General features: G+C 55.5%; 2 protein-coding genes and 2 long non-coding RNA genes across 13 annotated transcripts; 3 read left to right on the top strand and 1 right to left on the bottom strand.

The window, feature by feature from the left end:
- The first annotated feature begins 22577 nt into the window (after window positions 1–22577).
- On the top strand, window positions 22578–31245 carry LOC149128897 (uncharacterized). 2 transcript variants are annotated; one of them, XR_016213932.1, is made up of 4 exons: window positions 22578–22940; window positions 28533–28601; window positions 30633–30693; window positions 30990–31245. It is a non-coding gene; the product is annotated as an uncharacterized LOC149128897 (long non-coding RNA). The 2 variants fall into 2 exon arrangements; XR_016213931.1 differs by lacking the exon at window positions 28533–28601 and having other exon boundaries at window positions 22581–22940.
- A 7353-nt stretch (window positions 31246–38598) lies between these two features.
- LOC149128896 (uncharacterized) lies at window positions 38599–72338 on the top strand. Of its 3 annotated transcripts, XM_089320058.1 has the most exons (6): window positions 38599–39275; window positions 39779–39939; window positions 65868–65952; window positions 67089–67191; window positions 68563–68659; window positions 69295–72338. In XM_089320058.1, the coding sequence occupies exons 1-5, from the start codon at window positions 39033–39035 to the stop codon at window positions 68625–68627; spliced, it is 657 nt and encodes a 218-aa protein (XP_089176184.1). In that variant the 5' UTR covers window positions 38599–39032; the 3' UTR covers window positions 68628–68659; window positions 69295–72338. The 3 variants fall into 3 exon arrangements, 1 of the variants encoding a protein (XP_089176184.1); XR_016225188.1 differs by lacking the exon at window positions 65868–65952 and having other exon boundaries at window positions 39167–39275; XR_016225189.1 differs by lacking the exons at window positions 65868–65952; window positions 68563–68659 and having other exon boundaries at window positions 39171–39275.
- On the bottom strand, window positions 62115–236574 carry MVB12B (multivesicular body subunit 12B). Of its 7 annotated transcripts, none has more exons than XM_051855278.3 (10): window positions 235902–236127; window positions 221525–221647; window positions 171217–171324; window positions 165930–166026; window positions 157817–157946; window positions 154027–154149; window positions 126466–126560; window positions 79045–79100; window positions 76795–76854; window positions 62115–64374 (listed from the first exon to the last, which is right to left on the bottom strand). In XM_051855278.3, exons 1-10 carry the CDS (start codon window positions 235980–235982, stop codon window positions 64288–64290), a joined length of 960 nt encoding a protein of 319 aa, XP_051711238.1. In that variant the 5' UTR covers window positions 235983–236127; the 3' UTR covers window positions 62115–64287. The 7 variants fall into 7 exon arrangements, with proteins under 7 accessions (XP_051711238.1, XP_089176180.1, XP_089176179.1 ...); XM_089320053.1 differs by lacking the exon at window positions 62115–64374 and adding an exon at window positions 72550–72766 and having other exon boundaries at window positions 235902–236145; XM_089320054.1 differs by lacking the exon at window positions 126466–126560 and having other exon boundaries at window positions 235902–236146.
- LOC149128895 (uncharacterized) lies at window positions 117446–122976 on the top strand. Its single transcript, XR_016225190.1, has 3 exons — window positions 117446–117578; window positions 121120–121548; window positions 122243–122976. It is a non-coding gene; the product is annotated as an uncharacterized LOC149128895 (long non-coding RNA).
- Window positions 236575–238230: the final 1656 nt, after the last annotated feature.

Genomic DNA, 238230 nt, shown 5'->3' with positions numbered 1-238230 from the left:
TCCCCTCCACCACCCTCCAGCTCCTAGCTCCCATCATCCCCTGAAGCCCCTCCTGGCTCAGCCGCCGCCCCCTTGTGTTCTGGTCCTTGGCCAGGCGGCCTGTCTCCACCCTCCCTGCTTGGCACCTCTCCCCCCTGGGCCACTATCTCCCCCCAGGCTGCTCCTTTCTTGGCTCCCTGTGCCCACACGGGGGTGCCTGGCATTCCCACCCGGCCCGCAGCCCAGACTCTGGGGCACTGCAGCCGCCACCAGTGCAGGGTGATGCCCACGCCTGCACCGCAGCTCTGGCTTCTCCAGGGGCGCACGTGGCCAGCTGCCTCCTCGCGGCCTCATGGAGATGCCCCTGGCCCTCTGCATGCTACCGTCTCACTGGGAGGCGCCACATGGGCCCTGAGCCAGCTGTGGAGAATGGGACTCCCCAGACTCCTTCCTCTCCCCTTCTTCCTTCTCCTCCCCCTCCACACCTCTTTCTGTATGCTGGGCACCAAGTCCTGTCCATTCTACCTTGGGCCCGTCTTGCAGGGGGGCCCTCATCCTTGGCATCCCCAGGGGCCACTGTCCCCATTTGGCCACCACATTCTCTCGCCTCCTCCCTGGTCCCATCTCCAACCTTCCCCCTTCAAACTCAGCTGCTCACTGTGATCCTTCTCAGAGGTCAACTTGATCTAGTTCCCTCCCTGCCTCCCTCCCTCCCTCCTTTCTTTCAAGATTAATTAATTTATTTGAAAGGCAGAGTTAGAGAGAGGCAGAGGGAGAGAGAGGTCTTCCATTTGCTGGTTCACTCCCCAAATGGCTGCAATCGCCAGAGCTGGGCCAATCCGAAGCCAGGAGCCAGGAGCTTCTTCCAGGTCTCCCATGCAGGTGCAGGGGCCCAAGCACTTGGGCCATCTTCTACTGCTTTCCCAGGTGCATTTGTAGGGAGCTGAATCGGAAGTGGAGAAGCCGGGACTCAACGGGCACCCAGATGGGATGCTGGCACTGCAGGTGGCGGTTTTACCTGCTATGTCACAGTGCTGGCCCCTAGTTCCCCGCCTTCTGTGACACCCGGCATGGGCTGGCCCTCGCCAGCCTGTCAGTCTCACTTTGGCTATGGGATCTTGGATGAGCCCACGATCCTCTGCTACCTGTCTCCCAACTAGGGTGCCACAGGGAACTGCGTGTGGATCCCCTGCCCGACTGGGTGTTTGCATGCATCGGTCCGTCTGTCTTCTCTGGTCCTCCAGGCAAATCCAGGCCTCACACAGACGTCACTTCCCTTGACTTCCCCTGGAGGACCCAGGGCCTCTTGTCCTCTGGTCAACAGAGTTGAGACAGGCACCCGTGACAGGAAGTATTCGGGGTGGTGTTGTGTCTGCCTCTTCCCTCCCCAGCCACGCACACTGCGCTGGAATGTTCTGGAAGGGAGGGCTCAAGGGGAATTTGATTCTGGATCTTTCTGCTCAGCCCAGGGTCTGCCCTGGAGGAGGACTGCCTTCCATTCGGAGAAGAAAAGGAAGAAACTGCACTGAAGGCCTGGATGGCCCCCCGGGCGGGGCTCCCCAAGCCGAGCCAGACCAGGGGTGTCTTGGGCAGTGTAATCCAACACCCCCAACACAGACCCCGCAATTTGGGGAACTCTGGGACAGAACTGGGCTCCCAGCTTCCTGGACGAATCTGGGTGTCCTTCCTGCCCGAGACGGCCCTGGCTTTAAATCCCAGCCCCTGTTCCTAGCTATGTGGCCTTGGATGAGTGTCTTGCCCTCTCTGAGCCCCCGTTTCCCGTCATGGAATTAGAAGATGGTATCTCCCACGGATCCGATGAGACCACTTAAAGAAAACACATGGACTCAGAGACACCTGATGTCCGAGGGCCACATTCTTTTCTATTTCTTTCCTTTTTTTTTTTTTTTTTTTTTTTCAAAACAAACTTTAAAATGAGGTCATTGCAGGAGAGGAGCTGGGCACATGGGGAGTACTCAGGCACTGTTTGTTCATGCAGCCTTTAGCCTGGGGCCTCTCTGGAGGGCCCACTGCCTCTGGCTGTCCCCCCACCCCCAGGCTGGGCAGGGGGCCATGCCCGGTAATGCTCAGTCCTTGGGCCAGGCACCCTGCATTCTCCCGTGTCAGCCTTCTCGTTGGCCAACCAAGAACCTCAGGTTCAGAGAAGGCAGGCTAGCTGCCCAAGGCGGCCCAGCCAGAGTGACGCTGGGATTTGAAGGCAGGCCAAGCTCTGAGCTGCTGGTCCGGTCTGAGTTCCTTCCCATGCTCACCTAGAGTTCCCAGATGGCGCTGCGTCCTGAGCGTGACCCAGCCGCCCCGCGCAGCGCCGGGAGCCAGGCGGGCTTCCCCGCGTCCCCCGCCCCCTCTGCCCACTGCTAGATCTGTTTAACCCAGCTGAGCGGGGGGAGGGGGAGGCCACGGAGAAGGTACGGAGATGTTTGTTTTCCTTGGGGGTTTATATCAACATTGGTCTTGACATTTCGCCTGTTATTATGTGTGGCTCTTTAGAGGGTGAAATAATATTTTCTTTTGCTTGAGAAAAGGACAAAGTTCAGACAGAGCTCTTGGCCCCAAGTGCGCTTTCCTCCGTCTCCGCTTTCCATGTGCCATAGCGATCCCGGTTCCTCAGAGCCGTTTCTGCGGGGTGGGCACCTCCCCGGGGCCGTGGGAGCCGGCTCGGGCTGCAGGCAGCTGCGGTGTGCTGGGCGCTGCGGCCGCTCTGGGCTGTCAGTGCTGTGGGCTTCGCGTGCGTGGCTGTGCTGCGGGCCATGGGCCCTGCCTGTGCCCCCTAGCTTTGCTCACCTGTCCTCACACACACCTGGGGAGCTGCTGCGGGCACACCCTCTGTGCTGTGGGTACTCGCTGGGAACTGTCCTTGTCCTGGACACACCCTGGGGGCAGTTGGCACAGGTGGTGCTGATGTGTGTTCCGTGTGCCATCAGGAAATCCCATAGACACTACGGTCCCTATGAACCTCATGCAAACTCACCCGGGCGCCTGGAGAGAGACCAGGAGCTCCCAAAAGCTCACAGAAAATGGAATGAGAAGGTGAGTTTGTGGGGCCATTGCGGTGTCATGACAGGTAAAGCCACTGCCTTCCATGTTGGCATCCCACATGGGTTCCTGTTTGAGGCCCCACTGCTCCGCTTCCGGTCCAGTGCCTGGGAAGGCACTGGGGGATGGCCCAAGTGCTTGGGCCCCTGCACCCATGTGGGAGATCCAGAAGAAACTCCTGGCTCCTGACTTCGGTCTGGCCATTGCAGCTATCTGGGGAGTGAACCAGCGGATGGAAGATTCTCTCTCTCTCTCTCTCTCTCTCTCTCTTGCTCTCTCTCCCTCGCTCTGTAACTCTGCCTTTCGAAATAAATAAATAAATATTTAAAAAAAGAGAGAGAGATAAATTTATCTTGGCACAAAAAAAATTTGAAATCCAGGTAGAATATTTTCGTGATACACATTTTCTGTGAACTTTTTAAAGACTCTTCATATAAAATTTGAAACAAATTTTTTGCACCAAAATAAACTTCTTTTCTTTTTTTTAAGATTAACTTTATTTATTGGAAATACAGAGTTATAGAGAGAGGTAGAGACAGAGAGAGAGGTCATCTATCCGCTGGTTCACTCCCCAGATGGCTGCAACGGCCGGAGCTGCGCTGATCCGAAGCCAGGAGCCAGGTGCCTCCTCTGGGTCTCCCACGTGGGTGCAGGGGCCCAAGGACTTGGGCCATCTTCCACTGCTTTCCCAGGCCATAGCAGAGAGCTGGATTAGAAGTGGAACAGCAAGGACTAGAACTGGCGCCCATATGGGATGCCGGCGCTTCAGGCCAGGGCTTTAACTCGCTGTACCACAACGCCCACCCCAATAAACTTATCTTTTCATGAGTTTTCTTGTTTTAAGATTTTATTTATTTATTTGAGAGGTAGAGTTATAGACAATGAGATGGGGAGACAGAGAGAGAGGTCTTCCATCCGCTGGTTCACTCCCCAGATGGCTGCAATGGCTGGAGCTGCGCCCATTTGAAGCCGGGAGCCGGGAGCTTCTTCCAGGTCCCCCATGCCGGTGCAGAGGCCCTAGTGCTTGAACATCTTCCACTGCTTTCCCAGGCCACGGCAGAGAGCTGGATTGGAAGAGGAGCAGCCAGGACTCGAACCGGTGCCCATATGGGATGCCAGCACTGCAGGCGGAGGATTAACTCGCTGCGCCATGGCACTGGCCCTCATGAGGTGTTTGAAGCAGCCTTGCAGACAATCTCCGTGAACAAGCAGCAGCTGCATCCTGGGGCCAGCGTTCTCTGCAGCAAGTGGAGGCCGAGCAGGCGCAGGGGCCTCGGGGACCTGGAGACCTCTCTGTGCCCCGCAGATGCCTGCTCTGTGTGCTCGATCGTTGTAATGACATCACTGTGTGGCCACGGCCCCAGGCGTGGGTTGTTAGGGCTGTGGTAAAGAAGTCCCACAAGGGTGCCAGCGCTGTGGGTTAGCACCCTGGCCTGAAGCACTGGCATCTCATGTGGGCGCCGGCTCTAGTCCCGGCTGCTTCTCTTCCGATCCAGCTCTCTGCTGTGGTCTGGGAAAGCAGTGGAGGGAGGCCCAAGTGCTTGGGCCCCTGCACCCGCATGGGAGACCTGGAAGAAGCTCCTGGCTTCGGATCGGCGCAGCTCCAGCAGTTGCGGCCACCTGGGGAGTAAACCAGCAGATGGAAGACCTCTCTCTCTGTCTCTACCTCTCTCTGTAACTCTGTCTTTCAAATAAATAAAATACATCTTTATAAAAAAAAAGAAGAAGCCCCACAAACTGGGTGGCTCAAAACAGTAGGAACAACTGTCCCTGTTCTGGAGGCCGGAACCCCAAAGGAAAGGGCGGCAGGGTTGGTTCTTCTGTGGCTACAAGAGATCAGCTCTCCCATGCCGCCGCCCAACTTCCGGGAGCTGCTGGCGATCGCCGGCGTTCCTTGGCTCGTGGACGCATCCCTCCGTTGTCTGCCCTGGCTTTCTGCCCAAGTCCCCGTGGACCTCTGTCTTTCTCTTAGACTCCAGTCATTGGATTGAGGGCCCACTACTGCCCAGTGCAACTTCATCTTGGCTGGACTAACGACTTCTGCAGAGACCTCGCACATTCCGCGATTCCGGGCGGGTGTGGATTTTGGTGAGATCCTACTCAACCCACTACCGCCCCACGCTTTGACCTCTGAACCTTTGTGCTTAACGGAGTTAAACCCTTTGCATCTGGGATCTCATGTGTGCACATCCTGACACCTGAAAAGGTGGGTGTTACCTCCCCTGTTGACAGTCCAGGATGCAGAGGTCCAGAGGGGGAGCTTCACTTGCCTTGGGATGCACAGCCTTGCCAAGGCTGTGGGTGGGGGGCGGCTAGGATTCACATCCAGTCCACCAGGAGCTTCTTCTGGTTCTGAGTGCAGGGGCCCAAGCACTTGGGTCGTCTTTTGCTGCTTTCCCAGGTGCATTAGAGGCAGCTGGATTGGAAGTGGAGCAGCTGGGACACAAACCGGTGCCCATATGGGATGCCGGCGTCATAGGCGGAGGATTCACCTGCTGTGCCACAGCGCCGTCCCCTGTACGATGCTGTGGTGTGTGCCTGCGATGTGTGATGATCCAATCAGAGCAGTTCGTGTTCCATCACCTCCAGCATTTATCATCTGTTTGTGGTGAGAACACTCAGAACCGCCCCTTCCAGGGAATCTGAGATTCCATTGTCGTTAACTACTGCCACCGCTCTGTGCCACAGGACACGGGGCCTTATTTCTCCTGTCTGTGACTTTGTATCAGGCGCACAGCTTCTCACCGCCCCCTAAACCTCTCCAGGCCCTGCTAACCACATTTCTACTCTCTGTTTCTTTTCTTTTTAATATTTCTTTATTTGAAAGTCAGATTTACACAGAGAGAGAAGAGGCAGAGAGAGAGAAAGAAAGAGAGAGAGAGAGGTCTCCCATCTGCTGGGTCACTCCCCAAATGGCTGCAATGGCCAGAGCTGCGCCAAAGCCAGGAGCCAGGAGCCTCTTCTGGGTCTCCCACATGGGTGCAGGGGCCCAAGGACTTGGGCCATCTTCTGCTTTCCTAGGCCATAGCAGGAGCGGGATTGGAAGTGGAGCAGCCAGGACTCAAACTGGTGCCTACATTGGACGCCAGCACTGCAGGCAGTGGTTTTACCTGCTATGCCACAGCGCTGGCCCCTCTACTCTCTATTTCTAGGAGATCAACTTTTTCACATTCCACAGGTAAGTGAGATTGCGTGGTGTTTTTCTCTCTGTGCCTGGCTCATTTCAGTAAATATGATATCCTCCAGGTTCACCCATGTCATCACAAATGACCTGCCTCCTTTTTCATGGCTGAGTAGTATTCCATTGCATATATATCACATCTTCATTGATGTGCCCATTGGTAGATTGATTCTATATCTTGGTGATCATGCATAGTGCTCCAATAAACACAGGAGTGAAGATAGCTCAATACACTGATTTAATTTCCTTTGGCTACATGCCAAGCAATGGGATTGCTAGGTTGTATGTTGGTTCTATTTTTTTTTTTTTTTGACAGGCAGAGTGGACAGTGAGAGAGAGAGACAGAGAGAAAGGTCTTCCTTTGCCGTTGGTTCACCCTCCAATGGCCGCCGCGGCCGGCGCGCTACGGCCGGCGCACCGCGCTGATCCGGTGGCAGGAGCCAGGAGCTGGTCTCCCATGGGGTGCAGGGCCCAATCACCTGAGCCATCCTCCACTGCACTCCCTGGCCACAGCAGAGAGCTGGCCTGGAAGAGGGGCAACCGGGACAGAATCCGGCGCCCCAACCGGGACTAGAACCCGGTGTGCCGGCGCCGCTAGGCGGAGGATTAGCCTAGTGAGCTGCGGCGCCGGCCGGTTCTATTTTTTTTTTTAAAGATTCATTTATTTCTTTGAAAGGCAGTGTATGAAGGCGGTGGGGTGGGGGAGAGAGAGAGAGAGAGAGAGAGAGAGAGAGAGAAAGGTCTTCCATCTGCTGGTTCACTCCCCAAATGGCTGCAGTGGCCGGAGCTGCACCAATCCGAAGCCAGGAGCCAGGAGCTCCCTTGGGGTCTCCCATGTGGGCACAGGGACCCAAAGACCTGAGCTGTCTTCTGCTGCTTTCTCAGGCCACAGCAGAGAGCTGGATCCAAAGCAGAGCAGCCAGGACTCAAACTGGTGCCCACATGCTGTGGCTTCATCCGCTACATCACAGCACCGGCCCCGTGAAGAACCTTCTTAGTTTGATGTAATCCCATTTGTCTATTTTGGCTTTTGTGACCTGCACATATGAGATCTTATCTAAAAAACCTTGCCCAAACCAATGCCACTAAGTGTTCTTCCTGTGTTTTCTTCCAGCAGTCCCATAGTGCCACCTCGTCTTCTGTTTAACTGCTTAACCCATTTGTGGATTGTGAGAGGTAGGGTCTGGGTTCTGTGCTATCCATGTGGACCTCCGGTTTCCCCAGAGTCATCTGTTGAAGAGGGTGTCCTGTCCCCATCGTGTTGTCCTTGGCACCTTGAAAATCGATTGGTTGTGGACCCGTGGATGTATTTCCGGCTCTCTGTTCTGTGCTTTGGTCTAAGAGTCTGTTTTTATGCCAGAATCCTGCAGTTCTGCTAACTGTAGCCTTGTTGTATATTTTGAAGTAAGTGTTGTGCTGCCCTGAGCTTTATTCTTTTTGCTCAAGATTGATTTGCCTCATCTTTTCAGGTTTTTTTTTTTTTTCCTGTGCCTTTTTTCACATGTCTTCTTGAATTGTTTCTTCCACTTGTGTGAAGCATGTTGTTGAAATTTTGATAGAGATTGCATTGAATCTGTAGGCTGCTTGAGGTAGTTTGGATGCTTTAACAATATTAAATATTCCCAATCCATGAACATGGGATATCTTTCCATTTCTTTGTGTTTCTTCAATTTCTTTCATAGATGTTTTATACTTTTTAGGGTAAAGATCAAGAGAGAGAGAGAGGTCTTCCATCCGCTGTTTCACTCCCCAAATGACCTAAACAGCTGGAGCTGGGCTGATCTGAAGCCAGGAGCCAGGAGCCAGGAGCCAGGAGCTTCTTCCAGGTCTCCCACGTGGGTGCAGGGGCCCAAGGACTTGGGCCATCTTCTACTGCTTTCCTAGATGCATTACCTGGGAGCTGGATTGAAAGTAGAGCATCCCCATAGGGGATACCAACACCGCAGGCCAGAGCTTTAACACACTGCACCACAGCACCGGATCTGCCACTGATTTTTTTCCACTGGCTTTGTATTCTTCACTTTTGCTGAATTTGCTTATTTGTTCTAACAGTTTTTTGGTGGAGTCTTGGAGTTTTCACACACGTACACACACACACACACACACACATATATATAAATATATATATAAATATATAAAGATTTTATTTATTTGAGAGGTAGAGTTACAGAGAGAGGGAGAGACAGAGAGAGAGGTCTTCCATCTGCTGGTTCACTCCCCAAATGACTGCAATGGCTGAGCTGCGCTGATCTGAAGCCAGGAGCCAGGAACTTCTTCAAAGGTTTACCACATGGGTCACTTGGGCCATCTTCTACTGCTTTCCCAGGCCATAAGCAGAGAACTGGATGGGAAGAGGAGCAGCCAGGACTCAAACCAGCACCCATGTCGGGTGCCGGTGCCATAGGTGGAGGCTTAGCCGACTACACTACAGAACTGGCCCTGGGGTTTTCTGTGTATAAGATCATATGGCTTGAAAATGGGGACAATTTGACTGCCTCATCTCTAATTTGGCTACCTTTTGTTTCTTTTTCTTGGCTAGTCGCTCAGGCTGTGATGTCCAATACCGTGTTGAATAGACGCGGCAGAAGTGGGCATCCTTGTCTCGCTGCAGATTTCGGAGGAAACGCTTTCAACTTTCTCCCGCTCCGTATGATGCTACCTGGGGATCTGTTGTATTTGGCCTTTACTGTGTTGAGGTGCATGCCTTCTATGCCTAATTTGTTGAAAGTTTTTATCATGAGGAGATCTTGAATTTTGTCAAATGCTTCTTCTGCATCTATTGTAATGGTCATAGTTTTGTCCCTTCTGTTAATCTGATGATCATGGGTATTGATTTGCATATGTCGAACTATCCTTGTATCCCTGGGATGAATCCCACCTGATCCTGCCTCCACTCCAGTTTCAACTTCCTGCTAATGCATGGCTAAGAGGCAGCAGGTGATGATGGTTCAAGTACTTAGGTCTCTGCCACCCATGGCGGGGACCCAAATTGAGTTCTATGCTCTGAGCTTTGGCCTGGCCTAGCTCCAGATGTGTGGGCATTTGGGATTTGAACCAGCAGATGGAAAACATCTCTTTCTGTTTGTCTTTTAAATAATTGCAAATAAATGAATAAGTTTTTAAAAGAAAGCATTGTTAATAATAATAAAAAGAAACCCACAGATAGTTTAAAGGGGTTTCTCTCCTTGAGTATATGACTTGCTACTTTTCCTGCTTTTAAAATTTTCTTTTTGGGGCCAGCACTGTGGGGCAGCAGGTTAAGCAGCTGCCTGCCGCAATGGCATTTCATTTATGGTTCAAGTCCTGGCTGTTCCACCTCCAATCCAGCTGCCTGCTAATGTGCCTGGGAAGGCAGCAGCAGATGGGCCAAGTGCTTGGGCCCCTTCCACCCATGTGGGCAACCCAGAGGACGTTCCAGCCTCCTGGTTTTCTCCTGGCCAGCCCTGGCCATTGCAGCCATTTGGTTAGTGAATCAGAGGATGGAAGATCTCTCTCTCTCTCAACTCTGCCTTTCAAATAAATAAATAAGTCTTTAACAAAATTCTTTGTCTTTGACTTTCCTTTTTCAACGTTTATTTATTTGAGAGGGTGAAAGAAGAAGAGCACTCCCATCGCTCTCTGTAACTCTCCAGATGTCTGAAACCAGGAGCCAGAAACTCCAGCGAGGTCTCACACATGTGTGGTGTGAATCTAATTTCTTGTCATCACCACTGCCTCCCAGAGTCTGCATTAGTAGGAAGCAGGAATTAGTAGCCAGAGCTGGGAATTGAACCCCTGTACCTCAATATGGGATGTGAGTGTCCTGACTGGTATCATAGGTCAAATGCCTGCGCTTGTGTTTGACTTCTGACAGTTTAATCACCAATGTGCCTAGGTGGGGACCTTGTAGGGTTGACTCTGTATAGGTACATGATGAGCTTCGTATTTCTGCGTGTCCACATCTCTTCCAAGATTTGTCAGGTTGTTAGCAATTATTTCATTGAATAATCTTTCTGTTCCTATCATTGTTGCTTCTCCTTGCAGAACTCCTGAATGCGAATGTTTGTTCACTTCGTGGGATCCCTTAAGTCTTTGTTTTATCTGTGTTCACTCGTTTTCCTTCTGATTCTTTGCATTGTCCCTGGATGGGATCTTTCGAAAGACTGGTCTTCAGATTCAGAGTTTCTTTCTTCTGCTTGATCTAGTCTGCTTTTAAAACGCTCTACTGGGGCCGGCACTGTGGCATAGCAGGTGGAGCCGCCACCTGCAGTGCTGGCATCCCATATGGGCGCTGATTCAAGTCCCGGCTGCTCCACTTCCATTCCAGCTCTCTGCTGTGGCCTGGGGAAGCAGCACAAGATGGCTCAAGTCCTTGGGCCCATGTACTCGCATTGGGGACCCAGAGGAAGCTCCTGGCTCCTGGCTTCAGATCGGCGTAGCTCCAGGCATTGCAGCCAATTAGAGAGTGAATCAGCAGATGGAAGACCCCCCCACACCTCTCCTTCGCCTTCTGTGTTACTTTTTCAAATAAATAAATAAATCTTAAAAAAAAAACCCTCCCTATTGTATTTTCATCTTAATCATTAAATTCTTCAGCTCCAAGATTTTTTGAATCATGTCTATCTTTGGTAAATTTCTCATGCAGATCATGAATTATCTTTCTGGTTTCTTTAAATTGTTTACTTGGGTTCTCTTACATCTTTCTGAGTTCCTTAAGATCACTATTTTGGGGGCCAGTGCTATGACATACATAGTAGGCTAAGCTTCCGCCTATGATGCTGGCATCCCATATGGGTACCAGTTCGAGCCCCGACTGCTCCATTTCTGATCCAGCTCCCTGTTGATGGCCTGAGAAAGCAGTGGAAGATGGCCCAAGTTCCTGGGCTCCTACACCCACGTGGGAGACCCGGAAGAAGCTCTTGGCTTCAGATTGGCCCAGCTTTAGCCTTTTTGGTCATTTGAGGAGTGAACCAATAGATGGAAGATCTCTCTCTCTGTCTCTTCCTCTCTCTCTTTCTGTAATTCTACCTCTAAAATAAATAAATAAATCTTTTTTAAAATAAATCACTGTTTTTTGAAAAGATTGACGTATTTATTTGAAAGTCAGAGTTACACATAGAGAGGCGAGGCAGAGAGAGAGAGAGAGGTCTTCCATCCGCTGGTTCATTCCCCAGCTGTCCGCAAAGGCCGGAGCTGTGCCGATCTGAAGACAGGAGCCAGGAGCTTCTTCTGGGTCTCCCACGCAGGTGCAGGGGCCCAAGGACTTGGACCATCTTCTACTGCCTTCCCAGGCCATTGCAGAGAGCTGAATTGGGAGTGGAGCAGCCGGGTCTCGAACTGGCACCCATATGGGATGCCGGTGCTTCAGGCTAGGGCGTTAACCCACTGCGCCACAGCACTGGCCCCAATAAATCACTGTTTTGAATCTCTTTTTCAGACAATTTATAAATTGGATCAGTTTGTTATTGGAGAGTTGTTTGTTCCTTCAGTGGTGTTGAAGTGCCTTCATTTTTCTTGTTTCTTGTGATCCTGCATGGATGTCTGTGAATCTGGGGGGAAAAACCAGCCATTCCAAACCTTACAGATCTGGAGAAAGGGCTGCGGAGCAGGGGCTCAGCTGCAAGTCAGGAACCAGTGGCTGCCTAGGTCACCTGGAGGGGCCCCTGCGTCCGGGGAGGGTAGGACACAGCCGTATTCCAGACTCCACAAGCCAGGGGACCTTGGGATGGCAGCAGGCAGCTTAGACACAGAGGAACATGACTGCCATGGCCAAGGTGCCATTTCCCAGGGCGCAAGGTGTTGCTCAGGCGCGGGCATCAGGGGACGGTGACTGCTCTGGGGGGCCGAGGGGCTGTTTTCCCAGGAGCCCGGCTTCTGGTTCGGCTCAGGCACAGCGGGCATGTGTGCTGTTTGCAGGGGGCGGTGTGCAGAGCAGGGCGGAGCAGAGACTGGAAGCAGCAGTCCCAGCTCAGTATGGGAGTGCAGGCTATGGCGGCAGAGGGGGCTCAGCGGCAGCCACGGCTTCTCAGCCCCAGGCAGGACACATTCCAGCGTGTTCCAAGACGATGTAAGGCAGGAGCCATCTGGGCCCCAGGGGGCAGGTCACAACGTGGGCTCCTGGGGCCTCCAGCTTTGTGGACTCCAGGGAGCGCCCTTTGCTGGGGACTGCAGGGACCCCCAGTGCCCGAGGTTGGACAGGGGCCACTGCACCTCCCTGCAGGATGAGGTCTCTCCTGGCTCCCAGCTGACCCCAGTGGCTCCTGCTTCCGTGTGGCCACTGGGTTCCTGTGCTTTGTAGACTTTTCTGCTCCTTTGTTGTATTCCAGTGCTCTTCTTTAGTTATTTTTCTTGAAATGCTGTGGTTTATCCTTTATTTGGGCTCTTTGTTAGGGAGAGGGGACGAGCCCTAAGGGCTTCTAGTTGGTCATCTTGCTGTTGTCTGAAACGACCTGATTGATTTTTTACTGTGAAGGGCTGGCCTGTGGGTCAGCATACTGATTGTTCCTGGTCTCTACCCAGCAGGAGCCAGCGGCGCCTTCCCCCCACTGGTGATAACCACAAGCGCCTCCAGCCACTGCCTCACACACACTGGAGGGCAGCACTGCCCTGGGCTCGGAGCTGTGGTTTTTTGGGATGGACGCCGTCTGGGTGGGAGGCCAGGGCTTGCTTCTTAGGTCTGGCAACGAAAGATCAGAGTCTTGGGTGGGAAAAATGGTGAAGAAGATGATGATGAGTGTGGGCCTGCCAGGCGCTCTACGTGTAGTGTCCCAGTCAACGCCCACCCCAAGCCCTGAGGGAGCCACGGCACAAAGCTGGTGACGAGGCCTTGGGAGCTCTGCTCCTGCCCAGCGCTGAGAAGCTTGCCTTTCCCAACTGCAAAGGAACGCCTGTACCCTCAGCTCCCGCAGCCCCTCTCTGGGGCCCAGCGACCTGCACAGCGCACAGCCATCAGAGCTCCTGGGCTGGGGGCCTGCACAGCTCATGCTGCTCGCCGGCAGGTGGGTTTCAGTACTCGCCTCTCTTTATCACCTCTGAAGTCAAGGCCCTACCTAGGTGGGCCCAAAAGGCGGAGAAGAGTAGCCCTTCTGTCTCCAGAATGAAGGCCTGGCAGCTTCTTGAATCTTTGATTCTTCTTCTTCCTCCTCCTCCTCCTCCCCCTTTTCATCCTCCCCCTCCTCTTCCTCCTCCTCCTCCTTCCCTCTCCACCTCCTTATTTTTCTTCTTCTTCTTTTTAAAGTTTTATTTATTTGAAGAGCAGAGTTACACACACACACACACACACACACACACAGAGAGAGAGAGAGAGAGAGAGAGAGAGAGAGAGAAGAATCTTGCATCCCCTGGTTCACTTCCCAAATGGCTGCAACAGCCAGGGCTGGGCCAGGCTGAAGTTGGGGGCCAGGAACTCAACTGGGTGGTAGGCATCCAGGCACTTGGGCCATCTTTCATTGCATTCTGAAGTCCTTGGGCCCCTGCACCCGCGTGGGAGATAAGGAAGAAGCTCCTGGCTCCTGGCTTCGGATTGGCACAGCTCCAGCCATTGCAGCCAGTTGGGGAATGACCCAGGGATGGAAGACCTCTCTCTCTCTCTCTCTCTCTCTCCCTCTCTGCCTCTCCTTCTCTCTCTGTGTAACTCTGCCTTTCAAATAAATAAATAAATCTTTAAAAAATACATTAATTAAATTAATTAATTCTAAGAAAATACATTATCTATCAGTTCAATATGTACTTGATATAAACAGCTACTGAGCCATTTGACACTCTTTTACTGTGTTGGAAATCTGGTGTGAATTCGCATTAATGGCACATGTTCATTAGGTCTGGCGTGTTTCAAGTGTTCGGTAGCTACATGTGGTTAGTGGCTGCTGCTTGGACTACACAGCTCCAGAGAGTAGAAATACAACTTATTCCATGCATTCAGAAAGGATTCAGATGGCCGCGACAGCTGAAGCTGCACCGATTCCAAAACAGGATCCAGGAGCTTCCTCTGGGTCTCCCACGTGGGTGCAGGGGCCCAAGGACTTGGGCCATCTTCTACTGCTTTCCCAGGCCATAGTAGAGAGCTGGATTGGAAGAGGAGCAACTGGGTCTTGAACCGGCGCCCTTATGGGTTGCTGGCACTGCAGGCGGCAGCTTTTACATGCTACGCCACAGTGTGGGCCCCAGAAAACACTTTTTATTATTTCCAACTAGAGAGTCTAGTGGACAACTTGCCCATTGGCCAATACTTATCTTCCGCTGCTTTCCCAGGCATATTAGCAGGGAGCTGGATTGGAATCAGAGCAGCCGGAACTCGAACCAGCACCTATGTGGGATGCTGGCATTGCAGGTGGTAGCTTAACTCATGCCACACTGCTGGGCCAGACTTTGTTGCTTTTGTTCGTTTATTTGTTTAAAGATATATATACATATATATAAATATGTATTTGAAAGGCAGAGTTACAGAGAGGCAGAAACAGAGAGAGAGAGAGGTCTTCCATCTGCTGGTTCACTTCCCAGTTGGCTGCAACGGCCAGAGCTTTGCCAATCCGAAGCCAAAAACCAGGAGCATCTTCTGGGTCTCCCACGTGGGTGCAGGGGCCCAAGAACTTGGGCCATCTTCTACTGCTCTCCCAGGCTATAGCAGAGAGCTGGATTGGAAGTGGAGCAGCCAGGACTCGAACTGGTGCCCATATGGGATACCAGCACTGCAGGCCTGACTTTGTTTTTTTAATAAACATTTTATTTGAGATAACTGTAGGTCACATGTAGTTGCAGGAAACAATACACAGAGATCCCTGCGCCCTTTTCCAGTTTCCTGCCAGTGGCAGCGTCTGGCAAAACCACAGGCCAGTATCACCAGCAGGAAACTGACTCTGATGGAATCCACAGGGCCTGTTCGGATTCTCCTGTCGTAGTCGTCCGTGTGTGCGTATAGCTCCGCGTGTAGGTTCCTGCATCCAGCACCAGCCGCGGTACAGGGCGGTTCTGTTTCGGTGCCTCCGTGTTTGTAGGGACGAGAATGCTAAGGGTGAGCTCTCTGCACTGCTCCTGAGGTTTCTGGAATTGGCTTCCTCATCTGATTTGATTGCAAGATGCTGGCGATTCTGTTTCCAGTTGTAAAGAATGCACAGTTGGGCCCTGGAACGGTGTAAAGACACACAGTACACCTGTGCTGGCTGCGCCCAACCAGCGTTCGTTAGAACCCAGGATCTGAGTGATTTCCAATTTGGTACTTTTAAATACTTCTGGAAGACAAAGGAATCCAATAACGCGGGTGGGTTGCTCCTCACCCCCCGGGACAAAGCGAGGAAAGAAATGGGTGTGCTCAGGGGACTGAAGCCCCGGCTGGAGAGGCGCTGAGTGACCCAGAGCCTTCTCTCGGCCCAGCGTGCTGCAGGTGGTGGGACAGAAGCCCGTCTGTCACCAGCTGAACTCCCCGAAAGCCAGGGCATGGATGGGGGAAGAATGGGAGCCTGCAAATGGGGGTGGGCGCCGGGGACACTGGGCTCCTAAGTGCTGGAGAGTCTTCTTTGCCAACGGGACATGTGCACCCCCAGAGTGGCCTCCCTGCCCGCAGTGTAGGGGCGCTATCCACGGTGATGTCCCAGGAGCCTCTCCTGCTCTGGCTGAGGGCACTTAGCCCCCGCTGCCTCTGGAAGCGGCGACGGTCTCCCCTGGCTTAGTTTGCACTCAAGACAAGGCTGATTCTCCCTGGACCCACTCCCACCTGGCCGCCCTACCTGTAAGCAGACCCGAAAGGGGCTTACAGTGTGTACACACAAGGAGGTACAGCCCATTCCCGATGAAGGACTCGCGCTTAACAGAACCCCAGGCGACATGCGTGCAAATGGATGTTCAGGGTGTGGGGCGGCGGTGGGAGGAGCCTACAGCTGGGTGGGGCTGAATGCATCTATCCAGGCTCTGTGAGCAGAGGCTCTGCTCTCAATGTCCTGGTGTGCGGGGTTTTGTGGGTTGGTTGGAGCCTGGAGTGAGTGACCTGGGACCTGCCCAGCCCCCACTGGCTTGGTGAAGAGGAAGGGAGTGAGGCCTGGGGAGACTGGAATGTCTGATGGTGTTGTCACTGTGTCACTCCCACACTGGGAGAGCCCAGAGGACATAGCAGCTGTGGCTTGAATGTTCACGTTCCCTCCAAAAGTCGCCCCGAAACTTCACCACCCTCATGAGCAGGTTAGCACCTGATAGAAGGGCCAAGAAACTAGCCAAGGCCCTCTTTTTTTTTTTTTTTTTTTTTTTTTTTTTTTTTTTTTCCCTAAAGATTTATTTATTTATTTGGAAGTCAAAGTTACAGAGAGAGGCGGGGGGCGGGGCGGGGTGGGGGGAGGGAGATCTTCCATCTGCAGGGTTCACTCCCCAGATGGCTACAATGGCCAGGGCTGGGCCAAGTCAAAGCCAGGAGCCAGAGTTTCATCCGGGTCTCCCAGGTGGGTGCAGGGGCCCAAGGACTTGGGCCACCTTCCAATGCTTTCTCGGGCGCATTGGCAGGGAGCTGGACTGGAAGTGGAGCAGCTGGGACTTGGCACCCATACGGGATGCTGGCACCGCAGGCAGCAGCTTTACCTTTCACACCGCAGCGCTCGGCCCCTCCAGAGGACACAGCAGGAGGCGCCATCTTGGAAGCAGCACGCAGCCCTCACCGGGCACCAGTCCTGCCAACACCGGGATCCTGGTCTTCCCAGCCTCCAGAGCTGTGAGGAAACGCATTTCTACTGTACGTAAATTGCCCTGTCTCTGGCATTAAGAGAGATGGCTACATGGGTCTGGTGGAACGCTCACCAAAAGTGGCCTCCGCAGAGGAGCACGCTGATACTCGGGTGGTGGAAGAAGCTCCTGGCTCCTGGCTTTGGCCTGGCCGAGCCCCGGCCATTGCGGCCATTTCGGGGGTGAACTAGCAGATGGAAGTTTCTCTGTCTCTCCCTCTGCCTTTTAAATAGATAAATAATTTTTTAAGACCCAGGAGCAGCTGAGACGTGGTGAACCCAGGCTGGAAAAACAGACCCAGGGAGCTGTGCCCAGCGCCGCACCCCAGCAGTGAGAATTGTGGGCGTCCTGAGCGTGTCTTCCTGGATTCCTCAGGAACACGTCTGTGGATGGCCTCGTGTGGGAAGCAGATGTCTTTGCTGTCGTTCCTCTGCTACTGCCTTATGGTGCTACATACAGAGACGTGTTGGCGTCACATCGGCATCCGAATATTGTGTTTTACATGTAAGTTGCAGGCTATCAGGAGAAGGGGAATTGGCACCCAAAGACTGGGCTTTCCCTTCCTGGTGGGAGGAGTTGACACCTGGATGGGTACGGATTGTCTGGAGCCCCAGCCTGGTCTCCCATGTGGGTGGCAGGGGCTCAAGCACTTGGGCCATCCTCCACTGCTTTCCCAGGCGCATTAGCAGGGAGCTGGATTGGAAGTGGAGCAGCCGGGACTCGAACCAGTGTTCAGATGGGCTGTGCCAGCACAAGGATCAGCTTAGCCAGTTGCTTGGCTAAGCCCCGAGGGTAAGAATTAAACAAGCCAATGCATGTGATGTATTTAGTAGAATGGCAAATAAAATGTATCCAAAAAACATGAACCAAGAGAAAGTTGTTTTTTGTATCAGTCAGCTTTGTGTCACTGTAACAGATGTCACTGTAACAGATGCTACTTAGGAAGAAGAGGTTCCTCAGCTCAGGGTCCTGGCCATGCAAGGTCCCAGGGGCCCAGCGCAGGCTCTATGGATGGCCATAGCTGGTGCAAGCCAGGGAGCACGCGGCAGAGGGAACATAAGGGGCGTGGCTTGCTCCTCTGGTGACAACCTCCGTGAGAACCCAAGGTTGCAGGTGAACTGCCAGCACCACCCCGCCCCCCCATGGCCTCAGGAGCCCTGCTTGGCTCCACCTCTAGAAGTTTCCTCTGCTACCACCCCCCGGGGACACTCAAACCACACGCAGACCACAAGGTTCAACACGGCGAGTCCAGGCTCGCCTGAAGCTCAGAAGGCAGGAGGGTTAACCCCACCCAGGGCAGCGTCCCTGAGCCGACTTTTACCCCGGAGAACCTCACTGGGGTGCCCAGGGATGCTGGCTGGGAGGCAGAGGAGCCGGACTCAACCCTGGGCCTGTCTGCTTCTGACCACAGCTCCATTTGCTTTCTCGTCAGGGGCTGGGAACAGACACCCACGCTGGCCTGGTGGCTCCCAGGACCCTCAAAGGGCAGCAGGGCAGCCAGGTGGGGCTCACACCTGTGCGTGGCTCCCCTGGGTGGTCAGATGTCCACCTCAGCTGCACCACAGTCCCCTGGCCCCCCCCATCCGCAGGGTGCAGCCACCTGCCGGGAGGTGCTGCCCACATGGCCGGCACTCAGACTGTGGCATTTCTCCTGTCCCTTGCCAATTGTGTCACCCACTGCACAACCCATTCCTCCAGCTGCCCCTGCCCACTGCCCTCGGTGTGTGGAGGCCAAGGTCAACATAGACAGCGTCCTTGCTCGTCTTCCTGAGCTCCTCAGCCTCAGGGGGACAGCAGCGGCCTCCTGCCTGGTGCCTGTCCTGCGTGCTCCTGGCCACATGGTCCTTTTAAATCTCAGGTCAACTCCTATCCTGCCTCTGCCCTGACCCTGGCATCTAAGGTCTCAGCACAGCCGGGGAAAGCGGACCCCTCTGATCCTGCCCTGCCCCAGCCCCTGCCCGCTGGGTGCGCCCTCTCCGGGGCTGTGGCACCCGCTGTGCCCTCTGCCTGGAGCTCCTGTGGGTGTCTTCACCTCCGCGGTGCTAGCTCACGTGTCACCTCCGTCACACTCCCCCGGCCCACCCTGGTCAGAACCTCGCGGTACCACCTGCCCCAGCACCCCAACTCCCCATCCAGCTCTGGCTGTCTCCGGGGCACGGCTCTACCCAACCCGTCGGATTCCTTGCTGATTCCTCCCATTTAGTGCTCGCCCCCTCCTGGCCAGGACCAGACTCCCACGAGGGTGCGGGTGTTGGTGCCGTGGCTCTCTGCTGCGTTCCCAGCACAGCGCCTGCTGCAGGGCGGGGCCTGGCAAAGCCTCCTGCGCCTGGGCCTGCAGCCGCACACCTGGCTGAAGCTGCCGTGTGCGCTGGGGGACAGCTGCATTGGCTCCAGAAGCAAAGCTCGGGGCCACACCAGACCCTTGGCTGAAGTCCTCCCCTGCTCCAGGCACGAGCGTGCTCCCTGCAGCATCATTGTCATGGTTACCGGCAGCCCTGGGTGTGGGTCTTGGACCCTTGACCTTCACTCTAGAATATAGTCAGGGACTCCTGGGTGGGGTGGGGGCAGTGTGCAGCTCGGCCAGCTCCAGGGGACCCTTTTAGATGCTCCCCAGACTGGCTGCACGGAGATTTCCACGTGTCCTTGCTGCTACCTCCTCCGGGTTCCTTCTGCTTCTGAAATGTGGGGCTGCAGGCCCCAGGGCGAGCCCCCAGGCTGTCAACAGAGCAGGGCTTGGACTCTCCTCCTCACATCAGCTCTGACCCTGCGCAAGGACACAGCCCATGCTGTGGGGATACAGACAGGGAGAGGCACAGCCCTAGGCACGCTCCCAAGTCATGGGCATCAGTGCCCAGTGGACAGCCAGGGACCCAGCGGACTGTGGCTGGGGCTGCACCTTGGCGGTGGCTGGCGATGGCAGGAACCACTGGAGATGCAGTGGGATGGTGCTTGGGGACACAGCAGGTCAGGTCTCAGGAGCCAGCCCTGGAGCTGTCCCTGGTCCCTCCTAGGGACCCAGCCTTAATCCCCACCCCAGGCCACTCACACTGACACCTTTGAAATCTTCTCTCCTATCTGTTCTCTGTCTCTCCCCTGTCCACGCCTCCTCCACTTCCCATCAGTGGCCCCTCACTGTCCCCCTGCTGGCCGCGGCCCCTCATGCCCTTCTGTCCTCCTGTCGGCCCCAGCCTGCCCTTCTCGGCCCTGCAGGGAAATCAGAGCTGAGGGCCAGGGCGCTGCCCACTGCCCCCTGCACACCCGCACTCCAGGCCTCAGACCTGCTGGAATCTCCTTCCACTCCGGAGAAGCAGGTTACAGCCCCGGGAGGGCCTTGTCTCAGCCCTCAGGCCCTCATCCTCCCCTACACGTCCTCCTCTTCCAGGCAGCCCTCCGGACCCTCCTCCTCCCCTGAGCTTGGCCAGCCCGGGGAGTCCCTGAGATTCTGCCTCTCTGCCTGGGTCACAGTTGCCTGGGGTTCTGGCCCCCCTCAGGGACAGGGAGAACCCCACCCTGCCATCAGACAGGCGAGGACACTGGCGCTGGGCGAGCAGGTGTGCGGTCCCTTCAGGGGACCTGCCGGGACGAAGCTTCAGCGCTGACCCTGCTCGCTCCCTCCCCGCATCTCTGTGCCCTGGCTTCACGTCTGGGGCTCTCTTCCTACTCTACAGAGAAAGCAGACGCCAGCGTCCTCCCCTGGGTCCCAGGAAGCTACCAGGGGGCCCTCGGGCTTCAAGGACTGCTCTGCCTCCCCCCCCCAAAGCCCTGCGCTGCCCCCAGGAACCTCTCTCTGCCCGGTGGAATTAAACTCACAGCTCCGTCAGGTCCTCAGGCTCAGGGTGCTATAGGCCCAGCGGTGGCACTTGAACGCAGGGATTGCAGCAGGGGACGAGAAGGGTCATCTGGAGCTGGGAGGCGGGAGGTGGGGGGTGGGGGGTGGCTTCTTACCCCTATCTTCCAGACGGGTCCCCCTCCAAGGTCACTAGTGGGACCTAGTTGGACCTTCTCCAAGGTGCTACTGCCACAGTCAGACAGTGAGCTCCCAAGCATCAGCCTGCCACTGCCTGGAATCTTCCATGGCTCCCACTGCCCACTGGGAGCGTCCAGGTCCTTTCGCCAGGTGACAGCTCTGGAGCCCACACGCCTGGGCCCTTTGCTGGCTGTGGACCCTGGGCATCCATGCTGGGCCTGTCTTCTTGCCGGGAAAACGGAGACGACACTTTCTCCCTTACAGGTGTGCCTGGAATTCACTCCCAGTGCTGAGAGTTGGGGATTTCTGGGCTGGAGGCGCGGGCCACGTGCAGGGTTGCGGCGAGGCGAGCAGCGCTTAGCATGGCCTTGCTCTGGCAGCGAGGGCTCATGGCTCCCCCTGCCCCCTCTCTGTCACTGTGACCTCCCAAGGAGCCTGCTCACTCTCCCCACTCTAAAGAAGGGTAAACTGAGGCGCAGAGGGAACAGCCAGTGCATCTGGGGTCACAAGGCCACAGGAAGCCACCCCTGCATCCAGAGGGGGCTGGGCACTAGAGCGGCACTCAGCAGTCAGTGTCTCCAGCCCTCCTCTGGGCTCCAGTCGCCTCGCCCTGGGAAGGGAGGAGGGAGGGGGCTCTGGGAGTGGGAGGGGCGGGCAGGCTGTGATCTGGGGAGGGCAAGGCGCCCAGCCCTCCTGCCCCTGGCCTTGGTCCCCAGAATTTCCCCCCACCCAGGCCCCCTCTGTGGCCGCTGTCCCGAGTAACCGGACCTTTCTCTGCAGATTTGGGAGCAGCCCCCGTGCCCACCTCGCAGGGTTTTTCTAAGGCATCCATGAGTGCTTAGCCAACATTAGCTATCAACACGGGGCTTATAATCAGTGCGAATAAGGCGATTCACAAACCCCCTTCCTCTCCGGGATCCAGCCAGCATGGTTTGGCAAGCGGCTGAAGTTCTTCCCATTTTCCAGAGGAGAAAGTCAAGGCTTGGGTTGTCACAGGGTGAGGCGCCAGGCAGGGAAACCAGGCTGGTGGGAGCAGAGACCACCTGTTCCCACGCTGCCTGTCGCCCTCCTAACCCTGCTCCTGGGGTGGACTTTTTCCCATCAGCTGCGTTCCCCACCCTCTGAATATTTTTTCTTGTCATTGTACTCATCACTTGCTGAAATCGAATGGTCTTCTTGCCTGCTCTGTCTCCCACAAGCAGTCAGCTGTGAGGGGGCAGACGGGTGGCACAGCAGGCCAAGCTAGGACACCTTGCTCTCCACACTGGGGTGCTTGGGTTGGAGTCTCGCTCCTGCTCCCAATCCAGCTTCCTGCCAATGTGCACCCTGGGAGGTAGCAGATGTAGGCTCAGGAGTTGGGTCCCTGCCACCCGTGTGGGAGACTCAGAAGGAGTTTCTGGCTCCTGGCTTTGGCCTGTCCAGTCCTGGCTGTTGGAAACATTTGGGGAGTAAGCCTGTGGACAGAAGATCGATCTCTCTCTATCTCCCTTTCAAATAAATAAAAAATCAAAAAGAAAGCAGTCACTTTGTCTTTTAAATTCACTGCAAAATCCCCAGCCTCTGAGCAGGTCCTCAGAAAACACTGGCTGACTTCATTATCTTCTGATTATCAGAACAAATGAAACACGGACCATCGACGCCAGCTGTGCTGCAGTGCCCCGTTCCTGCCAGCAGATGGCAGCAGAGAACAAGGCACCTGCCGGGTGGAGCCCAGGTGAAGCGCATGGGTTTGCTCTCTTTCCCGGGAGCTCCAGGCTGTGCGCGTCACGGGGGAGGTTCACGCATCTCCTTCCACCTGCTCCCGCTCTACACCAGCTGGGCCTGAAGATCCCACCCCGGCAGAAGGCCGCCTTTCAAAATGTCTGCTAACGGCTGTCGTTGATTACGTGCAGAAGTAGCTGTGCCGGGCTCATGTGTGCTATCTCATTGAGTTCTCACGAGGGCCCTGATGTTAGATCCAAAGCCAGAGGGCAGTGACATGCCCCAGGTCACACCGCCAACGGGGTGCCACGACCCACACGAGGGGCTGCTTTTTAGCCACTTGCCTTGCTGCAGACTTACGGGCTGCCCCGGGAGGAGGTGAGTGCCCCAGGCCCCAGGGCCCCAAGCCACTCCTGGCCAGCGTGTGGGCACGGGGAGTAGGGCCCAGCGTGGAACGCCAATGTGAGGAGCTGTACTCCCACGTTACTAAGATGTCAAGATAGCGAGGGCAGAGCCTAAGCCAAGGGCAGGCCCCGCCCGAACTGGGGGCTCTGTGTGACCACACAGGCTGCAGAGACTTGGGGTAGGGGCAGGAAGGGGGTCTCAGGGCCAGCTCCGGGCCACCACAGTCTCCTCAGAGCCTGAAGGGCGGTGTGGAGATGTGGAGGAGCCCTGGGGAAAGGCCCCTCCCCAGACAGGGCCCCTTTATCTTCCTCGCCCTGTGGTGGTTCATCCCCACGCGCAGGGCCGGGGGCAGGAGGCCAGAGGCCCCCCTGATGGCCCACGAGTGTCTCCCGTGCCGATCCTCTGGCCACTGCTTCCTCTCTGCCAGGTGAGGATCAGGGAGCCTTAGACCGAGACCCCTCCCCGGGGCAGGAGCACACACACGTGCGCCTCAGATGCGCCGGCCACAGGGTGATAGGGCTGCCAGGATGTGAACCCCACAGGGGGCCCCTGCCGCTGGTCAGGGCCCCTCCCAGGGGAGAAGGTACCCGGCGGTGGCCTGAGCCGGCTGCGCTGCCTGGTGTGGGCAGGGGACGCAGGAGCCTGGGCTGCAGAGAGTGCAGGCGGCCCTGGTCCGGCTTGGGGGCGAGAGCTGTGTGCCCCCCCGCCACGCTGGGCATTCTGTGTGCGTCATCCGCTCCTGTCTCCCAGGGCTGCCGTCACCCACAATGCATAGATGACCAGGGCTCCAAGGGGTGAGCCCGCTTGCCAGCCAGGAAGGGAAGGGGTTGGGGTTCAAATCCCGGTGAACAGGTGACACAGTTTTAGCCCCAAGGGAACTTTTAAAAACACTGTCTTGGAAAACATTTTTTTTAAAAAGAGATATATATTTGATAGGCAGTGTGTGTGTGTGTGTGTGAGTGAGAGAGAGAGAGAGAGAGAGAGAGAGAGGTCTTCCACCTGCCAGTTCACTCCCCAAACGCCTGCAACAGCCAGCGCTGGGCCAGGCTGCAGCCAGGAGCCAGGAACTCCATCGGAGTCTCCCATGTGGGTGGCAGGGCCCACGTACTTGGGCCATCACTGCTGCCTCCCAGGAAATGAATCAGCAGCAGCTGGGTCAGAAACACAGCCAGGACACACCCCAGGTGCTGTGGTCTGGGATGCCGGCCGCCCAGAGGACAGCTTCACCCACGGTGCCACAGCTTCACCCACGGTGCCACATGCCCGCCTTTCTCTTTTCCATATAAATGGCAGCACCCCCCGCACAGCCTCTGTGCCTTAGCCTTGATCTTCAAACGCCGGGGGGATTTTCCCCAGTGTAGCATGCAGGGCTCTGTCCTCAGCTGCTGTGCGGTGGCCAGCGTCGATCAGTGCTCCCGGGACAGCCCCAGGACTCAGCTCTGTCCTTGGCTGCTGCGCAGTGGCCAGCATTGGTCAGCGCTCCCGGGACAGCCCCAGGACTCAGCAGCGTCCGCCCAGCCGCTCCTTAGCTCCCCGACGAGCGCGCGGCTGAGCCCAGCTGCTGCTCCACCGTGGCTCACTGGGCGTCTGGTGCCAGCAGTAGACCGGCTGGGGTGGCTTCCTTGGGCCTCCTGGCTGAAGGCCACATGTTACCCACAGCCCCTGTGGCCTGGTGCAGACTGTGTTTGGGAGCTTTCCAGCCTTCACGTGCACCCCTGCCCACATCACGTTGGCCAAAGAAAGTTGCATGAGTGGTGCAGGCTCAGGACGGGAGGTGATCACACAGCTACTGGGCACGTGGCGCCAGGCCATGCAATTGGTAGCTAGAGACCCTCCACCCACAGGGCGCTTAATCTGTCTACATGGAACCCCCAAGGACGGGACTGCTGAATGCCCTGGGCCCAACCCGCCCCAGGCTCAGGCGCGTGCAGGCCCTGGCACGTGTGGGAGGTGCTCCAGGGAAGCCCCGCCCCCCAGCGTGCCACCCTTCCAGGTGTCCCTGAAGGCAAGCGACAGGACAAGGCCTCACTACCTGTGACAAGCTGAGTGGGCTTGGCCAGCTTCTCAGCCACACAACGTCCCAGGGTGCCCCGGCCAAGGCCTCCCTCCTGCCCCGCCCAGCTTCTGAGGCCTCTGTGGGCAGCCCTGAGCCAGCCCACTGGAGCAGACAACCCAGAGGACAGGGAGAGGTTTGGGGGACTGCAGAGCAGTGGCTAATGCTGCTCTACTGGGGCAGGCATCTGGGGAGGCTTCCGTGAGGCGGGGACAAGGGGTCTGGGCTTTGCAGGAGGAGTAGGAAGGGAGAGGAGGGCGTTCGGGGCAGAGGGCACAGCCAGTGCAAGCGAGCGGAGGGACAGCAGATGGCAGGTGCCTCCAGGCTGGGAGGAGAGCCCGGGCCAGAGTTCCAGGAAAAGGACCCCAGCACAGGTGTGCGGGCAAACTCCACACATCCCAGGCACCCACGGAGGGGCGCCTCCTCCGGCCGCCTCCCTGCTCCCAGCTGGGGCTGGCTGGGCGCCCCTGCGGGAGGCTGTGGGGGAAGGGTGTGGTGAGGTTCTTGAGCTGCTGGGGGGGGTGAGCATAGTTTGCCACCGCTTCTCCAGTGTCACTCGTGGGATGAGCACAGAGGAGGAGCTCGCAAACTTCCCCTGGGGATGGATGAGTGAACGGGTGATCAGGAAACAGACAGACACGAACCCCTCGACTGCAAAGCTAGGCCCCGGCCGACGCCAACGATGCTTAGCCCGAGGTTATTTTCTAGTCTAGCCAAGATGGAGCGCATATGATTTTAGCCAGAGCGGGCGAGACTGCTCCGGAATCCCCTGGAGTCAGGGGAGGGGCGCCGGGCAGTCCAGGCAGGGCGGGACGTGCATGGGGGGTGCAGGGGGCTGCAGGGCCAGAGCTTCAGCTCCCGGGTCTGGAAGTCACTCCAAGTTCAATATCAAACGCCTGGCATTTAGTCCAATGCACTCCATGCCTTCTCTGTCTTATTTAAGCCCCCTCACTCCCAGGTGAGGGCCACTGTCCACCTTCCTAGGTGGGGAAACCAACACAGCTGTCCAAGTCAGTCCCAGCTCAGCTGCGTACAAGCTGTGCGACCGGAATCAACAGTTTCTGAGCCTCAGTTTTCCTGCCTGAAAAATGGGGACACCAACAGTCCTGACTTCCTTGGGGGGACCGTGGAGGGGGAGGGGGTCAGCCACGAGCCGTCTGGCTATGGACAAAGAGCAGAGGCTGCTGTCCCAGGGTCACAGAGCAAACAAGAGGCCGTGCCAGGAGCTACTGTGTGTCCTTGTGGTTCCTGGCTGGGAAGCCTGTGCCTGCCGGGCTGGGTGGCCCCCTGCCTGGTGCACGGCAGGGTTAGGGTGAGGGACCCTGTGCAGAGCCTCTCTGGTGGTTCGGTGTGTACCGGGGCAGGGCCAGGTCTGGGATGCCAGCCCCGTTGGAGGTTGTCCGGCCCGGGGGCCTCGCTTTATAACCACACAGTGATATCAGCCAGATCTAGTTAAGACAAGCCCATGTTCTCCTCTGTGGCGGCGCAGGCGCAGGGGCCGGGGTTGCGGGGTTTCTAAAATGAACGTACCCCGACCCTTGTGAGCCCACCTTATTTATTGAGTTAATTTTGTCCTCTGGCCGTGGCACGAACCAGCTCCGAGCCCGTGGCCTGACCTGACCAGCCTCTTGCCCCCCTCCTCCAGGAGGTCCCGGGCCCTGGGCCCTGGAAGACTCCGGTGGAACCCTCCCTGGCCAACCTCCTGCCTCTGCCTCTGGTGGGAGCTCCCAACATGCAGCCTTTGCCACAGGCACTGTGACCTTTGGGGGTGTGGCTGCCATGGAGCCGGGGGGAGGGGGCTGGAGGTGGGCTGGGGGCCAGGCTGGCCTCCCAGGAGCGCTGGTGGCTTGGAAATCAGAAAGACCCAGGTTCGATCCTGGTTCTGTCCCTTCCTAGCTGTGTGTGCAGGTGACTGCCTGCCTGGAACTCGGTTTTCTCACCTGTAAAATGGGAACCTCCCGTATAGGCGGCAGCCTAGGACTCCACAGCCAACACCTAGCACCAAGCGGTGGGCGCGGCCACGGTGGCTGTGAGGACGATGTGAGGCCCAGGGGAGGGTCGCCAACGCCGTTTTTCCTTCAGCCTGGAGGCCCCCAGGCCTGTGCCCAGCAGACCGGGACTCCCGCCCCCACGGGCCTGCTCCCAGGTGCCTGCTGCAGATGCGGCACATGGCCGGGCCTGCAGACAAAGCTATCGGGAGGCGACAGGACATGAACGCGCTCCTCCGAGCTGGTGCAGAATTGCATTTGGCTGGGATTTAATTAAAAAGCCTCAAATCTTTCTGATAATCCTCCCAGCAACGGCCTGAGCCGGGCCAAGGCGAGCTCCCTGGCAACCGCGCGTCCGGCTGATAAAGGAAGTGGCTGGTGGTGGCAATGGCGGGAGCGGGAGCCCCCGGCCCGGCCCGCGCTATCGCCCTGTGTATCGCTCACCGCTCCCTCCCCGGGGAGCCTCGCCACACTGGGGGCCCCCCTGCTCCTGCTGCGCGCCCTGCTGGGTTCTTTGTTCGCGGGGCTGAGCCAGCCCTCCCAGCTCATGGCCTCCCGGCAGCAAGCTCACGGCAGCCAGGGGCGCGCACAACCTGCGGTCTGTGCGTGAGGGGCGCCAGCGCAGCTTGGATTCGCAGTCTGCAGGGACAGGTGAGCCCGGGGAACCTTCACTGCCCCGCCCACAACTCCCCGGGCCTCTGAGCCTGCTGTCCCCTCCGCCAGGGTTCTGGCTGGTCCCAAATGCCAGCCCTACCCACTCTGCTTCCCACTGAGCCCCCAGTCAGAGCCCAGCAGAGAGCAGGGCTCGGGAGATGCCCTGTGATGGACTCACTGGACCAAGGAACACAGAGGAGCAAGCCCCCACCTCGGTGCAGGCGCTCCCCTACCAGTTTTCCTTTGGACCGGGCCAGGAGCCTGGCAGGCAAGTGGCTCGCCCTGTGCGTGCCTTGGCTTTCTCAGGGCAGACTAGGCGGCTGGCACCTGCTCAGGGAAGTCATGCGCACGCGCTGCTTTATCCCCTGTCACCCACAGTCCCGGGCTGAGCCTGTGCACCCTGCACCGTGTGGCTCAGGCCTCGGCCCCCCAGACCCCCTTCTCGCGGCACTCCACCTCACCCTGGAGCTGCTTGGAAAGGGCTTACATTGAATTATTTGCAATGTGACCATTCGCATGACTCAGAAGTGTTTGTGGAACCAGTGGAAGTGTCGTCCCAGCAGTCCCTTGTCCCCAGCTCTGCCCCCGCCCCCACAGAGGCCGGCACCTCCCAGGGTTTCCCTCCTGCAGGTGCTCCGGGTGCGCACCCCGTTTCTCCTGGTGCACGGAGCTCTGGGTTTGGTGCCCTGGCGGCATGGAAGACCCTTCTGCACATGTGTTTTGTCCACAGGGCATTCCTAGATAGAACGGTCTGGGTCGTGGTGGAATCCAGTTTTTAAAAAGATTTGTTTGTTTGAAAGGCAGAATGACGAGAGAGAGAGAGAGAGAGCAAGAGCGAGAGAGCGCGAGCCTGAGGCCTTCCATCCACAGGTTTACTTCCTGAATGGCCACCACACCTGGGCTGGACCAGGAGCCAGGAACTCCATCTGGGTCTCCCAGGTAGGTGGCAGAGACTCAAGCACCTGGGCCATGGTCTGCTTCCCAGGTGCGTTAGTGGAAAGCTGGGTTGGAAGCAGAGCATCTGGGACTCCAGCCAGGTACACTGATGTGGGACGTGGGGGCTCCAAGCAGCAGTCCAGCCCACTGCACACGACACCTGCTCCGGGTGGGATCCATTTTTAATGCAGCAGCCTCATTCATTCATTCATTCATTCATTCATCGAGCGTTTGCTTACTCGGTGCCGGGCTGTAAGCAAGCTCAGGGGGCTGAGTGATGGGTGAGCCAGGTGTCATCCTTGCCCTCTCACAGTGCAAGTGTCTGGTCCATGCGTGTGTACCTTCCACTCTCGCTGCCAGAGCCCCTCGCTCACTCAAGAATCTGCTTTGGCTCCCAGTTGTCCCTGGATCAGATTCAGAGCCTGTCCTGACTCCTCCTGCCTGGTGTGTTCTCACTTCCCAACCCAAAGTCTTCATCGTTGTGGGCTTCTTTTCCGACTCCAGATAGTCACCCCGGTGCTGGGTGGGCGCTGTCACCGTTAGAGCACCTGCTAGGTCTATGCCTGGCCTGGGTGAGCCGTGCTGTGCTGTGCAGGGAGCACTGGCTCTGGGGCCAGTCGGCTTGGGTTCAGTTCCCAGCCCCACTGCCTCAGAGCTGGCTGGTCTGGGCTAAGCCAGCGGACTGCGGTGGCCTGGTCTTGCATGTCTGCGACGTGGGGGTGGTGCCTGCTGCCTCACAGCTCGGGGTGAGCCTGCGACAAGCGCGTGTACAAGAGCAGCCTCGGGTGGACGCTCCTGACATCAGGGCTTGCTGCCCCTCCCCCACCAGGACTTCCAAGGGCAGACCTTGGCCCCAGTTTACAGAGGGGAAAACCGAGGCCTGGGGGTGGGTGGGTGGGGTATGAAGCCAGTGCCACTTGGCGCGTGGCTCTCCTCCACCCCCACCAAGCCTTGAGGGCTCCTGCGGGCTCCTGTCTGCTAGTGGTGCCCACTCTGCCCACAGCTGCAATTCCTGCCCTCTGGGTCCCTCTCTCAGCCCCTTCCCCCTCCGGCTGGGCTCTGGCCTCCATTTATTCATTCATGGGGCCAGGTGCCCAGGGGTCAGCAGAGAGCAAGATGGAGGTTACCCCTGATGAGTGGAGCCCGGGAGGACCCACACACGGAGGGGAGGGGCCACCAGGAAAGCAGGGAGGGGGCTGTGGTGGGAAAGGAGAGAGGAGAGCCCAGAGAGGCAGGGGAGGTTTGTGTGGCCCTGCTGGTGACCCCCAGGGGCGTTTGCCTTGCAGGGAGGGGTGGGAGAGGAGGGAGCTGAGCGGGGTGTGGGCCACAGGGAAGGGCTGCGGCAGGGAGGGAGGGGGAGAGCAGCAGAGCCTCTGAAGGAGGCTGCAGGTGGGCCGTGTGACCCGCAGGGGGCGCACTTCTGTGTGAGGTCTTGAGGACGGTGAGGGGAAGAGGTTGTCACCTGCAGTTTCTGGTTGCCTGGTAAGGGGCTCAGGGGAGAGATGGAGACAGGGGCAGGGGTGCATGGGGAGGGGTGGATTCCCCAACAACCCTGCCACACAGACCCTTTCACTGTGCCCACCTAACAGGAGGAAATAGGCTCAGAGAGGGTGGGAGCTTGCCTGAGGCCACACAGTGCGGGTGCTTGTACTGGGCCAGGCTCACTTCCTCCGCAACAGGACCCAGAGTGTTCCCTTCTGGTTAAAGCCTGGATCCCCTGCCCCCCATAGCATCTAAGACAGGCTCCTCTAGCCCAGTTTCTGGCCCCGTCCCCTGTGGGGGCCCACAGCACCCTCCTACCTCCACCCATGGGTGCTGGGTCTGGGATCTGCTGAGACCCAGACCAGAGAGCTGAGGCCTGAGAGCCCCCGTGACCTCACCCTGGCCTCTTTGGGCAGCAAAGGGCAAGGGCCACGCTGGTGAAGTTGGGGACAGACAGCAGATGGAAGGTCCATGCCCCAGGCTGTCCCCAGCGTCCATCTGCCACCTTCCCCTGTAACTGTCACCCTTTCCTGTGGCTCCTTCTCCCTCCAGGACCCCCAGCGCTTGGAGTGAGGACTGGGAAGGCCATGGAACCCCACGTGAAGGGTGGCAGGTGTGAGCCGAGCTGGAGGGGCTGGAGGTGCTGTGTGGGCAGGTGGATGGCCGGGCCAGAGCTGGGGCCCTGCGCCCAGATTCCAGGGCGGGGTTCCTGATGGCCAGGGCCCTGGGCAGGTGCAGAGGCCTCCGGCTGCAGCCTGACTGGGGGTGGTGCACTGGCGTTTCTCCGATGGTGCGTGGTGACTTCTCGTTTGCATGTCCGAGTCCTTGGGAACCCAGCAGTCATTGCATGCGAGGGGTGGTCACGGCAGCACCAGCCTTCCTAGGCAGCAGGAACCATTTCCGTCCCAGGGGTTCAAGTCCCAGCTGCTCTACTTCCCATCCAGCTCCCTGCTGATGCGCTTAGGAAAGCAGTGGAAGATGGCCCAAGTGCTTGGGTGCCTGCAACCCATGTACGAGACTTGGAGGAAGCTCCTGGCTTCAGCCTGGCCCAGCCCTGGCTGTTGTGGCCGTTTGGAGAGTGAACCAGTGGATGGAAGATCAATCGATCGATCTAGCTCTCTCTCTCTCTCTTTCTCTATCTCTAACTCTGCCTTTCAAATAAATAAAATACATTAAAAAAAAAAAAAAGAATGGAAAGCTGTGTCCTCCCACCAGCCGCTGCTCACTGGGGTGTGACTTCAGAATGCCTGTTGATAGAGAAGTAACAGCTACGCACAGACTACACACCCTGCTTGGCATTTGCTTCACTCAACCCAGAGCACCCACAGACCCCCCTCATTCTGGTGAAGGCTGTTTAGGATGGGTGTGCAACAATCTAGCCACTTCCTTAGCCTTCTAGCTTGTGTCCGATTCTCCACTTACTGGTGAACAGAGCTGCGCTGAGTTCGCTCCTGCTTGGATCGCCTGTGTTCCTTTAGGATAAGCACCCCCCACCCCCGCAGTGGAAGTGCTGGGTGGGGGGGCTGCGTGGGCTAAGGCCATGCGTGCGTGATGCACTCCCCTGCAGCAGTGCCACAGTGCCCGTGTCCCTGCGCTCTTAGTGCTCTTTTGAATATTTTTGATTGATAAGCGAAACATACTATCTTGATGTTATGTTAATTTGGCTTTCTTAGAGTATTTGTGAGGCTGGCCATTTGGGAGGGAGGGAGAGAAAGAGAGAGAGAGAGAGAGAGAGGGAGGGAGGGAGAGAGAGAGAGAGCGAGCGCTTCCAATGGCTGGTTCACTCCTCAAATGGCCACATTGGCTGGGACTGGGCCAGCCCAAAGCCAGGAGCCAGGAGCTTCTTCCTGGTCTGCCTTGTGGATGCAGGGGCCCAAGCACTTGGGCCAGCTTCTACTGCTTTCCCAGGGGCATTAGCAGGGAGCTGGATGGGAAGTGGAGCAGCCGGGACTTGAACCGGTGCCCACATGGGATGCCAGCGCTGCAGGCAGAGGCTTGATCTGTTGTGCCACAACACTGGCCCTTAGAACTGTAATATCTATACTTTTAGATTTGCAAGAGCTACTTACACGTAAATACATTCACTCCTTTCTGTCGTAAGGCTGGCAAAATCCCTCCTCTCCCCAGTTTAGACTTTGTCTTGTAAGGTTTGCTCCTTTGGAATGTGTTGATATGCCAAATATTTGACAATTTTATGTAAAAATAATTTAACTATTATTAGATGCTTTAAATTTTATTTAGTGATTTAAATAGAGCAACTAGAACTTTTCATTATTGTTTGTCTTTCAGTTGTACCTGAAAGATCTTCTGCACATTCGAGATTATATAAAGGGGCATGAATGTTTTTTTCTGGCAATTAAAAAAATTTTCTCCAAAGGCTTAAAAGTCTTTGATCTGTCTGGAATTTACTTTCACAAAACATAGGGATCTAACTTGATTTTTTTCCGTGAGGTTTCTCCTGATGCTTCCATATTAGTCATTAGAAATTCCATTATTTCCTTATGGATTTGTGATCTTTTCCCAGGAAATATGCAAATATGCGCACACTCTCTCTCTCTCCCTCTCCCCTAGTACCTCCCTGATCAAGTTACTGTGGTCTTACAACACCAGCGCTGTTGTGCAGTGGGTAAGTCGCTGCTTGTGACATCAGCATCCCACACAGGCCGGTTCAACTCCCAGTCACTCCATTTCTTATCTGGCTTCCTGCTAACCTGCTGGAAAAGCAGCAGAAGATGACCCACCTGCTTGGTCCCCCCTGCACCCTCATGGGAGGCCTGGACAGAGTTCCCGCCTCCTGGCTTTGTCCTGGCCCAGCCCTGGCTGTTGTAGCCACTTGGGGCGGGAACCAGCAGATGGAAGATCTCTCTCTTTTTGTATCTTTCTCTCTTCCTGTCACTCTTTCAAGTAAAACATCCTAGTTGCTACAGTGTTACAATATGCTTTGTTATTTTTTTTTTCTTTGAGAGGCAGACACACAGACAGGAAGTTCCCTCCAGCTTACCCACAGTGGCTGGGGCTGATCCAGGAAACTCACCAGGTCTCCCACGTGGGTTGCAGCAACCAAACAATCTGGGGTATCACTGGAGGCCTCTGGGGCTGTGCATCAGCCGGCAGCTAGAGGCGGGAGCGGAGCAGCGTGGAAGCCCCTCCACGCCGATGAGGCTGCATTGTCCTGTCTGGTGGCTGCATTGTCCCACCTGGTGGCTGCATTGTCCCCATGTGGCTGCATTGGCCTGCCTGGTGGCTGTATTGTCCCACCTGGTGGATGCACTGTCCCCACGTGGCTACATTATCCTGCCTGGTGGATGCACTGTCCCCACGTGGCTACATTATCCTGCCTGGTGGATGCACTGTCCCCATGTGGCTACATTATCCTGCCTGGTGGATGCACTGTCCCCACATGGCTACAGTGTCCCACCTGGTGGCTGCACTGTCCCCACATGGCTACAGTGTCCTGCCTGGTGGCTGCATTGTCCCACCTGGTGGCTGCACTGTCCCCATGTGGCTACATTGTCCTGCCTGGTGGCTGCATTGTCCCACCTGGTGGATGCACTGTTCCCACGTGGCTACATTGTCCTGCCTGGTGGCTGCATTGTCCCAATGAGGCTGCATTGTCCGGCCTGGTGGCTTCCCTGCTGTGCCGTGCCCACCTGTGCTTTCTTACCTTGCAGCAGGCTCTTCTCATCCGATCTTTCCCAGAATGCCCGGTAATGCTCATGCATTTGATCTCAGGATGAGTTTTAGAATAATTTAACTCAGTTCAAAAATAAATTCCCACTGACATTTTGTTTGCTTGTGTAAGAAATTTGTGATTACTTGGGAGGAGATGGACATTTTTTCCCATGCAAGAAAATGCCCTAAGTTTTACAAATTCTCCCTGGTTATTTAAAAGTTTATGTCCTTCAATAAAATATTTTAGCTTTATTCTTATAGCTTCTGCACATTTTTGGTTGTGTTTACTTCTAGGCTTCTAGTACTTTTTTTTATGACTTTTGTAAATAGGATTTCTTGCATTAAATTTTCAAAATGCTTGCTACTGAAATACAGAAAATTTATTTCATTGCTTATGAAACCACTTTCCATTTTACCAAGTTCTCTCTTTTTTTAAAAGTCACTTTTTAAAAAAGAAAGATTTACTTATTTATTTGATAGGCAGAGTGTGAGAGACAGACAGAGAGGAAGAGGTCTTCCATCTGTTGGTTCCGTCCCCAAATGGCTGCAACGGGCATAGCTGGGCCAATCCGAAGCCAGGAGCCAGGAGCTTCTTCCTGGTCTCCCACATGGGTGCAGGGGCCCAAGGACCATCCTCCACTGCTTTCCCAGGCCAGAGCAGAGAGCTGGATCGGAAGAGGAGCAGCCGGGACTAGAACCGGAGCCCATATGGGATGCTGATACTGCAGGTGGAGGCTTTACCCGCTACCCCACAGTGCCAGCCCCCCAAGTTCTCTTTTACTTTCAATAATTAAGAATTATTTAGTTTATTTGAAAGGCAGTTACAGCGAGAGAAGGCGAGACAGAGACATTCCATCTTCAAATGGCTGCAACAGCCACGGCTGGGCCAGGTTGAAGCCAGGAGCCTAGAACTCTGCCCAGGTCTCTCACACAGCTGGCAGGGGCCCAAGCACTTGGGCCATCCTCCACTGCCTTCCCAGGCCACAGCAGAGAGCTGGCCTGGAAGAGGAGCAACCGGGACAGAATCCGGCGCCCCAGCCAGGACTAGAACCCAGTGTGCCGGCGCCACAAGCAGAGGATTAGCCTAGTGAGCTGTGGCGCCGGCCAATGAGTATCCATTTTTTAAGAGCACTCATAAGCCGGTGCCGCGGCTCACTAGGGTAATCCTCCACCTTGCAGCGCTGGCACACCGGGTTCTAGTCCCAGTCGGGGAGCTGGATTCTGTCCCGGTTGCCCCTCTTCCAGGCCAGCTCTCTGCTGTGGCCAGGGAGTGCAATGGAGGATGGCCCAAGTGCTTGGGCCCTGCACCCCATGGGAGACCAGGAGAAGCACCTGGCTCCTGCCTTCGGATCAGCGGTACACCGGCCGCAGCACGCTGGCTGCAGCGGCCATTGGAGGGTGAACCAACGGCAAAAGGAAGACCTTTCTAAAAAAAAGCACTCATAAAGCTGTCTGGGCCTGGTGCCATTTTAGGGTCATCTTCTTAAACTGCAGTTTGGCTGTGTCATATGCTTTCAGTAGGCGCTCATGGGCCATAGGATAAAGCGCAAACTCTTCAACATATTTAAGGTACAGTAGGGTTGAAGTCTGTGTCCCCAGTTCTCTCTCTCTCTCTCAAAAGATTTATTTATTTGGGGCCAGTGCTGTGGCTCAATGGGTTAAAGCCCCAGCCTGCAGTGCCGGCATCCCATATGGGTGTGGGTTCATGTCCTGGCTGCTCCTCTTCCGGTCCAGCTCCCTCTATGGCCTTGGGAAGGTAGCAGAGGATGGCCCAGTGCTTGGGCCCCTGCACCCATGTGGAGGACCTGGAAGAAGTTCCAGGCTCCTGGCTTCAACTTGGCCCAATCCCAGTCTTCGTGGCCATCTGGGGAGTGAACCAGAGGATGGAAGACCTCTTGGTCTCTGTCTCTACCTCTCTCTGTAACTCTACCTTTCAAATAAATAAATATTTTGAAAAATATTTATTTATCTGAGAGGTAGTTACAGAGAGAGAGAGAGAGGGAGAGACAGAAAGGTCTCCTATCCACTGGTGCACTCCCCAAATGGCCGCTGCCTGCTATGACACTCGCTCCTACTGTGAGTTTTAAACTTTTAACTTTTTTTCCCTACTAAAATGGAAGCTTCAGAAGAACAAAGATTTTGCCTTGTGCACTCTTTCAGCCCCAGGACACATCCGGAAACAGATGTGCAATAAAAGCGGCTTGGTGCTGCTGGGGCAGAGCGCACCTGCCCAAGGGGCAGGCCATGATGCTGGGCACCGCGGCCAGCAGCAGCAGCAGGACAGGTCACTGAATGGTGGAGGATGACCTTGGACTTTCTCCTGCAAGGGGTAACAAGGTCCATTTTCTGTGCGGGGATGGTCACGCTGCCTGTCGGGAAGAAGATGGGCTGGAGCGAGGGAGACTGACAACCAGACAGGAAGCAGTGGAGGAGGCCTCGGGGTGGGGCGGGAGGCAGGGAGGGGAACACAGTGCTGGCCCAGCTGACCCGGCAGGGCCTGGGGGGGGGGGGGTGCATCTGGGACATGTCTCAGGGGCCCTGGGAATCCTCGTGCAGGTGCTAGCACCCTCAGCCAGGTGGCGCTGGGGCTGGGGCTGGGGCCGGCCGGGAGGGAGGTTCTGGGGCTTGGGCAGCGGGCGTCTCGGGCAGTGCTGTTGTCCTCCCTGCTCAGGTTTCACTCAAGCCACCTTCCCTCGTGCGCTTGGTCTGCCCAGGGCACGTGCTCGGGGCTCAAGGCAGACGTCCTGGCTCCGAGTGCCGGCCGTGGGAGCAGAAGCCCGGGCTGTGGTGTGAACACTCCACGACGTCCCTGACTGTGGGGTAGGAGGAGCTGTGGCATGGCTGCTGTCCTCGGGGTCCCCAGTGCGAGGACGCAGTGGACCTCGTCCCAGTGGCATCACTGGTAGCAAAAGGCCAAGGCCGGCAGGAACGGATGAATGTGGAGGGCTTGTTACCTTTGATTTGAATATCATTGACTCACTGTAAGCTTGTATCATTTTAAAAAAAATTTTTTTTTTGACAGGCAGAGTTAGAGAGAGAGAGAGAGAGGTCTTCCTTTTTCTGTTGGTTCATCCCCTAAGTGGCCGCTACAGCTGGCGTGCTGTGGCTGGCACACTGAGCCGATCTGAAGCCAGGAGCCAGGTGCTTCCTCCTGGTCTCCCATGCGGGTGCAGGGCCCAAGCACTTGGGCCATCCTCCACTGCCTTCCCGGGCCACAGCAGAGAGCTGGACTGGAAGAGGAGCATCCGGGACAGAATTCACCGCCCTGACCGGCACTAGACCCTGGGGTGCTGGCACCGCAGGCAGGGGATTAGCCAAGTGAGCCGTGGTGCCAGCCCTATATCATTTATTTTTAAAAAGTGTTTTATTTACTTGAGAGGCAGAGTTACAGACAGAGAGGGAAAGACAGAGAGAAAGGTCTTCCATCCGCTGGTTCACTCCCCAACAGTCAGTCCCCGGCTGGGGCTGAAGCCAGGTGCTAGGAACGCACTCCAGGTCTCCCACCTGGGTGGCAGGGACCCCCCCCCCCCCGGTCACTTGATCCATCCTTGCTGCCTCCCAGGACCCACATGCCCGGGAAACAAGTCCGGAGCAGAGCCAGGCCTGGCGCGCAGGGACTCCGATGTGGGATGCCGGCATCGGAACTGCTAAGCCAAACGCCTGCCCCATCATGTACATTTTTTCAGAACCAGTGCACGGAATTCACTCCTCAAATTTTTTTTATTTTTATTTATTTTTTTGACAGGCAGAGTGGACAGTGAGAGAGAGAGACAGAGAGAAAGGTCTTCCTTTGCCGTTGGTTCACCCTCCAATGGCCGCCGCGGCCGGCGCACCACGCTGATCCGATGGCAGGAGCCAGGTACTTATCCTGGTCTCCCATGGGGTGCAGGGCCCAAGGACTTGGGCCATCCTCCACTGCACTCCCTGGCCACAGCAGAGAGCTGGCCTGGAAGAGGGGCAACCGGGACAGAATCTGGTGCCCCGACCGGGACTAGAACCCGGTGTGCCGGCACCGCAAGGTGGAGGATTAGCCTAGTGAGCCGCGGCACCGGCTCACTCCTGAAAATTTAACATGCAGCTCCCGCAGGCTGGTGTGAACCAAGCCCGGCACAGCCCTGCCTGATCCCCAGATGCAGCTGCTGTGGTCAGGGATGGGGGACCTCACTTCCTGCGCATGAACCTCAACTTTCTCATCTGTGAAGTGGGCACAGCACTTCAGTGCTGTGGAGACTTAAGGAGTTAACTCTTGTCAAGCAACTGGCAAACAGTGAATGTTTGATGAGCACGGACCAAACCACGAGTGTGTTCTTGTTTCTATCTTAAAGTGTTTTTTTTTTTTCTTTCATTTTATTTAAAAGGAAGACAGAGACAGACAGATCTTCCATGGGCTGATTCACTCCCCACCTGCCCACGACAGCCAGGGCTGGGCCACACTGAAGCCAGGAGTCAGGAACTCCATCCGGGTCTCCCTCCTGGGTGGTAGAGACCAAGGCACCTGGCTATCACCTGTGGCCTCCCAGGGTGCACTTCAGCAAGACACTGGAGTGGAAGCAGGTGCTATGATGTGGGCTGTGTGGGTGCCCCAAAGGGCAGCCTCACGGCTGTGCCCAAGCCCACCCCTGCTCTCACGCATCCTCACCCTAAGGTACTCGGGTCTGGTGGAAGGGGGGCGGGTGACCGGGATAAACACGTTGGACATTCACCGGGATTCCAGGCCAGGCGAAACCCAGGGCTTCCTGAGGAGGGCCTGGCAGGTGGGGGGGAGGTGGATCCGCAGGGGCGAGGCCGAGGCATTCCCACAGGTGCTCCCCAACAAGCAGAGAGAGGCCTAGGAGCACCTGGAGCACTGGGAGCCTGGGGCCGAGGTGGCTGGCAGGCTGGCAGGCAGCACCGTGCGCACGTTCTCCCTGGGGGCAGCGGGAGCCACAGCAGACTGCTCAGCAGGGCGTGGTGAGATCCCGCAGGCCCCGTGCAACCTCCACGTGGCTGCGGAGACCCCTAGGGCCAGGAGGGATGCAGGAGGCCCTGGTGGTGGCAGCGGCCATCAGCAGGGGGCTCCTTCACCCGGCCTGGGTGGAGCTTGGGGTGTCCAAAGTCCCAGCCTCTGTGAGCCCTCCTCTCCCTCAGCTATTCCCTCCCCCAGCGGCCCTAGCCGCCAAGCCTGGTGACACGGGGACCTGAAGCCGGGGTGGGGCGGCCGGGCAGCTGGCCTCAATTAGCCGGGGAGCCGGGTCTGGACAGTGTCATTAGGAGAAAAGCAGAGCCCGGCCGTAAACCCTAATGAATGCATTAATGGAAGGCTTGTGCACCTCAAAGGGAGGGAAAAACGCGGGCCTAAATAAAGTTATTAACACAGCCCACCTGTGTTCGGCGCGGCCTCTATTGTTGGAGCAGCCCATTAAGCGCCGGCGCACGCAGTCTGCGCGCGGCGCGGCCGTGCCGAAGCAGACGGTTAACTGCGTTCATATAATTCAATCAGAGTCCAAGGCCGCGCGCCACAGGCTCCCCTGGGCTTTCATCTCGGTAATGGCCTGCAGGCCGGAGCGGGGGGCAGGGGGTTAAAACGAGGGGCTTGGGAGCTGCCTTTCAGCCTGTCCCCCCCCCCGCCCCCGCCGTCGCCCCCAGGGGCCTGCGTCCCTCGTGCTCAGCCCCTCTCCTGCGCTCTCATCCCGTTTCCAGGCCCTCTGCGCGCCCCGCGTTCCGCTCCATCCAACCCCCCCCACCCCCCCAGCCTCGTCCCGAGGGTCTGGCGCGACTCTGACTCCACTCCCCTCCGCCCAGGCCTATTAATAAAGACTTAAGAAAATTCATTAGGAAGTGGGTCCTTTATAGATTCCGTGAAAGCCTTCTTCCTTCTCGCGTCCCTGAGAAAGGATACAAATCCTTTTATCACTCTACAACCTGTTAACGTCCTACCCCAGGAGCGCTTCATCTGTAATAAACATCTTCACAAAATATGTAGCCCTGGGGAGGAGCCGCTAATTTCCTCAAGGCCTCACACATGTAAGGGCTTTTATTGCCTGCAGGTGCTTTGCAATATTACGTGGGCTTCTAATAAACCGGCCAGTAAACCGCAGGTAGCGCCTCGCAGAGATGGGCCGTGCACCTGTCCACACAGGGCCTCCAGCTTCCCTGGCCCGGCCCTGGCGCGGCTGGCTGCCCGGCCTGCCCCTCGGGATGCCGGCAGGTAAGTGCCCACGGCTCCGTCTTCCGCGACCCACGCTGGGCGCCTGGGCGAGCGGGGCGGCCCTCCCCGGAAGCCGCACCCCTGGGCAGCAGAGGTGGGCGGCGTTTTCCCCGGCCTGTCTCGGCTTCCATCCGCCATGGCGATGTGAACGTTGACGAATCTGGCTTTGCATTTTCCTCCTGAGGGAGGCCGAGCGGGTTGAAGCGTTTCTTTGCCTTTTGCACGTCTTCCAGGCGGGGCTGGGGATGTTGCAGGCAATTGTGAGAAAAATGCGTTAGTGACTCGGTTGCTAGAGGATGGATCCCTACAGGAGGAGTTGCAAGTCTGCATTGAATTCGGGCTCTGTTGTCTGGAGCCTTCCAGGCTTTGAGCGCCAAATGTGTGGCCCAGCAGGCGTGGGAGGGGTGTGTGGCCTGGGCTCAGGTCAGTAGTGGGGGCCAACATGGCGGCGTCCCCGGGACCAGGACCAGGTGCCTCTGGGCTTGTGCTGTCGCTGGACACAGCCCACGGGCGTTTCTGGGTCATCTCCACCGTGCGGTCGGCATGGTGCCTGCAGTCTCTGGGAGTGTGGTTTTGCTCAGCTCTGGGAGTGCCGAGCCAGGACGGTTCAGGCCCTGGCTTTCTCAGCCAGGGGCCTGGGCCAGCTGTGGGGCATGAACTGCATGCCCTGGCAGAGACTGTGCTAGGGAGGAGGCCACTGCGTTCAGACCACACTGGGGCCACGGAAGCTTCCAGAAAGATCCCTGAATGGATTTTGGAAGCACCAAGGAGGAAAAGCAAACTGGGCCCCTCCTTCCCAGCCAGAGTGCCTGCAGCAGGATCCCCCCCCCCCCGCCCCCAGGCCCATAACCCAGAACTCCCGGGCAGAGCCGAGCCCGGGCAGCACAGCCGCCGGGCTGTGCACTGGCTGAGCTGGGAGGCTAAGCTACGGTGCGGCAATTGGGCAGCTGAGCACAGCACCAGTGGCCGCAAGGGCCTTGTCTCTGGAACCTTCCTAACCAGCCCTCGAAGGCGAGGAAGCTGTGGTCTCAGCGGCAGGGTGGTTGGCTGGAGGTGGCCCAGCAGGAGAGGAAGAGCTGAGGATGGCCTGGGACTGACACCGAGGGCTCTGGCTGTGTCGCCCCGCGGTGTCTTCCCAAGCAAGTCTCCGAGGGACGGGGGGCATGGGGTTCCTGCTTCCCTGTGGCGGTAGGGAGACCTGGCACAGCCTTGACGGCTGCCTCCTTACAGACTCGGCTGCCCCACCCCCACTCCTCCAGGCCCAGGGTGGCGGGGGGGAGCTGGGGTCATTCACCTTCTGCGCCCCCTGCCCTTGCTGGTCAGCCTGGCCTGGCCCGGCCCAGCAGAAGCCAGCGGAGGGCCAGGGAGTCTGGAGCGGCTTCAGAGGCGCGGTGGACGATGATGAAAGCCCGGAGCCGGGGCCCAGCCCAGAGGTTAGAGGAAGCAGGATTATTCCGCCCGGGGAGCGGAAGGCCCAAGGGCAGGGGCCTTGGCTAATGCACAGTGCCAGATGCTGGCCAGCTGTTCTGTCTCCCTGGAGGCCCAGCAGGACCAAAGGCTGCTCCACAGCAGGAAGGAGTCAGGAGGGATCGAGGAGGGACTGGCTGGGAGAGCCGGGGAACCCCCTCTGAGGAGCTGTAAGAAGCGGGAGGGCAGCTCTACCCGGGTTCAGGGGCTGGAGGGAGCCTGGTACGGGGGACAAGGTCTGAGCCCCTGCACACCCTCACCCGCCCCGCAGGGCCTCGCCAGGGAGCCCCCGAAGCCGGTTCGCCAAGCTCAGTGCGGCCACCGAAAGGTCTGGCTCCATAGCTGGCCGGGGACAGCCAGGCCACAGTCAGGGCCTGTAGCCAGAGCTCCTGGGGAGTCATGGTGCTCCCGCCCCCCCAGGGCATCCAAGCGGCGGCTGGTTCAGAAGGCTCGGGTCCCTGTGAGGCCTAGCTCGGCGTTCGAAACAACCCCAGGGGAAGTTTCGGGGCGTCTGTGTCTCTGCCATGGCGTGCCCCCGCCTGCTGTTTCCTTGCGCTCAGAGCCTGGGTTTGCCCCTTCTTGAGCCAGGACGGAATCCCTGACCCTGGAGGCTCGGGGCTGGCCAGGGTGCAGAGAGGAGGGGCTGGGTCCTCCAAGAGTGGCCAGGCTGCGCGCCCAGCCCAGCATGAAGCACTGTTGTCTCGCTCCACTCAGTTTTGCTGCTTCGGGGAGAACACGGAGGTGTCCCCACTCGGCCTCCCTGGGAACTCGAGGCTAGGGCTGCGAGGGAAGATCTAAGAGGCCCCCCGTCAACCCGAATTTCAGGTCAACAAGAAGTTAAGTTTCTGGTGTAAATGTGTCCCATGCAATCTTTGGGACATATTTATACTAAAATTATTCCTTGTTTATCTGAAATTCGAAAAGGGCGGGATGTTTCTTTGTGCATTTCTTTGCTAACTCCGGCCACCCTGCCCGTGGCCTGTGCCCCCGTCCTGTCACCGGGAGACCCTCCCCGCCGCTTCTGTGGCTGTGCAGACCCTGTGCGAGCCATCGCCCTGAGCTGGTGGCCGCACTGCTGCTCCGGCGGGCGGAATACGCAGCCCTGCGTCCCGCTCTCTGGATGTGCATCTTGGGGAGGGGTGGGGAGCTGCTTCCCTGGGGGGAGGCGTTTTTGCGTTTGCTGTGGGTGGGGAGAGGTGAGGCCGGCCGGCTGGTGCCTCTCTGAGCCGCTCCTGTGGAAGGAGCCGACTTGGAGGACCTTTTCCTGGGGCGGCCTCTCCAGCTCAGAGCTTGCCAGGACACAGGTGGGTGTCCGAGGGTCGAGATGGAAAGAGAAGACGGTGCCCGGGCCGCCCTGGAAATACGGTTCTTCGGATCAATGGATATTTTGTTTTTCAAATTGTTGAGGGTTTTTCCTAAAAGGATTTCCAAAAGGGCCACTGTATTTGCACACGAAGAGACACAGAAAGCTTTTCTTTTTCTCTGTTGCTGTCTGAAGTCAAGACCAAGGTAGGCAAGGCTGACAGTTTGAGCTAAAGAATCGGGAAAAAGTATTTGCAGAGTCCAGAAAGAGCCACAGACCACAAACGGGAACAAGAAAAGGAACTGAAGCGCTCGCTAGAAAAAGTCTTCAGATCAGGTTTTCTTGACCATTCTGGCGTTTGACTTTCTGCCTTGGCCTGCTGCTCTCATCACATTTCGTCTCAAAATGCCAGAAGCAGAACTTCAAATCCTGACTGCTTTTTCTTGCTTTGCCCCCAAAATGTTTTTTATTAAAAAAAAATCCAGAGTGAGAAAATCCTGTATTCGGTGTATTTCCGTTCAGTCGGGGTCTGCTCTTAAGATGGCAAACTTCCCAAAGACAGAGTCTCGGCCCCGAGTCACGCCGGGGTCCCAGCCGAGGAGGGGACCCTGCCGGCCACGTCCGCTGGGGCGCGGTGGCGTCGGAGTGCAGAGCGGGGCCTCCAGCCTGCGCCTGCACCCCTTTCTGTGCCATCCCTTGCCTGCCTGTCCTGTGCGTGCGCCCTGATGGGGAGCCCGGCTCGGTGGCAATTACTGCTGGATTCCAGGGGTGCCAGCAAAGAGTTAACTCGGATGTCCCAGTGCGCAAATGTGGGATAATTGGGAAACAAATTCTACAAACATCTTGAAAGGGGCAAAAGACCTTTGATCTTTCTGGGGGAAGGCAGACATTGCAATGCTGTCGGCCTCTGGGGCTGCACACAACTCATACCAGCCTGGAAGATGGCATCCTTCGGAGAAATCAGCCGGCACCTAATTCCACCGTCCCTTAATTATCCTAACTGGTTTCATATGGCCCGAGGCATGTTCCCCCAAGATTAGAGGGGAAAGAGCGACTGACAAAATAATTAAATATGCAATTTGCCAAGCGTGGGCAATATGGCTTTGAAATCACCTTCTCAGGAAGTTTTACCGCTTGTTCATTGACATGTATATTGCGGACTTCAGACTTTTATTTAAGCTCTTTTGATTGCCTTAATGGATTAATACCTGAGTACCATCAGCACGGGCAGAGACCAAAGGCTGTTTCCAATTTCACAAATATTGCGCCCGCTTCCTCTGGTGTGACGGCAAAAACAGCTCCGTGGCACTTGCCTCTCGCTTGCAGCAACATCGCCTGGTGTCGGCCTGCGTCTCCCATGTGCCGGTGCCGGGCGCTGGGGTGTGGTGGCGGCTTGGGCAGGCCCGGGCTGTGCCCATCTGGGGATGTGTCTCGGGATGGTGGGCCGCCTCCGGAGCGTGGACCCGGCCGGCGTGGAGGTGGGGGGTAGGGAGGAATGTTACTGTCTTTGCTGAGAACTCCTGACATGGCTAAGAAATTCCGTAGGGGTGGGGAGGGGTTGGGGAGAGGCCGCGAGGCAGGATTTGGAGAAAGATCTCGTCTCAGACCCTGCTCTCGCAAAAGGGAGGCATCCGGAAACCAGAGCCTGGAGCGTGCTGTGGCCGCATAGTCTGCATTCTGCACGGGACAGGAGGACCTGCGCTCGGGAGGAGGAGTGGGGGGAACGAGACTGCCTCTTCCAGGACACGACAGGGAGTGGTGTCCGGGCTGGGACAGCTGTGGGTAGCCCGTGGGCCAGGGATGGGTCCTTATGGAGGTACCAGGGAGGGGCTGGGTGCTAAGAGTTGACAGGGCGAATGGAGGAGGAAAGATCCATGGAGCGGTGGCGGCGGCACGCACAGCCCGCGGGGTCGCCTTTGATGGCCGGGGCCCGGGCCTAATTGTCCCAGGGATGTGCACGGCAGCCTGGCTGTTTCGTGCTTCCCCGCGTTCCCTAATGAGGCTGCGGCCTCTCCTGGCGGGAACCCTGCTCCCTGGACCGGACAGGCCGTCTGGGACGAGTTACCAGGTTTTCCTCTTTCCCTTTTGAACCCTGCCGTGGGTTAGTTCTTTCATGGCAGACGGAGCGGGCAGAGTCTCCGGCCTGTGTCCCCAGAGCCAGCCTGCCTCCTGGCAGCGGGAGAAGGCTCATCAGGCCTCCCCGCCATCTACGTAGGCATTGTAAGCCGCAGGGGCCTGGGGTAGCCACAGCGAGGCCGCTTGCTCAGTGAGTGCTCTCCCTGGTCACATGGTCCACAGTCCTCTTGTCCCCCTTTACAGAAGGGCAGACTGAGGCTCTGAACGTTGGGTGCTTACTGGTCAGAGGCAGGAGGGGATTGTGGTGTGGTCCGGCAGCTCTCCGTGTGAGGGCCGGGGCCCCCGGCTGGCTCCTGGGGCCTGCACACGGCCTTGGCTGCACAGCCCTGCCTTGTTTCTTCTCACGGGCGATGGGCTCTCGGCAAGGCCATAGCTGCGGGGTCCCTGGACACCTGTCCTTGTCGCTCTCCTAGCCCTGAACATCCCAGAGTCCCTGAGCCTGCTGCCCCGGGCAGGGAGGCGCAGCTTCGGCTCGCGTCTTTGTTCTCTGATGGCTCTCTTGGTTGGAGAGGCCCTCCCCGCTGGCCAGCCCACGTTGAGTGGCCAGAGAAAGGGGCTGTGCCATGCAGGGACCTCACAGGGGGGCGTCCTGGTTTCAGGGGAGGTCCAGAACCCTAGGCTCCAGCCAGGGACAGGTCTGCCTGGGACAAAGGACACGGCCCTATTTTTTGGGTCCCAGCCGCGGGCTCCTCGGTCTTTCCCCCGGGGCTCCCCTCGGCTGCGGCTGCCCAGAGAGACGGGCGGCCCATCGCCCCTCTGCTGCGAGGAGTGACCTCGTCTGCTCAAACGCGGGAGGAGAGGATGCTGGTTGTAAACTGTGGTTGGGTCCATTGAGTACCCACCCCGTGCAGAGCCCCGCGCTGGCCCTGGCGGCACAGCCAGAGGTTGCTCGTGTGGGTGTCCTGGGTCTGATTAACCGCGGATTCTATGCCATGTGCTTTGCAGCTGTTTGGGACACCCCAAAGTGTGGCTGCACCATGGGGAGAGAGCCGGGGACAGCCCTGCCCGTGGTCCTTGCAGGTCCGTGGGTCTCTGGGTGGCTCTCTGCCTGTCTTCACAGGCTCTCTCTGTGGCCTGCGGGCCGAGCCCCAGGACGCCGCTGCGCTGGGTGGGAGGCCGCGTGTTGTCGTGTGTGTGCCCTGCAGAACCTCATACCACATCCTGTGGCCGATGTGCCTGTCCCCTAGGGCTGGGGGCCCCTGTCATGATCCGGGTGTGGCGGGAGAGGCCGTGGTCGAAGCAGGGCCATCCGAGGGCCGAGGGAGCCACCCCCATTGTGTTTTCATCTTGAAAATGTCCAACGTAGAAGGGACGGAAGAGGCACACAGGCCCCCGAATCTGCAGCTTTGCTCTCTGCACTGCAAAATATGAACATTTGCCTTGACTCTCAAGAGGGAGAGACCACGTTCCCATCACTCTGGCTGCAGCGTCTCGTTTGCTACAGTTACGGCGTCTAACTTATCAATTACGCTAGATCCTAGGAATGTATGTATGGGAGTTTGGGGTACCCGCTGGCGGTGTTAGGGGGAGCTGTGCCGTAAGTATCCACCCCCACCCTCGGGTCCCACACAACGGACTCCCCAGCCCCACCTGTGTGTCTACACACACCTGCACCTAGGTTCTTTCGACCGCATGCATCTCTCTGCAGGCAAAGATGCTCTCTGCACCACAAGCCACTGCCTTCGACGAAAATAGCAGTGTTAGAAGGGGAGGGGCTGTGTGGATTGCCCCAGACACCAGCCCTGGCACCTTGGGTGGAGAACTGAGGGGGTGTGGGCTGTTACTGCTGGAGGGCTGCCTCTGGTTCCGGTCCCCCAGCGGGGCCAACGAGCCTCTGCTCACTGAGTCTTGGCTCCCTAAGAGCAGAGGTCCACAGTGGGTGCCCAGACTGTGTGTTGACCAGGTAGATGAGCGCAAAGGAACGCAGCCGGCCGCTCCGCACCCCGACCCAGGGCCTTCTCTGTGCTGGGTGGAGGCGTCAGGGTGCAGTCTCCCAGCTGCACCCCTATCTCGTATCCTGGGCTCCTGGCAGGCAGACTGGTGCTGGGTTCTAACTTCTGTGGCCCCACGTCATGGGCTCCCGTCGGGGCCATCTAGGCTGAGCTCTGAGGAGGAGGTGGGGGCCTCCCTAGGTGCTGGGCAGCCCATTCCTTTGCTCCCGCCCCCAGTCCCCAGCTCTGAGGTCCCAAAGGTTGCAGAATCTGCCTGGCCCAGCTGGCTCTGCGTGCGCTGGGGCTGTCACCTGCTGTGTGGGGGAGCGTGTGGGGCCCCACGGGGACATCTTACAGGTCTTGCAGTGGGCCCTGCACACGTGCTTATCTGTCCCTGTGTGTGAGAACTGGGGGTGGGGGTAGCGAGTGGGTGCATGGAGGGAGGCGTGTAGCCACGTGTGTGGCCCTGAGCTGGGATCTCTCCAGGGCAGGCTGTGTGCGCCCTGAGTGATGGCAGAAGTGAGGTTTGGGCGCAGGGCATCGCGTGCAGCCTGAGAAACAAATTCCCACCTGGGCTAGAATGTGGCGAGCCCTGAGGATGTGTAGTAAGCCCAGCCTAGGAGGACAAATGCGGCAGATCCCACTCCTGCGAAGTGTGCGGAAGCCAGCAACCCGGAGATGGAGAATAAACAGGGGCTGGGAGGAGGGAGGTGTGCGGGCAGCTGCGCTGGTGACACTGGCATTGCGGGTGCTCCACCATGCTTGGAAAAGAATGGGGATTTAGGTGCCGGCGACCGGGGTCCTTGGAAGGCTCCAGTCTCCAGGCAGCAGTGCCCGGTCCTGGCTCCTAGGGACACAGAGGTCACAGCTGCTCCTGGGGAAAGCTGGGGCATTGTCGGTGAGAGGGGATGGCCGGGTTTCAGGCAGCGCTCCTGTGTCTCGGGGACTCTCGGCAGCCAGGAGCGAAGTGGAGGCATTTTGTCAAAGGAAAGAACTTGATGAAAAATTGTTTTATGAAACCCGAATTTTGGCATGTTTTCACGTTCTCGTTTGTCAGAACACAGAGCAATGAATGTTCAACATGCTGTTTGTGATTACCCACGGCTGATCTCTTTACGATGACAATTTTATTTTAAAGTTCGTCATTGAGTCGCTGGGGATTGAGGACGGAAGCGCGGGAGAGATGGCTTAGCTTATCCCAGCGGGACTAGTGGGGGAGCTGCTTTTCGTTAAAGAGAAAATGAAAAAAGGGGGCAGCCCGATCATGGCGGGGTTGGGGCACTCCCGTGGCTGAAGCTCAGCTCGGTGGCCCTGGGACTTGCTGCGGGAGCCGCCCTGCTGAGCCCTGGGTCGGGGGCTCCGCTCTGCCCACCGCAGCCCTGTCCTGGGCTGCTGTGTACTCCAGGAGCGGCAGAGGGGCTGCGGCCGTGCAGGTCTCCCTCCTGGTGCCACGGACGGGCCCATCCGAGGCAGAGAGGGGACGCACACCGTGAGTTTTCTAATCCCTCCTGTCCACCACCCATGGACACAAAAGGGCTCGGGTGCCAGGCCCTGGTGGCTGAGGGTGGTGGGGCTCTGTGAGCCATCACCAGCAACCTTGCTATTTACAAACTGGCCTAGGACACCTTCCCTCCAAACGCCTCAGTTTCTCAACTGTAAAATGGGTTTCCATCCTACCCCTCGGGCTGCTGTGAGATTTCATGTCCTGGTATTCACCCCAGGGCTGGCTGCTTTGAGGAAACACCCTACCCATACCCCAGGGCAGCCCCAAGTCCACTTCCAAGTCAGAGTGAGGGCGCTAAGTTATATGAATTGCCCAGCATGTGGGGGCAGCAGGCTGGGCTGGGGTCTCCGGTCTGTCTGTTCAGAACCCACGCAGGAAATAGGGTGGCTGCCCTGCTGGACCAGCTAAGGGGCAGGGAGCACGCTCCTCACCCAAGGGGGCCGCCTGGCCTCTGGGCTCAGGGTTGAGGAGGGAGCCCAGCTCTGAGCTGGGTCTTGGTCAAATGCAGCCAACTCTGTTAAGCCCAGCCCTCGAGGGTCTCTCCCTGGATGGGGTCTCGGGCTTCTGGATCTGTGTGCTTGGCTGCAGTTTGGGCAGCTGGTTAAGGGGCTGCCTGGGCCCCACGCCCGGGATTTGCCGATTGATGACCCCGATGTGCGCTTGTTGATGGGGTCCTGGATGGTGGGTTGGATATGGAAGAGCAGCGGGTTCCAGGGCCCCCAGGAAGAGAGGCCGGGGCCTGCAGGCGCGCAGGCAGTTTCAGTGCCAGCTGTAAGAGGGACCGCAGTGCTGGCCTGGGGCGCATAACTCCTGGGCAGAGGGGCCACCTGTTTTGCTGAGGCCATGAGCAGTGACCACAGGAATCCAAGGCTGAAGCTGGACTGATTGGGGGCAGGGTGCTCTGGGAAGCATCTCCCCATGTAGTTAATACCCCCTGGGATGGCCACTCCTTGGGGGGCAGAGGGACCCCTACCCTTGGGGCCTCATTTTTTTGTCACTTTTCTGCTTCTCTCCCCGGCCTGAGCCCAGTGGCTTGAGCCCAGATCTTAAGTGTGAGAAATTGCAGGATGCTGGTCAGGGGTTCCTCTGGGGCCCCACCTCCAAATTTGGCCCTGAAAACAATCGAGCCGACCCTCAGGCCCCTTTGCCCCCTCCCACCACCCTGCTGGAGGAAGCACGGTGAGGTGAGTAGGGGCGGGAGACCCAGGGCCACTGGGTGGGAAGTGACCTGTCCGCGGGCTGGTCCCGCTGCAGAGGGGGGCCCTGGGACTCGGCTCCGGCCCCTCCTGGGCCACGGCCCCTCCAGCAGGCGGCCACCCTTCCCCCAGGAGGCTCTGGATTAAGTCTCACAGCAGCGGCATGCATAATTAATGCGCAATAAACGTGAGAGGCTGGAAATTAACTAAATGAAAAAAGGAATAAACTTAATTGTGAAAATTTAATTTTGCTTTTATTCTTCCTTTGGTCTCTCCTCTCTCCCCTGCCCTTTCCCACTTGTTATATTCCCGGGGCACTGCTGACCTCGCTGCAGACCTGCTCCGGGGGCACAGGATTCCTTTCCCGGGGCGTCTGCAGCGGTGTGGGGGGCTGTGCCGCGTGGAGGGGAGCTGCCATCCCACGAGGCCTCCCCTGGGGATCTGTGCCTGATTCCCCGGGCTGCGCCAGATGCACTTCTGAGAGCTATCTCTAGAAACTCGGAGAGAAAGCCCCCTGCAGCATTTGAAATCCCTGTGCCCGGATCTAGTGGTTAAAAGCTACAGGGCCGAGCACGGGTACCTGGGTTCGAACGGTGTCTTCAGCAATAACATCCGGGCTCCCTTCTCTCTCTCTCTCTCTCTCTCTCTCTCTCTTTCTCTCTCTTTTTTTTTAAGGTAGCAAGATGGGGTGGTGAGGTTTCCCACGGGTAAAGTTTTCTGCCATGTCCCTGTTGTCGCCTCTCTCAACGAAACCTGAGCATTTGATTTCAAGAAATGGACCGATCCACTTGAAAGGAGTTTTTAAATTTTTTAGACTAAAACTCCATTAACAGACACTTTGAAATATGACTCATGGCATGCTCAGCACACGTGTGCCTGCGGCCCCGGCCGCTCCCCTGCGCCTGTTGTCTCTCCCTGCCTGGTCTAAACAGGGAGTTCTGATGGAACCGGGAGAGGCCAGGGAGGGACCCCGAGGCGTCTTGGCCGAGTGGGCGACAGGCGTGTTTTTCAGAGCACCCATTTGTCTCAGAGGCTTGTAGCTGGCCCTTCTCCAGTCTCTGCAAACAGGAGCTACCTCGGGGGTCTCCAAGTCCCTCTGTCCCAAGATGGATTTCTGACAAGCTGATGGTCACCCCAAGCCCTGGTCCTGCCGGGCACACTGCTGTCGTCCCAGGCCCTGCCCGGTCGCTGGAGCCCGCGGGCGAGCTTGGAGCCAGTGGTGTTGCCACTGTGGGTCACTCCTGGCTGGCCAGATGTGTGGGCTCCACTGCACCCCAGCTGGCAGATGCGGCTGCCTTCACGAACAGGTGGCCCAGAGGGGACTGGGGACAGCAGCAGCCGGGCAGCAGGCAGGCTTCCGCGACGGCCCTGGAGAATCCGCTTGGCCTGGCCCCAGCCCTCTGCGTTAAACCGATTCTGACACTAAAAAGCCAGGTCTGCCGGCCATTGTCACAGGAATGCAGCCGCCTCTGCTGGGCCCCCGCGGCTGCCCGGGTGGGGGGGGGGGGGATGCTATTGCATTTGTATTGATGGCGGGCACGAATACAGCCAGCAGGGAGCTCTGTGAGCCGGAGCTGTGGTTGTGGTCCCCGTGGTTACGGTGGTCATCTTCAGCCGTGACATAAATTACACACGTGGGATTACAGCCTGGCAGAAGTGACTCAGCAGCGACCCAGTGCAGCCGCTCGGTTTCACGGACTGGGGGCCAAGGCCAGGGACTTGAGGTGCCCAAGGTCACAGCGGCGGTGGCACTCACAGGAGTTTGTCCTTGAGATGCTACCAGCCAGGGTGTGTGAAGGGCATCTCCCCAGCAAAAGGAGGGAAACATCCAATGGTCGTCACAGATGGTGGGGCATGGATTACGGCATCGGGTGGGACGCCGTGCTGGTCCCTGACCGGTGAGTACTGGTGAGCTCACGGCCCAGCCTGGCGCGTCTGCTTCGTGCAAGGACAAACTCTCCCGAGACCTAAGAGGGACATTTCCAAAGAGGAATGCATTTCCTGTGGCACTTCTTGAAGTCCTTGAGTTCCTACAGATTTCAAAATGTTCTGTGCCTGAACCAGTTTATCTTTTAATCTTTCTCAAGTCCCCTCGGGAAAGAGGCCCAGACCCTGTCCATGGTGGCCGCCTCGGGTGGGGAGCAGGGGATGGCAAGGCTGACCTGGGTACCTCCCCAGTGTGAGACTGCTTGTGTGTACGGCAGAGAGCAAACCAGGTAAAATTTAAAATGGACATCAAAATGTCAGTGGAGCAGGGGAGACCTGGATTATGTAGTCCTGGCTCCTGGCTCTGGCCCCAGCTCGGCTCAGGGCCGTTGTGGCCATCTGGGGAGTGACCCAGAGGCTAGGAGTTCTGTTTGTCTTGTCTGCCTCTTGGCCTCTAAAATAAAATTATTTTAATTAAAAAAAAAAAAAAGGCAGCGGAGCCCTCCCTGCTGGAGCTTAGTAGACAAAGACTTCCAAGGAGTCTGGGCTTGACGCTTTGCTGCCCCCAGCCTCGGTTTGCTCATCCATCAAGTGGGGGTAACTCCCTGGAGCAGGTCGGAGGCGTCCTTGAGAGAGAGGGCAGCATGGTGGCACAGAGGGCAGCCCGGTTCCAGGCTACAAAGGACCCGTCCCCTGCACACACACACACGTGTAAATCCCTGTACGCACGCACTCGACACCTCGGTGTTCTCGGAGCCCGGGTTGGGATTCCCGGGTTTCCTGTGCTCGGCCGGCCGTCGGGCTGTCCCAGCCGGCGCTTGCTGCCCCTGTGGCCGCACTGACGCCTTGCTCCGAGCCAGGAACCCGCCTTCCGCATCCCTGCGAGCACGGGCGGCGGGCAGGTGAGCTAATAGAATTAGGCTTATTGGTTTAACTCCTCCGGGTCCCCTGGCGAGGAGAGAGCAGCTGGATGAATATTTTAATTAAGCTGCGACACCCAGAAGTCCGAGTCCCCGGCTGCTCCCACCGGGCGGGGTCTCGCAGTTTGGGGTTTAATCAAGTGTGGCTTCAGAGTTCCAATTTCTTCCTGGCCGGGAATATGTCATCAGGCGTCCAAGATTTCCACTGGAAACAAAAATACAACTTGACTGCGTTCTCTCTGGAGAGTGACACGGTGATTCGATTAGCCCCTCTCCGTGACATTTTGCCCGCTTTATTAACTTCTGCTTTGCTTTTAAGCAGGCAACTACTGGTTTACTTCCCCGAAGAAGCTCATAATATTATAATTCAAGTGTCAGGACAGATTAGGTTAAACGAGCCGCGCGATTCCCGGAGGAGCGCCGGCTGCGGGGCGCGCGCGCGCTCGGTCCCGCCCCGGGCCCCGCAAGGTGCGAAACCGCCCGCTTGGCTGGCGGGGCGCTCGGCGTCACTCCCTGCGCATTCCTTCTTTATGAGATCCTGAATGTGACATTTTCGCCGAAAAATCTCTGCGCTTATTTGTGAAAAATGTATATTAAAACCAAAACCCGGCGAATGGAAAGGAATCACAGATGGTTTTATTCAGGGCGGCAGAATTAATGGGCTCTCCTCTTTATAAATATTAGAAGCAGATGAGTTCATTACGGCCGCGCCCCCGTCGGGAACGCCCGCTCGGTGCGGACAAGACAGCGGCTAGGCTGACCCGCGTCCCGCGCGCACCGGCGGGCACCTGCGCCGCTCGCTCGCGGGGTCACGGGAAGCGGCCGGGCGCGGGGCGCGGGCCGCGGGCCGGGCTCTGGCGAGAGCGGGCTCGGAGACGCTGACTGCAGAGCCGAGAAGTGAGACCACCTGAAGGGGCTTTGGAGAGCGCGGCCCAGCGCGCGAGGCGGGAGCAGTCGCGGCGCCTTTACCTTAGGCGGTTCTCACGCGCGCTCCTGGCCGCCGCCGCTCCGCCCCGCGCGGGGACGCTCGAGAGGCTGCGGGGGCGGCGGCCGATCCCCCCGGAGGAGCCAGCGGGGCTGCCCTGCCCGGGCCGGGGGAGCGCGGGGGGCTGCGCTCTCGGGAGCGCCCTGGCTCGGCGCCCGCCCGCGGAGGGCGTGGGCTGCTGAGCCGCCCTGGCGAGCGGCTTGGCACAGGGTCCGCAGCCCCTCGCGCCTCCATCCCGGGGCCGGCAGGGGGCTTCGGCGGCGGGGGCCGGCGGAGGCAGCCCCTGGGGTACCTCCGCGTCCTCCCTCCGTCTCGGGGCGGGGCTGAGCTCGGCCCCGGTGGAGCGCCGAGCTCGGAGGTCCCATCCCGGCCCTTGCCTCGCGGATCCAACTGCCGGGGAGGGTTTGGGGGAAGCAACAAGTTTGAGCCAAGACCCCGTGATGGAAATTCCCCAATAAATCCCTCCCAGCTGAGCCCTAAGGGGCTGCGGTTGTTTGGGCAAGGATAGCAGGAAAGGGAGGGGGCTGCAGACTTCAAACAGGGGCCGGGGGTGGAAGGGGTGGGGGTGGGGGTGGGGGTGGGGGTCCTGCCGAGGGAGAGGCGGCCGCGGGCGGGGACTCGGAGTTAACAAGCGTTGACTGTGCGGCTGCGCCTATCCGCGGAGGGACTCCCGCAGCCCGCCCGAAGTCCCGCGGGCGCCCGGAGTGTGTCCTAACGCCCCGTGTGACCCCGAGGGCCGTCGCCGCCCCCATTTCACGGATGCGGAAAGCGAGGCTCGCAGGGATGAAGTCCCCCGGTCGAGGGCACGGGGGAGCCTCAGCGTCGGGTCCCGCGTCCCGTGACTTGCGTGGCAGGGACGGAGGGCGGCTTGGTGGGCCCCCGCCCCCTCGCGCGGGCCCTGACACTCAATCAGGTGCGGCTGACGTGCGGGCCCGCGGCTGGGGCAGGGCCCCTCCGGCCCCGCTGGCCCCCCTGGCCCCCCGGCCGCGAATGGTTCTCATTTGAGAGCGAGGTTATGAAAACACGTGCCCAGAAACACTGTCAGGGAGTGAGGATTAATCTCGTTTCGGGCAAAGACCATTCCAAATATTTTTCTGGGGGGCGGCGGCCCCAGGCCCCGGCGGGGAAGGAAGTCAGGGTCCCCGAGTGGCCCCCGGGGCGGGGTCTGGCGTCGCCGCCGTGGCTTTGCGGGAGGCCCGGGCCCCGGCGTGGGCGCTCGCGCCGCCTTGCGCGTCTTGGCCGCGTTTCAGGGCGGTTTAAGTTGCCAAAAGCCAGGGAAGGATTAGCCGCCTGGGACGTTTTCATTTTCCGCGTGGTGTCAAAAGCCGAGCGATTCTGCCCGGTGACTCCGCCCAGCCCCCTGCCCGCAGGCCTGAGGACCCCCACGCAAGGACCGGGGGCGCAGGGCACGGGCTGGGAGTGTTCCCCGGGCTCGGGTCGGGACTCTCACGTCGCCGTGCGGCAGCTGCTCCCAGAGGTGACTGGCCGAGCCACCCCGCCAGGGAAGGCGCAGCGGGAGCGTTGAGAGCCCGGCCTGCCCGCCCCCCGCGAGGGTCCCGGGTCCCGGGTCCCTGGCCTCTGTCGGAGCAGCGCCGGGCTCGGCTCGAGTGCGCTCTGCCGCGGTCCAGGCCGGGGGCAGGCGAGCGCCCCCGTGCGGCCAGACCCGGGGACGCGGCGGCTGGGGCGGGGTCCCGCTGCGGGGCGCAGAGGGGCGGCGCTTTCTACCCACCGGGCTCCCCAGCCCGGGAGGGAGGTCCTGGGACGGCCCTCGCTTTACGGAGAGGGGGGAGAGAAACAGGCATGAGAAAAATGCGAGGGACCTCTCGAGAGGGGGGCTCTGAGAGGGCTTTGGCTCTAACTTGGGGCCTGCAGGGGGTTGTTCTGGCCCATGGGGTGGGGGTGCTGGGGCGCGGGTCTCAAGCTCTGGCCAAACCCGCGACCCAGCAGGAATTTCTGGGGCGGGGGATGCACATCCCCTGGGGGAGCCCCTGACTCCCCTGGCACGCGAGTGCCCCGCACCCCAAAACCTGCAGGTTGTCCCAAGCACGGCCGCACTGCACCCCCTGCCTAATGAGCCTGCCTGTGCCTGTGCCCCTCACCCTACAGGCACGGGGGCGCGGCTGGGGAAGTGGCGGACCTGGGCCTGTCCAGCCCTGCACGGCCGCTGGGGTTCCCAGCACACCCTGGCCTCTCCTCCAGCCGTGCAGGAAGGAAACAGCCGTTTTTAAAGGGTTTGGGAGGATGGCGAAGATCCTCAGAACAAAGCACTAACGTGAAGGAAAAAACAGGCCTGAAACGTGGCATCATAGCGTCTGTTCCTCCATTCACCTGTGAAGAGAGCGCTAGGGCACAGTGGGTCGGGCCACTGCCTGCGACGTCCGCATCCCAGATGGGCGCTGGTGGGAGTCCTGGCTGCTCCACTTCCCACCCAGCTCCCTGCTAACGGCCCGGGAAAGCAGCTGAAGATGGCCCAAGTGCTTGGGCTCCTGCACCCACATGGGAGGTGTGGATGGAGCTGCAGGCTCCTGGCTTCAGCTTAGCCCAGCCTTGGCTGTTGCAGCCATTTGGGGAGTGAACCAGTGGACAGATTTTCTCTCTCTCTCTCCCTCTCTCCCTCCCAGGAGTGGAACGGTGGGGCGGAGTGGGAGATGTTTGCATATGTGCAAAGCAGAGGACTCGCTTTTCGAAGATATAAAGCATCTTTGTATCAGTCCGACCAAGAGATCTTTCACAAGGATGTATTGTGCCGAAGATGGCCCCGTTCACAGGGTCAGACACTAGGAGTGGAGGTTCCGGCTGTGACGCACCTGTAGTAGTGCTGGCCACCCTGCTGTGCGCATGCGCGTCCTTTGTCTTGTGAGAGCCCAGAAGTCTTCCTCCTCCCGAAGCAGCCCTGCCCTTCTCTGTGGGTCAGTTCCTAGATACTTCATGGCTATCCAAAAGGTACTCTCGTTTTCTCGTTTGTTTCCTGGAGACTTAGTCACCTCGGTGAGGTTTTGTAGCTCTGGACCCTGCCCGGCACTGTCACCTGTCCCTACCGTGTGGGGTGGTTTTGCAACCAGCCAAGGACGATGGCGTGGTCTCGTCCTTTTCAACCCTGAACTCCACCATCACTTCTCATGTCTCGGGACACTGGCCACAGATGCTGAGGACGCAGTGGCCCCGGGCACCCTCGATGTGTTCCCATCTTGAAGACCGTGCACGGAGACCCTTGGTAAGGGCCCTGCCGCCTGCACCTTCCGCCGCTTTTGGGATGATAGGGGCGGCTTCCTAGCCAATCAGACGGTGAATTTCTTGGATGAGCACCTGGGGGAACTCTGTCCTACTGCACTCACTGTACTGCTGGGTTGCTGGATGGGATGTTTTATCCAGAATGTTCCCAAGCAATATGAGCCTATTAAAAAAAAAAAGATTTAATTATTTATTTGAAGGTCAGAGTTACAGAGAAGGAGAGGCAGAAAGAGAAAATCTTCCATCTGCTGGTTCACTCCCCAAATGACCGCAGTGGTCAGGGGTGGGCCAGGCTGAACCCAGGAGCCAGGTGCTTTATCTGGGTCTCCCCGACGGGTGCAGGGGCCCAAGCACTAGGGCCATCCTCTGCTGCCTTCCCAGGTGCACTAACAAGGAGCTGGATCAGTAGTGGAGCAGCTGGGACTTGAACTGGCGCCCACGTGGGACGCTGGCGGCGCAGGCATTGACTTCACCTGCTATGCCACAACGCTAGTCCTGTCTTCTCAAGGTGTGTGTGTGTGTGTCAGGGTGGAGGGTGTGGTCTGGATCCGCTCAGGAAGCAGCCTCTGCCTTCGGGTGAGCTTGGCTGCTGTCTTGGTTCACTCCGTGCTGCTGTCGCAGAGTGCCTGAGCCTGAGACTTTGCAAGGAAAAGAAGTTGGTTCTGCTCACAGCTCAGAGCCTGGTGGAGACGTGAGCTTGTGGCACGGGCCTGGGCAGAGAGAAGTGGGGAGAGAGGAGGCAGGAGCCTGACGAGGGGCAGGGCACCTCCCAAGTCTGCCATCTTTCTGTAGTCAGCACTCCTGTCGGAGGGGACGGACCATAGCAGCTGCCCCCCTCTGCCCTGTCCCCTCCAGTGAGTTGTGTCAGAAAAGAAAGGGCCGTCTCCGGAGTCTGAGCAGACTCGTCATGTGACAATTTAGTCCTAGGATATTTTGTGGGAAAGGGAAGAAAGAGGCTGGGCTATGGCACAGTGAGTTAAGCTGGCATCCCATTTAGGTGCCACTTTGAGCCTCAGCCGCTCCTCTTCCCAACCAGCTCCCTGCTAATGCACCGGGGAAAGCAGTGGAGCGTGGCCCGAGTGCTGGGGCCCCTGCCACCTGTGTGGGAGACCTGCATGAAGCTCCTCTCTTTGGCCTGTCCCAGCCCCAGCCATTGTGGCCGCTAGGGGGAGTGAACCAGCAGATGGAAGATCTCTCTCTCTCTCTCTCTCTCTCTCTCTCGTGCTCTGCCTTTCAAATAAATCTTTTTTATTTTTATTTTTTTTTTACAGGCAGAGTGGACAGTGAGAGAGAGAAAGGTCTTCCTTTGCCGTTGGTTCACCCTCCAATGGCTGCCATGGCCGGCGCGCTGCGGCTGGCGCACCGCACTGATCCAAAGCCAGGAGCCAGGTACTTATCCTGGTCTCCCATGGGGTGCAGGGCCCAAGCACTTGGGCCATCCTCCACTGCACTCCCTGGCCACAGCAGAGAGCTGGCCTGGAAGAGGTGCAACCGGGACAGAATCCGGCGCCCCGACCGGGGCTAGAACCCGGTGTGCCGGTGCCGCAAAGTGGAGGATTAGCCTAGTGAGCCGTGGCGCTGGCCTCAAATAAATCTTTTTAAAAAGGGAAGAGGTCTTTGATTTTTATATAAATGGCTTAATCAATTACACCACTTTTGAGTTTATATTCTATGATCTATGGTTACTACTGGTATTCCTGTTAGTTAACCCCTGCCCCTCCAACTGCTAATTCCCAGCTAAAACATGGGCTCACCCCTAAAACCCTGGGGCGCCTTGGCTTCCAGGCCCCACCCTGTGGCCTTGCTAGTCATTTTCAATCTTTTTTTTTCCCCATCTCATTTGAAAGGGAGGGAGAATGAGATTTCCATCTGTTGGTTCCTGCCCCCAAGTGTCTGTAACAGCCAGGTCTGGAAGCCAGAAACTCAATCCAGGTCTCCCACATGAGTGGCAGGGACCCAAGTCCTGAGCCAGGAAGCTGGCATTGGAAGAGGGGGTGGGGCTGGAGCCCAGTGCTCCAGCGTGGCAACCCAAGCGGTGTCCTAACTACGCACCAAATGCCTGCCCAGCCGTGAGCTTTGTGTTTTCCGATACTTTGCCATGAGTGTCTGATCCTTTGCTGTGAGATCAGAGATGATTCCAGATGTGTTCACCCTTCATGGAGACTTCTCTAAGCACCTTGGCACGTTGGAAAGGATGTGGGGTCGGTGCTGGCTTGAGAGTTCCGCGCTTATTAACGAGCGTACTCACACCTCTTCTGTCTGCTCACGTCTGGCCGGTTTCTGAGAGGTGTGTTGGAGTCTTGAGCGCCGGTAGCCGGTAGCCGACGGGGCTGTGGCTCTCTTTTGCTCTGCCCGTGCTCCCACACCGCTTGCCCTGACTCGGAGCACCCCACGGCATGACGTCCCCAGGGCCTGGCATGATGTCCTCAGGGCCTGGCATGACGTCCCCAGGGCCCCGCATCTCTCAGGACACTGCTTGTGCCCCACGTGCTCTGCACGGCCTGCACCCTGGGGCCGCTGTCTGGCGGCTGGGCTGCAGCCAGGCCTCCCCGTGAGCCCCGCTGGCTGTGATGCGGAGCCGGGGAGTCAGGAGAAGCCCAGAATGAAGTCCTCACGCTGGCTGCAGTGGAACCGGCCTGGGCCCCCTGCCGAGCTGCTTATTCAAGTCAAGTCTGGGCAGAAAACTTTAAAAAAAAAAAAAAACCCAAACCAAAAATGCCTCCCAGGTGGTTGTCATGTGCAGCCCAGGCTGAGAGCCCTGGGTGCCCAAGAAGGGCAGGGTGGTGGGGGCTGAACCGTGGGTGTGCCAGCCCAGGTCCACCCCTGCCCTGCCCTTCCCCATCAAGACACACCCCCAAACCCCCCAAGACTGCCCAGCTGCCTGGTGGGCTCTGGCTGACTCCCCCTGCCCCAGGGCAGAGTTCTCCCACCACATAATGGGATGGACATGACCTCGGGGTGCCACGTGGGAGGAAGGCCTGGGCATGGCCACCAAAGCGCCCCCAGCCCCGTCCATCTTACCCGAGGCCTTGGTCTGTCTCGCTCTGCCCAATGCCCTGCGGTTTTTGTGTTGGGTCCTGTGACCCATCGGCCATCTCTTCTTTCTGTATCTCTCTAAGATCTTATTTATTTGTTTGAGCGGCAGAGTTATAGACAGAGGGAGAGACAGAGGTCTTCCATCCACTAGTTCACTCCCCACATGACCACAATGGCCAGAGCTGTGCTGATCCGAAGCCAGGTGCCAGGAGTTTCTGCCAGGTCTCCCATGTGGATACAGGAGCCCAAGCACTTGGGCCATCTTCCACTGCTTTCCCAGGCCATAGCAGAGAGCTGGATCAGAAGAAGAGCAGCTGGGACTCGAACCCCTGCCCACATGGGATGCTCACATTGCAGACAGATGCTTAGCCCACTGTGCCCCAGCGCCTGCCCCAGCTGCCACCTCTTTCTCTGGCCTCCCCCAGGGCTTGGTTCCAGGGAGAGACTGGCAACCCCATGCCTTCCACCACCACCACCACGGACAGGTGCCAGCCAGAGCTGGGCCCTGCAGTGGGCACCACGTCCTCAGGGAGGAATCCGCCCCTGGTCTCTGAGCCCTCTGGGCCCCCGCCCCAAGGACAGGTATGGGGAGGTGTGCCACTGGGCATCAGGGTCTCTGTACCACTGCCCTGTCCTCCCTTCTGGGCTCCTCATGGTCGAGTCCAGTTCATCCACCCACCAGGGAGCCCATTCAGTGGACACTGCTGGTGCTGCTACTTTCCCAGGGAGGGGTGGAGCAAGGAGGCAAGCCACGCCCCCTCTTCCCAGAGGGGTCAGGTGACTGTGGGGCAGTGATGCGTGGTACCCTGTGCCTGGCACGGAGGTCAGCATGGAGCAGACACAGGAGCAGGGTCTCGAGGGGAGAACAGGACTTGGTCAGACAGCAGCAGGGGGAAACGCATCCCGGCAAGGGGAATAGTTAGGCCAAGGTCAGGAGGCATCTGACAGTGGAGGGCCTGGGGAGGCCAAGGCCATGCAGCAGGGGCCTCGGTTGATGGGGGTCCTGTTAGCTGGGTCTGGCCACGTGGATGACGGATGAGAGGCAGACAGGGGAGGCAGGGGATGAAGGGCTCAGAGCAGAAGGAGGGGCAGTGGCCACAGAGCATAGATAGGAGAACCGGGCAGGCTGGCCAGGTCACCAATGGCTCTGGGCGGGGTGGGGGTGGGGGCACAGGTGACTCTGGGAAGAGATGGCGCCACCCACCGTGAGGGGGAGTGGGAAGCAGCTCTGGGCGCGCTCAGGTCCAGGCGCTCACAGGCTGTCCAAGAGGAGACCCCCAGGCGGCTACTGGAATGAGGCGGCTGGGGCTCAGGGCACCCGGCCCACAGGGCTGAGCATGGCTGGAGACCCGGGCTGGGCGGCAGGCGGGGGCCTGGCAGCCGAGGGAGCCCCAGCGTTTTAGGGGTGAACCCATGTTTGGGAGTCAGCAGCTGGAGAAGCAGGGGACGCAGTTGGCGCGTGTGGGTGGGGTCGGACGGACGACAGCGTGGCCTCCATGAGGGTCAAGGACATCGGTCACTGCTGGTCCCAGTGCTGGGCTCAGGGCCTGTCCTGGGTGATGGAGGGACGCAGGGGGGATTCCTCCCTTGGCCTGTGGGTTTCAGCGCCTCGTAGCCCCAAGGTCCGTGTGGAAGGTGCCACCTCTGGGCCCCGGGCGCCGTCTGTCCCCTTCCCAAGCAGGCCAGTGGCCTGCGTCTGGCCTCTCGGGTCATGGCGCTGGCTCTCCACGTCCAAGGCCGTCACAGTTCTTCCCTGGCGTCTGTGGAGCCACACGCGGGGGGCACTTGTTGCTCTGTGTGGACAGCCACAGGGAGCCCAGCATGTCCCTCGTCTGCACCATGCGCCAAGCTCCGCCCCAGGAGGAAGCTCTCGTCCTGGCTGAGAGCTGGTGCCTGGAGCGGCAGTCAGCATTTGAACCCAGCTCTTTGCCGGGCGCGCTTGGCTTTGCAGGTTTCTTAGGAGCTCTGTGCTGTTTCCTGTCCAGGAAGAGACCTGACAGTTCTCAGAGTGGGGCCTTGGGTGTGGAGGAGGCAGGGCTGGGTGGGGGGCGCTGCTGGGGGACCCTCGTGGTCCCCAGGCGCCGAGTGCTGAGCCTGGCTGTCCCGCCCATCTGGCGTGAACGGAGCTGCGGGCAGTGACAGCCAGACGGCCGTGTCTGCCCCGAGATGCAAGGGTCAGGGATGAGCAGACAGCAGCTTTGATAGTGAAACCCGACCTGCTGGCTCCCGTCGGGGCCCAGCCCTGCCCGGGCCCCGCGGCTCCACAGATGAGCTGCCGGGACAGGCCTCGGAGCCCGGGAGCCACGGCCGGGTCCCCGTCGCCCCAGCGGCCAGACAGGACTTGGCGGGCGGACATGAAAGGGCCCGGCGCATTCCTCATGGCTGCCGGGACCCTCTCCTAGGCATGTCCCTTGGGGGTGGCCCACGCCTCCGGATGCCAGGGAGGTCACAGCTCCTTCTAGAAGGCCGGACGGCGGCCCTGGGGCCTCCTGAGGGACACTGGCCTCCTTGACCTCAGATGCAACAGAGGAGAGAAGGAGGAGGTTAGAACAAACGTTTATTTAACAAATTCTAGGAAGGACGCAGACGGTCTCACAGTGAGCTCCCGCCACCTCGCCCGCACCCAGCAGCCCGCACGGCTGGTGTGGTGGTGTTGGCCGCAGCTGCCCTGGGCCACAGCAGGAGGCGAGGGCGGCGGGCTGACCTGAGGTGCCGGCGTGGGGGCCCCTTCGCCCTTGGCCTTGGCCGTGGGCTGGGGCGGGCCCGGGGAGTTCCGTGACAGGACCAGGAACAAGAGGTCAGCCCGGATGTGTGCTTGTGCTGGGCGGCTGGCGCCATGGGCGCGGGGCCAGGTCCGGTGCCGCCGCCTACCAGCCAGGGCTCGGCTTCCTCGGCTGTCACGGAGCGAGGAACGCCCGCTCTGGGCTTCTCGGTGTCAGGGGGCGGGCAGGGGACGTGTGCTTTGCGGTCCTGGCACCACGGCCGCCAAGTGAGCAGACCTGGTCCACTGCTGCCCTGGGACCGGGGCCCTGGGGCTGGCGTCAGTTCTCGGGCGTGGGGAGGGGACAGGGGCCTCACCACACTCTTGGGCCAGCACCCTGCTCTCAGCACCTTGTGTGTCGCCTGGCCCTGTGTCCCGGGTCACCGTGGGACCCGCTGTGCCCCCGGGACGAGGCCATGGCCCTTCGTGTTTCTAACAGGATCCTGGGCCTTCCCTTCCCACAGTGGCCACAGGATTTGTGAGAAAAATGCACCCCCTCCCCCCAGACACAAGGGTCGCTTGGCGGGAGCCACACCTGCACCGCGGCCCGAGCCACACACGCACCTCCGTGGTCACCCACGTGCCTGCTCCTCCTCTCCCACACTCAGGACACGGAGGGGCGGGAGTGACGTGGGCTGCATCACGCGTGCCGGGACGTTCACAGTCAATGTTACATGAGATGCTATGGGGACGCCTGCCTCGCTGGTGGCCGTGCCGGGGGCCGCGTCCTCCCTCCACCCTTCTTGCTCTCGGGCGAGGGGTCCTATGTGGTTGCCACCTCACCTTCCAGGGCCCCTCAGGGCTCCCCAAATGCCGCAGCCTTGGTCTTGGCAGGAGAGACCGTCAGGTGTTGCCGGCCAGAGGCGCACAGCGGGAGGCGGTGGGCTGCCCCTCTGCGGGTCTGGAGCACCCCGGCTTCCGCGGAGCCCACCCTCCCGGAAGGCTCTGTGCCGGGGACCAGGCCCACCCGATGGCCCGACTGCGGGGCTCAGGTGGGCAGGCCAGGCAGCTGCTGTGGTTTACATAGGGGCCCCGGGTGGCCTCAGGGGCTGGTGCAGGTGCGTGAGGTATTTCTCGGCCCTGCCCACCTCATGGGCGACTCTGGGCCGGCTCTTGCTCCTGTCCCTTTAACGCCTCGGCCACTCAGCCACTCGTGGGCCATCCCAGGAGGTGCAGTGGCAGTGGCCACCCCCACAGATGGCACTAGGACAGGCGCGGCGGCGCCAGCAGTCCACGGGTGAGGCCCTCGGGGCAGATGGGCGTGTGAGTGAATCTGGCGTCCTCCAGCAGACAGGCGAGGAGCTGTGGTCCTGGACCCGTTGGTGATCTGGTCAGCAGGTGCCCGGGAGTCGGGTTGCTTGTGTCCTCCAGGGCTGGCACCATCTTGGGGTGTGGCCGCCGGGGGGGCCCACCTGTCGGCACTGGGCTGGGCGGTTGGAACTGTCGTTGGCACACAGGTGACACACAGCCAAGCCCTTTGGCGAGCAGGCCCCATCGGCCTTCTCCCTGGAGCCAGGCATCCGGGGGTGCCATGCGTGACGAGCCCGGGGGAGGTCAGACGAGGCCCCAGGCTGTGGGAAATGTCCGGGCACCTGACCCAGACGAGAGGGACTTGTGCCACAGCAGCCCCACCAAGCCACCGACCCCACGTCCTCCAGGAGGGAAGCGGCCTTGTGGGACCCCCGTGGCGGGTGACCGTCAGGAGAGGGGGGGCCCGGGGCCATCAGGCGCCCACGCAGGAAAGGCTTCTTGGCGAACAGCCGAGGCCGCCGAGGCCGGTCGGCCGCGCCGGCTGCTACAGTACACACGGGTTAGTCGCGATTGTGAGTGAGGTCCCAGGAGGTTGGGGTGTCCCGTCAGGCAGGCTGCCCAGTCTCCCGGCTCGGGCAGGGAGGGAGGGACGGGGTCAGTAGTGTAGCAGGAGGTGTCTGCTCCCCGTGGGCGGCCCGGGCTCAGGACTGCGGCACCTGCTGACACCTGGTAGGGCTGGGCGGCAGCCGGGCCGCGGCGCTCTGCTCCGTGCGGAAGCTGTACTCGTACTGCGGGAGGAGAGGGGACAGTCAGCCCGTGGGACACGAGACACCACCCGCTTGGCCCCCCCCACCCCAAGTGGCCGGGCTGGAGGCTGCCCGCTGCCGTGTGTGTGGGCACATGGCAATGAGCCAGGCTCACCATGGGCACCGTGCACGGTCCCTGCCTGGCCCGGCAGTGAGACCCCAGCACCGACGGCCCCTGACGCCTGGATGTTGAGGGCAAACCCGCACGCTGAGCCTCTGCATGCCAGTCCCCCGCAGCTTCGCAGGGCACTCCTTGGCCTCCTACCGCGAGAGGGGCCGTGTGTGCTGCCCGGTCAGGTCCTGGCCTCCAGCCACTGGACCATGGTGACACCAGGACCCAGGGACGGCGTCTCCCCAGCCGCTCCGCACAGCCCCCCCTCCCCCCGGCCTGCCTCGGCGTCCAGAACCCTGCTGAGGACCCCTGTGCAGGCGCCTGGAGCTGGGAGCCCTGTCGCAGGCGTGAGTGAGGGTCGGCAGGTGCTGGTTCTGACTGAGACCCCGACCTGGGACGGGGACACCAGGGAGGGCGCGGCGCCCGGGCAGAAGCCGCTGTGGTGGTTCAGAGCAGGTTAGACCCGCGGGGCTCACGGGCGGAGCGGGACCAAGCGGGCCTCCGAGGGTGAAGGGAGCAGGGTGCCTTTTCAGTGTTTTTCTCTGAAAGTGGGGAGAGGGCGGGCCCTGTCCCCACGCGAGTCCCTGAGCCTACGGCTCCTGGAGCAGGGGCCAGGAGGACGACTGCTGATGGGACATGGCCAAGGTCTGTGAGGGTGGAACAAGGCAGCCATTCAGGGCCAGGCCTGGAACAACCACTCAGGACATCTGGGGCCTACACAAAGAACCCCTCAGAGCAGCCCGGTTCCCCCATGTTCCCGCACTCAAATGACCAGGGACCCACAGACCAGTCCCAGAACAGGAGGCTTCAGGCAAAGGCTGGGACAATACTGCCACCTGGTGGCCACTTGGGTACATGCAAGCAGGCAGTGGGCCGGCACCGCCCCCTGGCTTCAAGGCTGGTCCCCAGCGCAGCAAGGGAGGTGCAGGGCCACACCTGGTACCCGGTCCAGCAGGATGCCACTTCGAGGGGTGGGGGCAGAGGAGCCGAGGGGTCAGTGGGGCTTAGAGTGGAAGCCTGGGGCAGCCCTTTCCACTGGGACAGTGGCGAGGGCAATGAAGTCATCAGCCCAGGGGGTCACTGCAGGAAGAAGAGGTGAGGAGAGACCAAGAGGCGGAGGTGTCCAAGGGGCGGGTGTCTGGGGAGCCCCTGGCTGGGGAAGGACCAGGGAGGCGCATGGGGCGCGGTGGGGGGTGTTTTGAGAAATGCATACGAGGTCTGAAGGCCAGAGAACAGGGCTGTGCCCCCAAGGAGGGGGACGAGGGAGGCCCAGCTTCCAGAGGGGCAGAGGTGTTGGTGTGGACTTTCCTGGGGCACCCAGGTGACGGGTGCAGCAGCGTGTCACCTCTGCGTGCATCTGCAGCTACTCCGAGGTGACCCGAGGCTGCGTCAGCCCAGACTCCATGTCCGGATCACTGGCCCTGGGAGTGGTATGGACAGCAAGCAAGGTCAGAGCGAGGGGCTGGCCGTGCCCCTGAACAGGCCCCCCCCAAGGCGGTGAGGGAGGGGGAAAGCTGGTCCGGGCTCCAGCAGTGTCTGCCCTTGCGGTGGGTGCAGCGCGCAGGCACTCAGTCCCGGGCCCAGGCTGGCTGTGCCGACCTGGTGTGGGCAGGAGGCCTGGGGCAGGGCCCAGGCTAGCCAGGCAGGGGTGCGTGGTGGGGGTCGGGGTGGGGAGGACGGGGTGGGGGTGGGGGAGCACGCACCCCCTTGCTGGCTGCAGTAGAGTGCTGCCCCGCCTTGTTTTCACCAATTCCCCAAATGCAGTTTCCACACGTCCTCCGACCTAATCCCCCGCAGGCTGCAGCCCGCCTGCCCCCAGCCGCCGGCCCGGCCCGGGCCGTGTCCGTGCAGTGTTTGCCCAGGAGACGGGCAGCTTCTGGGAGCCCACTCCTTCCCTCGGGCAAACAGCGATACCTTTGAAGGTGGATTTGGGGCCGGATCTGTTTACTCAAGACATTAGTCTCCTGCATAAGGAAAACCTGCACTCGAGGACAAACAGCAAATCCTTTTTGAATTAAAAAAATTTTCAATTAAAAAGCATTTGGTGCACAGAGCCAGCTGGGCGGTGCTGGGCTGGGCGCCCTCTGGTGGTCAAAGGCCGCATGGCAGCCGTGTGGCCGCCCAGGGCTGGGACCTGCCCCAGCAAGGAGTCCAAGGGTCAGAACCCAGGGCTTCAACCAGGGGATGCCTCGCCCGCCTCGGTCAGGTGGGGGTGGCTCTGGCTTACCTGGGGGAAGGCGTCAACAACTTTGAGGCACCCAGGTGGCTACTGCTTAGGTAGGGGACCAGTCTGAAAGCATGTGTTCTATAACATATGCTTACATACATGCACACATACGTGTCACATGTCCCCCAGCCCTCCCACACCCCCAGTCTAGTTTTAGGAACAATCGTAAGGCTCCAGGTGGGAAAGGCTACAAAGAGGCTGCTTCCCGCACCTGTGCTCTGCAGACACGCCTGAGGCCCCGGTGGGGCCCTGCCTCCCAAGGCTGCGGCCTGAGTTGAGGCAGCGCCCGCCCAGCCCCAGGGCTGGCTGGGGAATCCGTGTCCAGCAGGCGTCTGCACCCACTTCTCTCTCCCACAGGGGTGTGACCTGGACATGGGGGCCGCACCGACAGATGCGAGCCAACAGGCAAAGGCAGGGGGCACTGCCGCTGACCACAGCGAGGCCAGGAGCGGCCTGGCAGGTGAGCACAGGAGGAGGGGGCTGGAGGGACTGAGGCTCAGGCTGATTAAGAAGACCCGTTTAGGGGTGGATGGACAGCGAGGGGTAGGCTTGGGCGGTCCCAGGGGTCCCCCCGCCAGCTGCCCCGGGCCTGCCCGATTCTCCGCCCTTGGCCCACACCCTGGCTCTTGGCTGCTTACAGTCTGAAGGCCTCGGCTCCCTCTCAAGCCCTCTGGGCTCTCCCGCTATGGGGCTCTTTCCCACCCGTCTCCTGGGACTAGGCCCCTGTGGGAGGAGAGAGGCAGGGGCCCCTCGTCCCCACCCTGTGCGGGTCTCAGATTCCTGGGCCTTCGCTGGGCTCTCTGGCCCAGCAGTGTGGCCACCTGACCGCAGGGTGGTCTAGGGACCACGGCTGCAGGGACGTGGAGGGCGCGCCTTCCTGTGGGGCCGCGTTCCTGAGGAGTGGTGCTGCGCTGGTGCCGCGGTCCGCGGGGGCAGAGAGGCCGCATCCCCCAAGCGCGGCCGCCTGCCTGGCCACACCCAGGCCACGGGTGCTGGGACCCTGGAGAGGACTGCCCTCTCCAAGCCCCACGCTGGCGCCGGGCACAAAACCTCCCATGCCCTCCTCAGGCTCAGGAGCTCCAGCTCTCGACCCCGTGGTCACTCAGGTGACAGGAGTGCCAGGAGCTGCTGGTCCCCAGTGAGGCTGCGCCTGTCCCCTCCCACTGCCGGGCCAGCAGGCCCTGGCCCAGAGCCGAGCTGCAGCCCGATCCACCCGGCGGCTGCAGCGGGCCGGGAACCCTGGCTCTGCCAAGGGCCACGCGGGCGTTCGCGTTGCTGGTGGGCTGCACCGCGCTATCTGCTTAAACACTGGCCTGCTACGGATTCACTGGACGTTGAGTCCCACCTGCGGTCCCCTTGGCAGGGCCAGGCCAAATGGTATCACGGTCTTGTGGAGGCTGCGGGCCAGACCTGCGCCGCCCTGTTCTAGAGTCTTCTCCCCACCCCTGCGGCCCGCTCCCCGCTCACGGCTGTGAGCTGCTGGGACCCAGAGGGGCAGGGGGCGGGCTGAGCAGACTCCGCTTCCCCTGCCTTGCCTGTCACTCCTGTCAACACCCCGCCCATGTCTGGGGTGTGTCCCCTGCCTCCCTGGGCTCAGGGTTAGAAGGGTCCCTCCGTGGCCACAGCACCTTGCGCCCGCCACACAGGGCCCCTCCCCACCACGGGGAGGGGTGAGGCTGAGTGGCTTCTGCGGAGCCTTGGTCTCGGCTAGCACCCGCCTCTCTCCCCCAGCACTAGGGCACTGGGCCGGCACCAGGCGCACCGCTGGGCCGTGGCCCTCTGCCTGCGGTGCGCCTCCTCCCTGGAGTGGTGCAGCGCTCCTGTCCTTCAGGGCCCGGACACGGTGGCGCTGTGCTGGGAAGCTCCCCGCCCGCGGAGCCACAGCACCCTCCTTGACCCGGAGGAGACGACGCCTCCGTGACGGGCAGGTGGGCAGGTGGATGAGTGGTGGATGACGGAAGAGGGCTGGGGGATGCAGATGGACGGTGGGGGGGGGGGAGGGGGCGGATGGCTGGCTGGGTACACGGTTTGATGCGAAGGAAAGAGCAGCTATTTTAGGGGCTCAGTTGTTGAACAGGTGCAAGGCCATTCTGGCTTTCAGTCCCGTGTGGGGCGAGCCCCGGGCCCTCTGTGTGATGGCTGTGTCCCCCAGCACAGGAACTCGTGGTGGCGGGTACCACACCCAGTGCTTGTCCACGGCAGCACACACCCTGGGGTGGCAGGCCGAGTCTAGCTGTGACTGTGTGTGTGCCTCTCTGTGCAGACCGTGTAGAAGCTGCACGTCCAAGGAGCTGGCCTGTGGGCTTGGAAACAGTCACAGACGCTGACAGCCGGGTGCCGCGGCCTTCGCGGGCCTGCACTGAGCTCAGCTGCATGGGGCCCGGTGCAGCCGTGCCCCCTGAGAGGCCTGCGCTCCCCTGTGTCCCCACCAGTCCCTGTGCACGGCCCAGCCGGGCGGGGGCTGCCTGCCATTCATCACTGCGCTTGCATGTCACGTGTGAGTGACCCAGGAGGATGAAAGATAAGCGGACAGGGCAAACGGAGTGCGTGTGTCTCCCTGCAGGCGTCCCCAGCAGCTCTGCAGGGCCGTGGCTCAGAGTTCCCCTGCAGCGTGGGCACCTGGACCCCCTCGTCGGGCTCCCCAGCAGGGAACATGGGAAGCCCAGCTGGTTTCCACGCCGATCCCAGGATGCGGCGCGCACGCTGCAGGCCAGCTCCCGGGGGCCATTCGTGGCTGTGTGGCTTTATTCTACTTAAGGCCTGAGCAGTAGACGTTCCAAGAACCCCCCTACGAAGGATCTGCTGAAGATCCGACGGTCACCTTGACTTCCCCTGAGCTCCAGCAGGTGCGCGACTTGCCGCCCCAGGCCAGGCCGTAACTGCGTGGCGCTCGGCGGTTCTCATTCACACAGTGACGGCCTGGCCTCGCGGGAATGCCCTGGGTGGCGGCTGCGGCTTGGGAGAAACATGGCGGACAAAACCCCAGAGGCACCTGTGGGAACAGCCCACGGCCTTTGGGTGCCGCCGAGACATGGGTGGCACCGGCAGAGGCCTGTGAGCCAGGGAATGCAATAACTCATTCTTGACTTTAAAAATAAACACAGGAAAATGGAAACAGACAGCTGACTCTTTAACGTGATACAAAGAAAAAGGGGGGTTAGGACATCTATGGATGGCAAACCAGGGACAACCAGGAATGCCCACTCAAAGCACGGCTAAGACCAGGAGGCCCAGGCACCGGGGAGCGCCTAGGGAGGCCGGGATGTAGGCACAGGAGGAGGCAGGAGTGCCGGTCTGCAGAGCACACAGCTGCCTGCCGGGGAGCCCAGGACAAGCGGCCGAGAACCCGTGAGAAATAGCCAGTGCAGAGCTGATGCCCAGGTCACACGCCAGCACGTCTGAGTGACAGCCCAGGGAGAGAGGTCCCGAGCACACGAAGCCGCAGTGTGCAGATGCCCGCCAGTGAGGACACGCACACCCAGCCGCACTCTGGCCCGGGGCCTCAGTACACAGTTCCCACGCAAATGCGTTAAGGGGCCGCTTGCGATCCTCCTCCAACTCGGCGTCCTCGTTCAACTGGACAAACACTCCCGTGAGTGTGATCGGGACAGGCCGGGGACGAACCCTCCCGTGAGTGTGATCGGGACAGGCCGGGGACGAACCCTCCCGTGAGTGAGATCGGGACAGGCCGGGGACGAACCCTCCAGGGAGTGTGATCGGGACAGGCCGGGGACTGCTCCTCGAGAAGCTGTGAGGTCCCCAGCAGTGTGGTAATAAAGGGACAACGACGCACAGAGCCCAGACGGCGAGGCAGCACTCGGGACCCCTTCACTCTGTGGTCTCCAAGTTCATGGAAAAGTGGGACTCAAAAGATCAGTGGACCTCAGTGGGGAGAAAAAAAAAAAAGAAAAAACCACAAAACCTCTGAAATCCATGCATAGTTTTCCATGATTGACATTTTTCCATGAACTCTTCCTAAACTGACATATTTGAAAGATGGAGCAACAGAGCAGTGGAGGGGGTGAGAGAGAGCGTCTATCCCCTGGCTCACTCCCCAGACCTGCGACAGCGGGGGCTGGGCCAGGCGGCAATCGGGAGGCTGAACGCCATTCGGGGCTCCCGCGCGCGGGCGGCGGGCCCCCAGCACTTGTCTGCTGCCTCCCGGGCCACAGGTGCTCGGGAAGCTGCCCTGGAGTGCGGTTGCCAGCCGGGAGCCAGGTGTTCCTGTACGGGATGCGGTGTCCCGGGGGCAGCCTGACCTGGACCCCACTGCGGCTGCCCTCCCGGGAACTCCGTGGAGAGCCCCTCTATGTGGGAATTCATGATGAAGATGGCACAGAAAGGTCGCAGAAGAAAACTGTATTAAGAGCTCTTCCTTTTAAGAAAACTGGCTAAGCTTTAGGATAAAATCGAGCCAGTTCTGGTTCTTCTAATGATTTGCAGTTGGGTCAAGGAGCCGAAAAGCACCCGCTATTTCAGTACACTACATGTGGGAGCAAACGGGCGGGTGCGTCTACAATACTGGAAGTGGCATGCAGCCAGGCCAACGCGTCACACAGAGGTGCTGGAACGTGTGAGCTTTCACTCACCACCACCGTCCGGACGGACGGACGCGCTGGCCACGTATCTTTGCAACATGAGACCAGCAAGAGGCTTCAAACACGAACAGAAAAAGCAGCGCCACGTGGCCAGTGAAAATGCTCCACCCACTCCAAGTTGCGGAGGATTTGCGGAGGATTTCCGCCACGTGAGGCCCGGCAGGGTGCGGGGTGCGGGGTGCAGAGCGTGGGTCACCGGGCGTGGGCGTGGCGGATGCGCGCTTCCTCCGGTACCCGCCTCTCTGACGCCTGCGGGTTTTGTTTTTTGGAAGCAAGTAAGCTCCAGGGACAACGCCGAGTACCGGAACGTGGACTCCGATCGGCAGGGTGGCTGCTTGGGGCGACAGTGCCCCGAAGGCCCTCCGCGGGCGGGGGTGGGGGGTGGGGTGAGCACGATCTCATCTGCCGCTTGAAACCGGTTCCCAGGCTGGGGGCCGACGCCCGCAAAGGGAGGGCCGCAGCTGTTTCCCACCCGGCCGCGTTTCTTAAACAAGAGTAACTGAGAAGTCCCCCCCCGAGTGCCCTTTAGTCTACGCACACACTCTGGGAAGGCACAGTGGAGCCGTGCGCACGCCCCCCGGGGCTGGGGGAGCTGACATCAGGTCTTCGTTTAGGCTGCACTGAACTCGCTGTGACCGCTCCCCAGACCCTGGGTGGCAGCAGGTCAGAGGGGAGAGGGCCGACTTCCACCTGCTTGACTTTGATTTAATAGCAAGTAGGCAGGTTCTCCCCCACCTTTCAGCATCCTGCCTGAAAAATGAGGGAAGCCAAGGGAATCCGGGCGCGAAGGTGCGGCAGTGGCGGACGTGGCCGCCAGGTGGCGCAGAGAGACCGCAGATTCGGGGCTGCGGCAGCCTCCCTCCGCCGGATCTGCGAGCTAAGGAGCACAATGGAGCGGGCCCACGGTGGGAGAAGGGGCGGCGGGCTGGGCTGGGCTGGGCGCGCTCTGCTCAACAGCGCTGGGGCCCCGCCGTGTCATCACCGGGCCACAGCCCTGCTGCCCGCCTGCCCGCCTGCCCGCCTTTCGTCCTCAGGATGTGGGTCCCCAAGCCACGCTTGCCGCCTCTCCCCGAGAGGCCTGGGGAGGGCCCGCAGAGCCCACGCCCGACAGCTGAACTTGAAGATGCTCTTCACCTCTGTCGGGACGCACATGCCGGTGGAGGCGGCCCCGAGCTACAGAAGCCACGAGCCCCATTTTTCAACACACAAACACATAAAGATGTCAGCTCAAACTGTTTACTAATTAACACTTAAAAAGACACAAATTAGATATGCGTGGCTAAGAGCAATTATAATCAAGACGAATTTCTCTAGTCATTTGGGAACTGAAAAAAATGCCTAATGGCTGGAACCAATGTTTTAAAAACCGAAATGGAGGCAGTCAGCAAATATGTTCATTTAAGGAACATCCCACGTGACTGCACGCCTGAGGATCGGCTGCAGACAGAACAAGGAAAATATTTAGGTGTAAAATTAAAATTTTAAGCTCCCTTAGATTTATAAGTTCTTCATTAAATATGTCTGCAAACAGCAGCCCATAAAAACCTGTAGCAATTAAGTGGTTAAATGAACTGCCTCCCTTGTCAATTTTAAGGCCGTGATTAATATTAGAGTGTCCTTTACTGACTAGACTCTCGCTGTCTCCCAGCTTCCGTGTTGCTGGAAAATGAGGGCTGTGTGCGCCGCCAGGAAGCGAGGTGGGCGCGGGAGCGCTTCCCCGGCCATGGCCACGGTCCCCACGGCGAACCCACGGTGGACCCCCTGCAGGGAGGGGTGGCCACCAGGCAGCCGGCCACACGCAGCAGCTCTGTGGAGCTGGAAGGCACTGGGCGGCTCCCCGTCCCACGGTGACCGGCTGTGGCCCCGGGCTGGTGAGGACCCTGAGGGAGGGAGGCTGGCGTGGGGGCACTGCAGGGCCGGGAGCCCCACCCTGGCTGTGATGGGGAATCCACCAGACGGAGAAACGGGGCTTTGCTCACCCACTGCCCGCAGGGAAGGGATGCAGACGCTGTCTGGCTTCCCGAGACCACCCCCTCCCGGCTCTCCCCTGGACTACTGCCCTTCAGGCTCCGTCGCCCCTGCTGGGTCCTGTGGGGGGGGGCACAAAAACGCTGCCCTGGCCGCTCCCTGTGTGCCTCAGCGGCTGCGGGGAAACCCCTGTCCTCGCATCCCATGGGGTGACTGCGGGCAGGACCCCTGGCCCAGGCAGTGACTGCGCTCTGGGGGGCTTCAGTCCCGTCCCGCCTCGGGCCGGCCCGGGTCTGGGTGCTGAGGGCTGCCACCCTTCCCGTCACCACCTCTCTCTCCGTGACACTGCTCCGCAACAGACCTGTCGACTTAACCCAAAAACGTGACCTTCCCCGGGAGTCCTTCACGAAGTTTCACTCAAGTCCACGCACGCCGCAGCTCCAGGGGTCCCTACCACGTGGCCACTTGTGGGCTGCAAGGTGACCAGCAGCGTGCTCTTGGAGGGACAGAGGCCTGAGCTCTGGCTGGAGGTGGGCCAGGGCCCTGCTCAGGGGCCAACCTTGGCTGCAGGTGTCCAGATTGGAGCCGAGTCTGGTCCACAACCCACACAGCGCTCCGTTGTCTGCCATGCCCTTTTGAGACCCGGTGTCTGGGCTGCCGAGGTTGGTGGCTCTGGGCTCACGGCCACCAGTGCCTGTCCCCTCTCTCCGCACTCAGGTGTCCTTGGCCACCAAGGCCAAGAGTCACACTTTCCTCACCAGGAGCTGGGGCTGGAGGTGTCCCCTACCCACAAGGGGGCTGACGCCTGGTCCCTCTCCTGTCACAAGGAGCCGGGCAGCTCCTGGGCACGGTGGCTCAGGCCCACCACGGGCAGCTCCACTTGGCGGGCTGCCTGTCCCCCAGCCCTGCTAGGGGCGAGGTGGGTGGGGCTGGGGTTCCTTCATGGGGGACAGCCCCCGCGGGTAATACAGTCACAGGGCTCGGGTTGGAATTCGGCAGGGGTGTGAACATGGTGCTGGCTGGCAGGAAAGCGAACCACCCCGATTCTGGCCAGACAGGAGGACGTGTTGCCCTCGTCTTCTAACGCCAAGCAGGTGGAGGTGGTGGCAGCTCCGCAGGGGGCCCTCAGCCCTCCTTCCAGCTCTGGGGGTGGCACACTGCTGCTGAGGGACCCTGGCAGGGCACACAACTTCCCCAGTCCGGGTCTGTCCGCTAAAACCAGGGTCACTGCTTCCTCGCACAGCGGCCGAGGGACAGCGAGCGGAAGCCCAGCCCGCAGCAGCCTCCCCAGGGGTGCCAGCTCCCCACCGGGAATCCTGCACAGAGCTGCAGAGGCCCGTGGCCACGCGGCTGTGTCCTGCACCGAAGGCCGTCTCCTGCCTCGGCTCACTGATTCTGCCTCGGTTTACTGGTGTCCAGTACAAAGGCTGACGGCGAATGAAGCCAAGATCTCTCCACCCCAGCCCCTTGCCAAGGGCAGCCAGGCTTGTAGGAGATGGAAAGGAACAAGAGGAAAACTGTGCCCCGCCAGGGGACACCCAGCCTGCTCCAGGCCCAGAGAGCAGAGCCACGGGCTGTGAGCACAGCTCCTCCTCGGGGCTCAGGGGCACTCTGAGGTTTAGCACGGAGCGGAGTCCTCTGCCGTCGCTGCAGACCCGGTGTCTTAAACCCCACTAACATGAGAAATCGAAGTTTGGTCAAAAGGTGATGGCCCTCTGCCTCCAGCAACAGGGCAGGGATGGACCATGCTGGCCACGCCCTCCAGCTGTGGCCAGGACGGTCACAGGGATGCTGATGGTGACCATGGCGACAGCACGAACGGGACCACTGCAGACAGCTGCCCACGCCACTTACGTGACTGCCCAGTGAGACCCAGTAAATGCCGCAGGTAGGCACTGCGTCACCACTGCAGTCATACAGAAGGGGAAACTGAGGCTCAGGCTGGTCATCGGTTGTCCTGGCCTCAGCTTAATGAGTGCCCCTTCGGGGGACAGCGACACCTGGCCTCCGAGCACCATGGTCAAAGGAGACACGTGGCTGGGTACCAGGAGCAGGTGTTACAGGGTGGGGAGAATGAAGGCCCCCAGCACTCCTGCCACGTGCTCTGGGCTCCACAGAGGGGCGCTCACTTGCAGCCCTATCCTGGTCACTTGCAGGCCCAGCTGGGGTCAGAACATATCGTCCCCCCAGCCCAGAGAGGGACACAGAGCTCCTCTGATAAGGAGAGGGCGTGCAGCACAGCGGCTGGGCCACCGTCTTGTCATGGCCCAGTCACTTCACCTCTTGGTGTCTCCATTTCTGTACCATGGCAGAGGGCGGAACGAGGCCTGCTGGGTGAGCTGGGGCAAGAACCTCACACAGTACAGAAACCCTGAGCCCAGAGCTGGGCAGGCAGCAGGGGCGGCTGTGGTGCCTGCGGCCAGGCAGGTCTAAGCAGGACAGCAGAGGAGGGGGCCCACACTCCTCCTGACCCCGCAGATGCGCACCTGCCGCCGCCAGTACGGCTCCGTCTACGCAGACGTCACAGGACATCGCTGAGACAGCTTCCAGGTGCCCATCTCTCCCTCGTGGGTCCCTATGTGGCCATTTCTCTGCCTGCAGCTGCGGCAGGCCACCCTCAAAGGCGCCCTCTGGACTTGCTGGCCCGGGACCCCACACGGGGCGGAGTCCACAGCCAGGCCGCCTCGCGCCACAGCGCCCAGCTGTGTGCCTCACATGGCCGCCATCCCCCACCCCGGGTTATGCAAACGAAACAACAAAAACAGCCGAAAACGAGCGAAAACCGATAGCTGGTGATCAGGCTGGCTTCTCCGACTTACTGGAAATCAAGGACGAGGGGGGACTTCTTTGTCTTGTTTTGGCGGCGACAGCTTTAGGATCTGTTGTACTACACTGACTCCATTTTCCTTGATTTCAGCCATCTTTCAGGAATGCAACCCGCTTCTGCTAGCTGGCGCGCGGAGGGGACCCGAAGGAGCTGAGACTACTGAAATGGCTGCACCGCCTCCACCTCTAGACAAATGTGCTTCCTGAAGGGAGCCAGCCGCCCAGCAGCCACCCCACGCTCTGCGCCGCCTGGTGGGGACGGGGGTCTTGCAGGCGCCACCCTGATCTCCCCTCACTGTCCTGTTGCCTGCACTGCAGCCTGGGACTGCTTTAAGCTGCCGAGCTCTCTCAAACCAGGCTGCGTAGGGGTCCAACTAGTCAGGTGCAGGGGACGCACGCCGGCCCTCCCTCTGCATCCCCGAGCTTCTCCTGGTGGTGAACAGTATGAGTGAGCGAGGGGGGCAGGAGAGCAGGCCGGCACCCTCCCTCAGACCCCGCCGACGCATCTGAAACCATGGGGCGGAGTCGCCTCCTCCATCTGCCACCTGAAACCTTCCTGCTTAGAGAAGGCAGGTGCCGGGCGCACCTGAAGGTCGTAAAGACGATGGAGGCGAGAGTGAGATGGAAGCGTCCCCGCAGTGCCAGCCCCCGGGACGCTGGCAGGCTCTTACCTCTTTTTCGATTTCTGCCAAAGACTTGATAGTGATTCCCAAGAGGTCAAAGGGCTGCATCTGAAACAGACCAGGACGCCTCTGAGAGGGCTGCAGGATGCCCTCGGACCACCCTGCAGCCGGCACTCCCCCCACCCCCACCCCAGTGCACCAGCGGCCAGACTCCTGGTGTGATGGTGAGGGGAGGAAGCAGTGGTGAGGAGCATGCCTCAGGAAGCTGGCCCACGGGTCGGCCATGTGGCTAAGGCACCCAGAAGGGCCGTGGCTAAGCCGAGGGCTGACCAGCTTGGCCTCTCTTCCCCCTGCAAGGGACAGTGCGGGCAAAGTCTGCTCTTGCCTCCTGCAGTCGGGGCCAGTGGTGGCCCTGGCTCTCCTGGGAGGCTGCCCTGACCCCACGTGGCATCTCTCATGGGGGACTCTGCGGTAGCCAGGGAAGGAACTGGGGAACTCTGGGTCTTCGAAGGAAGCTCCTGCCCATCACCGAGACGCTGACAGCGGCAGGGGTGGGAAATGATCATGCTGGGTCTTAGCGCGGGGAGGGGGGGTGGGAAGCACTGCCGTTTCATGGAGAGGAGGTGCTCTGTTTGGAAACGCTGGTTTTCAACAGAAGGCATGAAAAAGTGAATGCATACGGCAGTGAGAATTCGCTGCAGGTCCCAGGGGCTAGGCTGAGGTCCACAGAGGGTAGGGCCCCGTCTGTAGGCCCTGCGTGTCCACAGGCACCCTGGTGTTCTGTTTCCAGAGGGGCCCAGTGAGGGGCCAGCAGCCTGGGATGAGCAGGTGGAGGCCAGGAGCCTTCCGGGGACACTCCTGGGCCCGCGCTGCAGCAGCCCCGATCGGCAGCAGCTTCCAGTGCGGCCACTACCAAGAGTCGGTTCTGGACTCCAGGGAGCCGCGTTCAGAACGGGGCTTGGCCGCAGGTCAAGTGCCCTCCTCATGTCCTCATCTGCCAGAAAGGGGCGCGGGCAGGCGCTCCTGGCATGGCTGGTGGGGGCGGGGGCTTAAACGGCAGAAAGGCTTGCAAGGGCTTGGCTCGAGTGCATGGCCGTGGGCACTTGCTGAGTTGGTAGGGCCCTGCAGCACTCGCTCGCAAGGGTGACCCTGGGACAGGACCACCGAATTAGAAACTCGGCTCCTGGGGCTGCTCTGCCAGTAGCCACAAAGCAGTGTGGCTCTCGTGGTGCGGCCAGTCTGAGAGGGGTGAGGACAGGGCTGCCCGCGCCCCAGCAGGGGTCCAGCTGCTGTATGCCCATCTCTTAACTGCTCCACTCAACTTTCCCAACTGGAGCGGCAAGCAGGACAGAGCGGCCTCTCCCAGGGAGCCTGCGGGAAAGGCGCCAGCGTCTCCATGGCAACGTGGCCGAGCAGTCACCGAAGTTGCGCGAGCCCCACGTGTCACGTCACGAGCATTTTTCAAGATTAAGCTGCTTACCAGACGGGCTTGCTGGCGGCCTATTATGTTTCACGCGAGGGGATGCGCAGAGCGGGTCGGATCACGAGCCGGGTGGTTAAGCTGGCTCCAGAAAAACGCTGAGGGATTCTTCAGCTGTGCCCAAACTGGGGCCTTCGTGTTTACTGGCTGTGCGGAGCACTCTCCGCAGGGTAAAAGCCAGCAACGCGGCTACGGAGCCGGCGAGAACCTGGACTGCACTGTTGGGAGAGGCCCCTGCTGTCCGGGGCGCCCCAGGAATGCCAGGCATGGCCTGCAGCCCAGGACACAGGCCCCAGTGCCACATGTAGGGTGGGCTCCTCCCACTGCCCTCCGTCCCATGCTCACATGTGCTGCGGGGCTGGCGCTGGCCTGGCGTGAGCCGGGGCCCCACAGCCAGAGGCCCCCGAGCCGGAGTGCAGTGTGCAGTGAGTAGGGCACGCAGCCTGCCATCATCACACCAAGTGGAGCAGAAACTACAAAGCTGAGCTTGGAAAACAAAGAATACACAGAGCTGATGGGGTGAAGCTCAGCTCAATTTACAGCTGGGCCACGAAGGGAGGGCTCGCCCGTCTCGCTTCTCGGGGCTCTGCGGGTGCAGCTCCGAGTGGGGCCCAGACGAGCACCACCCACCCCCGCTCTCGGGAGTCACTGCTGTTGGCTGGAGGGGGAGGGGCGAGTGGGTCCAGCTTCCAGCGGGAGCAGAGGCAGGCACGTGCCCAGAGCGAGGCCCCCGGAACAGCCCCGGGTGCACAGCAAGTAAGGTGGGGGCTTCAGGCTGGGGGCAGCAAAATGGAAGCACAATCACGCTGGAAACTTACACTTTCTGGAACGCACGAAAACTTCTCTGATATCATGAACGGCACCCCATCCATTGCTGCAAAAGAAAAGGGCGGCAGTGAACACACCACGGACACTCGGTGACCTCGGCCACCAGCACGAGTGCTCGAGGGAGTCACCGGCTGGAGCCGGCCGGCGCCCAGTGCAGGGCAGTGGCAGCTACGGCGTGAGAACTGGTACATCCTGCCTCCAGGGAGGGGAGGCAGACGTGTAGACGAGAGCTCCCGGAGCTCAGAGGGGCTGGTCTAGAACCCCCAGGAGCCTGGCCTCCAGTCTCTAGGGGGTGGGAGCCTCCAGGGGCTGGAAGCAGAGCTGGGAGGGACAGAGCTGCCCTCTGGGAGCAGGGGAGCAGAACGCATGCTCCTTACCCACTCCCTGAGCCGAGACAACCTTCTCTCCCAGGCTGTCGGGGTCATGGGAAGTCCATGTTGGAGGAAAGAGTTCGGCAGTTGGGCTGGCTGTGTCTGGATCCTGGCCATGACCTTAGATGAGTGACTTAATGTTACAGGTAACAGGAGGTCATGGCCACACCACTTCTCTCAGCTGCCGCCCACGCCTGCCCTCCCAGGCCTTCTGGGGAGGCAGACAGCACCAAGGGACTGGCACTGCACGCCTCCTCGTGCCCAGGTGGGCTTTAGGGAAAACCTTCCTGCCAAGGCCAAGCTCGGGAAGACAGCGGGAATCTGGAGGGGAACACACCACAGGCGGCCTCTTGGGAAGGAGGGCGGGAGGAGCAGTCCCCAAGATGCGGGAGCGGGGGCGGAGTGAGGGGGCGGTGCACCCCTGCCTGGGCCAGCATGGAGGGGACAAGAGGACGACTCGGGCCATCCCTGAGCACAAGACGAAGATGTCCGGGAACGCCCGTCTCGGAGCTCAGGACGGAAGAGGCACGTGGTCAGGACAGCCACGTATTCTTCTAGAAAACAGATTTCCACAGAGGGGAGGGAGCCGGGCTGCAGGGCCCAAAGCTGGAGCTGGGGTTCCTGGGCTGAGCAGCGGTCGCGCAGGGCCGGGAATCGTCTGTCAGCCAAACCACATGAACGGAAAAAACCGTGTCCCACGGACTGTGGTGGAAACGAGTTTCAGCAAGATGCTGGCAGGATCTCTCCTGCTATCCGTGTGGACGTGAGGGATAAATACGGCTGGAAAACATCCAGACGAGGGGAGTCCGCGCCCGGCTGCCCAGGCCCGGACGTGGGGTGCTACCAGAGGCCTGGCAGGATGGCCTCTGACCAGGCTAGCGGAATGAACTCCAATAAGAGCTCAAGAAGTCGGGATCACGGGCCACATTAGTGGACAGGGTTTACTAAATTCCCACAGTTTACGTCTCCAAACCCAGCCGTGTCGGAGGGAGTGGAAGAGACTTGGACTGAGCGAGGGGGCGGCACCACTGTCGAGGCTGCAGAGCTACATCCGGGTCCAGGCTCACGGAGCAGCTGCTCTCCATGTGCCCTGAGCGTCTCCTTGGCAGCCTTCAGGGAGACTGGGAAGGTGAAGGAGCCGCCAGGCCTGCCCAGAGCCCAGCACTCCGCCGGCTTGATGGGACGTGCAGCGAGACTGGGACTCTGGTCAAGGTGGGAGAAGACGACCCAACGTTCCACCATTTTCAGGGCTGAGATGGAACGGGGTGGGACAGGTGACGCGGGGCTCAATGAGAGCCCCGCCTCCCAGGGCAGGGCCAGCCGACCGGGGCACAGGCACACACCTAGGGAGGACTCTCGTGGGCAGAAAGCTGGTCTGTGGGCCCACTGACTCCCCTCCTAACCCCACGGCATCCACTTCTCTCCGTATCTGGGCAGCCTTTCCATATTTAATATCTAGAGGGTTGCCAGACATAATTCTCAAGGTCAGTGGCACACATTGCTCCCATGTTCCCAAGGAGTGCCCGTAAATCCTGTCCGTGCCGGCTTCTCGCGGGGGAGGCGAGTCTGTGTCTCGCTCCCTGCCTTCCTGGCAGGAACCAGCGCCTCGTCTTCACTCCTGGAGCTCAGAGGCTTCGCGGTTCACGGGCACCCGACTGCTGCTGGCCCTCCTCGGGGTGGCCGCCGCTGCCCTGCGCTCCCAGGTCTGCCAGCCACCGTCACAACCCTTCGCTCACGGGAGCTGGAGGTGGCCTTGCTGGGCCCTGGAGTCCTCTCTCCAGGAAGAGGCTCCGCCAGGCCTCTGGGAGGTAAATTCTCGCCCAGCCCAGTTCTACAGAGGAGCGACATGGAAGCAGGCCCCCGTCTCCTGCCCATACCGGGGTATGTGTGTCAGACGGCCCTCACTGTTAGCATTTGCAACTGACACCTGAGGAAACTGAGGCTTAGAGGAGGCAGGGAGCTCAGGAGGAGCCAGGACACAAATCCAGAGTCCAGCTGCTGCTGCGGGCTGTGGCACGGGAGGTGGGCTGGGGACTTCTGCAGATCTGGGTTGTTAATTCCGGCTCAGCAGCTGGCGATGTGTGGGCAGGTGCAGGCCACCTCCCCTCTGCGAGCCTCAGCTGCCCTGACTGTGAAATGGGGCGAATACTGAGCCCACTCAGAATACTGCCGTGAGAGCAGAAAGACGAGAACTGGGACGAGAGAGATGGGGCCCTGGCCCAGGGAGGGCTGAGGGCCAGCCCGGGTTTCTGCTCTAGGGGGAAGCCTGGCGACGCATGGGCTCCCTTTCAGTACCGGGCCAGGTCTTTTGTCTTCCTTTTAGTTTTTTTCCTAATTTTCAATTTCTGGTGGGAGTCTCAATGAAACGCTGATCTGCGGCATCGAACAGCAGCCAGTGGATACAAGCAAGGATGTGCCACGGGCTCCGTGGCGCAATTAGCATTCTCCTAAACAAACGAGCTTCAACAGAGCTGTAATTAAGCAGGCCTGTAATTAAGTATATGCCCTTTATCATAACGATCATGCTTAGAGATGGCATGATGCATGGAACTCTGTTATTAATGCTGTAGTCCCCACCTCAAATGCGAGTACATAGAAATCAGCGTGTCAGGCCTGTCGCCAGAGTGTTTGTAAAATACATTAAAGAAAAAACCCGGGAAACAATGAGCTCATTCAGCTGCTCTTTTTACAATCAGACACTAGAGTCAGGGGGACTGCGAATGCTTCCCGATTCTGCGAGGTTGAAACAAAGCGCTCATCTGCTACTGCACTGACCCCATCCCATCTCCTATTTTAAAGAAGGAAAAGCAGTGGCGATTTTTATTTTTTTTGGCCAGCAGACCGGAAGCAGCCCAACTTGCATGGACATAAAAATGGATTCCTGCTTGCATAGACAGCTCGCCAGGAACGAAGTCTGGCGACAGAGGGGCCTGCAGCCTCCGCTCCTCGTCTCGTGTAGGAGCTCTGGTTTCGTTGTTGAGGCAGTCCCCGGTGCCGCCCCTTGACCTCCCCCAGCAAACACAACCCTTGGCCTTGTCGGGCTCAACACAAAGACATCGCTGACCAATTCCCGAGAGCTGTGGACCTGGGAGCACCCATCAACCCTGGGGTACCCACAGCTGCTCAGAGTGCCCAGTCCCTTCCCTTGCCGACAGCTCAGGAGCAGTCGGGGCAAGGACATGTGCCAATCAATGCGGATTTAATTTCAACAGGCTCGATACAGGGAGATGTAGACTCACGCGGCAAAGGACGTCACGGCTTTCACAAAGCGCCGTTGCCAGCACCAGGACCGTCACTGCTTACAGCTGACAAGTGGTGTTAGGTGAAGGCGAGTAAAAGTACCCCAGAAGTGCCCGCAGACACGACAGTGAGCCACGTGGCTTGCTGGCAGGCACTCATTTCCGAATAAAACAATGCAACCAGAGTGGTGAGAGGCCGCCCGCTCTGTGCACCTGGCTTGGCACTTGGAGCTGTAAGCAGCAACCCCACCCCTCCCTGCCCCCTCTGAAAGCCCCTCTCTGTGATGGGCAAACCAAAGATCTCAAGGCCACTTCTCGACTCATCTGCAAACCACAGCACAGAGCCAGTTCTGCTTCTGTGGCAAGTGCACCTTGGGGACAGTCCCGGTAAGCCCCTGCGGACACACCCACGGGGACACCCCAACTGGGTTTACACAAGGCCTACAACTGCCTTCTATAGCCCTGAAGCAATGTGTTTTGCCACCTTCTTCGCAAGCCGAAAGCAGTGATTTATCAGCCACCGCCGGAGCCTCACGAGCGCCACGCATGTGGCACTGTGGCGGGGAGGGCGCTCGCTCCGCTCAGGTGCCAGCATCAGACGCAGCCATGTGGCTCCGGGCAAGTCGCTTAGCCTCCCAGGCAGGATTCCATCTGTCCAAGGAGGGTAACCAGGCCCTGCAGCACGGATGGAACAGAACGAAACAGCCTGTGGTCGCTCAGGAGACTGTATTTGCAGTTTCATCTGAAAGGCGGAGGCCGAGAGACAGAGGCCTTGTATCTGCTGATGCCCTCACTCCCCAGATGGCTGCAACAGCCAGGGCTGGGCTAGGCTGAGGCCGGGAGCCCCGACGTCCGCCCTGGGCACTCGAGTACTTGAGCCCCAGGACGCAGGGCAGCAGGGAGCTGGGGTGGAAGCGGAGTGATGCAGGATGCGGGCAAGCGACGGCTTAGCCGCTGCCGCCCCGGAGAAGGCTTTTCATAGCAGCAGCCATTGTTGCAGAGAAGGCATTCAGCCCAGGCCCCTCCTCCGACTGTGTGCACGGTGGTGAGCACTGACCTCTCCCAGCCTGCCTTCTCGACCGCAGAGGAGAGGAAACAGGCACACCTGCGCTCCCAGAAGTTTACCTGAGACAGAAACGGCAGGCTCCAGGTGCGAGCTGACCGCGCAGTGACTGTGGGTCCCTGTTACCGCTGCTGGTGCCACTGCTCTGCACAGGACGCCCTCCACCCACACCTCTGCCTGCTTCCGCGTGAAGATGTGAGTGCAGCCACACTGATCGAGGGGGCCCTATGCTGAGTGCCCCAAACCAGAGGCTCCTGGCCCCAGCCCTGGCTTCCCCTGGCACCCATCATGCAAGTCATGCATGACTTGGGAGCGGCGCACAAGCTGCGTCCAGGCTGCCTGATGTCCCTGGGAGAGTCCCTAGAACAAGGGGAGGAGAAGGCTCCCGGGCGGCGGGTTTCTGACATACTCTCAGAATCCAGGCGCTTCCACAACACAGACGGGTCTCCGGGGTTCTGGTTGGCACGGGCTTCTGCATCACACACCAGATCACCCTCAGCCCCCGTCTCTAGGAAGAGCGCCTGACTGTCCCCGCCACTTCCTTGCTCTGCACCCACAGTGCCCTGGGAGGAACCCAGGGCGCCGGGCCCTCCCACTGCCTCCTTTCCCAGGGCCTCATGGGGTCTGTTGCAGACACTGCAGTGGGACGTGGGGGCTGGAGGAGGGAGGGCAGGAGGTCTCGGGCCGCGGGGTGTGGATGCCCCACGTGCCATACTCAGGAGGCTGCAGGATGTGGTGCTGGGGCACTTGCTCCTCTGAAGAGAGGCCGTTAACTCTATAAACACTGGGTGACCTGGGGCAGAGCCCAGCTGCTTCGTGCTCCAGGTCAAGATGTAGCTCACCGGGGCCGGCACCGTGGCTCACTTGGTTAATCCTCCGCCTGCGGCGTCCCATATATGCACTGGGTTCTAGTCCTGGTTGCTCCTCTTCCAGTCCAGCTCTCTGCTGTGGCACAGGAAGGCAGTGGAGGATGGCCCAAATACTTGGGCCCCTGCACCTGCATGGGAGACCAGGAGGAAACACCTGGCTCCTGGCTTTGGATTGGCGTAGCTCTGGCCGTAGCGGCCATTTGGGGGGTGAACCAATGGAAGGAAGACCTTTCTCTCTGTCTGTCTCACTGTCTAACTCTATCTGTCAAATAAATAAATAAATAAAAAGATGTAGCTCATCACAGTGGGTAAGGAGGGGCACCCCACCCCCCTGGGTCAGCGTCCATAGCGGCTGCCCTCAGGGAGCAAAGCTGGCTGTGTAAACACAGAACAAGAGGCCCAGGAGTGACACCCTTGGGAGGGCAATGCAGTCCACAGCCACTGTCATGTTACTGAAGGCAAAGGCCTGGTACAGCCTGGCCGGGTGCTGCCTGCCCCGCTGGCCCAGCCCTGGACACAACCACTCACCTGCAGGGTGGGGTACCTGGGCAGGAAGAGGGACCACCTGGAGACTAACTCACCGGGAACTTTCAGCTGTATTTTTGTTATACTTCAATACGTGAGTGCATTTTCTCAGGAGCCATTCCCCCAGGACAGCTGAGGTCAACCGGAGTGCCCCTCCCCCAACTCCAGAGCCCCCGCGCCAGGGCTGCCCTCACGGGGTTGGTGCAGTCCTAGCACTCCCCGCCCAGCCTGTTTCCTATGCACCTGCCTATTTTCTGCACATACAGAATACAGAATTTTGCTTTGCATGTGTATGTTTTTAATAAAAACAGCATTGCAGCATAACCATTTTGCATTTCAGTTTTCAGGTAACTGAGAGCGAGCCCTCCACGTCGGCACCTACAGCTCCATCTCAGTCTCTGACAGCTGTACAGAAACACGGTGCAGACCAAGGAGGCAGCACACGAAGACCCAAGTACCTAGGTCCCCGACACCCATGGGAGACCCAGATCGGTTCTGTGCTCCTGGCCACGATTGGCCCAGCCCTGGCTATTGTGGGCATTTGGGAAGCCAGCCAGTGGATGGAAGATCTCACTCATCTGTTGTGTGTGTGTGTCTCCACTGTCCAAAAAACCCAAAGATAAATAAAAATTAATTTTAAATGACTTTGGGAGGGAAAAATTTAAATTCATGCATAGTTTTTATCCATAATATGCATTTGTCATACACTTTTTGAAGACCCATTGTACAGGCCAATAAACATTGGCTTATTTTTCTCTTAATCTTTCTTTTGTTATAGGGTCTGTCACAACTAAACTGTCAGAGGAGTAGAGGCAAAATTATTCTTTCTTCTCCTATATGATCCACATTTAACATTAGTATCAAACTTGTTGCAGCAAATAAGACATTTCTGACATATCTTAATTTTAAGCTATCTCTGGCCATTATTAATTCTAGATTTTTTTCTGTTCAAGTCATGTATTGATTCATATTAAAAAAAAAAAAGAAAGAAATAGGGTGCAGAGAAACACGGCTGGCTCTAAGGAGTCCTGACAGCCACTGTGGTGGCCCGAGGCCATCATAAGGTCCCTGGGGTGACCGGGTCAGACTTGTACCTTACAGCTGTGTCCCTAGCAGGCGAGTGGCTGCGGGCTGGAGGGGAGGGGGTTCTGCCGGCAATCAGGTGGTGGTGCAGGCAGGATGCAGACGGAGGAGACCTGGTTGCCGGCTGCAGAAGGGCCGAGAGGAGTCAGGGCGACTTCAGGACCTGGCGTAAGCAGCTGGGAGAACGGGGGTGCCGGGGACCTACATGGGGGAGCAGCAGGGCTGAGGCTGAGTGGACTCCATTGCTCTGCACTGGGTCCCTGCCCAGGAGGGAACACTGGTCTGTTCCGGCCGGAACAGACCAGGATCATGGACTGCTTGGTTAGAACTGTGTTTCAGATGGAAACTCAGCAACTGGACCTGCAGGTGGGGTAGGAGAGCCCAGAAACTACCGGTTTGGTGGTAATTGAGGCCATGAGAGAAGATGAAATATTCTGGAAGAAAACCTGGTGAGATTTAAGAGAGGCAGGCCCAGGGTAGAGCTGACAAAGGCCAACTTTCATTGCTTAAGTTGAGGAAGAATTGGCAAAAACAATGGAAGATCAGAATACACAGTGATGCTGGACCAAAACTGGAGGAATCAGCATAAAGTTGGTTTTAACATGCAGATTTCTATATGAATACATGTAGGCAACACATTTACACAGATGAGCACACAGACAGGTACGTGTGCTTTCTCTCTGTTGAGCGTCTAGAAGCAGACCTCCGAGAGCAGTGAGCACACCTAGCCCGCAGGTTTGGGTTTCTAACACCCTCCTATGAAGGCAACAGGGGCCTCTGGAGAAGCCGCTAACTCACGGCTGTCAGGGAAACAAGCCAGGGACACCTTGCTGTGCAGAGGTAAGGGCGCTCCCAGAGTCGCAGGCGCCCAGCAAGGGGACCCAGCAGCCAGCCTGAACGTGGGATGGGGGTCAGCATCAGAACAAAGGGGCTGCACCAATCGGACTAGACGGGTGAACTGGGATGACAAAGCGCTTCCGTAAGCCGCCAATTAATGAGCCATGAAGGAAGGATGGAGTTAAAGCTATCAGTGGGCACGAACACTGGCAGGTGAAACTTTGATGAGGAACAGGCCACTCACATCGTCTTCAGGTATCTCCCACAAATCACTCATTAATACCAAGGGGGAGGCCGGCGCCGTGGCTCACTAGGCTAATCCTCCGCCTAGCGGCGCCGGCACACCGGGTTCTAGTCCCGGTTGGGGCGCCGGATTCTGTCCCGGTTGCCCCTCTTCCAGGCCAGCCCTCTGCTGTGGCCAGGGAGTGCAGTGGAGGATGGCCCAGGTGCTTGGGCCCTGCACCCCATGGGAGACCAGGAAAAGCACCTGGCTCCTGGCTCCTGCCATCGGATCAGCGCGGTGCGCCGGCCGCAGCACGCCGGCCACGGCAGCCATTGGAGGGTGAACCAACGGCAAAGGAAGACCTTTCTCTCTGTCTCTCTCTCTCACTGTCCACTCTGCCTGTAAAAAAAAAAAAAAAAATCAAGGGGGAGGCCGGCGCCGCGGCTCACTAGGCTAATCCTCCACCTGCAGTGCTGGCACCCCGGGTTCTGTCCCGGTCGGGTCGCCGGGTTCTGTCCCGGTTGCTCCTCTTCCAGTCCAGCTCTCTGCTGTGGCCCGGGAAGGCAGCTTATGGAACAGGAGCAAACGTGACACTGGCAGAAGCTTAGAAGTACTTGTGCACCAGGCATGACCACGTGCGGAAGCCCAGACGGCCTCCTGGAGCGTGAGATACCACGTGAAACAGAGGTGAGAGGTCTCAGCTGCGGCCGCCCTAGACAAGCAGCCTGCCGATGGCCAGACTCATGGGTTGGCCCAGCCCAGGCCAGCTAGCCCAGCCAGGCTGACCCAGACAGGAATAACACCTGCTGACCCACAGCACTGGGAGACATGGCAAACGCGGGCTGTATTAAGCTCTCAGCTTTAGGGTGGTTTGTTACGCAGCAAGAATTAACCAATGGAGGGGTTGCATCTTTGAGAGGAAATTCACATGGATTTTTCCAGGCACTGCTATCTCCTTTATATTGGCTGCCTTAAACAGAGAGCTAATGGCAAGAGCGTGGGTGTCACACAGCCTTGAGTTCAGATCCCAGGCCTGCCCAGCAGGGGCTCAGCACTGCAGAGCCCACTTTCTGAGCCTCTGTAAATGGGGCTGGTTATTCCAGGGGAGCTGCGAGGGTTCAGAAATCTATCGCTTGCAAAGTGCACGCCACTGTGCTCGCTATGCTGCCGTCACCACCACACCGACACAAAGGCTGGGGGAAGCATCCTCACTGCTCCCAGTGCCCCAGACTCCATCACCCAGGACAAGCTCCAGGGTGGCCATGTCCTCAGCTCCCGGGACAGTGCTTAGCATAGAACAGGAAGCCAAAATGTAGCTATCGAATAAATAAGGAGACAAGAACTGGCCTTGGAGTCAGGGAACCCGCGTGCGGCTCAGTTGGGTCTCACCGTTCCCATCTGTGGGCGAGAGGGTTGGGCTGTGCCAGCGTCTTCTCCCCCTCGTGCTCAAAACCATGCCCCAGGGGGCCCTGGGCATCAGCGTGTGCCCAGCTCCCAGAGGACCCAACTCAGCGCCTGGATATGAGCAGCCCTGAGCGAGATGGTATCTGAAGTCCAGCTCTGACACCGTCAGTCACACACCTGGCAGGAGTCACCACAAACATTAAATAAGTGTGGGTGATCGGAAAGGCTGGGAGCAACTTGCAAACCCCAGCAAGTCGCCTGGGACATCACGGCTCCCAGCTGACTTCTGTCACCTCACCCAAGCTCACTCAAAACAGCTCCGCCAAAGTCGGACGCAAAGGTAAGGGTAGGTCCCGAGCCAGGCACCTTCCCTCTCCTCCCCAGGGCCACAGGGCAGGAAGCGAGGGCTCTCGGAGCCTCTGGCGCCAGGACTGACCATCCCACTCTGCAGCACGTGGGAGCAGGGGGGGTCCATGCAGGGGAGCACAGAGCGCCAGAGGCACCTGCTGGCCTCTCCCAGCACCTTGTGACCGCCCGGCAAGGGGTCACACCATCTACCAGGAAGGAGCTGACGCTCAGCGGGAAGCGGCCGCGGAGCTGGGACCACGGCTGAGCGCATGCCTCCCACCAGATAAAGGACAAGGTGGCACACAGAGAAGCAGTCACAGGAGCTCCAGAGCAGAACATGGAAGAAGGCTGGGAAGGGACTGAAGGCTACACAGAGTGAAGAGGTGTGATGCTCTCACGGGGGATGGGCCACACACAAAGGCCCCACCCAGCTACTCCGGAGTTCATTTCCACCGGGTCATTCCTTTACCCAAAGCCTTCTGAGGCTTCCTAGAGCTCTCGGGTGGTGTCCAGGCCTCACAGGCTGGCTTCAGCCTGCGTGCACCCCAGCCACCCTCCTCCCCTCTGCACCCTGCTCCCAGCACCTCCAGCCTTACCACCCCAATCTGCCGCCCATCTCCCACTGAGAAGTACGTGTGTGCACACGGCACGCCTGGCTTGCTGTGGGCTCTGCCTGGGGAGCACACCCCTACTGTCTTCTTGTGAACCCCTGAACCTTGGAACATTTCCTCTGGGCTGCCACTCGGCAGGCTGAGCTCTACTGTTCTGTCCCAACCCCTCCCCCCATGAGCTCTGTGGGGGAACCATGCTGGCCCAAGGCCCGTGGGTGGTGGGGCCTCTCAGTGGAAAAGCTGTTTTGCAATGGGAAATCTCTGTGGCTCTGGGAAAGGGGCCATCCCCACTCCTTCCATTGATCCCTTGAACATTACTCATTTACCTGCCGAGTGCTTACAGCAACGAGACAGCAGGACAACTGGGCAAACTGGAAAGGTAGGACTTCATGATCAATTTTACTGGAGACTGCTCAACAGGCTAACAAAAATAGCACAAAATGTGGCACCTTAGTTCCGTGGCGCCGAGAAGTTGGACCCTGATTAGTGGGACCAAGTTCCCTGGGATGTGAACACCTGGGCGAATGTGAGAATCAAGGCTGACCGCCTCAGAGGTGAGCCCCGAAGGGAGAAGCTGTGAGGGCCCCAGGCCCATTTTCCCAGAGCCACCAGGTTTGGATTCCCAAAGACCAGTCACAGCGATACAGGTAGGGGCCAAATAAGGAGCCGTCTGCTGCAGAGAGCCACAACTCACACTGGATGAAGACGGCACCGCCTGCGTGCATTAGGACCAAGCAGGCCATCACTTAACAAACAAAACTCCCTTCTCCTGGAGTTTCTCAGCATCACAGAAAGCTCAAATACTGGACTGCTCAGATCAAAACCAAACACCTGGCTGTCTTCCCCCTGGTGTAGCTAGACTGGCAGCATGTAGCTGGGGTGGACACTGCTGATGGTCCTCTCTGGATGCACCCAGGAGGGAGACCCCAGGCTACACTTGTGGCTGGGCCAGGGCACAGCACTCCCAGGCCTGTATGGAGGTGTGTTTCCACTCAGCTGTGCCTATCGGGACACTTTTCCCCAGGAAAGAGTTCCTCTGCCCCTGAGCTCAGGTACAGGGGACACGGGTTCTGGATCGTGGTGCTGTGAGGATGAAGGAGCAGCCCAAGACAGCACTGAGGACCCAACTGCCTTTCCCTTTGATTTGGGGATCCCTGAGCAGGTCGGCCCCTGCCTAATCTCTGGGTTCTCACTGCCCAGATTTCAGATTTAATATTAACCTTTAAAAGGCCCACCACAGGGCCAGGGTGCAGAGGGTTAGGCCAATGCCAGCAATCCACAGGCGCACATTCCGGCTGTTCTGCTTCTGACCTGGGAAAGCAGAGTGCTTGGGCCCCTGCCACTCATGTGGGGGACCTGGATGGAGTTCCAGGCTTCTGGTTGCAGCCATCTGGGGAGTAAACCAGTGGTGGAAGACCTCTCTCTCTAATTCTGTCTTCCAAATAGAAGTATATAAATCCTTAAACAAACAAAGAGATGCCACAAAGACGCATCCTCTCAGTGTAGGTTGCTGTTTTGCTGTCGGTTCATCGGGGGGAACAGGTGGGCGGCTGCCGCCCACCTCTGACTGTCCCTGTCACGTCCACCTCCTGCACCCGACGCGCTCCTGCAGAACTCCGCAGCGCCCAACACGAACCATTCGGCCGCTCCAGCTGCGGTCTGAGCTCAACCTCGGGATTTAGTAATAGCGGCCTGCTGGCATTACTCGAATTTCTGGAGCTGATGAACTTTTACAGGCAACACGAACTGAAATAAGGAGCATGGAGATGACAAGAAATTTTAATCCCGGGTTCTTTGAACTATCCAGCATAATAAGCACTTGTTCCTTCCTACAGTGGGCATGTGAAAGAGAAATCCAAGTAATAATTGCAGTAATTATCCTGAAAAAATATGCAAAGACTAATGGTGATTATGAAAACCTGGGTAATTGTTCTCTGAAGTCATCACTGATCAAGTGCAGTGTGGACTTGTGGCTGCCAGGGAACTGCTGACCCTGAGCCCCAGGTGGGCATGGAAATGTGACACACGGGCTCCCTCCCTGGGAGCATCCCCCCGTGTTTGCCAAAGTGCCTGTCATCACTGCGAGCACCCCGGCCTGCGTTTTAACTTTCCCCCACCCCCGGCGCCCTGAAGGGGTTCCATGATGCCCCTGATGGGATGCGTATGTCACTGTGGTTCAAAGCCCCAAGTTCAACTTGTTATTTATTCAAATAATTAATTATTCTTGTATCCATCGAGCAGTTTGTCATGACACATTAATGACTTGATAGACTCCCATGAACTGGTGAACACAGAACAGAGAGCGTTTTTATCGTCATTTAATTTTAAAACGATCCTGTGTGAAATTATCTGGTCGTGAGTGATGGGAGCATAAAGAACACACTCAGCAAAGCCCTTTTGGATCATTGCTTTATTAATGGTAACGTCAGGGAAATGAAAAATGCTAACATTGTCATATTCTGCGGCTGGGGGGAGATGAATAGCGGGGGAGTGGGCGAGGGCTCCGCGCGCTCACCGCCAGGAGCGCCGGCCCGCCTGGGGGCCACCTCCATGCCCAGGCAGCCTTTTTGGGTTTACAGCTTTGTCGGACTCCTGGCATCTTCACTTTGCATGTGTGGGCTTTCCTTTTTTTTTTTTTTTTTACTTGAATTTTGCATTAGTGATATAAAGCACCCTCACAAAAACATTTCGCTTTATTGCTTTGAACATTAAATGCTATTAATCCAATAGAAAAACGTTAAAGATATTGCTGTCACCTTTAAATGTGAAATGATACTAGGAGCTAAAAATCGCTGGGTTAGTGGAAAAGATGTTCCCCGACCATCCCTCAGTCCTGAGACAGCCATGCTGGGCTGATGATCAAATGCTACTTCCACACGGCTCACAGCACAACATCTGCTCAGAGGAGGCTTCTGTTTAGCTTTGTCCCCCCTTTCTAGTGTGTAAATCGCTTCTCGATTGTTTTGATCGCAAACTTGGGAATCTATGCAAACTACTCCTTGGCACTGTGATCTAAAGACAATCGCAGCAATCCCCTGGGCCCCAGCTCCAGGCTGCGGGATCCAGGAAGGTCTGAGGAGCGGGCGGGGCCGCACAGGGACCACGGAGCAGGAGCCAGACGCTGTCCCTGGCCTCTAGCGAAAGAAGCAGTGGGCTGATCTTCCCTTACCAACTTCCTGCTCTGTTGGATGCCCAAGCCGGGGAGCAGCAGGGATGCGGCCCCTCCCCCATGCCAGTGACCAGTCCTCTCGATCCCAGAGAATGGTGGTAGTGGTGCAGCTCCCATTTCTCAAACCCTTACTCTGCTAGGCAGAGCGCTCCAGACGCTTTCTGTAAAGGGACTGAATGCTCAAGGGGTCTGCATGTGTGCACACATGAGTGTGTGTGCATGCATGCACGTGGCTGTGCATTTGCTTCCCACTTTACAGACAACATTCTGGCTAACCGCACGCAAGTCACCAGCCCTGAGCATGTGGCCAGCAGAGCCAAGGCCAAGGCTGCATCCTGGGAGGCTGATTCCTGTAGTTCTTAGTTCTTCCCAGAGATCTCTTTGACACCTGCTCCCCTGTCCGCCACTGTCCCAGAGTCTGTCTCCCCACCATGCTGTGGCTTAAACCCAGCCCTCTGGCTCCCCCTGCACTGGACTCCAGGGTGAGGGGACACGCCCAACCCCTGGCCCTATTAGCTGCGTGGCTGCTCCTGTCCCCACATTCCCTGGAGTCCGAGTGACTCCCCTTCCACAGCGCAAAGTGCAGGGAAAGCACAGCCGAGAACGAGGGAGCAGAAGCAGGGACGAGAGAATTCCAGGAACACACACACGGAGAACGCGGACGGCCTGAGCTGCTCACTGTGTTGGATGCCTTCCTGTTTCACATGGAGACCGTGGGGCCTGAATGCCCGTACCTCTCTCGGGGGCATCTCCAGCGAGGTGGCAGCAAGGTTGCTGGTCCTGCAGAGCGCGCCTGGCGCACTCCGTCAGAGCTCTGCCAGGTGTAGAGGCCGTGGGGGACTCCTACGGACCCCTCCGGGAGACAGGCAGGCCACCCCTGGAGCAGCCTGGACTGACTTTGATGAGATTGCACGTGTCCTACGCTGGGGACAAGACAGTGGGCTGCAAGAGGAGCCCCAGGTTGAGAGTCCAGCCACCCCAAGCCACGGGACAAGCTACTTCCCGACCGGGGCAGCTCCGCGTGAGAAGCCAAACTGCGGAAACGAACCAGAATTGCAGGCGCCCTTGCCCTCTGCACACACTATCCCGCAAGAGGGGGTGCGGGGCGCCTGCGGGAGAGGCGCCAGGTGGCAGGGGCACAGCGCGTCCTCAGAGCTGCCCCTGCACTGCGCAAGAGGCATGCTTTCCAAGCACCGGTCCTCAAACTTCCCGGTGTGAGAGTCCCCAGGGCTCGGAGGAAACCTCTAGACTCTGGCTCCAGACTGCAGGCGCTCAGCACCAGGAGACACATGGCTCTGCCTGGGTGGTGCTCCGGCGAGGGTCTCACAGGCGCAGTCCTAGAACCTTCCCTGCACAAACAGGGCTTTGCACTGCCCGTAAGGCTTGCCCGTGACAGGAGCAGGCCGTCTGACATGGGTCGGAGCAGGTGCCTGGAGAGCTGTGGGCTTCATGCCGGCATGGTGCTGGGCCCTTCCCGGTGTCACTCTGAGACGCAAACAGGACCAGCCCAGTTTGCAGCCATGGGAGATGAGGGAGCCGGGCAGTCGCGCTCAGAAGGCCAGGCCCTCGACTCCAGTGTAATTTAAGGCAAGATGTCCAGAACACCCAGTGCCCAGGGAAAGCCGGGCACTCATCCACTGCTGGCCAACTTGTCACTGCTCACGTGGCGCAGCCTGGGTCTCCCTTTAGTCCAGGCCGTTAGTGGACTGGGCCTCTCGACCTGAGGATAAAAGGGGCCCAGCGAGGCCCCCGGTCTGTCTCTCACCACACAGTGTCTTCCGAGCCGAGCGGAAGATGACCCTAGGGCTTGGGCCTCTGACAACCATGTAAGAGAACCGGATGACACTCCTGGCTCCAGGCTTTGGCCTTGCCCAGCCCTGGCTGTTACAACCATTCAGGGAGAGATTTCTCTCTCCTTTTCTCTATATAATTTTGACTTTCAAATAAATAAATAAATAAATAAATCTTTTAAAATGATAAACAAAACTGGGCCTCGGTGGGATGGGGATGACTGAGTGGGGTCCCGGCAGGATACTCAGCACTGGGGCCAGTGTTGTCATAGCAGGTTAAGATGCCACCTGCCACACTGGCACCTGTAAGAGCTCTGGTTGATGTCCCAGCTGCTCCACTTCTGATCCTGCTCCCTGCTCACGCGCCTGGGACAGCAGCAGAGGATGGCCCGAGTGCTGGGGCCCTGTACCCACGTGGGAGACCCAGATGAAACTCGTGGTTCCTGACTTCAGCCTGGTCCAGCCCCAGCTGTTGTGGCCATTTGGGGAGTGAACCAGTGGATGGAAGATCTTTCTCTGTGTCTCTCCCTCTAATTCTGCCTTTCAAATAAATCAAACACATCTTCAGAAACCATCAATCCTACCGAAAAACCAGCCACTGGTGCTGCAGAGAAAGACGGAATCTCAGGAGCCTGGGCTATGGGGCTCACTGGGCGGGGCCGGGGGAGAGGGAGGGAGTCTGGGATCCATTAGGGAGTGGGATGCGGCCACTTGGTGTGGAAGGACGAGGAGGGGATCTGCAAGGGTGCCCCCCTGAAAACTGCCGGTGGCAGGGCAGAGATGAGTGCTGGTGAAACTGCGGCCTGCGGAGCCACACAGAAAATACAGGATTGTCTGCTCTGCTTCAGGAGGAAGCCGGGAGCCTCTGGGGCCACCTCCCTGGGAGAAGGTGGCCTCAGGAGGTCGGGAAGCCCACTTCTTCCTGTTATTCTTTCATAAACTGAAGACAAATCGCGGCCGACTGCAGCTGCTAACCTGCCGAGAACCCCGAGTGCAGGCTGCACAGAACTGGTGTTCAGTGCAGATGAACTTGGCCCTGGCCGAAAGAAGACACCTTTGAGCCCAGTCTCTCAGGAGGTAGAGGAAGGCACTCGCGGAGTGAGGAGTCCTTTTCCTCCCCGGCTCCAGAGAAGTCTGTGAGATTCAAGCCAGGCTACACCCGAGCTGGAAACACCCCGAGGTGGGAAGCAGGAAAAGCGAAATGGGAACGCCAGCCAAGTGCACCAACAGGGCGTTTTAAAAACCCTGGGTCTTGGACCAATTCTTTTTCATAAAAGCAAACTCACCATTAAAATTATTACTAACAGTGATGTAATATGGAGAGGAATTTATGTAAGTGACAAAATTTATTTAAGTAACTTTATAAACGACGTCACTTTTTATTTATGGCATCGTTAGTTCTAACGGTTCGCCAGAAGGTTTCACGGCTGCAGGGCTGCACTAGGGGGGAGCGGTGACGTACCCAGCAGCTATCGACCCAGTTGGAGACTTGGGGAGACGCCAGGGGAGGCTCCCCCAGAAACATTCGCGGTCTAATTATGGTGTGGGGAGGAGAAGCTCAAAATGATCTATCAATACTTGCTGTTATCACCCCAGCCGCTGTTATCACCTGCTGGGTCCTCGTGGGTGGGAAGCGCCGAGGCCCGCTGCCCTCGGCACGCTCATCCTCACCAGCGCGGCGGGCGCGCTCTCTGCTGGCCCAGGCAGCTGCGGGGTGGTGAGCAGGGCCCACACGGGATTTCGCCCTGCCTGGCTCTGGGCGAGAGAGGTGGCGGTGAGCGAGTGTGTGACACACGGAAGACGGCAAAGCGGAGCCCCTGCAGCTGAGGGGAGCGGGCAGAGCAAACACGCTAGCGGCCACACTCCTTTCACACGTGTGTAAAACCTTTGGAATTTCGCTGGAAAAACGTTGTTTCAAAAGTGACCTTTGAAGTCTGACATAAAAGCTGAGCGGCCACTTCCCGGCACGGAACGCGGGTTTTAAGCGGCTGAAGGGAGCACGGGGCGCCGTGGGCAGTGGGCTGGGCTGCATCCGCTCCTGCACACCCGCCCCTTGGGCTTTCCCACCTTACTGCACCTGCCCACGTCTCTCGTAGGTGGTCCCTCATGGGACCCCAGACACTCATTTTCTCTCTCACCGCTCTTCCCCTGTGGGAAGGATGCTGGATGGTTCTGTGAGTGATCACGACGCGTGCACGCACGTGAGAGGTGTGTGCAGGCTGTGGCCATCAGCGCAGCAGACGCAGGCGAGCACGGCTGCCCCACAGAACCCGCTGAGCTGAACACGGTTGGTCTGCAGTTGCTGAGTGCTCCATACCCCTTTTACTTCTGCATCAGTTAGCAATTATCCTTGCCCTTCCCCCCCTCACCTTCCCAGATACCCAATCACGCCAGCCAAAAAAATGCACCCGAACTCCTAAATCACCCCCATGTGTGTCAGCAACATCAAAGGCCTGTGGCGGACAGCCTCTGACAACGCTCTCTCCGCTGCTGGTGCAAACCTCTTCTCACTTATTAACCGAGACCAGAGAGGCCCAACAGCTGCCTTCTTATTTCCAGCAGCTTTGGGGAAAGAACCCAGGACGGCCAGCAACCAAGCGGGCCCGTGGAAAGTGCTGCACTGGCTGCTCTCAGATCACTCCTGGGCTGTTCTCCACCGGGCAGCACCGGCTGCTGGGCATGGCAGCGGTGCCCGAGCCCCTCAGGAAAGCCCCTCCTGGGCCAATGGCTGCCTGGCCTCTCCTGTGTCAGCATCAGGCAGAGTGACACGCCCGCAGCAGGGCCGCAGGGGTTCATAAACGACTGGCTGGCGGCGCCAGGAACTGCTCAAGGTCCATTTTTTAAATGCACATTCTCCCCGGAGGCCCTGGCTGTGCGCATGCGTGCGCACACCTGCTATGAAGGCACTACTACACTCTCCCCCTTTTCATCTGCCAGAGAAAAAGGGACGGCTGCTGGCCACTGATGGCTGGGATGTGGCCTCGTCTACGCACGGCCACAGGGACTGGGGCCTGGTGGACGGCACAGCTTGCACAGAACCAGTAAGAGGGCTGAGGGACTAAACAGTGTGGCTTTCCTGAGCACCAAGCCTTGGCGTTCCAGCTGCCCTCAATCGCTGAGCTGCATGAAGTTTTCAGAGACTCAGCCAGCTGACCTAGCCTGCCCCTCGTATCCCACCTGGCCTTCCACTGCTTCCCTGCGGCTGGGGGCGGTGGGTCCCCAGGAATCCTCAGAGCTGGATCAGAAAGGTACATAAGACCCCTGCAGATGACCCATCATGCACACACGGCCCGCGGCCCACCGGCCTTCTCCCTTCCTGCCTCTTAAGGGCAGCACACTTGTCCTAGTGTGAGCTCCCTTGGACCCCCGCCTGGTCGGTTGGAACTCCTGCCTCTGGACATGACCCTGACTGTTCCCTGGGCTACCGAACCCTCTCTGGGGGCCTTGCTATATCTCACCCCCAGGTCCCCCCGTGGAACACAGAGGAGCTGCTGCTGCTGGGACTACTCACCCAGCCACTGTCCACCGAACGCCCACGTGTTCCCGGCCCTCCTCCACCTGTCAGTGCACCTGTAAAACCGTGACCGCTCACTGGTTCCCTGACTGACCCCTGGGGGCCAGACCATCGGGCAGGCTTTGCCTCATTTACTCTCACAGCTTTTCATGCCTCTTGTTTTCACAGCAGAGGAAGCCAGGGCCCAAACGGTGAAGGGCTTGTTCCCGGCCCCCAGTCGCAGTGTCCGAGTGCATTTGCAGGGCTGGGGGGGTCTCCCCACGAGGCCTCTGCCTCCCTCTCAGACCCTGCTCTCCTGATGCTGCACAGATCTCACGCCAGGTGGGGAACCAGCGCCCACCACGGGTGCTGCAGCCCTGGGAGGCAGGCGCCACAGTGCAGGGGCCACGGTTGCCCTCACATCTCTCCTTTGGACTGGCCTGGGCGACACACTGGCCTGCACCTGAGGGCCTGGCTGCCACCTCTGCTCGGCCTGCCTCCCAGACCCTCTGCTGGAAGCGAGGGGCGAGAGCCCTTTCAGCCACCACTACGCTGTGCATGGTCGAGTGTGGTGGAGAGGAGCCGGAGCCGGATCCGGGCTGCCGAGAGCTGGGAGTTCCCTGTGCTCCCGTGCCTCGGGAGGTTAAGGACACCCCAGCTCCGGGGCTTCCTGTGAGCATGGCGGCGCTGGGAGTGACACAGAGGGAGCAGGGGCGCACACTGCAAATGCAGGCTGCTTTGCGGCTCCTCACTTGCCAGAGGGGAGAGAAATGAGCGCCCTCTGTCATTGCTATGCGTCCCCCTCAACCCTAAAACGCAGTTTCCGTGCAGGATCCTCACATGGGAGGGAGCAGGGCAGGGGCGGCCGACCCACAGGCTGACATGACAAATAAGCCGCAGGCCGACAGTGTCTCCAGGACATTGGCATTTGCTTCGTCATTTGGGCTTGCCATCTGTGCCACCCTGGCGGGGCTGGCTCCCAGGCTGCTCTGGGGCATGCAGGGGGCCCATCAGCCCCTGGACAGGTTTGCAAGTTCCGCGGACCCCGTGAGAGGGCACGGAGGCTGCCTGCTGCCTCCCGGGAGCCAGGCTGTCCTCTCCGGGGAGGGCCGGGGTCCCTGGAACAGCAGGGCTCACCCCCTGCTTGTGCTGCCCGGCCCAGGCCACTGCCAGGGAGGCCCAGATGGTGACATGAACGTACAGCAGGAGGCTGGGGGCACAGGGACCGGTAATGCTACGCGAGTCCCCCAGGGAGCATGCAGTCAAGGAAATGAGGGGGAAGAACCTGAAACTCAGACAGAGCAGGAGGGCTCTGAAGGAATTCTGTGCGAGGCACAGTGGGGGCCGGGGGCACTGTCTCCACTGGCTGTGCGGCCTCCCTGCACCTCAGTTCCTCATTTGTAAAACGGGGAGACAGTGATGGCAGGTGCTTCCCAGGGTGGCCTCAGGACGCCAGGGTGCCGTGGCTCCATAAGCACTGACTGCTGTCCCAGATGCCAGACACGGGCCACTGGCTTCCTCGCAAGAGGCCGCTCAAGACAGGACAAAGGGCAGCCCCTTCCTCACAGGCGACAACACGAGTGCTCCCAGGACACTCAGGGCCTCGTGGGCCAGGGCTAGCAGCGCGCCCAGACCTCAGGGCTCGGAGGCAGGAAGTGGCTCTGTTTGCCACATTACGGCTCTCCTCGCTTTTACCCGTGAAGAATGGCTCCCTGCTTTCCCCTGGGAAGCAGCCGCGGTGAGGAGGCGCTGCGGGCACAGCCACGCGCATCCGCAGCTACGCTACTGACAGGAAGCCAGGGAGGCCGCGCCTGCCTGTCAGGCAGCCTGTGAGCGAGAGGCCTGGGGACTGCGACAGCCTGTCCCCATCTGCCAGGAGCAGCGCGGCCTGCGAGCCTTCTCCACCCACCACCTCAGCGTGCCGCGGAGCACAGCTGACTCCCGCAGCCTGCGCTGGGATTTCCATGATGGCAGGTCACATCGGGCGGGGGCCCTACCTTCTGAGCACCCCCGACTGCACAGCTCTCTGCCAGGCCCCGTGCGTGGTACTGACCAGACGGGCCCTGCGCCGGGCACCGGGACTCCCTCAGTGGCTGAGTCTGTGAATGCCCTGACTGCACTCTCTCAGCCCCTCGAGGGACAGGTGCAGGGAGCTGTGCCCTGGACAGGACAGCCGGCAGGTGACGGGGCTCACGCCAGCCTAGAAGGTGCCCCGTCTCCCAAATCCCAGCTCTTTCTTCTCTGCCATGCTGCCTGGTGTCCCTGGGTATGCCCCTGGAGTATCACCAGGTGACGAGGGACGATTTTCAAATAAGCCCTTCCAGCGCTCAAAGGTCTGGGATCAGGATCTTGATGTTTTAAAGCAAGTGAATGAGCTGCTTTTCACAATGAACTCTGCGAATGGAACGGGACAGCTGCAGAGGTCAGCTCCTTCAACGACAGGGTGGTTACCTGGCCAGGACAGGCGAGGCAGGGCTGGACGGCGCAGCAAGTGCTCGGGTCCTGCCGGGGCTGGCAGCTCTGGATGCCGGGCTCCAGCCTGCGAGGAGGGGTGGGGCAGCTGAGCAGCACGCGGCAGGCTGTGCTCGGGGTGCAGGGGGCTGGGGGTGCCCATGGGGGCAACCAGAGAACAGCAGTTGCCGGGGTGGCTTCTGGGGAGACTGCACGGAGTGCGTGTGGGGTCTGGTGGGGATGCTGACGGGGCACAGGAAGCCCCCGGCTGGAGGAACACCTAGGCAGAGGTCCAGCAGGCAGGGGCTGCCCCAAAGGAGGCGGCTCACCAGGCCAGTGCGGCCGCGCCTGCAGAGTCCTGGAGCCTGCCTGAAACAGGAGCCTCAGGGGACTCACGGCCAAAACCGCCAAGTGCAGGGCAAAGAGGAAATGTCACGAGCGCTGCAAGGCTGCGCGGCCCACATGACGGGACGTGGGACAGACGGAGTAGCATGAGAAGAAACCTGCACAATAAAGGCCAATGTTCTTTGGTCAAGTAAGATGTATGCAAGTATCTCCTGTGTGGACGTGTGTGTGAAGGGGTCTTCAAAAATTCGTGTAAAATGCTTTATAAAAAACTACACACGGGTTTCAAAAAAGTTTTTAAACAAAAATAAATTCATCTTTAAATTCACTTTTACATTAACTTGTTGAGGTACCTTTGTATGTCCTTCTAACCTACTTGGCCAAAGAATGGTGAGAGAGAGAGAGAGAGAGAGACAGACAAGCATTGTGCCTTAGAGAAAGAAGACATATTTCCAGTGTCAAGGGAACATTACTAAACCTGATCACATATTAGATCACAGACTCAATAAATTTGGAAAAAAAAAGAATTATGGAGTCTCTATTCTCTTACCACTTATGCAGTAAAATTAGAAATAAGAAAAGTTAAGCAGAATCTCAATTACTGGGGGGAAAAATGTACCTTTTTTTTTTTTTTTTGACAGGAAGAGTGGACAGTGAGAGAGAGACAGAGAGAAAGGTCTTCCTTTGCCGTTGGTTCACCCTCCAATGGCCCCTATGGCCGGCTCACCGCGCTGATCTGAAGGCAAGAGCCAGGTGCTTCTCCTGGTCTCCCATGCGGGTGCAGGGCCCAAGCACTTGGGCCATCCTCCACTGCACTTCCCTGGCCACAGCAGAGAGCTGGCCTGGAAGAGGGGCTATCGGGACAGAATCCGGCGCCCCAACCAGGACTAGAACCCGGTGTGCCGGCGCCACAGGCAGAGGATTAGCCTAGTGAGCCGTGGCACCGGCAAAAAAGTACCTTCTAACACCTGAGTCAACGAGGTAATCAAACAAAAATCACTGTGTATTCTGAGTGTACCAGAGAGCAAAGCTACAGGAGCAACACTGAAGAGTGCTGATCTTTACTAAAAACCACAAAGGACTAAAGAACATGATGCAACTATTCAGTTCAAGAAGCTATGAAAAGAGAATAAGACAAAAGAAAGTATAAAGAAGGAAGCAATACAGCTAAAATAAAACTATGAATACAAAGCAAAGGCCTAATGTCTTTATAAAGAAATGTGAAAACATATATAAAATAAATAAATCCCTAGGATTATCTCAAGGGTAACTAAGAAAAAGAGGGGAAAATGTTAGGGACATATATGACCAAAGGTACATTATTTTTAAAATTGCAATAAACTATTGGGCCCAATTTTGTAATAATAAACTTTGAATTTTGGATAAAATCATAGATCTTTATTTCAGAAAAAAGACAACTGTCAAAACTGACTCAAGAAAAAGTAGAAAGCCAAGGAAACCTCAGCAACTGTGAAGAACCCAGATGCTCCTGGCTTCCCCAGATGCTTCCATGGGGATCCTTCTTCATAATTCCAGCCCCCAGCCCCCAGCCAGGAACGAGTCAGATCCGCCGATCGTCTAAAAATACTCTGACCAGCATTAAGCTCATCCTCACTTATGTCAGTGCTGAACCCTGACTTCAGTAAGAGCAGCTCAGATACAATGCTACATTTAAAGACGCATTTATTTCACAAATGTAACAATATTTTTCTAAATGCAAAATTATCCAGGCAAAACTATTTACATCAATAAATTAAATGAGAAAAAATAAATTCAAACTAGTACATGAATTTAATATCAAAAACAGAACTTCCCAGAAAAGTCGATAACTGTTTTCTTTAACACGATCAAATCTAGTCTCTCCCAAGTGACCAACCCGTCAGAGCTGCCTGTGCGACAGTGAAGAGGTGGACGTCTGAGTCGGGAACCAGGTGAGAACGTGAGAGAGAGCCACTGTCATCAACACACGGCGAGAAAAACAAATGGGCTGCGAGCGATGCCAGAGACAAGATTGCCTGTACGTGCAGATGACGCTGCAGTCCACCAAGAAAACCCAAGGAAGTGAAGTCTGAAGCTACTGGAAGTGACACGCCTGTAGAAGGGGGCTGGTTACACAGTACGGATTAGAACTCCAGCTGCAGTGTGCGTGTGTATGTGTGCGCGCACAGGTATGTGTATATATGTGTGTGTATGCGTGTATGTCTGTATGCACGTATATATGTATTGTGTGTGCATGCATGTATGTGTGTGTGTGTACAGGCATGCAAGCACCAGTTAAAGCATGATGGGTATTTCTGGAAGGAAAGAACTGTATTTTAAAGATGACTATTCTCTCCAAATTAATTAGTAACTTCAATATTTTTTTCAGGTGAAATCTTGCAAGTATTTTCCTTGGAACTTAAAGTGGCTCTAAGTTTCAACTGGATTAAAAAAGTAGGCTAGAAGTACCAGGAACATTTAGAAGGAACTGCAGGACAGGAATCTAAACACACACGTTCTTAGGAATGAACCACACGACCCTCCTGAAGACTGCATTCCAGCGGATGGGACGGGATGTCTCACAGCAGGCACTAGGGAGCTGTGCACTCAGCAGGAAGTGACGCGGGACACTGGCAGGCAGTCCGGGAGCGCACAGTCAGCTTCTTTTTCTCATGTTATGTGTCAATTCCCACACAAATTTGAGATTTACATGTAAAATAAAATGGAGGAGCCAGGATATGCCATGAGACAAAGAAGGGCTTTTCTAAAATACGATAGCAAAGACATAAAGCAAAATGAAGGGACAAGCCTCAAACTGGAAAAAAAGCAGTAGTGACGAGAGCATAAAAAGACCCTGTTACACAGGAGCTCCTGCAACTCAGTCAGCGAAGGCAGGGAAGGGCTGCAGCCCACGCGGGCAGAGCCCACGCCCTCGCCGTGACCCAGGAACCGCGAGCTGACAGGAGGGTATCCTGCACCTTGCACACGGACAAGGATTTTAGAAAATAACAAGCAGTCGGTTCAAGGCCTGGCTGCTCCACTTCCCATCCAGCTCCCTGCTGGTGGCCTGGCAAAGCAGTGAAGGTGACCCAAGTCCTTCAGCCCCTGCACCCACGTGGGAGACCCAGAAGAAGCTCCAGGCTCCCGGCTTTGGATTGGCTCAGCTCTGGCCATTGTGGTCATTTGGGGACTGAGCCAGAGGATAGAAGACCTCTCTCTCTCTCTCTCTCTCTCTCTCCCCCTCTAACTCTGCCTCTCAAATAAATAAAAAATAAATCTTTTAAAAAATGAAGAGAACATAACAAGCAGTTAGTAGAGCTGCTTGGGAAGTAACCTCTCACAAACCTGCGGGAGGTAAACAATTCAACCAGTGCAGTGGGCAAGTCGGCGTTGTATTCAGGAACACATTTCTCCACGTCTGAAGTACGCCGTGACCAGCCGAGGGAGCACTGCGCGCCATCACTGCCACCCTTGCATAACGAGACTCCTTGACAAGGAACAAGGGGCATGGCTGGGTCTCCACTCTCGACACTGCAACAACACGGGAGACTCGAAAACTTACCCACGTACCCAACAGATGACACACACAGGAAAGTGACTGCCAGGGACTGGCCCTGGGGGAGCCGCAGTGAACGGGGGATGACAGGGACTTTCCATAACTGGCTTCTGGAGTGGGTGCCAAGCAATTTGACGTTTGTCAAAATTCATTGAACTTACGTATTAACACGGTGGGTTTAAAAGATTTATTATTTGAGAGGCAGAGCTACAGAGAGAGGGAGGGAGAGGCAGAGAGAAAGGTCTTCCGTCCACTGGTTCACTCCCCAAATGGCCGCAACAGGTGGAGCCAGGCCCATCCGAAGCCTGGAGCTTCTTCCAGGTCTCCCATGTGGGTACAGGGGCCCAAGCACTTGGGGCATCTTCTACTGCTTTCCCAGACCACAGCAGAGAGCTGGATCAGAAGAGGAGTATTCGGGGCTGGCGCTGTGGTAAAGCAGGTTAAAGCCCCAGCCTGCAGTGCTGGCATCCCATGTGGGCGCCAGTTTGAGACCCGACTGCTCCACTTCTGATCCAGCTCCCTGCTTGGTCTGGGAAAGCAGTTAAAGATGGCACAACTTCTTGGGCCACTGCACCTATGTGGGAGACCAGGAAGAAGCTCCTGGCTCCTGGCTTCAGATCAGCTCACTCTGGCCATTGTGGTCATTTGGGGAGTGAACCAGCAGATGGAAGACCTCTGTCTCTCTCTCTCTGGCTCTACCTCTTTCTGTAACTCTTATAAATAAGTTATTTTTTTTTAAAGAAGAGGAGTAGTGAATCGGCGCCCATACGGGATGCCAGTGCGGCTTAGCCTACTACAGCACAGCGCCAGCCTCAAGGGTGGATCTTATGGTACTTAAATTACTCCCCAATAAACCTGACTTTAAAAACTATCCAGAAGAGACAATCAGGTAGAAACACACTGTTTGTGGTATGGAACAAAAGTTGACGGGAGACTCTACATGACTACTTTTTGGGTAATGTGATTATGAATGATAGTTACTTGCCGCCCTATGCTTTTCTATTATGAACACGTCACTTTTGTAATTCAAAAAAGAAAAGCTTTCTGGTTTCAATTTAAAAAAAATAAAAAGGAACACATTTCCATGTACCGCCGTGTCCCGCAACAGACTTTTTACGAGGTTCACGCGGAAATGGCGGGCGGGCCTGATCAGTTGGAACTTCGGTCCCGCCAGCCCCGGTGGCAAACATCCCAGGGGCACAGAGGTCTGGGGGACCACCTGTCCACCAACTCCGCTTCACAGCTGGGCAAACTGAGCCCAAAGGAAAGGAGGGGAACTTCTCAGGTTCAGAAGGTCCAAAATGGGGAGGCCTCGATCGGGTCAAACCGGGCTGCGAGCCACGGAAAGCAGCGCTGGTCTCTCGGCCCTGGAACACCATCAAAATCCTGGCTCTGCCTACTCCCCGGGGACGGCGCCTCTGAGGGTTGATGACGAGGCCCTGCGGTGGGAAGGGCTACAAACACTGTGGCTGGCTGCAGGACACAGCACTCCGTGTCCCGCGTTCACTGCTTTGTTTTTCCAGTACAATTCTGACTTCACATTTTTCTTTAAAAATTCACTTTTTAAATTCAACATACCTACCTCCCATGGGTAGTTTCCCCTGTCCTGAGGATGTGCACGCCCATGTCCCTGTAAGAGTGTGGCCAGCCCCGTCCACGCCTGCCACAGAAGGATGGGCCTCCTGGGGGACCAGGACACACAGCTTGGTGACCCACCCTCTCGCAACGACCGGCCAGAGGCCTCAGGAGTCCCTGTGGGGATGGTGAAGCCACCACCTATGACGCCGGCATCCCGTATGGGCACCGGTTTGTGTCCCGACCACTCTGCTTCCAATCCAGCTCCCTGCTAAAGCACCCGGGAAAGCAGCAGAAGATGGCCCAGTGCTTGGAGAGCCAAGGGAAGCTCCTGGCTCCCGGCTCCTGCCTGGCCCAGCCCTGGCTGTTGTGGCCATTTAGGGGAGTGGCCCAGAGGATGGGAGACCTCTCTTTCTCTCTAAATAAATAAAATATTTATTTTTTTTAAAGAGTCAGCAGGATGTCTCTTCTGGGTCTGCACGCCTGTACCACTGGCCCCGGCTGTAAGGATGGCATTACAGACACGGCTGTGCCACAAACCCGGGTCCCAGATAATACATGTCACCAACCCGGAACTTGGGGTGACAGCCACAATAGGGGTGCTGTGAACCACTCCATTTGGGGGGCTGTTTGTTACTACAGTGCAACCCAGCAGTGGCTGACTGCTACACCCACTGTAACCTCACCTTGAACCACGGTATCCACTCATACACTACTACGGTGAAACAAAACATTTTAAAGGCCAGTCGTGTCTGTTCTAATGTTCTCCCCCACCCTGCCCCCACATGAGCACACACTTTCGGAAACCCTACTACAGGAGGAAGGAGCCTGGGAACCAGGAAGATGGACCAAGAACCAGCTCTGCAGGGAGCAGCCTCCAGGGCCCTGCAGGCAGAATTTAGAACCTCCGCTCGAGAACCAGGCACCGCATCATCAGCTTCACCCTTTGCCACGTGTGTGTGTGCGCGCGTGTGCATGTTTGTGTGTTTGTGCGTGTGCGTGTGTGTGCGTGCGCACGCTCTAGGGTACGTTAGGAAGTTCCTGTAGCAATGGCATTCAAAGCTAAGTTCATCTTGGCGCGAAACATGGACATCCACAGTCTTTTCAAAATACGTATTTTTTCATTAACTTTTAGAAGACCCCTCTAAGGCACAAACTTAAAAAAAATTTGTACCAAAAGAAACTTATCTTTTAATTCCATTTTTCTACGAACTCTTGGAAGCCCCCCCATTGCCAATGCACACTGTCCGTGACCAATTCTAAGATCCAGAACGCACAACTGCTGAAACGCGAGGGAAGCACGTCCCAGAGCCGAGGCGCCTGCGGCGTGGCGAGGTCCGCACGGAGGAGACTGGCTGGCTCTCTCCCTCGGTCACCAGCTTCACTAGGTAGCCTTCCAGCTCACAGGTCTCCAGGAAGCAAAACCCCTCAGACCACCTGACTGAGAGGCCCTTCTTGACCACTCCCTAATACAGGCGGTCAGCGTGCTAGGTGCCATTCGGGGATTCCAGTCGGCTGTATCATGCTGTCATCATGAATGGTCCACTTGTTTGGCTCAGGTAAATCATATTTGCATATGCAAATTATGCCTAAATATTCTGTACTATTAATGTTATCACTAATTACATAATAATAGTTACCAATTTCCACACGGATCAAACTTACAGTTTTGTAGCTATTAGGGAAATTGTGCTTTGTAATTAAGATAATCCTCATTTCCAGATGCTAATTAACTATATAATAATTAGTCTCATTCACTAATGCAAATGAAGGATTTTCATCTTTATTGATAAAGGACTTGCTTCTTATCGGTTAAGGAATGGTAGCCCCAGAAATCTCGCAGAGAAACATTTTCCTTCTCTAAAGGTTAAAAGGTAAATCCATTTTTATCAGTCTCATTTGTGAATGCAAATTAGGTCTGATTAATCAAGTCAGAGATAAATGTGCTAGTCTCACTTCAGGACACAACGTATAGCGTACTGAGTTCCTCTCTTCCCACCAGAGTTCACAGGACCCGAGTCTGGCGGGAGCTGCTGGCCCCGTCGGTCGGCAGAAGCTCCCAGGCGCCTGCGTCTCTGCCACGCTGCCCTTTGTTTTCCCTCCAAGCCCCGCGGAGGGATCCTGCAGGGGCTGTGTCTTAATGGCCCGGCCACAATGGGTGTGAGTGAGCAGGGACTTCTGTGAGTAAATACGGAGGAAACAGGGAAAGCCACATTTGCTTGGATTATTAAGTTTTCTGTGCTCCAAACAGAACACAAACTGGCACCTCCCATCGTGACTAATGAGGGCTGCCTCGGTGCGAACAGAAGGCTGACAGCCAGCGAGGCCTAGTTGGCAGGCCCCAACCCGGCCTCGCTGCATTCATCATCCGCTAAACCAATCCACCAATTCTGCACCACCATTTGTCATTAATTATGCTAATCAGCACGCCATTACTCTCTGATGACACTGTAGCTGTTATTAGCTAGTTATGGCTTTTCAAAAGCACAACTTATTGTGCATGCATGGGCTGTGCACGCATTAGCCTACAGGGAAGAAATGTCCAATTATGAAAAGAAGAAATTTGCTATTATCTTTTTATAACAAACCAATTTAGTAATTAGGAAAGTCTCTGAACTCATAGGTTCCTTCCCCCCCATCCCTTAAAATAATTGAAACCCCAAAATGTGCTTTTCCTTATTTCTCCGAAAGAAAGGAAAATTCCAGCCCAGAGATGCTTTGCTACCCATGGAAGTGGGGTCTGGGGAGCGACTGCGCTCGCACACGCGGGGCTCTCGGCTCCTGCCGGGCTTCTTCCTTCCTGACTGTGTATTAGCAGGGCCACTTTATTACGTGGCTCTCAGCCACGCCGAGTGCCAGGGAGAGCAGAGCACACCCACGGGAGCTTGCGCCGCTCACTCGCAGCACAGCGGGCTGCGCACACCTCACCTGGCAGCTGCCTCCGGGAGGAGCACGGCCACAGCCTCCTTAACCCTCGCACGCCCCAGTGACACTGCCAGCGGCGGCAGCGCCGCTCCAATGACCTTGGAGAGGCACGGTTTGCCCAAGTGCTCGGTTTAGGGGACAGAGAGGACTTTTCTCGGGCTGGCGGCAGAACGGAGTCTTCTGTGGTCAGCTTCCAGCCAGTCATCACCGGGGGACCCTTTCGGAAACTCCGGCTCCACCGAGGGGCTCACGCTGGCCCTGCCGTGTCCACAGGACTAACCTTCGGGCATCTGTCCAACCCCGGCACCAACTCCAAGCTGTTGTGCTCGGGCTGGGAGTCTTTACCAGTAGTTTGAGAAGCTTCGTCTGTATTAAGAGCTCATTAATATCATCAGAGTAAATGGGCCTATTAAAACATCTTTAAGCAATATCTGAACATAAATCTCCCTAAACTATATTTAATGACTGTACTTAAGATACATTATATGCAAGTCTTAATGAGACATTAGATAGCATTTTGAAGATTAAAATTAGAGAATCCATATAAAGTCTGTCCACTTAATGTAGCCTTAAGCTATACTGATGAAAGCATTACCACCAAATTATCACTGCATTAGAACAAATATTTTTAATCATCTCTGATTTATGCATTCTCTGTTTTGTGTAATTTTCAGTTTCACAAAAATACATTTTGAGTATACAAAAGAGGGTATCTGATGAGTTTCAAGTTCCTGAAACTCTGGAGGTATGCAAATACACAATTTTGCTGGCACCGCACTTCGTAAGTGTTCAGGGGTCCCGACCGCATCTCCTCGTGTTTGGGTTGATTAGGCACTGTGAGTACATTTGCCTGGTAAAATTCCTTCAAGACCAGAGAGACCCAGTATAGAACTTGAGCCAGAATGTTCGGAAGGCCAGAACACAGCACAAGGTGCACAGCGCCGGCAACAGGACACCGGCAGTGGAAACACGGGCGTCTACCCGGACCCGGGTCCCAGCGGACCCTACACTCTCAGGGTGTGACTCCCACCCTGCACCCATACAGCCACGAGGTCTGATTCTGTCTGTTCCCCAGAGCCTGCTGCAGAGTGACAGTGAAGTCCTGTTTCCACCCCAGAGCCCTGAGAAAAGAATAATCCGTGTTGCTGGAGGAAGGATATTAAAAAAAAAAAAAAAAAAAAAAAGGAGTTGGTCCCCAGAGCCAAGGGACTTAGACCCTTTAAACTAATCCAAAGCCCCTCACGTCTGTCCAAACAAGGGCGCGCTCTCCAGGCTGGCAGAGCAGATGTCAGGCCACACGGCCTCTCTCTGTCCATTCACCACAGAATCATATATCCTAAGGCAACGAAAATTCTGAGAAGACTCAACACACCGTGGTCTCTTTCAAAAACAGGCAAATATCAGGCTGTCTGGACACATAAAAGGATTCTCGACAGATTCATTGCGTGCTGTACCTAAAACATTGTGTGCCCAAGTGGGACCTCTGATGCCACGGACACTCTCCCCGCTCCCGGCGTGCCACTGGGGCTGGGCGGGAGCCCTCGCAGAGGAGGGAAGCACCGGGGGGACCGGGGGGACTCTGCAGGGCACCTTGTACCCCACCACCAGCGCACCACACAGGGAGCCACCGAGCAACCGAGCAGGAGCAGCTGACGGAAATGTCACCTGGGCACGCGCGGCTGACACCGGCACAGGGCTTTTGGCAATAAGCTGACAGCCAGAAAAACGCTGCAGACACATCACCACGGACACTGCGCAGGCGTGGTTTTGGGTGCTTCATGCCAAAGGGTAGCTGCCTTTTATGAATGCGACTCAATGACGGACTTTCTGGGATCGTGTGAGGCAGGCCAGCAGCCGTGACAACGCTCTTAATAGAGTGAGAGGTCGGGTGTCCGTCTTCCTCCTTCAGAAGTGAAGGAAATTACACAGTTTAAACGCGCCGGGCTTTGGAAGGAGCCCACTCCAGCGGCACGTCAAGCCGGCAGCCCCGAGCCTGTTTCCATTCACTCTTTCCTGGTATTCTCGCCCCAAAAGGAGCTCCTTCATAATACGATTGCGCATTTGTAGCTGGATGAATCGGGCATTCTTCATAAATAAGAGCTCTGTTCTGTGCACACGAGCTCCTTTTTATTAGGGACACAGTAATGAACAATGAGCAATGTGTTCTATTATTCTTTGTCAAATCACAAAATGCTACATTAGAATAACTGTGCTGGTCAATGTAATATAGTAGATTAAATTCAACTTCTGTGGAAAAACCACTGTAAAACAGCATGATAAGGAGGCTATAAAAAATTTAATTTTACTCCAAACTCCATCACAAAAAAAATGGTGTGAAAAGTAATTTTGCATAATCAGTACACGCCATCTGGAACAATTAACCGATTTCTATAGAACTATGAGGATCAGTCATATCTGCTTATTAAAGATCAGAAATTATACAAGTAATAAATCCTTGAAAAAACTAAGCGTACTCCCGCCTGTCAACGCTATTTTAACTTCAAATACTGAAGAACGCCTGATAAGGCTGAAAAGAAGAGATTAATATATGCAAATTACATCCAGCATTTAAAATCCCCACAACTGTCTCCGGCTTTCTGTCCCTTATTGCTGCCTTTATGTTTTATTCATACACCGACTCACCTGTCACTTCATAAGCTATAATATTATGGGGGTATTATTAAACAGCATAAAGCCATGCTTTAATTGGAAAGCTTCATTGCATTTTCCAATTATTTGGAGTAAATTAAAAGCAGATGCACATAGTTTAATAAGGAGTCTAATATCAGTTCCGGGAAATCAAAATTCATTGTCATTACTATGCCGTGATAGTTTTGCAAACTGTACTCAATTTCAGGGGTTTTCAAAAGAAAATCTGTCTATGCAATCTGTTAATTGTCATTCGGTTAATAACTGTTTAAATATCCAAACTACACAGCAGCTTCCTATTAAAAAAAAATTAAACCATGGGGTTGATGCACGCAAACAAATACAGCAAAATACGGCGTGCGGCTCCTGGGCTGGGCTGGACTTCCCAGACTTGCCCAGGCACCTTAAGACAATGGGACGCTGGGAGCAGCCCGGCCCGGAGCTGGGGGACAAAGAGCAGCGCTTCCAGACTTCTGCAGGCGCCGGGGGCTCCCGTGCTCGCAGACAGCTCTCTGTGGAAAAGGGCAGAAGCCACAGTACAAATTGCGTTTTCAGAGGTCTGCACTGCTCAGCAAAAAATCAGCTCCCGAAGTTTAATTGGTCCATCTCAAATAAATCCTCTTAATGACTGAATTAACTGATTCAGGACACAAACAGGGGAAAAAAAATCAAAGAAAGCAAAGGTTGTGAGCAATTTGTTTTTAAAGAACTGGGCCCTGAAGGCCATTCCCTTATTGGTTCATGACCCTTAGGCTCTGCAGGGCTGGCCACTGCGCCTACAAGTAGACTGGGCTGCCACACAAAGGAGTATCTTCTAAGCCATTAGGGATGTAAATAAGCCAAATCTCAAAGGTTACCCTTCCCAAGGAATCCTGCCCACAGATGGAGGGAGGCTGCGCTCCGCAGCTACGAGTCGCACACACACATACGTGGAGCTACAGCACTTACAAATGGGAGTCACAGGTACACTCACGCTGGTACACGTAACCTTTTCAGTGTTAAGCTCAGTGACAGACTTCTTCAAATCCTAGGTGTGTAACTTATAATAGGACAAGCAGTAATTGACTTTTAAACTCCACCCACTGTGAGGGCTGCAATCAATCTGTTTTTAGCCTAAGAACTGCTGCTCTGCAAAGTTCGTAACTTGCAGGCACTTTTCCCCAGTCCAATGAGAGCCCGAGTCTTTATAAAGGCAACAGCCCAGAATGTACTCTGCGGCTTCCATGGAAAGGGCGGAGTCACCACCATCCCCCGCGTGTAAGAGCAAGCCCCCCACCCCACCCACCTTGGCCCAGGAAGGACACCAAAGGCCTGAACAAGAGAGAGAGCCTTCGGGAGGAACCACCAGAAACTATGCCCAAAGATGAAGATAAGAGCAATTCTTGTGCAGTGATCCAAAAAATAGCATCTTTTTTTTTTTTTCAAAATTACCTGTTTTAATAAAGTAGACACACTGTGCCAACTGAACCATTTAATTATCTGCAAAAATGATGAATCAAAACAATAGTTTGCAAAAATAAATGACTAACCTCTGATTAAAATGTCTGTCCTCATTAAATCCAAATAAAAGGTACAATATCTTTTTAAAAGAACGTAGCCTAAAGAAACGGGCTATCCCTCAGCACTGATAGCCTCCCACGTGACAGCGGCTGCACGCTCCTGTGAGCCGGGGGTGGCACCGCAGGGACTTGCTTCAAGATGCGTGAGGACGACGCCTGCAGCGCAGGGCTGTGCCGTGGCCTGACTGCCCTGGGGCGGCTGGCGAGACGATGTGCCTGCTGTGGGCGCTGCAGGGCCTGGGAGTGGGGGAGTGCAGGTAGGAGCCTTTTCCAAATCAGAGTTCGTTTGGTGGAAAGGGAAAGGGAGAACGGAGCCGACGGCAAGGTTGCCAAGTTTTCTCGAGCCCGGTCCTCGCGGGGAGCGTGGCTGATCCCTGCACCAGCGGCAGGTCTGCCTTGCGCCAGGTTCCCGAGCTGTGAGCTCCCCTCTGGGGTCCACCCCAGGGTGAGAGCGTGGTGCTCCCTGCCATCAGAGGGAGCACCCGGCTGGAACCCAGTGGTGGGGGCGGCCAGCGCAACTTTCTCTGCAGCAGGCGCTCCAGACCAGCGTGCTTCGAGACGCTCATGGAACGTGGAATGAAAAGAGAACTAGCTGGGGGCCAAAAGGTTTTGAAATCCATTTATATGAGGGGCCTTCAAAAAGTTCATGGAAAGTATGTATCCGGAAAAAATTATGCATAGATTTCAAAACTTTTTTTTTGCACCAAAATAAACTAAGTTCTTAAATGTCTTAAAATGTTTACTTAGTTGTCAAAGTTTTAATTCATTTTTATTTGAGAGGCAGAGGGAGAGGAAGAGAGGGAGAGAGAGAGATCTTCCACCTGTGGTTCACTCCCCAGATGCCTGCCAACAACCAGGAGCCTGGATCTCAATCTGAGTCTTTTACTTGAGAGGGAGGGAGCGAGTAAGGACACTGTCACCTGCTGATTTATCCCTCAAATGCCTGCAGAGCTGTGGCTTGACCAGGAGGAAGCCGGGAGCCAGAAATGCAACCCAGGTCGTCGACGTGGGGGACAGAACCCAAGCCCCATTGCCTCCCAGCGTCTGCACCGACAGGAAGCTGGAGCTGGAAATCCAATCCAATGCAGCACTCTGATGTGGGACACGGGCGTCTTAACTGCCAGGTTAAACGCCCACATCTAAACTTATCTTTTAATTCCACCTTCTGCAAATTTTTTTGAAGTGCCCTCGTATATTATCTCTAATCGTCAAAATTCAGAAGAGAAAACTGTAATTCAAGATTATAAAAGAGCAACTGACATAAACTGTCTAGACACACAGCTTACCAGATACAAAGGGGCAGGCTGCTCCTAAGATCCAGGTCCTCTCCAGAAACCAGTGCAAATATTGAGCACCTCCTGCATGCCAGGAGCCGGGCTGTTTGTTAGGTGGCACCAGTGAATGAGGTGTCGTCATCCTACCTTCTGGGACAAGCCCTCAACGCAGGCCAAGCAGCCAAGCACCTATTAGACGGATTAGACGGATCTCTCCCTGTAGCACTGGCAAAGCCAGCAGATGGCCAAGGTTTTGTAAGAAGCACCAGCAGCCAAGAGGCTTATTGGCCAAAGAAGCTGCTCATCTTGGCCCTACAAAGGGCAGAGCGGGGTGGGTGAGGGCTGTGGGATTCACGAGGCAAAGGCCCTGGTGGCGGTCACGGGCACAGGGCTGTTCCAGCTGCGTGGGCTAGGCAGTGGAACACGGGAGGCGGGCACGCTGGCTGCTTCCAGGTAGCAGGTAGCTCGGACCTCTAAGCGATGCTCTGGGCCAACGCGCAGTCTTACTCTCATTCAGGACTGTGGATGTTGCCCCTGGCAGATCACGAGACCACTGGCACTATGAAGCAAGTCGGGTCTCCACCTTGGGTGGGAGTTCTGCATCGCTCACTTAGAGACGGTAGGAAGACACATCTGAGGAAAGAGGCCTCGTTCTCTGGCACAGGTGACAAATACCTCCCACCCAAACCCTGGGCTGGAGCACTGAAGATGTTTTCTGAACACAAACAGGCTTAGGACTGTCGCTGGCCATTAATAAAGAGAGGGGAAGACATCCCATGTTCGGGACACAAACACCCAACGAGCGGCAATGGCTGGTTCAGGCGTTCTGCCCACAGGGGAAAGGTGGCCTCACGTTCTACTCCAGCAGCTGCACGGGAGGGGGGTGCACACTGGGCCATAGCTGAGGGGCAACATCTGACCTCAGCGCCAGGGGCTGCCCTCTGTCCAGCCTCTCCCCACCCAGTTCTGCCAACACCTATGTCTTTGCTCAGCAAAGCACCAGGAGTTAAAACACACTAACGTGGAACTGCTAACCTGCTACTGTGGTCAGCTGGAGGACACGAGGGTGTGGTGGAAGCAGGTGGGAGGGGAACCCGGAGCTGGGATCCGATGGCCACAGGCTGTGGCCATTCAGCGAGCCCGTAGGGAATGCTTAGGGTCTCCAGTGGCTGGGTCCTGGGGCTTGGTTTCAGCACAGACTGGCTCTCGGGAGGCCCAGTCTAGAGAACGCACCTTCACAGCAGGGAGGAAGGGCGGCACCTGGCTGACTGTCATTCAAGCAGGAGCAGGATGCGGAAGAACTAGGGCAGGGGAGAACACCTAGGGCTCGGTCCCAGAAAGCCAACTATGGGCTTGGCTGCCCACCCTCTTTGTCAAGCTAAGACTACAGCAAGGGGGCACCCAGAGTCCAGAGCTCCTCCAAAGTTCTACACGTCCAGGCCAGAGCAGCCCCACCTAGTGAGGGGGACAGGTTCTTTGAGGTACCCGGTCCCTCCCTTTCCTGGTGGAGAAAGACACTGGAGGGGGGGTTATGAAATAATCAGTTACAGAAGCACCTGCCACGACACAGCTTTGTGTCCTGGCCACAGCTCTGGTCCTTGCCACAAGTCATTGTCACCCCCATTTGACAAAGAAACGAAAGCAGGGGAAGGTTAGGCCCCTTGTGCTGCCCACTTCCCCGTTGCCCTGCCTGGCACAAGCCCGTGGAGAGTCACCCACTGTTCACAAGGTCCTTCCACCTTGGAACTGTCATCAGTCAAACGTCCAGGGACCTCACTCTGAGGTCTCATGGATGACCATGCAGGGGCCACCTGCAATTTTAGACAATGCCGAGACCCAATATGTGAAGGCCATGCTACAGGGTTCACCCGAGGTGTGGGCACTTTCCTACTCCTGTTCCGCGAGAGGGGAGAACCTGGCCGGTGAGAGCATTCTCTGCACGCGGCTTGGATCAGAGCCCTGCGGCTTACTAGCGGAGTAACCTTGGGCCAAAACCATAAGCTCTCAATACCTCGGTTTCCCCCATCTATAAAAGGCTTTCTTGGTAAGGGCTTGTTGGGATTAAGTGACAGAATGCAAGGAAAGTGCCTATTAGTCTTGTACATGGTAAGTGCTGGAGGAGGGTTGCAGTTTATTAAATTAATTAATTAAATCCATTTTAATAAAGTAAAAACAACTTCAGCTCCCTAAATTGTGTTTAAACAAAAGAAGCTGCCTTAATTACATCTTATTTTCCTCTCAGCTGATAGTCTGTTAGTTCGAGGAAGACCAAGATGGACGAAGAACCCGGAGGCTAATCTGACGTAAGCTGCCCTGGGCAGGAGTGCGTTCGATTGAGCAGTGCCAGGAGCAGATGCAGAGCTAGGACCAAGGGCTGCTCTCGCATCTCCTTAGGTGTGCACTCCTGCCCGCCCGCCTGCAGAGAAGGGAGTCAGGAGGGGCCCGCAGAGGGGAGGGCCACTTCCTCCTGCTGTTCTCGTGTGGTGCTCATGGTTGAGGCCGCATCCAAAGGGAATGTCTGTGGGGCCTATGGGGAGCCACTGCACGTCTGCTGGCCACATCCGGGCATCTCACACCAGGCTCCTTCCCCCTCACAGTCAGCCCTGGGGAGGGGGCGCACCCACCCCCATCTCGGCCACTGGATGCCGCCTGACATTTGGGGCGCTCCTGGGGAGCAGCGGCCGCACTGCACCCCTGTGGCAATGCTCGCCTGAGAACGTGGGGGTTTAGACCCAGGAAGGCAGAGAGCTCGGCAGGGGAGAGCCAGGGCCTGAACCCAGCTCTCCGGATCCACCCGGGGAGCCTGCCCATGAAACCAAAGCCCTCCATGCTCTGCCACGCTGAAAAACCACCCAAAGAACCAGAGGCGGGGGAGGGTAAGAGCGCTGAAGCATCCTTACCCGATAACGTTTTATTTTTTCTGTTGACGAAACCGGAAAGCCTTCACTTTCTCCCAGTTGCAGCAGAGTAAGCCCCGGGGCAGTTCTCCCTCTGAGAAGCCAAGGGCTGCTTCTCTTCCTGCCCTGAGCCATCATTCTCCACCTCCCGGGAAACAGTTCCTGGCCGAAAACAGCCGACCCCTAAGAGATCCTGTGCGACAGGACACTCCGCTGCAGGCCACGCCGGGAGCCGGGAGCCGGGAGCCTGCCGTTGAATCTTGGAGGAAACTGTCTCCAAAAAGCCATGGTAAGGAGCCAAGGCCAAGAAAGTGGCGGCTGCACCGGGCCCGAGCCAGGTGTCCCTCGTGATAATTCACTCCTGGGATCACAGCCCTGCAAGGGAGGTGGTGGAGAGGACCAGCTCACCAGAGCTTTGCCAGTGCTTAGAGCCTCGCGACCACGCAGGGAGGGAGACGGGCAGTTCCCGCGGCGCAGTCGCTCACACGCGTGGACGACCAGCACTGAGTGGCCTGCCAGGACCCTCGCACAGCTCTAGGAGGTGCCCCTCGCACACATCTGTCGGGCAGCTCTGGGTGAGGTCCGGAAGCATCAGAGCCAAGACTCTGAACCTGTGCTTTTGATCCCGATGGCCCTGCCAATCACAGGCGGGACCCGCTGCCCTCGGGGCACGGGCGGCCCTGTCTGCAGAGTGAGCAGAGGAGGAATGCGCTGCTCTGGGCCTGGCTTTGTTCACGTGCATCCTGCCTGGTTCAGAAAGGCCAGAAGCTGCCTCCATACTCTCTAAACAGTCTGTGCCTCCCCAGGCACTCACGGTGCAGCCTCCCCACCATCCCCACCACCGAGCGGCCTGGGGTGAACCGCGGGGAAGAGATGGGGAAAGGCAGTCCGGGAGCAGGCTCCCAAGGTGCTGGGTAGAGTGGCAAGAAGGCAAGGCGACTGAGCCGCTGGGTGGCGGGGGCAAAGGCCCGAGAGAGCAGGGCAAGGGGGACACGGAGCAGCCCAGGCTGCAGATGCCACGGGACGGTGGGAGCGCCCACAGCCCCCACACTGCCAGGCTGAGGTCTCCAGGAATGCAGCCGGCAGTGGACTGGGGCAGGCATCGAGGTCGGACCTGAGGGACGAAGGGGCTGGGGCTGCGCTCCAGAGAGGAGGCTGCCGCCCTGAGGCTGGGAAAGCCTCAAGGAAGAGAGCCAGGTGAGCGCACCAGAGCCTGCCTCCCGCAGCCCCAGCTGGACACGGGGCAGTGAGGAGAGGGCCACCCTCCACCCGCAGCCCTGAGGGCTTTCTGGGGCAACTGAACATGGCCGTGGACTTGATCGGGACCCAGGGGCAGGGCTCCCAGGATCTGTCTCCCCGTGAAATCGAGAGCAGGCACTCACGGAGCGGACTGGCTCCAGGAGGCGAGCGCCGCGCGTGCCCCACGCGTCTGCCTGCACACGCTGCTCATTAACTTCGGTGACACGGCACGCAGAGGACGCATAAAAGCACATCCAATTAGCCAGGCCTACATGAATGTTTGCACTCTTAAATCTTGTGCATTTCGAAAGGGTTAAAGCTTATTATTAGCATATAATTTACAGTCCTTTCTCCCAGGAAAGGAACTAATGCACAGTAAATGCCACATTCATTTTAATAATACATGTTACAGTCTGTGCCCAACATCTGCACAAAGGTAGAGCAGACAGATTTTTTTGACATGTCCCACTCTGCCATCTAAACACAGGCTTTCTGTTTCTTAAGTGACGGAAGGTTTAATCAAGAAAGCAGGCAATTCATCAATCGAAACAAGGCAGCGTGCGTGCGCCTGACAGCACACACATGGTTGTGTACAGAGCAAACCTGGCCACCTGTCAGCGGCACCTTTTACATCAGAATATACAAATACACAGTGCGATCAATTCCCCATCCGCTCCCATTCAGTTCTTCTTTCTCCTATTGTATTTTTCTTTGTACTCGATTTTGTTGTCAGTCGGGGCAGGAGGAGAAGGATATACAAGGGAAGCGATGGCTGTTATAGGTGATGGTAAAAATTTATATGCCTTTAAAATGACGGATGCCCTCCTTGATTCAAGCACCATTAGTGTGTGTGTGTGTGTGTGCATGTGTATATTCACTCCAATCAGGAATCTTCCCCATATGCCAGTAGCTGTGGCTGTGCCAAACTAACATTCCTCTCTGAAACCCTGGCCACCCTCGCAGACGCTCTCCCACGTCCTCATCAACCAGCCCGAGGTGGTGCTGAGAACCTGCAGCAGAGGAGAGGGGGAAGCAGGGTGTGAAACACAAGGCCAAATCCAGCCACAGACACGTCCTCCACAGACAAAGGAGCACCTGTGAAGGCAGAGGCCGCCGATGTTACGCAGGGGCTCCTGCTGCAAGACACTGGCTTTTGCCCTCATTGGCGGTTGTCAGTAATGTACTACACCGTGCACGGGCTGACATTCATCCAGGTATGTGGGAGAAAGAGAAGTCACACATATGCACACACACACACACAGATGCAGATCCTGCAGCAGAAGACCAAAGACATCTCACGCTGAGTGGTCAGCACCCCTCCCACAGACGGAGCAGCGCTTCTCGGGGACTTCTCGGGGACTCAGTACAGTGTTTGCTTTTAGCTTCCATTTTCCAACCTTGTGAGCCTCCATGACCATTAAAACACTATGCTTACTTTCACTTTCCCAGGTGAAAGTTGTTTTCTCCTAGTTGAGAGAGGGAAATAGTAAAATCCCTTCAAGTGAAAGGCGCTCAGCTTGGAACCGTCGGGCGCGCTGTCGACGAGTTTTTAAATGGTCACGCGTAAGCTACACAGACTTTCTTTATCACAAGATGAAGAGCTGCTGGCAGAAATTCTCTCCAACTGGATGAAATATATAAATCACAAATTTCATAATACTGATAATTAAATGTCCATCTTCCAGTTTAAATGAGGACTAGATTAAAACTGCATGGAGCAGGCTGATATTCAGAAATCATTAATTATTTTTAATTGCTTTATGCTTTCCTCGTCCGATGTCAGAGCTACACGGCTCATCCGTGGTTCTGAGTTAAAGATAAAATCCTCCTCCTCTCTTTACTGATGAGATCATGGCACGGAATCCACCGCGCTCTCGTCCTTCCTGGGGTCTGACATTGTATGAGGGCACTGGTTTTTAACAGGGAACAGCTATGGAGGGCAGTAAGCTGGCTTTTCTAGCTATCAAAAATAAAAACAACAAAAAAAGCTCTGAAAAGAGCAAACAACATGAAAGACAGGGTGGCCAGTGCACGTGAGGCTGCTGGGATAGACCCAGGGATGCCTTCTGCCCCAGCTGTGTGCCTCGCTCCCTGGCGCCTCAGGACCTGTGTCCTGGGACACAGCCATCACTGACCGCGTGTCTGTACGGTGGCTTATCCTGCATCTGCAGGCATCTGAGATGTTCTGGTTTTATTACATGCCAGTTTTAATACAGAAGAAAAATAAGACTTCTTTGGTAAAAATTCTACACTTGCAACTACAGATCAGTTTATAATAGCACAGCATGGCCGCCTGTTCAGACAAAACCTGCCATGACGGACAGGAAACATCCCCAGGTTAGAAACGCCCGGCGAGCTCCTCTGGCCAGAGCTCCCCCCCGGCAGCCTCTGGCACGGGAGAGCAGCAGGTCTGGGCAGGGGCTGGGCTGCAGGCCGCCCTGAGTCCACTTCTTAAGCAACACCCCACTCACGCTTCGAACACAAGGGGCTACTCCCTGTCCCAACACACGGGGCCGCAGTCACGCTGTGCTGTTTCTGGGGCCCCTTCCTTCTTTTTCTCCAGGTTGTAAATGCTGGTCTTTCTCTCACAGGCAGTGTCACTTCAGACGCTGACTGGCGGCAATGTGCATTTACAGGACTACCGCGCACGTGGACTAGCGCGCACGTGGACTAGCGCGCACGTAGACTTGAACTAAAACACATCTGCTGTGAACCACCTCGCCTGTCTCCACAGAAGAGCCTCTCACTTTGTCCAGCTTCCCAAGGAACCACACAGCTGTCGGCCTCGCTCCACAGGCCCTCTTGGTGGAGACGGCTCCTCTCTGGGATCCCAAAAGGAATGGGTTCACCCCAGCAACCAGCCTGCTTCCCTCTCATCCCCAGGGAGACTGCCCGCTGGCCCAGCACCGGTCCACACGCCTTGCACCTGGCTGCACCTGACTTCACTCTCCCATTTTCGCACTTCCATCTTCGTTTTCTTATAGCTATTTTTGGAGCTACCTGAAATCCTTCTGGAATAGGTGAGACAGAAATGCATGAATTGAATGAATGATCAGATAGTTAAACATCTAAAAAATTCAAAGGGAAAAAAGAGGGAGGATGACTCCTTCCGGGACCACGTTAGACGACCCCTCTTTGGGGAGGAGAAAGCCTTACAGAGAAGAGCAGGGGCAGGGTTGGGGCGCAGTCCGGAGGGATGCTGGCTCATGCCGGCTCTGGAGAGAGCCCTCCGAGGAGGTAAGCTCTGAAAGGCCTGGCATCGGTGGGGCCCTGGGGGCAAGAACAGTGCCAGGAAAGTGCAGGCTGCTGCTCACAGCACACAAGGTGCTCCCTGAAACGGGGCTCAGAGCCAGGAGAACGGGGCTGACGCCAGGGCTGGGCAGGCCAGGGCATGCCCCAGGGCCTGGGGGGCCACAGGATGGTGCCTGCGGCGCTCAGCTCAGCTGCTGCAGTGTAGGAGCCGGCCTGGTGGGTTCCAGTAAGGCTGTATCTAGGAACAGCGGGATTTCCATTTCATGTAATTACCACGTCACGAAACAGCACATCTGTTCCCCCAACTACTAAAAGATACCAGAACGTCCTTCGCTCACAGGCACACACAAACGGGCTATGGGTAGGAGCTGGCTGTGGGCTGGTTTGCTGACCCTAATGTAGACAGGTAACAGCCTGAGTCAAACTGGAAACCATCTTTCTACTTCTGTCTCCTGCATTAAGGAAAACCATGATCAAATCCTCAAGAATATGGGTGACGAGAAGAGCAAGACAGGCGAGAGATGGCACGCGTGCTCAGTGCGGGCAGGCGTGCGGACAGCAATGCTGGAATGACAATTAGCCATCTCTGCGTGACTGGTTTCAGGGGACTGGTAACAGAAAAAAATTCTCAAAAAAGGACAATAAAAATTGCTTACGTGTGCTTTGGACGTGACTTCCAGCAGAATCCAAAAGCATGTTATGAATCAGGCGGCTTGTGAGCCATCAGAAAGAAATCGAGGCAATCGCTGGGGCCAGCAGGGTCCACCAGGGGCACACGTGAACCGCCAGGAGCACACGTGAACTGCCAGGAGCACACGTGAACTGCCAGGAGCACACGTGAACCGCCAGGAGCACACACACGTGTGTCCTGTTGGGTCCCCAGGAGCACTCACGTAGCATCAGGCCCTGTTTCCCTCATCACAGAAGCAACGTGAGCTCTTACAGAACAAGGGAGAACGGCAAGGCAGCCAAAGAGGAGGAAAGCTGGAGACCACCGTCAACGCCTTGGGGCGGGCCTTTCCGGGCCGTTCTGCACGTTTTTAAAACGAGATCCCATTCACACCCTGGCTTCTCAGCTTCCCTCCCAGCTCCGTTATGCCCTGCCCCCACCGTGCACACTTCACAGCACGCACGTGTTTTATAGAGATCATCGTTTTCAGGATGACTCAATCATTTGCCTTTAAGAAATACCTGCCTCCTACCGAGTAGTATGGAGGATTATTTCTTTTTAAGATTTATTTATTTGAAAGGCAGAGTTAGAGACAGAGGCAAAGAGACAGACACACACATGGCGGGGAGATGGGGAGATGAAGGGGAGAGGGAGAGAAGGAGAGAGGGGAGAGGGGAAGAGGAGTAGAGAAGGAGGGGGAAGAGAAGGAGGGGGGAGAGAAGGAGAGGGTGAGAGAAGGAGAGGTGGAGGGGGAGGGGGAGGGGGAGAGGGGGAGAGGAAGAGAGGTATCATCCATCCACTGGTTCACTCCCCATATGGCCAGAACAGCTAGGGCTGGGCCAGGCCAAAGCCAAGAGCCTAGAACTCCATCGAGGTCTCCCATATGGATTCCTGGGCCATCTTCTGCTGCCCTCCCAGGTACATTAACAGGGTGCTAGATAGAAAGTGGAGCAGCTGGGACTCAAACCAGTACCCATTTGGGATGCTGGCATTGCAGGCAGTGGCCCAGCCCACCGCGCCATAACACTAGCCCCCTTTTTTTTTAAAAAAAGCAACATGCTGATCCATGTGGATAAGTCTTCCTGCACATCTGTAGGTATTTTCTGGAAATTTCTAGAAGAGGAAATGTGAAGATCACAGAATTTCCTTCACGGCCATCCTGAACAGGGCACCGGACAGCAGAGTCTAGCGCACTGAGCCCATGAGAGCGCTTCACCCCACACGTGGGGAGAGTGGGAGGCACGGCGGCACTGCACAGAGCAGCGGCCAAGCACAGCCAGTGCAAGGCAGAGCCCCCAAACTGCTGCAGGGAGACAGCGCCCTGCTCGGCGAGGGGGGCTTGCAGAGACGGAGCGGGATGGTCCCACCCGGGCATGACAGGGGCAGACCAGGGCGGGATGGTCCCCCCCCCCCCCGGGCATGACAGGAGCAGACCAGGGCGGGATGGTCCCCCCCCCCTCGGGCATGACAGGGGCAGACCAGGGCGGGATAGCCCCCCCGTCCCCGGGCATGACAGGGGCAGACCAGGGCGGGATAGCCCCCCGCCGGGCATGACAGGGGCAGACCAGGGCGGGATAGCCCCCCCCCCAGGCATGACAGGGGCAGACCAGGGCGGGATAGCCCCCCGCCGGGCATGACAGGGGCAGACCAGGGTGGGATGGTCCCACCCGGGCATGACAGGGGCAGACCAGGGCGGCCGCTTGCCCCAGGGAACCTGGAGCTCCTGGATACTGGGCTACACGCACCCCTTCCCTCCACGAACGTCTCATGAGAGCCTCCATGTGCTGAGGACAGAGCTGCAGACGTCTCCACTGGTGTCTACAGGAACTCTGGGCCACGCCTCCCACGCGCACGTGCAGGGCAACCTGTCTTCCTGCGAGCTCAGGCGCGAAGAGGAACGTGCACACACCACAAATGTGCGCTGCTTGTTAGACTGCCACTGACGCTGTCTGGAGGTGCCCCTGCACTAAGGGCAGACATCTTCAGAATGCCCCCGGCACACCAGGAGCAGCAAAGGCGCGGCCCCGGGGTGAGGGAGCACGTGCCCCACCCACGGCCCCACCTGGAGGAGAAAGGACAAGCTGGTGATTCACGTCCTTATCAGAGCTCCAGGGACCAAAGCATCGGCTCTGGGCGAGGGCTGGGGCCTGCGGCACTCTGCCTCAACTGTTTTTGGAACGAATCCTAGAAGCCTGAACTTTGCAACACCAAACTGAGAGGGGCCACTCAGCGCCAAGTACTGCTGGGGAGGGGAGGGGGCGGGAGGTCTCTGCTCCCTCCAGCGGAACAACTCGCAGGCCGCTGCCAGCAGAGGGTGGCAGGCTTCCCAGCTGCGCCCTAGCTGCCCAGTGCTGAGCTTGCAGGCCTGACGGAGCCAGTGGGCCCTGCAGGGCATTTCTGGCAGTGTCACACAAAGCAGCCTTAGGCCCTGGCAGAGCAATTTGGTGCCTGCAGCCGCAGAAGAGGCCCGAGCTGCCCGCTGCCATGGGCGGGAGCCTCAGCAGCCTGTTTGGAAGGTAAAACCCAGCCGACTGCCACTCACATGAATGAGACAGGGAGTTTCTGAATAGCTTCCCCTGTGTCTTAAGGCTGTTACCTTGGTATCGCTAATCTACCAGCAGAAATGAAGCGAGACGGCGCCTCACCCAAGCCGCAGGGCGAGCACGCAGCGGCCTGGGGGCAGACAGCCACATTCCTGCCAAATCAGGGGCGCTCTTGTGCACAAACCAACAGCTGGGAAAGCCATCAGAGGACACAGGTAAGGTGGGCGGAGCCCAACACCAGGGCTGGAAAAGGATTTGCAAGCTGCAGAGGGAAAGTCATCTGTTTTGCCAGGGCTTTGCTTGCACGCGTTCCTGTCCAGGGCTGCCCTGCCGGATTTCACAGGCCTGCTACGCACCACTCCGCCACTAAGCATCTGGGGAAATAGTCAGCTTTTCTACAAAATAGGTCATCTTTCCACACTTGTTATGCTCCTTGTCGACTCTGCTGAAATAGCCGCGGCACAGAAGGCATTCTCCCCGGAGATGCTTTCCTTAGACAAACACGTTCCCTCGGCCCTGGAGAGGAGGGCTCCTGGCGCAGGGCCAGGCTCCGGGCTGAAGCACATCCGCTCCTCCCCTGCCCGGCAGGAGACGCAACCACTGGCTTTTGCTTATACTTCCAAACCTATTAGGGAGTGATCATAGCGAGAAAAACTAATACTGACAAGAATTATGCCATTGTTCTATTTCATCTATTTAGTAACCTGAAGTTGCAATTTTTAGAAAAAAAGATTACCTTTTAAATAACCGATTCATTACAGTACATGAATGAATGCCATGTTCCCGTGTTCAAAATGTCACTCACCATTAAGGGCGTGTGCTGGTAAGTGGCCCCGACTTACCACCTCCCCCGTGTGTTCCGACGCCCTGCCTGGCGGCCCAGGGTAATCGCGGGCGAGTTTGTGGGCTCCCTCGGCTCTTAGCGAGTCACCTGCGCTGCCAAGCACCTAATGAATCTCAAGTCTGCAAAAAGGCTTCTACGCTTCCCCTCCCTGCCAAGGTGGAAGGGGAAACTAGGGCTGATTTAGTTCCGGCCAGGCTAACGCGATCAATTTCAAGTTCAGAAATCACAGGCTCCCGCTCTGGGGAGGGGCGGGCAGACCGCCAGTGTACCCTCTGGCCACAACCTGGAGATGAAACAGCCTTGGAAACAGAGGGAGCATGGGCCCCGCTCTGCTCGGCGCCGCGCCCGAGTCCCCGGGAGAAACCTGCCCGGGGCCTGGCGGGTGGACACCGTGCTGAGTCTCCCCTGGGAACCTCCCTTCAAGCTTGTGAAATCCGCACGTTATTTTTCATCATTACTCTCAAGACGCGCTGGGTATCTGGCCCTTCTCTAAGTGCTGGGGTGACACAGAGGAAAGGGAAAGAGAGAGGTGAAGCAGACAGAGGCCAAGGGGGGCAGGGGACATGGGGAGGGCGGTGGCGCCCAGGACGCAGACCCTGGAGCTGGTCTGAGCAGCGGCCCCACATACCTGATATGGCATACAAATTGGAGTGCTGGTACTCATAGTCCGTCCGCGCGCTGTTCCTGCCTCGGAAGGTGGCAGGGAGCGTTAGAGAGATGTGCCTGAGGAAGACAGAGGAGAAAGGGAGGTTAAGGGAGATGGGGCACTCGCCAAGGCTCAGGAAGCACCTGGCGCCATGGACAGCCCAACCGCAGCAGGCGCAGGAAGAGCGCGACCCCCCTCCCCCGAATGCAGGGGCTTCGACTCCAGCAGTCACCTTTGTCACACCCGGAGCCTTATGGTGAGTCTCCGATGCGCCAGGGAAGTGGTGATTCCACCTGGACCTCTGCCCCGGGCGGAAGGGAGCCAACACCAGCCCCTAGAGCGAGCCTTGCTTTGCTTCGCTCCACCCCTGCCCTAGGGCCGCCGAGGACCACAGTGCAGGGTACTTGGTGAACAAGGCATCAGGCATGCTCACACTACGTGCGGCCAGCGGACTGACGGGCTTTAAAACTGCCCAGAACTGTGCGGCTGCGGGCGGGCGGGCAGCAGGTGCGGCAGCACACAGGAGGGTGGGAAGTGCCTCTGATGGACCCTCTGCCGTCTTTTCCAGCTCAGGTGTGGGCTGCTTAAGCCACAATGAACGCACAGCTGAGTATTTGGTCAAAAGTAAATAGTCCATTTGGCATGGCCATCAGCTGCCTTTAGCACATGTTGACAAGAAAGATTAAAGTAACAGGAAAAGCACTCAAAACCCAACAGCTCTGGGGGAAGCCACCACCCCCAAACCTCTGTGTGAGAGCCTGCCTGGTGGTTGGTTTGGAGCAGCTCGGCAGCCTAAGCTTTGGCCAGGCCCAGCCACTTCCCTGAGGGAAGACTGGGGGGCGGGGCATCACTAAAGCAAGCTGTCAATCATGCAGACCTTCCAGGATGACTGCTGTGTGTAAAGACTTAGGAGAGAAGGTCCCCACAGAGCCAGGGCTGAGCTGCAGCCAGCAGGGGTCCCCCAGGGTCGAGGTAAGCGCTGAGGGCAGCTGAGGGCGCTTTCACGTAAACACCTGCGCCATGGACCAGCCACGCTGAACCAAGCGAGCGCCGGCTGTGTGCTGTGGGCCTGCCTGGGTGCAGCACAGGAATCTATTTCTAGCACACGCCAGCATGGACGTGAGCCCCAGCCAGGCGGGAACCCCGAGCGGGCGAGAAGCAGCTGTGAGGGATTCGAGCCGCCGATCAGTGCGCGTCCGACCACAGCACTTGGTCAGTGAAGCCGCACAGAGGAGTGAAGTGTTGCTTGCAGTGCTGACGACAGGCGACCTGCACAGAGTGCTGCCAGGTGCCAGGCCTCGGGGAACCGGGCCGTCACACACTCCTTGTGGCTCCTTGCGGCACCCCTGGGGGGAGCTATGGGGCACATGTGCCGGGTCCACCGCAGGATGCAAGTGAGGGTGCGTGCTTAAACACTATTTACTACTCATTCTGAGACATCAGAGGCAGAGCACAAAAGCCAGCATGGGCCCAATGATGGCAGATCTCACACCAGGACGCTGGCCCAATGCGGGAATGTGCCGGAGTCAGGGACACACGGCGCTTCAGGGCTGTCCGGTTCTAAGATGTCTACACCGCAGTGTGCTGAAAGGTGCCCTCAGCCCAGTCCAGGCCACAGAGCCGTTGGGGCAGGGCAGCGGCACCCCGGGCCCAGAGGCGGGCAGCAGCTGGGCCTGGGAAGACGGGCGGGCCTGGGGGGTGGCAGAGGCAGCCCCCCACTGGGGACAAACACACACGTCACAGGCCTTGGGAACACAGGCGTGGCAGGAGAGCAGGGCAACGGAAGACACCACAGTCACATGAATCCACGGAAGCAGGAAGACTGTGACTGGCAGGGCAGGGCAGGGGAGGCTCTGGAAGGCTTCCCGGAGGAGGTGACGCTGAGGGAACTGGGGAACCTGGGCTCTCTGGCAGTCCTGCGGCCGCAGGAAGTCTGGCTGGCAGGACGCTGGGGCAGCCAGACCTGGGAGGGCTGCGGGGGCCCAACACAAGCCCTGATTTTATCCTAAAGGGCTGTGAGGCAGAGATGTGACCAGATCCAAGTGACAGTTCTAAAGGCCTGCCCGCCTGTGGCAGAACAATGGCCACGCTGCAGGGGAAAGGCAGCCACTGTGACAGACACGGTCCCAAAACTGCCTCCGTTCGCGAGTGCTGTCGCACACCCTCCTCGGGCACGGAGCTGGGGACATTCCCCGGCACCCAGGGCCACGGGAAGCAGGCGCCCGGCCCCTTCGCTGCCCACCTTCCGGGGCGCCCGGTCTCAACGTTCTCGCCTCTGGGCATCGGAGCCCGGACGCCTTCGCACGCCTCGCGCATCCCTGCCGCGGCCTGGCCTGGCTCCCTTCCTGCCATCCCTGCCACGGCCGCTCCTCCCCCCTCCTCAGCCCTGCCAAAGCTGCTGTCTGTGGCTCCGGCCCACACACTGCCTCAGCAGCCACACGCCACAGCAGACTGTCCCTGTCACCTCTCCTCCCTGCCCCAGGAAAAGTCCCCAAAGCGTCCTAATTGGCTGCACTGCTCACGCCTCAGCTGACTCCTCACCCACGCTGCTCCCTCCTCCTACAGTTCCCATTCTTCCTACACTAAACTCCTATTCATCCCTCAAGACCCCACCCACCCAGCCTTTCTTTGCTAAAGCTTTGCTGGGCTGGACTGTGCACCTGTGTGTCCTCTCTCACTCCACCTATCACAATGTATTCTAAATCATCTGCTAGAAGCCTGGCCCCCTACCATGACTGTGACCTTAAGAGCAGGGCCCCATCTTGCGCACTTTGTACCCAAATTTCTAGGGCTATTTCTACCACAGAACAGAAATTACTGAACACTTGTTCACCAAATCAGGTATTGAACTCACTCCACTAAAACCCCTGGCTCATTACATGGGCTGCTGTTAAACCCATTTATTATCTCATCTCTGCACGAATGTGTTTCCCCACTAGACTCAAGGGGTCCCTGTGCTGGGCCGTGCAGCCCACTCCTTGCTGCTACGGAGGAAACAGGTTTGGTGTGAGAAGAAACCAGTGATGGCGGCCAGGTGGCCAAGGGGGGAGAAACGCTTCCGTCAGTGATGGCTGCCACAGCAGCCAGCCCAAGGCCCTGCAGAACTCCAGCTGGGGCGGCCGAGGAGCAGGGCTGTGGAAGGCGCTGTCAGCGGCGAGCAGGGAGCGCCCGTGCCTTAGGGAACGCGCTCGGAGAGGGGTCCCGGGCCATGCTGCAAGCAGCTCCTCTGGCTTTGCTGTTCCTGGACAGAAGCAGCAGACACTGGTGGTGGGAGGCCCCCCAGGGCCCACCAGGGGGTAGGGAGTGGGACTGAGCAGTCTGGGCCGAGGGACAGTGTCTGGCTGAAACGGGACAAAAAGTCTGTGCGGAGGGGGAAGCAGCCAGGGATGCTTTGATGTCGGGAGGGCCTGTGGGTGGACGGCTCTGCACCAGCCAAGCCTCCGAGAAATGGGGCCGAGGGAGCCCCTGCCCTGCCTGGGGCTGGTACCCTCTACCCCATCGCCTGGCCTGTCCCTCCTGGGAAGCTTTTCAGATCAGAATACTGATTCTCGGTACAGAACAGGCAGTGGCAAGGGGCGGAGAGAAAGCTAGAACACACACCCTGTGGTGTTGTTTTAAAGTTGCCCTAGAATCACCTTGACCATCGGGAATACACAGATTCTCAACCAGGACAGGACCACAGGGTCCACCCAAGAGGCCAGGGGCTTACCAGCTCTGCCATTCACTGCTTGCTACCCTGACGGTCCCGGTTCAGCATGCAGAATTAGGTAACCAGCGGCGCCACGTCCCCAGCGAGGCAGGGCACTGCCCCGAGAGTCCTCGGATATAGTTCAAATCCCAGTGTCAGTGCCTGGCAGCCGGGTGGCCTTCGCAAGGGGGTGCCACCTCTCAGAGGCCCCGCAGCAGGCCAAGCAGTCAGCACAGAACCAGAGCGGGCGAGCACACCTAAGCCCTGTAGCTCTGATTCTCCCCACTCCTGCCACCCCTGCTGTTACTTTAGCATCCTGCTCGTGAGGGCCTTGGTGCAGGATCATCACAAAACCCACTGATGTCTTCCCTCTGTGTAGGGCGACCCTGAAACCTCCCCGGGGTCTGGAGGTGCTGCCAGTCTGGGCCCCTCCCTCCTCCCTGCACTCACACCTGCCAATCTCCGCAGCTGCTGCTTGTCCCTCATTGCTGCCTCAGGGCCTTTGCATGTACTATTTCCCCTGCCTGAAACACTGGCTCCTCCCCTTTATCAGAGTTTCCCTCTGGGGACCCGCCCTGAGCACCTTCTGAGGGGCAGTCCCTCACAACATCCTGCCTTCGTCTCTGCAGGGCCCAGCCGGCTCCAGGCTGTCTGGTCTGCTCCTGTGTCACTGGAACTTGTCTCTGCTGCACTTTCTCTTCTCATGATAGCTACAGTGTTGACAACAGTGCCCGGGACACAGCGGACACTTAACCAACGTTAGGAAATCTTCCAAGACTACCTAATCTGGGTCCGGCACTGTGGCGTAGGAGGTAAAGCCGCTGCCTGCAGTGCCAGTATCTCACTTGGATGCCAGTTCAACTCCCGCTGTTCCACTTCTGATCCAGCTCTCTGCTGTGGCCTGGAGGAGCAATGGAAGATGGCCCAAGTCCTTGGGCCCCTGCACCCATATGGGAGACCTGGAAGAAGCTCCTGGCTCCTGGCTTCGGATCAGCCCAGCTACGGGCGTTGAGGCCATTTGGGGAGTGAACCAGCGGATGGAAGACTTCTATGCTCTCTACCTCTGTCTCTCTGTAACTCTTCTTTTCAAATAAATAAGTAAATCAAGCCGGCGCCGCGGCTCACTAGGCTAATCCTCCACCTTGCGGCGCCAGCACACCGGGTTCTAGTCCCGGTCGGGGCGCCGGATTCTGTCCCGGTTGCCCCTCTTCCAGGCCAGCCCTCTGCTGTGGCCAGGTGTTGCTCCCCCTCTTCGTGGAGGAACGACACAGGACCCTGTGCTGTTCTTTTGTCTGCTCGGCCCTCCCCGGGTTTGCTGCTGGTTCTTCCCGGGTTGGCTACCGTCCCTTCCACCTCCGTGGAAGGGCGGTTCCCCCTGGGCACTTTCCCCACTTCCGAGGGGGAGCGGCACACCGCCGGCCGGCTCTCTCAGGGGCTGCTCAGATGTCCCTCAGATGTTCCTGGTGCATGTTGTCTCTCTCCTCCTTTATAGTCCTCTTCCACCAATCCCAACTCTGCTACCCACACGCTGAGTACGCTGCTCTCCTCCGATCAGGAGCAGGTCCTGCTGTTTATTGGTTGAACTGGAGGCAGCTGTGTAGAAGCTGTTTCCTCCTCTCCCAGCGCCATATTGTGGGAGAGCAGATGCATAGAATAAGTCTTAATTCCAGTAACTTAGTCTAGTCCAAGTTGCTCCCAGTTGCTCCCCACAGCCAGGGAGTGCAGTGGAGGATGGCCCAAGTACTTGGGCCCTGCACCCCATGGGAGACCAGGAGTAGCACCTGGCTCCTGCCATCGGATCAGCGCGGTGCGCAGCGCGCTGGCCGCAGCGACCATTGGAGGGTGAACCAACGGCAAAGGAAGACCTTTCTCTCTGTCTCTCTCTCTCACTGTCCACTCTGCCTGTCCAAAAAAAAAAAAAAAAAAAAAAAAAGTAAATCTTAAAAAAAAAAAGATTACCTAATCTGTGTTGAACGGATGGAAGAATCGGATGCTGACTTGTCACGAGAGAGAATTCTGGGAAGTTTCCAGGAAGGCATCCCACTTGCATCCTTCTCATCCCCAGGACTGGGTTGGTTAATGGTTTGGAAAATGCAAGTATTTCTGATTCATGGATATTTTTTCATAAACAGTAAATATATTCATCGTGGCATTGCTTATGAAGCCAAAAACCAGATTCAAATTAAATATCAAACAACAGGGGACTGGTTAGAAAATTATGGTACAACAGTTTAATGAAATATTTTACAGTCTCTAAAAATATTTCAGAAGACTAATTAATGGCCTGAGCCCATCCATCCCCCTGCCCATTGCATCTAGTTAGGAAATACATTAAAACCCTTATCTTTACACTTGGGATTGTGACCGGTTAACCCAACACTCTTTAGCTTCTTTGCCACAACTGAACCGTGTAATGAGACTGCCCGAGCACCCCGATCCTGCCACTGCGCCTGGAGCAGGGGAGAAGGAAGGAGCGAGGCGCTCCCACAGACCCTGGACACCAGACACTCGCTCCCAGGCAGCAGCCACGCCAAGGGAGTGGAGGGAGGAGCAGGCGCTCGGTGCTTGACAGCGCCCAGCAAAGCGGAGGCGCTCGGCCCATGGACAGCCACGCCAGCGCGGTTGCCGCAGGGGGCCCACGGACAGCCACGCCAGCGCGGTCGCCGCAGGGGGCCCACGGACCGCCACGCCAGCGCGGTCGCCGCAGGGGGCCCACGGACAGCCACGCCAGCACGGTCGCCGCAGGGGGCCCACGGAGGCTGTTCTGTGGACAGCCCACTGCTTTCCAGATCTCAGGGGCATTCAGAAAGGGTCGGCAGCAGCTTGGGGAGAAGCTGACCTGGAAGCGGGGGGCAGTGTCTACACAGGGCAACACCCAGAGACGTGGATGGCTGGGCACCAGCCCTGAGAGGCCTTGCGCGGGGGAACGAGGGCCTGCACGTCAGAAGCCAACGATTTCTGCAGCTTGACGCAAACAGCAGATCGTTACTTCCACCCCGTCTGGCAACGGGGACCTGCAGCACCCGGCCTTCCACGCCTGTCCCTGCCCAAGAACAGCCCCGAGGGGACGGGCACACTCTGCCACCCTGGGTCTCTCTGTGGGCGGTACTGGCGGCTCCATAACAAACAGGTTAGCCCCACGCACGCAGCTGACAACGGCTCCCGCTAAACAGATGCTGAGGGGAATTTCATTTTTTCCCCCAAGTCGGTCTTAGGCACCTTATTCAATTAACATGGCCACTAAGCCGCAGACAGCTCCATATAAAAGCCCTTCAGTTATAGAATACATTTTATTATGTGACAATAGTTGCCAGCACGATTTATTTCCTTTGATGGGATTCTGCTTTTTCCTTGTTAATTTAAATCTGTATTTTCGAGTGCTGATTCCAGGTCTGTGTGAATTTTTAAAATGTTCCCATTAATCTTGTGGACCCAGTGGCCACATTTGACAAAGACGGCTCTGTGGGGGCAGCAGCGGGGACTGCTGGTCCTCGGACCGTCCAAGGGCAGCGCGTGGGGGACAGGGGCTGGGCGGGTAGAGGCTGACTCCAGGTGCAGACGGAGCCGTTCTATCTCCACCCCACACTTACACACGTGTCCCTACAGCCAGACCTGTGGCATGCAGGTGCAACTCCCACCCTATCTTGCGGGGGGCTCAAAGTCATATTTTCTAAAAACTGATTTATTTATTTGAAAGGCAGTGCTACAGAGAAAGGGAGAGATGGGGAGGGAGGAATGGGGGGCAGGAGCTAGAAGCTCCATCAGGGTCTCCCACGAGGGTGGCGGGGTCCAAGCACCCGAGCACGCAGACCAGGTGTATCAGCAGGAAGCTGTAGGGGAAGCAGAGCACCTAGGACTTGAACCAGTGCCGATACGGGATGCCAGCACGGCAGGCGGTGGCCTAACCCACAGTGCCACAATGCCAGCCCCTGACAGTCGCATGAACACTGCCTCCTGGGGCAGCAGTTTGTGATGTGTGCTTCGCACTTCCGGGGTGGGGTCTCTAGGGGGTTCTCAAGCTCACAACTGTTTTCATGATACTCAGGCATCACTTGCGTTTAATCCTTAAATAGGATACCAAAAAACACAAACTATACAAGAAAAAAATCAGTAAATTGGATTCCTCAACATTTAAAACACTTGCTCTTCAAAAGATGCTATTACAAAAATGACAGGGCAAATCACAGACCTGGAGAAAAATGTTTATAAAACACACACCCACCTTATGTCTAGGAAAAATGCGGAACTCTTACAAGTTAATAGAAGAGAATCCAATCTAAAAATGTCCATAAAATTCAGACACTTCCATAAAGAAAACAGGAACAGTAAAGCTGCCGGTGAAAAAGACTCTCCACACCGTGAGCCTTCGATGAGAGGCAAAACAAAACCCCCGCGAGCTCTCCCCGCTGCCGCTGGAACGGCCACAGTGACACCGGCGACAGGGCCAGCGGTTGCGAGCATGCGCCGCAAGTGCAGCTCTCACGGACTGCTGACGGGAATGCCCAGTAGCAAACAGAACGCGTGCAGCTTCTCAGCCCAGCCATTCCACCCCCAGCAACGAAAACACAGGGACAGAGACATGTGCACAAATGTGCTTAGCAGCTTTAATGCTAACAGAAAGCAGAGGCAGACGGCCGGCAGCAGGCGACCCATCAGCTGTGCTGTATCACACACGGGGAGCCACTCAGTGATGACAGAGGAACAAGCCACGGACACACACAGGACGAATGCTGCTGCTGAACTCGAGTGGGGCCGAGGACCCCTAAGGATCTCCAAGTGACTCCACTTCTAGAAAATCCTAAACATGCAGGCTAGCCCACAAGGACAGAAAGGGGTTGCCTGGGGAGGACACAGGGAACTCCTGGGGTGGGAGGCAGTCCCTGTCCCGCTTCTGGTGTCACAGGTACACACATACATCACAACTTCTCAAACTGTGCTTTAACCACGTGCCATTTATCATACAGGGGTTACACATCACTACGGTGGAACACACTACCAAGTTATTTATTTTAGAAAGATCTAGGGGCTGGCACTGTGGCATAGAAGGTTAAGCCCCTGTCTGCAGTGCCAGCATCCCATATGGGTGTCAGTTTGAGTGCCAGCTGCTTCACTTCCAATGTGGCTCCCTGTTAATGGCCTGGGAAAACAGCAGAAGGTGGTCCAAGTACTTGGACCCCTGCACCCACATGGGAGACCCGCAAGAAGCTCCTGGCTCCTGGCTTCAGATCGGCTCAGCTCTGGTTGTTGCAGCCATTTGAGGAGTGAACCAGTGGATGGAAGACCTCTCTCTCTCTCTTTCTGTCTCCCCTGTCTAAGATTTAATTCTGCTTCTCAAATAAATCTTAAAAATACAGACCTAAATATGGGTTGGTTGATGTGTTATAGGGGGTTAAGCCTCCACCTACAATGCCAGTATGCCACAGGGTGCCAGTTCAAGTTCCTGCTGTTTTACTTACAATTCAGCTCTCTGCTAATATGCCTGGGAAGGCAGTGGACGATGGCCCAAATGCTTGGGCTCCTGCCCCCATGTGGGAGACCTGGATGGAGTTCCTGGCTCCTGGCTCCTGCCTTCCATCTGGCCCAGCCCGGGCCACTGTGGACATCTGGGGATTGAACCAGCAGATGGAAGATCTCTCTGTGTCTCCCTCTCTCTAACTCTACCATCAAATAAATCAGTCTTTTAAAAACAACAAAGAAGGCCCTAAAGAGAGCACTAACGGGGCTCACGGTGTTCTGGAAGAGGCGCTGAGAGAAATCTTCCAGCGGACATGGGAGGGTGACCTCAGACTTGGCCTCCGGCGCCCAGGTGCAAGGAGCACGGGGCCACAGAGAGTGGATGGTGGAAACGGTCATGATTCAGAAATCTTCACTCTTCCCAGGTGCCCCAAGGCCATGTCCTTTCCCTAGAAGAGATGCGTACACCATGCTCCAGACACTGAGCGCCGAGGCCTGGGAATGGGGCTGGCGGGGACAAAAGGCCCATAGTGACCCTTTCTCTGCAGGAACCTGGGGGTGCAGCTGGAGAGGGGAGATGACGGACTGGAGGCTGAAAGCAGTAACACTGGCCGGCACCTCACCAGATTCACCCTTCCCTTCATCACGTGCCCCCCGCTCATTCCACGGGTGGGCCCCAGAGAGGCTCGGCTATCCCCTGCCCAAGGGGGACAGGCTGGCTCTGGACAGAGTTTGCTGGAGCTTGCATCTGAACGCTGATGGGTAAGTGACAAAATTCAAGTTCTTAATTACAACGCTCTGATCAAAACCTGGAATCATAAAATATCTGAATCAGAATATCATATGGCTGCCCAAGGCTGGCTGCAGGGGTGGGGTGGGGGCGGGGCAGGCAGGACAGAGTCGCTGAGCGCAGGACGGGCTGTAAGAAGGTGCCACCTCTGTGAAGGCAGCGAGGGGGCCGCCTGGTGACCCTCCACAGGAGGAGCCTGAGCTGCTGGGGTGTTCTTGGAGACCGCAGCAGGACAGAACAAGCGGGGACGCGAGCCAGATGCCTGCTGTGAGCAGGGCTGGGTCCCCAAGACGGGGCTGAGAGAAAACCAAAGCAAACCAAAGATCCAACAGGCAAGGAAGCCGCAGAGTGACAGACTGCAAACAACCCCACACCTGTCTCTGAGCACAGGTGAGCGGACGGCTCAGCACAGACCAGGCCCCGAAGGGTGCGCCAGGTCACACAGGTGTGGCCCAGGCCGGGGCAACCAAGGACGTGCTCACGGTGTGGACAACATAGGCCTCCAAGGTGAGGTGTGCATTTTCCCACCTGCGGTTTAAATACATTTTTAAATGTTATTTTTTTTAAGGAGAAATGATTTTTTTTTTTATCAGAAAAAGAAGATGGCAAAACTAGAAGTCTTCTCAAAGTCGGTAGGAGAGGGAGAAGGGCCGGTGCCAAGGAAAGCACCAGCCCTGCGACTGACACTTGAGGGGACAGCTTGCTTGACAGGACACGTCTGCTGGGGGCATGGGCCAGAGGTGGTGCAGAGGAGAGGGTCGGGCTGGCTGGGGGCAGGGAGGACCCACAGCAGCGGTGATGCACAGAGGCACACGACGTGAGCTGAGGCGGTGAGCGAGGAAGAACACAGCAGAGGGCTAACTGCATCCCACTCTATTCTGCAAACCACCACTGGGAGGAAGTCAGCTGTGACGCACAGCTTCCGCGCCAGGTGTAAGGACGTGCTTAATGAGTGCCATTTAATGAAGAAAAAGGCTCTTATAAAACACCTGGCACGAGCAGGGCGAGGGAGTCACAGGGAAGGGGACCCACGCTGCACCTGCTGGCATTTTAATAAGCACCTTCTAGCGCGTCCGCTCTCCAAGGCTGGTCAGCGGTGTCAGAGAGAGGTCCCTGCCCGCAGCCCACGCTCGCTGACAGTTTGGGGAGCCGTGTTTCTTAAGGACCATATGCTCAGGCCCGGGATGGCCCTGGAAGGTAATTAAAATGAATCATTCTCAGCTGCAGGGCCAGACCTGCACGGAGTCCTCCCAGTGCGCTCCCAGCCAGGGCTCCTGCTCCACGTCCCTGCGCCTCCCAGCCGAGGCAGAGTCCCGACGAAGACCTGCAGCCCACAGACTTCTGAGCTACCCTTGTGTGGCACTCGCTTTCTGTAACTTGGTGCCACTGAAGCAGAAAGTCAGTGATTTTAAGGACTCTACAACATTTTTAAATGCAATTTTTCTTATGGATTCCAGAGCCAGCCTCAGAAAGGAAGCACAGCTTGTGGCCATATTTCACAACCTGATGAGACTCTGGTTTTGTGACACCAACCAAGGGAGGTTTAGTAAAACCTAAAACAGGCCTACAGTGGTCATCTCTATCTCAAAATGTCCATGCCCAGTCCCAAAACAACTCCTGATACACCCACGGAACACGAGGCCGCTGTAATTAGTATATTGCCACCGACTCCGTGGTCCACTCATCTTTAATCGGGCTCCTGCTCTATGATGAGCACTACATTTGGCACTGAAACAGTTTAGGAAACTAAAGGGAGTCGCATCTCCCCTTCAGGAACTTAGCTACAGGTAAACACATACACAAATCTCCTGTATCACAAGTAAAAAGCTCTGAATATTGCAAGATACTCAGGACAGGCCCCTAAGGCCATATGCTTCGGTGTAAAACAATGGCATGGAAAAAATAACACAAACGCCACCCATCTGTGGAGTCTGCTGTGCGCCAGGCACAACATCAGGTACTGGGAAGCAGCTGGGGCCATGGCCGCATCTGTAGATGAGGAATGTGGTAGTGGTGTTGGGGGAAGGCCTGAGCCACGAGACCGTCAGGACAGAGACCCGAGAGAGGTCATAGTGCATGATACAGGCACCATGGGCTCTGGGGTGTCTGCACTGCGTGGTCAGCAGCGGCTTCCAGGGGGAGGCAGGTGCGCAAGGCCTCACTTCTCTAGCTGTCCGTGATGTAGACGGGCACCGACTCTTCATCTGGGAAGCCCGGCAGAGAAGGCAGTGTTCTACGGATGGGGGAGTGGTTCAGGGAAGTTAAGTCACTTGGCTGGGGCCACGCGGCTGAAGAAGCCACTGAGCTAGGATCTGTTCCTGCACTTTCTACCGTACCACGCTGCCGCACTGAGACCCTGTGGAGCACAAAGCACCAACGCAGAACTGGGCATTGTCCCTCCAAACAACCCATTTGCCACGATCAGTATAACTTCAACCCACCACCTTGACTATGTAATGAGTTTTCCTCATGGGTAACACACAGACACCTCCCCGCTCCCCGCAAACCAAATCACCCTGGATTGGACAAGGGGAAAAAGCTGTCACTGCACGACTGAGGAAATCACAACTCCAAACTCCCGAGTCCTCAACACGCAGCTTTAAGGCACGCGCAGCTCGACAGCATATGGCAAATCAATTACTAGTTTAAATCTTAAAACAAAAACATGGCAAGTGTGGTACAGAAACAATCAAGAACAACGGTTCGGTTTAGATTACAGTGGGCCACTGGAGTTTTGAATACAATTAATCATCATTCCAGGCAATGGGAAGCCATATTGACACTTATTCCTAATTTGAATATTTAATTAGGGTGAAGTTCTTCATCAAATTATCGCAGAACTGGGAGAAAGCCTGGAAGACTTGCACAATTACTATCTTAACCCCTTACCAGCTGCTCACCTTGTGAGCACAGCCATTCCTGCCCCAGCTGTGCAGGCGCGGCCCCGCTCCCAGTCTCTGACTCGGAGAGCTCAGGAGGTGTCGGGGCTGGGAGTGAGCCGCGGCAGGGAGGAGCCAAAGGGTGCAGAAGAAAGGTCTAAGGGAAGGAACTGGACAGAGGCAGAAAGCTGCGCGAGGCTCATGGCGTAGCAAGGGTGGCACGTCCGACACCCCCACTTCATTCTCACAACAAGGATTATCCTCGTTGTATACAAGAAACTGACGCTCAGAGGAGACATAAGCTGCCCTGAGTGGTATAAATTAGGCCCAAGTTATTCATCACACACACACACACACACACACATATGCACATCACACACGCTACTCACCAAAAATAATGACAAAGGGAATACTTCAAAACCTAACAAAAAGGTACTCAAAGCTGTTTTTTTTTTTTTTTATATCCTGCATTACGCAAATAAGTCGGAGGAAAATCTACACCCACCTCTGGCGCCAGCATTCTAAAAAGTAACCCAACCCTTGGATCCAAAGGCGCCACCGAGTTCGCCAAGCTGTGGAGCTGCACTGGTGCTGCGGCCAGCTGCTCGGACGACAGGGGGAGCAGGGGACGAGGGCCACGGAAACAGCCTTGCACGGCTGACAGAGCCAAGGTGACAGGCGGCAAGGTGACAAGGTGTGGCTACCCAAACCCCAGAGGACAGGCACACTGCAAAGATGGGCGCAGCACGGCACTGCTGGGGCTGGGGGAGGGAGAAGTGGGTAACAAGACGAGAAACGTGAACTTGCTTTTGTTCTTTCCAAGCAGCGGAGGCTGGATGACCGCAGTCCTAACTGCAGGTCAGAAGGGACAAGAGGTGGCATTTCCCGTGTGTGTTCTTCACTCCGTGAAAAGGCTCTGCTGACACCTCATAGACACCACGTGGTTCTACCTGAGCAACAGCAACAAATTCCCACGTCCCGTCCCGCAGGGCCCCCGGGGCCGGGCCAAGGCTCCTTCACAGGCTGAACTGGCCGTGCAGTCCCGCAGGGCCCCCGGGCTCACAGGCTGAACTGGCCGTGCAGTCCCGCAGGGCCCCCGGGCTCACAGGCTGAACTGGCCGTGCAGTCCCGCAGGGCCCCCGGGCTCACAGGCTGAACTGGCCGTGCAGTCCCGCAGGGCCCCCGGGCTCACAGGCTGAACTGGCCGTGCAGTCCCGCAGGGCCCCCGGGCTCACAGGCTGAACTGGCCGTGCAGTCCCGCAGGGCCCCCGGGCTCACAGGCTGAACTGGCCGTGCAGTCCCGCAGGGCCCCCGGGCTCACAGGCTGAACTGGCCGTGCAGTCCCGCAGGGCCCCCGGGCTCACAGGCTGAACTGGCCGTGCAGTCCCGCAGGGCCCCCGGGCTCACAGGCTGAACTGGCCGTGCAGTCCCGCAGGGCCCCCCGGCTCACAGGCTGAACTGGCCGTGCAGTCCCGCAGGGCCCCCGGGGCCGGGCCAAGGCTCCTTCCTTCCTGCCTCCCCTCCAAGCTTCCGGCAGGCTCGCTGACCTCCTGCAAGTCGTCAAGGCCTGCTCTGCAATGGTCACTTCTAGCAGGAAGCAGATTACGGAAGAGAAAGAGGGCGCCGCCCCTCGCCCCTCACCACCTCCTCTCCTGGCAGCCGTGCTCGGCCCCCTGCCTCTGCCCGGCCCGCGGCGGGGGACCCCAATCCATCAGGCCCACTCTGAGCGAGCTCGTGGTGAGAGCAAATGGTGTTGGGAACTTTGAAAGTTTCCTTTGTATATTACATTAATCCATATAAGAAAATCTCTTTTAATGAGGAGTGATGTAGTTACAAACTCTCCAGAGCCATAATTAGAGCAAACTAATTGAAGTTGTGTTTTGACACACTTTCCAAATTCACGGGTGCCGATGACATATTCACAACACTGCTGCTGCACAACCATGGTGACGGCAAAATCATTAGGCTAATAACACTTATTTGCATTCTGATCATGCCGGCAGCTTTCCCTTAAATACTGTTTCTACTACTGCTCTTACCCTGTAAGTTTCCACTGAAAGATATTAACAGTAATTATTAGTACTTTAGTGGAATTTTAATGTTAAAGGATAACAACATGCATTAACATACATTGGACGGCATTTTTTTTCCTTAACCACCATGGGAAGGTCTGGGGGGCTCTTCCCTGGCCTGTGCCCCACAGCCCGAGGGTCCGCCTGTGACTTCAGTGCCACGCAGGACCCCTGCTTGGGGTCAGCACCACGTGGAATCTGAAGTTGGGTTTCTGAACTCCTGTTTCAGGAGGAAAATCTTTCTTTTTATTTTTTAATAATAAAAATCAAAGAGTTAAAGAGACATTTTCCCAAGCATTTTCATAAAACCTCCGCGGTTACAGCAGGGCCTTGGTAAGAACACTAACGAATCCCAGAGGACACGCCTGGGCCGCTCTCGTCGCCGCCCTGGCGCAATCAAAGGCAGACGTGGCTCAACCCCGCCGTGGGGGGGCTCGATCAAAACAGAGGCACCGTTTGCCACCAACAAGGCCAATTTTGTGGGTGCTTAACTCAGACACTCGCACACAGAGAGGGGGACTCGGCAGTCCTAAATAATGAGCATTAATGACACCCTCCTCCGGAGTGACAAATTACTTCTGAAATCTAGAATCAAAGACGTATGAAGAGTGTGCGCGTTCCTCTGAAGGTGACAAGAGCTGCCAGCGGGCACACAGCGTCCACTCACTTGCGGCAGGAGACGACAGGGTCCCTCCTGCCCCCACATTTGGCTGCTGGGAAAGGGTGGTGACTACGGCCACCCCTCCTCAAGGTGCCTCCCGCAGCTTGTGATGGTGACCCAGGGCTCACCCCGAGGCCTCTCGTGTCACTGCTCGGAGAGAAGGGGAGAGACGGCGTCCCCGCCTGGCACTGGGAGCCCCATGGCTCAGACCCCGGCTTCTGTGGCCACCTTGGTGTCAAGAAAAGCCACCAGCGTGTCATTTACTATTCGGACTCAGGGGCAAATGTCTTGACTCAGAATGCACACTTGTGATGAATTTCAAACTATGCCAACGTACGTCTCAGGATGAATGTTAGCTCTCAACCTGGGGAGATTTAAATGAGTGAAGAAAATGCTTCCTTAGACAGCTTCCTTAGACAAACGCCAAAGACTACACACTCCTTTACAGCTTGGGAGCTTTTGGTTTCTTAAGTTACAATCCTTGTACCAATCTGCTATTTTTCAAGTCCCTGATTACTTTTTAAAAATAAAATAAGGAAACTAACTTTCATAGCTGCAGCAACATTCCAAATCATGGTATTTATTCCCCGCGTTTCACTTTGATTACACTTGAACCCTGCAACGCTGAAACACCCACCTCGCACATCAAAGAAATGAAGAAAAAAAGCCCCGCCTGGGACGGGCACCACACTCCCATTCCAGACGATCCGGGCTGATCTTATAAACCGAAATATTTAAAGAGTCTCTAAACCTCGCTGACCTTACTTCTAAAAACAAGGAACATATGGGCCCTGCGAGCTTTTCATCTTCTTCCAGCCTACTAAAGTATCCGCTTTTCCGAAATGCACGAGTGCAGGGGCTGCCAAGCTCAGATTCATAAAGGGTGCGTGCTTAAGCGCTCAGGGCAGGCAGTAAACGGCCGGCTGCAAACAGCCCACCCCTAACAAAGAGCCCAAGGCAACGCTCTCCTCCTCGGAGCCGATCCATCTCCAAAGCCCTGGAAAAGAACTTGATTCGCAAAATAAAGCCATGGCTAAGGAGGTGGGCCGTGGGCCATGGGCCATGTGCTGGGCGGCTGTGTCTGGCTCCGGGCAAGGTCACGCCCACCAAGGTCATGGGAGACACTTAGAGGGGAGAGTCCTGAGAACTGGGGAGCCCACCCCTGTGCCCAGGGCCAGCTCCTCCAGCCCTAACTTCTCTGCCCCTGAGCGAGCCAGGATCTCCCCCGAGCTTCAGTTCTCCCATCTCTTTTTATTTTTTATGTTTGACAGGCAGAGTGGACAGTGAGAGAGAGAGACAGAGAGAAAGGTCTTCCTTTGCCGTTGGTTCACCCTCCAATGGCCGCCGCGGCCAGTGCGCGCTGCGGCTGGTGTACCGCACTGATCCGATGGCAGAAGCCAGGTGCTTCTCCTGGTCTCCCATGGGGTGCAGGGCCCAAGGACTTGGGCCATCCTCCACTGCACTCCCTGGCCACAGCAGAGAGCTGGCCTGGAAGAGGGGCAACCAGGACAGAATCCGGAGCCCCGACCGGGACTAGAACCTGGTGTGCCAGCGCCGCAAGGCAGAGGATTAGCCTAGTGAGCCGTGGCGCCGGCCTCTCCCATCAGCTTGCAGAGGAAAACCACATGTGAACGCACAGCGAGTGTTCACACAATGTCTGGTGCATGATGCTCATTAACAATGACATTTCTATTTTTCCTAATAGTTACAATTCTGGATATTTGATTCATCTGGAAACAGAAGATCCACTGCTCAGGAAGCTTCGTCAAAGTGACCCCCCACCCCCCACCCCAGGCAGAAGCCGCCCACAGAAACGCAGAGGCCCTCTCCAAGTTACAAGCAAGGGATTTTATTAAACATCCAGATTCCTAACTGAAACCCTGCCTTGAAATAGAACAACGTAGTGGGGGAGGGCGTAGTAAGATCCCAGGAAATCACGCGGGGTTAATGCCCGTTTTTTACAACACTGGTGGTGAGAGCTACACTGAGAGATGCAGGTGAATATTCCTGAAACAGACTGTCGGCTTCCACTCTGATAAAGGCTGGAACATGCTCCTCCTAATGGACTGGCTCACAAAGCCACCGCAAGTGAACGGATAAATCTGTTCTGACATGCGGAGAACTAGTTCCATAATCCTGAAAGCAGCCTTTCTCCCAAGCCCGCAGCGGAGCCCACACGCACCCGAGAGCAGACCGTGGCCCATCTCACACCCACAACCCTGCTTCCCGGCACCACAGCACACGCGGCCGCCTGCAGAACAAGACGCCCCGTCGCAGAGACGACAAAGATGATGCATTTAAAAGCGACTCCTCCTCCCCGTCTGACATGAGATGGCGGGAGCCAGGGAGGTCCACACGGCTTTCAGCCGGTGAGGCCGTATTGACTCATCGTCAATCCTTCGTTAAACAGAAGCCCTGACTTCCCAAGAAGCCATATTAAAAATTAATATCAAGAAGTGTACCACTCAGCCTAAGCTCATCATTCACGTCGGGTATACCGCACTGCGTTCTAGAGGAATCTCCCCAAGCTTGGTTCTGTTTGTTACCAAAGCAGCCAGGGCTCTGTTCGCCTCTCCCTCTAGGTCTCCTGCATACCTCTCGTGAGCCCCAGAATAAATCACCGCGGGAACCCACTTAGCACTGGCCTTAAAGCATCTTGGGGGAACAGAGATGCAGCGCACTCCGGGTACGGCCTGCACACGTCTCGTCAGCCGGTCCCTCCAGCTCAGGTGAGCTGGACCCCGGGCAACGTTCACAAGTCTCCCCAAGTGTGAGCACAGACTGCTTAGGTCACTTCCGACTGGGGAAGCCTCGGGAAGATGAGCCACCCACGTGGCGTGCTCAGGGAGGTCCTCACCTACCAGCTACCGGTCAGGAGCCTGGAGAAGCAGCTCTGAAGACAGCGGTGGGCGCTGGGCAGCTGCACTCCAGCCAGGCCCAGCCATTCCTGATATCTGAGCCAGGCTCTGCTCCCCAGGAGAGGTTTCACCCCAGCAACCCTGCAACCGTAGGCAGCAGGACAAAGGGACAATGTACCTGCCAAAGGCGGCTGGCCTGCTAGTTCTGACACTAACCAGCTCTCTGAGCCTGGGCACGGAATTTCATCTCCTAGGTCTCAGTTTTCTCAGATTAAAATGGGGGTGGTTGCCAGTACTTAACTCAGAGCTATTATCAGGATTAAATGAGTTATCATTTGAAAGCACTTGGGAAAAATGGCTGACACCTAGTAAGTGCAATGTAAGTTTGTGCTGGATGAATAGATGGATGGATGGATGGATGGATAGATGGATGGATGGGCAGATGGATGGATGGGCAGGTGGATGGATGGCTGGAGATACGGACAGACACACACATGGACAGAAGGATAAATAGATGAACGGAAAAATGGATGGGCAGGTGGATGGATGAACAGAAAGCTGGACATGTAGATGAGTGGATGGACAGACGGACAAATGGCTAGATGGATGAACAAAGAGATGGCAGGGAAACTGTATACACACATCATTCTGGTCCCATGCACCTAAACTAGCTCACCTTACAGGTTCCATACATAGTTTCTGAAAACCCACCATGGGCCAGGCACCTAGAATTCAGAGGTCCCAGCCACCCTGGGGACTTAGGCTTCCCACTGAACGCTCACTGTAAGTACCAAATGAAACGACAAAGCTGACACCGCCTGCTAGGCTTCCCTGCACAGGGATGCAAGGTCATCACTGGTGCTGTTTGTAAGTCAAAGCCTTGCCTGAGGCTTTCAAAAAAGAAAAGGGAAACATGAGAATCCCTTGCCAGTACACAGCAAGTCTGGTCAGTAAGACTGAATACAAACACACGCAGCAATGACGGGAGGTGGGGAAATGCCTCCTTGTGTGATGTGTGAGCAAGGGGCAACAAGCGCCAGGGTGGCCAGGACTGACCCAAGTCTCCTGGAGTTCAGTCCACCTCAGGAGGGAAAGGGCTGGAATGAGAAAGTTGTGTTCAGAAGCACGAGGAGATGCACCCAATGAATGCGAGAGGATGTGGGCTAACTGGGAGCCAGGGCAGGTGCCAGGCAGAGGGAAGAACACGCACGTGTTTGAAGACCCCAGTGAGATGTCAGGCAACCTAGGATTTTTTTTTAAAGATGTATTTATTTATTTGAAAGGTAGAGTTACAGACACACACACACACACACACACACACACACACACACACACATAATCTGCTTGTTCACAAATGGCTGCAACAGCCGAAGCTGGGCCAGGGCAAAGCCTGAGCCATCCAGGTTTTCCATGGGGGTGAGAGGGGTCCAAGGACTTGGGCCATCCTCTGCTGCTTTCCCAGGTGCATTAGCAGGGAGCTGGATAGGAAATGGAGCAGCCAGCACTTGAATGGGTGCCCATGTAGGATGCCAGTGTTGCAGGCAGAAGCTTAATCCACTGTACCCCCAATCTAGGATTCCAAGTCACAGGGAAGGGATGCAGGTGTGGGCTACTGAAGTAACCCCTGAGTCCCAGAGCCCCAACCCGAATCCAGCTTGGAGGGTTCAGGCCCTGCCCCTCCAGGGGTTCTTATGCCTGTATACTGTGGAGTAGGTGGCAAGTGCCCTCGCCGAGGGGAGAACTCAAACCACAGGCTGGTGCTGTGCTCCGCAGCCAGAGAACCCCTGCAGTCTTCGTTGTGAGGGCTAAGTCACTTTAAGGAAGGAAATGAGGACACGGACCCCATTGCCGTGGTTCCACAAACACAAAAGGTGCTCCTGGCTTTGGCATGAAGGAAAATGGTGCCTACTTATTCCAAGTAAGGCCAGACCCTAGTCATGCCTGCATACAACCTGCAGAAACGCCAAGGCTCCGAAGACCCCCTTGCTAGACAGTAGGACCCAGTCCTCCTTTGATGCGACGAAGGCCAAATGCTCCCCGACCAGGCAGGCTCCCCTATGCCCAAACTGGCCCTTGCCGACATGGGACAGGAGCTCAAAACCCACGTCATAGGGCTGGCGCTCTGGGTTAAAGCTCCGACCTGCAGCACCGGCATCCCATATGAGTGCTGGTTCAAGTCCCAGCTGCTCAACTTCTGATCTAACTTCCTGCTGATGGCCTGGGGAAGCAGTAGAGGATGGCCGGAATCTGTGGGCCCCTGCACCCATGTGGGAGACCCAGAAGAGGCTCCTGGCTCCTGGCTTTGGATTGGTTGAGCTCTGGCCATTGTGGCCATTTGGGGAGTGAACCACAGATTAAATAATTCTCTCTCTCTATTACTCTGTCTTTCAAATAAATAAACTAAATCTTAACACCCCCCCCAAAAGAAAAACCATGTTGCAGTCCGCTGGCCGCTTGGGAAGGACGGGAGTGACTCTCGGGGGTCAGCTGGCGGCTTTGCCTCCTAGCCAGCTTGGACGCAGGACTCCGTGAACCTCACTCTAAGCCACGGCTTCTGCTCCAACGCTCGGGGCCGAGCCCGCCCTTACTGAACCCCGAGGGGAAAGGCCTGCTCCAGCGCTGAGCCTGCTGCCACTCAGCACAGGTGGCAGACACCCTGACAGGCAAAGGGAAACAGGCCTCCCTGACACACGCAGCTCAGGGCCTCTCAGTCCAGCGCGGCAGCAGAGCACGTGGCAGCCGTCACCTGCGTGACCACGGCCATCTCCTCCCTGAGAACTGACAGGAGGCAGCCCGAGGTGTTGAGGCTGTCAGTGGAGACTGCAGGACCCCAGTGGCTGACCTCGGGCTCCACCCGCTGCTGACTTACGTGAGCTGACCAGGAGGTGACAGAGCTGATGGCCATGTCCAGCAGGAAGGCAGGCTGGTGAGGCCAGGACGGCGCCAGGACCGCCTGGGGGCTGTGGACAGTGGAGATGGGGTTTGAGCTCAGGGACAAGCCTGAACCCCACACACCGGGGCCTGGTTTTCTCTCCCCTTCAGGAAGGCCGTTAACCTTTCCGATGACAGCGCCTGGATGGGGGCGGCAGGATGATTTTTGAAGTCCGCGAGGATCTGCGTTCTTTTTTCTTTTTTTTTTTTTTTTTGACAGGCAGAGTGGACAGTGAGAGAGAGAGACAGAGAGAAAGGTCCTCCTTCCGTTGGTTCACCCCCAATGGCCGCTGCGGCCGGCGCACTGCGCTGAGAAGATCTGCGTTCCTTTGATTTTTTTTTTTTTTGAAGAAGTTATGGCACAGGGAGAGTAAATAACAAACCACTTCACATTTCACGTCGCACTTGCAGTGTCGGACCCCCAAGTTCAACAGCTCCAGTTCCTGTGCTGTAGGCACTGTACTGCTCAGTCCCATGTTCTTTTTTTAATAAGATTTATCTTATTTATTTGAAAGGCAGAGTTAGAGAGAGAGGAGACACAGATAGGGAGGCATCTTCCATCCAGTGGTTCACTCCCTAAATGGCCACAACGGCCAGGGCTGGGCCAACCTGAAACCAGGAGCTTCTTACGGGTCTCCCATGTGGGTGCAGGGCCCAAGGACTTGGCCCATCTTCCACTGGTCTCCCAGGCCACAACAGAGAGCTGGATGGGAAGTGGAGCAGCCGGGACAGGAACTGCTGCCCATATGGGATGCGGGCGCTGCAGCGAGCAGCTTAATCTACTGCACAACAGCACGGGCCCGGGATGAAAACCTGACACTGACATGCGCAAGTTGTGTCTGAATCCTGCTGTCCCTGAGAGGGAGGCTAAGTGCACGTGACAGATCTGCTGCAGTCAAAATGCCCCATTTCCCAGAGAATCTGTCACAGATTGATAACATCCATGCAAAAAGTTAAGTACAATTATGTCTGTCACTAAGGAATATCCCACGGAATCTGTGACTGACAACTTGCCGGAAGCTGACACATCGTGGGAAGACAATGAAGCAGCTCGGGGAGCGCTCGGCCCCTGACCCGGGAGGGGCTGCGCTCCAGGACCGGTGCCAGTCAGGACTCGGCAGCTCGGGGACGGCTCTGCCCTGGGGCTCTGGGAGGGCCCGCGTCAGTGCAGCGTCGCAGGATGCGTCCACCTGCCCAGAGCCTGGGGTCTTCAGGCAGCAGTCTCTCTTTCAGGCCCAGGCTGACAGGAAGGGCCGGGGGCAGCTGCTGGAAGGAGAGACCCTAGGCCAAGGTCCACACAAACATGAAACGGCTGGGGAGTCCCAGCACCGCGCAGTCCCGACTGCTCATCTCAGATGGACTCTGAGTAGGACACAGCCGCTCTCGTCAGCTCACACACGGCCGCGCCGAGCTGGGGCATGGAGTCAGCACCCAGGCCCCTCTGTGTCCCCCAGGGGCAGCGCCACAGCCGCAACTCTGCCCACGTCTAAGCCTCCTTCCCTGCCGGGGTGGTGAGCAGCAGGTGCCGGGGCAGCACCTCTGTGGCCAGCAGCCTCCCTGCTGCGCGAGACCCCGGAGGTGCCCTTGGCAAGGTGTTTGTGTTTCTGAGGCTGGGGCCGGGGAACACTGCTTGAACGAGGCTGGAGTCGCAGGGATTTGCTCCAGCTCCTGGTCTGCAGCCCCCAGTGCCGTGTGACCACTGCCGCAGGGCGTGTCTCAGTGCCACGGAATTCCTACCGCCATGGTCCAACCCATCAGTTCTTTAAAACATGGAGCCTGCCCCACCTCCCTGTAGCGCCAGGCCCCCTAGATCTAGCGCTCCCCTCCCACCTGCGCCCAGAAACCCTTCTTTCTCTCTTCACGTTGACCACAGGGACATCAGAAGCCAGCTGCCTGCCCCACGCGGGTGGAAACTCCACAGCTCCTCACACGCAGCTGCCACACCAGAATCAGGTCCCTCCCACACACAGTGCAAGGGGGTGCACCCGACTGTCACAAGCCCGTGACAGGTGTGGCACTGCCTCCTGGGACGTGCCCACCAGGCTGTATTCCACACACCCAAGCTCACGACCACACTGGCGCCTCACGCACGGCTGCTGAGCCAGGTCTCCCCAGTGTGGCTCCCACGCTATTGATTTTCTGACCCTCGGGGCCTCTCCATGTGCCCATCACCTTTCATCTCCGGCTTCCTGCAGGGTGTTCCGGCTGCGGAGGGATGTGGAGTATTGATTCTGTCACTCAGCACATCAGCTCTCCCTAATGACTCTGTGTCATCTGCAAATTTGATAAGCAGGCCTCTGATGTCTTTATCAACCCGCCAAGTCTACTGCTCGGCAAGCGGGGGCAGCAGCCCGCCAGGGGCCTCCTCCCATGGCGACGCGGGCCACTCATTCATCCACACGCGAAGCTCCGCACGCGCACTCGAGCCCTTGCAGGTCCGCCTGCCTCCGGGGGCTGCCCAAACCTCTGCCGGGCTGCAACAGCACCTTCCTTCCAGCAGAACCCACGTGAGACCCAGGTGTGAGGGTGCAGGGGCTGCCTGGTCGAAGCCGGGAGGGTACTTCCTCTCTGTGCCTGCCCCACGGCAGCAGCACAGGACCCAGGGTCAGAAACCCCTCCTCCGCTCGCACGCCTGAGGCTGGTGCACAATGCTGAGGCCTGCCCAGCAGGGAGGGGACATGGGAGCCTCAGCCCAAACCCTGCTCCATCCTGCTGGGCAGCGTGTGTGAGCACGTGCGAGAGCGTGGCGCGGCCTGAGTCCCGGAAGAAGCGGTGCTGTCGGGGAACACATTTGTCCCCTGAACTCACGCGTGGGGGCCTCGGCATGAGAGGTGGGCCTCTGGGGAGTGACGAGGCTGGGCAAGGTCATCAGGTGCGGCGTGCTCCCTGGCTCTACCACATGATGCTCTGTACCCCGTGGGCTCTGCCGGCAAGACGCCGGCACCAGACACAGCTGCTCGACTCTGCACCAGCAAACTCCCTTCCTTTATGATGAAGTCCGCACCAGGTACTTCGTTATGGCAACCAAAGATGGGCCAATACCAACAGCAGGCCCTTCCTCGCCTGGGGCCGTCGGGAGACAGAGACGTGTGCCGCACGTGTGGGAAGATGTTCCGGCGCGAGAGGAACAGGCGCTCTGCCACGCCCGCTTAGGCCACCTTCTGCCATGAATGGCTTCCAGTGCCACATCCAGTTACGGGACACAGCCAAGGAGCACCCCCTTCCCTCCAGGGGCACCCCCGCTCCACCAGGACGACTCTGTCTCTGGTCTTGTCACAGCATTTTCTGTGGAACCAGGAAGGAGCCAGGCGGAAGCCCCTGCCCCGGGACAGCACCTGCCCCCGGGAAGAGCAGGCAGCTCTGCTGGACCGTGAGGCCCTCAGGTGAGGCCCCTTTCATCGCAGCTAAAGCTGGGAGGACAGCTCTGCTTTGAACTCTGAGGGATGACGACACAGACATGGAGCCACCGCGCATGTTTTTGGGTTTTGAGACAAACGCCCAGGCTGGAGGAGGCAGCCGTGTCTGCTGCGAGCCCCTCCCTCTTCACTTCCAGTCCCACAGATCTGCTGGGAACTGGGCCCGGCGCCCTCTGTTCAAGACCTGGCACTGCTCCCGCCACCTCCATGGCTGGTCAGTAGAGGGCGCTGTGTCACCACGCTCTTGCAGCCTTGGCCCGAGCATCACACAAAAGCCACACTTGAAGATGTGGTTCTCGTGTCTGTGGTTCTGAGCCGCATGAGAAGACAATATCAAAGTACGAACCTGCTACTATGTGATGTGTGATGTCACCCACGTGAAAAAGTGCACAGGAAGAAAATTGAAGGAAGCAGAACCAAAGGTTGTAGCATTTGCTCCCTGGAAATGGAATTGGTTTTTCACTATTTTCTATGCGCTGTCAATCTCCCACAAGCTTACACTACTCTCCCGATGGAGAAAACCCGAAGCACTCAGGGGTGCAAGGCTGCTCTGCAGAGGCTGGCTGCCAGAGAAGCACCTGTTCACTTGTGCCTGGACGCCGGTGGCCCTGCCCTCAAGGAGCTCACACAGCGACCCCAGCACAGCGTGAAAATCCAAATGGACAAGCAGCACTCGGAGAGCGGAGCCCACAGAGGCCCAGGCCGTGCAGCTTAGACACGTGCAGCTTAGAGCCTAGAGCCACATGTGAGCCCCAGGACCACCTGGAGCAAGGCAGGGAAACACGCACCAGGAGGAGGGGGCTACCAGTTCAGGGAAGACTGGGGCTCAGGGCTCGGAGAGAGAGGACAGGAACCCCCATCAGTGCCCCCTGAGGATCCGGCCGTGCCCGACGGGCTGGGGAGACACCCAGCACCAGAACACGAGCACAGGACGCCACCGGAGACAAGGCTGTCAGGGCCCAGATGCCTCCAGGGATAAAATACCATACTTACTGCTTTTCATTAAGTCTCCAATGGAAAAGTTGAATAATCAGCATTCTACTTTTTCAAAATCAAAGAGACTGGATAGGAAAGCAATGTCCTCCCCCAAAACTCAGAAAACCTGCGGAACCAGAAGGCTCACGCAGGTGTGCTTGCTACCTGCAAACTGCCGCCCGTGGAGGGAGGAGCTCTGGCGGACAGGTGGGTCTTACTCGGAAGCATTAACGCACATTCAATTATCCCACTGCACCCTGGCTGACTTACCTCAGCCAAATTAGAATACATTTTATACTGACTATTTTGACATTTGTTTTATTTGGAAAGTAAAGCAAAACGGATCCAATTTCCTTGCAGCCATTGTAAACCATAAACTGCACAAGAGAGGCTAGAAGATATATGAGCCTTATAAACACCGGCTCTGACGTGCTGCCCTCCAGCCCTGCCAGGCTCCCGCGCTGGCTGTCCTCGTGCGCGGACCCTGCTCAAACAGTGACTTGCGACCTCCTGGGAGACCACCTCTCTGCTCTGTCTAGGATTGGCACCTTCTTCACCCAACGGAAAGTTAAAACCTGCCTCGAGGTGGAGTCTATTCAGACCACGTGACGTCCACAGGAGGTGGCTACAACCACTGCCACTGGACCAGTGCCCCGCGGGCTTCTCCGCCTCTGCCAGGAGCCCACACTCGGGCTGACCTCAGGCCCAGGGGACAGAGGGCCCTGCAATTACTCCACGCATGGTGGATGGGCCTCAGCTGTCCCAGCACAGGAATGCTGACCTTGGCAGCACCTTCCAGGGCAGAGCTGAGTCAGCCTGCCAGCCTCCAGCTCCTGAACCACACACACACGCAGCGGCCAGTGTGCACCCCGGAGGCTGGCCAGCTTTTCAGCCTCTCGATTCCGAAGCAAAACTGACTCCTTCTGAGGCGGCAGGCGAGTCTGGGGTTGTCCCACACCAGTCCTCGTGTGTGACACCGTTGCGAGGCAGACCTGACCGTCCTCTCAGGAGGCGTCCCACAGGACCCAGTCCCTGGAGCCACGGCTGCCTATAGCAGCACGCTTCTGGGTGAGAGGAACAGAGCACCGGGAGCCAGGGCGCCTCCAGGGCAGGCGTCATGCACAGCCCTGCAAGGACCTCCTGTACTATCTCCTACCTTCCTGACAGGTTTCATTCATCTCTGTCACCCACAGGGAAGCTTTGGACCCGCTCTCGTCTCCATTACGTCAGTGCCTGTATGACGCCTTCCGGCCACCCTCACTTGTCTTAGTTACTGCCGCGATCCCTTTCGAACTCAATCCATCCCTGCTGCTTGTTCTTTGCCCTCAATCTACTACTAGCTCTGCAAAGACTTTCGGATTGACCGCTTCTTTCTACCGTGTGTTGGGCGGGCACAGAGAGCTCAGGAACGACGCTGATGCCTGCCAGGCTATGGGTCCACATGCTGTCTGTCCGGGGCAGCGACAGCTGACTTGGCCTGGTTCCCTGTAGCTCAGCGGGACAAGAAACAGCATGAAGATGAGGGTAAGTACTCGCCACGCCCCTGGCTTTCAGAGGCAGAGAGGGAGGGCCAGTGGCTGCACCACGTGGCGGTGTGACTCTCCGGGGGCTGCACATCCTGCTGCTGTAGGGGCCTACAGAACGCGCACACAACGGAATGCTGGTCTTCGCGTCCAGCAGAGATCCAGCTGGATTTCAGAGGTCGTCTCTAAAGGCACACGGCTGCTCCACTTCACACAGATTTTGCACCTTTCCAGCACATACTACGTGTGGTGTCCCAGACCACGTGACAGCACAGGCATCACTGGCAAGGCCTTACCTGGGCAGGTTGGGGGCTGGGGTAGAAGCAGCTGACGACTGGGAAGGCGTCGTGGGTTGAGATGAGTCATGGTTTCTTGGGACTCTGCCCATTCGATACCAGATCCCCATGCTGTTCAGTTCCCTTTAAGAGAAAAGAGAAATCATGACACAGCAGGTTAGCACAGCGCGTTGACCTGAGTGACAAGCAAACCAACACAGGGAGCCAGTTCTCACCCAGGTGAAGCCGTCCCACCGCCTGCCTTGTGCTCTGGGCATGTCCATCCAGAGCCTCAGCAGGGCGACGGCACCATCAAGCGGCCTCCTCCCCCACCCTGAGCTTGCCTTCCTACTCCTACGGACATCTCTGAAACTCCTGACTTCACCATTTCATCGTGGGTCATTACGTGATAATCCTCACTAAGTCTGTGCAGTGAGGGTGAGACAGAGAAATGGACTGACAGATATGGGTCTGCTTCTTTGTTTCTATCTTTATTTTTAAGATTTATTTATTTATTTGAAATGTGGAGTTACAGAGGCAGAGGCAGAGGTAGAGGCACAGAGAATGAGAGAGAGGTCTTCCATCTGCTGGTTCACTCCCCAAAGGGCCGCAATGGCTGGAGCTGGGCTGATCCAAAGCCAGGAGCCAGGAGCTTCTTCCAGGTCTCCCACGTGGGTGCAGGGGCCCAAGGACTCCGGCCATCCTCTGCTGCTTTCTCAGGCCACAGCAGAGAGCTGGATTGGAGTGGAGCAGCTGGTACTGAACTAGCACCCATGTCCGATGCCGGCACTGCAGGCGGCAGCTTTACCCGTTACGCTGCAGCGTTAGCCCCAAGGGACTGCTTCTTAACCAGAGAAGAATTAGCCCTACCCTGCCATACTGTGCCCCAATTTCAGGCTACAGCCCCTCACAGCTGGGGGTCACCTGCAGCTGACCTCATTTGTGGGTCAGTTTGGTGTTCATCTTCAAGCCACAGAATCCAAGGCACAGGCTCTAGGAATCAGGGCAACTAAGAGCAGCCCCAGGCCTCAGGTGCCATGTCGGCCTTGGCCCACCTGGTCCTGAGGGCTTGTGGCTCGGGCTGGCTGGCTCTTGGCCACTCTAAGAGGATTACTTAGACACATCCAGGTCCCAGCTTGGCCATGGCCCTGATGCACAGGCACAGCTTCTCCCCACAAAACACGAGTTTCTCGGTGTGCTGCAGCAACCACTCCGAACCACACGTTAGTCTGCCACGTGAGACAAGCGACTCCAATCTGCTGCCCGAGATCACGGCTCAGGACGCCAGGCTTTGGGGGCAAGGTTCCGCTCTCCCCAGCAGCAGCCCAAGCCCTCCTTGCAAGGGAACACACTGAACGGTGCCCATTTTAAAGATCAAGTGAGCTGGAGTTCTAAGTACTGAATACTCTTTCCTTATTTAAAAGTAACACTAAATTGTCTCCCTCTGGAAAAGAATTTTTGCCCTGCGGCAAAACAAAACTATATCTTAGCAACCTTCTAAAAATAATAGAGAGAATAATATTTTAGTTTTGATTATCAAGACGTATATTAGCAAGACTATATTCTCTAGAATTGTTTAAATTGGTTAAAATCAGATCTTTTCACATATTATGGTTTGTAGTTAAAAATATACATAAAGGGCCCGGCATCATGGCTCACTTGGCTAATCCTCCGCCTGCAGTGCCGGCATCCCATATGAGTGCTGGGTTCTAGTCCCGGTTGCTCCTCTTCCAGTCCAGCTCTCTGCTGTGGCCCGAGAGGGCAGTGGAGGATGGCCCAGGTCCTTGGGCCCTGCACCCGCATGGGAGACCAGGAGGAAGCACGTGGCTCCTGGCTTCAGATCAGTGCAGCACCGGCTGTAGCAGCCATTTGGGGGGTGAGCCAACAGATAGAAGACCTTTCTCTCTGTCTCTCTCTCTCTGTCTATAACTCTACCTGTCAAATAAATAAATAAATAAAATCTTTAAAAAATATACATAAAAACAATTCAAAGGTTCATTACTAAATTGTTGGTTTTTATTATCTGTATGTAAATGGCTGCTTCTAAGGGACTTCAGTTGGCTCTTCTCGGAACCACTGCTGCCCTGCCATTCTGGTTACATAACCGTAACTGTGACAGAATGTGACTCACACCAGGCTGCAAAACAGGAGCTTTGAGTGCCAGGAGGCGACACCGATCAGCCTCCTTAGGAGCACAGACCCCCGCCCCAGGGCGTTCAGTCCCTGAGGCTGAAGAGTGCAGGTGACACTGCCTCCCGGTGAGTCCACAGCAGGGAGCAAGGCCCTGGGAGCAAATGAACAGAGGACAACCCCAGTCCAGGAGGCCGACCTCCAGAACCAAACTGGAGGGTGGGGAACCCACAGAGACAAGCAAGAGGTCCACGAGGTGGCCCGGGAGAGAGGTGCATGGCCAGGGGCCAACACCCACCCAGCACACACTCAACCCAGGGCCCAGACGCCAGATGACCGAGGGTGTGGGTGTGGTTCGCTTTTTATGAACGCTCAACTTCCACTCACCCATACACCCCTCTGTAGCCCTCCTGAGCCTCTCCCTGTTAGTGCCTGAAGTCCAGCGGAAGCGGCCCCAGGGACCCTGCCTCCACTGAGGCCTCGTCAGTCAGAGAATGACGCTTCCCAGGAAACAGCGACCAGGGTGCACATGAGCCTGGTTAGAGCCATGAGACCAGTGAGACTGGATTTGATGACTTCTGTGTGAAGTATCAGAAATGCAGACTTGCTTTCTGCCCCCGGACTTGAACCTGACATGACTGCACCACTGGCTTCCACTCAGGGAATCCACGTGCTGGGCTGTGGCCCACCCAGTGGACTGAGCACAAGGAGGAAGACAGGGAAGCCAGGTCCTAGAGCTCCTCCGAGCACCTACGTCCAGCTGCGCCTGAAGCCAGCCCAGCCCCGGAATTCTTCTGCTATGCCAGCCAACAAATTCCTCCTTCTGCTTAGCTGTGCTGGGTTGGGCTTCCTGTCTTACAATCAAAACAGCTCAATGTGAAATCTGAAATTCCATTGTCCTGAGTGCTATGAAGGAGCTACAGAGCAAGGCCGGTGCCCGGTGCCGAGGCCACTCACTGGTGAGTAAGACACAAACAGGCCCCAGTCACAGCAGCTCTCTGCTCACCAGGGCAGACACGCATCAGACCAAAACCTGCACCGCGAATTCCGGGCATTCAAGTGACATACAGTGTTTCCGCCAGGAACCCTCCAGTGGCTTCCCAGTGTGCCTGGATCATAATCCAGGCGGCCACCAGCTCCTATCTCCCCGCCTTGTCTGTTCCCAGCAGGCACCATGCTTCCCCTCTCTCACACCCTTCGGGGCAGGATTCCCCTGACACCGAGGTCTCTGCTCAGTGGCCCCCAGGGCAACACAGGGCTGCGTTTTCTTCAGCATCCGACACACCTCACTGCCTGCTTTCTGCATCGCGTGTTTCTCCTTTGCAACACCAGGGACGAGAGCAGCACCTCTGCCTCCATGCACTCCCACACCCAGTGTGACCCCGGTGTACAGACAGTGCCCCACAAACAAACACTTTGGAGTGAAAGGATGGTGCAGAGAGCTGGGGCCCGGCCGGAGCACGAAGGCGGCGTGGGGGCAGGACCCAGAGAAGCCTAAAGCTGAATGCACAGGAGGATGGCGGGACCCAAGGGGGGCAGTCAGGGTAGACCGAGGGGCGCGGGGGTCGGCAGCTACGAGAGCCCAGGCCGAGAACGGGCAGAGGCAGGCGGCCCAGGATTCGCAGGAGCCCGTCCTGTGGGTGAGCTGGGCCTTCTGCATGGGCACTGGTGGTGGACTCACCCGATGAACGTGTACTGAGGAGGGGCCTGCTTGGTCCGGCCCATGATCCGAATGTCACAGATGGCGGCTTCCGTCGAGTCCCGGGGGATGAACTTGATGCACAGCCTCTTCTTTCTAAAAGCCACCTCCTCTGAAGGGAAGGACACAGAGAGTCAGTCTCCTGGAGACGCCACACCTCCCGCCACATCCCCCGCCTGGCAGCAGAGGTGGAGGGCCGCCCCGTCACTCCACAGAGGTTCAGCCTCCACCCCTGCCTGCCCCGTGGCCACAGGGCACAGTGGACAGCCCCTGAGGAGGAGGCACTCCCAGCACCACACCTGCAGGTAACCCCAGGGCAGCTTCCCAAGGCTGCGGCCACACCCAGCTCCCCACTCCAGCCAGACTCCCCAGGCAGCAGCACACCCACCACGGGGCCTCTTTTCTTGTCTACTCTATCACAGAAAACCTCAGATTTGCCCCGGCCTACACTGAACAGCAGGAAGAAGCCCCAGGTTCCCATTGCCCAGCTTGCAGAGCTGGCTTTCTTGCACCACGCCCACCCGGTCCTGCCTCGCTTTGCTGGACATTAAAAATGAATCCTGGAACCACGTCACGTCACTCATCCCCATCTCAGAAGACACCTATGGCAGACAAAATGCACAAATCCCTTACTGTCATCCATAGTCAGTCTAAATGCAAGTCCCATGTCCTCCATGACGTCCCTGTACTGTCAGTCTGTCCCAGTCAAGGTGCAGACAAAGTCTGTGCCCGCGTGTGGCCGCTGGGCCTCATTAACAGCCCCTCCCTGCTCCCTTTCTTCAGGACACTGATAGGGTGGGGGCAGGTTCACTCACCGAGCTTCCTACAAATGGACAGAGCCAGAGGCATGGGCGAGCCTGCCTCACAGTTGGCACAGGGTCTTCCTGCAGTCACCTAATGGGGCTGGGGTCCAGCCCGCCACTCCCACTGGGTTGCTGGGGTGTGGGCTGGGGTCCTCAGTCCTTAAGTCCCCCAGCCACTGCCCTCTGAGCATTATTCTCATCGCTGGGGATTGTTGTTGCCAAGATCCACGAGTTTTTGTTTTGTTGTTGTTGTTTTTTAGAGATTTACTTATTTATTGAAAGTCACAGTTAGAGAGAGAGACAGAGTTTCCAACCTCCAGTTCACTCCCCCAGATTGCCACAATGGCAGGGCTCGGCCAGGCTGAAGCCAGGAGCCAAGCTTCTTGAGGTCTCCTACATGGGTGCAGGGGCCCAAGCACTTGGGTCATCCTCCACTGCTGTTCTCAGGCCATCAGTGGGGAGCTGGATTGGAAGTGGAGCAGCTGGGACACACACTATTGCCAAATAGGATGCCAGTGTTGGAGGAGGCAACTTTACCCACCATGCCTCAATGGCGGCCCCTAAGATCTACACCTTTTATTAAAGATTTCAAAAGGGTGATTCTCCACTTCTGTCACTCCTGCTTTTATTGGCTGGGTTCTTCTACACAGAAAAAGAACTTCTCTCCATCAACCATCTGGTCTCCCTGAAACAGGTTCTGTCCAGGAGAGAAAGAAGTGTGCCGTTTTTTTTCTCTAACGTATCAAGTCTTAAACGATGAGCTGGTGCCCTGGCAACCTCCATGTAACCACGAGGTGTGTTTCTTTGTGGTTTCAAAGTTAAGTTTCCATCAACTGCAGCCATTCACTACAAGAGGCAGAGGATCTGGGTTCAAATCCCAATTCTGCTGTTTTCCGGCACCATGACCTCAGACAAGTTACTTAATTTCTGAGCCTCGGTTTCATTACCTGCAGAGAGCAGTTACAACTTCCCACCACAGAGGGCCCCGGCAGCTGCAACGTGGCGGCACGTGTGATTCACTCGGCCCCACGCCTGGCACACAGTAAGTGCTGAATAAACCACAGCCACGAGGGATCTCACCACCGCTACTACGCGTCAGCCCTGTAGTGTGTCATTTACGGCCCTGCCGGGACGGCTTCCAAGCCTTTCTGTTCTCTCTGAGACAGGAAGGAAGCACGCTCAGTAGCACCTTCGGCCTGAGCACAGGAGCGAGGAGAGGGCGGTTCCACAGGAGGAAACAGCCGCGGGACTTTCTGGCCACTGTCATTCGGACAGCATTTTCTAGAGAGCGAGATGAAACAGAGCCTCCCTGGGTCTTTTCCCAGGTGCGGAACTGGGGGCTACAGTGAGGAGCAATGTCCTGACTCCAGACCCCAAACGCCACACCTAACGTGGTGGGGGCCGCAGAGGGCAAGTCTCCAGCAGCCCCGCACGTGCACTCAGGTGGGAAGGTGGGGAGGGCCCTCTTCACGGCGAGCAGCCACGGCGCTCGCTCTCGGCCCCACTCCTCCACAGCGGCAGGCTCGGGGAGGAGCCGGAGCCGCTCATTACACATGCTTAAGCAGGCCTAATTTTAAGTAAACATATTATACATAGTCAATAGCAATGTGTTCAGTCATGCTAATGAACACAGAGAAAGTACACAGCACTTCACTAAAACAAACAGTCTTCCAGTTTTTAAGTGCTATATGGATTGCAACAAACTATAATCTAAATTAATTACAGGAGTCTCATCTTTCTGGTCGACTTTATAAAACTAGGGCCTTAAATGCTCTCAGGTGACACAGAGCTGACCATTAGGGTCTCTTGTGCCCTGGACAAAGTGTCCAGGAAATGACGGAATCCAAGAGGCTCCCCCAGCCTCCTCTCCTCCCGTGTGATGAGGCACCTGATAGGAGAGCCCAGGACCCAACCCCAGAAAGTCTGCCTGGGGAAGCCCCCAGTCCCAGGGCGGGGCTTCCCCACCAGGAGCCCGGGGGCCCACTGCAGCCAGACCAGGGGCCCAGAGAGGACTCGGCCTCAACAAACCAAGAGGGAAATGAGGATGGCAATCCCACTGGCTCCCCGCTGTGCCATCATGAAGACATCAGGAGTCAACGACTGTTAGAAATGAACAGCAGTGCAGGTTTTAAAACCATGAATAACACAAGGGGAAAGAGGGGAACTAATACAAGTCTACAAGGGAAGTTCAGCCTTGAAGCAGATAATATATACATGTAGCACGCAAACTCTTGTGAAAACGTTCAGTCTTGCTGATAAATACTGAAGGGAAAATCACATGGCAAAACTGAACAGAACACTGGAAACCTGTGCTGGTAACCTGGGGAAGACAGGCACAATGCCTATCGTCACTGGTACTGGGACCTGGCACTTCCAGCAGTTAACCTGGCAACAGAGTGATAAGGTACATGTCCACAGTAGCACCTGCGAGCAGGACACTGCATGTGGCAGGGAGCTCAGAGGAATTAAACAGGAATCTTGCCCTAAATAAACAAAACGAAACAAAACAAAACAAAACAAAGAGCTGGGTTGCAGAGGCACGAAGAAAACACGTAGGTGGTTACAACACAGGCTAAAAACAACACTATAGGGCCGGTGCCGCGGCTCACTAGGCTAATCCTCCACCTAGCGGTGCCGGCACACTGGATTCTAGTCCCGGTCGGGGCGCTGGATTCTGTCCCGGTTGCTCCTCTTCCAGGCCAGTTCTCTGCTGTGGCCCGGGAGTGCAGTGGAGGATGGCCCAAGTGCTTGGGCCCTGCACCCCATGGGAGACCAGGAGAAGCACCTGGCTCCTGCCATCGGATCAGCGCGGTGCGCCGGCCGCAGCGTGCCAGCCGTGGCGGCCATTGGAGGGTGAACCAACGGCAAAGGAAGACTTTTCTCTCTGTCTCTCTCTCTCAGTGTCCACTCTGCCTGTCAAAAAACAAAACAAAAACCAACCAAACAAACAAACAAAAAAAAACCACTATAAGGTAAATAGTACTTCTCCCATTTGACAGGATGAGCAAACCAAGGCCTAGGGCCCCCACTCCCCACATTCTAAGTGGCTGAGCCAGACTGAATACTTGCAAGTTTGACTCCACAGGCCAAGACCACTGACCACAATTTGTCCTAAAAATTCAGGGGCTGAACTACCTTTGCTCAGCTTCTCACCGCTGTGATGTAGGGGCGGAGACAGAGCTGCTCCCACAGCTGCTGACGACTGCGCGGTCCCTTTCCCAGCGTGTGCTGCTCAGGGGCACGGCAGAGCAGTGACACAGGCACATAGGGTCCCCGACTCCTGTCTGATTTGTCCTGGCTGATGAGGTGGCAGTGAGGTTCCCTGCCGCAGGCCAGGCTCCCACCAGACCCCACTCCTTGGAAGGGGGAGGTGGCAGTGTCTTATTCATCTTTATCCAAAGCTGGCAGGCCTGGCCCACACGAGGCGCTCATCAATCTTGGCTGCCTGTCAAGGCAGAGAGGCGGGCTCACTTCAAACAGGAGAAGAGGATCAGAGACTGCAGGTGGGAGCACAGACACCCACCCTGGGAAGATGCAGGGAGGACACTCAGAGGAGGGCACAACAGCCACGCACACAGAGTCAGCTGAGACAGCAGCATGCAGAGAGCGCACAGGGCCTGGTGTGGGTGAAGCACAGGGCTCCTGAACAGGGCTGGAGAGGAGGGCGGGGGACAGACCTCCGAGGACCTGCCTCTCGGCAGCCCAAGTACTTGGAAACAATTAAATCACTCAAAATTTATAAATACCCCCAAATACCCCAACTGATCTACAGATGCAAACCATTTCTATTAAAATCCAAACTGGCTTTTCTGCAGAAGTTGACGAACTAATTCTAAAATTCACGAGACCTAGAACAGCCAAAACAATCTTGAAAAGGAGCAAAGTTGGAGGAATTACATGTCCTGATGCCAACACTCACTACAAAGCTACAGTAGTCAACGTGTGCGGTGCTGGCATCATGAAGACACACAGAACCCAGAGTCCAGAACTAACCTGTTCTCGTGGCCAACTGAGTTGGAACAAGGATGCTGAAACAGTTCAGTGAGGAAAAGAATGGTCTTTTCAACAAATGTGGCTGGGACAACTGGATGGGTTTTCACAAGCCAAAGAATAAGCTTGGGTCCTAGCTCACAGCATGCACAAAAATGAACTCAAAATGGATCAAAGATGTAAATGTGAGAGCTCAAACCACGAAACTCCTGGAAGGAAGCAATGGCATACAACGTGGTGACCTTGAACTAGGGAGTGGTTTCTTGTAAATGACACTCAAACCACAACAAGCAAAAGAAAACTCCCGTGTTTCAAGGGAACCCTCACGGGCAGGCACTTGGCTCGGCAGTTAAGATGTTGCCCGGGTTGCTGGTATCCCCATCGGAGTGCCTGGGTTCGAGTTCTGGCTCTGCCTTCAGTTCCAGCTTCCTACTAACACACACCGCTGGAGGCAGCAGGTGACGGCTCAAGTAACGGAGTCCCTGCCAGCCACACAGGGAACCTGGCTTGAGTACTAGGCTCCTGGTTCAGCCTGGCCCAAGCCCTGGTTGTTTTGGGAGTTGGGGGAGTGAACCAGCAGAAGAATCATCTATGATGTCTCTCTCTCTCTTTCAAATAAAACAATAAAGAAATAAATAAACAGCAAAGAACACCATGAAGAAAGAGGAAAGAAAACTAGAATGGGAAAAAATTTTGGCAAATTGTGTACCTGACAAGGGACTACCACACAAGACACCAATTCACACCGAGATGGCTGCAGTCACTTGGACCGGGGCTGGGCCCTGCGGCACGGCAGTCACGCCGCCACGTAGGGTGCCCGCATCTCACCTCGCAGTGCCTGGCTTTGAGTCTGCCTCTGCCCCTGACCCCGCTCCGTGGTAATGCAGGTGATGGCTCACGTAAGGAGCTCCCTGTCACCCATGCAGGATACTCGGGTGGAGTTTCTGGCTCCTGGCTTCAGCTGGGCCCAGCCCTGGCTGTTGTGGGTGTTTGGAGGAGTGAATCAAAGGATGGAAAATCTCTCTCTCTTTCAAACAAATAAAAATACATAGTTTGAAAGCAGCAGACGATAGCCAGTGTTGGTGAAGCCGTGGAGACGCTGGAGCTCCAGTGCGCCTCTGGTGGAAACGTGAAGTGCTGCGAGCTCCCCTGGAGAACAGGCTGGCGGCTCCTCGAGAAAGCGAGACTGGGCCGGCGCTGTGCTGTAGCTGGTAAAGCCGCCACCTGCAGCGCCGGCATCCCACACGGGCACCAGTTCATGTCCCGGCTGCTCCACTTCCGATCCAGCTCTCTGCTGTGGCCTGGGAAAGCAGCAGAAGATGGCCCAAGTCCTTGGGCCCCTGCACCCATGTGGGAGGCCCGGAAGAAGCTTTTGGCTCCTGGCTTCGGATCAGCCCAGCTCTGGCTGATGTGGCCAGCTGGGGAGTGAACCAGCAGATGGAAGACCTCTGTCTCTCTCTCTATCTCTCTCTCTGCCTCTCCTTCTCTGTGTAACTCTGCCTTTCAAATAAATAAATCTTAAAAAAAAAAAAACAGTGAGACACAGAATTATCATATGACCAGCAAGTCCAGGACTAGGCAGATTCCCAAGAGAAATGAAAACATACATGAATGTTCACAGCAGCACTATCTTAATAGGCAAGAAGTGGGAAGATCCCCAATATCTATCAGCTGAATGAATCACCACAATGTGGCAGTCCATGGAATAGAATATATACCATCTGGGGCCGGCGCTGTGGCACAGGGTTAATGCCCTGGCCTGAAGTGCTGGCATCCCATATGGGCTCAAGACCGGTTCAAGACCTGGCTGTTCCACTTCCAATCCAGCTCTCTGCTGTGGCCTGGGAAGGCAGTGGAGGATGGCCCAAGTGCTTGGGCCCTGCACCCGCATGGGAGACCAGGAGGAAGCACCTGGCTCCTGGCTTCAGATCGGCGCAAGGCACTGGCCGCAGTGCGCTGGCCACAGCACGCCAGCCGTAGTGGCCATTTAGGGGTGAACCAACGTAAAAGGAAGACCTTTCTCTCTGTCTTTCACTGTCTAACCCTGCCTGTCAAAAAAAAAAATGGGTTTACTGACTGGTATATTAATTATATTTAATAAAGCTATTATCCACACACACACACACACAAAAACTCTATACACAAATATATAAAACCTTCCAGGGTGGCAATGAGGCTCAGAGTGTGGCTGGGACAGACACTTCAACTTCTAAGTTCGTAAATCCCTAGGTAGTTATGGTGCCTCACTTTTCTCCTGTGTGAAATGGGTGCAGCAATACCTATCTCTGGAGAGCGGTCTTCAGGTAAAGCACTGGTGACAGGGACTGGCGTGACGTGAGCTCCCGGTGAACATCAGCTCCTGTGACTATCTGCCAGTACCCGAAACAATGAACACCTAACAGCAACCCAGCCTCCAGAAGTGAGCGACTACTGAGAAAACAGAAACCTGCCACACGGTAGGAACTACCTTTTTCATTAAAATAACAGCTACACAGGGTCTGTGCAGATACGGAAAGTCTGGCTTGTATGAAATGCTAGCAAGAAAACAGCAAATAGTGGGTTCAAAACAGGGCTTATGGAAGAAGGCAGTGCGGCCAACAAAGACTGGGATGCTGCGTTCACAGACAAACCGTGCCCGAGACAAAGGGTCCTCTGTGCCTGCTCCCACTCGCTGCTTCGCTGTTGGCTAACAAGTAATTAAAAATAAAACAAGTTGGGTTGTGTTGCAGCAAAATGCAGAGGCCAGGCTCCCCTGAGGCGTCTCGGCGCGGCTCCCTACCACCACCACTCTCGGAACTGCGGGGCCAGGCCCCAGACTCCAGGGCCCTCATGGCACCCCAATCTGTCCCACGCACGGGGGTCAGAACTTCTGGCCTAATTTAAACCCTGGCACCTGCTCTCACTCACTCTGAGAGACATCATTGCACTTGTACCCTCCGGCACCCTGCACGGCCTTTTTTCCTTCTTGCCTGTGGGTCTCGTGCCAAGCTAGGGTTCGGCAGCATGGGGAGACGACTAAAGACCAACTCTCCTGGGGCCCAGCGTTCATTCAGTTCAGCGCGAGCTGATTCAGCAGGGAGCGCCGGCCTAAGACAAGGGATCCTCTGCTCACTTGCATGCTGCCCCCAGCACACTGCTCACAACACGGAGGACAACTCGGACCATGTCAAAAGCAGTGGGCCTTACCCACAGGCACACAGGGAGGGCTCCTAAAACGTTCCCAAGAGAAACACAACACAGAAGACCGTAGCAACACCCCTAGAAGGAGAGCGCTGTGACGGGTAGCACTGGGGGGGACTCACGTGTGTCCACTGTCTCCTGAATCGGGATGAAGCCCACAGGCAGCGTGTCCTTGATGTCAATGAGCTTCATATCCACTAACACGTTCCCCAGGTGGCTCTGGGGAAGGAAGCAGACACACAGACTATTAATGTGAGCACGCCGGTGGCAGGCTTGCCATCCTGGCTTCGAGATGCATATTTAACACACTGACGCGCGCAGCTCCGCGACAGCAGGTTAATTAGAGGAGGTGACATCTGACGTTCCTCGGCAGTTACACGGGGACTCGAGTGGCTCCCAGGAAGGCGCTTCATCTGCAGACCCTCAAAGCCACTCACTCAGACGTGGCCTTGGCTCGACGGACACGCAACCCCGGAGATGCCGTGGCCACGGCCCAGCAGAGGGCGGCGGCGCACACGGGTCCCTAGACCCAGCTGCCACTCAGCCCTGAGCCTCAGGTGTCAGGCAGGGCAGACTCCTGCAGGGGGAGCGTCGGCAGCTGAGCCTCACGGGAGCCGACCCTGAGCGATCGCCCGTCTGCGTCCTGACGCGCGTTTGGGCTGCTAGATGCAGTTTACAAAATCGCAAGAATCACAAAGAAACACAGAGTGGAAGCCTGCTGTCTCAGTGGTGCGCATCTTCTAAAATGACGCACACAAGGGCCTCCTAAGAGTCCTAGTTAGGGTGGTAATACAGGGTCCACAGTGCACAGTTCTCCCAACTGGTATAAAAGTATCTCCCGAAGTCAGTGCACCTCCTGGAACGGCAAGTCGGAATTCTTTGCAAACACGCCTGCACTTGAGTTGGAAATGAGCTCTAAGGACATCTGCCTCGTAACATGCAGCTGAGGGGCCACCTTGGAGAGGTCACGAAAACCTGCAGAGTACCTTGCAGCCTAGCGGCCGCTCTCTGCTCAGAGCCAGTTAAGGAAAGAATGAGGGGTTCCCGCCCCAAGTCTCTCCTCTTAGGACACGGGCAGTGCACCCGCACGCCCACGTTCCGCAAGTGCCGCTCTCAGTGCGCTCGTTCTGGTGCCCGCAGACGCTCCTCATCTGCGCAGCGCGTCCCTCTGCCCTTGGGCAGCAACCGCTCAGGTGCCCGCTCCTGTCTCGCCAGGGGAAGGGGGTCTCCTCCATCTGGGGGCCTCGGGCGCCGGGGCCCCGACCTCCACCAGCACAGCGTCAGCGTCTTCGGAAGTCAAGCAGGGAATCTACCACGTCAACTGTGCTGCCCTCGGCATTCGTTTTCCTCCGTGTGAATTTGTGATCATGTCTGAGGTGTACTTTACAGTTCGTGGAAAGTGGGATTAAAAGGTATTTATTTTTTTGCAAGAAAATAAGAAATCCATGTATACTTTTTTTAAAAAATATGCATTTTCCAATGACTTTCTGGAGAGTATGTGTGGATTCTGAATGTTTTTGTACCAAAATAAACTCAGGATCCCGTTTCTACAAGCTCTGTGAAGTACCATCGGCAGTGAGGCGGTTACCGTCTGTCTGTCTACTCGCGATCAGGAAGCACAGGACCACAAGCACCTCTGCTCCTTCTGAGTCCACGCCTAGCCAGTTCTCACCACGCGGGCGAGTTACTTGTTGAATCAATGAATGCCCTTTGGTAAAGATCTCAAGTGGGTGGGCCACTCAGAGTTAGAGACAAATAGGTTCTGCTTGGGTGGCAAATCTAAACTGCATTGATAAAAATACTACAAGCGTATTTAACAGGTGCATTATGAGCCAAAGGTGCAGAGCTGACATGCAGGTCAAGGAGGTGTGTGGAACGCAGGGCAGCGTCCTCACGGCACTACCATCAGGGAGCCACCTCTTTGTCTCAGAACTGTCGTCTCCGCCAACAACTGAATGTGGCTGTATTCCAGGTGGCTGGGTCTCAGGCACACGATGCACTGTGCACGCAGCCGGGGGTGGGTGGGGGGTGGGGGGGCCCAGAAGCCTCCCTGACGGGGAGTGAATCCCAGCCCGTGGGAAGGGTCTCAACGGCTAATCCAGCTCGCGGACATCCGTGCCTTTCGGAGCCGCCTGATCTAATCTATCAGAGTGTTTTGCTTTTTTTTCTCATGGCAGTTGCTTTCCATGTCATCACTGCTTTCTGCACTGAGAAATTAACAACTGGGCACGTTTCCCTGCCCCGCGGACGGGCGGGCATTCATCAATATCCTTCTCAGATGTCTCCCACTTGACAAGTTGGGTTTTACAGAAGTCAACTGCAGGCCACTTAGCGACCTCACCCTCCACACTGTCTACAAATGTCCCTGATCATAAAACCAGAACACCAGTGATGCGGCCATTAAAAAAAGCATCAGAAAACCCTCCCGTGCATACAAAGCAGGAGGCTGTACGCGGACGCTCCCCGCAGCCCGAGCGCGGTCCCTCCTCGCACAGGGCTGCCGCTGCACGGGGTTTAACACAGCAGGTCTGCGACACCATTAATTTTGCTTGTTCCTCTCCCCTCCCCCACCCTGCTCGCTTTCATTTCCTCCTCATAAATATGAAGAACGTATTCCCAATCCTTGTTGAGCAAATGATTCATGCCAGAAGCCCAATATGCACTGACTCAGGGTGTTTATATTGTCTCTGGTAGCCAGTATTTGCTGGTATACTGTAATTATTTTTGACAACCTTGCATTTAAGGTAGCCACAGATAACCAACTTAATATTCAAATGTTCATAAATCCTTCTGTTTAATATCCTCCCCACCTAATCTATGTACATTATTATTACAGGTAATGCAGAAAGTACAGGGCATGAAAAGTGCAATTAATCTCGATCCTTCCCCAGGAAGCAATGTCACTCCAAAGCCAGGTTTCTGTATTAACAGCATTATTGGGGGAAAGGAATTTAGGTTCCAAAGGAGTCTCCCCAAACTCCTACACTGGGAGTCTCAAGTCACCTAATTAAGACTCTGCCTGGTCTGGAGATCCTACTCCCTCCCTTACGGCTGGAAAGAATTATGCTCTGCAAAGCCGTGGTTTAGACAGTGCGGCTGGGGCAGACCGGCTCCAGCAGAGTGAGACACACCTGATCCCCATGCCTCTCCTGCGCGGCCACGTGGGTCACAGCCACCCCTCGACTTGATCCCTTGCTTCGACAGTTTAGATTCCAGGACAGAACCCACTCACTCTTTTTCTGACAACAAATGCAGCCACTTCTCTCAGTTTTTTTTTTTTTTTTTTTTTTTTTTTGGGACAGGCAGAGTGGACAGTGAGAGAGAGAGACAGAGAGAAAGGTCTTCCTTTGCCGTTGGTTCACCCTCCAATGGCCGCCACGGCCAGCGCACTGCAGCCGGCGCACCACGCTGATCCGATGGCAGGAGCCAGGAGCTTATCCTGGTCTCCCATGGGGTGCAGGGCCCAAGTACTTGAGCCATCCTCCACTGCACTCCCTGGCCACAACAGAGAGCTGGCCAGGAAGAGGGGCAACCGGGACAGAATCCGGCACCCCGACCGGGACAAGAACCCAGTGTGCCGGCGCCGCAAGGTGGAGGATTAGCCTGGTGAGCCGCGGCGCCGGCCTTCTCTCAGTTTTGAAATCGAGGCAGAGGTCTCTCCTCCGCCTTGTCCTCCCCTTCCAGCCTTCGTCACACCCAGTAAACGTGTTTAATGCTCAGTGCTTCTTCAGAATCCTCACCGTGACCCTGAACTAACAGGCCCCAGTGACATCACTCCATCACTTTCGACTCATCGCTGTCCCCAAAGGGGTATGGGGCTCATGGCTGAGTTCCAATGCCCCCACAACCTTCTGGGGGGAAATGCAACAAAAACACAACCCAACAGTGACCGTGGAGATCGGGGCTGTCCTGGGAGGTTGTGGTTTTGCACCAAGCCTCTCAGGAAGGAAAGCTGAAGCTGAGCTGAGGTCAGGAAGGAGTGCAGGAACCAGCGCGTGGAGGGCTGGGGACAAGAGCTGCCACATCCTCGGAGCCCAGAGCAGCAGTGAGCACGCTGGCCTGCAGAGCGCAGCCACGCACAGACGGGAGGTGGCAAAAGTCACAGACAGAAAGTCTCAGAAGTACAGGGAAGCTCCAGGGAAAAGAGGGCTGGGGGGCGTGCTGTGGGGGCGCAGGCAGGAAGCGGGGGCTCCAGGGACAGCCTAAGCTTAGGAGCCTGAGGTCCCGGAAGGCGAGGCCACCTTCAGACCCGGCCCCGCCGTTCCCTCACGGCTCCGCCAGCGCCAGGGGCCTGTGCAGACACCAGACCCACAGGGCCAGCGGCCAGTCTGCTGGGACTGAAAACGCCCTGGGAAGTCTGTTAGGGCTTTCCTGTGCTAAGCGGCTGCCTTCTCCGGCTCCATCACACACAGCACTTCGCACGGCGCGTGTGGTGCTCATGCAATCAGCAGGGGAATGGAAGGAATGACTTCTCCCCAAGTCCTGAATCTGTTAAGGATGATTCTCCTGGCAGTGAGTCACCAACAAACACAATGAACGACAGGAATGGTGGCCAGCACGGCCCAGCTCAGCAAACACCCGGGGACCCCAGCAGGGGGCGTTTCCCATCACGGGAGTTAGCTGCTTCCATTTTGCGTTTTTTAAACAATGGACACCTATTACTGTTCTAATAAATTTTATAAAAACAAGTCAGTACTATATCTTAAAAACAAATATTTGTATTATAAGGAGACAGTAACATTTAGGGCAAAAATAAAATGTTGCTAAGGAAAATGAAAATCTGACCACTCCCTCCTGGGGGCGGGGGCGCAGTGAGGCGCTCTGGGCACAGCTCCCTCACAGCAGGCACCCACTGCAGCCATTTCCCTTTCTTCTAAGCCACCCACCAGCCACCTTATCAGAAAAGCCTTATCTGTAAAAGCTCCCTAATTTATAGGCCCAGCTGTTATACTAAGTAAGAGAAATCTGCACGTGGATACCTGCCTACAAAAATAATGAAGCATCTCATGTCACACAGAGACTCAGAACCGAAGTCATTTGGAAACAAGGCCTTGTCTGTGGGTGGGGGTGGGTGGGGGCACCGTTCTGCCGGGCACTTCCCGCATCCACACTGCCCCGTGATTTGCTGCTGGGAGGGAAGGTAGGCAAATGAGAGCTTCGAGAGACATTTCCTGGTTTCCTTTGGAGAACACATTTTAATAGAATTCACTATACACTTGGGTACGTGGTTAATAATACTGTTAATAAATGAAACACAGCACTGGCTGCTGATTCTGCCCAGTTCCCTAAAACCACAGATAAATTAATATGGCAATGAAAATCAACCTCAGCCCCCAGTATGAGGAATTCCAAACAGGAATGTAAATTACTCGTGCTCACCCAGAGAACGGAAACCACTGCTAGACTTACGTTTTCTTTGGAAAACGATCTCGTGAAACACAGGTATCTGGTGACCTTGGACTTAAATAAGCCGTCTTTCCAGAGGTCAGCGTCCACGCCATCTGCCGTCTGTGCGACCTGCGCAGAGGAGACAGAGAACACTGCACGTGAGGGGCGGAAGTGCAGGCGGACGTGGGCCGCTTCCTCCAGACCCGCGCCAATTAACACCGGCCCAGCTCTCACGGCGTCTCATTAGTCCATTTCACCAGGCACAGGGAAGAGAATTTCCAAAAGGAAAAAGGGAGAGTGTGAAAAATACAACTTCTAAAAATACTGTCCCTGGGGAAGCCGTTGATTAAAGACACCCTGACAAAAATGGTTCTAATGAGAACAGAGCAACTTCGTTGTAATGGACCAAGGAGGGACTGGGTACGGCACACATTAAGATGCTCATTACCACTCACTCGGGGGATGGCGCAGGTGAGGGGAGATGTCCAAGGGCTGTGAAATGCCACCGGAGGGGGCGCCACCTCCTGCCCCTGGGCCAGCCAGGGACTTCAGTGAGCAGGACTCTGCTGGGACTGGAGGGTGTTTGGGGAAATTCACCGCGCCCCGTGCCTTCCTGCTGCAGCCTGAGAGAGGTGCTCATCGTGCTGGGGAGATGCGAAGGGCCTGGTCCCTTGTTTGGGCTCTCACTACTCAGCTGCACAAATTCTCTGGAAATGCTCAAGGATGAAGCCAGCCATAATTTTTAAAATTTAATTTATGTATGTGAGAGGCAGAGAAGAGAGAGACGGGAGTGTCCACCTGCTGGTTCACTCCCCAGCTGCCTGCTCCAGCCCCTGCTCCAAGCTGGGAGCCAGGAACTCAATCTAAGTCTCCCATGTGGGTGGCTGGGACCGAATCTGAGCTGTCAGCACTGCCTCCCCGGGCCTGCATCAGCAGGGAGCTGAAGGCACCCAGACACTGCTGTGGGACAAGGGTGCCTTAATCACCAGGCTAAATGCCCAGCCCAAGCCAGGCCTGACTGAGTCTTGAAGGACCCTTGCGCTGGAGCTGGGTGGGATTCTGGCACAGCAGAGGAAACAGGAGCTGGAGGAGGATGTCTCTCCTCCCTGGGCAGCCCAGCAGGACAGAATCCCAGCACTGCGCCAGGTCTGGGGGTGGGGGAGTGACACTGGGTGAGGGGGACCAGATGACCCAGGGAGCAGCCCCTTGTTCAGGATAAACTCAACATGGGTCTCAGGCAGCCTGCGTCCTGAATTCTTGGCCACCCTTTCGAGACTTAAGCTTTGGGCTGGTCTGACAAAGTGCTGAAAGGGCCTAGGCTCCTCACACAAAAACTGCCTTGATCCAGTCCCACCCAGTCCCAGCCTGTCAACAGCCTGACTGTCACAGCAGTGCGTGGGGGCTGGGGCGCCTTCTCAGGACATTCCAGAGCCCCCCACATCCTGGCTCTCAGAGGCAGCCTCAGACAAACCCAAAAGCCAGCTGGCAAAGGAAAAGTGCTAGCTTCTCAAACTGAACAATTGTAAATTAGCAGAGAGAAGCACAGAAAAAGAAAGGTCCTTATGCTGAATATGCAAATCGCCCTGACCTGCAGGCCCGAGGAGAGGTGTGGGGGCGGCTGCAGGAACAGTGTGCTCCCCCACAGGGAGAACCATGGAGAACCCATCAGGGCTCCACAGCCCGATTCTCCCCACAAGGCTCACACACCCGCCCCTGGGAAAACGGAGCTTCAGGCGGGCCCCTCTTGATTGCTTTCTCCCATGTTCTGAGAGATTTTTGTCTCCCAAACTGCACTCTTCACTGTGTCCTCAACCGTAGGACACGGTCATTTGGGGAACTGGCCACAGATTTAAGGAACACCCCTTCACACACACACACACAAGAATGTCGCTATCAAAATGTTTATATCTGTTTTTAAGATGCACCCCAATTTCAGAATCATTAAATAAAAATAAAAGGTGATATAAAAATCAGGGAACAAGGGAAGCTCTATGGTCTCTATAATAAATGCCTATTTGTGATTGACACTTGAACATAAAGGCCACAGGCTGGCCATCCAGACAGACAGCTGGCTTTAACCTTTCACTGGACCAGGGCGCTCCCCAAAGGGGCGTGCATGGAGCCTGGAGCTGCTGCTAGGGCCTGGGGTAAGGTCTGACCCAAGGCTGCCGCGTCCAGGGTCTGAAAATGACACTACCCTCACTACATGAATGAAATTCAGCAGCAAACATGAACTTGAAACCCAACAGCCTGCTCAAGTCCCAGGATTCCCCTCTGCCACCCTACCCCCACCCCAACCCCACCCTCACCCTACGCCCTGCTCACTGCCAGGACAGAGGAGACGTTGCACGTGCCAGGCTGTGGTGGTGTGAACACTCCTAGCAAGCACTCACCAAACTTGGAGGCCTTTGGTCTGACATCAAGAAACGCATTTAAAATTATGTCAGGGCCAGCGCTGTGGCGCACAAGCTAAAGCCACAACTTGTAATGCCCACACCCCATATGGGCGCTGGTTCATGTCCCGGCTGGTCCATTTCTGATCCAGCTCCCTGACAGTGTGCCTGGGAAAAGCACCAGAAGATGGCCCAGGTGCTTGGTGCTTGGGTCCCTCGCTACCCGTGTGGGAGACCTGGAAGCTCCAGCCTGCTGGCTCGGGCCTGGCTCAGCCCTGGCTGTTGCAACCATCTGAGGACATGAACCAGTGAATGGAAGATTCTCTTTCTCTCCCTCTCTCTCTGTAATTCCGACTTTCAAATAAATAAATAAATCTTAATAAAATAAAATAAAATGTCATACTACGACAGGCTCCAAAAGGTCCTACATTGTCCCATGGGGCTCAGTTCCAACCTTAGGTTCAGGGATCTTTTCTCCTTTTCTGGGACTAAATCAGGTCTTTCAAATACAAGTCAGAGAAGGCTGGCTCTCTGTATCCTCACGTTTCACATCTGGGACACAACCATTTCAGGCTGAACGCGGGACAGTTAAGACACCACTTGGGACATCTGCATCCCATACTGGAGTGCCTGGGATCAGGTCTTGTCTCTGCTGTGATCCAGCCTCCCGCTAGAGTTTACCCTGAGGCAGCAGGTGGCAGGGCTCAGGTAGTGGGTACCTTCCACCCTGTGGGAGATCCAGATGGAGTTTCTGGCTCCTGGCTTCAGGCTGGCCCAGCCCTGGGCTATTATGGGCATTCCAGGAACGAAGCAGCAGATGGGAGCTCTCTGTCTCTGCTTGTTTGTCTGTTTCTTTATGTGTGTGACATTTTAAAAAGAAAATAATCCAGGGGCTAGTAGTGTGACTGGTCATGTTGGGATACCAAATGCCAGCTGCTTCCCTTCCAATCCAGCTCTTTGCTAATGGCCTGGGAAAGCAGTGGATGACTGCCCAAGTACTTGGGCCCCTACCACCCACATGGAAGACTGGGACAGTTTCTGTCTCCTGGCTTTGTCCTAGCCCAGCCCTGGCTGTTGCGGCCATTTGGGGAGTGAACCAGTGGATAGAAGATGCTCTCTCTGTCCCTCCTTCTAATTCTGCCTTTCAAATAAAGTCTTTAAAAAAAAAGAAAATATTCAAAACAAGCAAAAAACTGCATTAGCACTGAACATATACAAGCCTTTTTTGGTCATTATTCCTAGACAATAGAGTATACAACCATGCACACAGCGTTGACACTGTATTGGTTTTACAGGCCATCCAGAGCTGATTCCAAGCATAGGGGCCGGCGTTCAGCCTAGTGGTTAGATACCTGCATTCCACTTCAGAATGCCTAGGTTCAACACCCAATTCCGGCTAAAGCCGGTTTCCTGCGGAGGCAGACCCTGGTTGGCTCAGAGATGGCTTAAGTTATTGAGCTCCTGCCATCCACACCGCAGGCATGGGTTAAGTTCCAAGCCCCTGCTCCTGTTCAGCCTCCCAGTCTCCTAATCAGCCATTGTGGGCATTCGAGAGATGAACGAGTGGATGGGAGCTCATTTTGTTTTCATCTCTGTCCCTTTATCTCTTTCTGCTTCTCAAATTTTTATAAAAATATATTTTCAAAAAATATAGAAATACTACACTATTTATATAGGGATTTTGCACACCTGTGGATTTTGGCAGCCACAGGGCAGGGGGTGTTCCTGGAACAAATCCAACATGGAGGGGTGGCACTTGTGTGGCTCATGCTTCCCTCCCCTGCTCTCCTCCTGGGCCATCCTGTACCCACAGCACAGCCTGTGACACAGTTGGGCGAGATCGCGATGGAAGCAATGAGTGAATCAACCACTCGATCAGAGCAAAGAAAAAAGCCACCTGCCCTGCTGGCAACCCAGGAGCGCAGAATATCAGCAGGAGATTCTGGGACTGAATGTGCTAGGCTGAGTGTGTCTCCCTCAAAGTTCCACTCTGTGAAGCTCAGACCCATTTCCCCACTGAGTCACTGTCCTCTGGTTATCACTTGCTCCCTTCCTCACTCCCAAACCATTCACCGTGTCCTGTACCACTGCTGCTGGCTGCAGTACCCCGGACTCTGTCTCGGGGCCTCACACACACAGCGCATGAGCAGACTTCCCACCACACGTGGCCAGTGGCACATGGAACCCACGGTTTCTCTCTTCCTTGCCAATATTCTTTTAAAATGACAATCAAGTGGAGAGAGAAGGGACCTGCTCCAATGTAGAGCCAGAGAGGAGTACGGCTCAGGAGATGCCGACCAGCACTTGACTGAGGAACGTGGGAGGCAGGGGCTTGGCAGAGTGGAGGGGGCTGCAGCCTGAGGGCCTGTGGAGGCCAAGGCCGGTCAGGTGGGGTGGGGTGGGGCTGCAGCCGGCAGCGGGGAACGAGGTCCACAAGCGGAGCAATTAGGTCCCCCATCCCCACTCCCACCTCCACCCCAGGTGTGTTTCAGGCAAGACTCCTGATCCCAGAACCCCAGCCCCGCAGGGAAGGAGACAGAAAAGAAGTGCAATTGCAGGGTGAAAATGGCGTGGCTACCTTTGCACCCTGAATGACAGACTCTCCCAGGAACGAGGGTGCAGATGTCTGCCCTCAATGCTGGATGAGGGATGAGCTGTCTCTGGAGAAACTGCAGAAGGCCAGGGTGGCCCAGTACTAGAGCCACCGAGGCCAACACTCAGCTGCCACCCGCACCATGCAGTCCACCGGCCCAAGGCTGGTGCCTGCCTTCAATGTCAGCCCCCAGCAAAGGATCACCAGGGACTGGGGGAAAGTTTCAAACAAGAAAGAAGGGCCCAAACAAGTAATGCTGAAGATGGCGTAATAGGGAGGGAGCTTACTGCTCCAGTCCAGGGGAAGACGGTCTAAAAAAAGTAGAGAGAGCAATCTCAGGCAGGAGTTGGGAGAAAACTCCAGAGGAAACTCCACACAGTTAGAGGGACACCATGGACACATGTGGAGGCTGTGGACGTGCACAACCCAGGACCCAGCAGCCGAGAGCCTCACACCAGCTTTGGAGAGTGAGGTGAGACCAGGCTGCAGCAGCCCAAGCCACTGGAGATAAAACTGTGGGAAGAGCCTGGAGGGAGTCTGGCTTGGATCCCTGTGGGGGAAAGTGTATCTGCCAGCGTAGAGGAAAAAAACAGGCCACGTTTCCCTCTCCCTACCACCCGGCACTGACCACCCAGCACCAGTGTCCTATAAATAGCCAAGAGAGGCCAGCACCATTTTGGACATACGTGACAACTGTGCCAGCTCCTGTCTGAGTGCCCAGCAACCAGCTGAGAGGAGACACCTGGGTCTGGCTGGGAGCACTGACAGGGGCTGGGTGCTTGGGACAGCGGGAGGCTTGTGTGCCGGGACTGTGAGAACACTGTGGCTGCATGGGAGGGTGCAGGGTGTGGCTGGGACTCTGGGCAGTCACTGTGGGCGGCTCCCTGATTCCCTGGTAAGGGTCACTGCCGCAGGATCTGAGCTCACACTGAGGACTGCACAGATCCTTTGTGTGGTTCTTGTGGCAGCATGGGTGAATACCGTACCCTCTGGGGCTAGTGCCCAGGCACCGGTCCCCACTGAGGAGGAGGCAAGTGTGAGAATGCCCCAATAGAGCAGAACAAACCTCCCTTCTGATTAAAAACACAAACACAAAAACAAAAAAAGAGGGCGATTTACCATGCCCAACTTGGGTGTCACCTTGGACACTCCCCTTACCCTGGAGCACCGACCAGAGCTCCCTGACCACACCCAGCACACGCCTCTGGGTATTCACTGAAAGAACAGACACTCCACTAAGCCACAGAGGAATAGTCCAAAGGTAAAAACCACCACAGGGGGAAAAAAAAGAAAAACACAACAAATAACTCCACCTTAAACCACATTAAAGACTTGTGGAGAGAAGTTAACAGTGGCATACAAAGGAATGCAGTCAGACACAGCAGCACAGGAAACAAAGATAGGAGAATGGGCCTTCAAAATCTGAGGACTGGAATTCTACACCTAAGCCGACTATCAGTTAGGTGTGAGGGCGGAATGAAGACCTTGGCAGAAGCGCAGGGACTGAAGAGTTTCTCTCCAGAGGGCCCCTCTCAGGAAGCTGCTGGAGGACACTTCAGCACAGCTGCAGATTAAATCAGTGAGAGCCATGAAGCTGAGCCGCAGGACCGCAGGGAGCTGGCGGCAGCACGCCCGGGCCTGCCAGGGAGGAAAAAGAGGGCCCTGGTGGGCAGCCTCCCAGGGAGGAGGGGCTGTGGAACCCAGGATCGATCGGGAACTGCACATGAGCACCTGAAAGAAATAGTGATGAACATGTGGCAAATGTGCTACAACATTCAGGAAACTGAAAAAAAAAAATGTGCATGAAGCTATTTGAAAAAATGATTAATCAATTTTAAAGTCAGGGGCCAGCACTGTGGCACAGCACTAGTTCAAGTCCCACCTACTGCAACCCAATCCAGCGTCCTGTTACTACACCCGGGGAAGCAGTGCAGGATGGCCCACGGGCCTGGGGCCTTTATCCATGTGGGAGACCCAGATGGATTTCCAAGCTCCTGGCCCAGCCCTGCTGCTGTGGCCTTCTGGGGAGCGAAGCAGCAGGTGGAAGATCTCCTTCCTGCCTGTGTCCCCCTCTCTCACCCCTTCCCCTCCACTGTCACTTTGCCTTTCAAGTAAATATCTCTTTTTAATTTTTTTTTTTTTATTTTTGACAGGCAGAGTGGACAGTGAGAGAGACAGAGACAGAGAGAAAGGTCTTCCTTTGCTGTTGGTTCACCCTCCAATGGCCGCCGCAGCCGGCGCATCACGCTGATCCGAAGCCAGGAGCCAGGTGCTTCTCCTGGTCTCCCATGGGGTGCAGGGCCCAAGCACTTGGGCCATCCTCCACTGCACTCCTGGGCCACAGCAGAGATCTGGCCTGGAAGAGGGGCAACTGGGACAGAATCCGGCGCCCCGACCGGGACTAGAACCCGGTGTGCCGGCGCCGCAAGGCGGAGGATTAGCCTAGTGAGCCACGGCGCCGGCCTATATATCTCTTTTTTTAAAGGAGTGGTGGGAGATGAGGCATGGGCTGTGTATTTTCTTATAAACCCTTTAGCACTAATTTTTCAACTGTGCATGCATGCATCACTTGGTTAAAATAGAAGCAAATCTTAATTTAAAAACTCAGACAGCTGAGGAGACACCTGATGGAACAAAGCACAGGAATTCAGGACTCCTTCTGGACAAACCACTGCTCGCTCCTGTGTTCCCAAGGGGGTGATGACATCCAAGGCTGCCTCCAGCTGCCCCTACTGCTCAAGTCCACCAAGGGTGAACCTCCAACGTCCAGAGGAGGAGCTATAGCACGCGGGGAAGTCTCTGGGCGGGGCCCCCAGAGCTGCAGAAGCAACCAGACAGGACTCAGCCTCTGTCTCACACAGCCCTGGCCTCTGACTTCCTTCTGCGGCTTGAGTTCAGAGGTCACACCCTGGCCCACTGTGCAGCACGCGCAGGGGAAAAGTGTGTGTTCAGGAAGCCCCGAACAGCCCCCTGCGCAGCAGGAGACACTGCCCACTGTGAACAACCCTGCGGGTTAGGGATGGGCAGCTGGAATCTGCTATGCCACAGGCACTGGGCCTTACCGCGTTCTTCCAACAACCCAGTGACACAGGTGCCGCTGTTTTCCCAGTCTACAGATGAGAAATGAGGCTTGGAGAACTTTCTCAGGGTCACTGAATACAGTGTCAACCACCAGGGCCAACACGAGGAGATCGGAGGGCCCTGCCTGTGGGACAGCCACGCCATGGGCACACCTATCTAGAATGTATCAGAAGGAGCCACTCAGAGCCCCTTCAAGATGCACAGGGGGGAGGGAGAGGAGGCTCAGCAGCAGCTCAGGGCTGTGCTGCAGATAAGAGCCCTCAAGAGCACCCTGGGAGGCTGCAGGCTTTGAAAGGTTTGCTTTGATGACTAAGTACCAAAGAAAACAGTGAATGGTCCCGCCAAGCCTCCCGCTGATAACTGCTACTGTAGTGGTCAAGAAGTGGGCCCTTTAAGAGATGATCAGGCCAGGAGGGCTCTGTGCTTGTGAATGGACGGGCTGCTGTGGTGGGAGTGGCTCCTGCGGAAAGCCGATGCCCGCCCCCACCCTCTCTCCTGTGTGTTCTCTAGCCTTCATCAAGGCAGCCCCTCGGTCCTAGACTTTCCAGCCTGCAGAGCTGAGCCAAATGGACATCTATGGTCTACAACTGGCGCACTCTGTGCTGCTGGGTCACAGCAGCAGAAGACGGACAGACACCATGACACTACCTTCACTCTGAAATGACTTACTCTGTGAGACCCAAGTCTCGGCTAGGAGCCCCAGTGGCTTTAAAAGGCCCCACGCGCCAAGGCAGGGCCCAGAGTTTTGGTTAATTCCTTTGCCTACCGGACACAGAAGTGCTCAGCATTCCTCAGCTACGGTAGGGAATGGCGCCGTGAGGACGCATCATGCAGAAACCAGAAGAACCCGCAGAGCCGGACCCCAGCAAGCGAGCACTCCGGGTCCATCCGGGTCCATCCGGGTCCACCCGGGTCCACAGGCCTCAGGACCTCCCTGGGAGGGAAGCACAGACCCCGCTCATGCTCTCCAGACAGCATCCTGCTCTCCCCCTGCGCCGACCTGCTTGCCTCGCCCCCCTCCGGCTGGAAGACTCTCACTCACAGCCTGGCTCACCACTGCAGCTTCCACGTGCCTGGTAGGAATGGCGACGCTAACGCTGACTGTGCGTACTCCAACGTCAGGACCCACTGAGGCCTTCTACTCTCCTTAAAGTCAAGCACAGGTGATTCACGTCACATAGCCCAATACCTAGACATGGTTGCTGTCTGGTTACATGAGGAAACTGAGAAGCGAAAGGATACCGGTTAAATAAATGTTGGAATGTCTCTATAATGGCTTAGCTCATGTCTTAAAAAGGATGAGGTATATATAAAGAATTACATTCATGGCACGTTAAGTGGGGGAAAAAAACCTGTTTACCAAAAAGCAAAGGGCGGGCCAGCACTGCGGCACAGAGGGTTATGCCACCGCCTGCAACGCCGGTATCCCGTGAGCTCAGGTTCAGGTCCCAGCTGCTCCACTTCCAATTTAGCTCCCTGCCAATGTACCTGGGAGACAACAGATGATGGCCCACCCATGTGGGAGACCCAGATGGCACTGCAGGCTCCTGGCTTTGGCCTGGCCCAGCCCTGGCGGCTGTGGCCATTTGGGGAGTGAACCAGTAGATAGAAGATTTCTCTCTGTCTCTCCCTCTCTACCCTGCCTTTCAAATAAATAAATAAATAAGTCTTGACAAAAAAGAATGTAGAAAAGTAGAATAAGTAGAAAAATAACTAAATACTGACCACTTAGACAAATTTAAAACAAAAAATCTTATGAGAGAATACACACACACACACACACACACACACACCCCAACAGGGAAAGATCAAAACTGCAGTCAAAAAACTGGTCCATGGCTACCAAGCAGCAACTTACACAAACAGTGCAAGTGGTCACTGAACACGGGAAAATGTTCGGCTTAGGTAATTACGATTCAAGGGAGAATAACAAGATGAGACTATCGATCGACGAAGATCTCTCAGGGACAGGCTGAGACGGCGACACTCGGTGCCATGGAGCATGCTGTTGGGAAATGGCCATGCTGACCACTTTATAGTCACCCATGACTGCAATACGAACCTAACAGATTAATCTGGCAGCAGCCGCCTAAAGCTTTAAAAGCACACGTGCCCTGTGATCAGGGAATCCTACTTGTGGGCAGACTCTTGGGAAATGATTGGTTTTGTGCACAAAAATGCAATCAATCATTCAGTGTTTGCTCATTTAAGGCACGTTGAGCCCCCAGGTGCTGGGAACAGTGTTGCACAAGACAAGCCCAGTCACTGACTCCAGGAGCCACATTCTGAACGAGGAAGATACACAACGAACAGGCAAATGTAGGATAATTTCAGAGGACAGCAAATGTGATGTATAAAACAACACAGGGCGACACAGTGGCTGCAAGGAGGGAGCCACTTCGGTTGGGGTTAGCAAGATGAGGGGCTCACAGCACCTGGATGATGATACAAAGTTGGCCCTCAGGGTGCACCGAGGAGGGGACAAAGTTGGTGGGCCACAGGGACAGAAACGAGGGCAGTGCATCACCCATCCGTCCACGGGGGCTCTGGCTGTGACGCATGATGAGGGTGCAGCTCTACAAGGGAAGACTCAGCTGTTTTAAACCATTCTTCACAGATTGATTTATCTGAAAGGCAGGATTACAGAGAGAATCTTCCATCCACGGATTCACTCCACAAATGGCCACAATAGCCAGGCCTGGGCCAACCTGAAGCCAGGAGCCTGCAACTCCATCCGAGTCTCCCCCATGGGTGCAGGGGCCCAACTTGGGCCATCCTCTGCTGCCTTCCCAGGCACATTAGCAGGAAGCTGGATGGGAAGGAGAGAAGCTGGGACTCAACCAGCACTCCGACATGGGCTGCCAGCATCCTAAACTACGGCTTAACCCACTGTGCCACAACTCTGGCCCCGCTTTAAGCAATTCTGTGTAAGTCTACCAACTTGGGCAGTTCAGAGGGAACAGTGGGTCACAAAATGGTTGACTGTGTGCAATCCCGTATTTCATGTTTTTGGATCATCAGCATAGAAGATGACCTAGACAAACACTCAGTGAAGCAGCGGCCACTGTGGCCTGCACAGCTGAGGTGATGAGGATCATTTTTCTAGTGTTCTCTCGCTTGCCTGTATGTTTCTTGTTTTTTTTGGGGGGGTGGGTAATGAGTATAGGTAGCCTTTATAATTAGAAAAACAATAAAGACTTCATCTGCTGGGGTGAGAAATAAAAAATCTTCCGGCTTTGAGAAACACATTGAAATCAGCTGCCCAACCAGACCACCTGCAGAGGACCTGGGCAGTCTGTCACTGCAGCCACCGAGTTTCCCATATTGGAACTGAGTGCTCCTCGCCCAAGCCCACAGAGGAACTCGGAAGAGACACTGCTAACCACCAATTTCATCACCCTGTTTACACCCTGGTGTTTAAAGGAAGCCCACCCACAACTTAAAGACGTACTCAGCAGACAGAAAACAAAGTTCTGCAGGAAGCTCTGCAGACATTCCAGAGGGAGTATCTGGCTGGCGCTGTGAACAAGAATGAAGTTCATGGGCCTCCTGACATGTTCATTCCTCGACCGCGGAAACATACACTTGGCCCAGGTGGACCCTGGCCTGCTTAAACTCTTAAGCAGAGTAACGTGGGAGCCCAGCGAGGCAGCCTCTGCTCCCTAAAAGGAGGTGTGCCCCAAATCCTTCCTACAAGTCGTACAGTGTAGGAGAGGCCCATTTGGCTTATCTGGGGAGCAGTCCAGGGACTCCTGGCTGCTTTGGGTTCTGTTGTCACTTGCGCCATTGTATTATTCCGTATCCCGAGTGGAGAGAGCGAGTGAGCCGCAGACCTGCCACTGACGTGTCTATTTCTAGCGAAAGGAAGGGAAGGCAGGTCTGTGTTGCAAAGACGGATGGTTGCAGCCCTCAGTCTCCAGATCCTTCCTCCTCCCGCGACACAGGGCACCGACCGACACTGGCCTCTGCTGGCCTTGCCCACCCTGGGCCTCCTGATGCTGTACTGCCCTGCCTCTGTCTGGCTCCCCTTCAAATGCACCTCTTCAAACCTGACCCAGCTCCTGTGTCCCCTGTCACAACTGTCTGTTGAAATATTTTAATTCTTTAGGGCCTGGCTGGAAGAACCCCACTGTGGGGTCCACTGGAGGGCCTCCACAGTGACACCGGCCAGTCAGGAGGGTTCAGGTTCCAGTCCGAGCTCTGGCTCTGCTGCTTACCTCCTGGGGTTTCCCAAAGTCACAATTTGATTCTCTGAGCCTCATCTAAAATGGAAATAGTAAAAGTACCTACCTCACAGCATTATCCATGAGGAGTTATTCATGAGGATTAAGTGAGAGAAAGCACTTAACAAAGAAATACTACTTCAGCCCCACGACAGTAGCGCTATTTTAAATAACCAGGAAACAACACCACTGACCCTGGGAGGCACTGATGATGGCTCAAGTAACCGGCTCCTGGGGACCTGGATGGAGTTCCAGCCCTGGCCGAGCCCAGCCATGGCAGGCGTCTGGGGAGTGAACCTGCGCACAGGGGCTCTCTCTTTGGGTCTTTATTTCCTTCTTTGCTCTCTGTGTGTATCTTTGCCTCTCAAATAAATAGAAAAAGCAACAACAAAACAGGACATAGCGAATGTTGGCCAGTTTGTAGCAGTACTGTGCACAGGACAGTCTCTTTGGGAGACAGTCTGGGGCTCCTCAAATGTGAACAATCCACGCCTGGGCACACCTGGCGAGAATGCAGACAGACACCTCCGCGGAAACCTGCCCATCCACGCTCGCAACGGCATCTTTCACAATCACCACAAAGTGGAAACGACCTCCGTGGCTAATCCGTATAATGGGATATTATAAAGAAACAAAAAGGGAATGCAGTGCTGGAACACACTACAGTAATGTGGATGACCCTGAAAACCTTTACAAAGTGAAATAACAAAGTCACAAACTGTTTGATTTTGCCTACATAAAATGTCCATGGAAGGAAAATGCACAGAGACACAAAGCAGACTGGGCCGCCAGGGGCCCACGGGTAGGGGCAGTGCTCTGGAGCAGACGGTAGTGACGGCTGTGCACCTCACACGGTGGCACTGAACAACGTAAAGTTCACCTTGGAGTTTTATGGTGTGTGAATTATACCTCAATAAAGTTGCTATTTCTTTTGTAAGCACTTGGCATAAGGCATGGCACGTGGTAGACACACACACACAGACACACAAAATATGATCTATTTATTATTACCTCTGGTCGTATATTTTTCAGAGCCCATCGCCCAAGGCCCTGCTTATGGTTCACAATCAGATATTTAGCAAGTGGCGGAAGGAACCACTGAAAGAACAGAATAGGAGAAGCGCAGAGACTGGTCCTGGCACATCAGGCGCTGCCCTTCCTCACTGCAGCTGCAGCTCGGGCGCCCCTGCCACCGCAGGCACAGAGAGGACCGGTCCCTGAGGCTGGGCGTGGGGGAGAGCCCAGCAGGCCCAGCGAGGGCCCCCGGGACAGGGCAGTGAGCAGGAGCTCTGCTGGTGTGCCTTCTGCCGCGGGCTGGGAGCCACCGGGGGAGGGACCACCTGGGACTCAGAGACCCTCCAGAGAGGAGAAGGGAGATACACACGGGCAGGCGTCCTGGCCACAGCAGCGCGGGAGTCTGCCCTGTGCCAGTCACGAGGAGGGAGCGCCTGGACCAGGAGGGCTCCTGCCATGCCGCATCTAGACGACCACGGTAGGACTGGCCCTGGACCTCCACAGACCCACAGGGCACAGCGGTGTGCTGAGAAGCTGCCTTGGGCTGCTCACACCCTAGTGAGGGCCAGCTACTCTGCCGCTGGACACTCAGTCTGTCACGGAGCTGCTGGACGAAGGGGGACAGGTGAGCCAATAGCATCCAGACACCCGACGGTCACTCTAGACCAAAAAACCAAATCAGAGCCCTACCTCATGCCAAAACCCAATCTAGGGGCATTAAAGATTAAATAAAAAAGGCAAAACTTGAAAACTTTCAGAAGAAAAAGTGGAATATCTTTGTTTTAATAGAGGGGATTATTAAAGCACTAGACACACGTACAAAAAAATCCATACCAGACTTTTACTTCCCTACAATTAAAATTTTATGCTACAAAGGACAAGAACGCTATGCTACAGAAACAAGCCTCAGACCATAAGCAGTGGGTGACTGACAACGATCAACCTCCGGAATGAGGATATAAAGAACTCAAATCAATAAGTAAAAAAGAAATCACACACAAATGGGAAAAATCATACACAATATAGAGAAGTCACACGAGAAAACCTCCCACCTTGCTAGGAAGTGCCAATTAAAAAGGACAATGATACCACTCACGGCAAATCACTGCCCAAACTGTCAGTGGCGACAAAAACCAGTGGGGCACGAGTGTGCAGACCACCTCGGAGAATGCGCTGCTGCATTCAGCAAAATGAAAATGATCTAGCAATTCTACCCCTAACTGCTCTCCACAGAAATTCCTGGCGTAAAGATACAGGTAATATTACCTGCAACTCTGTCTGCTAGTAAATTATTGGAAACAACCCAAATCTTCACTAGCAGAAGGATGATTAAATAAATTCTAGTAGATTCCTGGAACAGAATTAAAATGTTATGCTATAAAGGACAAGAATTCCACGCAGCCTTGAAAACACCTGATCTAGAGCTCCAGGAGGCCGGCGTCTGGCTGAGCAGGTTAAGCCATCACTTGTGACGCCCATATCCCGGACCAGAGCACTGGCTGGAGTCCTGGCTGCTCCACTTCCTACCCAGTTTCCTGCTAATGTACCTGGGAAAGCAGTGGGAGACAGCTCAAGTGCTTAGGCCCCTGCCACCAGTGTGGGAGACCCGGAACGAGTTTTGGGCTCTTGGCTTCAGCCTGGCCCAGGCCTGGCTATTGTGGCCATTTAGGGAGTGAACCAGTGGATAGATCTCTCTTTTTTTTTTTTTTTAAGATTTATTTATTTATTTGCAAGTCAGAGTTACATAGAGAGAGGAGAGGCAGAGAGAGAGAGAGAGAGAGAGAGAGAGAGAGAGGTCTTCCATCCTATGGTTCACTCCCCAGATGGCTGCAACGGCCAGAGTTGCACCAATCCGAAGCCAGGAGCCAGAAGCTTCTTCTGGGTCTCCCACGTGGGTACAGGGACTTGGGCATCTTCTCTTTCCCAGGCCACAGCAGAGAGCTGGATTGAAAGTGGAGCAGCCGGGTCTTGAATGGTGCCCACATGGGATGCCAGCACTTCAGGCCAGGGTGTTAACCCGCTACACCACAGGGCCAGCCCCGAAGATCTCTCTTTCTCTGTCACTCTGCCTTTAAAATAAGTAAATAATTAAAAAAGAAAAAAAAAAGCTTGTGGAAAATTGGATTAAAAAATAAATTGATTTTGAAAATATTTTTTGAAATGCATGGATAGAAGGGTCTTCAAAAAGTTCACAGGCCATGTGTATTATAAAAATTGGGCAAAGATTTCAAAATTATTTTGCATAAAAATAAACATCTTTTAAAAAAGATGTATTTATTTATTTTTTATTTGAAAGGCACAGGTACAGAGAAAGTGAGGGAAAGACAGACAGGGAGAGAGATCTTCCATCTGCTGGTTCACTCCCCAAGTGGATGCAATGGCTGGGGCTGGGCCAGGCCAAAACTGGGAGCCTGGAACTCCATCCAGGTCTTCCAAGTGGGTGGCAGGGGCCAAAGCACTCGGGCCATCTTCTGTTGCCTTCCCAGGAGTGTTAGCAGGGAGCTGGGTGGGAAGAGAGCAGCCAGGACTCGAACTGGCACTGATGTGGGATGCTGCTAATCTGCTACGACACAATGCCAAACTTATCAACACGAGCTTATCTTTCAATTCCATTCTCCACAATCCTTTGGAAATATCACTATAATGTACTAGCAAGGAAAAATCTCAAAAATGATGCTAAGCTCCAAAAGCAACCTGGAAAATACCCACAGTGAGGCACACACACAAGCTATATGATATCATTATATAGGACATCATTATATAAAGACTGAAGAAAGACACAGACAACCATACACGAGCGATGAACACCAAACTCAGAGCAGGAACACTCTGGGTACACGGACATTAATAACATTTTCTTTCTGTCATTAAGAACAGTATCTGGGGCAGGCATTTGGCCTAGTGGTAGGACCTCAATTAGATGCCTCTGTCCCACATGGGAGTGCCTGAGTTCCATCTCCAGCGCCAGTTTCGGACTCCAGCTTCTCGGCAACGCAGACCCAAGGCAGAGGTGATGGTCTGAGTATCTGGGTCCCTGGCACTCACATGAGAGATGGGGACTGAGTGTCTGGTTCCAGGCTTTGCCCCTGTCTGTTACAGGCACTTGGGGAGTGAACCAGCACGAGGGGAGTGCCCTCCCACTCTCCTGTACTCTCTCTCAAAAAAATTGAAACAGATTTATAAAATTCTTACATAAACTCAGTGAAACATTAAAATTGGAAAAGTTTCATGGTGGTTACACTGGTATTTGTTACATTGTTTGCTATATTTTCGATATTTTATGACAAAATTTTTTTTAGATTTACTTATTTATTTGAAAGACAGTGAATGAGAGAGAGAGAGAGAGAGAGAGAGAGAGAGATCTTCCATCTGCTGGTTCACTCCCCAGATGGCAGCAATGGCCAGAGCTGGGCCAATCTGAAGCCAGTAGTCAGGAGCTTCATCCAGGTCTCCCATGTGGGTGCAGGGGTCCAAGCACTTGGGTCATCTTCCACTGCTTTCCCAGGTGCATTAACAGGGAGCTGCACTGGGAGTGGAGGAGCCAGGACTTGAAACGGTGCCCATATGCAATGCCGGCATTGCCACAATGCCGGCCCCATGATAAAATGTTTAAACTTAAAAAATCAAATACCAGACCTAAAGAAGTCTTTTAAGTACTCACAAATGTGTATAAGGAATAGAGTTGCCAGAGACAGCACAGGGCAGTCAATTAAACTCAGCTTTCAGACAACAAATACGTTTTTCAAATAAAAAAATTCAGGTTTTCCATATTCAACAGCAGGTCGCCCTGTATTTGTGACTGCTATGTCTGACAGCTCTAACAGGAGCGTTTCCTAAAGCTCTGGGGAAAAGATGGAAAAGGCAACAACACGTTGAGCAACAGACTGTTGTACTGCTGGTACAGACTGCTCAGTCTGCTAGGGACAGCAGCACACCAGTCACCAAGACACACTGGTCTAGAGAGAGACAACTCACATGTGGTACTGCTCATAAAAATAAAGATCTCACTGCATGCTCGGACTCATATTAAAACTACAAATCACAATGGTATGTTTATATAGAGAGAGAAATGAAGAAAAACAAGCAACTAATGGCAATGGATAACAGAAATTAGGTGTGCAAAATGTACTTTGAGGTTTGGCTATATTATTTGATTTCTTAAAATAAGGAGCCATTCCTGTATTCTTTATCTAATAAACAAGAAATACTTTTGTAAAAAAGTTCCAGCTGCTCCACTTCCAATCCAGCTCCTTGCTAATGTGCCTGGGAAAGCAGAGGAAGATGGTCCAAGTGCTTGGGCCCCTGCAGCCATGTGGGAGACCTAGCCATTGCAGCTATTTGGAGGAGTAAAGCAGCAGATAGAAGATCTCTGTCTCTCCCTCTCTCTAAGTCTGCCTTTCAAATAAATAAAATAAATCTTAAACACACACACACACACACACACACACAGATTTCTTCCTTTCTTTATTTGAAAGGCAGAGTAATAAGCAGAGAGGCAGCGAGACCTTCCATCTACTGGGTAACTCCCCAGATACACATAATAGCCAGGACTGGAACAGGCTGAAGTCAGAAGCCAGGAACTCAATCTGGTCTCCACATGGGTGGCAGGAACCAAGTACTTGGCCGTCACCTGCTGCTCCTCGGGAGCATTAATGAGAAGCCAGACCAGAAGTGGAGGGGCCAGGGCTTGGATCCACACTCTGATATGTGAAAAGGCACCTGAACCCGCTATGCCCTACGCCTTCTCCAGGTCTAAAATGGGAAAATGTGGGATTAGAGGAGAAGAATGGTATCATTTCACTCTCCAGTTGATATAATCCTATATGATTTACATTTTCTGAGCTTTTATAATCTTTAAATATTATGAAAGAGTTTTAATTTAAAAAGTTAAAGGCAGGGTTCCCTGATCTCTCTACCACAGGCGGGCAGTGCACATTCATCTCATCCTGGAGGTGCATCTGCTCAGCAGAAAGGGGGAGAGCGGCTGCGGGTCCAGCTGCTTCCTGAAACCCTCTCTGCGTCCCTGCCAGCCGCAGCACAGTGTTCCCAGTTCCTTGCGGCAGGAATCTGGGAGAACAGCCTATGCCCCAAACCACCCGAACTCCACACTCTCAGACCAGGGAAGCAGGGCCCTGCAATGGCTTCAAACACGGCCTGGTGTCGGAAGACGCAGTGCGGCCCTGCTGAGAGACTGCAGCTGCGTTCCTCCACCTCTCTGAGCCACAGCTTCTCTCTCCGAACGTGGAGACAGTGGATTCTGCCTCACGGTGGCAGTGACAGCACGGTGTTCTGCCGGGTGCGGTGCGTGGTACCTCTTATGGCGAATTCCGTCCTGCTGCTTTAGCATGAGCACTGCTCCCTTCCACGTCCACGTAAGCAGCCTGCCCCAGCTTCACAGAGACCTCCACGCTCAGGCGCAGTCAGCAAATACTTGCTAAGCACTCAAGCCATGGCTTGAGCGTTCACAGGTACGACAGGTGAGTCCACCCTCGGCACACAGCTAGCAGTCAGCGGGACTGGCAGCGAGAGTCCAAGGGAGAGAGCCCAAGGCACAGACAGCAGGCCTGGCTTGGGTCTGAGCTAAGCCTCTCCTGCTGTGGGCCTCCAAAGAGCCCTCAAGCTCAAGGCTTTCTCTCCTCTGTGAGAGGAGGCCACCGTGGTAATTCTGCAGCCAGCTGGGGGACAGACAGCATGCGGAAGTGCAGTTACCGGAGGCGCACGTGGACTAACAGTACTGCAAGAGAGCATGGGAGACGAGGAGAGTCCAGATGACAAGAAAGCAGGGCAGAAACGGAGGCAGGAGGGATGACAGACAGCATGCGGAAGTGCAGTTACCAGAGGCACACGGTGGACTAACAGTACTGCAAGGGAGCATGGAACATGGGACAAGAGCTGGGTGGTGGCAGAGACAGAGAGGATGACGAAAGCTAAAGAAACTGCCTGGCGGGTGCAGGGGAGGGCTTGGCTGAGGAGCCCCAGGAAGACCCTGGCCTCTGCTGGAGACGCAGCCCAGAAGAGCGAAGAGGCGAGCTGTGGGCTGGGCCTTTGGTAGCTGTGGACGGGGCAGGGAACTTACAGAGACGCAGGCCAGTTCAGTGCGGGAATTCGCAGGTGTCAGCCAGCCGTGACACGTGGGCTTGTCTAGCAGGCAGGTGGGATGTGGGCGTGGCACTGAGGGCCCCAGCTGGGCTCTCCCCATTTCTCTGAGCTGGAGAAGAGCACACAGTGCAGGAGACTGGGCTCAGAGCTCAGGTGCGTGCACAGCGTGGAGGCTGCCACGAGAAGGAAAGATGGGAGAAGAACAGGCAGAAAATCGGTGCAATCAAACCCAAGGGAGGAGAGTGCTTCAAGGGAGCAGCACTGCAGAGATATCTGACGGCCTAAGACCCGCCGCAGTGATACAGCGAGAGGATACAACGCTACAACGAGCAGGTCCTAAAATAACACAGCCGCGGGCCTCGCGCTGTTCAGTCAACACGCGACCACGTACACAGCAGTGACTGTGACGGAACTAAGAAGTCCCCATGGCCTGGCGGCGTCACGGTCACTCACCATGACATAGCACGTAACTCACGCATTTGTGCTGATGCCCGCGGACGCCAAGCCTCTGCGCTGCCACTCATAAAAAGTGTAACACATACAACTCTGCAGCACCTCTACTTCAAAGGACAATAAACAGCTACGTTACAGGCTTATGTCTTTCCTACACTACACTTTATATCATTATTTCACACCGTACTCCTTCTACACATAAAAAAAAATGTTTACCATAAAACAGCCTGCTGCTAGGCCGGCAGCAGCTGCACACACCCCGCTTACTGCCCTCTGTGCTTGGTTTAATCTCGTGTCGCTGGGCTCATGACCGCAGGTGCAATAGGCTATCCCATATATACACACACCACGTGGCCTCGGTGTGGCAGGCGGTAACACCTGGGTTTGTGTAAGCACATGCTGGTGTTCACACAACAACAAAATCGCCTGCCCACAGAGTTCTCAGAACATACCCCTGTCATTAGACGATGCCTGACTGTATACGCAACAGCACCCATCAAGCAACGGCTCAATGTAGGATTTCCTGACTTCACCATGGTAGGAAAGCAATCACACTTAGTAGAAACCGTACTTTGAATTTTGATCTCTCCCTGGATTAGTTATGTGTGCAACATTCTCTTGGACAGAGCTCTGGCTCGCAGTCAGCCAGGTGCCCAGCAGAGAAACAGTGATACTCTGCGTGTGCTGTGCTGCTAAGCCAGGATGTCCGGTACAATGGACTCGATGCATGTTCAGCATACGACATTTTCAACTTACAATGGACTTGCTGGGATGTAACCCCATCACAAGTCAAGGAGCATCTGTACTGCCAACACCACACACACACACGCACACGCACACACACACACACACACACACGACCCAGGGAAGAACTAAGGGATATATGTCAAAATGTCAACAGTTCTTCCTCAGTAGAATTTCAAGTCACTTTTATACTCTTCCTTGTGCTTTTCTTTACCTTCTAAATAGTCTAAAATGGTCACATATTAGTTCCATATTCAGAAAATGAATGCAGGGGTTGGCATTGTGGCACAGCAGGTTAAGCTACCACATGTGACACCAGCATCCCCTAACAGTGTTAGTTTGGGTCCCAGTTGCTCCAGCTTTGATCCAGTTCCCTGCTAATGTGCCTGGGAAAGCAGTGGAAGATGGCAAGTATCTGGGTCCCTGCCACCCACTGGAGACCTGGATGGAGTTCCAAGTTCCTGGCTTTGGCCTGGCCCAGCCCCAGCTGTTGTGGCCATTTGGAGAGTGAACTAGTGGATAGAAGATATTATATCACTCTCTCTTGTGTCTGTACTCTGCCTTTCAAATGAATGAATGAACGAACGAATGAATGAGCAGAAATAAATGCATATATAAGGAAGGAAGAAATTAGTTTACAGAATCCCAAGCTGAGATGAGGTCAAGAATCAGGATTAGCAAAAGGCCACTGAGTCAGGCAATGAGGAAGCCGGGGTGAGGGGAGGAGACAATGAAGAGGAGACGGCAAACAGGAGCCATCTGGAAGCCCGGTCACGGGAGGGGCTGTCATGAAGGAGGGAGGTGGTCCGGGTGTGTTTATCATAGCCAGACTGCAGCACGTTGGGTGGAGAGGAAAGAGGAGGACAGGCTGCAAGAACACACGAGAGGGATTACAAGCAAGACCCAAGGCTGGAGAAGAAGACACGAGCATTCACCTGGGGGGTGGGGCCTCCCGCAGAGGAGGGGCCACCTGAAGGCGCATCGCGCTCTGCTACCCCTCCTCTGCTGGGCGTCTGCAGGCAGGCACTACATCTGACTCACTCACCACGTGCTTCCCAGTGCCCAGCACAGGGCCTGTATGTGGTGGGTGTGCAAATGAGCAGGTGCCTGCTTCCCTTGTCCCCACATCTCTGAAGTGTGGGGAAACCCATGTCCCTCCGAACCTGGGGGCAGTGGGCTCATCAAAGACACGCTGGCTGGCGGAGGGGACTGCAGCAACGCCCACGCGGCTTCTGACCGATGCTGGAGGACACAGACGACCCCAAGACACCTGCGATTTTCCATCAAGCCAGCTGATCCACTGGCCTCAAGGCGGGTCCCCTCAGAAGGCAACTCCTGAACTGAACTCAATATGGCAGCATCCAGGATAGATACACAGTGGTGTGCTTGGCTTAGCTGGGTTCCAGCAGGACAGTTAAGAAACAGTGAAAACTCGCGATCTAAGATCAGCCAAAAATCCAGCCGCCCCACGAGGCCTCCACAGGCCTTGGGGAGAGGACCCACAAGCAGGGCAGCCTGCATGTGGGCAGGCTCAGTGACACCCTGCCCAGGCTCTCTGCACAGACTGCCTGGAGGGGGAGTCCAGCCTCCTGCTGGAGTCAAGAGGCCTGGCTCTGGGCTGCTTGCTGGTTTTAACAAAGACCCAAAAAGACAGGGCTGGCAAGAGTGAAAGTGATGGGATTTAAGAGAGGAGAAGCTGCACTGTGCTGGTCATGAGTCTCGCTCAGTGACGGGAGGCATGAAGGTGGAGGAGATGGACTGGCCCTCCTGACTCGGTCCTTCTTCTCACTGACTCCACTACTCAGCCCGCAAACCACACTGCAGCTGTAATTGCATTTCAATTCATGTTTAACACAAACATAACTTAGCTGGATGTTGGCATCCAATATCCCAGACACAGGAAGGCAAAACAGAAAAGAGCTAATTCAATTCAATAAACATTCCTCACATGCCGGGTGGAGTCTGCGTGCACCCAGGCACTGCTGGGTGCTGGAGGCACAGCTCCAGGAAAGACACGGGTCCCGGCCTCCAGGGACACACACACCGACGGCTGTAATTAAAGAGTGACACGAGCTGCAACAAGAAAAGTGGAGGTGCTAGCAGAACACAAAGTGCCAAACACAATTCCCCTGGGAGAAGGGTGCGCACCTGCCAAGGCACAGAGGCAAGAACGGGAACAGCGCCTCTGGGGAACCGGCTGGAGTTCAAGGGGCAGAGTGAGGGCTACAGTGAGAGGGGAGTCCGAGATTCCAGACAGGTCCGTCCACTGGATAAACACCAGAGCACAGCCCCAAGCAGGTGAGCAACCTGGTCCTGCAGAGAAGCTGTGGCTGGCAACCGCTCAGGGAAGGCTGGCGAAGGCGGAGCGGCACTAGGAGAGGCGCTGGGAGACACCGTGGGATTCGTCACCACATGATTCCTCACTGCATAAACCTTGCAAACTTATCTTAAACCACGATCCAAAGGGTCACAGAACAGCCAGCAAACAAGATGGAGAATCAGAAACACTGAGATAATTCAATGACGTTGTTGAATATAAGAGAAAAATATTTTGTAAAAATCAGTTTTCTGCTATGCAAAATATGCAAACTATAACCAACAACTGCTTACAGAATACAGTGGAAGAAAACAAACATTCAGAGTAACAATATCCATCACCAAGGCTGAAGAAGCCCTGTAAAATATATTAAGCATCACCTCATTTTTTTTTCAAAGCTTTAGGTTAGTTTATATGATGTGGGAATTACCTGCTCTTTGATAATTTGAAGGACTATCACCTTAAACTAATTTGGGCCCAGCACCTTTGTTGAAAGTAAATTTCTTCTTTGATTACATTTACTAAGAACATAGTTCGGGCCACAGTTGATGTACCACAGTCCAGGCCAAATCCAGCCTGCAGCCTGTTAATTACAAATGGTTTTCATATTTTAAGGGTTAAAAACATAATAATATGCAACAGAGGTCAGATGTGGTTCACAAGGCTTAAAATATTTATTAACTGGCTCTTTACAGAAAGAAAAGTGTGCTCGTTCCTATTCTAGGCATAAAATTATGTTCCCTGATCACATGAAATTCAATAAATTTTTTTTTTAAGATTTCTTTATTTATTTGAAAGGCAGAGTCACAGAAATAGAGAGGAGAGATATCCGCTAGTTCATTCCTCACATGACCTCAACAGCTGGGGCTGGTCCAGGCTGAAGCCCGCAGCCAAGAGCTTCATCTGGATTTCTCACGTGCACACAAGGGCCCAAGGACTTGGGCCATCTTCTGCTGCTTTCCCAGGGGCATGAACAGGGAGCTGGGTGGCAAGTGGAGCAGCCAGGACTCAAATCAGCAATGTGGGATGCTGCATCACAGGTGGGGCGTAACCCACTACACCAGAATGCCAGCCCCAATAAACGTTCATTACAGAAATATCTAGAAAATCTCCCAGGTACATGAGAAATATATGAAAAGCACACATATAAATAAATCATGGGTCAAAGAAAAAATCAAAAGGCAAATGAGACCATATCGTGAATGGAATTAAATTATATACAACATAGTAAAAGTTGAGGGTTGTGGCAAATGCAGAGTTTATAGGGAAATTCATAGTATTAAATGCTTACATTAGAAAAGAAGAAACATCCCAAATCAATGACCAACACTTCTACTTTAAACAACTAAAATGTTGGGCTGGCATTGTGGTGTAACAGGTTAAGCCACCGGCAGCATCCTATATGGGCACCAGTTCAAGTCCCAGCTGCTCTACTTCCTATCCAGCTCCCTACTAATGTGCCTGGGAGGGCAGCAGAGGATGGCCTAAGCCCTTGGGCCCCTGCACCCACGTGGGAGGCCCAGGAGAAGCTCCTGGCTCCTGGCTTCAGCCTGGCCCAGGTCTAGCAGTTGCCACCATCTGGGGAGTGAACCAGGGGATGGAAGCTCTCTTGCTGTCTCCTTCTCTCTCTAATTCTGCCCTTCAAGTAAATAAATCTTAAAAAAAAAATTAAAATGTTAAACCAAACTAAGTAAAAGGAAATAATAAATAAAAAGGAGAAAAATAAATAAATAAAACAAAAAGCTAGTTCTTTGAGAGATAAAATAGATAAATCTCTAGGGAGCCTAATCAGGAAAAAAAAAAAAAGATGACATCAATTATCATTTATCGCTACTGGGAATGAAAGAGGGGATACACTATGGTTTTTACAGACATTAAAAGGATAATGTGAAGGAATATTTTAAAGCTTTTAAAAATTATTTTGTATTTATTTGAGAAGCAGAGAATGAAATTAAGAAAACTCACCTGCTGGCTCACTCCCTCACAGGCCCACAACAGCCAGGCCTGGGGCGGGACTGGGACTGGAGGCAGGAGCCAGGAACACAGTCCTGGTCTCCACATGACAGCAGGATCTGCACTGCCGCCCAGGGTCTGCACTGGCAGGAAGCTGAGTCGGGGGCTGGAGCCGGGACTGAGCCCAGACACTGTGATGTGGGATGCAGGCATACTGACTGCTAGGCTGGACACCCAGGCCAGGAATACTACACACAACGTTATGCCTAGGAATTGGAAAACTTAAATTAAATGGAAAATTCCTTGACAGACACAAATTACCAAGGCCCATTTAAAAAGAGATAACCTGAATAGCACCACACCTACTTTAAAAATCAAACTATTGGGCCGGCGCCGCGGCTCACTAGGCTAATCCTCCGCCTAGCGGCGCCGGCACACCAGGTTCTAGTCCCGGTCGGGGCGCCGGATTCTGTCCCGGTTGCCCCTCTTCCAGGCCAGCTCTCTGCTGTGGCCAGGGAGTGCAGTGGAGGATGGCCCAGGTGCTTGGGCCCTGCACCCCATGGGAGACCAGGAAAAGCACCTGGCTCCTGGCTCCTGCCATCGGATCAGCGTGGTGCGCCGGCCGCAGCGCGCTGGCCGCGGCGGCCATTGGAGGGTAAACCAACGGTAAAGGAAGACCTTTCTCTCTGTCTCTCTCTCTCACTGTCCACTCTGCCTGTTAAAAAAAAAAAAAAAATCAAACTGTTGTGAAAAACCTTTCCACATATGGAACCAGAAAATACACTGATGAATTCTACAAATATTTAAAGAAGGAATAATAACAATTCTACACTAAATCTGTCCAAAAATGGAGAAGGAACATTTCTCAACTCATCATGTAAGACCAGTATTACTCTAATACCAAAACCAGACAAAGCCACTGTAAGACAAGAAAACCACAGACCAATCAATATTCCTCAAGACCATAAAATTCCTTAACAACATTTTGGCAAATTGAATCTAACATAAATAAAATGACAATACATTACGTCCACATCGGATTTATTCCAGAATATGCAAGTCTGGTTTAACATTCAAATATCAGTTCACTTCTTAATAACAGAAGTTTGAAAAGGGGTCAGTGTTGTGGCATAGCAGGTAAAGCTGCCACCTGTGATGCTGGCATCCCTTACAGGTGCCAGTTCGAGTCCTGGCTCCTCCATTTCTGATCCAGCTCCCTGCTAATGGCTTGGGAAAGGCAGCAGAAGGTGGCCCAAGGGCTTGGGACCTTAATACCCTACACTGGACCTGGAGGAAGCTCCTGGTTCCTGGCTCCTGGTTCTGGCTTGGGGAGTTGAGGCTCTCTGTCTCTCTTTCTGTGACTTCAACTTTCCAATAAATAATTTTTTTGAAAATTTTTTAAAGTTCCAAAAGAAAAACAATATGATCATCTCAATAGGTGCAGATAAAACATTTGATAAAATTAAATATTCCAATGTCAATAAAAAACCTGTACCTGACATGATACTGAAATGGTAAAACAGTGAACACTTTTCCCATAAGATCCGAAAAAAGGCAAAGGTGTGCAATCACTCCTTCTACTTACTAGCACGCTGGATATGCCAGCCAGTGCAATTAGCGAAGGAAAAGACATAAAAAGGCACACAGACTGGAAAGTAAGAAACGAAATTGTTTTATTCACAGAAAACATTATTGACTAAGCAAAAAACTGTAAGGCATAATCAGAAAAGCTACAGGAACTTGTGTGCGAAAGATATTACTTTCAACAGCCCAAAGGGGAAGCGACGTAAGTGAGTGAAAAAACTTTGTGGAAGACCAAGTCCATTCACAAAAATAACTGTATTTCTATAAAATGAAGATAAATACCACTCACAACAACATCAAACATATTAAGTGTCTAAGGACATCTTTGACAGAATATTAGCTCGACTCTCATGTAAACTGAAAATTAAAAGATTGCTGAGAGGGGGCCAGCATTGTGCCGCTGCGGCTTGCAATGCTCGCATCCCATATCAGAGCGCTGGTTCAAGTCCCAGCTGCTCTGCTTCTGATCCAGCTGCCTGCTAATACAGCTGGGGGAGCAGCAGCCCAAGTAGTTTGGTCCCTGCCACCCACACAGAAGCCCTGGATGGAGTTCCTGTTTCCTGGCTTTGGCCTGGCCCAGCCCTGGCCATTATGGCCATTTGGAGAGTGAACGGGAGATAGAAGATTCATTCTCTCTCTCTCTGTCTCTGTCTCTGTCTCTGTCTCTCTCTCTCTCTGTCTGACTTTCAAGTAAACATAGTAAAGGTTGCTGAGAGACATTAAAGAGGACCTAATGGGCCGGCACTGTTGCATACCGGGTAAAGCTGCCGCCTGCAGTGTCCGAATCCCATGTGGGCGCCGGTTCGAAACCCAGCTACTCCTCTTCTGATCCAGCTCTCTGCTGTGGCCCGGGAAAGCAGTGGGAGATGGCCCAAGTCCTTGGGCCCCTGCACCCACATGGGAAGACTCGGAAGAAGCTCCTGGCTCCTGGCTTTGGATTGGCACAGATCCAGCATTGCAGCCAATTAGGGAGTGAACTAGCGGATGGAAGACCCCTCTCTCTCTCTCCTTCTCTCTCTGAGTAACTCTAACTTTCAAATAAATCTTCAAAAATAAAAAGAGGACCTAATAAATGATAATGTATGCCATATTCACAGATGTGAAGACTCAGTATTGTTAACCTGTCAACACCTGCAAGCGGACCCACACATGTAAATATAGTCCCAATCAAAATCTCAGCAGGCTTTTTTTTTGTAGAAATAAACATGCTGATTCTTAAATTTGTATTAAAATTCAAAGGACCTAGAACAATCAAAATGACCTGAAAACAGAATAAATTAAAGGACTGCCTACTTTTAAGGATTATTATAAAACTACAGTAATCCAAGAGCATGGGGTTGGCACACAGATATGCAGATCAAGGAAACAAGCCGTAGAATTCAGCAATATAAATATATACGTACGATCAACAGACTTTTGGAAAATGTGCCCGAGTAATTTAATGAAGAAGAGACCATCTTTAAAGAGAGGTTACTAGAAAAACTGGGCAAGAACATGTACATACATCATACGACATAGTTATAAAAACTAACAAAGTAAGTCATTGATGAAATATGAAGGCTGAAAGTATAAAACTTCTAGAAAGGATTAGAGAGAAAAATCTAGACCTTGGATTTGTCAAGGATTTAACTGTAATACAAAAATCACTAGCTATAAAAGAAAACATAAACTGAGTTTCAACAAACTATCCCTTCTGCGTTTCCAAAACACTGTTAAGAAATGAAAAGCAAGCAATGGACGGGGAGAAAACAACTGCGAAACAGACTTTCAAGGAAGCTCACAAAAAAGCAGAATTACAAAATAGGTTTATTTTTGTGCAAAAAAATTTGAAAACCATGCACAAATTGTGCACAATATGCATTCCCATGAACTTTCTGAAGACCCTGTAAATTTAAGATATAGAAAGAACTCTTATAATTGAGTACTAATACAAGTAAACCAATAAAAAATGGGTAAAGAATTTCAAGAGTGGGCCTTTAGCCTAGTGGTTAAGACACGCAAGTCCCACGTTGGAACTTCTGGGTTCAATTCCCGGCGCCAGCTCCTGACTCCAGCTTCCTGCTGATGCAGACTCTGGTTGGCAGAGATGATGCCTCAAGACCCTGCCGCCCACACGGGAGACCTACTGAGTTTCCTGTTCCTGACTCCAGTCCCTGCCTAGTCCTGCTATTGCAGGCATTTAAGGAGTACCACCAGTGGATGGGAGATGTCTACATCTCTCTCTCTCTCTGCCTCTCAATTAAAGAGAAATTTTCAAGAAATCTAAACAGAAATGTTATCAAAGAATATACACTAATGGCAAAAAAGTTCAAAATCATTAGTGTAACAGAAATATAAACTAAAACCATAAACAAACGCATACCTACTAGAATGGATACAATGAAAAGCAATGACCATATCAAATATTGAGAAGGATGTGGAACTGGAATTCTAATGATCTGCCAGAGTGAATATAAAATAATGTAATCTCTTGGAACATAGTTTGGCAGTTTATTTTTTTAAAGATTTATTTATTTATTTGAAAGGCAGAGTTATAGAGAGGCAGAGGCAGGAGAAAGGGAAAGTCTTTCATCTGCTGGTTCACTCCCCAAATGGCTGTAATGGCAGAGCTGAGCTGATCCGAAGCCAGGAGCCAGGAGCTTCTTCCAGGTCTCCCACGTGGGTGCAGGGCCGCCATCCTCCACTGCTTTCCTAGGCACACTGGCAGGGAGTTGGATCAGAAGTGGAGCAGCCAAGACTCGAACCAGTGCCCATATGGGATGCCAGCATTGCAGGTCGGGGCTTTAACCCAATGCACCCACAGTGCCAGCCCCTTGGCAGTTTCTTAAACAGTTAAACATCTGTCTACCATACAATCCGGCATCCCATTCATAGGTATTTGCCTAAAGGAAATGAAAGTGCAGTTCCACACCAAGACTTGTGCATGAATGATATCACTTTCAACAGCCCAAACCCAAGCAACCCAAATAGCCATCTACAGGTGAACTGCACAGGCGCACCCTGCTGTGCTGCCCACTTACAATACTACTGATACTCTCAACAAGACAACCGATCTGAAAACAGTCATCTGAGAGAGAAAAGCCAGCTGAAGAATTCACACAAAATCCTAGAACACGTGACCTCGTCCAACAGCAGAAAGGCTGTGATTTCCTAGGGAAGGGGGTGCAGGCGGGTGAGCACGTGTTACCAAAGTGCAGGAGGGAAGTTTTGGGGGTGAGGGACATGTTTACTTTCCCGTGATGATGTCACAGTCTATACAAACATATGCCAAAACTCCTCAAACATATGCAATACATTGCATGTCAATTATATCAATAAAGACATAAAATCCATGCCCAACAGAAATAAAAATATAACACACATATAATAACAGAAATGACAAGACATGAGGAAGACTATAAAACTGTACTGAAGAATATAAAACAAAACCTCAATAAATAAAAACGCTAACCAGAGGGTCAGTGTTTTGGGAATAGTGGGTAAAGCCGCTGCCTGTGACAGCGGTATCCCATATGGGCACCTGTTCGAGTCCCAGCTGCTCCATTTGTTATCTAGTTTCCTGCTGGTGCTCCTGAGAAAGTAGCAGAAGGTGGCTCAAGTCCTTGGGCACCTGCACCAGTGTGGGAGACCTGGAAGAAGCTCCGGGCTCCTGGCTTCAGCCTGGATGCTGTGGCCATTCGGAGAATGAACCAGTGGATGGAAGATCTCTCTCTCTCTCTCTCTCTCCCTTTCAAATAAATAAATCAATAAATCTTTATTTAAAGAGAGAGCAAAAGAGCGAGAGAGAAAGAGAGGGAGAGAGAGGCAAATCATGCTCCTAAATGGGAAAATGCAATGGTGGCAACATCAACTCCCCCAGGTTAACTCTCTGACCAACGCATCGTTCACCAAACCGTCACCTTTTGTGCCATCTTCTAAGAAAACATAATACGTGGTAACAACCAAAAATTTTTGAAAAAGAAAGAAAGGAGCCCTATCAGACATTAAAATAGGCTATAAAAACCTTGAAATGAGAGACCAAGCCAAAAAGGTCATATATTATCTGGTTCCATTTCTAAGAAACACACAGACTAGATAACACAGAGCACAGCCTGGGGGCTGTCGGGGCAGGCAGGGGGACGGGTGGGAGCAACTACTTCACAGGCATGGGAGTGCCTCTGGGGTGATGAACACGTCCTGCACACCCTCCCCAGCTTACCAAATGCCACTGAGTCGTTCAGTTTAAAATGCTTAATTCTATGTTATGGGCAATTTCACTTCAATTTTAGAAAATCAAAGAAACCGCTAACAAAAAAAACCACACACACATAAGCTTCCAATAATTGAAACAGTATGTTATTGTAGAGGAATACTTTAAATAGATTAATGAAACAGAATATAGCCTAAAATAGTCTGGAAAATCCCCCTCTTTGGGGCCCAAGTAAATGCCACCCGACAACAAGATTTCCTGCTGTGCTCACCAAGACTGCTTCCTAAATCAGTTAAGGCCTACAGGCCTCAAGTTTATAAACAAGAGGTTGCACTACCATCATAATACAGCAGCTTAGACTGGCGCCCAGGCCAGGGTTGAATGCTGGTAGAGGTATCATCTGACCTGACCTGACCTTAGCAGGCATGACGCTGCAGCTGTGGCTGCTGTTACACCTGCCCTCGGGTCGGGGCAAGGCCTACTCAGCGTTCTTGTAGACGCCTAGGACTGGCCCTCACCCCTCCCCAGGGTCTGGCTTCCCCAGAAGCAGGCAGCCACACAGCTTATGTTTGTGTCCTGGTGTTCTGTATTCTCTGCAGAGGGCTGTATCTCTTAAGGGGAACGCAGCGGCTCTGGGTTTCATCTCCCGGAGGGGAAATGAGGTTTGACCCCGACTGGAACATGCCCTGTGCGCAGGCGGGGGTCTAGCTAATGCCAGAGGCAGCACGGCAGCCAGGCAGGCAGAGAGGACACAGGGGTAACTCGGGCTCCATCCCCACGCTACACTCCCGAATGACCGTCTGAGGCTCACAGGGCCTCATCAGTGAGACAAGTGAAGATTCGCCAAACATACGTGGCGCTCGCATCCTGGGGTGGCCAGGCTCTCCTATCTCTCTTTAGTTTCCTCAAGTTTTTATGTTGAAATAATTTCAGATTCAGAAATAAATTATAAAAATAATGCAAAGAATTCTCATGCACCCAGTGCCCAGATTCCCCAACAGGCTTCCTATTTTTACATCATTTCTCTCTTCCTCACACATGCTAGAACTTCAAAAAGCATGTGGAAAAGGAAAGATACATTTATTTTGACATGAAAAGTTTGGGAATCCATGCATACGGGTGTGTGTGCATATGTGTGTATGCAGGTGTGAGTGTGTTCCATGGATCTGCCACACCCTTCTCAGGAGGTACACAGAATCCACCTCACTACTGGTAAGGCCACCTTGGATCACTCACTCAGGGGTATCTGCTTTGGTTCCTCGCTTTTATTCCTCTGTAAATAATAAGTACTTTGTGGGAGGCACTTTGAGACTAAATAAACTGCTCCTCATAAAAACTCGCCCTGCTATCTCCAGCTCCTAAATAGAACTTTTAAAGCATTAGGACTGTGGCTGGCTTTGTGGCACAGCCAACTCGCCTGTAACAGTGGCAATTCCACAGGAGCGCTGGTTCAAGTCCCAGCTGCTCCACTTTTAATCCAGCTCCCCGCTAACACTTCTGGGAAAGCAGCAGAAGACAGCCAAGTGCTTGGGCCTCTGCCATCCACGTGGGAGACCAGTATGGAGTTCCAGGCTCCTGGCTTCAGTCTGGTCCAGCCCTGACTGGTGTGGTTTTTTGGGGACTGAACCAGAAGATGGAAACTCTCTCTCTCTCTGTAACTCTGCCTTTCAAATAAATAATTAAAAAAAAAAAAAAAAAGAAAAAAAAAGAAAGAGGCTGACAGATGCGACTACAAAAAAATTTTAATAAAATGAACAATGTCTGATACTATGAACACGGAAGACAACGAGAGTCCGGAGAAAAATCTGTGTAACATCCAGTGTGACTGGCAAAAGCTTTTACAAAACAGAAGTGTTTCAGATTTTCAGGGCTATTTTGCTTCTGAATTTGCATAGACTTGGCTGAGCAACCCTAGTGTGAAAATCCAAAATCTGAAGTGGCTTTTGAAGCATTTTTCAGACCTTTGATTAGGAATGTTCAAGGTATATAAGGGAATCTTACAAATCAATAATAATAATAAAAAAAAAAAGCCAGCAAAATGAGTCAACTCTAAAAACCAGAAGTAATAGCAAAACTACACGTGATCAATACATGAAAAGATGCTTGGCCTCTCTACTGATCACAGAATACAAATTCACACAATGACCCCTGCCTGGGAAACAGGGAAGACACTGACAGCGAGGAAGGACGCAAGGAGAGAGGAGCAGGTGTTTTTGTCCGTACAGATCAGCAGTACACTTTGGAATGGTTATCTGTGGTGACTACTGACATGTACCCACACACATCCTGCCAGCACACACCCCGGCATGCTCTTCATGGCACTGCTTTGCACAGCCCAGAGAGAAAAATCTAACCTTCCATCAGTAGGGCAGTGGCTAATAAGTTTCAACACAGTAGAAAAACATACAGCCATTAAAAAGAATGAGGTAACGGGGCCGGCGTCTGGCACGCTGTAAAGACGCCACTTGGGACACCCATTTCCCCTGTCAGAACCCAGGGTTGTTCAGGCCTCAGCTTGGCTTCCTGTTACTGCGCACCCGCAGGCAGCAGATGATGGTCCAAGTACGCGTGTCTCTGCCACCTATGTGGAAGACAAGGACTGAGTTCCAGCCTCCTGGTTTCAGCCTGGCCCATGCCTGGCTATTCTAGGCTTTTGGGGACTGAACCAGCTGATGAGACAGCTGTCTGGCTGGCTCTAGCTCTGCTTCTCTCATTTCAAATAAAATGACAATAAATACTCCTTGGGACTTGGTGCTATGATGCAGTGGGTAAAGCTGTTGCCTATGGTGCTGGCATCCCATTTGGGTACCGGTCCGAGTCCCAGCTGCTCCACTTCCTATCCAGCTCCCTGTTAATGTCCTGGGAAAGAAGTAGAAGATGGTCCAAGTGCTTGGGCCCCTGCACTCATGTGGGAGGACTGGAGGAAGCTCCTGGCTCCTGGCTTTGGACTGGCCCAGCTCCAGCTATTGCAACCAGCGGACAGAAGGTATCTCTCTCTCTCTCTCTCTGTAACTCTGCCTTTCAAATAAATAAATCTTTAAAAAAACAATAAATAGGGGTCGGCACTGTGGCATAGCAGGTAAAGCCACCGCCTACAGTGCTGGCATCCCATATGGGCATCAGTTCAAGTCCCGGCTGTTCCACTTCTGATCCAGCTCTCTGCTATGGCCTGGGAAAGCAGTAGAAGATGGCCCAAGTCCTTGGGCCCCTGCACCCGTGTGGGAGACCCTGACGGAGCTCCTAGTTCCTGCCTTTGGAGCAGCGCAGCTCTGGCCATTGAGGCCATCTGAGGAGTGAACCAGCAGATGGAAGACCTCTCTCTCTCTCACGGTCTCTGCCTCTCTATAATTCTGCCTTTCAAAAAAATAAATGTTTTTAGGCCGGCACCATGGCTCACTAGGCTAATCCTCTGCCTGCGGCACTGGCACACCAGGTTCTAGTCCCGGTAGGGGCGCCGGATTCTGTCCCGGATACCCCTCTTCCAGGCCAGCTTTCTGCTGTGGCCAGGGAGTGCAGTGGAGGATGGCCCAAGTGCTTGGGCCCTGCACCCAATGGGAGACCAGGAGAAGCACCTGGCTCCTGCCTTCGGATCAGCGCGGTGCGCCGGCCGCAGTGCACCAGCCGCGGCAGCCATTGGAGGGTGAACAAACGGCAAAGGAAGACCTTTCTCTCTGTCTCTCTCTCTCTCTCACTGTCCACTCTGCCGGTCAAAAAATAAATAAATAAATAAATGTTTTTAAAAATAAATAGAAAATTTAAAACAAAAAGAATGAGGTTGTGGTATTCTGTGATGGCTTGGAAGAACCTCCTACACATATCATCTTGTGACGAGGAAATGAAAATCAAACAATGTTACTTATAGCAAGCATGTGCACTAGGGCCGGGCATCGTCCTCAGAGTACTCCACACACACACGTGTGCACTAGGGCCAGGCATTGTTCTCAGAGTACTCCACATGTGTGCACTAGGGCCTGGCATTGTTCTCAGAGTACTCCACACACACGTGTGCACCAGGGCCAGGCATCGTCCTCAGAGTACTCCACACACACGTGTGCACCAGGGCCGGGCATCATCCTCAGAGTACTCCACACGTGTGCACTAGGGCCGGGCATTGTTCTCAGACTACTCCACACCTGTGCACTAGGGCCGGGCATCATCCTCAGAGTACTCCACACACACGTGTGCACTAGGGCCAGGCATCGTCCTCAGAGTACTTCACACCTGTGCACTAGGGCCGGGCATCATTCTCAGAGTACTCCACACACACGTGTGCACTAGGGCCGGGCATCGTCCTCAGAGTACTTCACACCTGTGCACTAGGGCCGGGCATCGTCCTCAGAGTACTCCATACACACGTGTGCACTAGGGCCAGGCATCATTCTCAGAGTACTCCACACCTGTGCACTAGGGACAGGCATTGTTCTCAGAGTACTCCACACACATGTGTGCACTAGGGACAGGCATCATTCTCAGAGTACTGCACACACACGTGTGCAATAGGGCCGGGCATTGTTCTCAGAGTACTCCACACACATGTGTGCACTAGGGACAGGCATCATTCTCAGAGTACTCCACACACACGTGTGCACCAGGGCCGGGCATTGTTCTCAGACTACTCCACACGTGTACTAGGGCCGGGCATCATTCTCAGAGTACTCCACACACATGTGTGCACTAGGGACAGGCATCGTTCTCAGAGTACTCCACACACACGTGTGCAATAGGGCCGGGCATTGTTCTCAGAGTACTCCACACGTGTACTAGGGCCGGGCATCATTCTCAGAGTACTCCACACACATGTGTGCACTAGGGACAGGCATCGTTCTCAGAGTACTTCACACACACATGTGCACTAGGGCCAGGCATTGTCCTCAGAGTACTCCACACCTGTGCACTAGGGCCGGGCATCATTCTCAGAGTACTCCACACACACGTGTGCACTAGGGCCGGGCATCGTCCTCAGAGTACTTCACACCTGTGCACTAGGGCCGGGCATCGTCCTCAGAGTACTCCATACACACGTGTGCACTAGGGCCAGGCATCGTCCTCAGAGTACTCCACACCTGTGCACTAGGGACAGGCATTGTTCTCAGAGTACTCCACACACATGTGTGCACTAGGGACAGGCATCATTCTCAGAGTACTCCACACACACGTGTGCACCAGGGCCGGGCATTGTTCTCAGACTACTCCACACGTGTACTAGGGCCGGGCATCATTCTCAGAGTACTCCACACACATGTGTGCACTAGGGACAGGCATCGTTCTCAGAGTACTTCACACACACATGTGCACTAGGGCCAGGCATCGTCCTCAGAGTACTTCACACATGTGCACTAGGGCCGGGCATCATTCTCAGAGTACTCCACACGTGTGCATAGGGCCGGGCATCGTCCTCAGAGTACTTCACACACACGTGTGCACTAGGGCCAGGCATCGTCCTCAGAGTACTTCACACACACATGTGCACTAGGGCCAGGCATCGTCCTCAGAGTACTCCACATGTGTGCACTAGGGCCAGGCATCGTTCTCAGAGTACTCCACACCTGTGCACTAGGGCCGGGCATCGTCCTCAGAGTACTCCACACACACGTGTACACTAGGGCCGGGCATCGTCCTCAGGGTACTCCACACGTGTGCACGAGGGCCGGGCATCGTCCTCAGAGTACTCTGCACATGTGCACTAGGGACAGGCATCATCCTCAGAGTACTCCATACCTGTGCACTAGGGCTGGGCATCGTCTTCAGAGTACTCCACACGTGTGCACTAGGGCCAGGCATTGTTCTCAGAGTACTCCACACATGTGCACTAGGGCCGGGCATCGTCCTCAGAGTACTCTACACGTGTGCACTAGGGCCGGGCATCGTCCTCAGAGTACTTCACACACACGTGTGCACTAGGGCCAGGCATTGTTCTCAGAGCACTCCACACGTGTGCACCAAGGCCGGATCGTCCTCAGAGTACTCCACACACACGTGTGCACCAGGGCCGGGCATCGTCCTCAGAGCACTTCACAAGTGTGCACTAGGGCCGGGAATTGTTCTCAGAGTACTCCACACACACGTGTGTACCAGGGCCGGGCATCGTCCTCAGAGCACTTCACACGTGTGCACTAGGGACAGGCATTGTTCTCAGAGTACTCCACACACACGTGTGCACTAGGGCCAGGCATTGTTCTCAGACTACTTTAGGGGAGTTGGTTCATTTATTCCTCACCACAACTCTATAAGGAAAGTTTGGTTATTAATGCCCACTTCAGAGACAAGAAAACTGAGGCACTAAGTAGGAGCATCTTGACCAGGCTAAATTCCAGTCTTTGGTTTTGAGCACTAAGCCACAGTCTCCCTCTTAATAGGTACTTGTGGGTCTGTGGAAAGGCGACGGGAAGGATGCAGACTAAACGTTCATCCCAGCTCCCTCTGGGAAAGGGAAGGTGGCAAGAACGGACTTCCTGCCTGCATCTTTTAAATGAGACTACATCTGTATAATATGTCTGCCATTAAAGCGAAACAACACTAAGGCATGAATGAAAGCGTGCATGAGAGAGTAACTGCGGAACGGAGGGCAGACCCTCGGGGATGTCTGCCCACTTCCTTCTAGTCTCCTCTCCCGATCTGGAGCTTCCTTATGGCCCCTCTCCCCTCCAGAGAGCCCAGCCTTTCAGCAGAGCCCCCCTCCCAGAGCCTCAGGTCCAGTCTCTCACACTGTAAATGTGGACCCAGAACTGAGAGGGGCAGACCTCAGCGAGCGAGCAAGCGGTGATGAGCGCGCGGCAGCACGCTTCCTGCCCAGACAGAGTTAAGTCAGCTGCAGCCTCGAGGTTTTCAAAGTAAATAAACAGACTCTCTGGTTAGCCCTGGATTAACACAAAAATAGAGCAAGCTGGTATTGGCACTTCTAGAAATACGGGGTAAATACACATGTCCTATTTCTCCCACCAAATGCAACTAAAAGCCCTTGACGTTATGTGAAACGAACATAAGACTGAGATGTGAGAGAGTAAGGCAGACCCGCCAGGGGCCTCAGGAACCAGGCAACATCATAGTGATGAGTTCTGTGGTTTTCTTTTTGCCTCAAACACCCTAGCCTTGGAGCTAAAGAAAGAAACCAGCAACTGGGAACTAGCAATAAACACAGACTAGTGGGGGTGGGGGAAGCCCCAACAAAAGCTGGCTTTTTCTAATGAACAGGGCAGCCTAGGCAGCTGGAACACTTCCAAACAACCCCACTCCAGTCAGACTCTGCAGAAATCACTGTAGCCCCACCCCTGCCATGCTGGCCAAGCCCAAGTAAGGGGCCTGCATGCCCATCCACCCTCGCCACAGTGTGCAAGGCACCTGCCCGGAGGGTCACAGACAGGCAGGGTTTCCATCCCTGCTGGGCAGGGCTGAGGCGGCCCTCCCCGCCCTCCAGCCCTGAGAGGGTTAGGAGGCCTGGTGGAAACCAGCGCTTCCCCGTGGCTTCTGACCGCGGCTCTCCAGCCCTGCAACTTCTGTGGAGGCCACGACAGGAGCTCTAGGGAGGTACTCAGACCAGGACTGCACAGGCGGAGGCTAGCAGGCAGCCAGAACTGCCCCTCTGCCCAGTGGTAACCAGCAGCCCCACCCAAGGACCTGGATCCTACTCCCACGCCTCATACTTTCTCCTGCCACAGCGGTGTGGAATTGCAAGCTGAAAGCAAAGGTTTAAAGGCAGCCCACAGTCTCCTAATAAAGCACCTCAAACGTCCAAGTTTCAAGCAAAAATCTCCATCACGCCAGGAAACAAGAGAAATCTCGACCCCACTAACAGACAAGCTGGCAGGTGTCAACCCAGCATGGCAGAGACTTCAGAACTATGTGGACAAGAAATCCTACCGCGTCCATCACACAGACGTGTCCCTGGGCGATAGGGAACACGCTCGGAACAAATGGGGGAAATCGCAACAAACATACAGAAAATATAAACAGGAACCAAACTGAAATTTTGGAACTGAAAAATACAATAACTGAAATGAACTCAGTGATGAGCCCAGCAGCAGAAAAGAAGAGAAGAAGAATCAGGACCTGGAAGATGGAACAGGCATCCCCCAATGTGAACCACAGGTAGAAAACACACTGCCCAGGAGCACAGCCCCGGGCCTGGGCTGTAAAAGAGCTCTGAAGTCCAGGTGCTCAGAGTTCCCTGAGAAGAGAAAGAGGGTCAGCCTGAATATGTACCTTAAAAAAATAATGGCTGCAAACCTCCTAAATTTGGCAAAAGGCATAAGTCTACAGTTAAGAAGGTAAGAAAAACCCCAAACAATTAACTAAAATAAATCTATACCAATATTCATATAGCCAAACTTCTCAAAAATTAAGACACAGAAAAATTTTTGAAAGAAGTGAGAGGGGTTGGCGCTGTGGTGTAGCGGGTAAAGCTACTGTCTGCAGGGCCGGCATCCCATGTGGGTGCCGATTCGGGTCCCAGCTGCTCCACTTCCAGTCCAGCTCTCTGCTATGGCCTGGGAAAGCAGCGGAAGATGGCCCAAGTGCTTGGGCCCCTGTACCCACGTGGGAGACCTGGAAGAGGCTCCTGGCTCCTGGCTGCAGATCAGTGCAGCTCCAGCTCTTGCAGCCATCTGGGGAGTGAATCACGGATAGAGGAACAGATCTCTCTCTCCCTCTGCTTCTCTATAACTCTGCCTTTCAAATCAATCAATCAAAAAAAAAAAAAAGCGAGAAATAACATTTTACTAGTAGGGAAAGAAGCATTCAAAGGGCAGATTTCTCAATCAGGATCAGAGTAGCCAAAAGAGTACATCATTTTTCTTTTTTAAATTTTTTATTAATTTTCATTTTATTTTAAATGCAGAAAGACAGAGAGCGAAAAAGACATTTTTGTCTGCTGGTTCACTCTCAAAATGTCTGCAACAGCCAGGGCTGGTTTAAGCCAAAATCAGGAGCCTGGGATTCCATTCAGGTCTCCCACTTGGTGGCAGGAACCCACCTGTACTTGCACCACCATCTGCCGCCTTCCAAGGTGCATGTGAGGAGGAAGCTGGAAAGGAGGCAGAGGAGCCATGTGTCAAAACAGAAAGCAGTAGAAGACGGCCCAAGCCCTTGGGCCCCTGCACCCACGAGGGAGACCCAGAGGAACCTCCTGGTTCCTGGCTTTGGATTGGCCCAGCTCTGGCTGTTGTGGCCATTTGGGGAGTGAACACATTTTATCTGTCTTCAGGAAATATAGTTCAAACAATGGTATAGTCAGGATGAAAGTAAAAACATGGAAAAATACATATAATGAAATCATTAGCTAAAAGAAGTAGAAATAGCTATATTGATATCAGATAAAAATAGACTTCAGAGCTAAGAAAATTACCAGATAGAAAGGGACATTATATAATGATAAATGGTCTATCCGTCAGGAAGACACAGTGACCCTAGATGTGTGCACCGTACAACAGTGTGACAGCATGTGCATAAAGCAACAGCTAACAGGACTGAAAAAACAGATTCCCATTACAGACTTCAAAGAGCCATCTCCCCAGACTGACAAGAACTGGACAGAATCAGCAAAACATGGAAGACAACTCCCGAGCACACAATCCACACAACACTTAGGGGACACTCCATTTATCAACAACAGGATACTCGGTTTTTCAAGGGCCCAGAGAGCACAGACCAAGATAGACCATTAACTGACGACTGAAAAAGGCCTCTACCAGTCTCGGAGAACTGAAAGTTCAGAGTGCCTTCAACCACAACAGACTCAAACTAGGAACCACTAACAAATCAAAGAAACATCTTTAAATGCTTGCAAACTAAATAACACTTTCAAATAATGCTTGAGGCAAATAAGTCTAACAGGACATTTTAAAATACACTGAATGGAATGAAAATGAAAATAAAACAAATAAAAATTGTGAGATAAATCTAAAGCAGGGCTGAAAGGGACATTCATACTACAAAATGCATACATGAAAAACGAGGACTTTGTTAATCAACAACCTAAGCTCTCATATCAGGAATCTAGGAAAAATAAATAAGCAAAGAAGCCAAAAGCAAGAAGAAAGAAGGAAATTATAGTAAGGGCAGAAATTAAAAACAGAAAAGTAGAGGAAAATCGATGAAACAAAAATTGGTCTTTGAAAAGATCTAGGAAGACTGGCAAAGAAATAGAGAAGCCAAATTATCAAATCAGAAACAGAATATCAAAAATTACAGATTCTGTAGATATCAAATGAGCAAAGGAATGCTATGAACAATTCCACAGACACAAATTTAGATGAAATGGACCAATTCCTCAATAAATACAGGTCACCAAAACTCATCTAGTCTAAAACTGATTATCTGAACAGCCCTATAACTATTAAGGAAATTGGATTCATAATTTTAGAACTTCCAGCAAATAAATCTCCAGGACCAGATACTTTCACTGCAGAATTCTAACATCTAAAGAATAATTAACAGGCTGGTGCTGTGGCATAGCAGGCTAAGCCTCCACCTGTGGCAATGCATTCCGTATGGGCGCTGGTTCAAGTCCTGGCAGCCCCACTTCTGATCCAGTTCCCGGTAATGGTCTGGGAAAGCAGTGGAAATACTTGGGCCCCTGTATCCATGTGGGAGACCCACAAGAAGCTCCTAGCTCCTGGCTCCTGACTTTGGATTGGCCCAGCTCCAACTGTTGCAGCAATAGGGAGCAATGGCGGGGGGGGGGGGGGGGGACCTGCAAGTGGAAGACCTCTCTCTGTAACTCTACCTCTCAAATAAATAAATATATTTTAATAAAAATATATAAATTTTACACAGTGTCTTCTAGAAAGTAGAAGAAAGGGAATATTTTCCAATTTATTTTATGAATCTACTACTAGCAAACCAGACAGTACAAAAAAAAGATCAGTTTCCCTCATGAATACAGACATAAAATTGTTTTATTTGTTTTGTTATTTTTATTTGAAAGGCAGAGTTACAGAGAGGCAGAGGCAGAGGCAGAAAGAGAGAGGTCCTCCATCTGCTGGTTCACTCCCCAGATGGCCACAATGCCTGGAACTTTGCCAATCCAAAGCCAGGAGCCAGGAGCTTCTTCTGGGTCTCCCACGTGGGTGCAGAGGCCCAAGGACTTGGGCCATCTTCCACTACTTTCTCAGGCCATAGCAGAGAGCTGGATCAGAAATGGAGCAGCCAGGACTTGACCCGGCACCCATGTGGGATGCCAGCATGGCAGGCAGTGGCTTTACCCGCTATACCACAGCACTGGCCCCAAGACACAAAATTCTTAACAAAAATATTAGCAAAGAAAATTCAGTGATAAAAAGAATTATACATCATGATCAAATGGGATTTATTCCAGGGATGCAAGGCTGGTTCAATATTCAAAAATCAATCAAAGTAATCTGCCATGTTAATAAGTTAAAGGAAAAAATCACATGATCAAATGAATTGATGTAGAAAAAGCATCTGAAAAAATTCAACATCCATTCATGAAAAAAAAAATCTCAGAAAAATAGAAACAGAAAAGAACCACCTCGACTTGATAACGAGCATCTACAACAAAACCTGTACCCAACATCATATTCAATAGTGGAAAACTGAAGGCCTTCCCCTATGAGCAATAATAAGACAGGGATGCCTCCTCTCACCCATCTTAGGCAAGACGATGCTGGAAGTTCTATCCTTTCCAATGAGGCAAGTAAAGGGAACAAAGGAAGACGTTGGGAAAGGAAGAAAAGATGACATCACTGTCAAGGCAGAAATTTCAATCAATCTATTTTTAAAAGCCCTAGAACCAGTAAGTGAGTTCTACAAGATATTAGATATGACAAACCTATAAAAATCAGTTATAATGCTTTAAAATGGCAATAAACAGAGAGAATCAAAATTAAACGTACAATTCCATTTATAATTGCTCAAATTAAAGTACTTAGGTTTAAAGCCACTAACTACTCTGACAATTGTAGAAGTTGTCTGCTGAGGCCGGTGCCACGGCTCACTAGGCTAATCCTCCACCTGTGGTGCTGGCACCCCAGGTTCCAGTCCCAGTTAGGGCACCGGATTCTGTCCCGGTTGCTCCTCTTCCAGTACAGCTCTCTGCTGTGGCCCAGGAAGGCAGTGGAGGATGGCCCAAAGTGCTTGGGCCCTGCACCCGCATGGGAGACCAGTAGGAAGCACCTGGCTCCTGGCTTCAGAGTGGCGCAATGCGCTGGCTGCAGCACGCCGGGCGTAGCAGCCATTTTGGGGGTGAACCAATGGAAGGAAGACCTTTCTCTCTGTCTCTCTCTCACTGTCTAACTCTCCCTGTTTAAAAAAAAAGAAGAAGAAGAAGAAGAAGAAGAAGTTGTCTGCTGAAAACTGTATGTTGGTGGAAGAAATCAAAGAACCAGAGAGCCATACCATGTTCATGGATTGGAAGATTCAGTATAGTAAAGACACCAATTCTCCTCAAATTGATACACAGGCGTAACATTCCCATCAAACTCCCAACAACAGTTCTTGTAGATATTGATAAGATTATTCTGAAATGAATTTGAACAGATAAACAATTTGAATAACTAGAACAAGTTTTTAAAAGAAAAACAAGGTAAAAGAAATCATTCTACCTAATTTCAAGACTTGTTGTACTGCAGAGGGATAATCACATAGTATGAAACAGAATGGAAAATCACACAAAATACACAAGTGACCTTTGACAGAGCTTCAGAAGGAAAGCCCACATTTTCCAAGAGTTGCCAGCCCAGCTGTCTTCCAAGGGGGCAAAAGATGGAGCCGGGGTCTAAGTTTACACCTTCTACTTCCACTTCTAAAAAATGGATCACAGGCTTTAAAAACTTTCAGGGAAAAAAACAGAACATCTTCACGATCTGGAGCTAGGCAAGGAATGCTCAGAAGACAGAAAAACATGATTCATAAATGAAAAAAATGGTAAATTGGACTGCATCAAAATTTAAAACTTGGGGCCAGTGCTGTGGCATAGCAGGCTAAGCCTCCGCCTGTGGCGCCGGCATCCCATACGGGCACCAGTTCGTGTCCCAGCTGCTCCTCTTCTGAGCCAGCTCTCTGTTATGGCCTGGGAAAGCAGTAGAAGATGGCCCAAGGACCCTCGTACCTACGTGGGAGACCTAGAAGAAGCTCCTGGCTTCAGCTCTGGCTTTTACAGCCATTTGGAGAGTAAACCAGCAGGTGGAAGACCTTTCTCTCTGTCTCTCCCTCTCTAACTCTACCTCTCACAGAAATAAATACAATATTTCTAAAACAATTTACAACTTTTGCCCTGTGAAAGATCCTGTTTAGTAAAAGATGAATACAGACAAGAAAATCACATTTCCTACGAAGAACTTGCAGGTAGAATGCATAAGAACCCTTAAAGTTCAACAATTACACACCAACCAATCCAATCAGAAAATGACTAACAGACATAAAGAGACATTCATGGAAGATAGCACATGAAAAGACATTAAAAATCATTAGCCACCTGAATTAAAACCATAGCAGTTACCACAACACACCTTTCAGAACAGCTGACACAGTAAATACTGACCGTAACAAATGCTGGAGAAGATGTGGAGAAATTGGATCACTCATACCCTGCAGCCCCATCAGAAAGCAATTTTAGCATTTTCTTAAAAAACTAAACACGAAATACACTTGACCCAGCAAATACACTCCTGGACACTTAACAAGAGCAATACAAACTCATGTCCAAACAAAAACCTGTACATGAGTATTTATAGTATTCTTATTCATAGTAGCTTCAAACTGGAAATAATCAAGATGTCTTTTAACAGGTAAAGGGTTAAATAAATTGTGATACATCCATACCATGGACTACTTATCAATAAAAACAAATATTGATACACACAATGGTTTCTCTGAATGATTCTTGAGCTTTCTTTTAAAGATTTGTGCTATTTATTTGAAGGCAGAGTTACAGAGAGAGAGGCGAGGGAGAGAACATAAACCTTCCACCCGCTGGTTCACTTCCCAAACGGCCATGATGGTGCGGGGCCAGGCAGGAGTCAGGAGCCTGCAATTCCGACCAGGTTTCCCATGGGGTGGGGGGCCCAGCACTTGGGCCATCTTCTACTGTCTCCCCAGGTGCATCAGCAGGGAGCTGGGGCGGAAGTGGAGCAGCAGGGACTCGAACTAGCGCTCATTTGGGATGCTGGCTCTGCTCCCAGCCCGCAGCTTAACCTAGTGCTTAACACTGGCCCCACGCTGAGCCTTTATGAAAGAATAAAGACAACGTCAAAGGCTACGTCCTGTATAACTCCACTCTGAAATGACAAAATCACAGAAGTGGAGGGCAGATTAGCCACCATCGGAGGTGCCAGAGGGAAGTGAGAGTGGCTATAAAAGGGAACGTGAAGAACGTGAAGAAGTATGAAGGAAACTGTGCTATGGCTCCTCTTCCCAGGCCGTTTGCCACTCTGATATGTGGGGGCCTTACATCTCGGGAAGGACTGCTCCAGGATTAGCCAACTCAGGGACACAGGAAGTCTTGACTGTGAGCAACACCTCTGATAAGCAAAGCAACCAATCCAGAGTCCACACCTCACCACCTGTTAACCTGCTCCCTCCCGCAGCCACTGCACTGTTCCCCTGCCCCGAAGCACCCCAGGGCCAGGCTCCTCGGGACCAGCCACACAGCCTGATGAAGTTACTCCCACCCTGCTTCCCCCAGCTCCCTCTGCCCCCAAGTGACCTCTGAGCTTCCCCAGGCAGCCCCCACCGCAGGGCAGTGGACTCCTCTTTGTAATTGTAACAACGATCTTTTTGATGGCAAGCCTCTCTTGGTATCTTGGCCACACCATACAAACAAAAAGCAAAGCAAAACAAAACAAAACAACACAAAACCCCTGGGTATTTTAAAATAGACGTGTTCTGTATTTTGACTGTGTCAGTTACAACATCCTAGTTATGACACTGTACTACAGTTTGCAAGATGTTCTCATTTTGGGGGAGAGGGGAATGGGTAACACAGAGGATCTCTCTGCATTACTTTCTTTTTATTTTTATTTTTTTTTTTTATTTTTTTATTTTTGACAGGCAGAGTGGACAGTGAGAGAGAGAGACAGAGAGAAAGGTCTTCCTTTTTGCCGTTGGTTCACCCTCCAATGGCCGCCGCGGCCGGCGCGCTGCGGCCGGCACACCGCGCTGATCCGATGGCAGGAGCCAGGAGCCAGGTGCTTTTCCTGGTCTCCCATGGGGTGCAGGGCCCAAGCACCTGGGCCATCCTCCACTGCACTCCCTGGCCACAGCAGAGGGCTGGCCTGGAAGAGGGGCAACCGGGACAGAATCCGGCGCCCTGACCGGGACTAGAACCCGGTGTGCCGGCGCCGCTAGGCGGAGGATTAGCCTAGTGAGCCGCGGCGCCGGCCTCTGCATTACTTTCTATTACTGTATGTGCATCTACAATGATCTCAAAATTTAAAAGCTTAATTTTTAAAATGAAAGAGGAATTAAAGCAAGCATCTCATCTTTTCCATCAACCCAGTTAAACGAGGTTTCATCTCAGAAGTCTTTCGGATTTGTGAACAGGAAGTTTTATGGAAAGAAGGAAGTGCCGGGACACTGCACTGTTCCCACGCAGTCCTCGCCACGCTACACGAATCCACTTTAGGATGAGCCCTTAGTGGGAACCAAAGTCTTTGGGTCATGGGTTGCAGTCAAGCAATTTAAACCATGGTTCCTAAAAGGCCCATCCCAACAGCCAGCAGGTACCTGCTTCCCACACACCCCGTGTACCAGGTGCATCTTCTCAGGAGCTGCCCCACGCAACTCCCCTGGGGCCAGGGCTCTGTAGGACAAGGGGAAACATGAGACAGAACCAGAGTTTGCTAATTCAGGCCACGAGGAACGAAGGCCCAAGGGCTGGTCATAAAACCACTTTCGCAGTTTCAGTAAACCTCGGCTTAATGTATTTTCTAACAAAACAAAAAGGAGGAACACCTGGTGCCTTTTATCAAAACAAGCTCTGGTTCTGAAAATAAACCCGTCTTTAGGCCGGCCTCAGTCTGGTTATTTCAGCAGTTAGAACCAGCTCCTTGCAGACCAGGCGTCGGTGGGGGGCTCCTAAGATGCTGCTTGGGTGCCTGCAGGCCCTGTCAGAGTCTGGGCTCCAATTACAGCTTCCTAATAACGTGCACCCTGGGGGGCAGGGTGTGATGGCACAAGTACGTGGGTCCCTGTCACCCACGTGGAGGACCCAGATGGAGTTCTGGACTCCTGACTTCAACCTGGCCCCTTCAACTTGGCTGTTCTGGGCATTAGGGGAGTGAACCAGTAGATAGACTTCTGTCTGCTTTTTAATAGGTAAAGTAAGTAAAAAGTAGCCCCTTGATGGCAAAACAGAGGGGATCAAAGCCAACAGGAAGAAGCTGCTGCCCACTGTTGCTGCATCTGCTTCCCAGAGGCAGAGCTGGCGGGAGAGGGGAAGGGCCTGGAGGTTGGTGTTTACTGTCCCCAGGCCCAGGAGAGACAAAGCACTGTACTGTTCAGACCAAGAGCAAAATGTGGGCTGATCTCTGCTCTAGAACTCCAGAAAGCCGGACTGTGGTGGGAAGTTCCTGGCGGGGCAGGAACACCACTTTGTCTCTCCTGGGCCCTATCCATCTGCCCATGCTCCCCCACCCCACCCCCTCATGGAACTCAACCTTCCCAGAAGGCCAGGTTTCCAGGGCTCCTACAGGAGGTGAAACTAACAAGCAAATACACAAATGAATGAGCAGTGATAAGGAAAAGTCTAATTAAGGAGGTTTGTGAACTAAGTTTTGAAGGATGGGTAAATTTTTAACAAAAAGGGGGTGTGGGAGGCACAGACGCTTTAGAAGTATGAAGAAAATGAATTGCAAGGAATGACGGCACAAAGTCATTTCATCAACACGGCGTGAGGCTGTAGTGTGAGTCGCAAACACCCTTTTAGAAGGCACAGGATGCAGGAGAGAGGCAGGATCATGTCACCGAAACACACAGACCCACACCCGGCGTGGCGCTCAGGGCCATCCTGAGCAGCACGGAGTGACACTGTGCATGGAGGCCATCGTGCGAAGTGCTCAGCCGCTACAGTCTGAAGACTGACCGTCCACCTGTGCAAAACAGCACGACTACCTGTGGCGAACACCAGGCTCCTCCAGCACGGGGCCATTCTGCCGGGTCCTGCAGTAACACAAGGACACATGGGACCCACCCCGACCACCGACAGAGGGAATATCCACAGTCCCCCCAAGATCTGAGGGTGTGGCTGCAGAACTGGTGGGGGGCTACTTCCGAGCAGCCTGCAGAAACAGAGACGTTTACCAAATAATGCCCAGTCCACAAGATCAAGCATCTCCTTCTGACCTGAGAGAAGGGAAGCCATTGGCTGGAATCTCTATCCATAAACACCGCATCTTTTACACTAAGCACCAACAGCACTTCACCCCGTGTGAAGGCACTTGTGCTACTCAGGGTCAGCGGTCCATCTGGGACCTCCCCTGCAGAGCCACGTGGCGGTCACAGTCTGGGCACACTCTGGGCACAGGATGGATCCACCCCACACCAGACAGGAGACAGCCGGTGGGCTCGCCACGCCCGCAGCAGGGCGTCCGCACCCACTGTGCACCACCCGGGCCTTTCTGCAGCCTGGCCTTGCACTTGGGCCTGGCGCTGCCTTAGATGCGAAACCCCAGAGAGAAGGAGTGGAAGGACCTCTCTGCACCTGCCCGGCCTGCTGCCCCCTTGAACTTGGGGTCAGACCCTGAGAAGACACCAGAGGCCAGTACAAAGAGATGACTCCCACCTCTGTCCCCGGAAGGGCTTTCCGAGGGCGCCGGGCCAGGCTGCGCTCCCGGCCGCGCGGAGGCTGGGTAATTACCAGCTCGAGCCCCTTGCCCTGCTCACCTCCCGCTAAAATGCACGGTACGGCATAATCATGCACTGTGCTTATTAACTGTGCTCATCTGACACCGCGCTCCTCTGCCCTGAGCTTCCTGTTAGGAGAAAATGATAGGGATAGATTCTGCTCCTGTCAGACTCACCGAGACTTCCAGAAAGCCAGACTACCAAAGGCCAGCTGCCGCCACAAGCCAGGCATTGAAGATGACCCCAGAGGTACGGCATATGAAGGCGACAGATCAGCAAGAGGGAGCAGCAGGAAGACGGGGAGACCACGCCCGGGCCTGTGCTCCCCAGGAGTCCTCCCAGGAGAGCGACGGGGGCCATCCTCCCCCAGAGTGGCTGAGAGCTCCCAGGCCCTGCCTTGATTCACGGCCTTGCTGCTTCAGACCTCATTCATCAAAAGACACTTCGGCTTCTCAAATCAGGAACACTTTTATTAGCTTCCCCGAGTTTTATGGCACAAAGCCATATGTAATGATTCTATTTTATGGAAAGTTATACATTCCAAGAGTGCTGTGAAGTCGGCAGCAGGTAAGGCTCAAAGCTTTGTCAGAGGGTCCCCACTCTTTCACTCTCGGGCCGTCTGTAAGCTTTCAGGCAGCACTTTAATGTGCCTCTCCCCGCCCCCCATGCCCCAGCCCCGACGGCAGCGGTTCCCAATGGGGCCCATTCTGCTTGCTACCCCCTCATACTGGGGACATTTGGCAACATTTGGGGACATTTTTGGTTGTCACCACTGGGGTGGGGGGGGCAGGTACTACTGGCATCAACTAGGCAGAGGCCAGCCAGTGAGGCTGCGGAACAGCCCCACGGCAGAGAATTATCCGACTATCTGGCTTCCAACATCAAGAGCACTGAGCTTGAAAACCCCTCTCACGGGCTTCTGTGGGACCAGGCACCCTGCCTGGGACATCAGGATGATCTAATCACTGGCAGGTGTGCACTGCTGCCGAATGACACACGCGGTCTTCTATTCTGATATATTCTTGATGTATATACACTTCCAAGGAAAAAATAAATAAAATGTCAAAAACACAAAACGAGGAAAGTGAAAATAAGACGACCTTAGACTCCCAGGGCATATGGTGATACTGACTGAGAACGAAGCCCTCCAAACGGAACTCTGCACTGGTAAGCTCCACCCAGAGCAGAATTCCTCTACTGACACAACAGAACGACTGGTTCCAACCAGCGGGACCACAGAACGCCGGCACGAACCTGTGCTGGAAATCAAGGGACGTTCTATGCCAAGTGGTGCTGTGTGGTCAGCCAGAGCCTGGAGCTGGCGGGAGGGGGGGTCCTGGCCCTGGTCACTCACCACACCCAAGGCCTGGGACTCTGTCCTTTCACCTGCTGGAGTCTGGGGACCCTGACCTAGCACAGTGGAGATACAGCGGCCTGCTCCCCTGCCTTCCAGGGACCAGTGGGAGCTGAATGGGTTCACGGCTGGGCAAACTGCAAAGAGCTATACAAATCATGACAGTGCGTTTATGCATACATGGCAAAGATGACAACCTCCAGTCTTTCACAGACTCTTGGTCCCTCTTCAGAAAATGTTACAACTACAAGTGACTTAGGAAATGAATGACTCCAACCTCTAAATCTTCCTGAAGGTGAGAATGATCGGCACAGAGGTCAAGTTACTCAGCCAAGGTCAAGACCAGGAAGCATCCTGGACGGACTCAGGTCTTTGTGACCTCCAAACCAGGACACTTCCTCCCACGGGGGACACTTCCCTCCCTGACCACTCCCCCGAGGGAAGGAACGTCCACACACAGGTCAGAGGGCCTCGACTGCAGGAGACAAGCACTTGCGGGATCAGGGAGCGAAAGGCCGGCACGAGGCCTGACTTACCACGTCGTAGCCTGTCGGGGCGCGGTTCCGCGAAGCCACCACCCCGACCCCCGTGAGGGGGTCCATCGAGGTGTCCGGCAAGGCTTCCGAGAGGTCTTTCACTTCAGGCATGGTGGACTGGTCCTGGTTCAGGAAAGAAGAAAGGAAACACAAAATTCACACGGAGCTCACAATATGAACAACACAGTCTCGACAATGGAACCAGGGTCGGGGGCAAACATCCTGCGTCAGCTCCACGCACCAGCCTGGCTGAAGGAGCCCTGACCGCGCCTCACTCCGTCCTCAGGCCAAGGACTCAAATCGTCTCCGGCCCCTGACTGTCCCCAGCTAGCTCTGACCACTGAGCTAGCACAGCTCCCTGCTCTCAGACCCAGAGGCAAATCACCCTCCACTCCACCGTCCAACCACCTGATTTCTCAACGGGCACCAGGAGCTCCTCTGTGGCTAAACTGGACATGGTCAACACCTTTCACTTCTCTCCTTTCAGTGCCTCCGGTTCTGGCCACAGGACTGGAGTCCAGGCTCCATGGCTCAATGGCTGGTGGCTTTGAAAAAGCAAATGAACCTCTTGGAGCATTCCTTTTCTTAAGCATAAAACAAGGTTATGGTTCTGACAGTCTCGGAGCTGCTGCAAGACCCGAGAATCGAGGGAAATGAAGGGCCAGCGTTAGGCCCTGGTACACAACGGGCACGCGACAAAGAGCACCGGAGGCCGGCGTCACAGCCTGAAGCCAGGTGGGCACCGTTCCCTAGGGGCCTGGCAGATTTTTCCCCCCCTGAGCCCACAGACACTGACTCAATGCAAACATTAAGTGACCACAATCCTCGCCGGGCACTCTGGGAGAGGGGAGGGAAGCAAGAACTCCTACTCTGTGCTGACGGCCTCTTGATGTGAGCCGAGGAGACAGGTGGGACACAGGGAGCACTGGGTCCGGGCAGCTCGAGTGGCCGCGCAGCAGAAAGCAAATAAAAAGGCAACACCTTATGTAAACGAGTTTAAGTCCTTTTAAAAGGACAAGTGGTGAAAAAGAGCAAGCTACATTCCACCTCCTTCTGCGGCAATTAAACTCCGCTGGCCGGCCATCGGTCTGCCAGATCCTTCCAGGACGCTTACCGCTTCCAAAGCAAACGCAGCACCCTGCCTGGGGGGGCAGACGGAGGGACATTCTTACTTCCCAGCATACAGTCAGAAAAGGCCGAGGCCATTAAAAAGCCTGCAGCGTCCCAAACAGGAACACTCCAAATGCTGCATGCTCGTCACTCACGGAGCCCGTGGAAGCCGCGAAGGCTCCGGACAGACTTGTCAATGCCATGGAGTGAAGCGAGGAAGCACCGGGCACAGCTGCACTCACAGCTTCTGTTTACGACAAAAGCTACACTAGGTTATGTTGAACTTAATTCTGCTGAAAATACGCTTCTAGAAGGCCGGGGCAGGGGGCAGGAGACCATGCTGCACCATCTCCTGTTTTCAAATCTCGTTTATCAGGCAGGGTTTATCTGCACGAAGCACAGGGCTGAGGACTTCCTACACACAGTAGGCACTAAGTGAATCCTTATTGTGCGAACACGCCTGCGTGCCCCCGATAAAGGTTTGGACGTAAACATCTGCATTTGCCTGACCTAAAGCAAGCACCCACCAAAAGTCTCTACGTGTGGAAAAGTCCGCATTATTGATAACATGGAAATGGCACTGCTGCAGTTTGCGAAATATTGGTACCTGCTGTTGGTTACCAAAAATGCTTTGTAATTAACATCCCATTAGCAGAACGTACATATTCTGCCAGTGCTAAAACATCACGCTGTGAATTTAATAAAGCACATGTAAGGCTTTTTTTTCAAGATCATATTGCCTCTACTGTCAGAGAGAGAGAGAGAGAGAGAGAGAGAGAGGAGAGACGAGGGAGGCAGAAGGTAAGCACAGATGAGAAATCTCTGGTTTGCCGAGAGACGCACGTCCTCCGGTCTCAACGCTCTCCACCAGGCACTGACAGTATGGCTCCCTGGCTGCAAAGCGCACAGCCGCTCGCACGGGATAAACAGGCTCTGAGCACACGCTGCTGCTCCCAGAACGCACCGAGCAGGCAGCCCAGTAGCAGCTTCCAAGATGGCTGCAGGCGTCTCCAGCCGAGGCAGACAAAGCAGCCGGGCCTGTCTGTGCGGTCAGAGAGAGTCCAGCCTGCGCAGGCCGGAGGGCCGGCAGGCAGCAGCACCAAGCGTCCCAACACAGGCCATCTCCTTTCCTTCCCCCCCAGCTGCCTTGCCCTGGGGACCAAGGCAGCCTTTGTGAAACAGAGACAAATGGCTTCTCACGGTGCAGGGCTGCGGCCAGCCCGGCCACGGGGGCTGCCCCTCCACCACAGCCACGGAGGCCTTTAATGAGAAAGGCCCAGGATATCCATGGCAGAGGCCATCACTCACAGCAGCTTGCCCTGAATTACATATTTTCTGACTGCAAATTACTTTTAACAGCGTCTCCACCATCACTTCAATTGACCTTCCTAACAAAAGGCCATTTATTAACTAGCACTCGGCTTCCCGGCTGCGTGCTGCCTCCAGCCGGAAGGGGTGGCACCTCAGGACTCCACGGCCCGGGGGTCGCAGGCCCGACCTCTGCTCGGGGAACAAGAGGCCACGAATGAGCTTGCGGAGTGAATGTGGCCAGGGAGGGAGGCCATGGGTGCAGAGTTTTAAAGCCAGCATTAACCTGTCTGGCCAGAGGTGACACTGAACTAAAACAAGACGCTCAGGCCCACTTGCAACACCCTCGGGTTCATCTCAGCAGCCCTCATCCGGCTTCCGCGGCTGTGTCGAAATCCTAGCTGCACACAACCCACGCACGCAGCTCCACCGCGCTGCAGGGCGCGCTGCAGTTCTCGGGACGCTTTCCCAGGCTCCCGCTCAGTGGATGCGCACACTCAGCCCGGGAGCCGGCTGGCTTGTGTTCTTCCTACAGGAAAGGAAACCGAGCCACAGCAGAAAGACGGCAGAGCCGGTGGGACCCCCAGTCCTTGCCTCCTGCCTGCTTCCCCTTCCCCTGTGCACAGGGCCCCACATCCTACCCGAGAGAGAGCGAGCGTGTCAACACTAACTATGGTTTAAAATGCCAAGGCTTCTCTACCTTTGACCACAGCTCAGTAAGTCAAGCCAGAGGGAGAAAAGCAGAGAAAGATAAAAGTAACAGGGGATTAATTTTCCTCACACCTCAGTTTCAAGATGCGACATTCCCCTCATAAATAATTTACAACAATAAAAATGAGCTAGGGCCACGTTTGCGCAGGATGGAGGTAAATTTAGGCCTAATGAGGGAGATGGGTGCGCCGCACAGGAGGGAACGGGCTGATCTACGGCCCGGGTGGGCAGGATCCACAGCACACAGGGGCTCTGTTACCAGGCGAAGTTGCGGGGCCAACACGGAGGAGGGCCGCCAAATGGGGAGCTCGTGCCATCCCAGCTGCGCCTGCAAGGAGGCGCTGTTCTGGGAAAGCCAGGAGCTGACCCAGCGTTTGGATGACAAGAGAAGGGACGATGAGATTCTCCACAGCTGGCGGACTGAGCCAGCCTGCATCTAACTCTGTTCTCAATAAACGCAGGTGGTGGGCGCCTGGGAGTCACATCTGCTGCTAGACACGCGACACTGACCTTCAGCTGATCCTTGCAGATTATCCAACCCCAATCCCCACTCCACCGTCTCTGCTGAGCGGGCCGCAGCCTCTGCCAGATCACTCCCAAGGCTGGAGGCAGCCGGGGTCTGCCCCGAGAGGCCTGCACACGTGTGTATGCGTGTGTGCCTGTGCACATGTGTATGGTCTGGGCAAGACGGGGAGAGGGAGGATGAAGTGTTGCCCACGCAGGCTGGGAGGGGCTGCTTCCTGCTTCTGCCGGCACTGGGGGTGGGGCCGGCTCCCAGCACTGCCACACGGCCCAGCACTGCCATCCAGGTTCAGAGATATGGACTTTAACTATAAAGCCCCTTCACGCAGACGGCACACTGCTCCCTCGTAGCTGATCAAAGAACTACTACAACCAAGAGCATAATCCCTAAAAGTCTGCAGTGACGGGCTTGGCGGACAGACGCTCAACATTGTTTTAGAATCAAAGGCGAGCCTGCAGCCGCGGTCCGGGAGGAGCCGAAGCTACTCTACCACAGTTGAGAACTCGGGAACTTTGATACCATCTCTGTTTAATTTCCACGGCCCTAGTGAGCCTGGGGTTTATCGCGTTTTATCAGCTCCCGTACTGAAATCAAAACCCGACCAACAGAGCTCAGACCTCAATCCGAGGGGCCCTTCCAGCGGCGGGTCTGGGCCAAGGAGTTTAAAGTGTTTTCAGGGGCAACGACGGCAGGGGCAGGGGGTGCTGCCTTCAAAGGAGGTGCCCCAGCCTCCCTGCCTCCCTGCCGTGGTGAGGAAGGCTGGCTCAGAAGCCAGGCCAGCGCCACCCGCCAGGGCTGGAGGCTCCACTGGCACAGAGCTTTGGAGGAGAGTAATTCCAACGTACTAAAGGGGGCAGGTTAAGTGAGGCTACTGCAATTGAGATGACAAAACCAGTGGGTTAATTAAGTCCCCACAGGACGACAAGCTTGCTTGAGATCCAAAACCAAGTGCACCAAAGACATACACTGTCTGCCCACGCCCCAGCTCGCCGGGCTGCGGGACGGAAGGGAATAAACATGCCACTCGCGGTGGGAAACAGCGCAAGAGCAGGGTGGTCAGCGAAACAGCCCGTCCCCCCACGGGGAGCTGGCGCTGCCGCCGCTGTGCGGAGGCTCTTTGCCTGTTGCCAGGCAGCCATGGTCTGCAGGAGCCCATGCCCCACTCCGCTGCCCCAGGATTGCTGGCACCTCTCAGCTGACAAAATGCCAGCAAGAGACTGGAGAACACTGCCCTGTCCCTGGGCGGGGGAGCCCATGGCTAGGCCTCACCGAGGCACACCACCACGCACGCACACCACTTCCTTACAGCACAGGGGCAGAGACCCCTCCTCCTTAGGGGGCTGTGGGCTGAGGCCAGGGTCCATGAAGCACCCAGGCATTTGTTCGGCCAGCTCTTGGACTGCCCATGGGGGACTGTGACAGGCTGGCAAGTGTCCCCGTGGAGCCCAGGACTCGCCTTTGATTCGGACTTGGTTAACCAGTCAGGATCAGAGCGCTCTGACACATGCTGTTGGATACCATCCTGGGAAAGTAAATATTTTTTTCTCAGCTCTCCTAGATCACAAAGACTTTTCCAGTTAGGAAACTACCCCTTGCCAGCATTTCCTCCCCACACTTCCCCTTCTGCCCCACTAAAGGCCTGCTTCTCCCAATAGAAGAATCTGGTTTATAAACACACTACAAACAGATTCCATCTGACCCAGGCTTAGACCGACAGCAACCCTCTGATGAGCAAACCTAAGATTTTCCCATCGGTATCTGAGGCAGGCCCAAGGTCCAGGCTGCTGCAGCCCCTGCACAGTACAATGCTCGTCCCGGAATTCCTTCTCCGAAAATAAACCTGGATCAAGTCCTCAGGCACCGCCCTGGCCAAGGCCCTGCCCAACTCTGCACAAACCAAGGACCACGTTTCAGGATGGGGCCCCCTCCAGTGTGCTCACGATCCCTGCAGATGAGGGCCGACCCTGCCCACTCCCACCAGGGCTTGCCTGGTGGTGTCACACTGCCTGTCCCCTGCAGAGCAGGAAAAAGGACCCCCAGTGGTAGGCAGATGCCCTGTCAACGAAACCATCCCAAGAAGCTCCCAAAGCAACGGTCTCAGAGTTCAGAGACGTGAGTCACACCCTTCCGTGATGGCAGAGATGTCACCTCGGTGACAAGGGCTGCCAGGCCATAAGAAGCCTGGCTTCGGTCAACCCGGCCACCACGCCCCTCCTGGCTTTCACATGGGTCTTGAGAATCTCTTTCCAAACATGTGATGGTCTTATTCTACCCATGTGTTGACGACTTCCAAAACTCCTCCATGGCCTGGACCTTCCTCCTGAGACTCAGGCCTGTGCCCAGTGTCCTGCTGCCTCTTTTCGCCTGCGCATCCCACAGACAACAGGCACCACCCTCCCCCTGGGCCCCGCTCCACAGCCTGCTCTCTACCAAGGCCTGGGGCACCACAGCAGCTGTGCTGAGCACTTGAGCGTACAGCAGTGACAACGATGCAAAGTCGTGCACTCTGCAGCAGGGTTACCCATGTCAGCGTGGGGAAGAGTGCCCTGGAGGGTCTGCGATGGAGACCCTGGGGCCCCACCCTCAGGGAGTCAGTGTGGGAGGGGGAGCTTGAGGGTGGAGCTGCATTTCTAACAAGCTCCCAGCCAACTCTGAAACCACTGGTCCACGATGTGAAATTTGAGAAGATAGTAGGGACACACTCAGAGCCTGACAAATGATGAATGAATGAATGAATGAATGAGGAAAGAAAGAAAGAAACCTGAAAGTGATCTCATAGAGATGAGCCTCAGAATGAGTCTCCCGTATCTCTTCCCTCCCTGCCACAGGTCAGCCGAGAGCATCCAGTTTCTCCCCCATGACACCCACGTACCACTTAAAATCTGGGTCCTATGTCCCATCCCGCAGACAGGAGCTGTCACTCAGACCCTGGTATCACCCAAGCACGTGGTCTTAGTACACAACGCCTGCACCTGTGTGCTCAGGCACAGCCTTGCCCTGCAGAAGGGTGCACACTTTTTTTAGCGAAATGTAAATTGTTCAAGTGCATGTTGGGTCCACCTTGCCGACTCACAAAGTGGACAGTGGATGAATGGAGGAAGTCCCTGGCCTCCCAAAACTGCCAGGCTTCAGGGCCAGCGCTGTGGTACAATGGCTTAAGCCACCACCTAAAACACGGGCATCCCGAATCGGTGCCATTTCCAGTCCTAGCTGCTGCGCTTGTGATCCAGCTCCCTAGAATGAGCCCGGGGAAAGCAGCAGAACACAGCCCACGCACTGGGGCCCCTGCCTCCCACGTGGGAGATCCAGGTGGAGTTCCAGGCTCCTGGCTTTGGCCTGGCCCAACCCCAGCTGTTGCAGCCATTTGGGGAGTGAACCAGGAGATGGAGGACTGACCTCTCTGTCTCTCCCTCTCTCTAACTCTACCTCCCAAATAAAGCTTTAAAAATTGCCAAGTTTTATTGGACAAGAAGACACATAAAGCAGAAAAGGCAACAGTGAGAGGCCCACGCAGGGAAAACACCACAACCCCCGGAGCCCAGGACCGAGCACCTGAAGAGGCAGTGAGGCTGGACGAGGGCCTAGCGGGGGTAGCGGGGGCTCAGGCCGGTGAGCTGTGCATCCCCACCCTGCTCAGACTCTAACCGAATGGGTCTGGGCCAGGGGGGACACTGGGCAAGGCTTAGCCAGGGAAGGGATCTGTGGTGAAGAAGACCTGGCCCTCACAGGCTGTGGGACGGAATCTAAGAGTAAGGGGCTACAAATGAGGGGACTCTCCCCTCCGCCTGGTGAGCCAGGGCAGGTGTAGAAGGGCTGCTCCCCCTGCGAGACAGAGGCGTGGAGGGACCTCCTGCATCACAGGGGCATGTAGGGGAGCTGCCAGTGGCAAATGGGCTTGGAAGTGAGTCCATGAAATATTCAAGCAGATACACACCATACACTAAACTCAAAAACCCACCTGCACTCCCCTGCTATTTCTAAGAGGTCTGAAGGAAGAGAGTCCCAGGTCTCTGTCCTCCCCTGTAGGTGAGCGCTTCTCCAACCCACCCATGCCTTCAGACCCCCAGGGGGCCTCTGATGCTGTTAGCTCAGGGTGTAGAGGGGTTGGGATGGGGCGGGGCAATGGCAGGCAACTCGGAGGACGGGAAAGGGGCAGCTTGGGAGTCAGAGGGACCTGAGCGCCAACTGCAGATCTGACACAGCTGTGTGACCCCTTGCAAATGAACTAAACTGGGCGGAGTTTCCACCCCTATAAAATTAAAATAGACAAGTCAGGGTAAGAAATTTGCATCAAAGGACACAATCAACAGGGTGAAAGGGCAGCCTACAGGATGGGAAAAATATCTGCAAATCACATGTGAGAAGGGTTAATATCTGAATTTATAAACAACTTCCACAACTCAACAACATAAAGACAAACTACTACACGCAGGTGTTTGGTACAACAGTTAAGATTCTCCTTGCGGGGGCCAGCGCTGCGGCGCAGTAGGATAATCCTCCACCTGTGGTACCGGCATCCCATAAGGGCGCAGGTTGGAGTCCCGGCTGTTCCACTTCCAATCCAGCTCTCTGCTATGGCCTGGGAAAGCAGTAGAAGATGGCCCAAGTCCTTGGGCCCCTGCACCCATGTGGGAGACCCAGAGGAAGCTCCTGGCCCCTGGCTTTGGATCAGCCCAGCTCTAGCCGTTGCAGCCATTTGGAGAGTGAACATGAAGATGGGAGACCTTTATCACTCCCTCTCACTGTCTGTAACTCTCTCAAATAAATAAAATCTTTAAAAAAAAAAATCCTATTTGGGTTTCCCACAACTCATGCTGAAGTGTCTGGGTTTGAATCCTGGCTTCACTTTCAATTCCAGCTTCCTGCCACTGCAGACCCTGGGAGGCAGCAGGTGATGGCTCAAGTAGTTGGGTCCCTGCTACCCACATGGGAGATCCAAACCGAGGCTTTTGTTTTGTTTTAATTAGTTTATTCATTTGAGAGGCAGAGTTACAGAGGGAGAGACAGAGAGAAAGGTCTTCTATCTGCCGGTCTACTCCTTAAATGGCCACAACGGCCGGAGCTGAGCTGATCCAAAACCAGAAGCCAGAAGTCAGGAGTCAGGAACTTCTTCTGGGTCTCCCACATGGATGCAAGGGCCCATCTTGGACCATCTTCCACTGCCTTCCTAGGCCATTAGCAGAGAGCTAGACTGGAAGAGGAGCAGCCAGGACAATGAACTGGTGCCCATGTGGGATGCTGGCACTGCAGGCAGAGACCTAACCTACTACACCACAGCACCAGCCCTGCCAAACCGAGTTCTTGGCTCCTGCCTTTAGTGTGGCCCAGTCCTGACTGTTGTGGACACTTGGGGAGTGAACCAGTGAATGGAAGACTTCTCTCTTTTTCTCTCTGTCTCAGTCTTTCTCTCTCCTTGCCTCTCAAATAATGAAAAAGAAATAAAAAAATCATTTTTTAAAATGGGCAGAGGACTTAAATAAGTGTTTTTTCAAAGATGACATACAGGGGCCGGCGCTGTGGCACAGTGGGTTAATCCCTGGACTGAAGTGCCGGTATCCCACATGGGCGCCGGTTTGAGACCCGGCTGTTCCACTTCTGATCCAGCTCTCTGCTATGGCTTGAGATAGCAGTAGAAGAAGGCCCAAGTCCTTGGACCCCTGCACCCACGTGGGAGACCCAGAAGAAGCTCCTGGCTCCTGGCTTCAGATTGGCGCAGGTCCAGCTATTGTGACCATCTGGGAAGTGAACCAGTAGATGGAAGACACTCTCTCTCACTCTCTCTCTCTCTGCCTTTCCTCTCTTTGTAACTCTGATTTTCAAATAGATAAATAAATCTTAAAAAAAGAAAAAAAGATGACATACAAATGGCCAAGCACAGGAAGAGATGTTCAATACCGCTAGTCATTAAGAAAACCCATATCAAATCCAAATGAGATTACCCAACAGGGTGGTTACTACCGGAAACAACAACAAAACCAGAATAACAAGTGGTGGTGAGAATACGGGAAAATCGGCACACCGCTGGTGAGAAAGTAAAATAGAACAGTAACTATTTTATGGAAAACAGTAGGGTAGGTCCTCCAAAACATAAAAAGAGAATTTCCACATGACCCAGCAACTCCACCTCTGGGTATATAAGCAAAAGAGGGTTATTCACAACAGCCAAAAAAGAGGAGGCACGCACATGTCCATCTGCAGGCGAGTAAACAAAGTACGGTCGGCACACTCAATGGAATATTATTCAGCCCTCAAAAAGAAGGAACTTCTGATACAGGATACAACCCGAGGAACCTGGGGGACGTTAAGCAGAGTGAGATGAGCCAGGCACCAAGACGACGAGCACTGTGCATCCCACTTCCGTGCCGGGCAGTAGAGTGGTGGCCGCAGGCGGTGTCTAAGGAGCGCAGCCTTTCAGCTTTGCAAGAGGAAAGGGCCCGGAGCAACAACGCGATTGCACAACGCGAATGCACCTCATGCCACTGATCTGCACGTGTAAAGCTGGTGACCACGGTCAGCTGTGCGTTGTGTGCATTTAACAACTTGGTGAGTAGCGTCTAGAACTGGGGTTTCAAACTCCAGGAGGCTGAAGAATAACCCAAGAGGGGCCGGCACTGTGGGGTAGCAGGTAAAGCCACCGCCTGCAGTGCTGGCATCCCATATGGGTGCCAGTTTGAGTCCCAGCTGCTCCACTTCCAATGCAGCTCTCTGCTGTGGCCTGGGAAAGCAGTGGAAGAAGGCTCAAGGCCATGGGCCCCTGCACCCACATGGGAGACCCGGAGGAAGCTCCTGGCTCCGGATCAGCACAGCTCCCTCCATTGCGAACAACTGGGGAGTGAACCAGCAGATGGAAGACCTCTCTCTCTCTCTCTCTCTCTCTCTCTGCCTCTCCTTCTCTGTGTAACTCTTTCAAATAAAAAATAAATAAATAAATCTTTAAACAACAACAACAACAAAAAAAAAACAACCACCCAAGGTGCTTGCTAAGCACTCAGATCCAGGGCCCCTCCCCCAGACACTGTGATTCAACAAAATTGGGGGTTCTGGAATCTGCATTTTCATAAACACCTCAGGCAGATTTAACTCATTAAGAACTCATCTATTTCTCTCTTCTAAAGGGTCAGGAGATACTCTTCTGATGCGCTGATCAGTATCTGTTTTAAAAAGTGTGTGTCTGTGTCTATGTGTGGGATGCTTAGCTTCTGTAACTATAAAGAAGGAAAGAACAACTCAACGCTGATCCCAGCCACAGGCCCAGTAAGATGGCCCTCTGGTCCTCGGGGACGTATGAGCCACAGAGCTCCGTGTGCCATCCCCGGGCTCCAGGCCCACGGGCCTCTCACATTTCTGCCTGGACATGCGCCGCATCTTGCCAGAAGCGTGTCAAGTAAACCAAACACATGCCCACAGGATGTCCCCAGCGAGGGAGGCGATGTCACGCAGCCTGCAGCGGCTCTGCCTCCCAGGCAGCTGCAGACAGATCTGACTCAGGCGAGGCTGCTGCACACAGCACACACAACATGGGGAAACCACAATTCCCAAGGGCAGCCCAGCGTGCAGGAAGCCAGAGAGAGCCCAAGGGGGCCGTGAAAGGCTGGCCAGAGTGGGCCTTGGGGACAGCGAGAGCAGCCTGGGGTGAAGCCCCCCACTCCAGGAACCCAGGCCTCTCCTTCCACAGCCAGCTAGCAGAGGAGGTCCTGCTTACTCACCCACAGCCGGCCAGCCCAACCACATCCAGCCTTGTACTCATTTGTTACCTTCATCATCGTAATAGCACCTTTGACACTGCCTGCGCTCGGCTCCAGTGCCATCCATACTTTGCAGTGCAGCGAAGACGTCGCCCTCTGAGCACGATGCATGCCCTGCTTCCAACCTGCTAAGGTACAAGTGCCCGAGCCAGTGGATTGCTAATTCCCCCAGAAGCAGGTCTGCCACGATTTTGATAGAGACGAAGCTTCAGGCCCTCCCTTACCCCTTACCCCCTGAGAGGGCATCTAGCAACGTGTTCACTCAGTGTGCTGCTTTGTAATATGTACAAAAGATATTCTGTGGGGCCAGCACCGTGGCATGGTGGCCTAAGCCTCTGCCTGTGGCACCAACATCTCATATGGGTGCCGGTTCGAGTCCCGGCTGCTCCACTTCCTATCCAGCTCTCTGCTGTGGCCTGGGAAAGCAGTAGAAGATGGTCTGAGTGCTTGGGCCCCTGCACTTGTGTGGGAGACCTGCAATAAAATCCTGGCTCCTGGCTTCAGATCGGCACAGCTCCGGCAGTTGCAGCCAACTGGAGAGTGAACCAGCAGATGGAAGACCTCTCTCTCCCTCTGTAACTCTACCTTTCAAATAAATAAATCTTTAAAAAAAAATTCTTTTTCTTACAGCAACCTCCGCCTCAACACACTGTAGGAGTCGGGACCTGACACTGCGGCCCACCTAAATTTCACATCCACCCCCTTCCCCAACCTGCACAAGGCCGGGTGCAGCCACACACATGAGCTCCTCATCTTTCCAACTGACTATCCTTGTGAGGTTAGCTTTATTTGCTACTGTAGGCTTATTTTTATTTGCCTTTTTCACAGTTAAGGAAATGGGAATTCAGAATGGTCCCATAACTTGCCTAGGGTGACCTGGGATTCAGGAGGTAGCCTGAGATTCACAACCAAAACCCTGAACCAACTCACACTGTGGCATTCCTACTTGGCCTGATAAGAAGTAATAACCACAAACAGAAAGACATTATGGGCTGGTGTTGTATGGCAGTGGGTTAAGCCTCTGCCTACAACGCCGGAACCCCATAACAGAGCATCAGGTCCAGGCTGCTCCGCTTCCGATCCAGCTCTCTGCTCATGCAGTGCAGAAAGACCCAAGTGCCGGGCCTCTGTCAACCACGTGGGAGGCCAGAATGGAGTTTCTGCCTCCTGGTTTTCGCCTGGCCCAGCCTCGGCAGTTGCCGCCATTTGTGGAGTGAACCACCGATGGATGATGTCTGTCTCCGCCTCTCTCTGTCACTCTGCCTTTCAAATAAACAAATTAAAAAAGAAGACACTAGAAATTAACAAAGGATCCTTCTCAGTCATCAGTTCACAAGCCCTTAATGAAAACAGCTAAAGCTCATGGGCCACTTGCCACACGCCAGGCACCGAGCTAAACTTTTCTTCCAGTGACCCTTGAACCTCTCACCACAGTCAGACAGAGGCTGCCATTCGCTTCCCTCCACAGAGAGAACGCAGACTCAGAAAAATATACCAATATGCCCACGAATGCAAAGCAGCAAAGCCAAGACTGAAGCCGAGGCCGGATTCCAAGCCTCGCCCTTAGCCGTGGTATTGTCAATGTTCCAGCTGCAAGTGGACAAAGCACTCCAGCAGGACAGAGAGGCGGGGTGCGGGTGACACCCTGCAGTGACCCTGCCTTCAGCCGAATCAGGGTGTGACCTAACCACTAAAAGGAACGAAAAACGTGAAGATGAGCAAGGGGTTTGGAGCTCAGGTACCTGCAGAGGCCCCTTCTCTCCAAGGCCCCTCTAAGTATTCTGCGTGTGCTGTGGGGTCTCAAAGCACCCCCACCCGACTTCCAGCAAACAAGAAACGTGTCACCAGCTCCAGCAATGAACCATCAGGCACCCCGGCTTTCATGGGCTCTAGGCTTCCACACAGCCTATCTACTGAGTATTCTAAGGCTTTTCTGGGGCAGCTAGGGCTGTTGAACCCTCCGTGCTAAAATGAGATGAGATGCAGCCAGCTGTTGAGAGAAACACAATGAGACCATACTGAGAAGCTACCACCAGAGACAAAGGCCCCTAAAGCAGGGCTGGCCTGCTCTCTGCTTTTATGGCGGAAATATGTCTCTGGGCAGGGAGCAGAGAGGGGCTTCTGCCCTCCCGGGGTGTTCCTCTGGACGGGCTGCTTGTTGAGGGGCAGGGAACAGAAGAACCGCATCTCTAACGGGGAGAAAGGCTGATATTAGGAACAGCTGTGTGTTGATAACAAAGGACAAGGATGCTCCCGGGTCTCCCTCGGCCACCTGTGCTCTGTCTCCCGCCTGGCTATGCCCTGGCGCTGCCCGCTCACACCTCACTTAGGCTGGAGTCACTCTAGGGTGCTCAACCCATGTCTGACCATCCAGCCTGGATGGGCACCCGGCCGGGCATCTCACCCTGCAGACAGGTGCCCTAGGGTTTGGGGTGGGGGGGAGATTCTCTCTGCTGTGCCCAGGTCACACCAGTGGCCGGCACCCCTGAAGGATGTCTCAGGGTCAGGTGCACTCCGGCCTGCATCCATGTGAGCAAAGAGAGCTGGACCCCCAGGCCAGGCCGGCCGAACGACGGTCCGCAGCCTGCGGCCAGGTGGCCGCGGCACAGGTGAGCCGCCTCGCCTCGCCTCGCCTCGCCTCTCCCACGGCGTTGGAGGCTCTCGGGGGCCGGCTCCTCCTCTGCCCGGCCCTGGGGGCGCTGCTTTGCACTCGGACTCCCGCTCCCTCCCGCCGCAAGGCCGAGCCAGGGACGGGGAGCCGCGGCGGGCGGGCGGGCGCGCGCCGGGCCCGACAGAGGCCGCCCGGGCCTGCCCAGCCGCGGGCCGGGCACGGAGCCCGCAGGCCTCGGCGCGGCCCGGCTCCTCCCGTCCGCCCGCCCCTCGGCCCGGGGCCCGCGTCCGCCCGCCCGTCCGCCCGCCCGCCCTTCGGGCAGCAGGGCCGGCTCGGCCGAGCCGCGGCGGCGCCCGGGCCTCACTTAACTGTTCCCCGCTGGGGCGGCTGCGGCGGCGGCTGTGGCGGCGGCGGGTCCCGGCTCCGTCTCACGCAGAAGCAGCTTCTCATCGCCCGGGCGGCGCGGGAGGGGCCGGGCCCGGGGCCCAGGCGGCGGGAGCCGGCGCCGCAGCTCGAGCGCGAGCCTCGCGGGGAGCGGCGGCGGCGGCGGCGGCGGCGGCGGCTGCGGGAGGGGCGGGGCGCGGCCTGGCGGCGGCGGCGGCGGCGGCGGCGGCTGCGGCGACAGCGACAGCAGCAACAGCGGCGGCGGCGGCTCCCTCCGCGGGCCGCGGCCGGCTCCGGGCCCCCGGCGGTGGCGCTGGCTTCGGGGGCGGCGCCCGGCGCCCGAGGCTGGTTGGGCGGGAGGAGGGAGCGGGAGTCCTGGGTCCCGAACCCGCGCCGCCGGCTCGGCTTGTCCACTCCGGGGAGGCCCCCGGCACGCCGACCGGGCCTCACGGAGCCCGCGGGCGACCCCTGCCCGGCCTCCGGCCTCAGGCCTCGGGCGCCCGGGGCGTGGATCGTCCCTTGCCCCCAAGGTGGGCTTCTCCGGGCACCCTCGGCCCGCTTAGGTCGCCTGGGCCTCGCTGTCGTCCGCGTGGCTGCAGGTCCCGGAAGCCCCCCGGCCTCTTCTCGGGACTCGCGTCCTTCCTTTGCGGAGCCCCAGGGCGCTCCCTTGGTTCCTGCCACTGCCCGCGCTGCCCTAGCGGGGGCCAGCCGAGCCTCTCAGGCCGGCTGCGGTCTCCTCGCTGCACGCAGGATTTACCTCGGAGGCCGAATGTATGGGGCTGGCCTCAGGGAAGCTTCTAGAAGAAGCGGCGGAGGCAGGATCCTGTCCTGCAGTACTTGGGGAACGGTACAAGCCCAGTAGACTGGAGCTGGGTGAGGAGGGAGGGGTCCCAGAGCTTGGTCCGCAGAGGGGCTTGTAGGAGAGGCAGGGGCGGACCACCCTCAGCACAGCCCCAGCAGGGGCGAGGGTGCCATCTGAGAAGTTTCTGGCCCGGACGCTGGCGCGGAGGAGCCGTCCCGTCAGTGTCCAGCACACACGTGCTAGGTTTTTCCGAAACAGCTGTTTGAGCCTCGAGAAAAGGGTGCAGAAGCCACCGCCGGGCGTGGGTTCCCTGTGTCTGGGTCTCTCGGAAGTGCCGCTGGTTCCTGTGGGGTCCCCCGCAGGTGCTATGGTAACGTCAGGGGATCCTCTCCGTGTTCCTTAAAATATTATATTGCAAAACGAGGTGGGGTTTCCATTTCGTTTCCCAAGCTTAGCATAACCCTGACAGCAAAATGCAACAGAAATAGCACCAAAAGGGAGAACCGCGTGTAACTGCACAACCCTTGTCCCTAGGGAATTTAATAAGTGTGGTTTTTTTTGTGGGGGGGGAGGGGGACTTGTGCAAATAACGTGAGACGCAGGTGCTGCGAGCCGGCTAGAGAACCTCTGGGAGGTGACTAAGTGTTAGCGTGTTCTGGTTTCTGAGAAGCCCGACAGTAAAGAAACCCGGCGTTCCCAGCCTCATCTGGGCCAGCACCACCTTAGCCAAGGCCACTGATTAATCTCCATAGGTGAATCTCTGCTGTAGACCAACTCACTAGGTAAACCTGCAAAACCGTGAAATAAAATTTTAGCCATTTGAAGCCAGCTTTCTGTAACGCAGATCAAAGCCTGCCATGATCAAAACCTGTTCCAACAGTACAATGATAACAGCATTAGGGAATCTGTACATGGACTGTACTGTTAAAGGCAAAAAAATCGGGAAATTATCAACAGGACACATAGCTTAAAAATATTTGATAAACATCAACACAAATGGCTCGTAGAACTTTTTAAACAGTAAACTGGGAAGGAAACAGACTTCGTAACATGGCAGTTTATGTATTAGAAGCCGTCAACAGACATATTTAAGGGTGAAATGTTAAAGGCTTTCTTATTTTTTAAGTCACAAAATATATATAAATTTATATATTGATAATTATAGTTTGTACCTATAATTGCTACCAACTACAGCCAATGCAATATGATAAGAAAAATAAACTCAAAATACAAATATTAGAAAGGAAGAAATACAGTTGTCATTATTTGCTTACGATTTAAATGTTTCCCCAAAAATAAAACTACACATCTTAGAGACTGATAAGGCTTTCCTCACTGCTAAGGGAAAGCTTTTGTTTCCATAGGGAGGAACTTCAGTTAGAACAAGACTTCTGGCCTCTCTCCCCCCAGGGGAGGATGAGTGAATTTGAAGAAGTGTTGAGTTGAGTTTGGGAGAAAGAGCTGGACAAACACAGACGCTTCTAAGTTCTCTTTGTGGGTTTCGCCGACTGC

This window comes from Oryctolagus cuniculus, chromosome 1 (assembly GCF_051225735.1).
Source record: "Oryctolagus cuniculus isolate XC-2025 breed Fujian yellow rabbit chromosome 1, ASM5122573v1, whole genome shotgun sequence".
Lineage (NCBI taxonomy): Eukaryota > Metazoa > Chordata > Mammalia > Lagomorpha > Leporidae > Oryctolagus > Oryctolagus cuniculus.
Note: the sequence above shows the minus strand (reverse complement) of the source record. Positions and strands in the feature narration are given on the sequence as shown.

Bases quoted from the DNA above. Each gene is read 5' to 3' on its own strand.
- LOC149128896 (XM_089320058.1), top strand. From the start codon at position 39,033: ATGAATGCATTAATGGAAGGCTTGTGCACCTCAAAGGGAGGGAAAAAC. The intron at 39,940-65,867 runs GTAAGTGCCCAC...GTGCATCTGCAG, and splicing joins GCCCCTCGGGATGCCGGCAG to CTACTCCGAGGTGACCCGAG. The intron at 65,953-67,088 runs GTCAGAGCGAGG...TCTCTCCCACAG, and splicing joins TGGTATGGACAGCAAGCAAG to GGGTGTGACCTGGACATGGG.
- MVB12B (XM_089320037.1), bottom strand. From the start codon at position 235,982: ATGAGAAGCTGCTTCTGCGTGAGACGGAGCCGGGACCCGCCGCCGCCA. The intron at 154,150-157,816 runs GTGAGTCCACCA...TTTCTCTTAAAG, and splicing joins CCTCAGTACACGTTCATCGG to GGAACTGAACAGCATGGGGA. The intron at 119,539-125,798 runs GTGAGTGACATT...CCTCTGCTGCAG, and splicing joins ACCAGCACACGCCCTTAATG to GTTCTCAGCACCACCTCGGG.